Raw genomic sequence first — 288,358 nt, 5'->3', positions numbered from 1 at the left:
CAGGGTTGCAGCAGGAAACAGATGGTCCCCTCCAGGGGCTGACGGAAGAAAGGTCAATGTCAGGACAGCTCACAGAAGTGTGGGCTCGGTCAGGCCTAAGGAGAGGGAGGTGAAGCCCCCTCACAGGGGTGAGGGAGAGGGGCTGCCCGGGAACAGGCTCTGCTGCAGGATGCTGTAGGATGGGGCTGCAGGGAAGGGGCGTGGCCTGGCCGCAGTCAGGACGGGGGTGGCGGTGGAAGGGGCACCCCCCCCCTCTACCTGCCCCTCTCCAGTCTCCCGCTGGTGCCCCTCGGTGCCCAAATGCAACCAGAAGTTGACAAGGAAGAGGCAGATTGGCCCCTGCAGGCTGATCTTCAAGAAGAGCCGACCTCCTCCAGAGCTCCATGGAGACCAGCTACAGCCCTGTTCTTAAGGCCACGGACCCTGAATAACCTCCAGGCGCGGCCCCCAAAGCTGGCCCTCCCCACACACCTCGTTCAGCCCTAATCGCAGCTGGAGGGATCCGCGCTTCCCTAATCACGCAGCTCTGACGCCACCGCCGCGGCCTCCCTAACGGCAGCCGAGCCCACTAGACCTCCGTGCACGGCTCTAGAGTGAAAGCGAAACAAGGGACCCACACCGGTCCTACTGACCCCACCCCTGGGTCTTCCCAGCGAGTGCTCCCTGGTCACCACTTTTGTTGGCGTTGAGCACAGAAGCCAGGTTGACGTAATGCACTGAGGTCAGCCTCCACACAGGGCAGGATGCAGAAGTGTGCGGACTTGACCTGGAGGGTCAGGCTGTGCCGGATGCCGCGTCGGGCTCGGGCTCGGGCTCGGGCTCGGGCTCGGGCTCAGGCTCTCACTCTCGCTCTCTCCCTCCCCCCTCCCCCCTCCCCCCCTCTCTCCAAATAAGCCCTATGATCCCCTCCTGTCCTCATCTTCACATTAGGACGCTCAGGTCACCTGCCCAGGAGCCGCTCTCCTTCCCCAGTGGCCGACTCCTCCAGGCTCCCAGCAGAGGGTGGCCCAGACAAACAGCCACCGGCCCAGCCCACATTCCCTCCACCTCTGACTGACTTCATTTGCTGGTGACACTGCTCAGGGCTGAGGGAGAAAGCTGATGATGAATTGATTTCTGTCCACCTCTCTTAGGGAGGATGAACTCGGCACTTTCCATCAGCTTTCTGTTTACCGTCCAGCGAGGTTTCGGGAATTTCAGCCATGGGCTCCCTCTTCTGCTGAATATAAACCAGGAGTAGCGATATCAGCAACTGCATTAGTAGCTACCATGGCTAACATTTATCATTCTTCTATGTGTACACACCAGTTTTCACATTTCTCATTTAATTCTCTCAACGACCTTATTTAGAATTTTAAGTATGAGAAATGGAAACAGAGAAGGTGAGTTACTTGCCTCCATTTACACAGCTGGTGTGTGGCACAGCCTGCTTCAAACCTAGATTCAATCTCAATGATCATCATCATTCTCCAACCTCAATTATTATTATTAGACTCCAGCACACGGACTGTAGGACTGTGAAACAGCACCGTCCCTGAAGCCGAAAGACCTGGTTCTTCTTCCTGGCGCCTAGCAGGTGAGCCAGGTGTCTGAGGCCCGGAGCCAAAGGAAAGAGTATCAAGGGGCCACAAGACGGAAGCTGAAGATATCTTTAGAGATATGAAGGCCAGCTGCTTGTTTGGAAAATCAGTCTTAGTTTCCTGACATTACACTGAAGAACCTAGAACCCTGACCCCAGGTTCCCCAGCCGAGCTGGGACAGATGCCGGTACAGAGTCACTGGTGAAGATGCCGTCCCCAGAGACACTCCTGTCTCTGAGGAAAAAAGAAAGTATGAACCAGCGTAGATGGTCTTCCTCAGCTTCTGCCAATAACCAAACAATTTTACCTGCTAGCTCCTACCCCGTAAATACAAAGTAAGACCCCAGCTGCTTCCCTTTTTGATTGGTTCATGATGGTAGCGCAGATCACCATCCCTGTATGAAGCCCTAGGCCTTGGCTCAGACGCTTAAACCCTCCGCATTTACACATGTGAGGACACAGCAGCGTCGTTACCAAGACGGAATGAGGGAATCCACGTAAACCCTGAAGCACGCTGAGGTGTAGCCTGGGGTCCAGTAGTCCACGGCCAGCAGAATGTTACAGGCCATTGAGATCCTTGAAGGAAGAAATGGTCCTGCTCTGTGAGAACATTCGCTTCGCATAAACCACCCCCCCACCCTGAATGGGGCACACCCAGCGCCCCGCTCCTCGCCTGCTCCCGCACAGCTGCCCGGGCGTGGACCGATTTCAACAGAGTGGGAAAGATCAGAGGCCTGTGATGTGGGATGTCCTGGGATCAACCTGCTCCCTCACAGTTTTAAAGGGATGCCCCAGCCTTCAAATCTGACTTTACAAAGCTGACTTCTGATCACAAGCATGGGATGTCAACAGGGGTGTAGAGGATGCTCTCAGAGTACGAGGCCCGGAGACCCAGGCTGGCTGTGCCGCTAGGAGACCCAAGAGCATCACTGCTGTGCACTCAGGAGGGAGATCGCCCCTCTCGCTGCACTGATGAAAACCCGCTCTTGATTAAAGAGATAAATGATTAGAATCCACTTTGCGGTTCCAAGCCATTAACGGCAGAGGGATAAACACAAGTATTTCCACTAAGTGTGTTTTTAATCAACCTTCCATTTTAAAATTCACTTAGCCCTGATTTTTGCGTTTAAAAATGGACACCATCAACCATGTTGCTTTTCCAGACTACAGATTCACATACATTAGGGGACATTCCTGAATGAGTGCATTCAAGATTGGGTCCCAATCAAGTAGAAACCAGGGGTTTTCATTATCTGCAAATTACACAGAGACCGTCAGCGAGTCGCATAAACCCCTGGAGGCCTGAGCTCCATCATGGGGGCGGGGAGGAAGGGGAGCAGATGATTCTCAGCTCCCTTGCAGCTCCCACGCCACCAGGTCCTAGGATTCTCCCAATATGGGCTGTTTTCTGTCAGTCACAGCGCCGGAAGAGCAGGCTCTGCTCCGCCGTGGACTCCCGTCCACCGCGCACCGCGCTCCTTGGAGACGCTCTGCGGAGCTGCACCCTGTCCGTGTGCAGTTTCCTTACGTCTTCAGCAGCTCCTCTCCCTCTTTGCCCCATTAGCTCAGCCGGGCCTTGGGAACCCCCACCCACCCTCCACGCAGCCCCCCCTCTCCAGCTGAAGCCCCTGAAGCACAACTGCCAACAGAGAGGAGGACAGAAAGGGAGACTGACCCGCTGGCACCGACCCTCCGCGGCGCCCACCTGTGCAGGGAGGTGAGGTTCCGCCCAGCGACAGGTGGTAAATCACCGTGTCTCTCATTCAGCGGAGAAATTGCTACTGACATCTTAGTGCCAAAACTCCAGCACAATTTCCCTTGAATTTTTTTTTCCATTGGCATTAAAAAAAAATTCTTTTATTGGAGTATAGTTGATTTACAATTTTGTGTTAGCTTCAGGTGTACAGCAAAGTGAATCAGTTATGCTTATACATATATCCACTCTTTTTTAGATTCTCTTCCCATGTAGGTTATTATAGAATATTGAGCGGAATTCCCTGTGCTATACAGTAGGTCCTTATTAGTTATCTATTTTATATATATAGTACTGTGTATATGTTAATTCCAGTCTCCTAATTTATCGCTCCCCCCCTTGGGTACCATAAGTTTGTTTTCTGCATCTGTGACTCTATTTCTGTTTTGTAAATAAAATCTGGAGAAAACCATAATTCAAAAAGATACATGCACCCCAATGTTCATAGAAGCACTATTCACAATAGCCAGGACATGGAAGCAACCTGTATGTCCAGGGACAGAGGGATGGATAAAGAAGATGTGGTACACATATACGATGGAATACTACACAGCCACAAAAAAGAATGAAATAATGCCATTTACAGCAACATGCATGGACCTAGAGCTGATCATACTAAGTGAAGTAAGTCAGGCAGAAAGAAAAATATCATATGCTATTGCTTATATGTGCAATCTAAAAAAAAATGGTATAAATGATTTTTTTAAATGATGAAAATAACAACCCAAATTCTCTACCATCTTTCCTTAGTAGACGCTTGTTGTCTTCCCTAATTATGTAGTTATTGCCTTAAGACTCCTTGTGGGCTTATGTATTGTCCGTGGAGAAGGTGAGTTTCCAGAGATGCGGGACGGAAATGACAAGAACCCTTCCGAGGCTGTGGTTGGGGGACGGAGCCTGACTCCTTGGCCCACGGTGGGGCTTTGCTTTGTAGTTGGAATTACACAGACCAGGGGAGGATACTGCGTTGTCCTGGACAACAAAGGAGTATTTGAGAGGCCACCGCCAGCAGCGGGAGGGGTGGAAAGGGACACCTAGAGCAGGAGGGAGCCGTCTCCCGGAATCACCCATGGAGTCCCCGCTTCCTGGTTTGCAGGTGCCTCTGCTCCCCCTCCCATCTCCATGGCGTCAGGGCAAAGAGGGAGGCTGCCTGAGGGGCACCGGGTCCTGAGGGTGCAGACAATTTGTGCCCCCAATTTCCCTTGAACGTAACCCTCGGGAGATCGGACTGCATCATCCAGCCAGTTCCACCTGTTGAAAGATGATCTTACTGCAAACAGAGGGAAGGCACTTGCAACGTGATTCCATTAAATACATGAGTTACAGAAAATAGGGCCACCTGAATATTTTGCTGTGGAAATATTTTGACCGTGGAAATCGATATTATAAAGAGGATGATAAAAGAACAACTGTTCACTCACACTCGCTCTGCGGCAGGCACCGTCCTATGCACTGGAAGGCCCTTGAGAACCCTCAGGGGGTGCTGCCCTCCTGGGCTCACATCCCAGGAAGAGACAGACATTAAATAACATAATTACTATTCCTGTAAGTGCTAAAAGGAGGGTGGAATAATAAGAAAGAATATACAGGGAGACCGGCCCTGGTCTGGGGAGTTGGGGAATTTCTCTGAGGAAATGATATTTAGCTAAAATCTGATGGGTGGGAAGAGACAGTTTCAAAGAGAACGCAGAGCAGCAGAAGGAGCACGTACAAAGGCCCCGGGGCAGCAAGTGGAGCAGAAAGGACGCCATGTGGCTGGAGCTTGGAGAACGAAGGAAAGAGGAGCAGAGCAGGGCATTCAGGGACTTCGGCAAATTTGTCCTAAAACTTGAGCGACCAACTCACCCCAGTTTGCCTTAGATTTTCCTGGTTTCAGCACTGAGAGTTCTGCGTCCCAGAAAACACCTCTGTCCCAAGCAAACGGGGACAATTCCCCCAAGACTGTCCCGATTTTAAAACTGAAAGACTCACCTGTAGGAATCCCCTTCCTCTTGGGCACACCAGGCCCGCTAGTTCCCCATACTTCAGAGTAATGGAAACGGCATGGTCAGATTTGTTTTAGGTGACTTTTTTAAATCGCGTAGCTGCTTGTGGAGGAAAGGATTAGAAAAGCTTAAGATGTGAGCCTGGGATGTAAGCTAGGAGGATAATACGGTCGTGGTGTAGACTCGGCTGAAAATAAAGTGAAGCTGAGAGCAGTTGACAGAAGGGGGCTGTAGGCCTGGGCCTTGACTCTCTGTGCGGGGTGGTCCCCAAGTCTGTGAACAATGGCGCGTCCCACTGAGTCAGAATCAGAAAGAGGACGTGGGTTTGGAACATGAAGTCAGGAGTTAGGTTCGGAGGGACCTGTGTGTCTTCCTGAGAGCGGCATCTCCTAAGCAGCTGGAGCTTCGGAAAAGCTTCTAAGCGTCTGGATGTGAGAGGGGAAAACCTAGAGAGGAGACATTTATCTGGCAGTTATCAAACAGAAGTTGAAGCCTCTGGAAGTTACTGAAATAAACTAAGGAGAATGTGTAGTGAGAAAGGGGTCTAATGACTGAGCCTCCAGCATTTGGAAATTTAGTAAAAGCAGATAATCCAAGAAAGAAGGCTGAGAGAATGGAATGCCAGAGAAGTCGGAGAAATACAGGACAGGTCATCATGGAATCCAAGGAACAAGTGGCTTTCAGGAAAGATGAGATCGGTGTTAAGGGATCCCCAAAACCACCACCGAATCTCACAAGATGCAAGTCATTGGTGAAACTATTTTCACTTTCGTAGATGAAATTACTATTTATTCTTTCAAGTATTAGTTAATATTGTCAATTCTTGGTACACATGACCCATTGGGATCCTCAAAAACAGTAGGTTGCAGCTATAAAGGGACAAAAGTATACACACTCATTTCAGTAAATCCAGCATAGAATTCAGTGGCTTCTTTGAAAGTTTTATTTGTATGGAAGCAAAGCACTTATTTCCCTGGAATTATAAGTGAGGTTGGTGCTACACGGGCCAGATCTTGGTGGAGATAACATCCAAAGGTGAGGAAATAAGGTTTCTACTCAACGTATTTTGATTGTGCAAAAGATATTAACTACAAATACTGCAAACAGTACAGTGATTTTTTTTTCACAAATATACAGAAAATGCTTCATCTTAAAAGATGTATTACACTAGGGATTGGCAAACTGTTTCAATAAAGGGCTGGAAGTAAATGTTTTAGACTTTGAAAGCCAAAAGACAAAATTAAGGCTGTAGGGCTTCCCTGGTGGCGCAGTGGTTGAGAGTCCGCCTGCCGATGCAGGGGACACGGGTTCGTGCCCCGGTCCGGGAAGATCCCACATGCCGCGGAGCGGCTAGGCCTGTGAGCCATGGCCACTGAGCCTGTGCTCCGCAACAGGAGAGGCCACAGCAGTGAGAGGCCCACGTACCGTAAAAAAAAAAAAAAAAAAAAAAATTAAGGCTGTATGTAGAGTTTATTTTGTAACAAGAGAGAAAACAAATTTCCACAAATATATATAAGTAGAGCAGTTTTTTTGTCTACCAATGAAAAGAATGTTTTGGGGGGTGGGGAGACGGCTAATTTAATTGGAGTTCAAAGTTAATTCATATTGATTGCAAAGGTGCTTCTGTAAAATCCATTCTTATTTTGTGGTTTGTACAAAAACAGACAGCAGGCTGGATGTGACCCGTAGTTCCTATTACACAACGTACACACACACACGCACAAATGTGTATAGTATTTATATAAATTTTTCGCTGAGATAACTGAATAGCTTTTATCTAGGACCACAAAATCTCCACCAAAATGAAGATTTTCTTTAAATTACTGAATTCACTGGAAAGGGATTCCAGTGTTCCATTACAGATAAGATATAGCTGAGACAATTGCAGAAAATTATCATTTATTTTGGGAAAATTTATTTGGGAAAAATAACAGAATCTTTCGCTTTGATCTATCTTGTTTTAAAAGACCATGACTTACATATATATATATATATATCTCCACACATATATACATATATATCTCCATATAATACATAATTTATAATTTGTCTTTTAGTCTCAAAATTTATATAAGTTAATAACATTTGTATCATTCTATTATGTTTTTACTCCTTTAATTACAATATTTTATCTTTTACTTAAAAATCTAGGAGACTGTGACAAAATAGAAATATTTGTTAATTTTGGTTGAGTATGAACCTTTGAGTATTTGAGTTTAGCCTTTGTTTTCCACAGTGGAGTCTGTTTGCTTCCTACCTATAGGGACACTCAAGCTTCACAGCCTGAAAAGAAGGCGTAGCAAGACCTCAGAAAGGTCTCCATTCCAACTCCAGTTAGTTTATGACTAAGACAGTGACCGTCACTTAACTGCATTAAAAGATGGAAAATCAAGGGCTTCCCTGGTGGCGCAGTGGTTGAGAGTCCGCCTGCCGATGCAGGGGACATGGGTTCGTGCCCCGGTCCGGGAAGATCCCACATGCCGCGGAGCGGCTGGGCCCGTGAGCCATGGCCGCTGAGCCTGCGCGTCCAGAGCCTGTGCTCTGCAACGGGAGAGGCCACAACAGTGAGAGGCCCGTGTACCACACAAAAAAAAAAAAGATGGAAAATCAAGCAAAGGAATGTGAATGGGAGATATTTTATCCATTCAGATAACAAAAGAAACTACTAACTTAGCAAGTACATGAACATGGGAATAAAGATGATACAGGAGAACTGAAGGGGGAAGGGCGTTCTTTTCTGCAATTTGAAAATACTGTTCCTGGAACCTTTTCAGATCTTCCAGTGACCAGTCATACTGTTCGCCCCAGTGGAGAAAACAGCAAAAGTAAATGTGGGTTAACTCCACGCCCTGCCTCAATCCTGTCTCTGCATCTCACGAGCTGTTTCTATCTTCCATTTGAGGTGACCCACCTCCCTGCATCACCAAGGCCTGCCCCAACCCCAGGACCACCACAGAATGCCACTGTCTCAGGTGACTACGGGTTTCACTTCTTGTCATTATCTAGGCCAAAGTAAAAACAAAAATTCTCGACGGACGGCGAGAATACTTGGACAAATGTGCCTGGCTCACTGACATTTTAGATCTTTAATAACACTGAGGTTTGTCTTAGCTGATTTCCCACACAGGCAGATGCCAAGAGGAAGGCTTTTGTAAATGGAAATTATTCAGGAAGGTGATTCACAGGGAGCAGGAATAAAGAACAGGGGATTGAAATATGAAAGGGGTAACGCTGGTAACGCTGGGACACACAAAGGAGTTGGCTCCTGCCATGGGCTGCTCCGTCACGCGGGACTGTTTGAAACATGTGTCGGGTTGCCTTCCCTGGAGTCAAGAAAGGGGAAAGCTTGTCCACCAGTATGTGCCACCCGTTAGTCAGTGAGTCCACGGTGACCCCATAGCTGCACACGCATAAAAGCCGAAGGGCACCCAGGGCCGCAGGGTCGGAGAAGCTCCAGAGCACGCAAGCAACTGCCCTGAAGTTGCACAGCAGCTGTGCAAAGCTGGGAAGCCTGCCCAGCCCCAAGCGGCTAATCGTGGGTCTTCCCATAGGAGAGGACGAACCTCAGGTTCCTTCCAGCGCAGCTCTGAGCCTAGGTACAGTTAGGCTCCTGAGACACGGCCACATGTACTGGAATGTGACCTGAGACTTACGCACATTGAACAATTCTCATCCCAGGCTGGAGAAATTCCCACAATGCCAAAACCGAAGTCAGAGTTTCAAGGTTTGCAAAATACCCTCCCCCCTCCTTCCCCCCTTCTGAATTTTTTTCAGGGGCAGAGAAAAAGACTACATCCTTTATGTTTGTTAGAAAGAAGATCTAAACACTGCCTGGATATGAGCATAATTGGAGATTTATTCCCTCACTGTTAAGGCGTTAAATCCAACTTGAGCAAACAGATGAAACTTCCCTAACATCCCAGGCCTCCCGCCATCGCCTAACGTGACTGTTTTGACTGCTGTCAAATAGAGCTGAGCTTTTTGCAAGTCAAATGACCTCTTCCATGGAATCATTCCCGCACAGGCTGAAGGAGTGCTTAAACGTTGTCTAGGCCAACGCCTTGCTTTGCAGATGAAGGAAGTGAGGATGAAAAAGGAAGCAGCCTGTCACAAGTCAGCCAAGGAGTCAGGCTCAGGTCCTCAGACTCCGGGTCTAACGTCTTCTCTATGTGACTCCAGTGGGATTGCTTTGTCTTCTTGATATTTCATTTCATGCAGCTGTACTTTCTATTTCCACCTGAAGTGCTGCCACCGTCATTTTTCTGTAGGACCGCACTGCAGTTTACGGCTCATTTAGTTTATAGTGTTCGGGCAGCCAGGCGCATCCTCCCCCAGATGGAAGTTTCATGATGAATCGTGAGTGTCAGGGCCACCCCAAGAGGCACTGCTTATGCTTCCCACAAAATGCCTCTGGGGTTGAACTACTGCGCCCTTGTGATGAAGGGGCATGTAAGCGGGGCCAAGCATGTGGGGACCCCGGGGCTCTGAGGTCCCGGTGGTGCACCTCTGGCCTCCGTCTCCCCGAACCCACACGGAAGAGTAGAAATGCAAGGGTGTTAGCCTCGAATGTGAAGACCCCACGTTTAGACTAGCGGGGTTAGGACTGCTTTACGAGCAGATGGAGCATCTACCGACAAATGTGGCTGGAGAAGCCCGGACGCCTCTGCTCACAGGGATCTTCCTCTGGGACCTCTGCTCCAGAAGTTTCCCCATGTAATAGCACTTGCACTTAACTGAGTTGCATATTTCAAACATTCACTGGTCAAATACAAATTAGGTCCCTCACTGCTGGGTCTAGCGAGGATAACTCACCTCATAAATATCTCATCGTTGCCTCTCACACAGCAGGGATCAGGGCACTAACGTTGCAAAACCAGTGGGGTAGAAAGAGCCCACACACCCAGAATAATAATGTAATATCACGCAGAACTGGGAGCCGGGAGCCTGAAACTGGTCCTCCAGCCGCCGGGGCATCTTCCTCACCCGCAAACGTCTTTTTAGATTTCTCGTAGTGGAGGCTCCCAAGGACAAATGATCTCAGCTTTTGTTTATCTGAAATGTTCTTATTTTTGCCTTTACTTTTGAACGTTATTTTCACCAGATAGTGAATTCTAGGTTCATAATTCCTTTTCTCTTTCAGCTTTTTAAAGGTATCTTTCTGCTTTCTTCTGGCTTGCTTCATTTCTGATGAATGTTCAGCACTTTTTTTTTTATCATTGTTCTTCCTTTCCTCTGACTGCTTTTAAGATCTTCTCTTTCTCTTTGGTTCGCATCAATCCAAAATGATGCCGTTTGCGTTGTGTTTGTCCTGCTTTTTAAATCTGTACGTTGATATTTTTCATGAAATCTGAACATTTTCAGCCATTATTTCCTCAAATATGCAGTTCTAGCCCAACTTCCCTCTCTTCCTTTTCTGGCAGTTCAATCACATGTGCATTAGACCACATGCCCAGAGGCTCTGTTATCCTTTTCAGTCATTTTTCTCTCTGCATTTCCGCTCCCATCACCCTATCTTAAAACCCGCTAAACCTTCTTCTCTTAACCTGCTGCTGAGCCTATCAGATAAAATTTCCAATTCAGATACTGTGTCTGGCAGACGCAGAATGTTCATTTGGTTCTTTTTCTAAAGAATCAATTTCTGTATGGAGTCCCCCATCTTGTCATCCTTTTTGTGCCCTTTCCCCTTAAGTCCTTGAACGTAATTATCACTGCTGTATTCGAGCCCTTATCTAACAAGTCCAGCATCCCTCGGGTTTTCATTTTCATGGATTTCTGAAAATTGTAGATGTCATGTTGCGGAGTCTGATTTATGTTAACTTTCTTAGAAGAATACTGAGCTTCATCTTATTCATTTACTGGCCAATTAGCTTTATTCTGTTTGGGCTTCTGTTTAGGCTTTGTTAGGCAGGATTAAGCCCCATACTCTAGGGCCAGCGCACCCCGTGCTCTGACCTTGCTGGGGCCTCAGTCGGATGCCTGCGGTACCCACGATGGCTTCTCAGATCACCAGCATCTCTCAACACTGTGTGACCCCGACAGCCCCTAGTAGCTGCTCTTTGCCGGCCTTCAAGGAGTTTCATCCTGTGTCTGTAGAACTCAGTATTTGGGCAGACACTCCAGGGGACTCCTATACAGGGCTCCTCCTCTGTGCACCTTCTTCTCTTACACCCTGTTCCTTACATTCCAGCAGCCTGAGTGGCCCTGAACTTTATTCTGGACCTGGGCTCCATTACCCTACGGCACAGTTGGAATGTACCCCCAGCAAGAAAACCAGGGCGTATGTGAAGCTCATCTCATGAGAGTCCCTTCCCCCGGGACCACAGCGTCATGCTCTATCTCATCCGATCCCTAAACGCAGTGGTTTCATAGCTGCTTGCAGTGGGAAGATACATCTGCTATCCATCACTGAAGCATGGTGCAAACCAGAAGCAGCAGCATTACTTGTAACATAATGAAAATAAGCTTCTTATAAGTACACGTTGAATTCATTGAGAGATGCCATGGTAGCAACATGTTATAATTGAATAAGGTCTCTTATGGGTTTTAGAAATTTGGGCTTAAGTTCCCAGCTCCGTGACTTCAGTTAATCATTTATCAGTCTAAGCTTCAACCTTCTCATTTGTAAATTAAAGAAGGAGTATTAGATTATCTGTAAAGTTCTTCCTAGTTCTAGTATCTTTTGATTCCGTGGCACAAAGATAAAATTCATGAATTTTTCAGTTTTGAAGTAGTCCAAATAAGCAACCCCTTTATTTTAGCGCTGGTAAGAGTTCATAAGGGCTTTGATAAGAGAAGATGCGGAGAGAAAACTGAGTGCTTAATGTACCATCAAATTGTCTTCTATATGCTATGTCTAATGCTCAGCATATTACAGGCATTTAAATTTCCCATAAGAGTAACTGTAACATACCTAATAACTCAGTGAATAATACCAAGAACTCATTACTCCCTCTTCTCCCAAGCAGAACAGATAATGTGTTTTATATTAATTCTAAGAATGACTTGAATAATACAGGCCAACTTACTTGTCTAGACTTCCTCTTTTATTGTAGACTGTTCCGGTTTACTGACCAGATTTAAATAAAATTGGAGTAGTTGGTGTAATTTGAGGATTGAAGGATGACAACTGTTACCTTCATTTATTTATTTGCTCCGCAAATATCTATTGAGAACTTATTACATACCAAGCACTGTACCAGCTTCTAGAGACAAAATTACGAGCAAAATAAACTGGGTTTCTGCTGTCACAGAGTCTTGTGGAGGAGATAGGTACTAATAAAATAATAAATCAATGTAAAGTTTCAACTGAAATGCTCTGTCAAAGAGGAGCCTGTTATAAGAGGCTAGAGTGTGGATTTTAGCTTGGGAATAAAACAGCTTCCCAGGAAGAACAGTCTGTGGTGAGAGGGAGGTGGTGGGCATCCTTGTCTTCATCCTTATTTTAACAGTGGGTGATGCTAGATGTGTGCTTTTCATATGTGGCCATTTTCATATATGGCTCTTATTATGTTGAGGCAGGATCCCTCTATACCCACTTTGTTGAGAGTTTTTATCATAAATAGATGTTGAGTTTTGTCAAAATCTTTTTCGTCATCTACTGATGATCATATGATTTTTATTCTTCAATTTATTAATGAGGAGTATGACACTGACTGTTCTGCCGGTATTGAACCATCCATGTATCCTTGGGATGAATCCCATTAGTTTTCTAGTTTTAGCAATATTAATCCTATCTTCCGTAAAACATAATAAAATTACCTACACATTACCAACAAGTCCTCGACACAGTGCTCATTCATCACTCTGCACAGTCACACGCGCTACTCAAAGTACTGTTCAAAGTGACAAGAAATGCAGACGACCCTATGATCTGACAGAACGATGTACACGGCCACCAAACACTGTAATATCAATCCCATCAGTTATTGACATAGAAAATATCCATACTAAATTATTAAGCTTAAAAACTAGGTTGACTCTCCCGAGGAGTACGTTAACTAATCACCTGATTTGCAAATGCATGCATCTGTTGGTGCGCACACAGAAAGACGCCTAAAAGTGCATACACTACTACAGCTTTAGCAATGGACCTTTTTGTTATGAATCTTTATCCTTTTTAATTTTGTACATGTTTTTAATAGCTTGGGTTAATTTTACAATCCAAAATGTTTTTATTTTATTTTTAATGGAAATATATTAACAGATTATTTTAAACATAAAGGTGAGGTGATAAGATTTTCATATTGAAAAATTCACTCTGGCACACGTATGTATGCAGTGAAAAGACTTGCACAGAGGCCCAGGCGGACAATCATTTGAACTAGGGGTTTGGTGTTGTGACAACGAGGAGATGAATTCCAGAAATGGTAGAAAAAATGGACATGAACTGATGATGTTCAGCTACCCTCTGCTCCCACAATGCTACACGTTTGGGGTAAGGACATGCACACTGAATCTCACTGTCCATTTTCTTGTTGAAATTATAATCACCTGGGACTGTTTTTTCTTATTTAAGTCTTTTTAAGCACTTAAAAAATCAAATCCATGTAATTATTTTCCAGTTTCATAGCAATCCTAAACTGTCAGAATGGTATTCATGAATAAAATATGTATATTAAACCCAAATAATTTCTGTGATGTCGCCAATGGTTGCTGAGAAAATTACTTTAATAAAATAATGGTCTAAGTTGAATAAAACAGTGATAACTGGCAATGGAGTTGTTTATTAAATAATTTATTTGGCAAAAACTGACTGAATAACTACTATCCAACTTTGTGCAGGATGGCATGTTGTAGAAGATTATGATCAATTGAATAAGAAATGGTCCCCTTCCCAAAGAATTCATAATCTGGGGAGGATACTGAAGAAACGCATCACTAACCATATTCCAACGTAATAATAACAACGATAGCCAGCACACGCCAAACATATATACTGTGTCAAGAGCTGGAATAAGTAATCTACATACGTTATCTCATTTAAGCCTCACGACAACCCTATAAAACGTTAGATATAAAATCATTATCTCCACGTCACATGTGAGGAAACAAAGACTTAGAAAGGTTTTGTAATTGGATCAGTATCAAAGAGCTAGTGAGGGATAACACAGAGATTCATGTGCATGATTCCAGAGCACATGTGCTACACTGTTAGGCCAACAGGATGAACAGCTTCTGCACAGAACACAAACAGTTCATTCCTTGGGCGGAAACTAAGGAAAGCCATACAGAGAAAGTGACTTTTGCTCCAGACTTGAAATTTTCCACATGCTGAAAGTGTGTAGGAATTCAAGACAGAGACATTAGAAGAGGCATACAGGACTAGAAATGAATGATATATAGTCATGTATGACTGGAAAACAGAATGTAGAAAGCTATTCACAGATGATGAGACTTCAAAGGAGGGAAAAGTACTTCCTGAATTTAAACAAACGTCCTTAAATGTCAAGGAGCCAAGAATAACATGCCTTTTATCTAGTCAGAATCGCATTAATTTTTAATGAATATCAGCAAATTCGATGTGTACATGAAGTTATAAAATGGCCGCAGGGAATATACCATCAGATAGTTTGCATTCTTTAGTTAAATATTGTTAGGATTTTAAAGGTTTGAATTTACTGTCACATAAATACATACATGTTAGTCAGCTGTGTTGGATGTGGTTGACCAATAGTTCGAGTTTAATAACATGCAAAAGAAACAGAGTATATATCCCCTGTGATTTGAAAGTCGCCACAAAGCCCTGTGCGCCAAAAGTTCTTCAGGCTAGCCCATCACCGAGAGAGAAATTCTTACAGTCAGTCACCCTTTAAGACAAACTTCTCTTAAGTGAAATAGACAGAGAAAGACAAACACAGTATGAGCTCACTTATATGTGGAACATTTTTTAAAAAGCCAAATGCATAGGAACAGAGACTAGAATGGTGTTTCCAGGGGCAGGAAAGTGAGGAAAATGGGAAGATGCTGGTCAAAGGGTACAAACTTCAGTATAAGATGAATAAGTTCTGGTATGTAATGTACAGCATGGTGACCATAATTAACAATACTGTACGTATCACATACTTGAGAGTCGCTACGACAGTAGATCTTAAATATTCTCACCACAAAAAAATTGTAATTCTGTGAGGTGATGGATGTGTTAACCAATATGATTGATAATCATTTCACAATATACGTGTATATTGAATCACCACATTGTGCACTTTGCTATATGTCAATTGCATCTCAGCAAAGCTGGAATGAAATAAAAATAAATAAGACAAAATTCTCCACAATAGCACACCTAGGGGCAGAAAAGGATGCCCAGTACTAGCATAAATTCCTTCTTAGTTTCATGATTAACCTTAAGATTTCATATGAATTGAAGCTGATGCTCTATAACATAGCCATAAATATACAATAAACCTATAAAAATGTAATGTCATTTAAAAAATTACTCATCACAATGTAATCTTAGCACTTCATGAAGAAGGACTGTATTTATCCCATGACTTACCCCGCATTAAGTGGCCAGATTCCAGTTTAAGAAGTACTGGATTAAGATACCATCTTTAAACACTGTGTTTAGAGTCATAACTTTGTCCCCTGACAGACTGCCTTGGAAATTAGAATACAGGACCAGAAAGGAGCAGTACACAGAAGTTGTACATTTCAACAGGACTGGATTAGACACTGAGTAAGGTTCTATTGATCGGGCACTGGATAGACAGCCACTGCCGAAGGGGGGCTTGGAAGAATTTGTGAGGAGGGTGGAGAAGAGGCAGGGAAAGAGCAGAAATGAGGTTTTGCGTTAACATCAGTTTAATAATACTATTAAATACAGTTTAATAATACTAAAATCAATTTTTAGTATGAAACCCATAGACTGTACATGCAAAGGAAGAAGACAGGGGTTTCAATGGAGATATGAACATAGAGGTAAACACTGGAATGAAACTACAAACTACTTCAAATAGCAAAACAATAGTAAACATATCAATTTATTGCAATCTATAGACCTTATTTAGATCTTAAGATGAACTTTCAGTATTAATGGGACTTTTAAATAGCAAGTAATGGGTATTTGATGATAAAAAGGAACTACTGTTTGTTTTCTGTGCTGTGAATGGTATTGCAGTCATTTTTTTATAAAAATTATTTAAAGAAACATACTGAAATTTTTACTAATAAAATGGTATGATGTCTTGACTTTGCTCAAACTAAGCAGGGAAGTAACTGCGGTTATAAATTAAACAAGACTGGCCATGAATAATAACTGTTGACACTGGAAGATGCTTACATGGATTTCCTTGCAGTGTTCTCTCTACTTTTGTATATACTGAGTATTTTCCATTAGAAATAGGCAAGTGTTGAGAGGCAAAAGTAACATTCAGAAGCTAGAAGACAGAGCTCTGAGTGGGAAAGATCGGAATGAGAAAAGTGGGAAAGCGGGGGCGGGGGGGGGGCGCAGGGGGAATGGCAGGGAATCGGGAGGGAACGCACATCAGGGGAGGGATGTTATGTTTAATAAGCAATTGATGATATTTACACCCCCCAATTTCACCTGTAGAATCTTCAAATTGTTTTCTTACATTTTATACTTCTCATTAGGGCTGAGTACATTCTTTCTAGAAAATGCAAATGGCTCTGAATCCCTGCAGCAAGGTGGCTGGTTGGCAGGCAGGCAGCGGCAGAGACAGAATAGTGCTCCAGGCAGGGGCGCAACGAAAGGTACCGAGGGCAGAGAAGCTCCTGTTGGGAGGAGACACTAGCAAAGAGGATCCGAGTTGGTAGAAACCTCATCCCACGGAAGATGTGCCTGTCTCACTGGTCCTTCTGCAAGTAACAGCTCAACCTCTGAGCAGAACACAGAAAAGCAACTACCTGAGGACTCTGGACTTCGATTCTTCAAAAAGGCAGATTTGGAGGCTGTCTAAATTTGGAGCAAGCCCCTGATTTTTTTGCAGCTGTGCCCTTAAGACAACACTGTCACCGTGGCGGCAGCATAATGATGTCTGAAATCCCAATACAGAAGCCACTGTCTTACGTGGCAACCTCAGAACAGAGAGAATCGGGGGAAAGTCAAGCCCAAATGTGTTTTAAACTCAGCCCAAACCTCCAAGATTCCTAACTGTGCGTGTGTAGGAAAACTGGAAGTGATTTGCAGCTAAGGCAGGAAGACTGAACTGAGAGCTGAGGGGCAGCCCAGAACAGCTGTGCAAGGTGCAGTTTGCATCTGAGTTAGTTCCCTTGCGTAACAGAACGGCAAAATTCTTCAGAACAGTGAGAAAATACAGAATTTCCACAGCATAATATTTATACCATCAAGAATACAATCTGGAAGGACTTGGTATGTGAATATAATTTTATAATGGAAAATTATAAACCAACTTTATAAGAAAAGCCAGCTAATTAATACCAACTCTAGATCAATCAGATGTTGTAATTATGAGACAAAGACTTTATTTTCTTTGAATTTTTAACCTTTTTAAATTAATTTTTATTGGAGTACTGCTGCTTTACAATGCTGTGTTAGTTTCTGCTATACAGCAAAGTGAATCAGCTCTATGTATCCATATATCCCCTCTTTTTTGGATTGCCTTCCCATTTAGGTCACCACAGAGCATTGAGTAGGGTTCCCTGTACTATACAGTAGGTTCTCGTTATTTGTTTTTGTTTTTGTTTTTTTGTGGTACGCGGGCCTCTCACTGCTGTGGCCTCTCCCGTTGCAGAGCACAGGCTCCGGACGTGCAGGCTCAGCGGCCATGGCTCATGGGTCCAGCCGCTCCGCGGCATGTGGGATCTTCCCGGACCGGGGCACGAACCCATGTCCCCTGCATCAGCAGGCGGACTCTCAACCACTGCGCCACCAGGGAAGCCCTATTTATTTGTTTTATACATAGTAGTGTATACATGCCAATCCCAATCTCCCAGTTTATCCCATCCCCTCTACCCCCCCACCCCGGTATCCATACGCCCGTTCTCTACAACTGTGTATGAGACAAAGACTTTAAAGCAGCTATTATATCTATGCTTGATGAGGTAAAAACTACACATAGCTATGTACACACACATACACATACACATATATATGCGTGTATAGCACATAGATATTTTATAGCACGTATATATTGTATATGTTTTCAAAAGAGAAATAAAACCATTTTTAAAAGAGTCAGAGGGAGTTTTAGAACATAAGACTACAATAGCTGAAAAAAGTTCACTGAATGTGTTTAGTAGAAGAACAGAAGGAAAATCAATAAACGTGATGATAGATCAATAAGAACTATCCCATCTAAATAAGAGAGAGGGGAAAAAAATGATGTTTAAAAAACCCCCAGAGCCTCAGGTACCTCTGGAAGAAAGTAATAAGAGTAAGAGCTAAAATCAAGTAAAAAGAAAAATCAAACAGCAAAGAAAATTAACAGAGCCAAAATCTGATTTTCTGAAAAGCCTGACAAAATTGACAACCTAGCTAGAGTGATGAAGAAAATGAGACAGGGAGAAAACACAAATTGCCAATATTAGAAATGAAAGAGCGGTGATCACTACAGTTACTAGAGACACTAAAAGAATAGGAAAAAAATGATCAGCAATTTTATGCAAACAAATGTTACAACTGAAAGGGACAAAACTAGAGATTAATACTCTTCATGAACATATCATAAAAATTCTTAACAAACATAGCAAAATAAATCCATAAATATTTATAATGGATAAAATATGATGAAGTAGGGTTTATACTTGGAATGCAAGATTGAGTATTCAAATGTTAATAAATTCAGCATATTAACAGGAATAAAGGAGAAAAATATACAATAATCTACATACAGAGAAAGTGTGACCAAATTCAATCATCCATTCACATGTAAACATGAATTTTCCTCCCCTCAGAAAAACAGGAATAGAAGGGAACTTAATCTGCTAAAGAGCATGTACCAAAAAAAAAGTCTTTAGTCTCATCATATGTAATGTTGAAATATTGAACATTTGCCCCTTATGATTGGGAACAAGTTAGGAATGGCCACTGTCTGCATTTTTATTCAGCATTGCACTAAACTCCAAGCCAGTACAATAAGACAAGAAAAAAAATCATCAAGATTGGGAAATAAGATATAATGCTGCATCTCTCTGTAGATTACATGTTTGTGTACATAGAAAATCTTCAGAAATCAATAAAACACTTAAAGAAACTAGTAGTAAATTTAGCAGGACACAATACAAAGTTAATAAAGAGAAACTAATTATAGCATATTCTATTAGCAGCAAACAATTCTATTTTCAAATTCCATTGTAATGGTGTCTAGAAAAACAACGAATGAAAGTCTTAAAAACCTCCACTCTGAAAACTACAGACACTGCTGAGAATTCCATTGTTCAGTTAATTAACTCCAGTCCACCACATTTGCTGGACTTATAAATACCTGATAATTCACTATGTCTAATTCAGTACCACTGATGAAATGACTTTTATAGTCTCTCATTACACAGCTCACAAACTGAGAAAAGGCAAATGAAATAAGTTTTAAGTATTTTCTCCATCACTTTGCTCCACTGTTACTTATAGCAGCTTTCTAGAGTAAAATGGTTCAAATTTAGAGAGAGAAAGCAGTCTCGGGAGTATTCAGAGAGCAGTGAGTTTAGTTACAGCCATTTCATCATGGTTAGAAAGACAGCAACAGTGGTACCTTAAAGTTGTCATTACTCATTCTGAAAACAATAATGAATAATAGTGTTTTGGAAAGACTCAAGTCAGAAGCATGAGAGGAAACGGATTTGCTTCAGTATGAAAATATATGGATGCAGGGGATGATATTCTCAAACACAGTAACGAAGGTGGAGTCCAGGACACGGCAGCCTTCCAAAAACCAGACGACTATGGCCACTCAGCTCTGCCAGCGTTTCCCTGTGAAGGGCTGAGATGCTTCCAGTCAAGGACACCTTCCTGGATGAGACATGGTGGCTCTGGGTGTGGTCAAGGTGTCCAGAGACAGATCACAGACCATCTGAGTAAAGTGCAGCACTGATATGGAGAATGATCAGATGGGCTGTTCTGATTATAACACCAAGGGAAATCATCACAGATGCACATGATTTTGACAGATGTTTCTGGCACACACTCTATTTTCTTGAGCCCACTCTACATTTAAGATATTGGGCTAGATGCTGGAAAGAACACACATATAATTTTAACACAACTTCCACCTTGAAGTGACTGACAATTCATTAGGGTTAACTGATTTCCTACGAAGATGCCACTGAAATTCGATGTGGAAAGTCTTTCCAGCAAACTCGGGGGGGAGCTACTGGATACCTTTGTGGGTAAAAAATAACATTAACCCTTAACTCAAGGCAAACATGAAAATTTGCTCAACACGGATCATGGGACTAAATGTAAATATTTATAGAAAATAAAAGAAATAAGATTCACACAAAAATAACTACAAATTGAGGCATAAAGGAAAGACTTCACAAAAACAATGCAAGGCATAGTAAACAACTTAAAAGAGAGAGAAATTGCCTCTAGATGAAAAGGAACTATAAGCCTTCATGAGGAGTGACTCTCTTGGGTTGCTCTTATGCTGGTCTTTAAAGCGATGGGAGAATTACCATTTATCTTTGTAAAACATGGGCAAGAAGTAGAGAGAATCTGGGCTGGTCACTAAATACCAGGATGGGACAGAGACAGGAGATCTGGCCAGCTGCAGGGTATCTAGGTAAGAGAAGGAGAGCTCCCTCTGAAGGGAACCTGCTGACTTTTGCAACGACTTCAGACAAAGTGAGCGAGCCCTGGACATCCAGGGGAGGGTAGAAGACAACGGCCAGGTGTTTGGGCAGGAGAGACAGGCACAGTCAGGTGGAAGAGCGAGTACCACCCTGAAGACACACTCACAGGTGTCGGAGGAGTGAGTCTACAGTTCATCAGAGAGCGGAAATGGGCATCAGTAGCACAGGGCCTCAGAGCTCCCACGGATGGTGCTTCAGAGAAGGTGTTATGAACTGACTGTCTGTATCCCCCAGAATTCTGATGTTGAAATCTAGTCGCCAGTGGGATGGTGTCTGGAGGTAGAGCCTTCGGGTAAAGTCGTGACAGTGGAGCCCTGGTGAATGGAATTAGTGCCCTTAGAAGAGGCCAGAGATCGGCATCTTTCTACCGCGTGAGGAGACAGCGAGAGGTCAGCAGTCCGTAACTCAGAAGAGAGTCCTCACCAGAGCCCAACCACACTGGCACCCTGATCTCAGACTCTCAGCCTCCAGAACTGTGAGAAATAGACTTCTTTTGTCGATAAGCCACTCAGGCTATGTACTTTGTTCCAGCAGCGCAGACAGACAGACAGAAGAACTCCAGTCTCAGAGAAGAGGAGACCACTCATCAGGGCAACTGTGGAGCTGGAGGAGGATAGGAAGCAGTTCGAGAGCCTGGGATGAAGCCTGGTGAGGTAGGAGGGTATGGAACTTGGGCTGAAGACAGGTGAGCTTGGCAACACAGAAATTCAGAGAATAAGGTGGAATTCGGTGACGTGGCTGGACCGTCACCAGCCCCTATTAACACGTACACTCCTCAGTCAGTGCAGGGAGCACTGCGCCTGACAGTCGAAAGCTGGGCAGGAAGAGGCATAGTGATGGCCTCGGGTTGGGTTCCCTTAGCAACACACGATGAAGCAAAAATTTGAGTGTAAGTCATTGTTTGAAACATGATCCCAAAAAGCACTAACAGGGCAATATGAAAGGAAACGGGGAAAGAAATACAGGAATCATCACTGAGCAGGTTACCGCACCTAGAGGTTAAGTCCCGTGGAAAGCTTCTGGAACACAGCACAGAATACTCCAAGGGATGGCCTTTTGCAAACGGAGACACCCAGAGCGTTCTTACACCTACTCCTTTTTGTCGCTGATGAAAGGATGCATCTGAGACTAGTAACTCCTTTAATTCTGACCTGCCTTGTGTATAGGTCAAATATGTTCCCTTCACCAAGGAATATCTGTCAGGAAATCTGATGTGCTGGCAGGAGGAAAGCTTCCATGGGAATGGACACGCTGAAGGGATTCTGGCGGGCCACCAAACCTATCCACACCGTATACCTCCATACTGCCCAGGTCCACCCATGTTCCATGTTAAGGTCATTTCGTCCTGTCCCTGACTCTTCAATATACTGGGCAGTTACAGTTTCTGATAACAAAGAAAGTTTTGCATGACTTACCACAAAGGGGTAATTGCCCTGAATTCTCGTCCCTGCTGCTACAGCCGCTCCCTGGACGATAATTTATACCATTTCCCTCTTTCACCATCCATCTTGCCATGGCTTCGTCAGGCGAGGACTGGGGCAAGCGCCCATTCGTGGGCTTTCCCGGGAATGGGAGCGCCAAGAAGTGCTGCACAGACTCACCCGCGTTCCTTCATAGTCCACCCGCACTAGGCAGCAGGAAGCGTACGTGATCACGATTGGAAAGGCTCACTTCCCCTGACAGCACGACTTCTTTCACTGCCTGCTGGTCCACTGTGTAAGAAGCCCAAAATGATGACCACAGCTTTGGGTTCAGTGGAAACCTTACCATAGTCCCTGGTAGAAGCATCCCCACTCAAGCCTGGAACAAGGGCTTCTAAATACCACACAGATTAAAGCAACAGCTACAGGACACATAAACTCCCCACCGTCAATTTCGAGTGACAGGTAAGAGGCATACTTCCATTCCTCTGTTCCTGAATACAGGTTCTCCACCCACCAGGGACATGACGCTGCATAACGGTTACTGGTTCGAAGTGTAGACTATGTCTAAAGGACAGAGCCCAAAGCAAAGTAGCATCATCTCCAAAGTGACACCTCAGCCCTAAGGAGGCGATCCTAACGCTCTATCAGGCCAGCAGCCCCAGGTAATGCAATAAATGGTACAACCTGTACCAGTAAACGGTCCCATAACCACGCACCTGCGGTTCTGTGGGACCTCATGCTGGTAACTCACAATGCCCACGAACCCTCAAATGGTGTGAGCTGAGGCCCTGTGGGAAAGGAGGCAAACCCAGTCCCAGCGTGGACGCACAACCACTTCCTCCAAAACAGAGGTCAACCTGCCACCAAGCAGCTCACTGATTTCCTTCAAGGATGGAGGACGGTACCATCTTGAGGTCTCAGTTTTAATCTCTGCTGACAGCTCATAAATTCAACAGTGGTAACAGCTAGACTGACCGGGGAAGACGAAGCCCATGCGGCCGCCATGTCTGCCCTGGTGGCAGAGCTGCACACACAGCTCCACTGGGCCAGTAGGGAGGTGTTCAATTCCAGAGGCTGGAGTTCATCCTTTGGACAAAGCATCCATCTCCTCAGTTGCTTAGCGCCCCTCTGAGGTGGATGCTCTCCAGCAGGTGTTGACTGACAGGTGCACACTTTGAACCACTCCCATGGACTCATCCACCTGCCTGTCCCCTGTTTCCCTGGCCTGCACCCCTCCAATACTGTCTCTTCCGGTCCCCAGAGCAACAAGCCACGTCATGAGCTGTACCCGGAAGGCCTTGTTAAGTCCTTACATCAGACGTATCTCTCTCCATGTCAAGTTTCTGACTGGGTTTATCGCTCCGCGTTCTGCTTATTGCGAGGAGGTACCCCATCCATGGTCTCTCAGGGCTGCTCTAGTATGTGGGATGGAATGTACCAACAATGCAGTTTTGCTCGCATCAATTTATCAAACTAATTTATTCATGAACTAAACATGAAATTGTTAATCCTCTATCAGCTGGCCATAGGGAATCTTCCAAGGGACCACAGGTGTGTGCTGATGGAGACACAGGTGGAGCAGAAGCCGTGACCCGGGGTCTGAGCTCCTACTGCATGACCATTCCTGTAACGCACTGGCGCCCCTGGACCTGCTTACACGTGATCGATCACATGCCATTTCCAACACGTGATGGATTGCTGCTGTGCTCACCCAACCTTATGACAGGTGAGTAGCATCACCCGGTGACCTTGTCACTTGATGTCCAGTGTCAGGCACTGAGTCTCCACCGAGGTCTAGCTGCGTCCCAGGACTACGTGCCTACAGTGAACTCCGAGTGAACACGAGCAGGGGATTAGAGTCACGTCAGAGAGAGAATCCAAGGACAACACTGAGTACGTCAAACACCTGAACGTCCATCGTTCCGGCTTCTTCATGGTGACCTTCCCTCGGGGTCCTCATGAGCACATCCCCTGGGAGCACGCGCAGCCTCAAATGTGCAGTCACACCCCCAGCAAAAACCCCGCAATTGAGGAATGAGAAAAACAGCAGGGAAAAGCCTCCCTCTTAGTCCCCAAGCCCGCCACTGCTGTGCATTTTACCGAATTGAAACAGTAATTAAAATTGTCCAGATGCTGTCGGTCCGGGGAGCACTAAAGCAGAAAACACAAAATTGCTTTAATTGCCTTGAGGTGATTAAATTTGCAAGTAATGGGTTCTCCATCCATCTAGCCTCCTTTTTTAGCAGAGAAAACACTGACCAGGTTGCATGTCAAGAATATCGATCTGTCTGAGCTGTGTGTGTATTTTTAAATAACTGTAGGCAGGTTATAAATCTGCCTTCCGATCCTTAGTGTGCCTCAAACCTTCCTATTCATCCCACAAAGACGCGTCTACTTCCCAGTTCTGCCTCACTAGCTCAGAAACTTCTCAACTGGGTGCACACACCATAGCAAAACTATAAAGGTAAGCTCTCTGGGGTAGAAATTCTTATAGTGTCTCTAACATAAAAATAGACTAGATTGATGAGGTCACTTAAAGTGCTGCCTCTAATGAGTTGAAGACTCCCATCTGTGCCATTTTCTCATGTGGAGGAAGCCAGGGAGAACGAAATCAATGAGATGTGATGACCTCTTCATCAACATTCAAGTAACAGTGGGATACTCGGTGGGGGGGGGGGCCTGCAGGCGCTGAGGTTTTAGCCTCTAATAACTGCAGACAAACAAACAGAATTAAAGCCTTAATTCAAATCCTGAGTGACAAATGTAGCTGTAAGAAATGCAGTCCTCTGAATCTACAGACATTAACCAAACAAACAAATACTCCCTCCCCGAAGGAGAGTACAGACCAACTGGCAAGTTCAAGTTTCCTTGGAAAATAAGACACACCATGGACGCTTCCCCGGGTGAGTCTCACAAGCATGCCGCGATCCGTCACTGTTCTCCAGATGCCAGGAGACTTGGCTTCCGAGTCTTCAGTTTGCTAATGTGGTGAAAGGCAAGGCTGAGAGAAAGCCAAGCAAACTTGGACTCAGAAAGTGCAGTGGAAAGTGAAATGTCTGTGTTTTCAGGTAGATCATGTTTATAAAATACACCAGAGTGATATTCATACACCCGTGGAAAGCGACCCGCGGAAGTGCTCAGGAAACTGTCCTGTTGCACTTACCGCTGCTTTAATACTCTGAGGCAGATACTCCACTTCGCTGGCTAATAGTCACGACTTAGTTATTCCACTCCAGTTGACGAGACTGAAAGAACAATGCCCAGAGGTGGAAGGAAATGGCTTCCCTGAGTTTTCTGCATTTTCTCCTTCGGACTTTCAGCTAGCCTAGTCTGACTTCACTCTCCGAAATATTCCAGTGGGTGTTAACACCTTCTGCAAACTGGGGTCTTCAAAGTGGAGTGCCCTGCACAACAGTTCATCCAAAGGAAACGCCACTGTCAGGGCAGAAACAAAATGTTCCTTTGCGACTCTGCCTCAGGACCTCGCCGCTTCCACAGCAACTGTCCTTGGGATGGAATAAATGCGGAGCGGAGGGAGGAGAACTGTTTAATGAGAATTCCATACTGCTAGGAAGCAGCACGCCTGCAGAGAAGGGCACCCCTCAGCACCCTCTGAGATTAATGATATTTAAATTCAATATTAAGTTTCATGATAAAAATGTTTCTATTCATCACAATTAAACCTGTACAAAAGTGAACTTTTACAACTGAACTACAACACATTAGCGTTTCTTTTAATTAGCAGGAAATCATAAGGTAGGAAACTATTTTGAGGCATCTGTTTTCCCATCATATGACACAGATTTGCACTTTCTTCCCTGAGGCTGTAATCATTAAATGCCTTGTCCCATCCTACTTGATACATGGAAATATTTCCTTCTACTCAAGGTCACAGCAAGACAAAAAAACTGTGGAAGGCAGCGAAGATGAAATTTGCCCAGTGTTAAAAACAGTTTATAGTTTTCTGGTTTGGCTCAATCAAGCAAAGCGTCAGAGAAAAAGAACAGTGAATACCAGTAAACAAAGAGGGCAAAAGACCGAACTCAGTGTCTGTCAAATGACCTACATTCATAAATATTTATTATGCTGTCTCCAAATACAAGGTTTTTAAAAAGCATCTGTGCTGATGTATTTGGCAAACATCTTCTTGGGGGATTAAATCTAGTGACCTGAGACTAAGAGATAATGATAATTGTTTTAAAGGAAAGAATTCCAAAACCATCCTAGTCTGCTCTTTTGTTTCTTCAACTCCATTGTAACATTTAGCTTGTTGAAGGGAAATACTTATGGAATAAATACTGCCCTTCTCCTCATATACCCCATCTGCCCTTCAGAGCAGCAGAATGTATGGTTAGCATGAGTTCACACATAAAGAGTTTCTTTAAATACCTTAAGGTGTTCAGTAGAAATCTGTTATAAGCTATAGGAGGAAATATGGAGTAGTTTTAAAAAACAGGGCTTCCCTGGTGGCGCAGTGGTTGAGAGTCCGCCTGCCGATGCAGGGGACACGGGTTCGTGCCCCGGTCCGGGAAGATCCCACATGCCGCGGAGCGGCTGGGCCCGTGAGCCATGGCCGCTGAGCCTGCGCGTCCGGAGCCTGTGCTCCGCAACGGGAGAGGCCACAGCAGTGAGAGGCCCGCGTACCGCAGAAGAAAAAAAAAAAATTTAAGAACTGCCAGGTATTGAACTGAAGTCGGCCACCTGCAGCTTCCATCTTATTGGTTCTAGTTACATACTTCAGAGTCAAATAGGCTCTGTGTCATTTCTTTGTCACAATGCAGGTTCTGTGTTCATTTTTCACTGACCTCCTTTCTAGTATATCATCTACATTCCCCTTAACTATTCCTTACATCACGCTTGTGAGACCGCTTTCCTCTGAGAACAAGAAAGAAAGTAGAAAACCTCCCTGGAAGCTGACAGGAGCTGGGCTGTAGTCTTCCATGATGAACACAAACAATCCAACAATAAACAGACCAGGCCACTGTTACCATGACAAAGAAAGACAAAAACAAGACCTCTCTGTATTCATGTCTGAACATAAAACAAAGACAAGGATGCCCTAGCACCACGAGTAATCAGACACTCCTCTCTCCCTGCTAACCTGAGTGACTACTGCGTCTTTATCAGTGACTACTCTAGCCTCACTTCATTCAACCTGGATCCTAAGTAAAAATTAAGATACCCTGATCTTTACAACAGCAGTATCCGTACAGCCGAGAGGTATAAACCAGCCAAATGTCTATTTAAGGACAAATGGGTAAACAAAACGTGGTTTATCCACACAATGAAATCGTATTCAGCCACAAAAACGAGTGAGGTACTGATACATGCTGCCATGTGGATGAACCTTGAAAACATTATATGTGGAAGAAACCAGACACGAAAGACCACATACTATATGATTCCAATGGTAAGAAAGTCCAGAATTGGGAGACTTGCAGATACAGAGAGTAGATTAGTGGTTGCTGAGGTCCCGGGAAGAGACTGGGGACTGGGGGCGATAGCCAAGGGCACAGGGTTTCTTTTGGGGATAATGGTAACTCTGAAATCGATTGTGGTGACGGATGCTCACATCTGTTGGGGAAGTTAACGAAGACCAACTGAATGAAAACAAAGTCTACTCATTCAGAGCTTGACGCAGCAAAGGGGTCAGCCACTGTCCCTTCTGTTTGGCAGAGACTCCAAAGTAGTCAAAGGAGTGAGAAAGCTTTCTAACAGAAAACAGAGAAGGGTTTAGCTGTGCCCTGGCTGAAGGCTACTGGAGTGAGGAAGCTGCAGGTAAGGAGGTGGAGGAAAGCGCCCTGTGTGATTGGTCAGGGATGCATTTGGGGCTTTGTCTGCTGGGTCCTAGGTTGGAAGCAAGGACAAAATTCAGGGAAGCTGCCAGTTATTAATCAAGTCCTGGCCATTTGGGGTTGATTTTTTTATAGGTTTTATAGGTTTCTGGCCATTGTCTATTTGCTTATTCAGTCTTTCACTGTGAGTATACTAAAATCCATTTAATAGTGTACTTCCCATTGCGTGAATTGTGCGTTATGTGAATTATATCTCAGTCAACTTTTTAAAAAATTCAAGGGAAGGGGGGGAAAGATACCCCAATCCTTCAATTGCATCTGCTTTCCGCATCACCTAATTCAGAATCAACACCTGTTTCTTTAAGCCTTCCCCACAACTCCCCAGCACAAGCCCAGTCCCGGCAGTATACCCATCCCTCCTTCCTCTGGCTGAAATGCCCCTGGTTTGTGTGCTGTCTTGCCATAGCAGTCAGTAACGGAACTTTCTACTACAGCTGTGTTCCCGCAATCTTGGAGACAGAGCAATGAGCTCTGTCCCTCGTCGGGTTACTCTCCTCTGATACATCAAGTCTATCCACACCCTCTTTGCCTCATTTACTAAAGGAATCCTTGTGTGTGGTCAGATCAGCACAGAAAGGAGTCATGTCGCCCATTCACGTCACTGAGTTTCCATCATAAGAATGCAGTGTGATTATTCTTCTGGCTCAGAAAAGTGCAGAAACATCTCACCTCACATAGAACAAGCATCTCAAGGCAGGGAAAGCCAGACGATTGTTCTCCCATAGTCAGACCCTTCTTTGAGGAGACATTAAAAAAATAAATGTAAATATACCTAACACACATATGTTTTAGCATACATATACATACATATGCACACGCATACACACGTATGTGTGCACCTGTGTGCACGAAAAGCTGTATTTCAGAATTGGCTACGGGCCCATATTAACTCTCCTGAAACAAGCTTTCGTATGGAAATGGTCAAACATAAGGAAATTGAGAATCGATACTGAATAACTTAAGTCAGTGATTAACTTTATTACTTAAGCAGTAACACGTTCATTTCAATTATTGATCTAGCCGACATAATTAGAGGGGGCAAAGCCTTCTGTATTGACAACAACCCAAATGGGAATGAGGAGAGGCAGAGAAAGAGAGATATTCTTCCCATCAACCTGGCCCCTTCAGCTTTCCAACAGGAGAGCTTCATCCCTTGGAACCATCAGGAGATCCACCATGTCTTCTCACTCAAGCTATCAGCAGCGTTTCTCCCACAGAGAAAGTGGTAACCCTTTGTCCCTGTGCTTCCTGTATTTAGAATATTCTTAAGAAGGACGTTATGGTATCCAGGCTATAAATGCTGATACCAACGAATTAAAGGGAATCTTATAGGAAAGAAGCGGTAAGAGACTGAAAGTGTGCAACCTGCTCACATCCTACACAAAGCATTTGAGGGGCCTGCAAACCCCTGTTCCCTCCCCACCCCCAGACCCAGCTGCTGTCCTCACAGGGCACCTTCTACAGCAAAAAACCAACCACATTGCCCCATTCCTGGCCCTGGACTAGAGCAAAGCTGCGGAGGCAAAGGCGGAACTGAGTAGGAAGGAGACAACAGAACACAGTGCATGCACTCACGCACACACATATGCACACATGCACACACATGCACCACACTGCACGCACACACACATACGCATACATACACATGCACACACACCACACATGCACACACATGCACTCACGCACACACATATGCACACATGCACCACACTGCACGCACACACGCACACACATGCACGCACACATATGCATACATACACATGCACACATGCACACCACACTGCACACATACACATGCACACACATGCACCAGACATCCATGCACATATACACATGCACATACACACACATCAAGTGATACCTGACAAATCCTTAGACGTGAATAGCGTTAAGTTATGTTGAATACTTTAATCTCGGGAGAAAAGAAATTCAAAACCAAGCTAAAGAGTTCCATGTGTTACTTGGAGAAGAAAAGCACAAAAACCAATCCTCCAACAAAAATCAGCAATAGACGCTGGGCAGGATACAAAACACAACTACCTGAGAGCTCTGGAGACTGAACAAAAGCACACAAGTTGTGGAAGGGAGTCAAAACTTGGACTAAGTAACCGGCACGGAGGTACCCTGAGGGCAGCCACTGTTGGAGCAGGGCCAGTGTCCAGCAGCTCAAACCCAACAGGAAGTTCACCATTTTTCAGACCAGAAGGGCCAGGGCAGCCAGGTCCACTGAAGAGCAAAAGGAAAACCTCAAAATAGAGGTGAAGGGGAACCCTTAATTCTGTGTGTGAGCTCAGACTGTCTCTAGCTGATCCCTGAGGCACAGATGTGTGTGACAAACTGAAAGTAACTTGCAGCTAAGGCTTAAAGAACTGGTCTCAGAAAGGCAGCTCCCACCTCCTTCCAATCCCTGCATTTTTATAACTTCTCTACGTGAAAAACTAAAGAACATCTCAGAGATGTTGAAGATCTAAACAAGTGGCGTGACAGACCACGTTCACTGGTCAGAATGGAGCGAGCCAGTTATCCCCTCGATGTGGTCCAGCTGTGCTGGTGTAAAGCTGAACCTGTCCGAAAGCTTATCGTGTGGTCTGATGATAAATGCAGGGTAAGTGCTTAGCATCGCACCTGATAGAATGTAGGCACACAGCAGGCACGCAACAAAACTTACCTGTTATCATTATTTATTTACAGCTTTCTCCATCTGTTCTCCATCTGTTCTTTTTTATCCATCTGTTCCTTCCAGTATTTTCTCTTATCAAGCTGATAGAAACTTCCAGATCGCCACCAGATTAGTTGAGGCTCCTCAAATCTGAATAGATAGACTCATCTTGCCTTTTCATGTGCCAAGTTGGACACAGAACTTTAGAGCTAGTCATATAAAGCACACTGATTAACTGGCATGGCTAAGTAGAGGCACTGCTCTGACTTTCTTTATAGGTAGAAATGAATATCAACAAAAATCAACTGCCATCCTCTGTCACATTTCTTGCCTACCATCATCTTCCAAGAAAAACAAAACTGAACTCAAAATGTGGCTCTCATAAAGCAGAAGTACCATATAGTCTTAAGAAACGAAAAAATCTTAAAACCATTTTTGAGCTATGATAGTTCAACCTAAACACACTGTTATATGCACAAGTAAATTTAGACAATGAACAAAATGTATGTAGATAAAATACCTGCAGATATGAATGTATAGCCCACTAATCCATCTTTATACACAGCTTTCTCTGAAGAGAGACCCAGGTTAGACAATATATTACCCCCACTTCTTTATGGAGTATATACTTTTGTGGAGTGTGGGCTTACCATAACTAATTTCACTCCCTCGGGACTTTCTACATGTGTGCTGAAGCAGTGTTATAAACCAAAGTTTAATATAGAAAAGTTCTGGGGCTTCCCTCGTTGCGCAGTGGTTGAGAATCTGCCTGCCGATGCAGGGGACACGGGTTCGTGCCCCGGTCCGGGAAGATCCCACATGCCGCGGAGCAACTAGGCCCGTGAGCCATGGCCGCTGAGCCTGCGCGTCTGGAGCCTGTGCTCCGCAACGGGAGAGGCCGCGACAGTGAGAGGCCCACGCACCGCGATGAAGAGTGGCCCCCACTCGCTGCAACTGGAGAAAGCCCTCACACAGGAACAAAGACCCAACACAGCCATAAATAAATAAATAAATAAATAAATAAATAAATAAATAAATAAATTTATATATCAAAAATATATATAGAAAAGTTTTACAAATTGATAGTTTTAATGAAATAAGTTATAACCTGGAAGATGATCAAGAATTCAGTCTTGCTCAGCCATTATTGGGACCCTCTTTTGACCTTTTGCTCAAGGAAACGAAAAGAACAAGCCATAATGGGTAACTTCTTTTGGAACCAAGGGATGTGGTCATCATGCAATGGAACCAAGGGATGTGGTCCTCATGCAATGATAAATCAAGGGAAGAGTCTTTCCCAGTAATGCGATTAGTCATTCCAGGGCCAGAGGCAGAGTGCCCAGAAGAAAATCTGATGACGTAAGCTTATAACCTTCACAGCCTAACCGTGTCTGCTACTGAAGGAGCTCAAATGGCACCATTTTTTATTATACTAGCAACCAACCAGCTGGGTCAAAAGGAGGGAAAAACAAACACGTTCAGCCTCAAAGCACCTTATTTGGTTTCCTAGCAATCGAATAACAACATCTCTGGTGAGCTGCTAATGAAATTCTCTCCTCTTAACATCTAATCAAAATTCACAGCCAGAAGCAACATAGAGTGAGTAGCCCAGCTAAGACATTAATTATTCTGGTGATAAAACTGCCTCAACAGTGGGCTTCAAGCAGACATATTCTTTGTGACCAGAAATGCTTAAAGCATCTTGTTCACCCTTTGATGTTTGAACATTTCAGATTAGGTAGGAGGGAGGGCACAGAAGCAATCCACTCCCCACGGGTCCGAGTGGGCAACTTGAGAATCAGAGGAGAACACTTGTCAATTTGTAGCTCTTGTCCTTCAAATCCTGAGAAAAATGATGCTTCGTCTCTGAAAGCCATGAGCATAGGAGCCATGCCAAATTAAAGCCATTGATTGCTTCAGCCCCATTTAGTTAACAGTAAGACCATGGTTGTTCTAGCGCTACAGAATTCATCTGACAGGATACAAGTATTTGTTAAAATGAGAACAACCTTGGACCTACTCATCCATTGTAAAGTTTTCTCTAAATGCAGAAGTGCCGTGGCAAGGCTATGAACATAAAGTATCACAGGCACCATTATCCTCAAGAAGAAAACAGCTCTCTACACTTAGTGCTTGCAGCACTCTGTGCAGGCAGGTGATCTGGAGAGAAATCCAATATAACCTGCCAACCATATGGCCTAATTTCAGCTTCTTTTCTCATGGCAAATATGCATGACCTTCAACTGTCATTCCACAAGCAACCAGATGGTAAAATTTAAGGCTAAAAATCAGTAAGAAGTGATCAAAGGCTGGGTGGGAAATAATTAGTGAGAAATGACTCTCTGACAGTTACTCTGTAAACACTTTACATGGTGCATATCATTTAATTCTCATATTAACTCTGTGATATAGATAATATTATTATGCTTATTTTGTAGATGAAGAAACTTGATGCTTAAAGAAACTGGTGAGTTACCCCAGATCACTCAATTAGTAAGCTGAGGAGCGGGGTTACGAGCCCACGGCCGTGCGAGCCCGGACCATTCCACGTCTACCACCTCGGCAAAGAAACGGTGGCACAGACACATCTGACAGGCAGTGACATAAATGACCAGACATTTTTCAGGCCTTGAAGTCACTGAGTCCTCACAACCTTATGAGGTAAGCATTGCTTTTTTTTTTTTTTTTCTGCCGTACGCAGGCCTCTCACTGCTGTGGCCTCTCCTGTTGCGGAGCACAGGCTCCGGACGCGCAGGCTCAGCGGCCATGGTTCATGGGACCAGCCGCTCCGCGGCATGTGGGATCTTCCCGGACCGGGGCACGAACCCGCGTCCCCTGCATCGGCAGGCGGACTCTCAACCACTGCGCCACCAGGGAAGCCCAGCATTGCTTTTATTACTGTTGTCATTATTTTTTCCATTTTACTGAGCAGGAGAAAGAGATACAGAGAAGCTGCTAGGACACCAAGGTCACATAACTACCTACTGATGGTTCTGGAATCTGAAAGCTTAATGGCTCTGGAGTCCACACTCAATTACATAAGTGCCCAAGGCCATTATTCTTTACTTCCTCTGGAAACTCCCCTTGGCTTTCTAGGCAATTGGAAAATGTAACAACCTTTTACTGTGATATGAATTGCACGGTCGTCTACAATTGGATTTTATGAAAAAAAAAAAAACAACAACTGGAAATCAGAAAATAAAAACCGTGATTCCGATTTAGGTAAAATTAGTTATAATTAGTATATGTGACCTTGAAATAATACACCTGGGCTTGACTTCCTTGGCGACCATCAGTCTCTGCCATCCTCCTGAGTGTGCGAGCCCTTGACCTGCTCTGGATCTTCCGTCACTGTGTCCAAAGCCAAGGCAAGGCCTCCCAACTTCTTCTTCAGCTCTTTGTACCCATGCTTGGAGACTAACCTGACGGTGTGCTTCCGGACAGATGGAGCTTTAATGCCTCCAAGGAAAGTCCTAGTAGAAAAAACACGAATCACCTTTCCTGGGAATTGGTTTGAGCATCTTTGTAATAAAAGGGAAGTGATCAAACCATTCCCTCCACAAATTGTGGGTGCAACCATTCACATTCACTATCCTTGGGAAAAGGACTTTGCAATATGAATTTTCCAAAAGCACCTGAGTCCATAAAATGCAGTTTCTCAAGCATGAGCCCATTGAGTAGACGTCTTTAAATCTTCTAAAAGCCAATTCTTACCAGGAGGCTCAGGAGGTATTTTCCCAGAATGGGTACAAAGAGCCAGACATAATTACCAGGTTTGGGGTGATTATGCAAAAAAATGAATCTCAGAAAAGAAAGAATGGGCATGTGTTAGGGATAATGAGGTTATAAGAAGAGCTGCCTTCGGAGAGGGAGTTTAAGACCCTTTAAGTAAAGTGTCACCATTTTTTAATGAAGAGAGCTACTAAAACCATCCATGGCAACTAATTCTTTAAAAAGCGTGTTTTGATCATAAAATCATTCCTGGGATGAAATAAATGTTTGCATTTTCAAAAGCTGTCCAAGAAAATAACCGAACTATATAAAAATAGGGGATTGGTGGAGTAAATGTTCACATCCATAAAACAGCATGTTGCATAGTCATTAAAAATGGTAACCCTGGGAAGACTCAACGGACAGAGAACAGACTTGCGGTTGCCAAAGGGGGTGGGGTGGGGGAGGGAAGGATTGGGAGTTTGGGATTAGCAGATGCAAACTATTTATACATAGGCTGGATAAACAACAAGGTCCTACTGTAGAGCACAGGGAACTATATTCAATATCCTGGGATAAACCATATTCTTTTCCATTCATAATGGAAAAGAATATAAAAAAGAATGTATATACGTGTATAACTGAGTCACTTTGCTGTACAGCTGAAATTAACACAACACTGTATATCAATTATGCTTCAATAAAAAATAAATTAAAAAAAAAGATACCCTGGAAACATTTATTGAGTGGAAAGGTGCCAATTATGTATTTTGGATTTAAAAAGAATGTTCCAAAACAACCCAGTTATGGTGCCAATTTGAAATGTCTAAGTGTAAGTGTGTGCATAGCTATGTGTGTACACCAATGTGCGCTAATTACTTCTGAATGGCAGAGCATCTTATTATCTTATTAGTTTATGTGTATTTTCTTATTTTCCACAGTGAACATGTATTAATTCTATAATGAAATCAAATAGATTTTTAAAGTAACCTAAGCGAGCAGACCCTGTGTGCAATCAACAAGACACGACACATATCAAATGCAGAATTGCTTAAACTGAGGAGTTGTGGGTGTAGATTAACCTTCCTGGGGAAGCTGTTCTGAGTGCTAAGCTGTCGATAAATAACCCTGGCTTGGCAGGCTTAGTGTGATCTTCCTGTGGACCTCCGCACACAAGCTGAGAGGGACCAGGTACTCATCTAAGCAGAGGGCCTTACACCAACTCCAGCTGACCCTACGGCAGCTCTGGGAATGAAGAACTGTGAGGCATGAGCTTTTCAAAAAGGTAAAATACAACTTGAACCCACCCATGAAACTTAACCCCATCACCGGCAAGATCAAACTTACAGCTGGGGTCAAAAAGCCTCTTGTTTCTCTCCTAGATTCGCTCTTAAAAAGGAGAAACGAGCATTAAACAGATCAAGATGAGTAATTCTAGGAAATACATCTACTGAATACTTCACCCTGTTAGTGGCAGAAGTAGTAGAAACCATAAAAGTAAAAGAAGCCGGGCTTCCCTGGCGGCACAGTGGTTAAGAATCCGCCTGCCAATGCAGGGGACACGGGTTTGAGCCCTGGTCCGGGAAGATCTCACATGCCGTGGAGCAACTAAGCCCATGCACCACAACTACTGAGCCCGCGTGCCACAACTACTGGGCCCGTGTGCTGCAACTACTGAAGCCCACGCACCTAGAGCCCGTGCTCCACAACAAGAGAAGCTACTGCAATGAGAAGGCTGTGCACCGCAACTACTGAGCCTGCGTGCTGCAACTACTGAAGCCCACGCACTCTAGGGCCTGCATGCTGAAACTACTGAGCCCACGTGCTGCAACTATTGAAGCCCGCATGCCTGGAGCCCGTGCTCTGCAACAAAAGAAGCCACCGCAATGAGAAGCCCACGCACTGCAACGAAGAGTAGCCCCTGCTCGCTGCAACTAGAGAAAGCCCGTGTGCAGCAACGAAGATCCAACACAGCCAAAAATAAATAAATTAAATAAATAAAATTTTTTAAATAATTTAAAAATAAATAGAAGCTGAGGCAGAAGCCACCAAACTATGTCCTAAAACAGCTTTGAATCCTTTAGGATAAGCTCCCAGGATGGAGGGGGGCAGGGAATGTTGGCCTGAAAAACTCTTCACATTTGTCCTTTTAAAAAATTATTTTTCCAAAGTGCCCTCATGTTTTCTAAATGAAAATAGAGTCAATAAGTTTACTGATTACTAAACCTACAGCTGCGCTCAAGTGAAGCGTCGCATACCACCTAACAATGGCCATGCTGGCGGCAGCGCACAAGAGCAGGTGTGCCTTAGCAGTAGCCTCCGCAGACGATAATCCCTGGAACCGAACCACATGGCAGGACTGGCGACACCCTGCGGTCACACCGTACATCCCAGAGCAACTTCCCCCACTACCCATCTCGTTTGACCTTTAAAAATACTCAGGGAAGCATGCAGAGCAGGTATGACTGTTATTATCCCCATTTTGCAGGCAGGGATACTGAAGCTAGTCAATTATTTACAACCAGAAACAGTACTTAGAAATGAGATTTCTGACCCCGAAATGACAATGTTTAGCTCTCAAAAACAGAAATACTAGTTTAGTAAATCATCGCTGTATCTGCCACTCTGTAGGATGAAAAAAATCTTAGGGTTAAAAAAAATTAAGTTCTAGAATATGTCTTCTTTTTCCAAATATCCATCTACCTCCTTCTGGAAGGCAGTTCCTTTATTTTTTAAATTGAGGTGAAATGCACGTAACACAAAACTATACATTTTAACGGGAACAATTCAGTGGCGCTTTCTGCATTTATAGCATTGTGACACCAACACCTCTATATTGTTCCAAATGTTTTCCTCACCGCAAGATAAAGCCCATCCCCTTGGAGCAGTACTCCCCTCCCCTGGCAACCATCCCTCTGTGTTGTCTCTAGCTGACAACTTTGTACATGTCACATAACCGATGCATGTACGATGTGACCTTATTGTGGCTGGCTCCTTTCAAATGGCCTAGTGTTTTCGAAGTTCGCCACGTTGCAGTTTCTATCAGTATCTCATTCCTTTTTATGGCTGAATAATATTCAAGATTTTTCTCCTTTGTCTTTAGCCAGGGAGACTCCACCCTACAAGAAAACTAGGTCAAGGGTATCAGAGCCGTAGTATTCTTGGTTTGCCACACCTGAGGAAGGGTGACTGTTCTATAAGCAGGGGCTAGGTGCAAAACAGGTGCCCTGACCTCTGAGAAGCACTTGTCTAGAGTTTAGGCTCTGCAACACACAGCTGGTGGGCAGGGTTCGTGCGATGAGACGTTCAGGTGGCCTTCCCCTCCGAGGGAGATCGCATGGCCTCAGCTGGGAGCTGAGAAGCGAGAAACGCCCCTGTGCTTGGCTGTTCACACCTAGGGTGGAATTCCATCACGTTGAGAGATGAGGACCGAGAGAGGAAGTGGGTCATGGGTCAAATGCCAGATTCTCATGGTTTTTACCAAGTTTTAATCGATTTTCTCAAACAAAAGCTTCTTCATTTGCTGTATGCTCTTGGAACAATTTCCGGAGATTTAGATGATTGTTTTCTTAAACATAATTTTGGCAGTTACGCTTATTTTACTGGGGAGCCAGACCATGAGCTCTTCACGCTGCTGCAGTGGAAGTGGATCTCCACTCTGATATTTTAGTGCTGGAGATAAACCTGGTTCCTAAGCAGACCCGGATGAGAAAAAATACACAAAGTGTTTAAAATTGGTAAGAATCCTGATGGCCAGCTAATACAGTAAGTCAACCCCCTTACTGAGCATTTTACAGACTGTTTTCAAATGGAGACTTAGAAACAGAAGCATCCTGGCCACACAGCTACCCCATGTCAGACAGAGGGGTCAAGAGGGCGTCATATACGGGGATATTTGTAGGTTTCACCTTAGAATAGTGTTAAATTTGTCATGCAATACGTCTGTTTCTTGTCTGCCTGGACTGTCCTAGTCTCAAGCTTCCTAAGTGGCCTTGATTAGCTTCTCTGTGGTACCCTAATGTTTCTCCATTTGTTTTTAGCTGCATTGCGTGAGACAGTGGAAATAAAACTCATCCAACATTTCACAAGAAAATGTGCTGCGATCTTCAGAACTGCGTCTTTCATCAGTACTCACACCAACCATTCATATAACTTGCTTATGCATTTTAAATCAATCACATTATAAGCACAGATAGGTATAGATATGTAAAAATAATAGGGTATTTTTCATTTCTTGTAAGTCCAGAAAAAAAAATAATAACACATTTGAGAAACGCTTAAACTCAATAGAGAAAACTTACCTTAGAAAGCTGTTTTCTTATAGGACAAATTAAGAATTTAATATTAGATGATGAACCCTACCTTAATATTGTAATACTCTTTTTTAGTATAGTCTCTAAAATATTTGTTACACAATATCAAATATTTAGGTCAAAACAGAAGGTATCAGTGTATCAGTCCTTTAAAAAGGAGCGCTCAAGGCCACCATGATGCCTGTGAAATGGGATAGAAAAAAATGAAATTCTGAAAAATATCTATCAAAATGGACTCTGCCTAGTAAAATATAAGGGGAAAAAAATCCCAGATCCCACAGATTGACATGCACTTTTGGTAAATGCTTCCGATCAGTGGGCTTTAAAAGTCAAGGGAGATAATCAAAGGATTTGAGGTTTCTCTGCTGGCTACCTATCCAGTGAGCCCTGAGATTCCTCCTCTGCCATCTTTGTAGAACTATGGTACAATTAGGGCTTTTGCACCCTTCAGTTGAAGATTTATGTATTGGGCTTCTGACCGCATCAGACACAATTCAATAAAACCACAACATACTTGCACGGGCTTGCATTCACACTATCAAGCTTTTAAAAATACCTATTGAGATTTCACTTAAAAAGGAAGACACTTCTCAAATGCTAAAGATTCTTGTAACAAAAGAAGCACAACTTCAAATTTTTAGATACAGACTATTTCTCTTCTCTGTAGGCAGAAAAGAGAGAAAGAAAGAAAGGGCCCTGCAGATGAAAAGTTCTACTCACTCATCTGCTAATGTTTTGAGGTTATAAATATTCTTTTATTCCTTAATGTAGAACAAACGTGAACAACCAGCCAGTAACTTGAGAAAGCTATCTGGACTCTTCCTGAGAACTGTCCTTCTCTGTGGTTTAGAGTCTGTGTTTTAGAGAAACATATGTTTTCTTTTTCTTGCCAGGGATTTCTTGTGTCTCAGGAAAGCCACAGAATATAGGGGAGCTTGTGGGCATCTATATCATTTATCACAGGGAAGCTCTGGATAGAGACACTGTGATGTGTCAGACAGGGCTTGACACACCAGAAGGGAAGAAATAAGTGAAGTTGTTATCAGTGTTTAGTAACGGAAAGAATCCAGGAATATCTAAAAGGTAAAGTCTGTACATTGATTCCAGGTTGTGGAGTCAAATCTTACAACAGTCATCCAGGCAGTCAGATAGCTTGGTCGAGGCCACAGGAATTCACTGGAGTCCACAGGCAGGCCCAGGTGGTCTAAGACCTCCCTGATACCACATGCGATATTCTGTGTGTTTGTGTACATGTTCATCTTGCATGACTCCTATAATAGGCTACTTGGAGAGTTGCCTTGTTTATTCAATAGGGACTGTGTTATTTCTGTGTAAAAGAAAATTCCCCAAACCTATTAGCTTAAAACAGTAAGAATTAATTTTTGTGCATGAGTTTATGGTCATCTATTGATTTGCACCAGGCTTGGTTGATCAGAGAAGGGCTTGATCGTGCATTCGTGGACAGCTGGTGGGTTGTCTGGGAACTGGCAGGTCTGGGACAGCCTCACTCACAGGTCTGGCCGTTGCCCACCTGGGGCATTAGTGGTGACAGAGCCATGGCTCTTTCATTGTGCAGCAGGTTGGTTCAGGACCATGGATACGGCAGTAGCAGGGTTCCAAGAGAGAGGAAAGCACTCAAAGCCCACTGAGGTCTAGGCTTGAAACCGGCACGTCGCATTCTGACACGTTCTTTTTGCCTAGGTTCAAAAACTAGATAAACACACTCCACCTCTGGGTGAGAGAATATTCAAAATCACACTGCAAAGCTATGATACAGAGAGGAGTACAGAATCGAGAGAGTTTATGCAGTCGTCTCCATCCTGTCATCCACACCCTTGCCGTGGCCTCATCGTGGGCACACTGCACTTCCCACTCCTTGACTTTGTATTTGTCCATTAAGGGTGGAGGTCAAACCACCTGTTCTCAACGTAGGTCTTAAGAGGCCTGTGTGTTCTGCTTGCCCTGTCATACCTGCATTGCTCGAAACAAACAAACGAACAAACAAATCCCAGAAGGAGGATGAGAGAAACCTGGAGCGAGACCTGGACATGCAGAATTACAGTGTAGGGAAGATTACCCCTAACACCACAGCCTGAAGACAAGACACCCTACCCGATCCACAGATCTGCGAGAATAAATGGCTGTAGCTTAAGCCATTGAGTCTGGGGATGCTTTGCTACACAGTGTTATAGGCAATAGTGGTAACAGCCAAATGATACTGGAAGGATATTGAAATGCCAAAGATAGACAAGGGCTCTTCCCTCATGGAGCTTAAATTCCACTGGGAAGAGATACACCATGAACAAATAAACAGAATTATGTCAAATATAATTAGTGCTATGAATAAAATAAAGTTTATAAGGGTTTGGTAAGGGGTTTCTTTCCTTAAGGTGACTAAGAACTTATGAGGCAAACTTCTGTTTTCATTTTTCAATACATATGGGAGCAGCAACATAGCCTCAGTCACAGAAGCCTGTGTTATAGAAAATGGTTGTCACTTTACTACCTTTTTTTCCCACATCTTTATTGGAGTACAAATGCTTTACAATGTTGTGTTAGTTTCTGCTGTACAACAAAGTGAATCAGCTATACGTATACATATGTCCCCATATCTCCTCCCTCTTGCGTCTCCCTCCCACCCTCCCTATCCCACCCCTCTAGGTGGTCACAAAGCACCGAGCTGATCTCCCTGTGTTACGCAGCATCTTCCCACTAGCCATCCATTTTTTTTAAGCTTCCCTAATTCCTAAACTTCAGCTATATTTCTGATGATTCTCAGTAGAGGAGTTTAATATTAGTGCAGGCATAAAGTGAATAGCGTTTGGCAAGCAATCCAATAAATAAAGCTTTAGATTACATAAATATAATCTGAAGCACTACAGTAGATTGTAAGGAAACAGTACTGCTAACTTGACTTTTTATAATGAGCAAGGTAGGATTTATGTATGCTCAGTGTTTTACTTTCTTGGTCTCTGATGTGCAAATTGAATTTTATGCACCACTGTGCCGAGCTCAAACACACCATTAGGTTTTACTGAAACTGAGTAATTACCACTTCTTGGCTAGAGATACAATTCCCAAACAAAGGGAAGACATCTTAGAGCGATGTTAGCTTGGCTTCTAATAATAAGCATCAGAGAAGAGAACAAAGCTTCCTTACCTACAGTGACTCTGTTTCATTCCTTCCCAGATCTGTGCTGGGAACAAGCCAGCACTTGATAAATGCAACCTGGAACTAATAGGATGCGGGACAGCCTTGGGCTAAAGCAAGCTGTATAAACATAGTCCTTGACCACCACTGTTATTCTATGCAGAGTGTGGCCAGTTCCACATGCAAATGACCCAAAGACCTGGTCATTTCTACGGCCCTGCCTTCTGCCTGGGGCAGGCAGACATTCAGTCCCATCTGTTTCCATCCTTTAGACCTTGAACTATTTCATTAAAACATTCCCATGAAAATAGTTCCCGATTCATCATTTTCATTAGTTTCTTTGCCCTCGGAGACCAACAGCTATCAGAAGTAGTGATATGTTAAAAATTAATTGCTGGGTAAATATTTGGGAAATTACTGTATTTGCAAACAAACCTCTGGTACTACCAACTAGAGTTTCTGTTTCCTAGCTCAAAATCTCCTGGATTAAGGACATCTGCAGGAAAAGAAACCCACACCTTCTCAAGACATCGTTCGTTGTGATCGCTATTTCATACCGATCTCGGAGTCACAACCTTTCCTTTGGATATAATCTTACAGCCATTATACATCCCACCGACAATTATTTTCATGGAAGAAAAAGCAGTAACTAGGTTGCTTCAAATCATCCAGAAAAGCATCTGTTACCAGGAGCTGAGGCAGCCACATAATAGTCGCAGAGCCCAGGGGCAACAGGTGAGCAGTCAAATTCTGTTATTCTCCACCAGGTTGAAAATCCTATTTTATTCGAAATCTTATCTGGGTTTGGACTGTTACGAAGATTCCCAAAAGGAGAATATGCCCCAACCAGACCCAGGCTGAGCTCACGCCTGCAGTCATGTTATCCTTTTCTGGTGACATGGTCCCACCAAGCACACACTGAAGCAGCGTTTGTGTCTGCCATCTGCATCTGTCTGGCTCTGATGTGGGGTAGAGGCCACAAGGGCTTGTGCTGGCCCTGAATGAGGAATACCTGTTATTCTGAAGAAAATTCTAAGCACCAAAGGAAAAAGAGGAGATGACTGGGAAAGCTCTTGAAGTTACGCTCAAGTTGAGAGGCCTGAGGAGGGGTGATGAGCAGGTGGGAGGGGGGGAGGGGAGGGGAGGAGTGAGCAGGGGCAGAGGCACCCCGCTGTAGGTCTGTCGCTCCAGTTGCAGAGCTGCGAGCCACTCAGGGACGCCACTGCTCCCATCACCCACCCGAGGTTGTTCAAACGCTCAGCAGAGGAGGTCACAGCCCTCGACCACACTGGCTGCTTCTCAGGACGGCGGTACTCCTCTCTCCGGCCCCCAGGGCCTCTCAGGGCCCTTCCTACTGAAATGGCAGTAAATGCGCCATGGAGACAGACTTACACATCCTACCTTCTTTCCTCTTCTACAGCCAACACTACCAGCCATTCCTGCTGCAAATAAGAAATCAGAAAGGTGACCCCCACGGCTTCCTAAGTAGCTCCTGGATACAAATCAAGTACCTGGTGATTTGGGGCCAGGAACTAACGTTATCACCTACCCCGCTTCAGGGCCCGCCCCGCCTACCGCAGGTGTTGCTCGGAAGGGAAAGGGGGTGAAGGGCGCGGGCAGAGAGAAGACAATACGTCAGTGTAGACGTCTGCAGCACCACCACGGACAGTTCTGCCCTGGAACCAGGCTCCCCAGTTCTCACAGTGCACGTGACAAAGACATTTACAAAGACTGCCACCTACCCCTTCCCTTAAAATTCTTCTCAAGTATCATTTAACTCTGTCTACACTCGGGGATTCTTATGACAGTGCCCTGTTCAGGCAGCACAAGAGCAGTGCAGGAACGCTGAGCACCTACGTAACAAATCCCTCTAGCTTGCCTCATCAACACTTGAGTGCAGGGTTATTTCTTTTCAATATAACTGAATTATCTGTGACCTCATTAGCCGTATCACTTGCTTTAGATAAAGAAATGTGTACACACACCCCGCATACAATGCTTAATTTTCATACTTGCTGCAACCCTAGTAACTCTGCACGCTCTGGCCACAGGTGCCCACTCTTAGCTTCATGTTAACTGTTTAAAAACATAGGTTACAGGGCTTCCCTGGTGGCGCAGTGGTTGAGAGTCCGCCTGCCGATGCAGGGGACACGGGTTCATGCCCCGGTCCGGGAAGATGCCACATGCCGTGGAATGGCTGGGCCCGTGAGCCATGGCCGCTGAGCCTGCGCGTCCGGAGCCTGTGCTCCGCAACGGGAGAGGCCACAGCAGTGAGAGGCCCGCGTACCACAAAAAAACCAACGGAGGTTACAGGGAGCCTCCTTGACCAGTTTAGGCCAGAACTTTGAGACTGACTCCTGGGGGCCATGCATGTTTTTAGAACCACACCTGAAAATCACTCTACCCAGTTACTTGTTAATAGCTTCTAGTTGATTTTAATTCCAAACATGGCTACTGGTCACATACTGTTATCTCTTACGGTAACAGGAAATGCATGTCAAACAAAGAACCATGGACAGGGAACAGAAGCCTTGGGTCTTAGTCTTGGAACTGGTCCCAAACAGCAATGCGGCCTTGTCAAGTCACTTAATTCCTCAGGCCTCAATCTCTTGAAATAGGGTGTTTTAGATTAAATTTCTGAGTTCCCTTCTCGCTGAAAATTGGTGTTTGTGTGTATATGTCTATTTTATAGTAACCATATAAATCACCTAAAATTAATCACACTCCAGGTTTAAATGATTCCACCATCAACTGGAGTTCAGCAACGTTTGTCCTGTACCTGGTTTAATGTTCCAATTTTAATGTGAATTTTCATCATGACAATTTTCAATACAGATATTCCTATTTTCTACACTGAAAAGCTAGTCCCATTTAATAACTTCTGTAAACAGAAAGGGAGGAAAGAAAATTTTGTGTTCAACCTAAGGATTAACCTGCAAAAAAAAAAAGGACAGAGCAGACACAGTTAGAAACAGAAGTGGCCAAAACAAAACAATCAATCATGTTCTCCAGAAGTGTTCATCCTGCACCTTGATGCTCCACGGTGCTCTCGCCCAGCTTCTGACGTGCCCAGCTTCCCCTCTCCCTCTCACTTCCTCCCCAAATTTCCCTGTTGGCATCAGTTTAGGTCTCTGCCCAAAAGCCAATGAGGAAGAGCCTGTTGGTTTGGCATCCTAACTCTGTTCTTGTTTTCTCAAAAAAAAAAAAAAATCATATGTAGCAACAGATAAGGCATTTGAGGAGAGATGTTACGGCGCCTCTTCCTCATGAATGCCCTAGTAAAAGTTTTGCCGAGCTTTGAGTCACTTTTTAACACAAGCTCCTTCTGTGGTTTCTACTTGCAGGTGACAAGGTGTTCCCAGTGGAGAACAGGGGCAGTCAAAGCTGACTCTATGGAACTCACGGGGAGGAGTCTGCAGGGGGAATGGCTGGGGAACTTGCACATAGTAAATCCTCAATAAATGGCTGGAGAATTACAAACTGAAACCATAATTTGATGTGCAAAGATACTGGTTTACAAGTTCTACTAAGAATCTTGATGAGCATTGAAAAGCACCATTAACGCCAGCTGAGAGCTCTGGAACGGCGTCATCATTTCCTAATGAAACTTGGAAGCTTGATTCATTTGTTCATTGTCATCCCTGCTTGAGAGTTTTATAAACGTACCCCACGTCCTGCCCTACCATAACTAACCATGAGCCATCCTGCTGTCACATGACAGTTCTTCAATTTGGGAATAAGTTAAAAGGGGTAATATGACCCCAAAACGACAGGATAAGGCACCGCACTGGAAACACTTTAAGTATTAAAGTAACACCATATATCTACACCCACTTTCTATTCTGAAAAGCCACCACTTTGATGCGCTTTTACGACCTCTTAGAACACTATGGTGATAGCCGTTTTTATTTTCAATGTTACTAAAATCACCATGAAAATGTCCCTACTTAGATTAATAGACTGAGTCCTGACATCAAGAACACCAAGCAGAACGACAGTACATCTATCCAAAGCCTCCTGCTTTTAGAGGCTCTTTGTGCAGCACATTCAGTCTCATTCTACTTAGGACAGTCATATTTCTTCACTAGCTTGTTTGTCCATAGGTTTCCAAATTAAATGCAATTACTTAAAAGGAATCAATGACACAGCTAGGACAGTTCAGACCATGGTTGGTTCCTAAAATAATTCTCAATCTGTTTTACCAGAATAATGTCTAGTCAACTTTGAAGAATATTTTAAGAGGCCCTAAATCAGATTAAGTGCTGGCTTTCGGATCTTGCTATCTCGGAATGCTGCCAGATGGCAATCTCTGTGATTAAGTCATTCTGCATTAGGGGAGCTTGTTCCGATGATGTCCAAATGACTCATGGCTTCTAATTCTCTTAAAAAGAGCCACGAGACCTGCAATGTTAATTACATTATGGGACAGAGTGGTGCAGTATTTAATAGAGATGGGTCCAAATTATGCATCGCAGGCTCCCGTCTGCAGAGTCATCTGGGGGTGTAGATTTGTCCTCACAACGAAGGCATCTTGCTCTCACGGCACCAGGGTTGTTAGTTTTTCACTTTGCAAATATATTTTTAACAAATGAAATACTAGCTAACATGACCAGAGTAATCAGAAGATGTGCAATTTGTCCTCCTCTGGCCCTGGCGGCAGGAAAAACAACCATGCTGGGCAGTAGCTGCTGGGCGCTTAGATGGAATATGGGGTGTAGATTTCATTCTGAAAGGAGCGTATTATAGGAAACGGTCGTTTCCTCTGAGTGTGATAAATCTAGTGGACAGCCTGCTCCAGACGTTTGTTTGATGGAAGAGTTTGCTATGCCTTACCCAGACACTACCCACATCAATCAGGGACCGCTTGATTTCTGTGTTCTTAAAGGAAGGACACAAAGGAGTTCTGTTTAGCGAAATTTATCAGGGAATACTGAGCTTTAGCCGCAAGAAAATCTTTTCCACTTCTCATTGCACACCCGGCTTCGGTGGACATGTGCCTTTGCTGACACAAAGGAATCAGATTACAGCAATTCGAGACCTATATTCCCTGTTGCTGTGCGAGCTGTACGGACAGTGGACTCTCCTCTCCACTTACCCAGAGCCTGCTGGGTCATGAGTGGTCAAATGTTTTGAGAGGGTCTTGGATTTTTCCAGGCTCATAGAACTCATTTAGTTTAATTCTGTTAAAGAAAAAAGACAACCCCTAGCACCACCTGAGTCCTAGGAGCATCTTAGAGACAGGAGACAATACGAATCAATACCAGCTAATTAATCTGCAGGCTTTTCTAGGTACAAACCTGTGAAACCAGAGCCAGGATGCTGGACTCTGCTGAGTTCGCGATCCCACCACCTCAGACCTTCTGAGTAACAGCAAACAAAGGGAGGGGACCACGGAGAATGGCTTTCCTGAAGCAGGGAGACCACTACCGTGGGAGAGAAAGCCCAGCATCTGAGACAGGGAGAGAAGGGAAGAGCAGCAGGAGAATTCCTGGAGGGATGGAAACAGTGGTCACAGTAAAGACAGAGCCTGGGGATTACAAGCCACTTTTAAGCCTATTCTGCATAGATTCCCGTGGCCCTTGGGAAAATCACAATAGTTTTATTTCACTTTATCTAAACTACAGAAACAGTTCATAGAAATATAGTAGTAGAATTAAAGCAAAAGTACTCCTTAACTGACCTCCCTCAAATTCCAGGAACCTCCCCAGGGGTCCCCTTCGTGATCAGGTTAGTACCTCTCCAGGCCTCCTCAGACGCTTGGGGGCTGGGGGGAGCGAAATCAAAAGCCAGCTTGTGCCCACGTGCTGAAATGGGTGCCCTAGCGTGAGGCTGCCACTGCCCGGAGGAAGTGACCCCTCTTCCAGTCCATCAAAGACAAGCAGGGGCTCGGGACTCTTCCAGGATCTCTGCTGTGCAGGAACACGCATTTATATGATTCAGATACGTCACGCAGCTTTTTGTTAGGCACGTGGTTTTGTAACCTGCTTTTTAAATTTATTTATTTTTTCTTGCGGTTTTACTGAGACATCATTGGCATACAGCACCGTGTAAGTTTAAGGTGTACGGCATGATGACCTGACTTGCATATATCACGTAATAATGATCACAATAAGTGTAGTGAACATCCATCATCTCATATATTCGATATAAAATTAAAGAAACAGAAAAACATTTTTCCACGCGATGAGAACTCTTAGGGTTTCCTCTCTCAACAACTTTAATGTGTAACACGTATCAATATCAATGAATTCAGTAAAGTTGCAGGATGTGAAATTAGTATACAGAAATCTGTTGAGTTTCTATACGCTAACAACAAACTATCAGAAAGAGAAATTAAGAAAACAATGCCATTTACAATTGCATCCAAAAAAATAAAATAAAATACCTAGGAATGGATCTAACTAATGAGGTAAAAGACCTGTACTCCAAAAACTATAAGACACTGATGAAAGAAATTGAAGATGACACAAACAGATGGAAAGATATACTGCGTTCACAGACTGGAAGAATAAATATTGTTAAAATGTCCACACTACCCAAGGCAATCTTCAGATTCAAAGCGATCCCTATCAAAATACCAATGGCATTTTTTCACAGAACTAGAACACGTAACTTGCGTTTTTAACACAAAAGTATATCTTGGAAGCTTGTCCAGGTCAATAAAATATAGGATGACCTCATCCTTTTACCTGCATTTTTTATATTGACCTATAACCAAGACTCCTCCCTGCCCAAAATCAATTTAGGCTGTTTCCAACATTTTTTTTTTTTTTTTTTTTTTTTTTTTGCGGTACGCGGGCCTCTCACCGTTTTGGCCTCTCCCGCTGCGGAGCACAGGCTCCGGACGCGCAGGCCCAGCGGCCATGGCTCACAGGCTCAGCCACTCCGCAGTATGTGGGATCTTCCCGGACCGGGGCACGAACCCGTGTCTCTCGCATCGGCAGGCGGACTCTCAACCACTGCGCCACCAGGGAAGCCCATATTAAACTGTATTAAAATATAAAAATTGCTAGAAAGTCAGGCTCAAAGAAGAGAAGAATTTGAGGAATTCAATGACTTCTCACTTTCCTGCTGTGCTTCCTGTTAGCCTGAGCCTGAATGGAAGCAGTCAGTTATACGTTTCTCCTTCACAGAAAGTGAGAAACACAGATTTCCCAGGAAAACCAAAATTCTGGAAGAAGTTTCTGGTGTGGAAGTCCACAGCAACATTTTTATAGCAAATGTAATAATGGGTAATATGTATGGCTTTTATTTTTGGTGAAGACTTACAACAAAAGTTGAATCAGTTTAAAATCAAGCTAATGAAAATGATTCTGTTGTCCACTGAGCCACCTTCTGGTGACCCAATGCAAGACAGACCCAATTTTTTTTTTTCAGAGAAAAACAGGAGTGTGCCGTGGCCCACAAATATGACGGCGGCTTTCTAAAGGTCTGGTGAATTGTCCAGGTTCGCATCGTGTAAGCACTGCTTCTGGCTGCCACATGCAGACGAACAACGAGAAATTGCTGGGTGCGCCGTGACTCCTCCGCACACACCTGTAGAGCTGAGTAAGAGCCGTCCCTCCAGGACGTAAACGGACCCTTGGTGGCGGCTAGGACAGAATGCTCTTTGGTGCATCCCGCCAGAAGCCACGCCCCCTTGCTGGGAAGCTCTCTGTCCCAGCCTGGAATTCGGGGAATGCTGCTGCTGATCGGGAGCACGGCGGCGTCTCACGAGTTTTAGCGTTATTTTGCTTTTCTTCTTCAGTGTCCCCAAAGCTCTTGGTCTGGGTCCTGGAGCAGAACACTTTTGTGATAAATTGACCTTAACTGAGCCAGTGTATGGGCTAAGTTAGATTAAAAGAGCCTTTGGCTGCCAACAAATCCATTTAGAGATTTAAAAATATTTACCTCTTGCTAAATATGACAAGCGCCGCACATGTAGTCAGAATGACGAATTTTTCTCAAGGAGCTGCAATCCGCTGGAATAGTTCCCACAGTATGAAATACAACCTAATATTCTAAAAGAAAAACATTGTGAGGCATTTATCATTCCATCCCCTGCCCCCACAAAAAAAAGAAAAACTTTTCCATCTTTGACACATCACCTAGGTCCCAAGCTACTACTTAACGCAAATGTCTTGACAACATACAGCACCCACTCTCAGCGGGTCCTAGCTATGCTGCACACTTCGGAAATTTTGATTGAAGTGCTGCCTTTTTATACATCTCATTTCTCATGGATAACAACTATGAGGATTCATTTTGGGATCAAAACAGAACATTTCGATGCTAGACTCGACACCATCACTGTCTGTAACTGCCAAAACAAAAACTGATGGGACGACAGATCATCTTGTTGAAAGGGCTTCGCTTCAGTGGTCTGGAACCTGCAAGCAATTTAGGCACACTGGCTGCCGGTTGCATCTAGTATCAGGGCATCATTCAAAACGATACAGACACATTAAATACGGCTTTTCTTTATGAAGTAAAGTCCATGAGCTCATTAGCCATGGACAGGCACTGGGTCTCACATAAGTAAGATCACTTTTAGTAGATTGAGGGCAAAACTATCTCATGATTAAAGGATCTTGTACAGGATACATTTGATTTTATTGGGTCGGCCAAAAAGTTCATTCAGGTTTTTCTGTAACATCTCCAACACTATTGGAAATAAATATTTGAAGGATAAAATGGTACTTTATTATATCATTATTGCCAATTTACAGTCATGTTCGTTTTAATTCAAACTTTTCATCTTATTTACAGCTATTATAATAAAATCAAGCAAAGATTTCACAATAAGACACTATATACGTGGGCCACCTTTTCTTTTTACATGCAAGTCAGCCAGGAGCACCGTTTCAAGCCAGACTTCCTGTGATTTAGTGACAGTAGAAGCGGGTATTTGTATTTCCACTAAGCAGATCTGTAAGGATGTTCGTTCATGCATCCCACAAACGCTGACTGAGTGCCACTTTCCTATGGGGACTGTGCACAAAGTTCCATTCGACTGACCGGGGCAACATCACGCATTAGGGAACAGGGTTTCAGAAGCCCTCACCCTGGTTTTCTACCCCTCTGCCTTCAGGAAGTACTGGAGAGGCCCCAGCACCCAGGTTTCTTCTCTATTCCATTTCCCCATGCCCCAGAGAGAGAATCTGATTACAGAAACTAATTCAAGTTCTACTGTTATGCATATAAACGTGATTTTATATGCAGAGCTCAAGGTCCTAACACTTGATTTTCTCTCCCTGATCAGAAGACAACGACTCGAATAGTAACTAGGAAGGGACACCCCAGAAGCCAGGACCCAGGGTCTCTGCGGACTGGGGACAACCCACTGCCCCCTCAAGGATATCCTTTCCCAGGAGAGCTTGGCTTTTGCTACGGGCTGAATTGTCTCCTCAAAATGCACATGTTGGAACCCTAACTCCCAGTATGACTCTTCCTTGGAGACAGGATCTTCAAGAGTTAATTCAGGTTAAATTAGGTCATAAGGGCGAAGCTCTGATCCACTGGCACTGCGGCCCGATAAAAAGAGGAAGAGAGAAATCTCTCTTCACCGTGACAGAACACAGCAACAGCCAGGAAGAGCGTCCTCGCCAGAAGACGAGCCCTGTCGGAACCTCCACCCTGGACTTTTCGGCCTCCAGAAGAGCGAGAAGATAAATTGCTGTAGTTTGAGCCATCCAGACTACGGTATTTTGTTATCCAGCCCAAGCCGACTAAGACAGCTTTCATCAGGGGTTTTGTCAGAAGAAAGATAAAAATTTATTGTGAAACTGAAGGAGCCCTGGAGGAAGCTGGAATATTGTACAAAGTGTCCCAACCTGATAAATAATATTAGCTGTTATTTATCGAATAACTAAAGCCAGGCACCGTGCTTTGCGGGCACACGCACATGCACGCACACGCACACACACACGCACACATGATCCACATTAGGTCCTCAAAGTAACCCTATCAGATTGATAGTATCTCCCCCATTATGCTAACTGATGAAATTGAGTCTCAGGAGTGCTGATCCACTTGCCAAAATGTACACAACTAGCGGGTCCAAACCCCCAAGGTCTGCCTTTCCAGCCATTAACTTACAGCGATTCTAGGCAGAGCACCCGTCTTTGGGGTTACTTAAGGATGCCTTTTGTGCTCTATGCCTTCAAACCAATCAGAACCAGCCTGAGCCCAGGTCCCTGTCGAGCCCAGATGTGTCCATTTCAGTCAGTGTTGGGCCCTGGGAGGAGGAAAGCCCCTCAAATCGGGGTACGTAGGAAGCTGCAAACCCGACCTGCATATATTCTGTCTTTTCAATGTTCACCAACAAGATAAACTCCTGAATGGACTGTGGGGAAACCTCTGGGGACCCAGCACAGAAGCATCTGAAAGGAGTCACCAAATCATACCGTTATGGGTTTTGCCTTTTTCCAGCCTCTGTAATCATCACACTTCCATTGCCTGGAGGAAAAGCCCCCAAGCACAGAGTCCAGTGCAGAGAACCAGGGAACTCGCCCACTTAGCATCTCAGGAGCCACCTGCTCGCAGGCTCTGAGTGAGTCAAGCTGTCTTTCCGGGCAACAGCCTTTCTGTCCTGAAGCAACAGTGCATGGCTGGAAACTTAACATCATCCAGTTAATGCAAAGTATTTCCTCTGCCCCTAGCTGAGCCCGCTCTGAATATGTGCCAAAATAGCTATTTGCAGTGATTAAAAGTGAGACACCCGAGCCGAGATTCCGTCGGGACCAGAGAGAAGCGCCTTTCCACCCTGGGCTCATCAACACTGGCGGAGGCTGGGTAAGGAGCCTGGTCAGGCGTGGAGCAGAGACCCGCAGAGCGGGGGCTCAAGAGCGTTGCTTCTGATTTGCCCACCAGATGCACGGGGTATGGAGAAGTCAAGCAGAGGGTTTTGTCATCTCGCTCTTTTCGAGGAGGGGCCAGAGACGAAACAAGCAAAATCCTAACTCTGTCTATTGTAAATGGACTTCATCTACTTTGGAAACAAAGCCAGTTCAAACTACTGTCACTGGCGTGTGAGCAAACCTAGACTCACCTGATTGCGGGCAGCAGCCCATGCTTACAACTATGGAACTCAAGGAAAACTTGTCCCCAAATGGTGCTGCCTCGGCTCTTCCCGGGAGCGTCCTAGACTCTCCACGGCCACAGGACCATAACTAGAAGGCACAGAGGGCAGCGTGCGTCCTGTATTCCAGCCTAACTTTGTCGGGTCCTGACAACCTTAACATTGAAACCTGGGCTAGTCTTCCTGGAATAACCAATCTAATTCCGGGGAAAGGTTAACATCAGGCCAGAGCTGATCTTCTCATGGTAATACTTGAAAATGGAGTTAAGGAAAGTATGGAACGTCGTGTCCGTCTTGTTTGCTGTGTACATTTTGTTTTCTGCAGGGAGGCACCTGAATTTGGGGAGCTGTGAGTTGTCACAGCTCTGTTTTACAACAATGTAAAAACGGTGGGAAACATAAGGTGGCTCCCACACTGTCATCCACGGCTGGTCCCCGTGTCCCACACCAATGAGGGCACGAAAGACCCGGGGTAACACCGTGCCGTGTGAGGCTGGAATGCCATGTGGACTGTGCTGGACCCCTCTCTAAGGCGAAGTGCATGCTGTATGAGATGAATCCCTACTGCTTCTTCTTGAGTTACGTTGCCAGCTAGAGTGAACCCCTACTCACTGCAATGCCGCTGACCAGCTCTCCTTTCATCATGGCAACATCTGGGGGCCACATGAGCCACATTCATTCTATTTTGTGATTTAAGTTAGCCCAGAAATTGACTTAGAAATCCCAGGTAAGCTTGGTGTTCCTATTGACTTTGAACCTGCCTTATTTTCCCAGGAATCAAGGGGAGAGGCAGCCAGAAGGGCTGAGGATTTTCCAAATTTGATCCAATTCTCAGTCAAATGTTCAGAATCGAATGATAACACAGGGACTTCCCCAGTGGTCCAGTGGGTAAGACTTCACTCCCAATGCAGGGGGCCCAGGTTCAATCCCTGGTCAGGAAACTGGATCCCACATGCATGACACAACTAAGAAGTCCACAACCCCGTGTGCCTCAACTAAGACCCGGTGCAGCCTAAATAAATAAATAAATAAATATTTAAAAATAAATAAATAAATGATGACACAGAGAAGACCCACACAGGACCCTCTTTTTATTCATAGCAAGTTATGAATCTGTCCTCTTGGGCATTTTTACACTGTCATCATACACAGTAATCCTGGGAGTTACCACACAGTTATCTCTGAAATAAAAACTAGCACAACTGATGTTCACAGAAGCTGTGCACACTAAAGGGACTGAGCTCAAGCTTAGAAGAGCTGGTGGCTTCTCTCAAGAGGGAGCCCAGTCACAGCAAAGATAGTACATTTAATGTTACCCGACATCACCGTACACATTCTCACACCATAGGCTTCGTGAAAGTGGGGAGAAAACTACATGAGTCCTCAAAATGAGGCTGAGCGTATCTGTCAGCGTTCAGTCAGGAACATGGAAACCACTACTTTTGCTACTTGCCATGTCAGGGAAGCTGATTCACAGGAACCCAGTGGAAGGTCACCACAAACCTCATGCCCCAGCCGCCTGTGGGTCCACCTGCAGCCGCCAAAGGGCAGTAATGGTCTCCCTTTCTTTCCCAGCTTCCAAATAGCATTCAGGTGACTCTTACTGGCGAAATGTAGGCCAGAAATGTCAAAGGAACGTGGAAAATATCGTTTTCAGGTTTCTAGCCATTGGGACACAAGTTAGAGTTTAGAAGATTTGAGATGGTTCTAAGTATCAATGGACAACACCTAGCAAACTCAGAAAGACAAACCACCCCAGGAGGTATCTGCCTAAACGATATCATTGAAAGGTAGAGGTCTAGAGAGAGCGGCCAATTATAAAATGAACAAGATGATAATACAAAGCCTGGCAAGCAGGTAAACAACTAAAAGAAAGATAACGGAGGAAGGAAGGAAGGGAGAAAAATAACAAAAGAAAAGTGAGGCGCTAAGAAGAACTCATTCTGGAAGAAAACATTACCCAGGGGAGGGTTATAAAACCTACAAACGCTTTAAGCTATACAAGAACTTAAGAATACAAACTCAATAAAACTTGAAGAATTCCAAATCTAGATGATCAAACAAAAGAATAAGATGAAAAGAAAAACAAAATCTTAGAGTGAAGAAAGAAGCTGAAATTACACGGCCAGCAGAGATTTAACTGTTGTATTAGAAAAAGCAAGTGTATAAATAGACTTGCCACAAACGCAAGCACTGAAATTCAGGAGACGCCTAAGATAATCAGGGAAGGGAGAAGACACATGGGGAAGCATCGGACGACAGACGCGGGGAATTTCAGACCTGGCATTTCAGGATAATGGAAAGCCTTATTTTCATCTCCCTCTCACTTACTTCCCCCAAAACACATGACATCTACAAGGAGGACAAATTCAGCATTTCTACAAAACTGAGAAAATGCAATCATCAAATTACCTGTAATTAGAGAGAAAAAAACAAAGGAAAGGAAACTGGGTGTTCTTACCGTAGCAGTCCTCTAGGTGTGAAGCGTGGAGAAGAGAAGCTTAAAAGACTTCGTATAAAACAGCAGAAGATCACCTTCAGAAGAGAAATTGCAAGAATAAATGCCCAAATAAGGAACCCAGACCAGGACTTCATAGTTTATAGCCTTATATGGAGAAAGGGACCAGAGGGGCAGCTTAGAGGAACTCCTGCTTTTAGAAAGAATTAGATGCACACGGAGGGGATACACCTTGGAGAAGACCCAGTGAGAAAGGAGGAAATGAAAGGGAGAAATTGAGAATGTTTCAGAAATGAAAGACATGCCAACTCTTCCCTTCCTCACCCACCACCAACACCTCCGTCCACAAAGCAGATGGCACAGAGGGGCACTGTCGGGCTAGGAATCCTGCTCATGAAACGAGTAGAGTAAAGAACAGCAGACCACCCTGGTGTAAAATGACTACAACGTCTGGGAGATAAATACATACATACATTTAAACCCTTTTCTGCTGGCGAGAAGACGGCCAAAAACTCAGCACAAGCTTGAAGAAAACTGTAGTAAACAACTGCAGACTACAGTAAATAGCCTCAGTCAAGAATCTGGGCCTGTGGTAAAACGCCTTCAATCAGAAATACAAAAGCAAAGAACAGAGACACACAGAAAAGCAGGAAGAAATGAAATGGGAGTTGATTAGATTCAGGAAATGAATAAGAGATAAAACAAAAGCATATAAAATTAAGATTAAATTGCAAGGTACCAATAAAGACATACTCAAATAAAAACTTAATAGAGGCATTAAGAAAGTTTTTAAAAAAAGAGAAATATGAGCTAAAAAGGAAATTAAAGTACCAGGAAGAAAGTGGACAGTAATGGAAGACAATGGAACAAGGCTGAATGTATATGTAATAGTTGTCCTTGAGGAGAAAAACCAAAACAATTGAACAGAATATTTAAAACTATAAATCAAAAAAATCCCAGAAATAAAAGAGAAGTAACCCAACATATATTCCAGTAAAGGTATTAAACTTTAAAGATAAAGACAAAAACATTTTGTCTCCAGACCAAAAAAAGAAAGAAAGATACAGTAAGAAAGATGGGGAAAGGGAGGGAGGACAGAAGAAAGAGAAAAAAGAAGGAAAGGATTTATAAAGGCAGAGGAATCAGACTGAGATTTCTCAAAATAATATACAAAGAAAGGCAACAGGGGAGTATAATTTTCAAGAAACTTGAGGAATGAAAACCAAGGATATATATGCAGCCAAACTTCCCTGAAGGTAGTAAAGTTATAGAAAAGCAGTTCTGCATCTGCCACAATTCAGGGAATACGTACTTTCAGACAAATCTACCAGAAGATGGCTTTTTATCCAGCCGAAGGATGGCTCCTTGGGACTCTGCAAAAGGACTCATAATGAACATTTCATATTTTTAATTGAAGAGCTAAGAACAATAAAAGGGCAGGGTCATGAATTCAAGTATAACAGGAAATTTTGTTCTAGTGAAGGAGGAAAGTGCAACTGAAAACAAGGCGGGACAGAAGAGAAAAGGGAGAAACTAGGACAAGATCAGTGACTGTGGTCAGTGGGAGTGAGCGGGTACCACTGAGGCTGACAGATGGTGAAGAGTTAAGTTAGAAAGCCGGGTTGCGAGGGCGGCATTAAGGGCGCTCTAAGAAGCACTAATCCAAAGGTAACCACTAAAATAAATATTTATACCTGCTCAAATATCAAAAGAAAAAATTTAAAGCAACCACAACAAATAGAGAAATAGACACAGTAAATATAAAATAATAGGGGAACTTCCCTGGTGATCCAGTGGTTAAGAATCCACCTTCCAATGCAGGGGACACGGGTTCAATCCCTGGTCAGGGAACTAAGATCCCGCATGTCGTGGGGCAACTAAGCCTGCACACCACAACTACTGAGCCCGCCCACCACAGCTAAAGAGAATATAAATGAATAAATAAATAAAGTAGTAAGCAAATTAATTACAGCATAAAATAATAAGACAAAATTGGGACCAGTATAGTAGTCATATCAATAATCGTGACTAGGACTAATGTGCCCATAAAAAGAAAAAGATTTTCAAATTGGCCCATAAAACAAAATACAACTCTCTACTACATACAAAGCACACTTACAATGCAGTGATTCAAGAACGCTAAAAGTAAAGACTTGAATAAAAACATCTTGGGTAAAGAAGCAATAGGAAGCCAGCGGCTGCAATCCTGATACAAAACAAAGTAGAATTCAAGGCAAATGAGTCAAAGAAGGACATTTTGTAGTATTTAAAGGCACCTTCCACATAAAGATCTGGTAGTGATGAATAGGTATGCACTAAATAACACAGCAACCACATGCACAAAACAAAAATTACAGGTGATGCAAAAAGGAACGGAAACACAGTAACAATAGGAGATTTTAACATATCACTCTGAACATGAGACAAAACAAGTAGACAAACATTAATGTAGGATATAAAAGATTTAAACAATACGATCAATAAGATCGATCTTTTAGATATACAGCAATCACCTGACGCTGGTAAGAAAGCACAATGTTTCTTTTCAAATGCACATCAAACATTCTTAAAGACTGGAAATATACTAGGGCACTAGTAGGAACTTTTAGGAAAGGCTTTCTAATGATGACTAAAATTCCAGATTCCGTAAAGAAAAATTGATAAGTTTTACTACCTAGTGGTGAAAAAACTGCACAGTAAAGCACGTCATAATCAAAAGACATGACAAACTGAGAGAAAATATTAGCAATGTACGTTACAGATAAGAGACTAATTTCCCTAATTTACAGAGAAGTTTTCAAAATTAAGGGGAAAATATTTCTGCTTCCAAGCAAGATAGATGAATTTACATTCCCCTGAAATAACTATTACACGGCAGGAAACATATGTGAGCAAGAAAAAGGTTTTCAAGACACACTCCTCAAGCAGCAAAGGGCAGTGGTTCCTGATATATGAGAAACAAGCAAGGTAGGTTATATTGTCATCCTGGTTCACAGCCCTGAGTGGGTTTCCAGGAGCACCTGGTGGAGCTGGTGATCTCCCAGAGCTGGGCAGGTAGAGCTGAGAACCAGGGGTTAGATAAAGGATAGCAATGTAAAATTTACTGAAGTTGATAACTGTACTATTTTTAAATAAGATAATATCCTTTTCTTAGGAAAGATACCCTGAAATATCTAGGGATCAGAGCCATAGTTATGTAAATTATCCTCCAGTGGCTGAGAAATAAACTGATCTGTGTACGTGAGGGGGGGAGGGAGGGTGCACACACGTACAGCAAAAGAAAGTTTTTCAATAATTATTTACATAATGAATAGAGGATTTTCAAAAGGAATAAAAACTGATGTCTTGGACAATAAAAAGAAATCAGAAAAACTGTGGAATTTACATGATGTTAGGAAAAAAATCATATTTTACTCAAAATTAATATGGATTTAAAGTTTTTAGAATTTTTCTAATTAGCACTTGCAAATTCTTTGTGCTATATTTGGCGATTCTTGGATCTTCCAAGAGTAATTACAACTAAAATTCTAGAATCCACTAGTTTTGACAACACGTAAATTAAATTTGTTATAATCCAATTATGGAGCGACAACTCTGGTATTATAAAGCATATCAAATTTTAATTTAAAGATACGCTTATGTATGCATAGATTTGACCAGTTCTTCGTGGATCAAATCTCTATCAAAGACTTGAATATTCAGAAACCATAATTACCGAAGAATATTGTTTTTTGTTTTTGAGGTATGAATTATTCATTTTATTTGTCTGAGTACTGCAGAATTTATATTGAAAACTTGCACTATAAATTCAATATACAGCATCCAAGTAATTAGCACAATGACAGATTCATGGGCAGAGAAGCAACCTTCCCCTTGTGTGGTGGTTGAGTAATAGTAGTTTCAGAAAGAAATATAAGCAGTTTGAGCTAAAATAACAAAACCTGAAGCAAAACAAAATGCAATACCATTTACCACTAGATTTTTGATTCCCCACTACAGTTTGTTTTATTCGTCATACATCATAACTCAAGCTAGTGCATTGCAACAGTACTGGATGAAGCCACGCTCTCAACCCCAAACTCCCTTTTCCATAGTGATACTGCATACATACATATTCTTGAGGTCCAACTCTTCTCAAATTCTGATTGCCTCTGCCTGTAAAGAATTGGAAAAGACTTCAGACTACCCTTACCCTGGGGGGAGAGGTGATAAGAAAAAATATCTTCATTTATCAGCTGAAAGGGTTCTAAGAAATAGGACAATATTCCTGGCATGCTTTTGAATGACCGTATATGACAGAACTTAATTTTCTTCTCGTGCTTAGATCTGCAGTCCTAAGTTTTTAATAAAAAGTACCGGGGGTGACCTCATCAAGATAGCGATGTAGGTCATTCTCAGCTCTAGCCTCCCTCCCAAGAAGGCCAACTAGAAACTACCCATGGGCACGGCACCATTAGGAACATCCCAGAACCCAAGGGGGAGGCTGAAGCACCCCTGGACAGCAGAGATCCGGAAGGACACTTAGCAGGGGAAGAGGAGCGGCTTCCTTTTGACCTCAGAGTCCATCCCCCAGGCCGGCACAGGGCCACACTGAGAAAGCACATCCCCCCCACACACCCAGGACTTCTCCAGTGGAGAAGAGAGAACCCAAGGCGGACATCCCGTTTCCCCACTGTTTCAGGAAGCTTCCCGGGAGGTCCGCTCAGGCCTCACCTTACAGAGCCTGACCACTGGGGGTCAGACAGAGAGAAGGGAGGCAGGGCTTACAGCCACCAGTGCTCAGATCTTAGCGGACCGCGTTCTCGCTTGCAGTAGTGCATGCGAGAGTGGAGATCCCAGCCGGCAGAAGACATAGGGGATAAGCTTCTCGACAGGGACCTTGGCAGTGAAGTTTTGGATACAATATCAGAAGCACAATCAACAAAAGCAGTAATCAACAAGTGAGACCATATCAAACATAAAAGCTTCTGCCCAGGGAAAGAAACAATCCACAAAATGAAAAGACATTCTACAGAATGGGAGACAATATTTGCAATATAACAGATAAGAGAGTAATAGCCAAAATATACAAGGAACTCACGGAACTCAACAGCAAATAACAATACTAATAATCCAATTAGAAAACAGGCAAAGGATGTAAGGAGTCATTTTTCAAAACAAAAAATACAAATGGCCACTAGGTACATGAAAACGTGCTCAACATCACTAATCATTAGGAAATGCAAATCAAAACCACAGTGAGATATCACCTCACACTTGTTAGAATGGCTATTATCAAAAAGGCAACAGACACCAAGTGCTGGTGACGGTCTTGTGAAATAGGAATATTTGTTTGGTGTTGGTGGAAATGTAAACTGGTGCAGCTACTACGGAAGAAAGCATGGAGGTTCCTCAAGAAATTAAAAATACAACTACCATGTGATCCCAAAATCTCACTTGAGGTATATATCCAAAGGTGAATTATACTGCAATGAACATGGAGGTGGAGATATCTCTGAGAGTGTGATTTCATTTCCTTTGGCTATATATATTATATATTTTTTGGAATATTATTCAGACATTTAAAAAGAAGGAAATCCTTCAATTTTCAGCAAGATAGATGAACCTTGAGGGCATTAGGCTTAGTAAAATAAGTCAGACAAAGAAAGACAAACACTGTACGATCTCATTTATGTACAGAAAAAATTTTTTTTAACTCACACAAACAGTGAATAGATTGGTGGTTTCCAGGGGCAGTAGGGTGAGGCACTGCGGGAAATGAGTGAAGGTGGTGGTCAAAGGGTACAAATTTCCAGTTATAAGATGAATACGTTTTGGGATTTAATGTATAGCTTGGTGACTACAGTCATCAACATTGGACAATATCACCAATGATACTTGAAAGTTGCTGAGAGAGTATATCTCAAAAGGTCTCACCACACATATACAGACGGAACCAAGAAGATGGAAGCCACGTGAGGTGGTGGGTGTGTTAACTAATCTTACTGTGGTCATCACTTCACAATATATTTGTATATCGAATCATCACCCTGTATACCATAACCTTAGACGTTTTAAGTCAGTTATATCTCAATAATAGTGGGAAAAAATTAAACCTTCAAAAAATGTTTAATAAAGGCATTTCTTGACCTTAGATAAGAGAGAATCATAGAACAGACCCTAAAACACAACACTAGTCATCAGGGACCCTCACAATACTCATACCATACAGATGGATATCTAGAATGCTCTTGGTAAATAAGAATTTCAGGGCTTCTCTGGTGGCACAGTGGTTAAGAATCTGCCTGTCAATACAGGGGGCACGGGTTCGAGCCCTGGTCCGGGAAGATTCCACATGCTGCAGAGCAACTAAGCCCGTGAGTCACAACTACTGAGCCCACGTGCCACAGCTACTGAAGCCCACGCGCTCTACGGCCTGTGCTCCGCGACTAAGAGAAGCCACTGCAATGAGAAGCCTGCGCACCGCAACAAAGAGTAGCCCCCGCTCGCCACAACTAGAGAAAGCCTGCGCACAGCAACAAAGACCCAAGGCAGCCAAAAATAAAAATTAATTAATTAATTTAAAAAAAAGAATTTCAACATCTTTGATTCAGTAAAATTTTAAATTTACATTGGGACTAATGTGTGTTTTTCCTGAGCTCTGAGAGTCAGATTTTCAAATGCAATTAAGGTACTTTGAAGTGTACAGCGTAGCCCTAACTACTGAAGCACAGTTCTTTCTCCTTGATGGCAGCATCTGCTCAGAAACACGGTAAACCATCTTGTACGTAAGACCTGTGACTGGGAGGAGACTGTAATAAACAGACCTCATCGTAAAAGCATATAGTGCATTACCACAGTGTCAAAATGCACGAGACAGTATCGTAAAAACAATCAAAATCTTAAGGAAGATCTTAATGAATAAGACAGACTTAAATACATGCTGGATACCTAGATTAGAAAAAGCAGATATGGAGAACTGAAAAAATGCTTTTGATTAGATGTTTATTTGATTAAAAATATTAGAATAATCTGGGGATATATGTATACGTATAGCTGATTCACTTTGTGATACAGCAGAAACTAACACACCATTATAAAGCAATTCTACTCCAATAAAGATGTTAAAAAAAAATCCTACTAGGGAAGATTCAACTTACCTCTTCCTCACATACAGTGTTTACCACATCATGATCCTGTAAACATACAGCAGAACTATGTAGTGTACTATAGTTTCATTTTCTTTCTTGTGCATTGTTTTCTTAGAGTGAATAAAGCCCTCTGTTGTTTTCAAAGAAAAATATATTAGAATATAAAGTTTGAGGCAGGTTATGTTAAGCAGCAGCATCTTCTGCAGGAGAACTAGGTTCCAAAAGCACTCTTACTTCTAGGCACTTACTTTCCGTTATTTCTTTCTTATCTGTTGATGCCTGGAAAACTCAGAAGCACGTTTACACGACTGTGCAGTGGACACTCAAATATATAGCTGACTCAAAATGTAAAGAGGAAAAAGCACAGATCTTCTTACCTAGTTTAAAAACCTCTTTCACACATTTCAAAATACTACATCCCAGCTTAGTGGAAGCCATAGCCTCCCTACTAAATGTATTTTTTAAATTAAAAAAAAGAGGAAAGAAAACATCTGCATTTAGATGCAGATCATGTGGAATCATGCCCAAGAATTCCTCGGCAGTTCAAGGTCAACAACAATGGAGTCAGAGCCAGGAGCCTGGGGACCATTTCACCACCACGTGCACATCATCGCACCACGCATGACAGAAAACACTAGCAACTTGGATGTGAGAATGTGTGCAGTTGTCCTTTTAGACTTCTTTCTTTTTCTTTTTTTTTTTTTTTTTGGTAAGAGAAAGCTTACTTAACATGAGATCTACACTCGTAACAGACACTTACATGTACAGTACGTCACTGTCGTCTACAGCACAGTGTTCTGTATCAGATCTCTAGAATGTGTTTATCTGGCATAACTAAATTTTACATACAGTGATTAACAACTCCCCATTTCCCCCTTACCCTCGCCCCTGGGAATCATCATTCTATTCTTTGCTTCTATGAGGTTGACTATTTTAGATACTTAAGAAAGTAGAATCAGAAACTGGAATGCTTTTTTACAAGCTTGGTAGGAGTGCAAACTGGTGCAGCTGCTATGGAGAACAGTATGGGTTTCTCAAAAAAAAACAAAAAGAGAACTACCATATGACCCAGGAATCCCACGTCTAGGTATTTATACACAATACTTGAAATCAGGATTTCAAAGAGGTACTAGCATTCCCACGTTCACTGTGCGCTGTTCACAACAGGCAAGATGTGGAAACAATGTAAATGTCCATCAACAGATGAATAGATAAGGAAAATGTGATATATTCATAAAATGTAATATTACTCGGCCTTAAAAAAGAAGGAAGCCCTGTTATACGCAGCAACATGGATGAACCCTGAGGACGTTACGCTTCGTGAGATCAGCCTTCCCTCCATTTTCACAGAACCTTCCTGTCTCTTTCTCCCACTCCTCCCACCTCCATGTCTTCCTTTTCTCTTTCTCTTTTCAGCCCGAGTCCTTCCCCCACAGGGCAATTAAGACTGTGCTTGGGATGCAGGTCCAAGAGACAGCCCCAGCGCTACCCCTGCACCCGCCTGACAGATTCTGGTAAGAGCCCCGAGGCCGCGCAGCTGAGTCCTGAGGCCGCGCAGCTGAGCAGAGAGGCACAGGGCCTGGGAGTCACAAGAGCCTTTCGTCCCATCCCTGTTCTTTGCCTCCTGGGTGACTTCAGTCATCTGAACACCAAAGAGATGCAGCAGGAGCATCTCAAAGGCATCTTCCAGTTCTAACATCTCAAGGTGCAACGCTTCTGAGACCAAGGTGCAACGCTTCTGAGTCTTTAAACTGCAGAAGCATACAGCTCATGGTGGAGTTCCTAGGGCCAAAGGCTGGGGCTTCATCATTCTAAAAAGGAAGAGAAGAAATGCAGGCAGAGGAGGAGGGGCCCTAAGACACACTCTGCTGTAATCCTTCAGAGGAAAGACGTGTGGTGGGGGTCTGGGGGAGGATGGAGCAAAGGTCACAGACAGAGGCAGGCAGCGAGAGGCAGCCTGGGTTCCCTCCAGCTTCGGGGAGCTCAGGAAGCATGGCTAAGGTTCGGAAAGAGTTTATCAGCAAAATAAGACACGCGGAAGGTGTAAGAGATCGTCTATGTCATGGAAGACTATGAGACCCAGCGTGGAGGAAACGCTTGCAGTGCAACGGGGAGCGAGTGTGAGCTGCTTCCAGCTTCAATCAGACCACGGCACAGAATGCTCAGTGTCGTGGACTTGCTTGTGCATTAAATGCTGTGCTGCATTCAGTGCTCGCTCTGCACCCAGCACTGTACAGCGAATGGTCCAGGAACGCGATGGGAGCAGAGGCACGCGTGCTGCCCCTGGGACGCTCCCTAATGATGCCTCCCCACCCGTGCAAGCACCTCGACAAAATGCTGATGACCCCACGACACAGGAGGCCTCTACTGGCCGACACATATGCAAACACATGTGCATTACTGCCAACGAGCAGGAGCACTGAGCAGAAGGCGCTTCCCGCCTGCTCTGAGCCTGTGCTTCGCGGCACTTCAGGGGCAGAACAATGAGAACTATTTTTGCCGTGTTCTCAGTCCCAATCGGGCTGAACCGCTCGTGAGTGTGCCCAGCAGGCTTTCCCACAGAAGACAAGCCTCCCCAGCTCTGTAGGCTTAGCTTTCTGGCAATAGAATCTTCCAGTGTCACATCTACACTTAAAATACCATCACAGACACTTGTGGTTCTCATTTTCACAAGTACATAGAGGCCACCTGAGGAAATGCTGAAGAGAAGGAAGGAATTATTAGTGGCTCTTGGGCATCTCTAAATTCAGCATAGGAAATTTTAATAATTTAGGCTCATTACTTGTAGAACCATCAGGCTAAGCTACCTCAAATTTAGAAACTTTAATTCCCTTTCCAAAATAAAAGAAAAAATATTTTTCCTGTAATCTACCACAGCAAAAAAAAAACTCCCAATTCCCCACACCCACTATCCATCATCCACTCCAGCCGTTGGAAAAGATGCAGATGTTCAACGATTTCTGTCAGCCATACACACCTCGAGATGCTCACGTACATAATTCTCTTAGCCCGATTTCTTTTCGACTGCAGAGGGTGTATTTCTCGGCCCTGCACAATTGTACTGAAATCCCCCCACTCAGCACCCTCACTAATCCCTTTGGCCACCTTTATTCAAACAAACTTACTAAACCCAATTACAGAGAACAGCCTCCAGTAAACCTGTACCTTAACATATGTGCTCGCTGGGTAACCACATTGATATATGGTCATGCTTATGCTTCAGACAAACAGCGCAGCTGCATCTTCCATAATAAACATCCAGGGATATGGAGAGAATTTCATTTCAACCAGTGTTGCCTTGAAAATCACCAAAGGAGATTGATAACATGTAGCTTTGGACGTTACGTTATTAATAGTCGTCCTGGCTTAAAATAAAACGTGAAATCAGGATCAAAGCCCAGAGTGAAGTTGAGTTTACAGGAAGTATTACAAAATTAAGAAAAAAGAAATACTGCATCAATAATTCAACAACCCGGGAGATTAAATATGCAACCCAACCAGCAAGAAAAATCATACCGGGTTTCTGGCTTTCGGGGGTTTAGGAAAACGACTTTTTTTTTTTTTATTGGAAAGGGCAGCAGGAATATGTCTCTCTTAATCGCTTTCCTTCTGCTCTGGAATTAAAGAGAATGAGAAGGGAAAGCAGGGAATTTAAGAGACACCAAGAAGGCCATTTTACGTCTCAAGAGGGCACCAGCTTTGTTAAAAGTCAGATAGAAAGAAAAAAATGTATAGAAAATTCTGGCTTTCTACCCCCAAATAGAATCGTCATTTTATTAGAAATAATACAATTATTTTTAGATCTTTAAAGAAGAGCTTCGAAAGGAAAATGTGAGAGGTGGTCAGCAAAGACCCCTTAAGTGTAACACTAAATATAAATACTGAAATATTTTTAAAAATTCCTTCTAGATATCCAAGGCCAATAAATACACGTGCCCCTCTGCCCTCTTTGCTTACAGCGGGCGGGGCCCACGCTGCGCAGCAGCAAAGCCAATGGGACAGCTGTCTCTGCGCGGGTGGTGGGGAGCTTCACGGGGCTCTCCCCCCATTGGACAGTCCCTCTCGGCTTCCTTCCATGGGCGGGGCCTTGGCAGCAAGGGGTTAGGGCCTCAATGAAAGCAGCTTTGCCCTTTTCAACGGTGCAGGCCGTGTGAACGCCTGTGCATCATTTCTGCATCCACGTTCACGTACCTGGGCGCTGGGTCTGAACCAACAGGCCCAGGAACATTCACTCCTCCACCCGCTCTGTTCATGACGTGCGGCCAACGGCCTCGTGCCCGCCCTAAGCGCCCCCCCCCCCGGACTTAGGAACGCTCCATCCCCGCCTTGCTTTGTATTTGCTCACACATGACCTAGACCATCTCAACATCTAAACTCACTAAAGACAGACTTAGAGCCGCTGGGATTACACGCTCACTAAAATAAGTGCTGCACCAATGACTATGTTCATTTCAGCACCCTTAGACCTGTGTCTGGAGTATTTAGCTGCCACTGGAGGGCCCAAGATGAGAGAGGTGATTGGCACCTGCTTACCCTCTAGGCTTCGGTTTCCTCATCCGTAACAAAAGGAGGCTGAGCGAGACACTTCGATGATCTGAGCGTTATTCGTCTCTTGTATCCCCTGCCCTCCACCCCCCCAGCCCAGGAAACCCCCCCACTGTAGCTCTCCCACCAAACCCCCCCCTCTCCGAGGCCTCCGAGCAAACGCTCACGCTGCTCTCTCCTGCCCTCGCTCCACTGGGAGGATGCTGTCTTCCAACTCCTCCTTGCCACTCATCCTGGTATGTCTCAGCTCAGACAGCAAACCCTTCAAGAAACAGCCCACTTCCTCTCCTCTGCACAAGCACCCTCGTCTGGATGTGGGCTCATCTCCTGCACTCTTCTAACTCTAATAACCTCTTCTACACGCTCATGTTTTTAATCATAACATTTATGCCATCCTAGGTCTGCTCCCCCACTGGTCTGTGTGCACCCTCAGCACCTGGCAGACTTCCTGGAGGAGGTGAGGGACTCCGTAAATGTTCTCAGATGAACCAATTGGAAAAGAGCAGATGGAAAAATGTGCAAGTCACACTGTGTTTATACACACATTTCACTAATGCCAGTCTTCTTAGAAATACAGGGAGGACTCATCTGTTAGAACGGTGCCTGGTGCATAGTAGGGATTCAACAGTTATTTGGTTAGGGGATGACAGAGTACTTGCTAGTAGTTATCCTGGATGCTGGCATTGTAGTCTTCCAGGCAGGAAGAAAAGTGCTATCGGTATAGATATATACATATACACTTATATATACATATATCTTTTAGTAAATAAGTTTTATATATATATGTGCGGGTGTGTGTATATATATATTCTTCCCCCGCCACCCCGTAGACAAAGACTCTATTTTCGCAAGGACCAAATCCAACACTACAGTTTACACTAATCAAAGTGAAGAAACGTCTATTCAGGCCAGTTGTTCTGGACAATCACCCCTCTCTTGCTGGAAGAAAAGAAGGGAAAAAAACAGCCATTAATTACAAGTTACTGAGGAAGTGAAATACTGCCCATGTGAGTGCAAAACATTTCACTAAATATTTTTATTACATGTTGGAATTTTACTACATTTTTTTTTTTTTTTTTTTTTTTTTTTGCCGTACGCGGGCCTCTCACTGTTATGGCCTCTCCCGTTGTGGAGCACAGGCTCCGGATGCGCAGGCTCAGTGGCCATGGCTTACGGGCCCAGCTGCTCCGCAGCACGTGGGATCTTCCCGGACCAGGGCACGAACCCATGTCCCCTGCATCGGCAGGCGGACTCTCAACCACTGCGCCACCAGGGAAGTCCTACATTTTTATATTTATATTGGGTTAAATAAAATATTTTATTAAAATTAATTTTAGTTTTCATTTTGCTTTTTCCAATATGGCTTCTAGAAAATTTTAAAGTACATATGTGGCTTGCATTATATTTCTTTTTGTCTCTAATTATTCTTTTATTGAAGCATAGTCAATTTACAATATTATTTTAGTTTCAGGTGTATAACACAGTGATTCAATATTTTTATAGATTATACTCCAGTTAAAGTTGTTACAAAATAATGGCTATATTTCCATGTAATAAAATAATCCTTCTTGGTTATCTATTTTATACACAGTAATTTGCATCTCTTATCCCCTACCCCGTCTCACCCCTTCCCCCAGCCCTATCTCCACTGGTAGTCACTAGTTTATTCTCTGTATCTAGGAGTCTGTTTCTGTTTTGTTATATACATTCGTTTTATTTTTTAGATTCCACATATAAAGGATAGCATAGAGTATTTGTCTCTCTCTGTCTGACCTACTTCACTGAGTAAGGGGCTCGTCTTCCTTGTGTTGGACCCCACGGCTAGGGGTCCCAACGTGTGGCTCAAACCACTCACTCCTCAGGACAGATCTCCACTGCCCCCCACCCAACCGCATGTCATCTCCCTTTTCCTCTGAGTCCCCTCCCACGGGCACAGGTCCCGACCTGATGGCTTCTCTTCCCTTCCTGTCTGATTCCATGTGTGTCTTTGTTACAGCCATGGTTGCACAGGAGCCTGTCAGTCTCCAGGGCGCATCTCCCGCCCTCCTACTCCCCCTTCTTGACCCAGGTAGGCTCACACTATCTCTCTGTAGGACAGTGTTGTTATAAGACCTAGTTAAAGTTCTTTTGCCACTATACAATTTCTATGTTTGATAACAAAGCTTTGGAATTTATGACAACGAAATCCTCTTTATTCACAGAAAGCTTACTTACTCTATTCCACTTTGTCAAGGTAACTCAACCAAAGCCTACTTATTCAAAACAGTGCCATCTACTGACAGAAAATAATAACAGCTCGGAAGTGACTTCGCTCTTCGGGTCCTGGCACAGGAGTTTCTCTCCTCTTATTTCCAGCTAGGCAGAGCTGTAGTGAGCCCGGAGCAAGGTCACTGTAAGAACTGCTGCGTTTTGACCTGTGATGCTGCATGTACACACCTGGCTCCGTCCCCTCTCTCTCTGTAGACAGCAAGGACCACCCAGGAGCACGGACAGTCCACAGCTCAGCTTCTGGGCAGCCTGAGTGCCCGGCTGAGGGAAGAGGGAGACTGTGCAGCTAGAGCACTTCATGCAGGAGGTGCTGTTTACTGTGGACCGTTCTCAGTCCTCGCAGAGCCTCATTTGGGGTACCGTGGTGCTCAGAGCCTGCCCTTGTGCCTAAAGACATTTTCAATGCTTTCAAGTGACGTCTCCAAGCCGATTTTTTCACTTGAACACGTTTTAAACATCTTCAGCCCCAAACCCAAGTTTCCCAATGGCCTCACTGGAGCCTTACCCATAGCTACCTGCGGCCCCTGCGGCCCAGCAGAGGCAGAGGGGGAGGAAGAGCAGAATGGACGCCAAACCACCCTTTGACAGGGGATTCTGACAACCTACCCACCCACCCCCAGAACAATGCTCAAGATGGAAGTGAGGCTGTGTCGCTCTATGGAAATATACTTTCAGAAAGTGCATCAGCCCCTTTTGTAAATGACATGAGCACTTCCCATGGCTGTATCTTACAAGAGGATTATTAGTTAAGAATAACCTGCTTAACTGTTCTTAAGACACTAAAAGTTAAAGCTTCCCATTTTGATTAATTACATATTGCCTATGTGCGCACGTGCGTGCATGACTGTGCATACACACATTCGCTTATGATCGATTTCACTCCAAACATTAAGCATTCTTTCCATGAAACGGGATTCTAGATGATTTTGATAATTTCTAACTTTATGGTTTTCTATATTTTCCAAATTTTCTATAGGATAAGAAAAAGAAAGGAAGGAATAAAGAGGGAGAGAAGAATGAGAGAGAGGGAGGGGGAGACAGAAAAAAGGAGAAGGAAGAGGAGGGATGAGGGGGAAGAAAGAGACAGACTGTCTCAAAGCGACTCCTTTTAGAGAAGGAAGTCAGTTGTGATAAAAGCCCTCCTCTCAGATGGCTTGGAGGAAGCATCTAAGAAAACTCGATAATGCACTTCCATGGTCAAGCATCCCCTCTCTTACGCCCCTTGGTAAAGAGTTTTCCCCAAGAAGGAATGGGTAGCATTGCATGCAGTAAACGTCGTTTTTCCTTTTCACTCATTCAAGACAATACAGCTAAGATCCAGCTGGAGATTCTTTTTTTTGGCACTGATTTTAATGCTGATTCTCTGGATCAACCTTCAGATGCTCAAAGGTAATAAAAGGAGGATGCCTGTGGTGCTTTAAGACCATTACAGGGGGGCTTCCCTGGTGGCGCAGTGGTTGAGAGTCCGCCTGCCGATGCAGGGGACAGGGGTTCGTGCCCCGGTCCAGGAAGATCCCACATGCCGCGGAGCAGCTGGGCCCGTGAGCCATGGCCGCTGAGCCTGCGCGTCCGGAGCCTGTGCTCCGCAACACGAGAGGCCACAACAGTGAGAGGCCCGCGTACCACCAAAAAAAAAAAAAAAAAAGGCCATTACAGGGCTCAAATAAACTTCAACTGTCAATCACCATTAACAAGCAAATACCTCTTAACCACAGTTTAATTAAGGATCAAAACTGGATACTTCTAAGAATATGATTTCCAGCAGGTATGGTTATTGAAGGGTAGAAAAAGGGAAAGGGGAAGGACAAATCAGGGTATGGAATTAACAGATACAAACTACTAAATATTAAATAGATAACAACAAGTATTTACTGTATAGCACAGGGAATTATACTCATTATATGGTAATAACCTGTAATGGGGTATGATCTGAATAATAATAAAAAAATACCGAATCATTATGCTGTATGCTTGAAACTAACACAGTATTGTAAATTATCTAGACTTCAATTTTAAAATTTCAAAGTATGGGCTTCCCTGGTGGCGCAGTGGTTGGGAGTCCACCTGCCGATGCAGGGGACGCGGGTTCGTGCCCCGGTCCGGGAAGATCCCACATGCCGCGGAGCGGCTGGGCCCGTGAGCCATGGCCGCTGAGCCTGCGCGTCCGGAGCCTGTGCTCCGCAACGGGAGAGGCCACGGCAGTGAGAAGCCCGCGTACCGCAAAAAAAAAAAAAAAAAAAAGATAATCAGCAAGGACCTATGTGTACCAAGAAGTTCTATCGCCAACCTGTAAAAACCTGTGTGGGGAAAGATTCCAAAGATGAATAGATGTATGTCCATGTATAACTGAAAACTTCTGGACGCTTACAGCACACGCGACGTTGTATATCACTGTTACTCCAATGAAAAATAAAAATTAATTGAATTTAAAAAAAGATAAGGAGACACAAGCTGTTGGGTGTTGGTCCTGGCACATTCCGCTCTAAGTGACAACCACCAAACAGGACATGCCCTCAGGCTCTGATTGCCTGGGTAACCACTGATGGGCAGGAGGTAATCCTGCCGCCTTGTGGCCATTTCCCGCAATAGCAACCTGAAGACGACTGCTTATGAGCACTTCATATATTCACCAGGACTGCGGGGCTCTCAATGATACCTCCCATCCAAAAATGTCCAGGGTTAAGTAATCGAAAATAATTAAAAACAGGGCAGACTATCCAGAAGACATCGTCAAGTAGTAAATACTACTCAGACTGTTTAAAAGAAAAAGAAAGCACATGAAAAGATGCTCAATATTTTGAATTACTAGAGACACGCATATCAAAACTAGAATGAGGTGTCACTTTGCCCCAGTCTGAATGGCCATCATCAAAAGGTCTACAAAATATAAATGGTGGAGAAGGCATGGAAAAAGGGAACCTTTTACAAAATATAAATGGTGGAGAAGGCATGGAAAAAGGGAACCTTCCTATGCTGGTGGGATGGAAACGGTAAAAGCTGGTATAGAGCATAGTATGGTGATATTGATATCAAGTGTGTGTTCATGTTGAGTGTTTCCTGATTAATATTCTGTCCGGATGAGCTATACAGTGTTGAAAGTTGGGTATTGATGTTTCTTACCATTATTTAATTTCTGCACATTTTCAGCTTCTATCCTTAGAAAACAAAAACTTATGCTTACCAAAGGGGAAAGATGTGGGAAAGGGATAAATTAGGAGGCTGGGATTAACAAATACAAACTATTACGTATAAATTCGATAATCAGCCGGGACCTAAGTATACCAAGGTAGGTCTGCTCAACACTCTGGAATAACTTACAAGGGAAAGAATACAAAAATGAATAGATATATTTGTACGTATAAATGAAAAAAATCTGTACACCTACGAAACACAGAACATTGCATACTGCTGTTACTCAAAGAAAAAATAAACCTTAAATTAGAAAAAAAAAAAAAACAAGAAGTGATGAGATACGAGCTTTTGGGTGTTTGTTCTGGCATATTCCACACTCATGTACAATCCAGGAACCCGACTTCCACAATGGCTCTGGTTGCCTGGATAACCAGAGTTGGTCTTGGAGGAAATGCTGCCGCCTTGTGGCCCTTTCCCGCAACAGCAACTTTAAAACTATTGCTTATGGGGACTTGATATTCACAAGCACTGCTGGGCTATAAAAGATACCAGCCCTCAAAAAATTTCTGGGGATAAGTATCCTTAAAAAAAAAAATCCTAAAAATCGCAGACTTTCATGAAGACGATATCAACAGGTAAATACTACTCAAAATGTTTTTTTTAAAAAGCGCATGAAATGATGCTCACCATCACGATATATTAGAGACATGTAACTCAAAACTACAACGAGGTATCACCTGCACCAGTCAGAACAGCCATCATCAAAAAGTTTACAAACCATAAATGCTGGACAGGGCTTAGAGAAAAGGGAACCCTCCTGTGCTTCTGGTGGGATCTAAGGTGGTAACAGCCTCTATAGAGAACAGTATGGAGGTGACTTGAAAAGATAAAGACAGAGCTACTATAGGATATAGCTGTCCCACTCCCGGGCATATATCAAGAGAAAACCAGAACCGGAAAAGCTACATGCACTAAACATGCACTGCAGCACCACTGACCATAGCCAAGACTGGAAGCAACCAAAATGGCCATCGAGAGATGAATGGATAAAGAAGAAAAGGTACATGTTCACAATGAAGTATTACTCAGAAATGAAAAAGAACTAAAGAATGCCATTTGCAGCAATAGAGATGGACCTAGAGATGATCATACTGAGTGAAGTAAGTCAGAAAGAGAAAGACACATATCATGATACCACTTATAGGTGGAAGTTAAAAACTGACACCAATGAACTAATTTACAAGAAAGAAACAGGAACTTTCCTGGTGGTCCAATGGTTAAGAATCTGAGCTTCCACTACAGGGGGCGCAGCTTTGATCCCTAGTGTTGGGAGAACTAATATCCTGCATGCCGCACAGTGCAGCCAAAAAAAAAAAGAGAGAGAGGGAGAGAGAGAGAGACTCGCAGACTTAGGAAAGAAACTTATGGCTACCCAACGGGAGAGGTCGGGGGAAGGGACAAATTAGGATGTTGGGGAAAACCTATATACACCAATATATATAAAACAGATAATCAATAGAAACTACTGTATAACACAGGGAAGTCTACTCAACACTCTCTAATAACCTATATGGAAAAAGAATCCGAAGGTGAACAGACATATGAATACATATAACTGAACAAGATTCTGTACGCCTACAAGCACAATACTGTAAATCAACTCTAACAAAAAGTAAAAATTAACAAAAAACAAGAAGTAATGAGACACAGGATTTTGGGTGTTTGTTCCGGCACAGTGCACACTAATGTACAACCCAGGAACCCGACTTCCACAATGGCAGTGCTTACCCGGGTAACCAGAGTGGAGCATGAATAAATCCTACCACCTGTGGCCATTTCCACAACAGCAACTTTAAAACATGTGCTTGTGGGCACTTAATATCAGCAAGGACTGCTAGGGTGCAAATGACACCTGCCCTCAAAAAAATGTCCTGTGGTAGGTATTAAAAAAAATTCAAAATGGTAAGACTTTCAAAAAGCCAACTTCAACGGTAACTTTTTCTCACACTTTAAAAAAAAAACATGAAAAGATGCTCAACATCTCAAATTATTTGAGACACGCAAATCAAAACTATGAGGTATCACCTATCTCCAGTCAGAATGGCCATCATCAAAAAGTCTACAAACAATACATACCGGAGGGGGTGTGGAGAAAAGGGAGCCCTCCCATGCTGTTGGTGGGATGTAAAATGCTAAGAGCACCACAGAGAACAATACGGAGATGCCTGCAAAAAGCAAAAACAGAATTCTGCCGCTCGCAACAATGTGGATGGGCCTGGAATAGTTATACCTAGTGAAGTAAGTTAGAGAAAGACAAATACTCTCTGTTTTCACTTCTATGTGGAATCTAAAAAATGCAGAGATAGACTCACAGAGAACAAGTTAGTGGTTACCGGTGGGGCGAGTGAAGGGGGGAGGGAGAGACAGTAGTTTGTTTCTCTTAATCCAGTACCCCTATGTATAAAATAAACAAACAAGGATATATCATACAACACAGGGAAATATAGCCATTATTTTGTAATAACTTTAACTGTGATCTATAAAAATATTAAATCCATATGTTGTTCCCCTGAGACTAATGTAACATTGTAAATCAACTATACTTCAATTTAAATAATCCATAGGTGGCTGAGTGGATTTTTAAAAGTACAATTATATACTGTGTACAAAATATTTATGTTAACTTTAAATCCATATATAGGATAAAACTGGATGATTGGAAAAAAGATATTCCATGCAAATGATACTTGCCTGACTAGTCTATTATCAGGCAAAAAAGACTTTAGGACAAACCTCTCAAAGAAAAGGTTATCATAAATGATAAAGGGATTAATTCATCAATCAATTATGACAATTATAAATATGTATGTATCCAGCATTGGAGCCTCTAAACATATAAAGAAAATATTAACACATATGAAGCTGAAAATGTGCAGAAATTAAATAATGGTAAGAAACATCAATACCCAACTTTCAACACTGTATAGCTCATCTGGACAGAATATTAATCAGGAAACACTCAACATGAACACACACTTGATATCAAATGAAACTAACAGACATATAGTACATTCCACTCAACAGCAGCAAATTTCCATTCTTCTTAAGGACACAGAACATTTCCTGCGATAGGTCAAATACTAAGCCGCGAAACTAGTCTTCAAAAATCCAAGAAGACTGAAATCATATCAAGTATCATTTCCAACCACAATGGTATGAAACTGAAATTCAACATTAAGAAGAATAAATGAACATTTATCAAATAAGTAACACACCAGATTAGCAGAACAAAGGATAAAACATATGATCATATTCATACCTCCAGCAAAAGCATTTGGCAAATTCAACAAAATTCAACATTTGAATTATGATAAAAACTCGTGAGACTTCCCTGGTGGCGCAGTGGCTAAGAATCCATCTGCCAATGCAGGGGACACGGGTTCAATCCCTGGTCTGGGAAGATCCCACATGCCACCGAGCAACTAAGCCCATGCGCCACAACTACTGAGCCTGCGCTCTAGAGCCCACGAGCCGCAACTACTGAGCCTGTGTGCCACAACTACTGAAGCCCAAACTCCCTACAGCCCATGCACCACAACTACTGAGCCCACATGCCCCAACTACTGAAGCCTGCATGCTCTAGGGCCTGCAGGCTGCAATTACTGAGCCCGCATGCTGCAGCTACTGAAGCCCGCACGCCTAGAGTCCATGCTCCACAACAAGAAGCCACCGCAATAAGCCTATGCACCGCAACGAAGAGTAGCCCCCGCTCGCCGCAACTAGAGAAAGCCCAAGCGCAGCAACAAAGACCCAACACAGCCAAAAATAAATTTTAAAAATTAAAAAAAAAAACTCTCAACAAAGTGAATATAGAGGCAACATACCTTTTTATAATAAAGGAAAGGGACTTCCCTGGCAGCCCAGTGGTTAGAAATTCGCAATTCCACTGCAGAGGGTGCTGGTCCAATCCGTGGTCCAGGAACTAGGATCCCGCATGCTGCGTGGTATGGCCTAAATAAATAAATAAATAAATAAATACATATATACATACATACATACATAGAATAAAGGGTATAAATGACAAAAGCAGACCTAACATCATACTTAACAGTGAAAAGCTGAAAGCATTTCCTCTAACAGGAACAAGACAAGGATGCCCACTCTCACCACTTTTATTCAACACAGTATTAGTAGTTCTAGCCACAGCAAAAAAAACAACAATAAAAATACAAAATAGGATCTAATTTGTAAAGGAAGTAAAACTGTCACTGTTTGCAGATGACATGATAATATGTAGAGAAAACCCTAAAGACCTCACCAACAAATTATTAGCATAAATAAACTCAGTAAATTTGAAGTATACATCTTTTTTTCATTAATTTTTATTGGAATATAGCTGCTTTATAATGTTGTGTTAGTTTCTTCTGTACAGCAAAGTGAATCAGCTCTATGTACACATATATCCCCTTTTTTGGATTTCCTTCCCACTTAAGTCACCACAGAGCACCAAATAGAGTTCCCTGTGCTATACAGTAGGTTCTCATTAGTTATGTATTTTATACATAGTATCATTAGTGTATATATGTCAATCCCAATCTCCCAATTCTTTCCACGCCCCCTTCCTCCCTTGGTGTCCATGTTTGTTCTCCATGTCTGTGTCTCTATTTCTGTTTTGCAAATAAGATCAATTATAACATTTTTCTAGATTCCACATATATATGTCAATATACGATATTTGTTTTTTTCTTTCTGACTTAACTTCACTCTGTATGACATTCTCTAGGTCCATCCATGTCTCTACAAATGACCCAATTTCATTCCTTTTTATGGCTGACGAATATTCCATTGTATATATGTACCACATCTTCTTTATCCATTCATCCGTCAATGGACACTTAGGTTGGTTCCATGTCCTGGCTATTGTGAATAGTGCTGCAATGAACACTGGGGTGCATGTGTCTTTTTGAATTATGGTTTTCTCTGCGTATATGCCCAGTAGTGGGATTGCTGTGTCATATGGCAGTTCTATTTTTAGTTTTTTAAGGAACATCCATACTGTTCTCCATAGTAACTGTATCAATTTACATTCCCACCAACAATGCAGGAGGATTCCCTTTTCTCCACACCCTCTCCAGCATTAATTGTTTCTAGATTTTTTTATGATGGCCATTCTGATGGGTGAGAGGTAATACCTCATTGTAGTTTTGATTTGCATTTGTCTAATAATTAGTGATGTTGAGCATCTTTTCATGTGTTTGTTGGCCATCTGTATGTCTTCTTTGGAGAAATATCTATTTAGGTCTTCTGCCCGTTTTTTTATTGGGTTGTTTTTTTGATATTGAGCTACATGAGCTGTTTGTATATTTTGGGGATTAATCCTTTGTCAGTTGCTTCATTTGCAAATATTTTCTCCCATTCTGAGGATTATCCTTTCATCTTGTTTATGGTTTCCTCTGCTGTGCAAAAGCTTTTAAGTTTAATGAGGTCCCATTTGTTAATTTTATTTTCATTGAAGTATACAAAATTAATATACAGAAATCTGTTATTTTTCTCTGCACTAATAAACTAACAGTGAAGTTAAGAAAAAAATTTATGATTGTACCAAAAATAATAAAATACCTAGGAATAAATTTAACCACAGAGTTATATCCTGAAAAGTATAAGACACCAATGAAGGAAACTGAAGATGACACAAATAAATGAAAAGACACCCCATGCTCCTGGATCAGAGGGATTAATCTTTTTAAAATAACCATATTACTCAAAGCAATCTACGGATTTAAAGAAATCCCTATCAAAATACCCATGGTATTGTTCACAAACAGAAGAAATAATCCCAAAATAAACACAGAACCACAAAATACCCACATTGCAAATGCAATCCTGAGAAAAAAGACCAAAGCTTGAGGTAGCATGCTCCCTGACTACAAAGCTACAACAATCACAAAAACAGACACACAGATCAATGGAATAGAAGAGAGACCCCAGAAAAAAACCCACACACTTATGATGAATAAATCTACTACAAAGGAGGCAAGAATATACAATGGAGAAAAGACAGTCTCTTCAATAAGTGGTGCTGGGAATACTGGACAGCTACATGTAAAATAATTAATTTAGAACATTTCCTCACACCAGACAGAAATATAAATTCAAAATATATTAAGGAGGGGCTTCACTGGTGGTGTAGTGGATAAGAATCCACCTGCCAATGCAGGGGACACGGGCTCGATCCCTGCTCCAGGAAAATCCCACATGCCACGGAGCAGCTAAGCCCGTGTGCCACAACTACTGAGCCTGTGCTCTACAGCCCGCGAGCCACAACTACTGAAGCCCACATGCCTAGAGCCCATGCCCTGCAACGAGAAGCCACCTCAATGAGAAGCCCACACACTGCAACGAAGAGTAGCCAGCCCCTGCTCGCCACAACTAGACAAAGCCCACGCACAGCAACGAAGACCCAACGCAGCCAAAAATAAATAAATAAATATTTTAAAAAATGTATTAAGGACCTAAATGTAATACACCAAACCATAAAACTTCTAGGAAAGAACACAGGCAGAACACTCTTTAACATAAATTGTAGCAATATTATTTTTGGATCTGGACTCTAAGGCAAAAGAAATAAAAGCAAAAATAAACTAATGGGCACTAAATGAACTTAAGAGCTTTTGCACATCAATGAAAACCATCAACAAAATCAAAAGTCAAAGTGCAAAATGGAAGAAAATATTTGTAAATGATATGACTGATGAAAGGTTAATATCCAAAATATATAAATGGTTCATACAATTCAATATCACTCACACAAAAAAAGACCACCACAATCAATAACGGTGATAAGACATGAATAGACATCTTTCCAAAGAAGACATAGAGATGGCTAAAAGGCAGATGAAAAGATGCTCAACATCACTAATTATTAGAGAAGTTCAATTCAAAACAACCATGAGAGATCAACCTCACACCTGTCAAAGGAGCTCTCATCAAAATGTCTACAAATACCAAATTTGGGGGAGGATATGGAGAAAAGTGAACCCTTCTACACTGTGGGTAGGATTGTAAATTGTTGCAGGCACTATGGAATATAGGATGGAGGTTTCTCAAAAAACTAAAAATACAACTACCATATGATCTGTCAATAACTCTCCTGGGTACCTATCCAGGAAAAAAATGAAAACACTAATTCAAAAAGATACATAAACCCCAATGTTCATAGCAGCACTGCTGACAATGGCCAAGATATGAAAGCAAACGAAATGCCCATGAACAGACAAATGGATAAAGAAGATATGGTACATATGTACAGTGGAATATCACACAGCCATAAAAAGTATGAAATTCTGCCATCTGCAGCAATGTGGATGGACCTCGAGAATATTATGCTTAATGAAGTAAGTCAGAGAAAGACACTGTGTGACATCATTTATATGTGGAATCTAACAATAATACAAATGAATGTACATGCAAAACAGAAACAGACTCACAGATCTATAAACAAACTAGTGGTTACCAGTGGGACAGGTAACGGGGGAGGGGCAAATTAGGGGTATAGGATTAAGAGGTACAAACTACTATGTATAAAATAGATAAGCAACAAAGATATATTGTAGAGGACAGGGAATTATAGCCATTATCCTGTAAAAAATTTTTAATCAAGTGTAAACTGTAAAATATCCTGGATCACTATACTATACACCTGAAGCTGATATATTGTAAATAAACTATAATTTTAATAAATAAATAAAATAAGGGCTTCGCTGGTGGCGCACTGGTTGAGAGTCCGCCTGCCGATGTAGGGGACACGGGTTCATGCCCCGGTCTGGGAAGATCCCACATGCCGCGGAGCAGCTGGGCCTGTGAGCCATGGCCACTGAGCCTGTGCGTCCGGAGCCTGTGCTCCGCAACGGGAGAGGCCACAACAGTGAGAGGCCCGCGTACCGCAAAAATAAAATAAAATAAAAGTAAAAACAATTGGGTAGAGGATCTGAATACTCTTTTTGAGGGAAAAAAAAGAAACAGATAAAAGGCACATGGAAACATGCTCAACATCACTAATCATCAGGGAAATGCAAATCAAAACCACAAAATGATATCACCTTACAGTTGTCAGAATGGCCATCCTAAAAATGACAACAATTAAGAGGTGCTGCTGAGGATGTGGAGAAAAGAGCGCTCACCTGCACTGCTGCTAAGGATGTAAATCAGCGCTGCCACTATTGAAAACATTACGGAGGGCTCTGAAAACATAAAAAAATAAAACTACCATACGACTTAGCAATTCCAATTTTGGTTATTTATCCAAAGAAAACAAAACAAAGCAAAAAACTAATTTAAAGAGATATACGCATCCCTATGCTTATTGCAACATAACTTACAATAGCCAATAATATGATAGCAACCTAAATGTTCAATGATAGAAAAATGGATAAAAAAGTGATATTGATATATATACATATGTACACATACATACATATGAATATACACATAACACACATACACAGATATACATACATATACATATAGATACATACACACACATAGACACATAGATACTGATACATACATTCATATACACATAGATACATATATATGTGTAGATATGGGTATACAAACATACATATATAGTTATATATTACTCAGCAATAAAAAGATGAAATCTTTCCATTTGTGACAACATGGATGGACTTAGAGAGTATTATGCTTTGCGAAGTAAGTCACATAGAGAAAGACAAATACCACATGATCTCACTTATACATGTAATCTAAAAACAAAACAAACACAACAAAACCAGGCTTACAGACACAGTGAACAAACTGGTGGCTGCTAAAGGGGAGGTGAGTGGGTCTCGGACAAGACAGGTAAAGGGGTATAAGAAGTACAAAATTCCAGTTATATGATAAAAATTGACAAGAATTTAATATACAGCAAAAAGAATATGGTTCATGATATTGCAGTAACTGTGGATGGGTACAGACTGTTACTAGACTCATAAAGATGATCGTTTTGTAATATACTTAAATGCTGAATCACTATGTTGTACGTCTGAAACTAACATAATAGTGTACCTCAAATATTCTTCAATTAAAAAAAAAAAAGAAAGGAAGAAAAAGAGTGCATGCCCTGACAGCACTTCACCTGGGCCATTTCTCGGGAGTGTGCCTGTAATGCACGGCCTTGAGGAATGAGGTAATGTCTCTCCCTCAGACAAACAGGAAGCTTGCTAACCTCTCATTTTAAAAGCAGTGGAGTCCTCAAACTCAGCGCTCCTCAGTGTAACATAACCGAGTACATGCATAGCACCCAACTGAACCCCTCTGTGTCATCGCAGGGGCAACTGGGGTGTGGGGGAGGAGAAGCAACTGGACCCCTCTGTGCCATCACAGGGGCAACTGGGGTGTGGGGGAGGAGAAGCAACTGGACCCCTCTGTGTCATCGCAGGGGCAACTGGGGTGTGGGGGAGGGGAACCAATACAGTATTACTTTCATGTTTGCTGTGCCATAAGTAATAAAATCTTTTGTCTCTGAAAAAAACTCAATCAAAGAACCTAACTTTACAACTAAAGGAACTAGAAAAAGAACAAACTAAGCCCAATGTTGGCAGAATGAAGTAAATAATAAGGATTAGAGCAGTTATAAAACTAACAGAAGGACCTACTTTATAGCATAGGAAATGACTCAATATTCTGTAGTGATCTATATGGGAAAAGAATCTAAAAAAGAGTGGCTATATGTATAACTGATTCACTTTACACCTGAAACTAACAGAACATTGTAAATCAACTATACTACAATAAAAATAAAGTAATAGAGACTATAAAAATAGTAGAAAAATAAATTACATTGAGTTTTTTTGGAAAAGATAAACAAAACTGACAAACTGTTAGCTAGAACAACTAAGAAAAAGAGAATGAATGAATAATAAATAAAACAAACACATACATATAAAGGCATTACAATGATGCTACAGAAATACAAAGGACAATCAGAGACTACTATTAACCATCATATGCAAACTTGTTTTACCTAGAAAAAAAATAGAAAAACTCCTAGAAATATACAACCTACCAAGAAACAGAACCCCTGAACAGACCAGTAATGAGTAAAGAGAATGAAACAGTACTGAGAAACCTCTCAATAAATAAAATCCCAGGACCAGATGGTTTTACTGGTGAATTATACCAAATATTTAAAGAGAAATGAAAGCCAAGACTTCTTAAATACTTCCAAAAGTTTAAAGAGGAGGGAACACTTTCAACCCATCTCACGAGGCATTACCCCAGACAAGGGTAATGTCAAAACCAGACAAGGGCATGATGAGAAAAATACAGATCAATATTCCTGAGTGACATAGATGAAATATACTCAAAATACTGGCGAACTAAATTCAACAGCACATTAAAGGGATCATTCACCATGATTAAGTGGGACTTATGCCAGGATGCAACGATGGCTCAATGTATGCAAATCAATAAATGTGATACATTACATTAAGAGAATAAAGGGGAAATATGACCTTATTAATAGATACAGAAAATTATTTGACAAAATCCAACTTCCTTTCATGATAAAGACTGTCAAGAAATTAGATATAGAAGGAATATACTTCAACACATTAAAAGTCATATGACAAGCCTAAAGGTAACAGTATACTGAATTACAAATCCTGAAAGCATTTCTCCTGAGTTTCAGCCAAGACAATGTTACCTGTTCTTGACTCTTCTATTCAACATAGTACTGGAATTCCTAACCAGAGTAAGTAGGCAAGAAATGTAAATAAAATAATTCCAAATCATAAAGGTAAACCTTAATTTTCTGTTTGCAGATGACATGTTTTTATATCTACAAAAACCTAAAAATGCCACTTCCAAAAAACTGTTTAAACTAATGAATAGAGTAAGCTGAAGGACACAAAATCAACATACAAAAATCACTTGTGGTTCTATACACTAACAACAGAAACTATCAGAAAATGTTAAAAAAAAAAAAAGTCCCACTTACAATAGCACCGAAAAGAATAAAATACTTAGGAATAAAGCTAACCAAGAATGTGAAAGAGCCATACACTGCAAACTATAAAATATTGATGAAAGAATTTGAAGGAGACACAAATAAATGGAGTGATAGCCCATGTTAATAGACTGAATAAATTAACATTGTTAAAATGTCCATACTACCCAAAGCAATCTACAGAGTTAATGCAATCCATGTCAAAATTCTGAAGGCATTTTTCCCAGAAAATAGAAAAACAAATTCTAAAATTCACATGGAACCGTAGAAGACCCAAAATATCCAAAGCAATCTTGAGCACAAAGAGCAAAGCTGAAGGAATCACACTTCATAATTTCAAACTATACTACAAAGCACAGTAATCAAAGCAGTATGGTTGTAGTATAAAGACAGACATACAGAACAAAGGAACAAAATACAGAGCTCAGAAATAAATGCACATATTTACAATCAACTGATCTCTGACAAAAGTGCCGGGAATATACAATGATAAAAGGATCCTCTCTTACCTAAATTAGTGGGAAACTGATATTCACAAGCCTGCCAATGCAGGGAACACAGGTTCCAGCCCTGGTCCAGGAAGATCCCACATGCCATGGAGCAACTAAACCCGTACGCCATAACTGCTGTGCCTGTGCTCTAGAGCCTGCGTGCAGCAACTACTGAGCCCACGTGCTGCAACTACTGAAGCCCGTGTGCCTAGAGCCGTTGCTCCACAAGAGAAGCCACTGCAATGAGAAGCCCACGCACCGCAACGAAGAGTAGCCCCCGCTCACTGCAACTAGAGAAAGCCCACACGCAGCAATGAAGACCCAATGCAGCCATAAATAAATAAATAATTTTTAAAAAGAAATTAGACTTGTATCTCACACTATATATAAAAATTAATTGAAAGTGGTTTAGAGAATTAAATATAAGATCCAAAACTGTAAAATTACTAGAAGAAGATATAGGGGGGAAAAACTTCTTGACAGTGCTATGGGCAATGTATGTTTGGATATGACCCCAAAAGCACAGGCAACAAAATCAAAAAAAAAAAAGAAAAAAAAAGAAAAACAGATTGCATTAAACTATAAAGGTTTGAGGAGCAAGGGAAACAATTTACAGAGAGCAGAGTGTACCTACAAAATGGGAAGCAATATTTGAAATACCTATCTAACATATATAATATACTCAAAACAACTGAGTAGAAAAAACACAAAAAATAATCTTTTTCTTTCAGTGACACTTTTCCTTGCTTTAATATATTTTGTCTTTTTCTGCTTTTGAAGTGAGCTCTCAATTACAAAATATCAAACTACAGTCAAAAATGCTAGCCACTGGCACAAGATGGAGAAGCCCACAAGTACGAACAGACAGCAGCAGGTGGCAAGAGGTGGGAAGTGACTGAAGCAGTGGTTACAAATGGTCAAATGCTGGGTAGCCAAAACTATCCAACAGGTTGTGCCCTAACATTAGCACAGGTTAGACCAGTCACTACCTTGGCGTGTGGCCTCAGTGTACTTGGGTTCAGATTCTACAAGGCAATACAATTCCTTCCAGTTAAGAGTTCTTGCTTACACCTCTTGGCCGGAGGGCCCCGGACCAGTCTATTAGTCTTTCAAAATGCTGTCGTAGTGCTTGCTTTGGGAGCACATATGCTAAAATTGGAATGATAGAGAGAAGATTAGCATGGCCCCTGTGCAAGGACGATACGCAAGTTCATGAAGCGTTCTGTATTTTTTTGTGACCACCTAGAGGGGTGGGATAGGGAGGGTGGGAGGGAGACGCAAGAGGGAGGGGATATGGAGATATATGTATACATATAGCTGTTTCACTTTGTTATACAGCAGAAATTAACACACCATTGTAAAGCAATTATACTCCAATAAAGACGTTAAAAAAAAAAAAAAAAGGAAGTTTGGGGAGAACTCTGGAGAGATCAGGCACAGGATGGAGCACAGCCTGCCACTGAAAATACTGCTGGTTTTATATGCTCCACATTCATAAGTACCTGCTCCGTTTTCCAGGTTCAAACGCTCATGCAGGCCTGCAGCTTGAAAAATTTCTGAGTCCGGAATCCTGCCTCTGGTGAAAACAAAGGTAGTCATAGCACAGAGAGTACGCCACAGTGTCTGGCCACTGTGTCACCCAATCAGGCTATAAGTTCACAATCAGATACTGACGGCAGACCTATGTCCCCTCTGTTAAGGGACCCAATTTGGGCCAGAGTCAGAGGTGTCTGGTGTATGCACTCTTGTATCCACAAGGGTGCACTAGATTGAAGGAATGGGACAAAAAGCATATTTTCTCTGAATTCATGTTGGTTTTTCAAAAGAGTAGAGTTTCATTTTAATTAAGGAGAATACTTTTAAATAGCTTGGACAGCTCAAAACTACTGTTTAGGGAACCAAAAACCAAGTCAGCCATGAACAGCTCTTTTAAAATCCTTGGGAATCAGCATGAGGTGAGGGTTTGGTTTGGCACCGTGTTGAGCACAGGAGTAAAGAAGCAGAGCCACCTCCTCACAAAAGGCACTGACATCGCATGGCGCCGATGGATCAGCTGCAGGGACAGGGCTTTGGGGCGGAGGTTACTTCTCTAATTTCCCCAGGACACTCACCCCTCTCTATGCCACCCCACTACTCCATTCACTTTTCCTTTCTCAATTTCTGAAACCCATGTGGCAGCACTTCTTAACCTGGAGGCCCCAGGGACCACCTATGCAGTCCAGATTTTTCATGGATCTTCACAAGTTCTCGACTGAACGCCCGCACGCAGCAATGAAGACCCAACGCAGCCAAAAATAAATACGTAAATAAAATTTATTAAAAAAACAAAAAAGAATGAAGGCATTCAGCTAAATCCTTTTACACCCACTGCTGACAGAGGGCAGGGGAGTTTGGCTCACTAACCTTCTTTCCATGCGCTTCTCCCTAATAAGACAGTCCATTTAGAACTTGTCAGGCTGGGAGAACATCATGTAGCGCACTAATCTCTACTACAGATTCTGAAACAGCAAAAATACAAAGATGAGGAATCCTTCCAAAGGGTTCTGTCTATGTTGTTACAGTGGTTTCCTTCCCACTGTGAACACTTTTCAAACCCTATCACTTGAATATGCTTTTATTTTTTTCAGCACCAAGAATGTTAATCTATTGTAGTTACAGAGAAGGTAAGGAATGAATTCATACAACATTAAAAAAATACAAAGTAACTACAACAACAGCAGTAAAAAAACAGAAAACAATGAAAGGGTAATTTTTAGTCCTTATCAATGATTAAGTTAAACTTTAACGGACTAAATTCTCAAATTAAATAACACAAAATGGTTGAATTAATATTTATAAAGAACCTACAAATATGCTGTCTACAAGAGGCTCACTTTAATTTTAAGGACATATATAGGTTAAAGTGAGAGGATGTAAAAAGATATTCCATGAAATGGCAGCCGAGAGAGAGGAGGCGTAACTATACTTGTATCTGATAATACATATTTTCAATCAAATCAGGCACAAGAGACAAAGAATGTTAATATACAGTGATAAAGGGGTCAAATTATCAAGAGACAATTTTACGTATAAATATACATGGACCCAATACCAGAGTATGTAAATAATTAAAGCAAATATAAACTGCATGGAGAAGAAGCAATCAAGTAATAGTAAAGCACTTCAATACTCCACTTGTAAACAATGAATAGATCATCCAGACAGTAAATTAATGAGAAAACACTGACCTGAATGACACTTCAGATAAGTAAACATAACACATGTATACAGAACACAGGACTTGTATGACTGGTCAAATAAGTGTTTTACTGTCTCTGTTAATCAGTGAAATTGACCTTCCCTTGAAGAGGCAAGAATCATATGAGAAGACCCAATGGAGCTTTAATTAATTAATTAATCAAAAAAAAAAGTAAACCACTGAACTCTAAGAGACAATGTAGCTTTCTATGAATTAGCAATTTTGGTTGGCATGACCTTGGAGAATAAAACCACCTCAGTGATTAAATTACACTACGGATAACAGTGTAATCGTATTCTAGAGTTCATACCAACAATAGGGGTTATGACTTGATGCTAGATCAGGACATTTCAATGGTGTGACTGCTATTAATGGTTTGTTGTTCAACGATTAAAGTCCTTCCTGATCTGAGCTCAGACTGGAGTCATCCCAGTTGGTTTCTGTCTATTATATGTAGATTTCTCCCAGTATGAAAGGACAAGAGAAATATGGCTTACTATACAAAATGTCTTCAAACTAAATGATGATATAATCTGCATTCAATTAATTTATACATACCCTACTGTAGAACAGGGTTTGTTAGGGTGGCAGAGCCCAGTAATTATGTAAAACTGAAACCTTTATCTGCACTGGTTCAAGTCCCTTTCCTAAGAATATGTTTATAATCTACATTTTTTCACAAATTACACAATTTTACTCACCATAGCATTCCTCATATTAACTGAATGGAAAATCCTAGGCTATATACAAATCCAGAAAGGGCCAAGCATCATCAGTCCCTGTGGATTAGTACAACCCATTGCTGATGCAGTCAATTATTTATTAAAGAACCACTATGACCATCAACATCATCAATTTATATATTATTGCACCAGTGCTAACCTTAGCCCTGGCTCTCACTACATGAACTCCTCTTCCCATATGTTATCCACTAATTAATATAAATGTAGGCATACTATTTATATCAGCCATATCACACCTAGCCATTTATTCCACCCTCAGATCTGGATGAGCGTCACATTCAAAATACTCATTGGAGATCTACGGGTAGGACCACACACAATCTCATATGAAGTAACATTAGCAGTTATTCTCTTACCAGTCCTGCTGATAATTGGATCATTTACACTTTCAACAGTAACCACTGCACAAGAACACCTATGACTAATTTTCTCCTGACCCCTACCCAAAACTTGATTATCTCTATACTAGCAGAAATCTAACAGAGCCCCATTTGATTTAACAGAAGTAGAACTGTATTTGGCTTCTGTGTAGAAAATGTAGCAGGCTCATTCACCCCGTCCTTCCTAGAGAATATGTCAATATCATTATAATAAACATTTTCACAGCAATCTATTTTTAGGAGCATTTCACAACACCTTCATGCCAGAATTATATACAGCCCATGTCATCATTAAAACACATCTAACAATCTCCTTTCTACGAATTCGAGCATCCTACCCACAATTTTGATATGATCCACTTATACATCTCTTATTAAAAAATTTTTACTACTAACATTAGCCCTATGTATATCGGAGGGCTAATCACATTACCTGTCATCACATCAGGCAACCCACCACAAACTTAAGAAATATGTCTGACAAAAGAGTTACTTTGATAGAGAAAATGACTGAGCTTTAAACGCTTGTATTCCTGGAACTGAACTCACTCCTGAGAATTGTACGTTCTCCATGCAACCACACTACACCACATGCTATAGTAAGGTTCTCTAAGTAAGCTTCAGGCCCATACCCCCAAAATATTGTTGTATATCCTTCCAATGCTAATAAACCCTATTGTTTTTACTATCATTCTATGGACCATTATCTCAGGAAACATACTTTTAGTAACAAGCTCACATTGGTTAATGGTATCCCCATTGGAATAAAAACATGAACCCATAAGCTACAGAAGCATCCAACAAATATTTCCTAAAACGATCCACCACATCATACTACTTATAATGGCTATTATCATTAATCTAATATACTCTGGTCAAGGAACACAGTGAATAACACAAATCTTTAATCCAGCACCATCCACCCTCATGACAATCGCCCTTGTCACAAAAGTAGGACTTTCCCCATTTCACTTCTGAGTGTCTGAAGTCACACAAGGCATCCCATGAACAGCAGGCCTGATGCTATCAGCCTGACAAAACTGCACTCCTATTAGTTTTATACCACACGTCACCATCCATCAACCTAAATATACTATTAATCATAGTGATATTATAAATCATAACTGGAGGCTGAGGCAGACTTAGCCATACTCACCTGGAAAAAATTACACCCTCCTCATCAATTGCCCATATAGGATGAATGACAGCTATTATAAAGTATATTCCAATTATAACAATCCTAAACATACGAATTTATATCATAACAACACTCTCTTCTTCTTATTTATGCCCAGATCATGTCCTACAAGAGTATCATTATCACACACATGAGATAAAACACCTCCCATCACAATCCTTCTCCTCACCATTATAGTATCATTAGGGCATCGCCCATCACTATCAGGGTTTTTACCCAAACGAATAACTATCCAAGAGATAACAAGAATGACAACATCCTTCTACAACACTAACAGGCATCACAGCAGTCCTCGGCGTATATCTCTACTTGCAGCTAACATACTCCACATCACTATGTTCCCTTCATTAAACAGCACAAAAGTAAAACAACAATTGGAACATACAAAACAACCTTCTAATCATTACTAATCCTGACAGCCACATGCCTACTACCCTTAACACCCATTCTATCAGTGCCAGACTAGGAACTTAGGGTAGCTTAGACCAAGAGCTTTCAAAGCCCTGAGAAGCATAGTTTAATTAATTCACAGAATTAAGGGTTACAAGACTATCCTATATCAACTGAATGCAAATCAAACATTTTAATTAAGGCAAATCCTTACTAGGTTGATGAGCTTCCGCCCCAGGAAATTTTAGTTAACAGGCAAATCCTCTAGTCAACTGGCTTCAATCTACTTCTGCCATCAAGGGAAAAAAAGGCAGGAAAAGCGCCGGCAGAGCTGAAGCTGCTTCTCTGACGTTACAGTTCAATTGGTTGATTCACCGCAGGGTTTGGCAAAAAGAGGGCTCAATCTCTGCCTTTACATCTACAGTCTAAAGCTAGCTCAGTCCTTTTACCTCTGTTCATAAACGGTGGATTATTTTCAACAAATCACAAACATATCGCGTTGTATATTTACTCTCTGGTGCTTCAGCTGGGGTAGCACAAACCACCTCCAGTCTATTAATCTCGGCTGAGCTCTGCTAACCTGGAGCGCTACTCGGAGATGCCCAAACCTGTAACGAAGTCATACAGTCCCTGCACTGTAATAATTTTCTTTCTTTATTACAAGTGCAAGGACTGTTATGACTATGTTACAGATTTGGTTGTACCCATTATGATTGCAGGGTTTGAATACGGACTTGTGCCACTAGTAACTGGGGGACCTGATAGAGCATTTCCCTGAATAAATCATATAAACTTCTGACCACTTCCCCCATCATTCTCGCTCCTGCTCGTATCACCAGTAGTAGAAGCCGGTTCTGGTACCAGCGGAACCGTGTATTCAGCTCTAGCCTGCAGTCTGGCCCACGCAGGAGCCTCTGTCGACCTAACCGTTTTCTCCTTACATTTAGCAGGTGTCTCTTCAATTCTTGGTATTATTACTTTTATTAGTATAGTCTTTAATACAAAACCAGCAGTCATATCCCAATACCAAACACCAGTATTTGTTTGATCTGCCCCAACTGTAGCCGTATTACTATAATTATCACTCTCGGTCCAAGCAGCCAGAACTGCCACACTGTTAACACACAGAAATCCCAACACTACTTTCTCCGACCCTCAGGAGGAGACCCAGTCCTATACCAACACCTATCTTGATTCTTCGGTCACCCTCAGGTCTGTATTTGTGGCCTACCAGGGTTTGTTATAACCTCACATATCATTGCACACTATTTAGGACAAAAAGAGCCTTTCGGCTCTATGGGAATAGTATGAGACATGTTCACTGGCTTTTTAGGATTTGTCTTGTGGGCCCATCACACTTTTACTGTAGGGACAGATGTCGACCCATGAACGTACTTTGTATCAGCTACCAGCCCTCCTCCCCAAATCCCACTGGTCTTACAGGCTCCATGTCCACTACCACCAGCTCCATTTTCCAGATTCCAACACTCACAAAGGCATGCAACTTGAGAACTGCAAGACCAAGATTTAAGCTAGGTATTTCTGGGTTCAGAGTCGTGTCTCTGAAAGAACAGGCACTCAGAGCGCAGAGAGCCTGCCAGCTCCCCACATCACATCTAACACCGGGAGAATTATCACTAATAGAAGTCAGCAGCCCTAATAGAGTCGTATAGAGATAGTCATCAAATATTAGTTTCATCTGAAAATGTTTTATACTCATGAGCTGTTCCTTCTTTAGGTCTAAAGAACAGCTGCTCTGTCAGAACTCCTAGATTAAAGGATCCCAACATCGACAGGACAAAGCCTCCATCGTGGACAATGGTCAGGAGAGGTCGTTTTCCTGCATTCAGAGACAGGACAGAGGGAGATGGCTGAGACGTCCACGGGGGACATGCTCTCCGAGCTCCAGGATAGGAACGGGGCCTCTGGGGTCCCAGGCTGCCCACCACGCCCTCCTGAGTGAGATCTTGGGAACATTCCCTGTCATTGATGAGGCAGCCAGAGCATTTGTGAGGTCCCAGTGCTGTGTCCTATGTGGGCCCCATGCTCTTGGGACCACACCCCACACTCTGCAGGTCCATGCTGCAGGGTCCTTCGTGCCTCAGGAGTAGAGACCACACAGCAAGCAGCTCGCTCCCCAACCAGCAGGAGGAGGGGAGGAGAGCAGGGGCACCAGGGGAATCTCACTCAGACAACAACACCCCAGCGGTGCCCGTGGGGACAGTGGCGATGCAGATGAGCCACAGCCCAAGAGATGGGACCAGAGGGTCCCACAGGCACCTCTCATCTGCACTCTGGACACCCTGTCCCTCATACACCCTCTCCCTAAATGCAGATTCTTCAGATGCAAACAGGCAGAGCTTCAGACCGAAAGTCAACTCTTCCAAAATGATCTTTCAGCAAACACTGCAGGACTCCACTCAAAAGGGGGCCCTGGAGTCCACAACGCATGGACCAAAGTGGACGTCGGTGCCAGAGGCAGCGGGAGGGAACGGGGAGTGAGACTTGCATGGTTGTGGGATTCTGGTTTTGCAAGATGACAAGTTCTAGGGTTGGTGGCGACGGCTCCACGAGAAGGTGAGAATATCTGATGCCTCAGAAACGTGCACTTAACATGGTGACGATGGTAAAGGGATGTGACGTGTGTTTTATTTCACTTAAAATAAATTCCTCAAATAATGTCTTATTAATTGAGATTCCATTTTGACTCCCCTTCATCACAAATGTCAGAGGCCCAAGCACAGTCCCCCACCTCGGGCGCCCTCACATGGCAAATGGGGGACCATCCTTAGGGGGGCTGGTCTGTGCTCACCCGACCTGTGTCCAGGGAGACCCAGAGAGTGGTGACCCCCATAGATTAGACATATGATGTGCTATGATATTAATGAGATAGTACCAAGGGTATTCACTCAGCAGAACACATAGCAGCAGCCCACTCAAACATGCCTGACCTCATATGAATGTGACACGATTAAGAGCGGAAAAGGAACCATAGGTTAATCAGGGCAACACCCTCAATGCAGATGTTGGAAACCTCAGAGGGGACAGGACACGCTGCAGGCAGAGCAGATATGGGGTCTCCCCGTACACGTGATCCCAACCCACACAGGTGGGGTGAGACCCACACAATCGCCAGACCCTGCACCTGGGGTCACACATCCACACTCACCAGGGTGACCCACCTCCCCAGACCCTGCACCTGGGGTCACATGTCCACAGTCCCCGGGTGACCCCACTTCCCCAGACCCTGCACCTGGGGTCGCACATCCACACTCACCACGGTGACCCACCTCCCCAGACCCTGCACCTGGGGTCGCACATCCACACTCACCAGGGTGACCCACCTCCCCAGACCCTGCACCTGGGGTCGCACATCCACACTCACCAGGGTGACTCACCTCCCCAGACCCTGCACCTGGGGTCGCACATCCACACTCACCACGGTGACCCCACCTCCCCAGACCCTGCACCTGGGGTCACACGTCCCCTTGGTCAGGACACCATGGCTCTGCTGGTTGTCCCCCTAATGTGGAAGCGAGCCAGGCTCCTGGGAACTCCTGGCGTGGTAGAAAGAAGTGTACGGCCGGCCTCCTCTCCCCACACTTGTCCCAGAGAAGTCCTCCTCTTTTCACTTTGGTTCTGTGTGATTTTAACTGTTTTTAAAGCTTTCACGCTAGAGGTGAACACACTACTTGGTTCTAGCAGGCTCAGTCCTTTCTTGTCTCACATACTTGTTGAGATAACTCACAGGACAGCAGGGCTGAAAGCCGAGGGGCAGCTCTGGACGCTGCTGAGTAGGGACGGTAGACTGGAAGGAGAGCTCAGCAGCAGCCTCAGCTGTTGCCCATCGGCCTTAAACCCAGATCCGCTGTGCCCTGCAATCAGTTCACCAGGTAAACCTGCCTGCCTACTTGCCATGCATGGACTGGGATAATTGGGATAATATCCAATTGGGATAAATTGGGATAATATCCAGGTAGCCCACCAGAGGAGTCTCCACGAGCCCCAGGGAAGGGGAACCTCGCGGGGTAAAGACTAAGGCCCCGACCATAGCACTGGATGCTGGGAGGGTCAGGTAACCACACTCGGGGCAGAGTGCTGCTACCCAGAGCCCACCTCAGCTCCAGACCCAGACATCTAAGCACTGACCTTCAGATGCAGGCACGGAGTTTTCCAATACTGAGGCCAGGCCGGGTCTGTACCCAGGTCTCCACGTCCCCCTTGAAGCTCCAGGACTCAGGTCTGGCTGGGTCTCTACCCTGGTCCCCACAGTCCTAGGCACACAGAACACAGGTCTAATTGTTCTCATTATAGACAGCACATGGTCAGCTCTAAACATAATCAGTAGACACGACATGGAAAGGTCTAAATCTACCGTGTAGACAGAACCTGGTCAGGTTTAAACTAGCTTAGGGCTGATCTCCCAGGAGGCACAGGTCACACACATGGGGTCTCTCATCTTTGGACACCCACATCAGGAAACTGAACAAAATCCTTGTCATTAAACATTTCAAAAGGCAAAACAAAAATGTTACCAATTTCTCTGGCCACGTGATGGTCCGGATCCAGGGGTGAGCCCGGAGCTTCTTGTAGTGCAGCCCAGTCTCCTCCAAGGACAGACAGGAAGTGGCCTGATTCCAGCGTCCCAAGCTTCCAGAAAGAGGCGGCCGCACTGGAAGCCCAGGCAGGACAGTCCTGCGTGGTCCGGGCCGGGAGACCTGTTTGTCCATTCCGCCGGCCGATTCCGGGCGAGGCGCTCAGGGCCGCTGAGGGCGCGGCACTCGGCCCTGCTTCCCTGCAGCGTGCGTGCGTGCGTGCGTGCGCTGCGTGTGCGTGCGCGCTGCGTTGCGTGCATTGCGTGTACGTGCGTGCGTTGCGTGTGCGTGCGTTGCGTGTGCGTGTAGAGGGGGCGGTGGCTGACGGCTCCCATGGCTCCCGTCCGGGGCACCGCGCTGTCTTCGAGGGGAGGCATGGGGAGAGGTAGGGGCACAAAAGCCGTTGGAGAGAAGAACCCACCGCGGAACTCCTTGCACGCTGGCTTGCCGCACACTGGCTTGCCCCACCCGGGGACCCACCTGCCCATCGTGGGCCCCATGTCACCCCCCAGCCCCCCACCCCCGAGGGCAGGGCACCTGCTCTTTCAAAAGCACAGGGTCTCACATGAAGGAGACCCGGGGGGGGCTGTCACCCCCCCCCCACTCCTGATGCTGAGTTTGGGAGAATGAACCCCGTTGACTGGGCGATGGGACCCTGTGAGGAGTGGCGGCCCCAACCAAGTTGGGGCCTGGCTGAGAGATGGGAACACAGGAGCCAAGTGCAGGGCCTGGAGGCCAGGCCAACAGGAGGGACAGCCCCAGGCCCTGGTCGGGCTCTCCCATTGTGACGTTGTAGTTTTAGGGGACCTGGGGCAGGTGACTGAATGTAATGGGGGTCTAAAAGGTCTAAGGTCTAAGCCCTGAATGGGGCTTAAAGAAGGTGTGAAGGATGTTACTGAGACAGTGACAGTCATTGGAAGACAGACTCTGTGTCAGGACATCCTGCTCCATCCATTTAAATCCCTGAGATCTGTGACCTTTACGTGGCTACGCAGGATTGTTAGAGCACGTGCGCGTGGACGTATCTGGGGCACAATTCAGCCTGCAGCCAACTTGCAAGTGGTTCCAGCAAACACAGGTGTGCACACAGGCAGGCACAGCACACACACAAACATATGCACGTGCACAGCACAAATATATTCACACACTAGCATATGAACATGCACGCATATGCCCATGCACACACTAACGTGTGCAAACACACACCTATGCACATACACAGCACATATATATGGTATGCAAGCAGGCACACGCACACGCATAGCACACACACAGGGAATAAAGTGAATACCATAAAGCTTTAATTCCTGAACACAAGTGAAGCTCACATGTGTTGTTACCTTTTCTTAGCTTTGATGTTTTTCAAAATAAAAAGTTTAAGAAAAAAGTTACTGGTAAATGACTTTTGATTCATAGGACTTTCTGAAGTTATTCCACAAATATCGTAAGACATGAGAAATGAATGTAAATATTACATGTGTCCATTGACGGATGAATGGAGAAGCAAAACATGGTCCATCCGTACAAGGAAATGTTATTCGGCCTAAACAGAAGGCAGTTCTGACGCAGGCTGCCGCAGGGGTGACCCTTGAGGGCATTATGCTCAGTGATGTAAGCCAGACACAAAAAAACAAACAGTGCTTGATCCACTCATACAAGGCCCCCAGAGCAGTCAGAACCATAGAGACAGAAAGTAGGGTGGTGGGTACCAGGGGCTGAGGGAGGGACAATGGGGACTGAGTGTTTAATGGGACTGTTTTCAGTTTTGCAAGATGAAAAAGTTCTGGAGGACGATGGCGGTCAGGTTTGCACAACAGTGCAAATTACTTCTTGACCCTGAAATGTGCACTTAAAAACGGTTAAGATAGTAAATTTTATGTGTATTTGACCACACTTTTTAAAACTTTTTAAAAAACAAGAAATAGTCCATGAATGTGACAAGATGCACAACTTCACTAACAACCGAGGGGTTAAAACCATAAGAAAACTACTGTGCACACACCTACCGGAATGGCAGACATGAAGACACAGTATGAAATATCAGCAGGACGTGGAGCAATGGAAAGCCTGGTGCGCAGCGGGCGGTACAACCACTTCTGAAACAGTCGGGCCTCGGAGAGCGCACTCCATGCACACAGACCCACAGTGTTCCTCCCAGCTGAACACAAACCACCCAGCCCTGCACCAGGACACACGGACATGGACTCCGCAGCCACAGGAGCCAAACCTGAAAGCACCTGAAGACCATCACAAGCGGATGCAGAAGTGAGCCATGCACGCTCCTAGGAAGGAATATTCCACAGCAATGGAGTACATTATGTTTAAAGTTAGTAAAACTATAAAAATTATTTTTTAAACAAACTATATGCACAAGATGAAAGAATCTCATGGACACAGTGCTGAGCCACCAAAAGCAACAAAGCAGCCCGCACGGTCCACCCACGTGCAGAGTCTGGACCTGGGCGAAGCTGGGCTGCGTTATTTAGGGATGCGTGCTTGGGCATAAACTATGAGGACAAGATCACTGTCACAAAATCGGGAGAACAGCTACCTCACGGAGGGGAGGACGCTCTGAGGAGGGAGGGGCACTCCTGGGTGTCCACTCGTCACGTTCTGTTTCCTGATCTTTATGATTCTTTTTTTTTTTTTTTTTTTTTTGCGGTACGTGGGCCTCTCACTGTTGCGGCCTCTCCCGTTGCGGAGCACAGGCTCCGGACGCGCAGGCTCAGCGGCCATGGCTCACGGGCCCAGCCGCTCCGCGGCATGTGGGATCCTCCCGGACCGGGGCACGAACCCGTGTCCCCTACATCGGCAGGCGGACTCTCAACCACTGCGCCACCAGGGAAGCCCCGGGGTTGTCAGTTTTTATAGGAGTGGGAAATTTCATAGGCTTCTAAATGGGAGGAGTATTCCAGCTGTTCTGGGAAAGGGGTGGGGGTTTCCAGGAATTGGGCCACTGCCCACTTTTTGGCCTTTATGGTAGGTCTCAGAACTGTCATGGCACCCGTGGGCTGGTCATTTAGTGTGCTGATGTATTACAATGAGCGTATACTGAGGCTCAAGGTCTAGTGAAGGTCGTCTGCCATCTTGACCTATTTGGTTCTTATCAGTTTATGTCGTGTCCTTCGGCTACGTCATTCTTTTAAAAGCTGTGCCCTGCTCCCTTCCCTCCTGTTTCACTTTCAGTTTTCAATTAATGCTAACAAGTTCATCAAACCACGGAACTGTGTCCACTTTTGCCTTCTTTCTATGCTTTGGAGATTTTTTTAAAAAACAAATAAACATGATTACTGATTTAAAACTTAAGTCTATCGAGTCATTGAGTTTGTACATCACGTGTTCATACATTCAGTGCACATGTGTTGAGGGTCTGGAATGTCCCAGCCACCGTTCCAGTGAAGGGGACCCGGACAACAGGGCCCAGGCCCGCTCAGGAGGGGCTTGTGGCCTTACTGGTGGGGAGAGATGTTCACCAGATTTATTGACAATGTGCTACGTGACATCACAGAGGAAACCGGCAAGGTGTCCTGGGGGCACAGAGGGAGAGGTAGGACCTACACACCAGTTTTCCCGGGAGATAAGCTTACATCCGCTGTGCTGTGGGAATTATTCAAAGCAGCCCCTCTCATTGGACTGGGTGATCAATGACACAGTCACCCAAGGAGGGGGCACAGGGCAGCCTGGGTCAGGGGCCAGGTCACGGAAGGCTTCCAAAGACAGGGACGTTTCAGCTGAGTCTTGATGAACAAACCCATCTGTGCTAGGCTGCTCAGACTGCCATACAAAATACGCAGACTGAATGACTTAGACGACAGAAATTTATTTTCTCACAGCCCTAGAGGTTAGAAACCCAAGATCCAGGTGAGGACAGGTTGCTTTCTCCTGAGGCCTCTCTCATTGGCTTGCAGGTAGCCACCTTCTGGCTGTGTCCTCACGTGGTCACCCCTCTGTGTGCGTCTCTGCCCTAATCCCCTCTCCTTACAAGGACACCAGTCAGATGGGATTAGGACCCGTCCTAATGGCTTAATCTGAACTAACCAAAGGCCCCATCTCCAAACACAGTCACATTCTGAGGTGCTGAGGGTTACGACTACAACACACGAATTTGCCAGGACACGATTCAGCCCATTCCAAGGTCTTAGCCAGAAACTAAGTTGGGGGGTGGTGCAGGCAGAGGAAACAGTTTCTGCTAAAGATGACCTTTAACAAATGTGTCTGAGTTTATTTCTGGAGTGTTTGGGGCTGACTCGGTTCCCGCCGAGCCTGCCCAGGGTGGGTGAGAGTGGGGGACCAGTACCCTGAGCACCCAGAAGAGACCCTGTGCTCCTGGTCCTGCCTGAGGGGGAGGGAGCTCAGAGCTGGTCTGGGAGCCCCGACCATAGAGCTCCTGCGTGTCACCATCACAGGTCAACCAGCCAAGGCTGGTCTAGTTCCAGATCAAGAGTCAGGTCCAGGTGCCTTGGCTCACCCCAGGCTCCCTAACTGGTCAGGAACACAAGCCCTTTGTAAAGTCCCAAGGTCGCTTTGTAACCCCTCCAGGACCTGCCCACTGAGCTCTGCTCTCCAAACTAGGACACATAACAGGCACTGGAACACACAGACAGGACGTGGCCCCCATCCCAGGAACCTCAATAAAAATGAAAGAATCTACCAAGGAACTCAACCCTGGGGGAGCAAATTTCTGGGGGCTGGGACTCCATGTCTCAGAAAAGTTTACTTTTCTCCTTAGAAATTTTTGGTTCTGTTTTGTTTGGTTTTCAAATACAGACTTACCTAAAATTATAGTCCTGTCCTTTCTGAGAGGTGAATTTCACTGAACTGCATTTTTCCTCCTTTCTTGGTAAGGAAGGAAGAAGCTGGTGGGTGGTCCGGACAAGCCCACGCCCCTCGGCCGGCACACCTGCTCCTTTTATGGCTGCACACAACTGAGCTTATTTCCACCATGATGAAATCGTGTTAAGTCCCCCGGGGAAACAGAGCCGTGAGTCAGGCCTTGCCTGCAAACACGTCCATTGTGGAAAGAAATGAATGCCCCCTGCAGGTTTCCAAAAGGTAAACCAAGACACCGCAACAGGTGTGCAGGGGGGTAGGCAGCTGGGCACCGGGACTGGTTCTTTCTCTGAGGACAGCACAGGTGTGTAACAGTATCAGCCACAGTGCACACTCCCACAACCATTGCCAAAACCTGCAACCCAGAACGTGTCTGCAAAGCACTCGCCTTTTTAGCGTTACTCCAAGGCTGAATAAATTCCAGTGAGCGATGATTTGGGTGCAGAAGAGTTTCTGTGCCACTCTTGCTGTTGACATCCCTATCCCTGGCGAACCATTTTCCAGCAGCAGCCAGCATGCTCTCTGCCCCCTGACTGTGAACAGGGGATGCAAGCGCCCCAAAGGGGCCGTTTTGATTTAGAACAAAAGCCAAATTCCCCTCCAGGCCCAAAGCGGCGTGACCTGACTCCACCCACCTTTCTGACCTTGCCTCACCGGGAGGCTCGGGCTCCTATTGGTTCCAGGAGCTGGTCCAGCCCTGGGTCTGAGGACCTGTAGCCCTTTCTGCCCGGAATCCCGCTGCCAAGGCTTTAAGCCAGCCTGGCTCCTTCTGGTCCAATCCACTCCCTTGGGGAGCGTGTCCATGACTGTCGGTTCCTCAGCCAGTGTCCCACGGCATCCATCGCTAACTCTCCTTATTCTCATCATAGCACAGCACCTGCTCTAACCTCATTGGCTATTCTGTTATTATCTGTACTAGATGGGAAGATTCATCCCACAACACCACCCCTTTGGCAGAGCCTAGCACAGGGCAGGTGCCCAGTAACTCTGTTTTGGACCATGGATGGATGCATGCACGGATGGACTCATGGACGGATAAATAAGGACCATCTATCTACCTATAGAGTTCAGACAAAAATCTCCGCAGTGATCTAGTGCTCAACTATCTAAGTGCCTCTACCCTGTATTTCACTCCACTGGACTCACAAACCCACCCACCATTTTCAACTGTGGTCCAGACGTGAATAGCAGTCCAGCCTTCTTCGGTCACTTCCCCCTAGAGAATCAACCATCCTTCCCATTGGCTGGTCCAGTTAGAAATCCTAAGGCATTTGAACATGGGTAGCAGAAGCAATACAACTATTAAAAGTTTTATCTGTGATTCACAATTAAACACACATTCAGAGAACCATGATTTAAGTTCTGGGTGTGCGCCTAAGAGGTGATGAATATTAAATTCCAAAGTGGTTGCCGGGGCCAGGAAATAGGCAGCCATAGGCCGGGTTCCGGGAACCGAAGACCAAGCTCCGGGAAGACGGAGGGGAGGCAACGACCGGGGCTCTCACTGGCCTCTTCCTTCACCTCCTGCTTCCATCTGAGCCCTGAGGTGCAGCCCCATCCAGACCCACCTTAAGCAGGTCCTATTTCAAGGGAACTAAGGGGCAGGACCAGAGCAGGAGCCGCTCCTCCTACGGGTACAGGTCTGGGGCTTCAGGACTCGAGAAGCCCCTGGAGGAAGAGCCTGCAGAAGGGCGTTGTCAGGGCCAACACACAGGAGCAGAGGTGAAGGTCGGTGAGCCCCCCCGCTGGGGTCCCGGTGAGTACCGGGTCCTTCCCCTGGAGGAGAACAGAGCCGGAGGCGAGGAGGGGAGAGCGCCTGCCGCTCGCTTCTGCTCATACGGGAAAAACATTTTTCTCCAAGATATGAGGGAGGAAAATTACTTTTCTGCCCCTCATCCCAAACTTTCCTGGAGACACTGTCCCTGGTGCCAGGGTGGCCTTCCAGCACGAAGGGCACCCCCTTCCTGGGGGGTTCACTTGGGGTCCGTCCCTCCCTGCAGGGGGTCCTGGCCAGCCACCTCCACAGAATAAGGCCCTCACAAAGCGTGTCCTCCAGGGAACATGGCGGGGCCTCCACGGCAGGACCCAGACCACCCAGGAAGCCGGACCCAGGCTCTCTGCCCAGGGTGTCACCCCGAAACGGGGTCCCTGCTTTTGCTGGAAGTCGTTTTGGAAAGAGCAGACAGGAAAACTGACGGCAGATCAGGGCCCAGGCGGGCAGCCCGCAGAGCTGGGGCGGCCAAAGGACTTCTCAGCCTTCCTTTTGGCTGCAGGAAAGATTCCTTCCCCTCACTTGTCACCCCAAGACGGGCTCAGGCTGAGCAGCTACAGAAACGGAGGGTCCAGCAGAGCCATTTGTGGGGGGCGGGCAGGACGAAGGGCACGAGGCGGGTCCCAGGACCCCCGAGCCTCCGCCGGGAGAGAGGGACCTCCCGAGGCCTCAGCAGAGGAAGCTGACGTGGTGGTTTAACACCAGTGGCAGCTAGGCCTCAGCTCCCACCCACCCGTCACTTCCTTGGTGTCTTTGTCAATCATCCCTTTTCTCATTTCTTTAAATTCTTCCCTTAGAAACGAGGGACCCCGCCCAGGTGGAGGACAGTGACTACATGCGACCACAAGCACGTAGACCCCAGACTGGTTGGAATCAGATGGCTGATGGTTAAGATTCCCAAAACATCAACCTGTTACCTCACCACCAACCAATCAGAAGAAAGTCCATGAGCTGCAAATGTTGCAGTCCTCACCCCAAATGTTGCCTTTAAAAGCCCTTCCCTGAAAATCATCGGGGAGTTTGGGTCTTTTAAGGATGAGCTGCCGTGTTCTCCTTATTTGGTGCCCTGCAATAAATGCTGTACTTTCCTTCACCACAACCCGGTGTCAGCAGGTTGGCTTTGCTGTGCAGCAGGGGTGTGGACCCAAGTTCAGTTCGGTAACATAACCCTTAACTGAAAAGCGTCCCTGTGCTTATCTTCAGGACTGAGTGAAGGGAGGGTGCTGGTGACCCGACGTCCTGGACCAGCTCTGAAGCCACAGCACAGGGTTGAGCCTGGCCCTGCCAGTTACCATATGTGCAGCCTGTGCTAATTTGCCTCACTCTCTGGCCTCAGTCTCCTCATCTGGAAAATGGGGTCAATGATCATACCTATTGTGATGTTGTGATTTATAATAAGGAATATATATACGTATATATACTTGATCTTCATCCTCTTCCTGGCACAGAGCTCCTAAAAACCTCGGAATTTCCTACAGCAAAGGTGCCTTTTGTTATGTTAACGAGGTGACTTTTGGAAAGCCCTAAGTCTCCTAAGGGTAATTAGAGGGTTGGAACTTTCAGCCCCACCCCTGACCTCTGGGGAGGGGAAGAGCTGGCTGGAGACTCAGTTCAATCACCAAAGGCCAATGATTTAATCAATCAACCTGTGTGATGAAGCCTCTGTGAAAGCCCAAAGGGACAGGGTTCGGAGAGCTAACGGGTTGGTGAACACAGGAAGGTTGGGGAGCATGGCACCCGGATCGGGCAGGGGAGCTCCACGCCCCTCACCAGGCCTTGCCCCGTGCCCCTTCTCCGCCTGGCTCTTCCTGAGCTGCATGCTTCTGTAATAAGCTGCTGATTTAGCAGGTCAACTCTCTGTGAGCCCCTCTAGCAGAATAACCCACCCCGAGGCGGGAGTGATGGGAACCTCCAGTGTGTAGCCGCTGGTACAGCAGCACAGGTGACAACCTGGACAGGTGATTAGAGTCTCAGCGGGGGGTGGGGGCAGTCCTGTAGGACTGAGCCCTTAACCCGTGGGGTCTGACGCCATCTCCTGACAGGCAGACGCTGTCAGAACTGAGCTGTATCGCAGAACACCCAGCTGGCGTTGAAGAACTGCTTGGTGGTGGTCGGAAAAAACACACGTGGGAATTGGTGTCAGAACCATACTTCCTCCCCTAAAACTTAGGGAACAAACGAGCTGAAGCATGTATGTTCTGCTACAATAGGATCAGTAGTAAGGGGAGTCGTATTCGCATCACCAACGTGGGGTTAATTTGGGCAAAGTCGGGTTTAAGGAAGAAATGAAGCAGGTCGAGTCGTTGGATCTAATGACAAAGAGAAAAAGGAGGCCTGAGCAGTGGCCCTACAGTCAGAAAACTCAGGACCAGCCTGAGGAAACGACATTATTCTATTTACGGAACAAAGAAGAAAAGTCAAGAAGCTTGTGCAAACCGGGAAGAACGTTAAAGTACTTCCTGACCTAGGCGGCTCCTCGGATCTGCTGGAAGCCCTGTGCGCTACAGCTCCCCGGGGGACATGCGCTCATTTGCAGTCTCAATGACAGGAGGATTTTCTCTGCTTCGCCCCCGGTTCAGCCACCCCTGCAGACCATAGCTGTGGCCTAGACAACACGGGTTCCTGCTGTGACTTCACAGGATGACCACAGCCCTGCTGGCCTGAGATGCGGAGTCGGCCCTTGGAAGCCGCTGTGAACAGCGGGTGGGTGGATCCCAAAGTCTCCTCTTCAGGAGGGGAAGGCGGCCAGGCCGATCCTGCCCTGAAGCCCCAGCCCCACCCAGGGAGCCCTCGCGCACCAGCTCTTAGGCCCACGCTTCCTTTCTTCTTTCAATGTGCATGGGTTCCCCATACGAGCCCGTAAAAGGGTGAGGGAAAGAGAAAGACAAGCCCGCATCAAATGCTCTATCCCTGCTACGAGGAAGTGGACCCTGCATACACGTCAGCAAAGCGACGGGAACATGCACAAGCTCTGCCCTGCAGGCAGTGGAAGCTGGACCAGGACTCCTGGACCCTGGGGGCTGGGCGAGCTGACTGAACCACAGTGGCCTGCGGAAATCCAGGAAGAAAACCCTTCCTGTCCGAGAGGTCCTTGCAGGCAAGACCTATGCAACCGGCTCTACAGGCTCTTTGGGTCTCAAATTGCCTTTATTCCCCTTTGTTCTCAGAGATGATCTGCTTCTTGTGTTATGAGATTCATGTAAGGTTCTTACTTCCAAGTAGCCAGCAACCACATAAAACAGTTTTTTCTCCGACTGGTGCTCTACTTGGCTCAAAAACCACTGGTTATTCCTTCAATTCCCTGAAAAGGTTCTGTCAGTCTTTGGTGCAGACAAATACTGCCTCTACTTGGATTATAAAACACCTACCCCTAGATGACGCCGCTGCTTTATTTTCTCCAATTTCAAAAATTCAGAAGCAAAGACCATCTGTGTCTATGGTTTATATTATTCATAGCATTCACCCTTCTCAGAAGTTAAAATAAAGATGCAAGGACATACCCAGAAGGTAAGAGACCATTCCAGGTGGGGTTAGTCAAATATCTTTCTGATGAGGGGGGCGTCCAGCGCAGAATCGAGGATGAGGAAGAGTCTGTAGGAAAGAGAAAGAGATGGGCACAGGGAAGGTCAGAGCAGGAGGTGGCCAGGGAAACTGGACAATGGACGATGCCGCCAAGACGAGGTTCACGAGCAGGGAACCCTATCCGAGGGAATGGAAGTCGGAACGGCCTTCGCCCTGGGCCCGGGATGGTGGTGAGGCCTTGATCCAGACAGAGGGCAGGTGGTGGAAACATTCTGCATCTTGATCTGGGGCCTGTCACAGGGCGTATGCACGAGTGAAAACCCATCAACACGTAAACTGAAGCTCTGCACATTTTACTGTTAATTATGCCTTGATTTTTAAAAGTCTATCTGTTGGGGATACTATAAAACGCTTAGAGGAAAATATAGGCGGAACACTCTGACATAAATCACAGCAAGATCTTTTTCGATCCACTGCCTAGGGTAATGAAAATAAAAACAAAAATAAACAAATGGGACCTACTCAAACTTAAAAGCTTTTGCACAGCAAAGGAAACCATAAACAAAATGAAAAGACAACCCACAGAATGGGAGAAAATATTTGCAAATGAAGCAACTGAGCAGTGATTACTCTCCAAACTATACAAACAGCTCATGCAGCTCAATATCAAAAAAAACCCGAACAACCCAATCAAAAAATGGGCGGAAGACCTAAATAGACGTTTCACCAAGGAAGACATACAGATGGCCAAAAAGCACATGAAAAGATGCTCAACGTCACTAATTATTAGAGAAATACAAATTGAAACTACAATGAGGTGTCACCTTACACTGGTCAGAATGGCCATCATCAAAAAATTTACAAATAATAAATGCTGGAGAGGGCGTGGAGAAAAGGGAACCCTCCTGCACTGTTGGTAGGAATGTAAATTGGTACAGCCACTATGGAGAGCAGCATGGAGGTTCCTTAAAAAACTAAAAACGGCGTTACCTTATGATCCTGCGATCCCACTCCTGGGCATATATCCGGAGAAAACCATAATTTGAAATGATGCATGCACCCTGATGTTCATTGCAGCACTATTTACAATAGCCAGGACATGGAAGCAACCAAAATGTCCATCAACAGAGTAATGAATAAAGAAGATGTGGTACATATATGCCATGGAATATTACTCAGCCATAAAAGAGAACAAAATAATGCCATTTGCAGAGACGTGGATGGACCTAGAGATTGTCATACCGAGTGAAGTAAGTCAGACAGAGAAAGACAAATACCGTAAAATATTGGTTATACGTGGAATCTAGAAAAACGATACAGATGAACTTATTTGCAAAGCAGAAATAGAGTCACAGACGTAGAGAACAAACGTACAGATACCAAGGGGCAAAGGAGGGGAATGAGATGAATTGGGAGATTGGGATTGACACATATACACTCTTGATACTATGTATAAAATAGATAGCTAATGAGAACCTACTGTAGAGCACAAGGAACTCTACTCAGTGATCTGTGGTAACCTAAATGGGAAGGAAATCCAAAAAAGAGGGGATATGTGTATACATAGAGCTCAGTCACTCTACTGCACAGCAGAAACTAACACAACATTGTAAAGCAACTATACTCCAATAAAAATTAATTTTTAAAAAGTCTATCTGGTGATGGTTCTCAGATACGACAGTCTATCCTCACACTCATAGACAAGACCAGAGCCTTGAGAATTCATTCAGCCTCCAAAGCTGGGGTGGAATTCCCATGTCCCAGCTGGTGACATGACACTTGTCTCCTCTCAGCCTGGGAGGGTTTTTCTCCAAATCCCGAGGACACAGGATCGCTGGCTCCGGGTGAGGACAGAGGGGAGGGCAATGCCTGGACACCTGTTCCAGACGCTCCTTCAGCGACATCACCCGACTCCCCACCTTGGAGGGCGTCCGCGGGTCCAGGAAATGACTCCAGGACGGACTCGGGCAGCCCCTCGCCGAGCGGCTCTTCCTCCCTCTGGGCAGCGTCAAGGTGGGGCCCCGCCAGAGCCCCGCCGTAAGGAAGGTCTGATCCGGCACAGGCTTAAGGATTTCGCTCCAGCGTCACTCAGGAGGTACAGAGCCATGCCAATCACCTCTCCTTGTTTGCCTGGACACACAAGCCTGTAGGTGAGCGGAGTCCGTGCCCAAGGCACTGAGGGTAAAATCCCATGTGGATCCTGCCTTCGCTCACTTGTCACTTTGCACTGCTGGTGCCCAAACCAAGACGGAGGAAATGGAGATGGATGTGGTGGGAACGACAGGGGAGTCAGAAGGGCCCCTGCTTCCCCAGGTAGATGGGGTCACTCTACAGAAGGGCACATGCAGGATCTGGGGTAAGATCTGGGCCTCCCAAGCCAGGCCCGATGACCTGGTCATTGCTTCCTACCCCAAAGCAGGTATGTGGTAGACGAGAGAGCAGGAGTCGCCACGTGTCAGCTCTGAGTGGGCAATGCAGAGGCCAGCGGGGGCCCTGTCTGTAAATCAGACAGGCGGGCAAAGGATCTGACACTTGTCTACAAAACTGTAAGGTTTTTTTCAAGAGCTAGGTCGCTGTTTTATTAAAAATATGTAACTATTTAAAGTAGATTTTTCAGGTCAAAAAATTCATGCTAATCATTTTTTTCTCTCATTCAACAAAACTCTATCAGGAGGCTCTAAACCCCAGGGATGAGCCCCGTGCAGAGCAGCAAAGTGCTCCTGGCCTCTGTCCTGCTGGCGCTTAGGGTCTAGGCTGGAGCAGGACGTCAGGCCACTGGACAGTTTACAACATGTAATCTGGATTACAACATGTGATTACAACATGTGATTAGGGCCCTGGAGGAAACTCGGGTGGGGGGGGCCGGGGGGTGACGAGAGGCCACCGGTCGGGCCTAATTTAGACGGAGGGAAGGACGTGAAGGATCTCGGAGCCGCTGTGATCATTTCCTTTGCTCCGGCCACCGTAACCAGGCAGCACAACCCAGGGGCGTGGCAGGAGTGTACCCTCAAGGTCTTGGAGGCTGCAGGTGGGAAATCAAGGCTCGTCGGGTCTGGTTTCTCCCGGGGGCTGCGGAAGGCCCCATCCTGGGCTTGAGGACAGACAGCCATCTTCACGTTCACACGCGTCGTTCTCCCTGTGCACCCGTCTGTCTCCAAATTTCCCCTTTTCGTGAGGACCCCGGTCACACTGGATCAGGGTCCACCCTAATGACCTCGTTTGAATGTCATTGCTTCTGTGGCCAAGTAAGGTCACTCAAGGCCCAGGCCCCCACCTGCCGCTGACCTAAGGCAGCCTGTCGTCACCCTAAGTCCTCATCCTCGATCCCAAACCACGTCGCAGGCCGGGTCCCCAGGAGGCAGGCTGAGTTGGGTGTGAGTGCGTGGCCTGTTTAAGGGTCAGTGCTCTGTGGGGAAGCGGAGGGAGGCAGGACGGGGCCTTCCACTCGGTGCTGGCAAGCCCCCCTCCAGCCCGTGGGCTGGGCGCTCCAGAGTTGGGGTGGTCCCTCCAAGCTGACGCCACCCCAGGGTGGGTGAGAGGCCTGGGTGTCAGGTGCAAGCTGCCACAGGAAAGGGGCACGGCCTGGGTCCCAGAGAGGGATGAACAGCTCAGGGCTGTCGGCCAGCAGCGCCCTCAGCAGCTGGGAAAGCAAACTCTTCGGTTTAGAAGGGAGTCGGGGCCACACACCCGCCGCAGACTTACGAACCTCCATGGACGGCTGTGGGGCATCACTCCAGCCACTGACCGTTCACGTCAACACCCATGTCTGGGAAGGTGCCGGCCAGCAGGCAGAGTCCATGGAAGGGCAGAGACCAGATTGCCCTGCAGTTAGGCGGTGCGGTTGACTTTGGAACCTGGGTCGGTGGGAATCGGCCGTCCTGGGCTGGAGGGGAGTTACTGGTGAGTGTGAGTCACGGTGTGAGGCCCCTGGGGTGCAGGGCAAGGCTGGAGGTTGAGGCCAGGGGCTCTGGCAGAAACCCGTGCATGGCCCAGACCGACCACCAAGGGAGGCTGGGTTTCTGGAGTCGCTCACGGCGTCCACGGCAGCAAAGCCAAGTCCGAGGCGGAGTCTGCAGGCAGAGGGCACCCACGAGGTCCTCGAGAGGCCGGCCCCCCTCAGAGTCCAGGAAAGGAAGCAGAGCCGGCCCATAGCGAGAAGGCCGCCCCTGCTGCTCCCGGAGCACCCTGCATCGGGCAGAACCAGACAACACAGACCTGGGACCGTAAACTGACGCATAGGCAACGGAAGGGCCAAGGATGAAGCGAGTTCTGATTCCAGGACAGAAGGAAAAATGGGAACCAATCAGGAGCTCAGCAGGCACAGTGCCAGAGCCCAGGGCCCAGGGAGCGCGGCCCAGGCGCGGGGGAAGGAGCCGGGACCACGGGAAACCAGCTGCGGCAGCTTCCTCCTCATCTTACCTGAGCAAGACGGTCTCACCGGACCGGCCCCTGCCCTGCAGGAACACCGGCACCTACGCAGTTAACAATTATGACCCTCGACATTCATTTAGTGCCCACTGCAGGCTGGCACTTGTGCTCTCAAAACCACACGAGCATAACTCCCGCTCGGTGGGTTTACATAATTTACCCAGAACCGCCCAATTCGTAGGACCCAGAGAGAAGACTGGGGTCCATCGGATTCAATGGCCCCACACACGTGCAAACCAGGCTCCTCCCCGAGAAAAAGACCAGGCCAGCCAAGTGTCCGGAAGCCAAACAGGGAGAGAATTCCTGGGAAGTCAAGGGTGTGCAGGCTGAGAGCGGCCCCAGGGAGAACGGGTATCACCCCCAAATGTAGCAAAGGTTATTTTTCCACTTAAAACCAATTCAACTTCCATGTAGAAGTCACTGTTAACGTCACCCTATCTTTCTTGACCTCTTAAAGAGGAATTCATTCAATGTCGATTTTTTCCTTTTTTTTGTGGATTACCAATTCCAATTCTTACTTTTCCTTCCTTTTCACATCATTGGCATTGGATCAATGTCACGGTTCTAAATAAAAGTAACCAGAGGGGAGAAACAAGATTATTTATAAGCAACCAGAGTGTAATAGTAAAAGTGAGTGTTTGGCAATCGTTGTGATTTTCCTCCAAAGGAAATATTTTTTAAATTAACCCCTTATTGTTACATACACTAATTATTTGTATTATCATTTTCTAGAAATACCAATGCATATTCAAATTCTTAGAAGTACATCATTGGAGTATAAAAATTAATTGCTTCCCTTAATGAAACTTTCTGGTGAGGAAAAGATAATCTTAATAGCTGATTTCAATTCAACGTAGTGAGTAGCATAAGTGAGGTACTGATAGACAAATGAATTCTTTTTCTAGCATAAGATGCTTCTAAATTGTAAGCTGCAGAAAATCAGCAACCTGTTCCTCAGTTCTGCTCTCCACTCTTTCTCAGGAACGACCTGGACGCAGGAGGTTGTAGATCTGATACAGAACGGTGGAGACCTTGAGCAGAGCGGATTGGTCCCCATCCACCTGCGACAGCCTTTCCTGGAATGGATACGGATACCGGACTGCTCTGGTAAGTCTCCAGTTTACAAAATCGTAATCTTCACGTAAAGATGGGCAATTTGGGAGTGGAGAGTCTGAAAGTCTACCACACCCCCCAAAAAAAAACTCCCTTTGGTCCCCAACTCTAAATGCTGGATACAAGTTACCTTTATTTGTGCAAATCTAGGTAGACAGACCCCTTCACTTAAAAACTTATTTAGCTCTAATGCTAAACAATAGAGGGGCACCACCTCGCTATTAAATAAAGTGTCACCGAGTTACAAACACCAGGGAAAGGGATCTCTCCCCAGCCCTCCCCCAGCAGGGGGACTTCATACGCCAATGTCACAGGGGCCTGGCACCAAGGACCCCAGATACAAGGTCAGCATTCCTGAGGCACTTTCCATGGGGAAATAGACAATGCGTGGTGGAGTCCTGGCACTCGCCACGGGCCAGGGGTTACTCCAAACACTTTGCTGCATGAGCACTTTTTGTCCTCACAGTACACTGAGGAGCTGTTACTTGACACCCACGTTACACACACAGAAACTCAGGCCCAGGAGGCTATGATCTGCTCGAGGGCCACAGCTGATAGGACTGAGCCAGGATCTGGGCTCGGGAATTCTGTTTCTGAAGCCCATGCTCTTAACCACTAACCCGTAGTGTGTGTGTGCACACACGTGTGCGTGTGTGCATGTGTGTGTGGTGTGTGCGTGTGGTGTGTATTGTGTTGTGTGTGCATGTGTTGTGTACTGTGTGTGTGCATGTGTGTGTTGTGCGTGTGATGTGTGTTGTGTGTGCATGTGTGTGTTGTGTGTGCATGTGTTGTGTATGTTGTGTGCGTGCGTGTGCATGTGTGTTGTGTGTGGATGTGTGTGTGTTGTGTGTGCGCGTGTGCGCATGTGTGTTATGTGTGCATGCGTTGTGTGTTGGGTGAGTGTGCTGTGTCTGTGTGTCCTGCGGGAACCATCCCAGGCACACGCGTGCACCTGAGGTACAGGGTGGAGTTACACAGACTGAGGGGCCCAGCACCGTCATCTCTAACAACAATGTTCCCACAGGAATCCATTCTAACCCAACGTGAAAACTGCGGACTTGGGAACTCACATTTGGAGAATGAATTAACAAGCTAATTGTCCTGTCTTGTCTTTTTTTTTCTTTCTTTCCTGTTTTTTTTTGACCCAGCCTAACATGTGCCATGTTTTCTAAACTGCTCAGTGTCACCCCAGAGTGCTTGGGGCAAAGTGGCAAAAATGAGCGTTAAAAATAACTGGGGACAGATTTTGAGAGTGTTCAAGGCTACACTACGTAATTCAGGTTTGACCTTAGAGGCCTCCAGTGGACACGTCTGTGGAGTCCTCAGGCCTCTTCAACAATTTCCCTGTCATTTTCTTTGAGCAGTGATTTGAAGACATAACGCAGGTCCGCCCTGGGTCTTCTGAACCTACGGTGTGGTCGAGGTGTCCTCACCCATTTGCATGCGGTGGTTTGGTGCTGGCTGGCTCTGCTGTAGGTACTGAAGGTTGATGGGATGAGAAAAGGAGCGGGCGGGCGGGGGTGGGTCAGTGGTGAGTGAGATCCTGAGGGAAAGTCCTGCCTCAGAGATTCTAATGTGCAGCGAACCACGGGTGCAGAGCGCCAGTGGAGACCAAGGAGGAATGGTTTTCATCATCCAAGGGAGGAAGAAGGGCTGAATGTGACCTAAAACCCAGGAGCCATACGTGAAGAAAACTGACAGAATCAATTCACAAAAAATAAAACTTTTTAAAAAATTAACAAATATGCTGGAACAATTTTTCAGGAATCGACCAGGCAAATGCAATGCCTTCCCCAAGGACTCTGAAAAGTCACCTTCCTGCGCAACTGCTGCTGCTATCCTTCTGGGAGAAAACCTGCAAGGTGAGGTGGGAGCAGAAAACACTCAGGGCCGGTTTCCCGTAAGAACGTATCATCCCCACACCTGTCCGCCCAAAGCACCGGGTCAGGTGGATGAGAGCGGGTGGGGTGCACTCCCACACCAGGGGCTTGGGGGCATGGCACGGGGCTCCGTCCTGAGCGCCCCCAGCCCCTCGGCGACACCACAGGGGGACGTTCAGACATCACTGTAGCTCAGAGACATCACACAGGCTGCCCAATGAGAACCACCTGGCAGGGGGCCGAGACGGGCTGCAAACCCAGGTCTTCCTGACCCAACAGCCCGTGATGGTCCCACCAACCCACACCACCTGCCTCAGGCCTCCCGCACCCGCAGAATTCTCTCTAAGCGTCTACATGGCTGGCCTGCTCGTGGCCATAGGTGGTGAGTATCTGAGGGAGCAGAGGTGGCGCTGAAGGAGGCGTACCTGCTCCCGTCTGTCCCTTGATAATAGACAAATTTTCTGACCCATAAGTGGCTTTCTACCCTTCAGGCTCAGTGAGTCACTACCTACAGTGTTTTCTGAAGTGAGTTCTTCGCAGCCTTATTCAGGGAGATCCCATGTCTCGTGCTCAGAGAAGGGTGGGAATCCACACTCTGTACCTGCCCTTTTGAAGCACGTGAGCGTAAATAAGTTTCTGAGAAGGAACTTGTTTAATTCTGCTTAACTCAGAGCTTCAAACATGTACTTGACCCAAACTCTTTCTCAAGTGAAGCCTCTAATCTCCAGGAAGCTCACATTCTTCCCAGCACATTCTGGAGGACAGTACGAAGGTCATTGGCCTCGAGGGTTGGAAGGGTGGTCCCTGAGTTAAATCACTTCTCCGAGAATGACCGCGGGGGCACAGTGGGTCTCACAGCCCGGCCAGAGCCAGGACCTTCAGCCACCTGCCCAGAGCCCACCTGATGCTACCATACTGCCAGCCCCTTAAAGGAGACAAACTTCAAGAAGTTGTCATTATTTTAGAGAAATGAAACAAAAAAAAAAATCCTAGTACGTTTTGTTTGATAAGATAAGCAAAAACTTAAGCCTCAAAGGAAAAATTTTCTCTCTAATTTGCCCAATAATGAACCTGATTTCTTTTTTTTCTATTGGAAAAAAGGTATTGTCTATTTGTCCAGAGACACATATATTTATAGGCACAGCAGTACTACACATGCTGGAGGGTTTTTTTAGGTTTGGGAATTTTTTTCCCCCAGCTTCATTTAGGGATGATTGACAAGTAAAACGTCAATATAAGGTACACAACGTGATTTTGGGGGGTTTTTTTTTGTTTGTTTTTTTCGGTACGTGGGCCTCTCACTGCCGTGGCCTCTCCCGTTGCGGAGCATAGGCTCCGGACGCGCAGGCTCAGCGGCCATGGCTCACGAGCCCAGCCGCTCCGCGGCATGTGGGATCTTCCCGGAACGGGGCACGAACCCGTGTGCCCTGCATCGGCAGGCGGACTGTCAACCACTGCGCCACCAGGGGAGCCCCAACGTGATGTTTTGACTGAGAAATGAGCACCACAATCAAGCTAATAATACAACACATCCATCACATAGTTACTCTTTTTGGTGCAGGAGTGAAAACACAATTGAATTCTACTCTCTTAGCAAATTTCAGGTATCGATATATAATAAATTCTCAGTTATAATCATCATGTTGTACATTAGGTCTCCAGAATTTATTCCTCTCATAAATGAAAGTCTGTACCTTTGATCAGCATCTCCCCTTTCACCCCACCCCCTGGTAACCACCGTTCTACTGTTATTATGAGTTCGATTTTTTTTAGATTCCACATATAAGTGAGATTGTGCAGCATTTGTCTTTCTATATCTGGCTTATTTCCCTGAGCATAATGTCTTCCAGTTTCATCCATGTTGTCACAAACGTCAGGGTTTCCTTCTTTGTTAAGGTTGAATAATATTCCACTGTACAGGCAAATGTGTCTTCGAGATAGTAATTTTGTTTCCTTTGGATATAACCTAGAAGTGAGATTGCTGGATCATGTGGTAGCTCTATTTTTAATTTTTTGAGGACCCTCCATACTGTTCTCCACAGTGGCTGCACCAATTTACTTTCCCACCAACAGCACACAGGGTTCCCTTTTCTTTACATCCTCACGAACAATTCCTCTTTTAACTTTTTGATCATAGCCATCCTAACAGGTGTGAGGTGATAGCTCATCGTGGTTTCGATTTGCGTTTCACTGATGATTAGTGATGTTGAGCATCTTTTCATACACCTGTTGGCCATCTGTCTCCTTAGAAAATGTCTCTTCAGGTCCTTTGCCCATTTTTTAATCTGGTTACTTGTTTTTTGCTATTGAGTTATATGATTTGTATGAGTTCCTTATAAATATTTGGTTTCAAATATTTTCCCCCATTCTATAGACTTCTCATTTTCTCAATTGTTTCCATTGTTTTGCAGAAGCTTTTTAGTTTGATGTAGTCCTAGTTGTTTTTTTGACCTTTGTTGTCTGTGTTTTTGGTGTCATATCAAAATAATCGTTGCCAAGACCAATGCCAAGGAGCTTTTCCCCTATGTTTTCTTGTAAGAGTTTTACAGTTTCAAGTCTTATGTTTAAGCATTTCAGGGTTGATTTTTGCGTATGGTATAAGATGATTTTATTCTTTTGCATGTGGATATCCAGTTTTCCTGGCACCATTTATTGAAGAGGCTACCCATTCCCCATTGTGTATTCCTGGCCTCCTTGTTGAAAATTAGTTGATCATATATGTTTGGTTTACTTCTGGGCTCTTTAGTGTATTCCATTGGTCTGTGTGTCTGTTTTTATGCCAGAACCATACTGTTTTGATTACTATAGCTTTGTAACATTTATTCTGTGAAAAATGCCATTGGAATTTTGATAGGGGTTGCACTGAATCTATGGATCGCTTTGGGTAGTATGGACATTTTAGCAATATTCACCCTTCCAATCTGTGAACACAGGATATCTTTCCATTTATTTGTTTCTTCTTCAATTTCTTTAACGATTATCTTATAGTTTTCAGTGTACAGATCTTTTACCTGCTTGGTTAAATTTATTTCTAAGTATTTTATTTTTTTGATGCTATTATAAATAAAATATTTTCTTAGTTTATTTTTCAGATAGTTCATTGTTAGCATATAGAAATGCAACTGATTTTTATATGTTTATTTTGTATCCTGTAACTTTACTGAATTTGTTTAGCAGCTTTTTTATGGAGTCTTTATGAGTTTTTCACATATATGATCATGTCATCTGCAAACAGAGATAATTTTACTTTTTCCTCTTCATTTTAGATGCCTTTTATTTCTTTTCCTTGCCTAACTGCTCTGTCTAGAACTATGTTGAACAGAGGTGGCAAGTGTGAGCAACCCTGTCTTGTTCCTGATCTTAGAGGTTAATTGTTTTCTTGTTCTTTTGTAGTTCCTTTGTGCCTTTCTTCCTCTCTTGCTGTCTTCCTTTATGATTTGGTGGTTTTTTGTAGTGTTATGCTTTGATTCCTTTCTCTTTATCTTTTGTACATAAGGATAGCTTTGCCAAGTAATGTGTTCTTGGTTGACAGTTTCTTTTTTTTTTCTTTTAGCACTTTGAATATCTATCTCATCTCACTCTCTCCTGGCCTGTAAGGTTTGTGTGGAGAAATCTATCGATAGCCTTATGAGGGTTCCCTGCTATGTGATAAGCCTCTTTTGTCTCGTTGCTTTCAAATGTCTCTGTCTTTGATTTTTGACAGCATGATTCCAGTGTGTCTCAGTGAGGAACCTCTTTTGGTTGAAACTTCATGTCCTTGGATGCCCATATCTGTCCCCAGATTTGAGAAGTTTTAGCCATTATACCTTTAAATAAGTTTTCTGCCCCTTTCTCTCCTGGTATTTCTAAGATTTGTATATTTGTTCTCTTGAAGGTGTCTCATAAATCCCATAGGCTTTCTTTAGTCTCTAACAGTTAGAGGAACAAAAAGAAAAAGAATGAAAAAGAATAAAGAAAGCCTATGGGAGCAGTTACAGAGTCAGAGATCACAGTGCAGACACATGCCGAGTGGTCATGGGGCCTGGGGGTGGAGAAGGGGCTGGGGACTGGGGTCCAGGGCATGCAAGGGGTGGGGTGAGTGGAGGTCACGGTCCCAGGGCAGCATGACCGCGGCTCCTTCTTGGAGAGGAGAGCACACGGCAGCGTCTTCCTCTCTAGAGGGTCTGTGGTGGCTGTTGGTTACCTCAGTGGGGAAGCTGCTGGGATGCCCTGCGGGGCAGGCCACTGGGGTCCACGCTGACAAATCCTATGAAGGCTGCAGAGCCCACGCAGGGCGACTGAGGTCCTCAGGGACAAAGGCTGCTGGGGTGCCCTGCAGAGCAGGCCCTGGGGGCATGGTGGCTCCGCTGTGTGTCTGACACTGGTAGCCCCCTTCTCTGAGCCCAGCCACCTCCAGACAGCTCTGCTGTGCCAGTCCCCCCAGCAATTCTCTCTGTGTGGTTATCCTCCTGTTTGGGCTCCACTGTGTTGCTTTAGGTCCTTAATTAGACTCTTGAAGCCCTTCCCAGGACTATTTTTGTTCATGGATGGCTGGGATTTTTTTTGGTGGGGGATGAAGGCTCATATCGCCTACTCCACCATTTTACTGATGTCACTTGTCATCTAATTTTCTTGTAAGCTAAGTGATAAACTACATAACCATATAATTTATTACCCCTAGAGAATTAAGCAGATTTACACTTCACACATGAAAATAATACTACACAGAGCTCAAAGAGCCTACGTGAAGCAGAGAGCATGGAGAAATCAGAACAGAAACAGCTCTCTGTGGGGTCTCTGGCCATTTTCAGTTGTTGAAGCTGAAAAAATGTGAATACTCTATTGCATAAGCATAAAATAAAGCTAACGAACCTTACCATTCCTTCATATTCTATTGCTTTAATTCAATTACACATTAACACAATGATAATTCAGGCTGGAAAGGAGGAATCTCAGCCGTGTTCAACTAGGAATGTGGCCTGAACTAGAGATACAGACGGCGGACAGAGGATGCTCTGAGGATGCAGCCCTCCAGAGACCTCTAAGGAGAGGAGGAGAAAACCGGGTCCAGTTACCTTAAGTAGAAAGTGAAATGAACTGAGGGTTCAGGAAGTCCTGGATGATCAGAGGGCTGCAGGGCGTGACACCAAGAATTAGATAAACCACATCTAGATCTCCTCCCACCCAAGTGTCTCAGAAAAAGGCTATTCACAAATGCCTCACCTGTGAAGTGCGGTGATCGGCCCTGTAGCCTCACATCTCACTCAATATCAGGAGGACACCCAGCCAGTGTCTGCATCAGGCATTCAAGTACCGAGGGGAAAGGGATTATCTACACGCGTTAAAGTTTGTGAAAACGTCCCTGACTGTGCTATCCATCACTCTTTCTAGAAGTCACTGGAGAGTGGAGAAATCGGTTCACTGAAGCTCAGACCAAGAAGTTTAATGAAAATTATGAGAAAAACATGGCTGATACTTCTCTGTCCTTCTGCATGGATCTTTAAAGAGCAGCCTCTGTGAAGCAGAAGAGAAACCTGTTTCCAAAAACCATGAATGGCTCGTGTGACGTGATGTCAGGGTTTTTAAACCACGACCTGGACATTTCAGCCTGATCTGCCTTTTGGATGAACCCAGTGTGACTTCAGTTACGCAGCATTAAGGTGCTTCATTTTCCTTCTCTCTCTGCAGAATTTCAGTCTTTAGGTGAATTTCAATATATCAACATGTAATATATAATATCACACACATTTTCATTTCTGTTCCTTCTATATATCCTCTTTCTACCTTCTGTTATAATTTTCTTTGAATTAAAACATTTATTTCAATGATATTCGTCAAAAATTCCCACTCCATTCATTTGATAACAGACTTGTACTGAGTGCCTTATTCATGCTGGGGAGTGGAGGGCATCGAAAGATGATAAAAATAGGGTTACTTTCCCCCAAGAAAAGTGCAGCCTGGTAGGGACCACAGCGAGCTGCCCCATCAAGGAAACTGATACACACTGAAATAAGCTGAAAGGTGCATCATGTTGTGGAGCAGAGAAACAAGCATGTGGGAGGAACCCCAGAGACACTGGGGAGAGTGGGTGTCTGGTGACCGCCCGCGTTCTGGCCATGAAGCACTCCCGCCATGGCCAACGCAGTCAGCATCCCTGCCTCCCCAGTACCAAAGTCCAAGGCTGTCCTATTCGTACAGGCAGACCTTGTTTCACTGTGCTCCACAGACATTGCAGTTCTTACAAACTGAAGGCTCGTGACAACCCTGGGTCAAGCAAGTCTATCGGCGCCATTTTTACTCACAGCATTTGCTCACTTTGTGTCTCTGTGTCACACTTTGGTAATTCTCGCAATATTTCCAACTTTTCCATTATTATTACATTTTTAGGGTGATTTGTGATCAGTGACCTTTGATGTTACTACCACGACTCACTGAAGGCTCAGATGATGGTTAGCATTTTTTAGCAATAAAGCATTTTTAATTAAGATGTACATTGCTTTTTAGACATACTGTTATTGCACACTTAATAGACTACAGTATGGTGTAAACATAACTTTTATGTGCACTGGGAAACCAAAACACTCGTGTGACTCACTTTATCACAATATTCACTCTATTATGTGGTCTGGACCCAAACCCACGGTATCTCTGAGGTTTGCCTGTAATTTACTTGTAAAACCTCAGGGACACGTATTTCAGAGGTTTCCTGAGACCGAGAAAGTGGAGACATTCCACTGCGTCTTGAGAGATTTCTGGGTCTCATTCGAAGGTGGACTCTCATATACTGAAGACTAAACGTGAAATTATGAGAATAAAATTCACAAAGACCTCTGAGACCTAAGAGCAAAAGGATTTTTTTTCAACAAAATTTCAAAAGTACGAAACAAAAGGCAAAAATACTTAATGAATTTGAGACATCAAAAATTTTAATTTCTGTTCATCAAAGAGCACCATAAAAAAGGCTAATAAAAAGAAAACTGAATGACGAAAGTTATTTGTGATGTCTAAAACCACAGAAGACCCATATTCAGAATATACAAGAGACTCTCAAATTGGTGAGAAAAAGATAAAACCCAAATAGAAAGATGGGCAAAGGGGACCTTGAGGAAGGCAATTTTCAGAAGAGAAAATACAAAAAATGACCAAATATTTGAAGAGATGCTCAAAATCATTAGTAAATAAGAATAACTGCAAAGGAAAACCATGGGCTGTCATTTCATATCTGTTACAGAAGCAAAGGTTGGAAAGCCAGATAATGTCCTGCTGGTGACGGTGGACAGGAGAGCAACCTAGCAACACGTCAAAATGAGGAAACAAACACTCTTCGACCCAGAAATTCCAGCTGTAGGTACAGAGCCCAAGTAAATGGGTATGCAGCCCCATAAGGGAGCATGTATAGGGGACGCTCACACCCCTGTTCCTCCAGCCGTCCCTGTGCTGAGAGTTGAAGGCTACCTGGGTGCCCACTGCCGGACGGGGAGGGTAAATCGGTATAATGTGGTGGACGCATACATTGCTATCAGAAAGCAATTAACCAGAATCAACAGATTTACACACAGCAGCATGAAGACATCTTTTTTTTTTTTTTTTTTGCGGTACGCGGGCCTTTCACTGCTGTGGCCTCTCCCGTTGCAGAGCACAGGCTCGGGACATGCAGGCTCAGCGGCCATGGCTCACGGGCCCAGCCGCTCCACGGCATGTGGGATCTTCCCGGACCGGGCACGAACCCGCGTCCCCTGCATCGGCAGGCGGACTCCCAACCACTGCGCCACCAGGGAAGCCCCAGGCATTGACTTCTTTAGCTATGAAAGTCCTAGATGGCATCTTCCAATAGGAGGCTGTTTCATCTGCATTGAAAAGCTGTTGTTCAGTGTAGCTTCGTGAATTCTCTTAGCTGGATCTTCTGGATGACTCGCTGCAGCTTCTACACCAGCACTTGCTGCTTCCTCTCGCTCTTTCATGTTACGGAGGCAGCTTCTTTCCTGAAACCTCAAGAACCGACCTCGCCGGCTTCAGACTTTTCTCCTGCAGCTTCCTCACATCTCTCAGCCTTCAAGAACTGAAGAGAGGCAGGGCCTTGATCTGGATTAGACTTTGGCTTAAGGGAACGTTGTGGCTGGTTTCATCTTCTGTCCAGACACCGAGACTCTCTGCAATCAGCAAGAAGGCTATTTTCCATTCTTGTCATTCCTGTGTTTCACTGAAGTAGCACTTTTAATTTCCTTGAAGAACTTTTCCTTTGCAGTCACAACTTGGCTGACTGGTGCAAGAACCCCAGCTTTCAGCCTGTCTCGGCTTTCGACATGCCTTCCTCACTAAGCTTAATTTTTTCTAGCTTTTGATTTAAAGTGAGAGACGTGTGAGTCTTCCTTTCACTTGAACACTTAGAGCCATTGTAGGGTTATTAACTGGCCTAACTTCAATATTGCTGCCTGTCAGGGAACAGGGAAGGGCCTGAGGAGAGAGAGAGAGATGGGGGAACAGCAGTCGGTGGACTTTGAACGCACACAACGTTATTGATTAAGCTCACCGTCTTATATGGGTGCAGTTAATGGCCCCCCAAAACCTTTACAAGAGTAACATCTGTTATGGTGATCTGTGATCATCATAACAAATATAATAATAATGAAAAAGATTGAAATATTGCGAGAATTACCAAAATCTGACGCAGAGAAGTGAGCAAATGCCATTGGGAAAATGGAGCTGATAGACTTGCTCATTGCAGAGCTGCCACAAACCTTCAATCTGTAAAAAATGTAGTATCTGCAAAGTGCAATAAAGCGAAGCACAATAAAAGGATGTGTGCCTGTACTTACACGTTCAACAGTTGGTTAAGTCCGCAGGTGCAGAAACCCTGGATACAGAGGGCCGATGGTACTGTGCCATTTTACATAAGGCACCTGAGCTTCCGTGGATTTTGGTATCTGCGGGAGTTCTGGAACCAATCCCCAGGATACTGAGGGATTCTGTTCTTGTAACTAGTGGGAAAACTGAAAATAGAACAAATTTCATTGATTCTGTTGCTTAGTTCTGATAAAAAAATTAAGGAAACAATATTTTTAGCATGAGATTAATATTTTCATTAGCAAGAGTAGTGATATTAGCAACTTATCTTAGCATTCCTTTCCTTGCAAGAGCACAGAAGGCTTTCCTAGGCTGGTCTACAAGTTTGAAGTCTGTCTAGATGTTTTACACTCACATTCAGTATTGTATACTGAATGGTACAGTGATGGTAAGCGGTACCATAGCCACAAAAGAAGCTGACAGATGTCCAGCCCCGAGCAGCAAGCTGCAAGGACTCAAATCACTGGAAAGTGCAGACAGCACACATCTCCCCATGAGCCAGTGGGGAGCCACGAGAGCGTCCAAAGGGCTTTCCGCTTCCCTGTGTTTCTAATCCACTGATTAAGCCTCCGGAGCTTTGCTGCTTTGAAGTTAGACTGAGCTAGCAACCTCCCGCCCACACAGAGTTTCCAGATAAAATACAGAACAACAGATGATTTTTGTAAGTATAAATATGTCCCCAATATTGCATGGGACAGGCTCATTCTAAAAATTCATTTGTCGTTTACCTGAAATTCAAATATAACTGGATGCTCTGTATTTTGACCAGCTTTTTATTCTTCCAAGAATGTAAAGATTCTTGGGGTTTTGTTTTAAGGGATGATCTGAGATTGAAGGTTTCGTGCATCCTTCCTTTACTTCACTACGAGTTCAGAACCAACCCAATCTCTGCAGTTGATTGAAGCGGCAAGTACTAACTAATACACTTCCTCTGACTTTGGTTTTCTCCCTCCTCAGCTCCTAGAGCCGAGCCCTGCAGCAGTGTGGCCACAAGGCCACCGAATCAGAAGGTGGGATGGGCTGTGCGTGACCCCAGACGAGCCCTGGTCCCACACAGTCTGGATGTCGTTCCGGTCATACTGACCATGGCCCTGTTCCTCCTCTTTCCTCCTGACTTGGTCTCAAGGATTGGATAACAATTGAGGAATTTACAAAAAGCCCAATAAGCGAAAGGCTGATTCAAGGAATAAAGACAATTTCAGTTCAATTTTATTCAGTACGAGCTTAGCCCACTTCCCAATAGTTGTCTTTTAAAACAGTCTGCTGAACCAAAATATGTTTTAGACCTGCTCCTTCTGTAAAAACATACAAACAAGAACCTGTTTAAGAAAAATGACCTGCATTCTGACTTTTCCTAAGAAAAGCAGGTTAGAAAGCCCCTTTGTAATTTTTTCAAAGGGATCACATGTGAGGCCTAGACAAGCCCCTGGTTTGCACCTGGGACATCCAGAGAGGGCAGGAGGGGGTCTCCTCCCCACACCTGGAGGAAAACAGTGGGAAAGAGGAACCAGGAAGACTTAGGAGAGAAAGGGCAGTGACTTTACCTCTGGTGCCTACCGTGTGCCAACACCGCAGAATGACTTACATGCCTCAATTCTTACATTAATCCCGTGAGGCTAAAATGGCTCAGAAGGGATTGAGTGACTAGAAAGTCTACACGGGGCAGCTTCAATCCAACCCCAGAGATTTGGAATTCCAAAGCAACGCTTAGCAGATGGAGACTTAGCACCACGTGAATTTTATAATAACTAAGTACAACACTTTATTTAATTTTCCTGAACTTGTGACAAAGTATTGATATTATTGGGGAAAAATGTTAAATGAGAATAGGAACCATCCGTGCAGTCATGAAAATTTTCAGGTTATTTGAAATCTTCAACTATCCCCAGGTCTATTTCAACCTCAGCCAGTCCTCTTCGGGGACAGGGGGCATTTTCTCCCTGTCTCCCAGCCCTCCATCCCCAGCACACAAGGGACTAAACAAAACTGCCAAGATGTTGCTACGCTCCCCAGCTCTCTACTCTGCTGGCACACAGAGCTATAAAGACCAGAGAAAGAAATTTTTCTGAAAAGCCACAGATAATTTTCCTAAGTCTTTTAAAATGCACGTGAGGGCCAGGAATTCCACCTGGCAGTCTTGGTCCCAGGCATCCATCCATCTCCCGACAGCCGACAGGGAGGCTGAGGGGCAGGGAGAGCCCAGGCATCGCCCTGAGGTCACATGGGAAGAGGGGCCCATAGTCATGGCTCATTATTCACAGATAAGGTTGCTGAGCGGTAAACACACTTTCATTCGCACAACAACTCCATAGGCAGAGGCTGTCATGACCCCCATTTTCAGAGCAAAGTCGGGGTGCAGGGGCACAGAGGGTCAGCACCCCGTCCACAGCCCTCGGCTGCCGGGAGCTGGTGCAGGGGTCAGGGCAGGCGTCCGGTGTCTGCCTTCCGTCTCAGACCCCCAGCCTCAGCCACCAGCTCGCCTAACCCCGGCACGGTGGTGGCTCCCAGACCTCACTCCCTCGGTTCTCCAGTTCGTTTCCCTCTTCCCTTCTGCAGAGGACACAGGCGCCAGCCACAGGGCCGGCTGCGCTGAGGACACGGGCAGAGCCCAGTTTCCGTGCTGCGGCGGACAGGGGAGGACACGGGGCTGAGTGCGGACGGCTGCTCCAAAGGACAGGACAGGGCCACCAGCAATGAAAGGGGAGGCACCCAAGTTCAGGGACAGGCTCTCCAGAGAGGGGCTGTTTAGGGAGGACGTTAAAGAAGATCTGAAGGTTCAGACGCAGGTGAGCCTGAGCCAGAGGGTGAAGCCGGGAAATGAAGGACAGCCACGGCGGCGAGAGCCTGTGCCTGCGGGAGGCACGGGGACACAGGAGGGGGGACACGGGGGGCATCAGGGCTGCAAAGCGGGCAGTGTGCACACCCTGGGCTCCCAGGTACCGCAGGGGTGCCACGCGGAGGCCCTCGTGGGGTGCTGTGAAGGTCTGGGTGGGAAGTGGTTTAAGCAAGAAGGGAGACTCCTGCCGGCAGGAACAGCATCTGGGGCAGCTGGGGGCAGGAGAGGCATCTCAGGGTGGTTCTCTGTCAACTGGCTTCCGTACTGACACTGACCACCAGGGGTTAGCGCAGACCCAGAGGTCAAGGGCAAAGTCTTTCCCAAGACCCCCCCCCCAGATGCACCCATGAGTCGTGGGGACCATCTGTGCTTCTGACCAACCAGCTCTAAGTGTGGAGGGTCCCCATGACCCCCATAGCATCCATAATGGTGCTTTCAGGACTCACTGAAAGCGCTACACCTACAGTTACAGTTTCATCATAGAGGATTCAGATCACAACAGCCAAATGGAAGAGGTGCTGGGAGCAAGGTCTGGGACAGAGGGAGCAGAGCTGCCGTGCCCTATCCCCCTGTCCTCGTGGAGCCTGGGCACGGCACCCCCCTGGCCCGGCCCCTCACTGCGCTCACCGGCCGGGAAGCTGCACAGAGCCTCGGGGTCCGGGGTTCGTGGGTTCTCATGTCACTGGCCACACGGCTGACCCCACTCTCCAAGACCCTCTCCTCTCCCTGGAGGGGGGATGGGATGGAAAGGCCCAACCCCGTGATCACACACTTGATCTTCTGCCATGGCGGCCCCTCCCCTGGAACTGTCTATGGGCCCAGCAGGTGTCACCTCGTTGGCACCAACTCAGGTGTGGTCTAAAGGGACTCACGGTGAACAACCAAAGGCTCCAATCACTCAGGGACTTAAAAGGGCTTTTGAAACTCGGCATCGGGAACCGGAGACAAAGACCAGACGTGTTCTCGATTATATCACAAGGAGAAACAGGAGACCTGGGCAGGTCTGGTCTTGTTTTCGAGGTGGTCAGCCGAGAAGGGTTGTGGTGGAAATAGGAGGGAAAAAAACTCCGCTGCAGCCAGGAATGATTCCAAGGAAAGGCACAAGGAGGATAAATAAGCAGCAAGGCTTTTAGGAAAACAAGAGGCTTACAGGGGATGTGGCACGAGGCTGGGAGGTGAACTCCAGGAAGGAGGACGCCAGAGGGTGTGTGTTCTGTAGCTCCCAAGTTTTTGCATCCACTTGGCTTCAAGTAAGACAAACATGTTTTATTAGCTGTGAACAGACACCGACTGATACGGACACTGAACAGCCTACAACAGGAAGGGAACCTTCGCTATTAGAGCCTCGTTTACTTTACTCTTAAAAATAACAATGCTGACCCCTTCGGCCATCTGTGCTGGGAGGTTCAATCTAGGCTGTCATTGTTAGCAGCACAGAAACTTCCCTCCAGCCTTTCGGCGTAGGCATTCTGCGTTGCAACCTGTAATCCCGCGGGCAGATTCCCTGCAACTTCTTAATTAGCTTAAAATTCCCAGAAGAAACAATTAATGGAGATCTGTGAATTATTTTGTGGACACAGAGGAGAACTACAAGTGAGGTGGCACTGACTCTTGCTAACGGTACAGAAGAGCAGGGCTGAATGCGCACAGAACCCTGAACGGCAGCCAGGAGCCGAGGGCTCGGCGGCTACATCAGAGCCCCGCTGGGGCTGTTGAGGACTTTGCGCTGTGTGCAAAGTCCTAAACAAGAGTCCCAGCTCCCTGGATGGGCTCCCCCTCGACTGCCAGCCCAAGGCAGGACCTGAGGTCTGAGCTCTGCCCTGTCTGTACGATGCCAAGAACGCAGCTCTGAGCTGACTGAGAGTAACACTTTCCTGGAGCAGAAATCTGATATCCAACACTCTTGGCCTTGAACAAAATGGAGGATTTAAAATATGACGGCACGGAGCGCCTGGCTGTGGACTACGTGGAGGGGATTCTGCAGCCCACGCCCACCTGTGACACCTGGGATCAGATCTGGAACTTCCAAGCCAGGCCTGATGATCTGCTCATTTCCACCTACCCGAAAGCAGGTAGGCGGGAGGGATGGGGGGGAGATGCAGAGGGGGGTTAGGAAGAGAAGCAGGAAAGATGCATCAATAATGAAATAAAGAGGGCTTCCCTGGTGGCGCAGTGGTTGAGAGTCCGCCTGCCGATGCAGGGGACACGGGTTCGTGCCCCGGTCCGGGAAGATCCCACATGCCGCGGAGCGGCTGGGCCCGTGAGCCATGGCTGCTGAGCCTGCGCGTCCGGAGCCTGTGCTCCGCAACGGGAGAGGCCACAACAGTGAGAGGCCCACGTGCCGCAACAAAAAATAATAATAATAATGAAATAAAGAAACCGACCTGGATTTGAGTGGAAAGCTGTTGACTGGGCAGAGTGATACTGCCAAGACAAATCACAGGTAGTAGCTGAAACCACACAAAAAATATTAAAATGACCTACACATCTTAAGAATTTAATTCTTTCTGTGATGTACCTGTTTTTTTACTTCCCTGAAAGAGAGTGAATCAAACAGCCCAAAACAAAGGGGCCAGACTTGCTGCCTTACTTGTTCCCAGCACAGGCCCATATAGCAGAGCCAGACAGGGGACCCCGCCTGATCTAGGGAAGAGGAGGGGCTTGGGCTCTGCAATGCTGAGCTTGTAAGTCTCCCAGCTCAGGGTCCCAGAAATACTCTCTTAATTTCCACCCTCCCTGGTGGTAGGTTGTGAACCTACTTTCTTATTTCAATAGTCAGTTTAACAAAGTCACTGAAGAAACAAGACAAACTTGAGCTCAGCCACTGCATCATAAAAATGCGGGGGTGAGCAGAGAGAAAGAGTTCTCTGCAGTTATTTGTGTATATCTACAGTTAGACCAAAAATACAGTATTCAACTCATACCCCAATTGCACTGACATCTGCTCTCTGCAAAGTCAAGCTCCATGTCAATAACTTCTGCTACATGCTCACACACATGTGCACACACACACACACACACACACGCTCCACCCCCTTTGCCTTTATCTGTAACAATCTGACAAAAGGCTCTACAGGTAGATGGGGCCTTAGACTCACCCGTCCATCGGTTTCATATCAGCCCTGATTTTCTGATCTTACTCATCATGAGTCTGATCAGAATTAAAATTTTCTAAATGTGAATTTCTGAAAGTACCCACTGGTGGGGATCACATCTCACTGCCTTAATTTCACCCACAACTCTTAATTTATTACCATAATTTCAGTACAATGCTTAATCATTCATCTTTTCTCCACCTGCCATATGTGAGCATTAAGATTTGGTTCATTTAGGGTTTTCATGGGTTAGGGGCAAGCAGGACCGTACAATGCAAATACCACGCTCAAAAAGCGAAGCACTTGCCCGCTAAGGTAATATTTAGTCAATCACACAAAACCTGTGCACTAATAAAGGCTCTACTGATCAGAGGGAAGAAACAAGCTCAGATCATGGAATGGTTCACACCTAACTTTTTAGCAGAATAATAAGTGCTCTGTGACTGAGGTGAGATAAACACACTGCAGAACCGCTGACTGCTAGGGGACGATCTGACCCTGAACCTCCAGTCGCACTGGAGTCTGCCCCAGCGTTAACCCGTGGCTGTCAATGCAGAATAAACACACAAAGCGAGTACACTTGAACTTCCTTTGAGTCAATAGCTAAAGAAATATTGGTCCTGGATCCTGTAATGAAAGAGTTGGTGTCAGAAAATATTAGAAGCTAACTGGTCGAGGATGTAAACTGCAGCTGCTCTCTTGTTTCCTAAGCTGTGCCCCCTGGCAGACCTAGAAGTGCTGAATTGGGAGCATGAGAAAGGGTCTCGTAACCAGAGTTGACCAGCCCAGACCCAGGACTCAGAGCTCAGTCTCCCAGCCTCCTCCTGCCACGGACTCAGTCAGGTGTCTGGTCAGTAGTCTTCAGCCAAGGCCGAAGGTCAGGTGGCAGCCCCACGCTGGTCAGGATGGGGCGGCCCGCAGGAGCTGACCGGAGCTGGGAGACAGAGGCCCTTCTCGGGGGCAGCGGGGGCAGTGAGGGCGCAGCCTCTGGGTCGAGGTTCCAGGCAGCAAAATGCGGAGTGGCCTCTGCACATCTTCTATCAATCAGACCTCTGCCTCCTTCCCTCAAATCCCAGAATGTAAATCAGATCTCAGGACATTTAGAATCTCGGCAGCAAAGGAGCCTAGGGAATGCACTTTTTAGCCTTTCAGGTAAAATAGAGGAAAGTGTGAAAATGGAGACTAAACCCTAATCTTTCATTCATTCGGCCAACACATAACAAGAGCCTCCTCCCGCGTAGCAAGCCCATGCTACACACTTGGGAAACAGAGTCTGAAGACCACACCGTGATGACTCTCCACATCACAGGCTGGCGGACTGTGAGAAGGACTCTCGTTCTGCCTTTCTAAGGAACTGTGCAGCTAACTCAATAGCATAACAATCCTAATTAATGGTTGTACAGAATAAAAAAAGAACTATATATTTATGAATCTAATGTCCACTCCAGATTGGAGTCTTTGTATAAAAATCCATATCATACCATATTATGATAACACAAGATATAAACAAAGAAGGATGGTTTCTGAATTCCATTATAAAGCTGGCTTTAAAGTTCACACGGCTGCTCTAACAAGTGTTTGGTCACATTCTAAGAACTGCAGTAGATAAAGCCTGTGCTTCCTCATCTTCCTGGGGAATAAGGAACAACCTGGACGCAGGAGATCGTGGACTTGATACAAAATGAGGGTGATATTGACAGAAGCCAGCGGGCACCTACTCACGAGCGATTCCCCTTCATCGAGTGGAAAATCCCGGGCATGGAATCTGGTGAGTACGGCACAGCTGCACCTGACCCCGGGCCTAGACACCCACCAGGGATTTTTACTATCCAGTAGCCCTCTCAGAATTCTAGGCATTCAAACAACCATCGATGGACTCCGTGACTATCTTTCTCACCATCTGGCCATCGTTCTAACTCCAGACATTTTCTAATCAAGTTACTGTTTATGCAAAAGTAAGTTAAGTTTTGATTCTCCAATTAGAAATTAACTTCACTCCACAAGGATGAGCCTAGGTAAGATAATTTTATAGTGGAAGGGTTTGAATTTTTTAGGTTCTTCTTTATTTGGTTTATTGTTATGGTTAAAAACTGCTCTAGCCAGGCTTCCCTGGTGGCGCAGTGGTTGGGAGTCCGCCTGCCGATGCAGGGGACACGGGTTCGTGCCCCGGTCCGGGAGGAACCAACATGCTGCGGAGCGGCTGGGCCCGTGAGCCATGGCTGCTGAGCCTGCGCGTCCGGAGCCTGTGCTCCGCAATGGGAGAGGCCACAACAGTAAGAGGCCTGAGTACTGCAAAACAAAAACAAAAACAAAAACTACTGCTCTAGCCCAAAAAACCCATTCGTGAGCTACAAGTATTCTCTCAGATGAGATCCACAGAGTTACAGGCGGCCTGGAACTGTTCCTAACGTAGTAATAACAAAGCAGCAAGATTCTGAAGCAAATAGAGAAAAGTAATGGGAAGTCATTGAAAATTAATTTTACAGGCTTGGAACAAGCTAATGCAATGCCCTCACCACGGATCCTAAAGACGCACCTTCCCATCCACTTGCTGCCACCATCCTTCCTGGAGAAAAACTGTAAGGTAAAGAGCCAAAGGAATTCAGAGTTGACCCCTTAGAAGGACCTCAGACTGGTCCTCAATCCATTTCCTCTTAAAACACTTCGCTTGTTAAAAAAAAAAAAAATGAGTCCACCTTGTCACATCATCAATATGCAAATTGATATGAATGCTTTCCACCTCCCACAAAAGCCAAATCACAGGAATGCAGCATCGGAAAGATTCATCTGTATGGAATATACCCACCCTAACATAACTGTTGGTCTAATCCTGGTTTTGCTTCTTCCCTCCCTCCCTCTACTCCCAGATGATCTACGTAGCAAGAAACCCCAAGGACAGCATGGTGTCTTATTACCACTTCCACAGGATGAATAAAGGGCTTCCTGCTCCAGGAACCTGGGAAGAGTACTTTGAGAGTTTTCTGGCCGGGGACGGTGAGAGAACTCAGCTTTGTTCCCATCCTTTCTCAAAATCCTCAAATACTCTACAGAGAAGCATTTCCTTAGAACAGCAGGGGCTCTGCCTTCTTCACCGTGAGGGAATCACCAGCGTGACCTTCTCCCTCTCTTCAGGATTCTCCTCCCAGGTGGGTGCTTGTCAGCTGGGTTTCCGCGACTCACTGCCCTATTTCTGATCCCGTCCTGCAGTGTGTTGGGGCTCCTGGTACGACCATGTGAAGGGATGGTGGGATGCCAAGGACCAGCACCGCATCCTCTACCTCTTCTACGAGGACATGAAGAGGGTAAGGAGCAGGGCCGCCTCACATGTTCCCCTCTGCCGGAAAATATTTCAGTCATAACGTGCGGACCCCATCAGGGACTCACAGATTGAAACAGGGCACAGAAGACGCTACATTTCACCAGCTGCAGCTGTCCACGCATCAAAGAACACCTGGGACGTCATGAGTTTCTGTATCACACAGTCTCACCTGAGCTTCCTGGAGCTCTGGGCTCTGGGACACCTTTTCCTTATAGGCAGAGGATGGCAAAATGAGGGATGCCTTTTTTTCTCCTTGTATGTAGACTTTTAAATTCCATTTAGAAGGGAAAACAAATCTAGCATATTTTGGGGTTTTTTTATTAGTACTTGAGGAACGTCATAGTTTCAAGAAACAGTTTAAGAAATTATGGCGCGGGCTTCCCTGGTGGCGCAGTGGTTGGGAGTCCGCCTGCCGATGCAGGGGACGCGGGTTCGTGCCCCAGTCCGGGAAGATCTCGCATGCCGCAGAGCGGCTGGGCCCGTGAGCCATGGCCGCTGAGCCTGCGCGTCCGGAGCCTGTGCTCCTCAACAGGAGAGGCCACAACAGTGAGAGGCCCGCGTACCGCAAAAAAAAAAAAAAAAAGAAATTATGGCGCAGTGGGAAACACTAATGGTTTAGAGTCAAAATTCCTGAATCCCAGTTCTGGCTTTACTGCCTACTGGCAATTATTCTTTGTGAAGATGCTGAGCATCTAGGAATTTAGTTTCCTTACATGCAGAAAGGAGATAGTAATATGCACTCCAAGAGCTGTTATAACGACTAAATGAGGTGGTGTCATGAGAGTATATTGTAAATGGTCATCTACCCAGTCCTTTCTGTGACTCCACTGAATACAGGGATCTATACAGAATTACAGTCTCTGTTCTAGAATTTATAACAGAAAGCCTGGTTCTCAAAAGGTACGTCACAGACAGCTGCATGGCCTCTCAGAGCCCATGCCAGGCCTGCTAAGTCAGACGTGCAGTTTTAAAAGATTAATCGGGGATTCCTGTGCACATTAGTTTAGCTGCATTTCTCTTAGGCTCCATCACTACTGGGCTTTATCCAGTTGTGTCTACAAAATATCTGAGGAGTGAAAAACACAGCATCATTTTTCTATGTTTTTTATTGAGATACAACTGACAAGTAACATTATGTTCGTTTCAGGTGTACAGGATAATGATTTGACATTTGTGTGTACTGAGAAATTATCTCCATAATCAGTCAACATCTGTCACCACACACAGTGACAAAAATTTTCTTTCTTGTGGTGAGAACTTTTAAGATCTATTCTCGGCACAGTGTTATTATACTGTACGACACAATGTTATTAATTATACAACACAGTGTGATTAGTTATCGTCACCATGATGTACACTACATCCTAGGACTTGTTTATCTTACAACTGGAATTTTGAACATTTTGACCCCCTTCACCCACTTCACCTCCCACCTCTGGCAAACACTGATCTGTTCTGTATGGTTTTTTTAAATAGGTAAGTTTCTAGGATTACATTTCTAGGATTCTCAGAACCATGATTCCAGGGCTAGCAGGACAACCCATACAGGTATCATAAAATTCTCTCCCTTGTGTTTACTTGGTACAAGCACCACAAGAGAGCACCGAAAAACTAAACAACAGGAGGGCATACAAAAGGAGACTCTGGTCACATATACATATATGCACTGCTGCAGTTCAGAGAGTTGTCTCGTCATAGGATTCCAGATATAGACACTCAAGGAATATTATGACAGGGGTTATAAGGAAGGGTTTGCTCTTTTATGACTGGATGTGACAAACTGGGGCCATGATATCAGATGCTACTAAGCTAAGACCAGGGAAAGTCCATGTAGGTGACGCTTGCCCACATATTGTCATAGCAGTGCCAAAGGAGGATGTGTCCCTGGGAACGGTGTATAGATCCCTGGGGTAGATCCTAATGCATTATGAATGCCAGGAGGAGACTTCACCGAAATAGGCAGTCTAACCTCAGGGTCCCCAGCGCCCTCTTACATGTTTCTGCGATCATGCTCTGGGCTGTCACCTGCCTGTGGTCACTCAGAGCGCACAGTTCTCAGCACTCTTGCTGATTCCTAGTCTGTGTGAGGCCAACTAAATTAAGCACTTTTGACATCCAAGCTTCAAAGCGGGAGCCCATTTTAAAGCAGGAGACACAGTGGCGGGGATAAACGCTCCCACCGGCAACGCACCACTCCTCCCGGACACAGGGGCCTTCCCACACCACAGCGCCCCAGGGCTGCATCCCTCTGAGGAGGAAACAGTGGCGACAATGGGGCTGAAACCTTCTCAGAGACACCGAAGCACCTGGACCAGCTGGGCACTGCAGCTACTGCCACGGGGCCTGTTGGGTGCAAAGAAGTCCCTCCCACCCTCGTGCCCCCCTCACCGGCACCACTGGGAAAGTCTGGGGCCACTTCTGTCCACATGAGAAGCAGGAGACGGGCCTCTGTGGCCAGGTCCCCAACGCTGCTGCAACACCTGCTCGCAGCATCAGTCCAGTGGCTGTCCCCGTGGGGCATTTAGCTGGACGGGCTAGAGCAGGACATTTGGGCCTAATTCTGGACACATCCCTCTGTGGCATGCGCCCCATGCACTGCATGTCACTGTGTGGTGAGTGTCTCACTGACACGCTCAGTTGACGCTTCCATGTTAGAACAAGAAGAGCGTAATGACTCCAGTTGATACAGTCACCACATCAAAGTGAGTCACATCTGAAAACCTGAGCACTTGTGAGACACGATTTTTTAAAATTTTAATTCATGACATGTTACTGATTACTAGCATTAATTCATTCCAACAGTCTTCTGAAACTATTATTTATTGATATAAATTATCTTATATCAAGTCTTTTCTTTTGACTCTGATCATAGAACCCAAAGCATGAAATTCTGAAGCTGGCAGAATTTATTGGAAAGAGCCTAGATGATAAAGTTCTGGATACAATTGTCCATTACAGTTCATTTGACGTCATGAAGCAGAACCCGATGGCAAACTACACGTCGATTCCAGCTCCATTCATGAACCACTCTATTTCTCCATTCATGAGAAAAGGTTTTTATGTTTCCTTTTCACCATAATCTTAAAGGAATTGTCCAATATTTCAGAGTCTTCGGGGAGTTTCTTCTCTATAGATAAGAAAAATAAGATCAATAATAAATGGTTCTGGGAAAAAATAATTTACGAAGCCACAGATGAAATGAAATCAACATTCAGCCACAACTGGAGAGTGAGGTTTGGTGTCTAAGTCCAGCCCTTTATCCTCACCTTCCTTCTGGAGTTCTGGCTGATAAGGTGAAAACATACAGAATTAAGTCAGATGGAGCAAAGAATCCACTTTCCGGAGGGCTCTAAGCTATCAGAGAGGTCCATTCACTCCAACATACTTACTGACTGGAGTGGCTACCATGTGCCAGACACTGTTCTGGGCAATGTCCACAGCAGTGACCAAAACACACGAAAACTCAGGATAATAGTTGCCAGTAAGTACTATGTAGAAAAGGCAGTCTGGGAAAGGTAACAGGGATTGCATGTGGAGAACTGGAGGGGAATCTTCTTTCTCTTCCCTCCTTTCTCAAAACCGCACGTTGAGTCCTTCAAGAAGCAGGCCCTTCTACCTGCAGGACGCCAGCCACAGGCACAAGCACCGAGCGTGCTGCGACGGGCAGGAGGGAAGGACAAGAGAGCTCCTCAGACCTGCTGTTCACGCGGCCGTGTCACCTCCCGACCCACAAGCCAGACAGGCGATTCCTCCCCCTTCCAGGAGGAGACACTGCCAGGCCAGCCAGAGAAATGTTTGCCCGGCTCTGTCCCTCCCTGACGGGGAGTAGAAATCCTCACACAGAAACGGGAGAACAGAGAAATCCAAATCCCCCCACGGTACTGACACCCACCACCCCACGTCTGTTTCAGGGGCTGTGGGAGATTGGAAGAATCACTTCACTGTGGCCCAGAACGAGAGATTTGATGAAGATCACAAGAGGAAGATGGCTGACACCACTCTAACTTCCCACATCCGATTCTTGTAAGGAATTAAAAGAACCAGAGTCCATCAGTGTGAAAGCTGATTACCCCAACCACGTGACACTGGATTCAGGCAGTCACACTAGTGCTCCTTGTGTTTGCTTTTGTTCACCCTAAAAAAAGTGACAGGGCTATCAGAGGTCAGGGCAAAGTGGAGGGTGGGCAGGGTGGCAGCGTGAAAACCATGGCGTCATTGCTAATTATCATCACATGTCAATTTTCCACAGATCATGCGCTTGTTAACGTATTAAAAATGCTTCGGTCATCACACAAAAACGCACTAAAATTTACAGATTAAGTTCAAGCCAATTTTTAAATGCAGCACTAAAATGTGTAAACAGTTATTTCTAGCAATTTCTTGGTAGCCAAGTAACCATCAGGTGACTCTGTTTCTAAGTCACTCCAGAGCACCCACCCCAGCCTCTCACCACGGCCTCTACATTTAATGGGGCCCGCGCCCCCAGCCCAGCCGCGCCGCAATCCATCCCGGCCTCCCACCTTAACCTCCCTCCCTCCAGCGCCTCTGCAATCCTGCTCTAATCCATCAGCAACATCCGTTGGTTTTAATTCCAGGAAGTCTCATCTCTACAGCCATCCCCCGGTTCAGAAGCCTCTCCCTCTTGCCTATAAGCTACCTAACTCGTTTCTCTGTTCATCATACATCAGCCAAGCTTGTTTTCCCACAACAAGACTCATTATATTTCTCTTTAGCTCAGAATCCTTCAATGATTCTGAATGTTTGCTGCCTAGAAGATAAATCCCAAGCTTTTTAGCCATCAATTCAAAGGCAGCTACAACCATATGACACAGTTGACTGACCTTCCAAACCACCTTCCAGCTGGATTTCATTCTGCCAGTCACCCTCCTTGCCTCAGCGACGAGTGCCTGCGCTGGGCCTGAGCGCATCTCACAGGTTCCCAGATGATAGTTTCACTTTCACCCCGCCTCCTCCTGACATTTCCTTTCCTTCCTTCCTACCCATCCAAAACATAGACAACAAGTCCAATAACCAGCACAGGTCTCCCATCTTCCTACAGATACTGCAACCTGAAGGGTTGCTGCTCTTCTGCAGTCCTTTACACTTAGCATAATTCTTCTGTGATTAAGATTAAAGTATATCATGCTATCTCTTGGATGTCTACATTGTCTCTTTTGTGCATATTTAAATTTTCATTTGTTTATTTTTTCTCCAAGATAGGGACATTGCTAGATACTTCTTTGCAAACCAAATGGCAAACAATATGCTCAAAAATAAGTAACTGAAATACTATATCAGTTAAGGAAATCTAAAAAGCCAACTTTTTACATTCTAAGTAGTCCCTGGAACAGCTATCATCTATAGCCGTGCTGTGTTAGCTACTAGCTGCATGTAGCTATTTAAATTATTTAAAATTTGGAAAGATCCACACACCCCAATGTTCACAGCAGCACATTTACAATAGCCAAGACGTGGAAACAACCTAAATGTCCACTGATAGATGAATGGATAAATGAGAGGTGGTACACATACACAGTGGAATATTACTCAGGCATAAAAAATGCAACCTTGTCATCTGTGACAACATGGATGGACCTAGAGGATTTTACGCTAAGTGAAATAATCAAAGACAAATACCATATCCATTATACTTACATGTGGAATCTAAAAAACAAAACAGACAAACAAAACAAAACAGAAACTGACTCACAGGTACAGAATGTAATATACAGCGTAGGGAATATAGTCAATAGCACTGCAATAATTTTATATGGTAACAGATGGTTACCTGACTTATTGTGGTGATCAATCCTTAATGAATATAAATGTGAAATCACTATGTTGAACACTTGAATACTAATATAATATTGTATGTCAACTGCAATTTAAAAAAATAAAAATAGGGCTTCCCTGGTGGCGCAGTGGTTAAGAATCCACCTGCCAATGCAGGTAACACGGGTTCGAGCCCTGGTCCGGGAAGATCCCACATGCCGTGAAGCAACTAAGCCCATGTGCCAGAACTACTGAAGCCCGTGTGCCTAGAGCCCATGCTCCGCAGCGAGAGAAGCCACCGCAATGAGAAGCCCGCGCACGGCAAGGAAGAGTAGCCCCCACTCACCAAAACTAAAGAAACCCCGTGGGCTTCCCTGGTGGCACAGTGGTTGAGAGTCCGCCTGCCGATGCAGGGGACACGAGTTCGTGCCCCGGTCCAGGAGGATACCACGTGCCGCGGAGCAGCTAGGCCTGTGAGCCATGGCCGCTGAGCCTGCGCGTCCAGAGCCTGTGCTCCGCAACGGGAGAGGCCACAACGGTGTGTGAGTGTGTGTGTGTAGGGCCAGGGGATTTTGTGGCGATGCGTCTTACATCCAGAGCACCCCGACAGAGATGACGGCTCTCAGCTGGCAGGTTAGAAGCCTCCATTTCAATGGCCCTGAAGGGGACGCACCACACCCTCCTAACAGGCAGCCTCCCCAGTGAAAGTCTGGGGCCTGACAACAAGTAAAGCTCCTGGAACTATGGCTCCAGACTGCTTGCTCTCTGCCCTACCCCCACCATCACCACCATAGAGGCCAAAAGCCTTACTAGGGGTACTGGGGACATTCTTCTTGGTCCTTTACGTTGGCTAGCCCATAAACTGGTCCCATTTGAGTGTCGTGCAGAACGACAGGCTTCACCTGAAGGTGTCCGGCAAGCTGCGGCACGCTAGCTACTCCGGTGGCTCTGCACCCCCAGCAAGAGCTTGAGCCAGAAGTCTCTGTGACTGATGACCGCGGACAGAGCCTCTGGGGAAGGGAGGGGCCCCACCTGCAAGTGACCCTGGGGGTTTGCACTCAGTGCCTTCCGGGACTGTTGCCCGCTGCGTCCCCCCTGAAGAGCAGCCATCAGCTTCTCAGGAGCCCCTGTCAAAACTGGGTGACCGACCCAGGGAGGCCTCGTGAACCTCCAGCCTGATACTCCCATTTTGGGGTGGCTCGACTCACAAAACCTTTCCTGTCAAGTGCAAACGGTGGATTCAAGAGCGGCGGCCTGGCCACGCAGGCATCTGGGCCCTACCTGAGAAAGCAGCAGCTATCTCTCCAGGGAAAGCTTTGCCCCCCGCTGAGCCAGGTGAGTCACTGCACGGCTCACTGGAGCCCTCAATTCACAGACGCCCCTAAATGCTGAATGCCTGCTTTGACTAAGCGAAAGCCCACTGATTTCCACTGGACTGCAGTGCCAGCCCTGCAACACCAAAAGCGGACACGGCCCCTCCACCCAGAGGCCAGAATCCAGGCCCCTCTCAGGGTTCTGGCCAATGCCTGCCTTGATGAACCGTGCTCTGTGCTTACTGACTCCTGGGCTTTGCCAGTGGCCTAGCTACCAGGTCTGCCATTATAAAAACTAGAGTAGCGTTAAAGACACCCCCCTGGGGCCGTGAACTGTGGAAACAAATGATGACTGCTGACTGCACTTTCCGGGGTCCTCATGTGGATGTCCACAGAAAGGACCCTTCTCTGATGGGACACGCTAGAACTAAACTGCTAGTTGAGCACGCGCTGCCCTGGCTGCTACCATCCTGCTGCCTGGATCCACCATCACATCAGACGTGACAACGCAGCCACCGTCACAGAAAAGGCACAAAGTGAAGGGCTCCGTCTCTGCAGAGGCTGCCACTGGGTTCCGGACTGGTGACTCCTGCCCAGAGCTGCTCTGGTCTCTCCTGACAGACTGACCTCCGACCCCTCCCAGGCGTTTTATTGGTGGAGCCTCATCACCGGTGACACTTTTTCAGGTTTTGGTGCTGCTGTTTCAGTCAAGTCAGCCAACTGCAGTCACACTGCTGCAGCCCCTGAAACTAGAATTTGTCGCGTGTTTGGTTTTGTGGGGCTTTTTGCAACCTGAACACAGCATGCCTTTTACCAAAAAGCAGCTCGACAATGGCTGACCGGGGGGTGTTCAATGGAGCTCCCGTGCTCCCTGCCTTCCGCAGACATTTGATATTGTTAAGCGTTGAGATGGCCTCTGGAAAAATCAACTCAAAAAGGGTTTGACTGCTTCCCTCACATCCTGGTCTGCACACCTTACCAAGGCAGGTGGTCACTAAATGTGGCTATCCCCAGAAAGATGCCCTCTGCCACTTGCCGGGTAATGATCAGGATGAACAGTTGGCAGTTCCTTAAAAAGTTAAACATACTTACCACAGAGCCCAGCGATTTCCCCTCCTAGGTCTGTACCCTAGAGAAATAAAAACTTACGTCCACACAAAACTCTGGACGTGAATGTTTATAGTGGCTCTATTCATAATTACCCCAAAACTCGAAACGAACCCAATGTCCTGCAGTTGGTGAATGGATAAATAACGGCACATCCGTACAATGAGTATCAGTTAGTGATGAAAGGGAACAAATTATTGACAAATGAGACAACCTGAACGAATCTCAAAGGCATTTTGCTGAGGAAAAGAAACCTGTCGCAAAAGGTTTGTTTCCATTTATATGACATTCATAAATGACAAAGTGATAGTGATGAAGAACAGATGGCGGTTGTCAGAGATTAGGGATGGGAGGCGTGTCAGCCACGATGGGGTAGGGTGAGGGTAATGAAACTATTCTGTGGACTGATTATGCCAGTGATTACAAGAGTCTGTACATGTATTAAAATTCAAAGAACTGTATGCCAAAAGAAAAGATAATATTACTGTACGTTAATTGGAAAAATAAAAGGTGGGGAGGACTTCAAAAACGCCAAATTTCTTATTCCTTTTTTTTTTTTTTTTTTTTGCGGTACGTGGGCCTCTCACTGTTGTGGCCTCTCCCGTTGCGGAGCACAGGCTCCGGACGCGCAGGCTCAGCTGCCATGGCTCACGGGCCCAGCCGCTCTGCGGCATGTGGGATCTTCCCGGACCGGGGCACAAACCCGCATTCCCTGCATTGACAGGCAGACTCCCAACCACTACGCCCCCAGGGAAGCCCTCTTATTCCTTTTTCTATTGAGCTAAATTGACATATAACGTTAGTTTCAGGTGTACAATATAATGATTTGATATTTGTATGTATTGCGAAATGATCATCACAATAAGTCTAGTAAATATCCATCATTTTTTTCCTTGTGATGAGAACTTTTAAGATCGACTCTCTCAGCAACTTTCAAGTATACAGTAGAGTCTTATTAACTGTAGTTACCATGCTGCGCACAACATCCCCCAGACTTATTTGCTTCATAAATCAGAGTTTGTACGTTTCCACCCCCTTCACCCATCTTGCCCACTCCCACACCCTGCCTCTGCCACACCAATCTCTTCTCTGTATCTATGAGTTCAGTTGTTTGGGGGTTTTTCTGGTTTTGTTTCATAAAATGTCAAAAATGTCCAAAGTTTGACCAAAATGTCCATTTTATAAAAGACAAAGAAAGACTGTGGAAATGTTCCAGATTAAAGAAACCTGAAGAGATGTGACAATTAAATGCAAAACCTGACTCTAGCCTGGATCTCATACTGGAAGGGAAAATAAAATGCTATAACGTCCTTGATGTTAATAGATACAACAAAAGCCCTGTAGTCTTAGTTCTAAGTTTCCTCAAAACCCAGAAGAAAATGACCAGTGATCTTAGGTTCTGTCCTGCTGATCGGTTTCTGTATCAATTAATTCCTAGATTCAATTAAGTCTGCATGCAGTGCAATGCATGAATATATATACAAGGCAATGGACTAGATGGAGAGGGGGCAACAGAAAGTCCTCTTTTTCTCCAAAAGGTGCTCAAAGTCTCGAGTTTCACCAACACTACCTGCCAACGCATTTAGTCACTCTTCTTAACGGTATTCACTGCCACGTAAACATTGAGAACTTTGGTGGCTTTTAGGAATTACTCGTGATTTTTCTAAAAAGCTGTCTGAGGCTGTTTTTCTAGTCCCGAGGAAAGTCACTCATTTTACAACCCCGCCCAGTGTCCAGATTTACGGGCATTTTCCGAAGCCAGCTCACTGCAGGACGATCCTTTCCCCAAGCTGGCGAACTTCATCCCACGACCTGCGTCAGGGCGTTGCAAGTGACAAGTGACAGCCAGTGCCAGGCTGGTGGCTCACGGAGCGGAGGGGAGGCACCGGCTGCGGCAGCACGTCTTTGCCCCGACCATCCTGGCGCCGCCCGTCCCCACCGTCCCCAGGCCGCCTCCCTCCCCCGGCCAGCGTCCCCACACTCGGGCCTGTTTCCTCAGTCCCGCTCAAAGAAAGAGCTACCGGCCACGAAAGGCAGGTGTGTCAGCACAGGTCCCCAACCCGCCCGTCCACCCGGAGCGGGGCTGGGCGCCGGGACTACTCACCGTCCAGGAGGAGGGCCGGTGTCCAGGCTGCCAGGAGGGACAGCGCTCCTGCTCTGCGGTCACCCATTCGCCTCAGGAACAGCTGCGCCTCGTCCCCTCGGCCACCTGCAGCCGCAGGGCACAGCCACGCGCCCGTTCCGAGGCAAGGGCGTCTGGGGGAACTGAGGGGGGCTGAAGGGACACCTGAGGGCACAGGAGAAGGACAGGAGATAAGACAGGTGAGGGACAGCTGAAGCACAGGTGAGGGACAGGAGAGGGAACAGGACATGGGACAGCTAAGGGGGCTGGTGACGGGACAGGAGACTAGGGCGGCCGCCTGAGCGCGCGCGGCCCGACAGTGCCCGACCCTCCCAGGAGGGGCCGGGGCCCCCACTGCCCCAGTGGCGCGCCGGGCCCCGCCCACGGGTCCGACACGACACGACACGCCCCCTCGCGGGCCAGCCCGGGGGCGAGGCGGAGCGCGCGGGGAGCCACCTCCCGAGGCGGAAGCGGAAGCGCCGCCGGGCCGCGGCCTTGGAGACGCGGGGGCGGGGCCAGCGGAGAAGCGCGACCTCTGACCCGCGGCGGGGCTCCGCAGGAGTCAGCGGGCGGAAGTGCGGGCTGCGAGTGGCCATGGAGGTAACGCGGGGGCCCGGGGGCCGAGGGACCACCGCCCCACCCCGCCTGCCCTCCCCGCCCGCCGGGGTCCGCACAGCCGCATGTGACCGGCTGGCTTTCGTTGTGTTTTGCAGGAGCCTGTTCACGACGGGGTGGCCTCGCCGGCCGCTCCTGGGACCGGGAAATCCAAGGTAAAGAGACGCTGGAGCGGCGGGGTCTTGCCGGGAGGGGAGGGGGCTCCCTGGGGGACAACTTTCCTCCGGGCTCTCGGCCTGAGCTGTCACGGTCGCGCGTTTAGTCCCTCCTCTCGGAGCTCCCTGGTGTGACGCCTGAGTTCGTCTCCTTGCCGCCCGGCTCAGCGCTGCTGAGAGATTCCGCAGGTTCCCAACGTTAGATGAAGCCGTCTGGCTTGTGAGGTCCGAGCTGTGGGCGGGCGTCGCGGTCTCGGCTCTGCCTGCGCCTCCGCTGATGTGAGCACAGGTCGCCGCTGGGGCCCTGAACGGGCGCCCAGGAGATGGGGACTTGCCGCCGAGGTTTATTGTTTCAAGCTGACTTTGAGACACTCGCCCAAACACTCGACTGCATTGAAGCTTCACGGTAACCGTGAGATAAATAATGTGGTTATGCCAGCTTTATGCCTAAGAAAACTGAGCCCGCAGGGGTTAAGGAACTTTCCCTGATTTTTAGGTAAAGCCTAAACGCACCCTGATTCATCTATCGCTGTAATTAGGCTTACGTGTTTTCATGTGGCCAGAGACTCCTTTCAGCCTTGAATAGGACGAAGCAATTTTACAGATCTAAGGAACTTTACGTAGAATTAGTCGCAGTTCCCTAATTTTGCAATTAAATCAAAATCTAGAAAGTGTCTTAACCTGTAACAAGGATATCTGTAACGTAAGAGGATACGTGCGATTTTCTCTACATTTCATAATAGTTGCTGAGCTAATAATTATTGAGTGAAACTTGCATTTGCTAATCTTAAAAAATGTGGTGCTTGGTTGACATAAAGATCTATTCAGTAGGATGTTTTTTATTTTTAGGCAGACTTTATGTTTCTTTTTTGTGGTATAGTAGAAACATGAATTCTCCCTAATTGGTAACATCACTGACTCTTCCAGCTGGAAACATTGCCCAAGGAAGATCTTATCAAGTTTGCCAAGAAGCAGATGATGCTAATACAGAAAGCTAAATCAAGATGTACAGGTATTGGGTTGAAAATATTCGTCTTGACCGCAATCTTGTTTAATCATGGTTACAACTCTTAGTTTTGTAATAGTACATTGGCTTGTTTTGTTTATCAGCGAATCCAATAATATTAGCGTAGTGGAATCTGTTATTACTTAGCATTGTAAACTTTGCTTCTGATATTTCTTATTATCTCATATCCCTAAACTGCAGTTACCTTTGAATTAATAAAGTCAGGGAGGAGGATTTTAAAAAGTTTGTTAAAGTTCAGCACTTTTTTTTTTTCCTCATGTGGATCGTATATTCTTCTGAGTAAAGCATTTTCTCCTAGAGTTGCCAGTTGAAATGTTAGAGACATGAAGTTCTGAGCCCAAGGAAGTAAGAAGAGGCCCCAAGTAAAGTAGTAAAAGATTTCTGTTCCTGGAATTTTGAAATATATTTATTTACTGAAGTTGGTTGATTGTCTATTCAGTTTCTCTTTCTTTATATTCCAAAAAGACAAAGATATTAGTATCCTTTTTTAATATGTGTAGGTGAGCTCTTGAATTTTCAGTAACTTAACTGCCCTGCCTAAAAGCCAAGACTTAATTACTACTAGAAAAGGTCAAACTGTGTTTCCGGAGGTTGGATCAGCTTATGATAAGAGAGTAATTTATTTGGAAAGATGTCCTAGGCTCCAGACCTAGACATGAGTTGATGAAATAGATTAACATGTATGTTTAATATGAGGTTAGTTGTTGCTTTAAGATTATACAGTAAGAAGTTATTTACAGCTGAAATAATGTCTGGGATTTGCTTCAAAAATATCAGGATGCATAAGACAAGAGGGGAAGGAGGAAATGAATACAGGTTGGGATGAAACAAGGTTGGTCATGTAGTAATTATTAAACCAAGATGATGGAGCATAGAGATTAATCGCACTATTCTCTCTGGGTTTTTTTAATTTGTTTGGAGTTTTCCATAATAAAAAGGAAAATAAAAGGTAATGAATGGTGAACTTAGTGCTTCCTCAACATATCTGCTGCTTCTTAAATGTATTCTAATTTATAGTGATCTTTTTTTAAGAATGTACTTATCACTTGAGCCAGTAATTATTTTCTTCATTTCTGAACTAGTATCTTTTTATTTTTTTAATTGTTTAGAATTGGAGAAAGAAATTGAAGAATTGAGATCGAAAGCTGTTGCTGGAGGAACTGATGATATTATTAAGGTAATGAAACAGTTGTAGTATTGCTTTAATTTTCACTTCTTTACTTAGAGGAGATGCCTGATGATAAGTCGGATTTCCTTGAGGGCTGTCAGCCTGCTTGAGCACTCTCTGGCTTCCGTGCCTTTTGTTCCACTTCCTCTCTGCCCTTGGTTCCACTCTTCACCTTTCTGGTTGACTGTAAAAAGAGAGGTGAATGACCTCTGCGTCCCTTTCTGTTCTGAAGTGGTATTACTTTCTGTCCTTTCATCCTTTACACACTGTAATTATGGTTATTGCTTCAGTCTCAGGCCTGCTGTTCCCTCTCCCCATCAGAAAACCCAGCCACACTCAGGACTTTGATGATTCTCTCCATTCCCATGGTTCTTTGTTAAACACATCATGTCTTACTTGCTAACCGTACTTACCTTGATAACCCGTAACTGGGCTCTCTTTCTCTCTTACTTCTACATACTCTTGTCAGATGATAGAATGTTGTTTTTATATTGTTATTCCCTGTTTAAGATCCTGAGTTGCTCATTCTTTCTTATGTGCCCTTAATGTAATTAAATGCTTTTCCTTCCCCCACTTGGCCTACCTTCTTTAAAGTGTCTTTGCTTTTCAAAGCTCTGCAGAAATTTTTTTCCTTGCTTTTGCATGTTTGTAATTTGAGTCATAGTATCTATCTATTCTTTGATTATATGTTATCTTAGTGTCCCAACTTGTGAGCCATGCACAATTGAGGGACTCCCATGAAGCTACTACTAGGAGTCTTTAAATCGCTTTGCGTACCTTGCACTACCATTTTGTTCTTCATTTAGCTAGAACAGTGTATGAATCCTGAATGGTGTGCGCAAATACCATTTGGATTCGTAATGCACCGATTGGTTGAAGCATTACTGAATTAGTAATGGTTTTGTTTATTTGGTCACTATGTATTTCCCTGATTAGTAATAGCAAAAGTACAACTCCATGTAGTTAAAGAGCTCTGACTGTGGAGCCAGACCACCTGATTCACACCTTCAGACCCCTGCTGTGCCACGCACCAGCTATGTGACCACGGCTACGTTTCTTTTTTTTTTTTTTTTTTTTTTACGGCTACGTTTCTTAACTTCCTTCTCTTCCTTCATCTGTAGACTAGGGATAATAATAAGGCCTACTTTCATAGAGTTGTATTATGAGTTAGTACATACAGTACGTAGAGCTGGATCTGTCACATAAGTACTCAATGGTTTTATTATTACCATATATTATTATTTGGGGGATATTTTCTACACACATGTATACATACATCCATCCATGCACACCCGCACTAAAAAGGAGGTTTTTGTATTTGAAAAGAGCACTGCAGAGATTCTGTTCTAATTTTGCATCAGTTAACTCTTGGCCCTTAAAATACTTTTCATGCTGTTGCATTTCAGAATATTCAAATATCTGTCCCTTATTTCCTCCTTATCAATGTATTCTCCCCTTCTGTCAAAACTACTCCTAAAAATTTAAGGGTAGAAAATTTCTCTCAGTTAGCTAACTTTACCTTTCAGGTTATTAATTTAATATTAAAGCATGTTATCCTGACCACTCAAGTCTCAGAAAGTAAAGGTTGGTAAAATTAAATGAGAATGAAATCTTTGGTTTCCAGTGTTAATGAGAAAATTACATTGGGGAGTGATTGGCGGAGCTGTGCATCAGTTATTCAGTTGCTGTAAGTAAGTTTTCTGTTTTAGGAAAATCATATACTGCAATGTGATATGTCCTCTGCACCTCTGGAAAAGGGAAAAGACTTTCTTGCTATGTTTTGTCTCTTCACTGGGAAAAGTACACTGGAAAAACATGGCTTTGAATACAGAATTTTCTGTCCTTCGTAAAAATGTATGGCTTTTTACAAGTTTTAGTTATTAAAATTTCTGATAGTCATCTTCTAGTGCATTGAAATACATCTAAAGTTTTATTGCAAACCTGGCATATTTGACTTTTAAAAAAGAGGAATAAAAACCCATATTTTCCATGTCAAAATTTGAGGTGTATGGTATTACAGTGAACTTATATGCTGCTTCCAAATGCAAGAGGAAGGTAAAAATTGCATGTCAAGATGCGGAATTTCTAGTACGTATCACTTATTGTTTTCTCTTTGCTGGAATCAAATTTGTATTTCCTAGGAAATAACTGTCCATCTGTGCCTCTACTCTTTAAGGATATTTATAGCTGTTTTCAGATAATGTCCTCTGTATATCTCCTAAAATTATTAATGTTTTCAGGCTTCCCCTGATAATTTACCAAACAGGAGTTTACATTGCAATACTATGCAATGTGAAAAAACTAATTTTAAAACTAAAATTGTTTTAACAAAAGTAATATATGCTCATGATTTAGAAATAGTACTAACAACTAAATAACTTATAATTCTAAATAGCTTATGGAAATTATCTCTGTATTTCTGAAAAATATGCTTATACTTGCTTTTCTTTGATTTATCCCTTGGTGAGACATTTAGCTATTAACTTCCTGTTACAACAGATGAAAATTTAGTTATCTTTCACAATGACTCCTACTTGCCAACTGGTCAAATAGATCAAATAATCGTTTATTTTTTTTTCTGGACACCTGCCTCCTAAAGCCTTCTGTCCTGTGCTAATTTGGTCTGGTTGTTCTCCAGGTCTGCTGTGGTTTTCCTGGAGTCGGCCTTTTGCCATGATCCAGTGAATTATACTGCTTTCATATGTTGGCCCCCCCCCACCCTGTTTGCTGGGTCACAGGTCATTCACTTTCTTGGTTAACCTCATTTTGGTAGAGCATGTCCTTTTCCAGCTTCCTAAGAACAGATGCATAGGAGGAAAATTTTTGTGTCATCTTGTATTTAAAAGTGGCTTTATTCTACTCTCATGTTTGAATAATAGCTATAACTTGGTATAGAACTCTAAATATTTTCTACATCTGCTTTGTTTTTGTATTTTTGAACAAGAGTTTTTCTTTATTATTTCACAAAAGAAGTCCAGAGGCAGTTCTGGAGTGATAGTTGACTAAGGTTTCTTTAGGATTTTATCTTGGTTTTAATGTTTAAGATTAACTTTATCTAAATTCACAGTGAAATGGGTCTGTGATTTTCCTATCTGTAGAGTCCTTGCATAATGTTATCAAGTTATGCCAGTTGTGTAGAATAACTTGAGAATTCTTCTTGCTTTTTGTTTTGTCTGAAAAAATTCATATGTAATTGGGATAATCTGTTCTTTGAAAGCTTGATAGAACTCACCTATAAAACTATCTGTTCCTCCTGTTTTCTTTGGTGGACAATTTTAAACCACTAGTTTTATTTTTAAGTAGTAATAGTATTGATGATGCTTTTTTTTTTTTTTTTTTTTTTTTTGCGGTACGTGGGCCTCTCACTGTTGTGGCCTCTCCTGTTGCGGAGCACAGGCTCCAGACACACAAGCTTAGCGGCCATGGCTCACGGACCCAGCCGCTCCGCAGCATGTGGGATCTTCCCAGACCGGGGCACAAACCTGTGTCCCCTGCATTGGCAGGTGGACTCTCAACCACTGCACCACCAGGGAAGCCTGATGATGCTTTTTAATTTTTTTTCTTGAGTTACATTTTTCTAGGAAGTTTTATCCATACCATTTTACTTTTCAGTATGATTGGCAGATTAATAATTAATCATAATATTCTTCTTAACTGTATAATCTGTAATTTATATATAGATAGGTTCCCCTGTTATTCATAGTATTGTTTGTGACTTCTGTCTTCTCTTGATCAGTCTTACAAGAAGTCTATTTTGTTAGCTTTTTTCAAAGAACTGACTCTTGGCTGTTCTATTTTCCACTTCATTAACTTCCTTTCCTGCTTCATTTCTGCAGGAGGTAAACTTCTCTGGGGTAGGGGGGACACTGGTGATTTCTTGCCCATTATTCTAAGCACTCCTGATTGAGATTGTCAGTCAATCCGATTTTTGAACCTGACTCTCCAGTTCCTGAGCATTTAGTTTTCTAATTAGTGTTTGCCAGCTTCTCATGTGTTTCCCTGCACAAGCCCTTAGGTTATAGACTTCTTGTTCTTTCTAACTCACGTCTTCCATGTCCTCCACTTTCAGTTTTCCAAAGTTATATTGAAATTTCTCATACCCTTATGTCTTTTCTCCTTTTTACTTTGCTCTTATGTATATAGCTTTTTAAATATTCTTACTTTGGCATGGTTTGGAAAAGGTGAGGAGGTAATTACGCATGAAGTCAATCCACCATTTTTAACCTCAGGCAAACCAATCATCCTGTTCCAAAACAGGCATTGGCCATACGTCTGGATGCTATGCTTTTGGAAAAAGCAGAGACTGAGCAGCAGTGCGTTTCTTTGAAGAAGGAAAATATTAAAATGAAGCAGGAGGTTGAGGTAAAGCAATATTTTATTTTTTTTTGCTTTTTATTAACTTACAGAGTATAGTTATGCATTTTAGAGCCAAGACCTTAAAAAGCATCTGATCTGATTTTAACTGTAATAGTTACAGACAAGGAAACAGATTGATATTTAAAAAGAAAAATAACTGAAATCACCCAACTACTTAGAGATAGAGCTAACATTTACTTGTTCCATTGTGTAATCTTCATTTTAGTTGTAATATTCTTTAATAAAAATGGGAAAAAATACCTATTTTATAAAAAAAATTATCTATTTAAATAGGTTGATTGTCACACATACTCTAAATGTTATCTAAAAGAAAGAAAGAGAGAGAGAGAGAGAAAGAAAAAGAAAAAGAAGGAAGGAAAGAAGGAAGGAAAAGAGAAAAGAAAAGAAAAGAAAAAAGAAAGGAAAGAAAGTTGTATATTCAGTTCTGGGATATTCAACTGTCTTTCGGGTCTGTGCTAATTTTCTCCCAAAAGCTGTATTACTCTATTCAGGAGATATTCATTAAAGCCTATGACTTAATACAACTTACATAATTTATTACCATTTAAAGGAAAATTAAATGCAGAGATTTCCTAGCTTTTAGTTATTTCTTTGAGTAACCTGTTTAGTACTGCTTAAGGTAGTCGGAGCTTCTAAGCAGAATTCTTGGAATCTCAGCATCGTATTTCTTCATGTACATTTCTGCTCATTTCTTCTTTTATGAGCCTATGTCTAATTTTTCCTGAGGGCAGGGGTTTGTTTTATCTTAAGTAATTTTTGTGTGCTTACTTTTACAGGATTCTGCAACTAAGTTGGAAGATGTGCGCGAGGAGTTTGAACAATCACAAAGAAACTATGTGAAAGAAATGGAAAATTTGAAAAATGAATTAATGGCAGTACATTCCAGATACAGTAACGATAAAGCTGGTTGGCAAAAGGAACTGGAGGAAGCATCAAAAAAACAATTAGAGCTTTCAGAACAAATCAAATTTCAGAGTGATTCTGAAGATAATGTTAAAAAACTACAGGAAGAGATTCAGAAAATTAAGCCGGCCTTTGAGGAGCAGATTTTATGTCTGCAAAAGCAGTTAGAAGTTGCCACAAATGAAAAAGAGCGAGAAATTACTCATCTCCAAGGAGTCATTGAGGCTAATTCTCAGCAGTACCAAAAAGAAATTAATAGTTTGCACGAGGAACTTTTACAGTTGAAATCTACACACCAAGAAGAGGTGAAAGAATTGAAGTGCCAGATTGAAGCATCTGCTAAAGAACACGAAGCAGAAGTAAATCATTTAAACCAGCTAAAGGAGAACTTAGTCAGACAGTGTGAGGCAAGTGAGAAGAACCTTCAGGAGAAATATGAATGTGAATTAGAAAACGCAAACCAGGAAAATCAGATGTGTTCTTTGCTCTTACAGGAAGATACTCTTGTAGAACAAGCAGTAAATGAAAAAGTCAAACACTTAGAAGATACCCTAAAAGAACTGAAGTCTCAACATAGCATCTTAAAAGACGAGTTAACTTACATGAATAATCTTAAATTAAAGCTTGAAATTGACGCCCAGCATACAAAGGATGAGTTTTTTCACGAACGGGAAGATTTAGAGTTTAAAATTAATGAATTATTACTAGCTAAAGAAGAACAGGGGTGTGTAGTTGAAAAATTAAAATCTGAGCTAGAAAATTCAAATAAACAATTTTGCTGTACCGTAGAACAACATAACAAAGAAGTACAGAGTCTTAAGGAACAACATCAAAAAGAAATATCAGAACTAAATGAGGCATTATTGTCAGGTTCAGAAAAAGAAAAATTAACATTGATGTTTGAAATACAGGGTCTTAAGGAACAGTGTGAAAACCTACAACAAGAAAAGCAAGAAGCAATTTTAAATTATGAGAGTTTACGAGAGATTATGGAAATTTTACAAGCAGAGTTGGGGGAATCTGCTGGAAAAATAAGTCAAGAGTTTGAATCAATGAAGCAACAGCAAGCATCTGATGTTAATGAACTTCAGCAGAAGCTCAGAACTGCATTTAATGAAAAAGATGCTCTTCTTGAAACCATGAATAGTCTCCAGAGAGAAAATGAAAAGTTATTAACACAGCAACAAATTGTACCAGAACTTGAAAATACCATAAAGAACCTTCAAGAAAAGAATGAAGTATATTTAGTTAGTCTCAGTCAGAGAGAGACCATGTTACAAGAATTTGAAGCAAAGATAAGTTCTCTTACTGAGGAAAAAGATGATCTCATAAGTAAAATTAAAGGTTCTCATGAAGAGGTGGAGACTGTCTATCACAGTCGTGAAAGGGGAGAAAGGTTTATTGTAGGACCCGGGGAGAAAGTGGAGCAGACTACCCAGTGCAACAGTGAGCTAGAACAAAAGGTAAATGAATTAACAGCACAACTAGAAGAAACCTTAAAAGAAAAGGATCAAAATGACGAAAAACTGGAAAAGCTTATGGCTCAGTTGAAAACTCTCTCTGAAGACCAGGAAGCAGTGTCATCTGAAGTGAAGTCTCTTCATGAGGAAAATAGTAGACTGTGTTCAGAAAAGAACCAGTTGAGCAGGGATTTGGAATCTCTCCTATCTCAAAAAGAAGGAGATTTTATGCTGAAGGAGCAGATTTCTGAATTAGAAAAGAAACTTCAGTTAACAGTTGAAGAAAGAGATAATTTAAATAAACTTTTGGAAAATGAGCAACTTCAGAAGTTATTGGTCAGAGCTCAGTTGTGTGGTTTTCTTGAACAAATGGAGTCAAAAGTTTCAGAAAAAAGTGAAGAACAAGATGTTGTAAGTGTCCTACAAGCTGTAGGTGAATCCTTAGCTAAAATAAATGAAGAAAAACAAAACTTGGTCTTCCAGTATGGTAAAAGGGTAGCAGAGTTAGAAAAAGAGATTAAGTTTCTCCAAGAAGAGAATGTGATTCAATGTGAGGAACTTAGGTCTTTACTAAGAGACCATGAGCTAGAGAAACCTCTCTTAAGGAAAGAGTTAGAAGAAACCCTCTTGGAAAAAGAGGCCCTGCAGTCTGATCTTCTAGAAATGAAGAATGCTAATGAACAAATAAGGCTTGAAAATCAGAATCTCCTAATTCAAGTTGAAGAATTATCTCAAAAATTATGTAGTAAAAATGAAAACCATAATGAAAAAGAAAAATATTTTATAAAGGAACTTGAAAACCTAAGGCCATTACTAGAACAAAAAGAATCAGAATTGCAAGATGTGAGAGCAGAGTTGATATCATTAAAGGTACTATTAATTTGCATTTTATTGATTTTAAAATACTTAGTTCTAGTCATAGACTCTAGAAAATATATTACTGCACTTTGAAGTCAGAAGTAAATTTTTAGCACTTAAGATCACATGCATATTTCTGAAAGTACATTAAACATTTTCACATCACACCTTATCACATTGATCACTTTTTGGTTTTAGATCATTTTAGAATTTTGTTTTTATATAAGATTAGATGATTAGGGGGTTAAATGTTAAAATTGTATAATTAGTTACTAGCAAAGCTACAAGTAAACATGGAAAAATTTGAATTTCATCCTGTGTGGTATGCATATTAACTTAAAGAGCACTGTTGAGCAGAAATGTAGGCTAAAGTGGTATTTAATTTTAGCCAGAAATTTAGGGGTTTTTCCCCAGATCATGACAGGATAAACTACAATCATCGTTTAATCTTTCCTTATTGCATTATGTAGTTGATATCTGTTGGGTGGTTCGTCTTGGCCTTGGATATTGCTGTTTTTTATAGTAAAACACATGACCTGTACTATGTTTATAGTAAAAAGCATCATGCTACATGCATGATAAGGTCAGAATTACCTGGTCTATCAAGGGAAGAGAAAGACTGTTCACCAGATTGCTTTTTGTATGAATTCTCTTTGATAATGATTTTTTTCATGCTTAACATGACGGCCAGTACATCATGGGGAATGCAATGATTGTCTTTGTTTTTCCTATAAAATCTAGGATTCCTTAGAGAAATCACCTTCTGTAGAAAGTGATCAACCTTCAGTAAAAGAGTTTGAAGAAAAAATAGGTAACTATGGTTTTGCATATGTTGTCACAGTTAATTACACAGATTCTTCTTAGTGTTAGAATGGATTGGGAAGTATTGTCACCAATTAATGAGTTGTTAAAAACATGACTAGCTCTCTCTTCCTGATGCCGCCACTCTTGCCCCGCTGCCATCTGCTTGCTTCCCTTTCAGAACTCTCACTTTCTATTGTTTAACCCAAGGAGTGATGTGATTCCATTTATACATGGTTCCATGATTGGTTTTGGATTTTTCATGCACTTAGCAACCTTATTTGAATGCCCAGCTACCTAAGCACTGGCAATAGGAAGGGGGTTAAGATGCACACCACGCAGACCGTATCTTCAAAGAGCTCACTGCAAGAAGGGGCTGTTACTGCAGTACTTCGGGGTGTGGACAAGGTAGGCTGGTGACGGTACAGGAAGATATGATTAACTGCTCGTTTTGAGTTAGGAAAAACATCACAGAATAGGCTGTACTTGTGTGTTGAAGAATGAGAAATTTGACACGAGAAGAAAGGTACTGCAGCAGGAGGAAACAGCAGGTGCTTGTACGTTAACATCCATGACGTCCAGGAGCCTCCTAGGAAATCCTGGAGAGGCAGGAGTCTGAGCGTGAAAGGGCTGGTGTGTTGTGCAGAAGAGCTGGGACTTCCCCATACCCGTCTGTTCCTCAGAGTAACATTAGGAGGTAGCTCTTTTATTCCCATTTTAAGATGGAGAAACAAAACAGTGTTGTGTGATGTACCCATAATTCCCCAGTTTAATGCCCAGTGGGATTGGTGGGGAGAGGGGACGGGTGGTTGAAAGAATTTGGAATGACCCACAGTTTTCTGTAATGGATGACTGGGGAAGGTCGGGTTAGGGGAGAGCATGAGTTCAGTTTTAGACAAATGAAACTTAATTACCACCCCAACTGGAGATGTCGAGTAGGCTACTAACTGTGCAAATCTGGAGTTATGGGGAGAGGGTTAGACCAGATAAGACTCCATGCTTAACACAGTGGGCATTAAAAGCCATGAGGTTGAGATCCCAAGGAAGTGAGCGTAGGAAAAAAGACGAGGACCAGAGACAGTTCTCTGTCAAAAGTCAGAGAGATAGAAAGAACCAAGGAGAATGAGAAAGAATAGCTGGTGAGGTAGAGCCCAGAGCATAGGATGTCTTTGAAGCTAAGACAGATGAAGTACAGGTGGAAGAAGTGCTTGAGGAGGGAAGAAGGGTCGCACCAGCAGTCAGAGCTAACCCGAGCTAAGCAGCACCCAGCTCATTGGCGACTTGATAACACTTGCCATGATGTACTGAAGCCAGAGCCTGGTTGAAGTAGGTTCAGGGGGAAAATGGGGGAAGAGAAAGGTGAGGAGGGCATGTATAGACCACGCCTAGAAGGAGTTTTGCTATAAAAGAAAGAAGACATGGGACAGTGTCCAGAGGGGAGGCGTGCTCTTTTGCCTTTCTTTGTGTGATGTTTCACCTGTCCTATCATGACCCTCCCCTGCCCTCTTTAACTGCTTCCACTCTTTGTTCCTGACCTTAATCTCTTTGGTGATATTTTTCTTATTGCATGTTTGTAAACTGTTGGGAAAAAATCTGTTAGGGGGATTTGCTGCACAAGAGAGGGGAGAATTGCTACACTGATGCCTGAGTAGGTGAGACTATGCGGGATGACATGCAGAAGTGGAACACTTGGCCTGTGCAATGGGCACACACAGTGCACCTGTCGCAGCCAGAGGAGGGCAGCATACGTGAACACAGGTGCTGTGAACACTGGATGAAGAAGCAGGGACAGAAATTCAGATCGTAGCTGAAGTTAAGCAGAACCAAGAAGTAAGATCAGGAACACTGGTGTTTAAGTCGGGGAGGTGGCTAGAGAGGATACGGGAGAGACCCAGATTGGACGTGTAAGCAGATCGCAGGTTCAGTTGTAAAAATCAGACCCACCAACCAAGAGGCACGTGCCTATGGATCATAAATGTTTAAGCGCATCTGATATCTCCTCTGCTTGATCCTGATCTGCACATCACCACCTAAAAGCCTAGCATACTTGCGTTGCCAGGAAATCTTCTACTGTTAAAGGGGTCCTGACAGCCTCTCCAGTTTATAGACACTTAGGAAATGGCTAAAAACAGTAGGCTGGGACTTCCCTGGCAGTCCAGTGGTTAAGACTCTGCACTTCCACTGCAGGTGGCACGGGTTCTGTCCCTGGTCAGGGAGCTAGGATCCCATATGCCATGTGGCATGGCCAAAAAAAACAGGCTGTTTTGGAAGATTGAAGAAAATGAAAATTCTTTACATTGTTTGCCTCATTTAGAAAATAAGTAAGCTTTTACTTTAAAAAATAGATATTAATATTTTGCTTTTACTTTATTTTAATCTCAAATTGCAAATTTTGTGTTCCAGATTAAAGATCCATTTCTAGGGCTAAAGTAAGTAAATAATGGGTGTATTTTCGCTCTTTTCCTTTGAGTCTATAGATAATTGTTTCATTGTATGTTTTTAGCATATCTGGAAGAAGAATGCAAAGACAAAGAGGAGAAAATAGAGAAGTTAAAACTAGTTGCTTTGAAGGCAAAGAAAGAACTAGGTTCTAGCAGAAAAGAGGTAAGGTGACTTAAAAAGGCAACGTTTAAGGAACTTACATGTCAGAAAATCAAGTTTGTCTCTACATAAAAAACTATTGTATATTTAAAATAGGCCCAGACGCTACGGGAAGAACTTGAATCTGTTCGCTCAGAAAGGGATCAGGTGTCTGCTTCCATGAGAGATCTCATTCAAGGAGCAGAAAGCTATAAGGTAAAAATAGTTATTTTAATAACAAGTTATATTTGTAACTTCTGAGTTAAGGAATGTACTAGAAATGTAAAACTCTTGTCCATAACATAATCACCTTGTATTTTTTAGTAAATCTTTTTTTCTATTTTTTTGTGTAATGTATCATCCTAGTATCAGATTTTAAGTGGCTAAGCTTTAAATATGCCTTTAAGCTATTGTTTTTTAAAACTAAATTTCTGTTTTGGGATTTCCTAATAAAATCAGTAACAAAAAAGATGGCCATTGTTACTGTTATTATTTAATGGTCTTCTGGCCAGGTGAACAAATGTGAATGTTAGACATGTCTAACACGAAAGTGAAAACATTATTTGAAGGCAGTATTGCTTGTCTACCTAAGTAACATGAGAATCTATTATAAAAAAATATAAGAATTAAAAGTAAGAGAGTACCATTATATTTATTTATGCATTCAAATATTTATACAGCCAGGCTAAGTACTGATTACTGGGGAGACGGTGGTCAACCAAGTAGACGGAGTTCCTGTCTGCTTGGGAGTTCCTGTCTGCTTGGGACTTAAATTCCAGTGGCAGACAAAAATCCAAGAAAATACTGTGTGGAAAAGTAAAGGCGGGTAGGGGGAGGAGAGTGGCCAGTAGTCAAGTGGGACTTGATGGAAAGAAGAAAATACCAAAGTAGTCCAAAAAAATGAAATTTCAGGAAGAACTTTAATGAGACTAAGTGAAAAGAGGAAATTGACATCTTGCTCTACCAGACACTAAAATTTATTATAAAACTACATAATATGATACAGTTCTGATGCAAAAATAAGGCAGGTTAATTGAACAGAAGACAGAGACTTCTGGGGACTTCCCTGGCGGTCCAGTGGTTAAGACTTCGCCTTCCAATGCAGGGGGTGTGGGTTCGATCCCTGGTCGGGGAGCTAAGATCCCACATGCTTTGGGGCCAAAAAACCAAAACAGAAGCAATATTGTAACAGATTCAGTAAAGACTTTAAAAATGGTCCACATCAAAAAATCTTTAAAAAAAAAAAAAAGGAAAAGAGACTTCTTTATAAAAACAAGCACTCACAGGCCCCAGGCACTCTTCTAAGTGCTTTACCTGTCTTGTCACACCTGATATGTGTGTGATAAGTATGTTGTTAACGTTGCTGATTCACCAGTAAGGAATCAGAGGCACGGAGGTCACAGAGCAAGTAACTAGTAGAGCTGGGGTTGGATTCAAGCAGTCTGGTTCCAGATCTGTTCTTTTACCAACTAAACTGTGCAACCCCAGTAAGATTTGAAAACAGAGAAGCCAATGCAGAAGGAATCAGAAAACTACTTCAGGAAAATTTGGTTAGATTTTTACTTCATGCCACACACCAAAATAAATTCTGCAGTTTTGTCAAAAAATGAAAGCAATTTTTTTTAAACCTAGAATAAAATACTTGATCATTCAAGCTCTGGATACAAAATACTTTTCTCAACCTAAAAGCAGTTAAAGAAGTTACAAGGGAAAAGACAAATTGAACTAGATAAAATATAAAATTGACATATGAAAATATGACAAGGGGTTAGTATCCTTAATATATAAAGATATAAGTCCATGTTTTAAAAAACACTTCTTTGAAATTCATATATGAGGTTGTCTTTTATGAGCCATTGGGAGCTTGCTTCTTCACATTTTCAGAACCCATATGATTATTATCTCCTGCAAAGGTAGACCAGGTATACCAATTTATTTGTTTAAAATATGTATTTCAGAGGACTGGGAAAAAAAGAATAGAACATCCAAGAATTGTGGAACAGCTGCACAAAATATAGCATATGCATAATGAATGCCATAGGAGAAGAGAAAGAGCAACAGAAATACTTGACACAATAATGACTGAGAATTTACCCAAACTAAGGTCAGACGCCAAGTTACAGATCCAGTAAGCTGAGAGAACACCACACATGGTACATACCAAAACAGTGACACCAAGGCAAGTCATTTTCACACTACAGAAAATCAAAGATAAAGTCCTGAAAGAAGCCATAGGGGAAAAAATAACCTTATTTATAGAAGAGCAAATATACGAATTACCTCCAACTTCTCAGAAACCATACAAAAAAGAAGCATGTGGAATGAGTTAAAGTGTTGAGAGAAAAAACCCACCAACCTAGAATTCTGTGCCCTGTAAAATTATCCTTCAAAAGTGAAGAAGCAATAGAGTTTCTCAGATAAAAATTGAGACACTTTGTTGTTAGTAAACATGCCTTTCAAGAAATGTTAGAAGTTCTTCAGAGAGAAGGAAAATGATATAGGTCAGACCCAGAAGAGGCAACACAATGTTTTTTGTTTTTGGCCATGCCTCGCATGTGGCATCTTAGTTCCCCAACCAGGGATCAAACCCAGGCCCCCTGCAGTGGAAACATGGAGTCTTAACCACTGGACCGCTAAGGAAGTCCCCAACACAATATTGAAGAAGAACAGAGGAACAAAGTGGGAGGATTAACCTACCCAACTTCAAGACTTACTGTAAAGCTACAGCAGTCAAGACAGTGTGGGGTGATATTGGTGAAAGAATAAACAGAACAGTGGGACAGAATAAAGCCTAGAAGCAGACCACAGATATAGTCAGCTCTTGACAGTGGAGCAAAGATCACCTTCAACAAATGGTGCTGGAACAGCTGGACATCCACATGCAAAAAAAATGAATCTGTCCACAGGCCTTACACCTTCACAAAAACTAACTCAAAGTGGGTCACAGACATAAGTGTAAAACACAAAACTGTAAAACTCCTAGAAGATAACATAGGAAAAACAGGTCATCTCCACCCTCGATGACCTTGGGGAAGACTCCAAAGGCACAATCCATGAAGGAACCGATAAGCTGTACTTCTTTGAAGGCCACTTTCAAGGAAAACTCACAACCATTTTGTTAGTTATTTTGTACAGGGATTCATTTTTATGCAGGAGAGCAGTCAGTAGTCCAGGAACAAGGCAAAAACAGGGTTTATAAGAAGCAGGGAGAGGAAACAAACTACAGGCAATCCGGAAACAGTGACTCTCATATATTTTGGAGGATAACCCCACAGGCTGGTGTATAGCACAAAGGTCAGTCCCAGGATTCTGTCCTTGAGTAGGGGCCAACTAGGAATATCAAAGAAAAAAATTCAGTTGGTTTTAGAGTCTTCAGAAATTGATGAACGTTTTGCATCAAAGGGTGAGACTGTATAAAATGTCTTCTTGTGTTCTTCGATTAGCACCTCTGCCTCACCTCAGGCCAGGCCCGAAACAATTCCCTCAGCAGAATTCTTTAGGTGGAGTTAACAGGACCAGGTTAAACTTTTTCTCCTCCCTTCTTAAATGTTGTATACATTTCAGAAGTTTATTTTTGATGACTAGGATATATAACTGGGAGATGCTATATTGTATACATTTTAAATCCTCTTCCCTTGAATAGATTTCCCCACCCATACGAAAAGTCGTCTGGATTATGCTAATTGTATTATATAACATATAATGTATTGGGTATAATATATTGGGTATTCTATCACATGTTGAACCCAGGTAAATATTTCAGGCCTCCGGAATGAACTCATAAATCTAGTATTAAGATGGCTCAGTAACACAGTCTGGCTGATTGAGTGTATGATAATGCCCTAAAGTTACATCCTTTTGTCTTTTGTTGAAGAACCTTGTATTGGAATATGATAAGCAGTCAGAGCAGCTGGATCTGGAGAAAGAGCGGGCTCATAATTTTGAGCACCAAGTAGAAGACCTGACGAGACAATTAAGGAATCTGACTTTTCAGGTAACTTTAAATTGAGCAAATGCATACATGGAAGTTGTAATAAGTATATTTCAATTCTAATATTTTTTTGCACAAAAAATTAAATTTAATACATAGTCAGAAACTTTATTTTCTTTTTCCCACTGTTGGGAGAAGAATATGACAGAAAACTAGCCACCATCCCGTCTTATTGCTGTAATCTCAGTTCTGGGTTTTTTGTTTTCATTTTTTCATTTCCGCCTTTTCCTCTGTTAGTGCTGCTGGTCTCTTGTAATGTTTGCCAAATTAATATCAACAGTGGTAGTGTTTTAAACTTACTCTTGATTTTCCGTTTTCATTCTGTGGAATCGATTTTGAAATCTTCACTTTTTTATGCTATGCCAATATTCTCATTAATGTTGCATTTTATTCTTCCTCTCCTGTGTGTATCTTCTGCATGTTTACACTAATGAATCATTTGTCATTCTAGTGTGAAAAATTAAACTCAGATAATGAAGACCTCCTGGCCCGTATTGAGACACTGCAGTCTAACACCCGGTTATTAGAAGTGCAGATTTTGGAAGTCCACAAAGCCAAGGCCATGGCAGACAAAGAGCTGGAAGCTGAAAAACTTCAGAAAGAGCAGAAAATAAAGGTAAAAACAGTTCTGTGGGATTAATTCATTTATACAGTGATATTTTTATCAAAGTATTTAAGTGAATGAAAGACTTGCTAATGAGTAGCATTTGTTAATGTAGCAAAGTTTATTAAATCCTTGATGTATGCCAGCTATGAATTTGAGAATCCAAGTTATAATTTTTGGGTGTATTCTCTTTTTAAGTATGGAACTTTCTGTACTTTATATGTCAGACTTATTTTATAGCCCCTACAGATACTTGTTTTAGTGCTGGTTGGCTTAGGGTGGTGATGTTTTTATTCTTAATTTTAGGAGCACGCCAGTTCTGTAAACGAGCTTGAAGAGCTTCAGCTACAACTGCAAAAGGAGAAGAAACAGCTTCAGAAAACCATGCAAGAGCTAGAGCTGGTTAGAAAGGTAAGATGAAACACCAGGCTCAAAACCGATACGAATACTCACATTCTTAAACTATTCTGTAAACATAGAAAAGAAATATTTGAAAAACAACGTTAGTTGTGGTGCTGAAGTACTGCTTTATAGATTATTTGCCTCCAATACTGAAAATTTAATGTAGTTCTCTGAGTGCCTGTCTCTCCAGAAGAATCTAGGCTCACAAATTATTAGACTTCAGTTTGCTATTTTATTTTTCATACCTGATTGTTGTATGACAAATGAAGATTTAATTAATGTCAAAAGCTAAAGTTAGTATTATGCTTAGAACTTTGGCTCATTTTTCTCTGCTTTTTCAAAGATGAGGGCAAAAATAAAGGTACTATAAGAGTTGCTTAAATATGAACATTTATAAATAAGAGCCCCACAAGAGCAGATACACCAATTGTAGTTAATGAAAACTATAATGAAATACAATGACACTGAAAAGTCAAATTATTACAAAAATACTTTCTGAAATTACAAACTAGAATGTATCCAACTTGTAGTTTCTGCCTTAATGTATGAACTTTTTCTATAGAGCCAGTGTGTTCCCGTGGCATCCTTTTAGAAATTCTGGAACAAAAGTAACTCATCTGGTGTTATGTGGATCTTTTATTATAACATGTGCAGGATGCCCAACAAACCACATTGATGAACATGGAAATTGCTGATTACGAACGTTTGATGAAAGAATTAAATCAAAAGTTAGCTAATAAGAGCAGCAAGATAGAAGATTTGGAACAAGAAATAAAACTCCAAAAACAGAAGCAAGAAACGCTGCAGGATGAAATGAGTGAGTAAAATAGAGCCCACTTTGGCTCGCGGTCACTGCCCCCAGCAGAGGGCGGGGCCGGTGGGGGGGGGGTGCTAGCTGTGGCTTTCACCAGCTCCTGGCGGCCAGATCATCCACACAGCAGGGACCCCGCCCGAGGACCAGAGGGGGGGCTATGAAACCACTTCCTGTACCCTTGTGTGCAGTCCAGGTGGGCGCTTAATGTGTTCATTCCCGTAAACGGTTCTCAGGTGGTCCTGGGCCACCATTTGCTGATGGTCAGCAGAGTGGGATAATGCAGTAGCGGCGAAATCTTTCTTTTTCAGGTGATTGTATTCCATTTTATCTGTTAAATAATTTCTAATGTAAGCATCTAGAGCTCTAAGTATCCCTTTAGGCACTCCTTCAGCTACAGCTAACAAATTGATACGTTGTATTTTTATTTTAATTCAGCTGAAAATACTTTTTAATTTCCTTTGAATCTCTTTTTTGGCCCATGGGTTTTTTGTTTTGTTTTGTTTTGTTTCTGGCTACATTGGGTCTTCGTTGCTGCACCTGGGCTTCCTCTAGTTGCGGCGAGCAGGGGCTACTCTTCGTCGTGATGTGTGGGCTTCTCATTACGGTGACTTCTCTTGTGGAGCACGGGCTCTAGGTGCGTGGGCTTCGGTAGTTGTGGTACGTGGGCTCAGTAGTTGTGGCTCGCAGGCTTAGTTGCTCCACAGCATGTGGGATCTTCCCGGACCAGGGCTCGAACCCGTGTCCCCTGCATTGGCAGGCGGATTCTTAACCACTGCGCCACCAGGGAAGTCCTGGCCCATGGGTTTTTTAATTCCTAAGTAATTAAAGGAATTTTCAGATATCTTTCTGTGAATGGTTTCTTTAAATCCTTACTGTGCACATACCACGTCTTGCAGCTGCGTTCTTGTGCAAACTGGGTAGCAGGGCTCCAGGTCACACACGTTGCAAACATTTGGTTTTGCAAGTTAGTCAACTAGCTGAAAAAGAGTCTTGAACCTGGGAAAAACTAAAAAGAGCTGCTTATTCAAGAAACCACCCACTGTCACTGGTGAATAAGTACAGGAATGAGAGGTTCAGGCAGCGGGTGCCAAGAGCTCAGAGGGAGGAGCTTCTGCAGACAAACGATTGAAAGTTGGGACTTGCGTTGGGTGTGAGATTTGAAGAGAAGAAGCAGGTTGGGAAGGGTGGTCCTTTCTGCAGCATAGTTATGAGCAGAAGTGAAAAGAAATAACATAATTTTGGAAGTCTTAACTAGTTGGAGGAAAAGGCTTGCCCTGTTAGGGAGAAGTGAAATGTAATTAGGAAGCTCTTCTTTATCCAGTTCAGAAAGGCCCTGAATACCAGAATGTACTTGGGCCCTTTTGAAGGACAGCGGGACAGATCAGTGAGCACAGTGTGGAGTCTTGGAAATGCTCCCAGCCTCGGGCAGCACAGGCCCTGCAAGGCTGAGCTGGGGAGCTGGGGACCCCCCGGGGAGGAGGGTGAGGACACATCAGGACAGTGTCCATGCAAAACCCTCAGCCAGCTCACTCTGCCTGGGGCGTGAGGAACACACATCTCCTTAATCCCAGGCCCTCCAGCATCGGGCCCCCGTGTACCTTCTCAGCCTAACCTTCGTTACTCCCTCGGTGCAGAGGCCCTTCCTTCTTCCTGAAGCACGACTCATGTTTTTCCACGACTGTGTCTGCTGCTGTGCCCTCACTCTCCCACTCCTGTGCTCACCTTCTGGAATCCTTACTAATCTTAAATGTTTGCTGTTCCAGGAAGTCTTCCTTGTCCCAAGCAGATATAACCTGGATATAACCTTGAGCCAACGTGGGTCCGCATGGCCTTTTGCATTTCTGTCGTAATAGTTATATTTTGCTTTACGTTATCACACTATCCCAGATGGTATCCTCTCTTTTCATTCTGTGTTCTCGGAGCTCATAATTCCTGGAGCACTTAAAGGCTTTGTATGTAATTTGTGCCTTGTACAGTCTTTTCAGGACTGGGTAAATAGTTGCCAGGAAGTAACTGATGATAACATATCGTAAAGGCAAGTTAAGGTATTTTCTTACAGGACAGCTGCTCTTGTTTACTGAGTGATACCGTCATTGCATGTGGATTTAACTTCATGGAGTTAGTCATTGCTGGTGGGGTCTTCTAGCAGCCGTCACGTGGCCACGTTCGTGGCCTAGACTCAGCATCAGGCACACTTGTTCTCTAAAGGACCAGGTCGTAAATCTTGGGCCCCAGGTCTCTGTCAGATGTTCTTTACTTGCTTCACAATGGCTGTGGCCAGGTTGGCCTGCTGGTGTGGTTGGTACTGTGATCTGGACAGTGAATCCACTTATTCCCATTTGATGCTCTTCTTTACCTCTGTTAGCATAAAAGTTTTTTGTTTTAATCATGTTTCAGTCTGTTCCTTAATGAACTCTTTGTCATTAATGAACAAAACAGTATCACAAACACAGATCAGGTCTGTGCCTCTAAGGCGATTAGAAACACACAGCACCTCTTTTGAGGTATTTCTTACAAGTAAAGTCTATGTTTTAGGTACACAGTAAGTATATGCCTTTATTTTAGAGATACGTGCTAAAATACATACAGACAAATGGACTTCAAGTGTGGGGGGCCCAGGGGGCACAGGAGTAAGTGAGAATGTGGGTCTGGGGTTGCAGACGTTTGCTGTAAAGGGCCAGACAACACGCATTTTCAGCTTTGCGGGCCCTGTGGTCTCTTGCTGCGCTAAAGCAGCCGTAAACAGTATGTAAACAAACTGTTCACAGAAACAGGCAGCAACAGTGGCCTGTGGGCCTGACGCCTGATCTGGGTGGAATGAGATTGGCCATGTGTTGGTGATCGTTAAAGGCAGTGATGGGTCCAGTGGGGTTTAGTGTGTTATTGTCACTAGTGTCATATGTGTTTGCAATGGTCCATAATAAAAATCTAAGACAAATTCCTTTCAGAGGTAGACTAATACAAAGAAAAGACTTGTCATTTGTTTACTTAAATTCACTCATAAAACTGTTTCTCCTGAAACGATCTCTCCCACTAGCTTCACTGCAGGCTTCAGTACAACAGTATGAGGAAAAAAACACCAAAATCAAGCAGTTGCTTGTGAAAACCAAAAAAGAACTGGCGGATTCAAAGCGAGCGGTATGCGAATTCCTCAGTGTCGTATTTCAGTCCTTATTCATAGAGGATTTGTGAATAACTGCACTATTTAATTTAACCGAGTTTCTTGTTCTGTAGGAAACTGATCACTTAATACTTCAAGCGTCTTTAAAGGGCGAGCTGGAGGCAAGCCAGCAGCAAGTAGAAGTGTATAAAGTAAGATTCTTTTTAGTCTTTAAGATTTTAAAAATTTGCATGTGGAAGTCAGGTACCACTTGGGAATTTTTCTAAATATATATGTATATATTAAACACACACACACACATTTCTCCCCCTAAATATTCTTCATCAACATTTTGAGGAAGGAGAAGCAGTGAGCCAAGTGTGGCTTATAACTGGGTTTACCATTGAGCATAAGCTTGGTTCTTTTCACGTATTTGAAAACCCATAATACATTAAGAATATGGCAGCAGAAAATAAACATGGCCCCAAACCTACATCTGAACTTTCTTTTTTTTTAAAAAAAATTTATTTATTTATTTTTGTTGTGTTGGGTCTTCGTTTCTGTGCAAGGGCTTTCTCTAGTTGTGGCAAGCGGCGGCCACCCTTCATCACGGTGCGCCGGCCTCTCACTATCGCGGCCTCTCTTGTTGCGGAGCACAGGCTCCAGACGCACAGGCTCAGTAGATGGGGCTCACGGGCCTAGTTGCTCCGCGGCATGTGGGATCTTCCCAGACCAGGGCTCGAACCCGTGTGCCCTGCATCGGCAGGCGGACTCTCAACCACTGCGCCACCAGGGAAGCCCCTGAACTTTCTAAATGATAGTATAGTCACAGGAATCTGTTTATAAAAAGGTTTTATATATTCATGTTACATTACATCTATTACGTTTATATTTTTTTATATCCATTATGTTTATATATAATATCTTTAGGTATTTAATTAAACGTTGAACTGTAACGTGTTGTCTGGAATTTTTTTCATGATTGATTTTGATTCAAGGAAAACCAAGTTAATTTATTGTGAAAATGTTCTACTCATATTGACTCCAGTCTTTCAATAATCATAAGTTAAAAATCCTACTATTTAATTACGTCCCTTAAATATAGTCCTCTCTCAAAACCCAAGTTGGTGTTTAACGAAAGTCGGTTTAACCAACGAAGATCTGATTCACCAGAGCCTGACCGAAAGCCTCTGCCCCCAGATTCAGCTGGCGGAAATGACGTCGGAGAAGCACAAAGCTCACCAGCACCTGAAGGCGTCCGCGGACCAGCAGCAGCGCACGCTGGGCGCCTACCAGCAGAGGGTGGCAGCCCTGCAGGAGGAGTGCCGCGCGGCCAGGGTGCGTCCTCCCCAGGGCGGGCGGCTCCCACCCGGCTTGGCCCCATCCACCCCAACCCCAGCCCAGCCCTGACTCTCACTCGCATTAACTTCTTTTTGCTAAAGGGAAAGACATGGATACATACTCTTTCCATTTTAACCTTGTTTTACAGTTTCTGTGTGGAAGAAAGGTATTTTTTTTCTTTTTTTTCTTTTTTTTTTAGTTTTTTCATTAGGAAGGTTACAGTTCTCTCTGAGGGCTAAGTGATTATAAAATCATATTCTGTTAGAACAGCCACTTTCTTTCTTCAACACACAGAACAGACCCCTGCAGTGGTTTTGTTACAGGTGCAGCTCTGTCTAAGCCACCTTGGCAAAGGGGCCTTGGAAGGTCACAGGTCACTTCAAGAAAGTCCAAGACCTAGAATTTAACTTTTCCCACTCTCTTTTGAAAAGTGAAGTTCAAGTAGCTTAATTTCTTTGAATTAATTTTTCTTATATTTATCATAAGTGAAAATTGTTCTAAAGTTCCAAAGGCAAATAGTGCTATTATAAAATTTATGGGCAATAAATTAATTTACATGGGACGAAAACAGGTAGAAATGTACCTCTTGTCAGACAAAATTATGTTGTTCAAAGGCTTTAAAAAAGTGTAAGGCCAACAGAAGTATACTTTTTAGGGAAAGGTAACTGGGGGCTAAAAAGTATCAGCCATTTTGCTTATTTTTAAAGAAAGGTTTTCATCTTAATTCATTAGTCTCTGAGAGAAAATAGGAGGATCACACAACCTAGAAAATGCAGTAAATTTCTCTCTCTCTGAACTGTTACAGGCAGAACAAGCTGCTGTCACCTCTGAATTTGAGAGCTACAAAGTCCGAGTTCACAACGTTCTAAAACAACAGAAAACTAAGTCTGTGTCTCAGACTGAGACCGACGGAGCCAAACAAGAAAGGTAAAGTCTGAGCTACGCGGAACCTCCCACGGGGGTGGGAGATCCTGCTCTGGTTGCTTTTGACCGTGGAGGTTTACATGTAGTCACCAGTGAGGACAGAGCCGGCTTCACCGCACTGTTCACGCGGAGAGACGTGTGCAGGAGCCGTGGAGCCAGGCAGCGTCCGGACACCCGGGCCACACAGTCCAACCCTGTCCGTCGGTTCCGGTCACAGTGTAAGGACAGACGTCACCGTTACGTCAGGACTAGTTTTTCCACTTTTGAAAATACAGTAGGAGAATAAAAATACTTCCTTGATGTACTTATTCACCATTAGTTAGGCTAAGCATAAGTTGATTAAAAACATTTTACTTGTTTCAAAAAGTTTTAAGTTAACTAAATTTTCATCTAGAATTAAATTTTTCTTCTTAAATTTATGACAATCTCAATTACATACTGTTTCAATAGTATATTAATGCTCCTTAAAAACTAGCATACAGATCACTTTTGCGAGTTATTCAAAAATGTACTAGGAATGAAAGACAGGGCGTTCTACAGCATGTGTGTTTTGTGTTTGTACGCAGAGACCCGCTGTTCAGAGCAATTTTATATCTGGCTCTTACTGTTCTTAGTAGGACTAAATATCCTGCAGTATTTGTGTGTTTATGCTTGTGTTACTTTTTAAGTATTTAATAAACAAGGGAACTGTAGGCTGAAAAATGATGAGATTTTTTTTTCTTTCAATAGCTCATCTTAAAGCCAAAGTAGAATATTGACACACTTACTATAAAAATATCACCACTTACAAGAGTCGATTTTGATCATGCCAGAATCTTGTGTTAAAATTATTTTAATGTAAATGTTTTAAGTTCCTTCTTCTTTCTTATATATTAAATAGTTTTTTTAAAAAGAAATTAATAGTGTATTATACCACTTGTGACAGAGTTATAGGTTTTAGCTGTTTTTCTCCAAAGACTTTCTTTCACTGTAACTTGGTGTAACATGCTGTTCCCAGAATGGTTACCTTAGAACTGCATTTCTTTTTTTTTCAACTAATGACATAGTCCTGTAATATAAAATAGGCCATTTTGATGCCATTTAATGGTCTACTCCATTTGAATGTGAAATTTGTAAATTCAGAGACTTTTGTAAACATGTAGTGTCTGCGATCTGAAGTCTGATTATAGCGTCTTTTATTTCACATTTAATCCTATTCTCTGAATTCTTGTGATTATTATATTTCCTTTAGAATCATCCATAATTGCAGAGTATGACATTGAAAGGTTATATGATTAAAGTAAAATTTATTTGAAATCACAAAATCAGTTTTACATCTTTCAAAAAATTTTTTTAACTGTTTCTGTTTCAGAGATCATCTGGAGATGCTGATTGACCAACTAAAGATCAAATTACAAGACACCCAAAATAACTTACAGATCAACGTCTCTGAACTGCAGACCTTGCAGTCTGAACACGACGCCCTACTAGAAAGGCACAACAGGATGCTGCAGGAGACCGTGTCCAAGGAGACCAGGCTCCGAGAGAAGTAAGGCTGGTGGCGCCAGCAGGCCCGTGGGTGCCGGGGGACAGAGCGTGTGTTTGCTGGAGCTCCCGGTGTGGTGCTCCTGGGGCGGATGCAGGCTGATAGCTGGAAATAGGTGTTTCCACAGGCTTGGTGACTTGCTGCTTCTACCTTAGAGCTCCCCCTTTTGATTGCTTCTCTACTTAGCTTTTCTAAGAGTAATTTTATCTGCTCACCCAGTGTTCTGTCTCCCGTGGCCTTCGCGGCCAGATGCTTCTTTCCAGCCAGGTGTCAGAGGACGAGCACTTTTCTTTCTCTCTAGAGGAAAACATTCCGAAAGCTGCTGACTGAGCTCCCTGTGCAGCTGCATCCTTGGCCTGTCACATCGCCACACTCGTGCTAATCAGTGCTCCAGGGAGTCTCTGGGGTGTCGGCAGAATAGACGGATTATTGTGAACAAGAAGCTTTGAGCTCCTGGGATACAGCAGTTGGGTTCACGGAGCATCTTCTGTCCGGGGTGTGGGGATGCTCTGCAGAGCTCAGGTGTGCTCGTCTTACGAGTTGAAAGCACTTGGTTTGCTTGGCTTTAGACCTTTCCACGGTGTGACTTACCTGTGTTAATCATGTAACTCACAGTTCCAGGAAGACCCACCAATCTTCTGACTACCTGGCACCAGGTTTTCCATGAGATTAGCTTACACAGTGATGGTCACTCGCTGTTTACATCAGAAGTTTCCAGCACTTATTCTTTATTCTAGAAGGGTGGTTGCGACTATAGTGCTAACACGACTGAAGTGCAGTTATCTCGTGCGCCACGTGTAGCCCTGTGCTCTGATAAACTATGAAGGAGGCTTCTCATCTGAACACCCAGCGTGCTTCCTCAGCGCAGGCCCCACATCGGAAGTGGGGGATGGCCGGGGTGGTTTTGAGCTCAAGACCAAGGCTGTGATACAGGCACAGAGTCTATTAGAAGCACAGCACGTGTGGGGGGAGCACACGGAGAGGCAGTTTACTTACGACAGAAGCAAAGCAGAGCTACACACCCCAAGAAGCGTGTGGGCGTCCTTGCTGACAAGGAGTGCGCCAAAGGGGCGATTTAAATTGCTCACACAGGGGCCATCTCCCAGGTCTGTCCTGTCCTCTGGCCAAGCATCCTGCTTCATTTCCCACACCTGCTCTGACCCCGGGCCCTGCCCAATATGCGTGTGCATCCTTTAGCCAAGATGGATTTCAGTGGGAGGGTCTCTGGGAGATGGACAGCACGTATTATGGGATAGCACCCCCTCCCTTTTTGACCCTCCCGAGAAATGTTTCTGCACGTGCAGTCGGGGAGGTCTCCTTCACCTCCAGAATGGTAGATGCGGTCGTCGTATCTTTTTACCCCAGCAGCTTAGTTTCTCCCTGCTCTGCCATTAACCTTTTTGTTGAAGTGTCAGGGGGACACAAGCTCCAGTTTGCTCGGACCAGGGGCCCGTCTGTGTCCTGCCTCAGTTCCCCAGGTGCACGTGCAGTCCACGTCTCAGGGCAAGGCGATGTCTGGGGTGGAAGCTCTCACACGGCACGGCCCTCTCCCCAGGCTGTGCGCCGTGCAGTCGGAGAACTCCGCGATGAAGTCTGAGCACGCACAGACCGTGAGTCAGCTCTCGGCCCAGCACGAGGCCCTGCGTGGCAGCTTCCGAGACCAGGTGCTGCAGCTGCAGGAGGAGCACCGGCGGACAGTGGAGACGCTGCAGCAGCAGCTGAGCAGGCTGCAGGCCCAGCTCTTCCAGCTCCGGAGCGAGCCGTCCACAAGAAGTATGTATGTATGCTCGGGACGCTGCCGTCCCTGTCCCGCCCTGTGTGTCTGTGCTTCCCACCGTCCTGAGGAAGTAGGTGACTTACGGGGTGACCACCAGCGTCAGTGCTGTGGTCAGTGAATATTGGATCCACTTACTGAGAGGAGACTTGGACATTGAACCCTCCTGTAGTGCTCACAGCAGCCTCTGCACCCCTCAGGATACCGACCTTCACGTAATTGGGTTTTCCTCCGACTCACAGAGGCTCTGTTGGTCTCAAGACCCGTGTCCAAATTCCAGTGTCCACTGCATATGTTTAGTGTTCTTCACTACTAGTCTTCAAATATGTCTGTCCTTTAATCAGAAATTCTAGAAAGAGCTGAACTTGTAGGATCATTTGGCCAAACACAGCTTCTTCCCATTCAGGTTTCTAATTAGTGGAGTTTGAGTTTAACCACACACACGACTTCCGTTCTGCTTCCTGGAAGAGATGGGAACCCGTCAGCCAAGTTGAGGCCACACTTCAGTATTAACTATCAACTTGATACTGATTCCTTGTCACCAGGGCATTGGCAGCTGTGGTCACGCCTCAGGATCGAAACCTATGCCAGGAGTCATCAGAGGAAAGTAACCAGCCAAGGAGACACTGGAATCAGGAATTAGCAGTAGCATAAGCAGTTAGCAAACTTTCAGGAAGGTGCTTCAGCAAAGGCAGCCGAAGGGCTAATGTTTGAAAAGCGGGGCTGGAGAGGGAACGTCATGGAAAGGAGAATAAAGGAAACTTGAAGTGAAAAGATCTGGTCAGAATTCTGGTCCCTAACGCACCTCAGAGATCTTGGACCAAGACATTTAATTTCTCTGACCGTGCGGTTTCTTGGGATTAATAAAGTAACGTGCTCGGAAGTATCTTATAAATCTCCCAGTTCTAGTCAGCGCTGCTTGTCAGCAAGCAGGGGAGCCCGGCCCGGACTCTGTGATGAGTCAGCCTGCCCTGGCTTCGGGGCTCTTCTTTGCTGGACGCCACAGAAGGAGCGGGCAATGGCAGGAGCCAGCAGGGTGGAGTGTGAGGCCAGTGGTCAGCAGGAGCATCCTCGGAGCTGATCTCAACAGCAGTGTGGTGTCCCAGAGTTTGCAGTGCCGTAAACACCCAATCCTCAGAATCTGGTTGAAGGGGTTTTGCCCTCGTTTAGCAGCTGGCCAGGCCTCTGCATTATGTCATCTAATGGTTTATCTTAACTCTGGTAGCAAGTACCACTGTTGCTGGATTGACTTAAGTGGTTAAAAGTTCAATAACTAAATTGTTAGGGCTGTTTCAGAAGTTCTTTCTTTCTACACCATTTGCTTGTCTTCTGGTTTTTCAGATTCCCTACCATATCATTTGTCATCCCTAGAATCATTTTAACTTTACTGTGTATCTTGTTGATACTGAATCCATAATTTTGGACAAACTCTTACTCTTTAAAAAAAAAACATGTAACAGGCCCAGCTTCTTCCCAGCAACCTTTGAGGAGCCTTCGAGAAAGGAGAAGCGCAGACCTCCCGCTTCTGGATGTGCCGGCCACGACCCGGGAGGAGGGGGAGGGGATGGAGACCACGGACACCGAGTCCGTATCTTCCGCCGGCATCCACGTGCAGTCCTTAGAGCAGCTGCTCCGTTCTCCCGAAGCCAGACTCGGTACGCTTCCTGCTTCATTGTGCCTTTAGTGAATTCTGCTGTCCTATCCAGCTAATATTACTCTGATGTATAAATGTTTTTTTGAGCTACTCTAATAAAAATTTTTTTCAGTATTCCACCCTTTTTCAAATGGAAAACTTTGCTGCAGAATGAAACCAAAAAAAAAAAAAATTTTTTTTTTAAACAAAATAAAAAGTTCCGCCCAAAGCTTGAGCCAGAAATAGGTGGTTGGAAGTTCTGTAGTGGTGTTAGAAATAGGATAAATTTCTCTCACCCTTCTAAGAAACTGACAGTTCCCGCTTGTTCCTCTTGATGAAGTGGTCATGCTGAACTTGCCTTATTAATAACTGTAGTAAAGTTTTGGACTATTTTCTTCTTACCTATAATGCACATTAATGTTCCAAGTTCAGATGACTCTGTTCGTCATCTCGGAGTCTCCAGGATCTGGAGTGAGGACCAGTTGTGTCCTCAGTCCTAGACTGTGATTGGTCCTTGTCCCCCAGGAAGAGTTAGTCCTGATACGCTGTGGCCACAGCTCCACAATCGGACTTGGCTTTGCCATTTTTGCCAAAATTAACCTGTTGACTTTGAGCCTCTCCCCTCATGTATTAGATTTGAGTAATAATACCGCTCCTTCCCTGGTAGAAAATCCTTGTGAGAGACCATGATTTAAGTGATCAGTAACTGCTGGTACTTCCTCCTTTATAAGTAAAGTAACACCAGCTCTCGGGACATTAACAGATGAAGGAGGATGAAATCAGTAAGCTGGTGCCTACACGCTGGCCTAACAGCTTCCAGAACGAGCTCGTCGAGCCTGTGTCCAGGCAGGCGGCCCGCTCCACAGCAGAGTCCATTTAACCTGTGTCACATGCAGCCTTTTAACTGGGCCATGGGGGATGGAGAGCAGAGCGAAGTGTCAATACTTGGGTATTTTCTCATTTAGAATCTTGGCCTGTGACCCCTCATTTTGGAAATTAATTGTTGGGGCAATTCCTTGCAGAGCCTCCTTCCTGGCACGCTGAATTCACCAAAGAAGAATTGGTTCAAAAGCTCAGTTCCACCACAAAAAGTGCCGACCACTTAAACGGGCTGCTTCGGGAAACAGAAGCCACCAACGCCATCCTCATGGAGCAGATTAAGGTGAGGGCGGGATGCCACCTCCAGGAAGCCCTCCACACATAGACTCATGCGTCCATCACACCTTGATCCCTTACAATGTTACATTTCTGAAATGGAGAAATATTCTTGGCTTTTATATCTTTTATATAAAGACTATTTTAATTTCTACTTTTTCTAAGAAGCCAGAATAGATTTAGAGATTAGACAGCTGTTCACAAGTCCTTGTTCCACGTTTGCTTGAGTAAAACTTGAAGGGATGTGAGTCCCTAAATTCCAGACATGGACCATAGAGCACTTCCAATTAGTGGCAAAGTGGCATGGGAGGTTTTCCTGTTTAAAGTCGACTCTGTAAGCATGTAGGAACCAGGCAGTTGAGGATTACACAGCTATCTGCACCCGAACTCTCTGTAATACAGCCATGTTGGTTGTTGACCTCTTCTCACAAGCCAGGCACTGCACTTTACGTTATGTTACCGTATTTAATTCTCATCATCTCTGGGTGAGAACAAGTTGATCAGGGTGGAGAAAGTTCAAACTTGTGTCTGTCTGAAAAGCACCTGCTTCTGCCCTGGACCTGCTTCTCCAAATAGATGGTCCTTCCTCAGTGTAGGCCCAGAGGCTGTCCTTGTCAAATTATGTTTTTAATGCTGAGTTAATTCAGTTATTTGCAGTAAATTGTATATATCATGACATCCCACCTCTAACTATTTTAGTATGCATCTCTATAAAATATATAAAATAATATTTTCCCACATTGTCAAAGCTTTATCACAGCTAAAAAAAATCACTAAGTAGCCCAGAACCTGAGTGACTATTCAGATGTTATGCTTCCATAGACTGACATTGTCCCATGATTTCTTAGACCTTAGTGTCACTTTTTTAAATGACCCTATGTTTGAGGACAGAGTTGGCCAACTTTCATAGACTAACCTGAAATGATAAGCTGTAACCATGTATTTTTATTTGTTTCAACCCAGAAATCTTCCTCAAATATTCACCATCCTGCATCTTTTTCACATCGTCCTGTGCCCTCTTTTCTGTTAGTTTCTGATTGATATTCATTGTGAATTGTCTCTCTCTCCTGGACTCAACTTTTGTTTGGTCAAGTGCTCTTCGTCTTGTAGCGGCTCTGGCTGTGGACACCCTGCCTGCCTGCTGGGCGGGGGCGGGAGTGGGGATGGCGGTGGGTGTGGCCCACAGTCTGTCATCCCTGAGCCCTGAGCCCTGGCCCCCTTCTGCCGAGCGCGGAGGGGGCGCCGACCCGCGTTATCCCCCCACCCCAGTCCCCGGTCTCAGCCCCGCTTCCCACCGTGCGCGGTGCTGCCTCTGCGGCCGGGCCCCTGGGCCCCATCTCCCACGGCGCCTGCTTCCCGATTTCTAGGAGCCTCTTGATGTTTCTCATGTACTCTTTTCTCCCGGCCTGGTCGCTGCTTTGTTGCCATTTTGGGGGCATTTCAGGGAAGAGAAAGAAGACCGCGTTCCTCCAGTCTGCCATGTTAACCCGTCTGCACTCCTTACACCAGCTTCTGAAGAGTGAAATAAGGCGGCTGGAGAGGAACCAGGCGCGAGAGCAGTCGGCCGCCAACCTGGAATACCTGAAGAACGTGCTGCTGCAGTTCATCCTCCTGAAGCCGGGTAGCGAGCGGGCGCGGCTGCTGCCCGTCGTGGACACGATGCTGCAGCTCAGCCCCGAGGAGAAGGCCAGGCTGGCCGCCGCCGCCCAAGGTGCGCGTGCCTGGGACGCAGACCAGAGCTTTGAAACTTTGTCCATTGGACGCGCTCTGCCGTGTGTGTCCCCGTGAGTAGGGTTGAAAAGCTGGCTCTAACGTTTTAGGGCAGCTGTGGTGTGTTTGCGTCATTTTCACACAGCAGGCAACAGTGCAGTGTCCAGTTTGATCTTCCAGTTCTTTGAAATTGGATTTGTGATCCTAGCGTTGAATTCTGCCCACGAACACAGTTCCCTTTTGTGTCGTACTTTTTATCATGTGGTAGACGTCCTCACCCCCCGGGAGTCGTTCGCCACAGGGTCGTGGGAGAGAAGTGTCCCCAGTGGGGCTGCCGAGGCCCAGGACCGTGCGTGGAGCGTACATTCCTACCCGCATCTCAGACCTTCCGCTAGAAAGCTCTCCTTACACACGAAGTGCATTGTGGAGAATTTCCAGCGGGGCGAACTTGTTGCTGAGAAGGCCGTTGTGGGCCTGTTTACTCCTTCGAAGGCAGTGAGGCAACGTGTCTCCTTTCTCTGGTTGCTCTTAAGAGTCTTCTCTCTTCTTCTCTGGGGCAGTTTCACTTTTATGTGAACAGGGGAAAACGTCCAGCCTAGAAAGCGCCACCCTGGCCCCTACACGAGCAGCGTGCAGGGGGCACTGCTGGGCGGGGAAGGCTGGCACTCTGCCAGCCGTGCATGCGTTAACGCGCCTGCTCCCTGCGTGTCAGGTCCCAGCAGGTTCACAGACTGCGTGTGTCTTTCCTACTTGACGTATGACTTGTGATAAGGCAGCTTTGCTCCCCAAGGAGGTGAGTCACACAGCATTTTTCTGTGCAGAATCAGGACCTCAGCCCCCTGCCTGACAAGACTGGGCCTTGCTTCTGTGCATGTGTGCTCCCAGCTGGCCACAGCTCACAGGGCTGTGTGTTGTTGCTTAGTATGCCTTCACGGATTGTCTGAGACAGACAGGAAATGCTACAAGTGTAAGGACAGACAGGTTTGTAGCATGAAAATGCGGTGTGAGAAGATTAACACTTCTGTTTTGCTCCCCACAGGTGAGGAGGAAAATGCTTCCCGTTCCTCCGGCTGGGCGTCCTATCTGCACAGCTGGTCTGGACTTCGATAGACTGATGGCAAAAGCATTATTTATTAACCAAATAGAATCCATTCGGCGAAAAAGTTTCATGTATATGGCTGTCGTTCTTTTGTCCAGAAGCATGTGTACGTAAGTCACATCTCCGTGTGTGTGTCCATACGTGTGTCTGGTGGGTTTAAAAGGCTCGGCCCGCGGTGAACTGCAGCAGGTGGAGTGTGGGAGGGGCCGCGGCCCAGGGACCCTGGCCCTCCCGCTGCCACCAGACCCAGGGGCCACGAGGCCACCCCACTCCCTCCTCCGGACCCTCAGGCCACGTGTGTCGGGGCCGCACTGTGAATTCTGAAGTTAAATTAGATTTCAGTCCTGTGCCAGCTGGGATTTAGGCTTTTAAAATAATCTTTGAAGACCATTTATCGCAAGGTCAGACTTGCAGGTAGGTTGTTATTAGTGACAAATCATGAGAGAAAATTTGTGAGTTGGAGTGTGAAGGAAAATGCTTTATCAGTAACGCTGACGTCTTTATGATGGGAACGTAAAGTGAATGTGCTGCCGTTCGTTACGAGACTAAGTTAAAATGTGATTCATTTCGTTATTTCCTTTCAAATGAGCTGTTCTTTTTTCTCTGAAGTGTATTACCTCAAAACCTGTTCTGGGATCGGATCAGAAGCCCTGGTCGCCACGTTCCCGCGGTGGGGAGACGGTGGGGGGGCGGTGCCCAGGGCCCTGCCCAGGCTCCTGCTGTGCATCAGCTGCTTCCGCGCCAGGAGTCTGGCGGACCGGGGCCGCCTCCCCAGGTGACCATTCACCGGGGCGCCGGCTTGCAGCTCCGCCTGCTCCCGGCCCCAGCGGACAGGTTGCTGCGTGCTGCATGGGGCCCTGGGAGATCGCACAGCCCCGAGAGCAGCTCTAGGTGCAGGTCACCTGCCTGGGCGCCTCTGAATATTCCATGGAGCCCATCAAACACGTGTCCTTAGCTCATAAACGTGAGAATGCTAGTTGCAGTATTTCTTTGTGGAAAAATCGCCTCACAGTGTGCTCTGGGAAGCTCTCTCAGCTTCCAGTTCATACTCCGGTGTTCAGTCTCAGCTGGTGAACTGACTTTGTACTTTGGTGACTGGGAACTTTAGTTTCCAATTTAATTTAACTGAAACTTGCTGCTGACATGTTGAGTTTGTTCGTTAAACAAAAATCTCAATGTCTGTCTTTCCTCCTGTTTTAGAAGAACAGACCTACTAGTGAATGTATTAATGAAATGCATCTATTGCAGAGCTGACTTTAAAAGTTTGAGTTTAGTTTTTTCCTTTATGAGCTGTGAATATGAGTATGCCAGCAGTGTGCGCTATAACTGTCACAGTATTTAAATAGATTTCACTGTCTCTGCAAGTCCAGGCCTCTTTGAAGTCTGTAAAAACTTGTTTTGAAATATAGTCTCTACCTATGGACATAATAACAAAATGCCTTTTTGCAAGATAAAAAATGTATTACTTTGATTACAAAAGGGGTATCCTTCCCTAGTTTCAGCAATGAGAGGAAATGTACTGATTATTGTAATATTTCTATTAAACATGTTGCACTGTTAGGCCTGCTCATCTTCTATTAGCCGAGGTCTCCTGGGCATTTTGAGTTGCTTTATGAAATGAATCTTGGGTTCCTTCTCTGCTGTCTTTACCAGTTGGGACCTCGGACCCTGGGTGCTTGGAGGAACGCAGGTCGCCCTTCGGGTCCGTGGTGCCTGCCGCATCTGACACCTACCTTCCAGCTGAAACTCAGGCCACCTTGGCCTTTCCGTGGGCACCTCTCAAGTTCCGGCCTCTGTGGTGTGAGGCTTTCTTGTACAGCGAACTCTGCTTATGCTCCAGTCAGCGTAAGTGGAGAATTACATTCCTTTAGGCAGAAGTGGACTACTCACTAGCAGTGCCGTGTCCTTTACCCATTAGCCAATGATGAATCTAAGAGTTCCCATGAAGATACAACAACGTTGCTGTTTGGTAAGCAGAGCACACAAAGATGCTCACGTGTGGTTAAATAGGAACGTGGTGGTGGCACTCGGTGCAAGACTGTTGTGTTTTGATTTGGTGTCTGAAAATCAACTGTGGCTTCGGCATAAGCCAGGGGGACAACCTGTTACAGCTTTGCGGTGTCTTTGGGCTGATTTTCACCCATGAGTGTTAAAAAGCATTTGGTTGTTTATGTATTTGGTTATATAGAGAAGGGAATGTTTTTCACCTGCATTCAAAATGTGATTACATGGGAAAAGAATCAAGTTCTGACATTCAAGTTGTTACCGTTTAAAAAAATAGAAAGGCTCCTGTGAGTCGAATGCTGAATATGGTGAGGAAACGGGATTTCAGGTTCAGGAATGCAGGTGACCACCTGGTTTCCTTGGAGGATGGGCCCACCCCCACCCACCTCTCCAGAGTCTGCCCTCGCCCCTCCTCTCTGAGGACGGTCACCGCCCCTTCCCCACACACCCCATACAGATGCAGGGAGGCCCGGCCTTAGTCACCTGGACCAGGTGCAGGGCCCTACCCGAGCCAGACCACCTAGATTCTCTCAGGGTGAGGACTTGGGACCAAGAGTCAAGTCAGCATGTCTGTGCGCCCGGAATCGGGACGTGTAAACGCAGGGGCTCCGGGTGCCCAGAAGGAGCGGGGAAAGCCCCACGCAAAGAGGCCAGTAAGCTGGCGCGCAGGCATCACAGAGACCCGGGGCAAGGGTTCAGGGCCTTCGATTAACAGCATGGAGTGAGCTCGTGCTGTTAAAGTTCAAACAGAAAAGAAAGTTGAACAGAAAGAAGCAGACACTCTAATCTAGGAAGCTCAGGATTTAATGGTCTCTGGTCTCTGAAAATAAAAGAAATAGAAATTTTCAAAGAAATATTGCAAGAAAGCTTTGCACAACTAAAAGAGAAGTTCACAGTAAAGGGCTGATCAGAGATCCGGTAGAGACCGTCCGGACTTCCGACGGGTCGGCTTCAGAGTTTTTGACTTGTTGATGGTGCGAAGGAATACCTATTCAGTAGAAACCGTACTTGGAATTTTGAATTTGGCTCTTTTCCCCCAGGCTGGCGATACGTGGTCCGGCCCCTGCCGTGCTGCTGGGCAGTGGGGCCGTGGCTCCAAGTCACCCCGCGACCAGAGGGTGAACAGTCGGTACACTGACAACCATTCTGCTTTCACTTTCAGTAGAGAATTCAACAAGTTACGTGAGATAGTAAACACTCTGTTATAAAACAGGCTTCGTGTTAGATGATTTTGCCCAACTTCAGGCTATCGTAAGTGTTCTGAGCACGTTTAAGGCGGGCTGGGCTACAACGCTTGTGGGGTCAGGTGTACTAAACGCATTTTCCACTTTCAGTGGGTTTAGTGGGACATAGCCCCATGGTAAGTGGAGGAAGATCTGTACATGACTGAAACAGGAATATCGATGTAAATTTTTAGGAAAAAAAGAGGCTCCTAAAAGGTTTCCAGAGAGAAAAAAAACAAGTCACATACGCAGGACACAGGAGGGAAAGGGGAGCTGCATCAGACCTCTCGACAGCAGCACTGTACACCTCAAGGCACTGGAGAAATTCCTTCAAAATTCGGAGGAAACATGATTTCCAGCCTGGAATTCTGTAAACACAAGCTCTCAGTTAAATGGAAAGAGAAAGACATTTTCAGATCCTTAGGAACTGAAAAAAAAAAAAAATTACTTCCCATGTCCTTTCTAAGGAACCTTTGAGAGAACCTGCTCCAGAGGGAGAAGAACACGTAAAACCGCAGCCGCCGAGCAGAGACTCGACGCGGGAGAGCACTGAGCCGGGTCCCCGGGGGGTGGCTGGGCAGTGGCCAAGAGGCTGAGGACGGTAAACAAGGCTCCAAACGCGGGTTCTCCTAGGAAAAAAGAAGTGGAACTAATAGATTATTTGATACAGCTAATGTGTAAAATTTTATTGAAAGATGTTGGAACTAATAAGGATCTATCGTATAGCGCAGGGAACTCTTACTCAATACTCTGTAATGGCCTGTATGGGAAAAGAATCTAAAAAAGAGTAGATGTATGTGTATGTATAACTGAGTCACTTTGCTGTACAGCAGAAACTAATGCAACATTGTAAATCATCTATACTCCAATTAAAAAAAAAACACAATTTTACTGAAAAAAAAAGATGTTGGAAATGGAAACGTGAACACTGACAACATATTTGATATTAAGGAAATATTTTTTGCTTTTTTAGTTTTGATAATGTTTATGTTTAAAAAGAATTCTTTTAAAAACATGCTGAAATATTTATTGAAGTCACATTTGATCTAAATTAATATGGGAGGAGGGAAAAGTGGGTGAGAGTGTAAATGAAAGAGGATAACAATAAATTCATGGTTTTCCATGACAAACATGTTCATTTTATGCATTCTTTTCCCACACACCTGAAGCACACAGTTTTCTCTTTTTTACATAATTTGTACGTTGTGTTTTTTAAAAATATTGAGATATAATTTACCCACCATAAAACTCACTGTGTAGAGTGTACAGCTGAATGGCTTCAGTGTAGTCACAGGATTGTGAAACCATCCCCAATTTTCATCATTCCAGAAAGAAACTCCCTACCCGTTGTTAGCCTCTCCCCCACTAACCCATCCCACCCTTGGCAACCACTAATCTGCCTTCTGTCTGTAGATTTGCCTATTTGTATAATTCCTGTTACATTGCAACTAACTCATTCCTAATTTCCCAATAAAAGTAATAACCTCATGAGATTAAATGAAATGATGCAGTCAGAGGCTGACTCAGCACAGTGTCTGGGACATAGGACACATACAATAAATGTTAGATGTTTTTATTTTCCACGTGCAATGTATAATTACAAACTAGTTTCAGCACACTCTTGTCACTGTCATTACCAAGAAGATTAACATTAATGTTATCCAGTGAAACCATTGTTTGTGGCTATAAATCTTTTCTGAGGGATGTACTAAATTCTAAATGCAAAAATTAAATATTTTTAAAATTAATATCAGTGACATTTAGGTCATTTCTGTTACTGCTTTCTTAATTAGCAAAAGCAATTTAAAATGTAGTTTATCCAAGATATTGCGATTTCTGCTAGCTGTGTTTCTTGTATCTTTTTTGGTAACTTAGAAGAAAGCAAGTGTTTGGGTTTTGTTTGGCTTTTGGTCAACTTTAAATGTTATGCTGTTTCTTAACTTGTTGCTGGCTAGATACAGGGTACGCTTTCCTGGGGGGCCCTTGAGGACTGGCCATGCCTTCTCGCTCCTTTTCTTACCCCAGTAGATTACCAGAAGGCCACACTCCCTGGAGAACACTTCTGTTTTAACTTCAGTCTTTACTCTTAGTAACTTCCCCGAGGAAATGGATCTGTGCCTGAAGCCTGGTCTGCCTGGCTTCAGAGTACCTACATTATCCCGTGATGTATTTTCCAGTTGCTTTGTCTGAGCATAGGTATAAATGTGACTCACTGCACAGGGTGGGAGGGGTAGTGGTGCATTAAGTCTAGTGGCGCAAAGATGGAAGAAAACCAAAGACACCACAGACTTTCAGTGAAAGGGATTCTTTTTAAAATTAAGAAAATTTATGAACATGAAAAACAGTCAGTAAACAGACCTTGTGCCCATACTGTACCGGGTTCCAGAAAGAGTCACCCTTTGCTAAGAGCACTGCTTGGTATTCACAACTGATTTCTTTCGATATCTTGTTTGTACACAAAAGCATGATTTTTATTACTTATAACCAAAGTAGAGGCTAGAATTCAGACCTGTTCTGAGCAATGTAACAGATAGTTTATATTATTTATTTTAGCACAGTTTAAGATTATAGGATACAGTTCCCAAAGAGTGAAATACCATTTTTCACAAAGTATGGATCTGTAGTGTCTAGAACAATGTATCAGTATACCTGTTACACTAAGCATAATTAGGAACTCTCTACATTTTATGGTATAGAGTGATCTCATTGTAAGCTGAAAACTCATGTTAACCACCAGACGGTGTGCAATGTCTAATTCTTATGATTCGTTCTGAGTTTCTGACTGAGATCACTTTCTCTGGCCTTGTGCGTTTCTCCTGGGACCCATAAAATAGGCAGCTAACTGAATTTCATGACTGCACTGTTTCTGCTTCCTTTCCTGGAAAAGGAGGAATCATTCGGATCAGCTTTCAAACTGCCTTATATATGACGACTTTGAAATACTTCAGAATGAACTCCTTTGTTCTCGAACGTCTGTGTCTAACACAGTAGCCACTGTTCACATGTGGACATTGAAAGACTGAAATGTAGTTATTCCAGACTGAGGTATACTGTAAGTATAAAGTACACAGGAGATTTTTTTTTTTTTTTTTGCGGTACGCGGGCCCCTCACTGTCGTGGCCTCTCCCATTGCGGAGCACAGGCTCCGGACGCGCAGGCTCAGTGGCCATGGCTCACGGGCCCAGCCGCTCCGCGGCATGTGGGATCTTCCCGGACCAGGGCACGAACCCGTGTCCCCTGCATCGGCAGGCGGACTCCCAACCACCGCGCCACCAGGGAAGCCCCACATGAGATTTTAAAGGCATACGAAAAATAACTTGTTTCTTTGAGAAAAGTAGTAAAATGGACACAACTCTGGCAGGTTGACCAAGAGAAGCAGAGAGATGACACAAATAACTTTATTAATAAACAGGGGACACATAATAGATAAAGTAGAATTTTAAAAGATATGAGAATAATATAAATAACTATGTTAACAATTGTGAAACTTTAGAAATGAAATAAAACAATTTCTTTAAAATTTAAATTTACTCCGTATTACTGTGTACGATGATTGTGTAGAATTTAAAAGCTTGACTAACCCTGTAACTACAATAGAAATGGAAACGGTGTTTAAAACCTTCTCAAGAAGAAAACACGAAGTCCAAGGGCATTTGCAGTCACGTCCCACCAAATTTTCAAGTAACAACCCAATTTCATACAGATTTATTCAGACAATAAAAAGGAAATATTCTCCAGCTTACTCTATAAGGCCAGCATAAACCCTGATACCACAGATAAGATATAATTGGAACATTGCAAGCCATTTCATAGTGAATATAGCTACAAAAATTCTAAGCAAAATTTGATGAACAAATCGAATCCAACTGTGTATAGAAGAAGATCATACCTCATGACTAGGTGGGGTGGATCCTCAGTATGCAAGGGTGTTTTCATATTAGAAAATACATTAATATATCTTACTACATTTACAGACGAAAAGAGAAAAGGCATTTGATCAAATTCGGCACACATTGATATAAATTCTTAGTTAAAAATAGGAAAGAGTATCCATGAAAAATGAAGAGCAAACGTCATCCTAACCGGACACTTAGAATCATTCATTTTAAAATAAGGAAAAATAGGGCTTCCCTGGTGGCGCAGTGGTTGAGGGTCCGCCTTCCGATGCAGGGGACACGGGTTCATGCCCCTGTCCGGGAGGATCCCACATGCGACGGAGCGGCTGCACCCATGAACCATGGTCGCTGAGCCTGCACGTCCGGAACCTGTGCTCCGCAACGGGAGAGGCCACAACAGTGAGAGGCCCGCATACCGCAAAAAATAAAATAAGGAAAAATAACGTGGCACTCACTAGGATTACCTTTACTTAACGTGGCACTGACATCCCTGGATAGTGAAGTAAAATGAGAAATTCCAGACATACAGTGGAAAAGAAGTAAAACATTATTTTTAGCTGATAAGACTGCTTACATTAAAAACAAAAAAAACCCTGCAGATAAAGTATTAGAAAACTTAGGAGGGTTTGGCAAGTTGGCTGGCTATAAGATTAATATATTTAAAAGGTCAGTTTTGTCTTTATTATGCTATTAGCAAACAACTGAAGTACTTAAAGAGAAGACACCATTGTAAATCAGAGAATACCAGATACCTAGGAATAAATACAACAAAAGGTATGGAACACCCCTAGACAGAAAGTCACAAAACTTAGTAGAATATATTTTTAAACAGTTAAATAAATGGAGAGATGCATCATATTCATGAGTAGAAAGACTCAAATCATAAAGATGTCAGTTCTTCCCTAATTAATCTATAAATTCAGAGCAATTTCAACCAAAATGTAATAGGATTTTTTTTTTTTTTTTCCGGCTGCGTGGCACACAGGATCTTAGTTCCCCAGCCAGGGATTGAACCCATGCCCCCTGCAGTGGGAACTCAGAGTCTTAACCAGGAATTAGTTAGACTGGACCGCCAGGGAATTTTCTGCAACAGGATTTTTTATGGGACTTGATAAAATGATTGTAAACTGTATGTATTAAGAGGAACAGGCAACAGCCAGGGCACTTCTGAAAAGCAAAACCAAGGACATGGGACTTGCCCCATCAAATATTGCAATTATACAAAACCACGGTAACTAAGGCAGTACATGGATACAGTGTGGGTACAAGACAGACTGACCAATGGACTAGAATAGTGAGCCAGGCCAGACCCACATGTACGTGCAACTCTGCTATTTCACACAACACATAAAATCAACTCAGAATGTGGTCCATACACACAATAGAATATTATTCAGCCTTAAAAAGGCAGGAAATTCCGGGGACTTCCCTGGTGGTCCAGTGGTTAAGACTCCACGCTTCCAATGCAGGGGGCATGGGTTTGATCCCCGGTCAGGGAGCTAGGATCCTACATCCATGCAGCACAGCCAAAAATTTTTTTTACTTTTAAAAATTAAAAAAAGAAGGAATGCAATTTTGACACAGCCTACAATATGGGTGAACCTTGAGGACCTTGTGGTGAGTGCAATAAGCCAGACACACAAGGACAAATCCTGTATGATCCCACTCATTTGAGCTCCCTAGGGTTGTCAGAGACAGAGAGTGGGGTGGTGGGGGCCAGGGGCGGCAGGACGGGAGTCGTTGTTGGGTGGAGACGGAGTTTCCATGGGGGAAGATGAAAAGAGTCAGGAGACGGACGCTGCAGATGCTGTGCAACAGTGAGAATGTACTTGACACGAGTGAACTGTACACTTGAAAATGGCTGAGATGGTAAACCTTCTGTTAAGTGTATTTTATCACAACTAAAATTTAAAAACAACCCTAGATTGATTAAGGATTAAATGTCAACAACAGAACTTTACAACTCTTAGAATATAGAGAGGGATACCTTTTAAAACTTAGGGTGGAGAAGATTTCTTGAAAAAGATGCCTGAGACATTAACTATTAAAGAAAAAACTGATAAATTGGATTGTAGTAAGGTTGGGTTTTTTTGTTTGTTAGAAACACTTTAAAGAAAGTGAAAAGACAATTATAAACTGGGAGAAGATATTCACCATAAACGTAACTGATAAAAGCACAATATCATGAACAAAAAGATCTCTTTCAAATCAATGAGAAAAGCACACACACGCACACGCACACACAACAAAAACTTAGGCAAAAGATGAGCAGAGTCATCATAAGAGATGAGTCCCATACTGCCCACAAGTACATGAGGAAATAGACAATCTCATTATTGACTGGGGAATTTTTTTTATAAAGGATTTTTTTTAATTTATTTATTTTTGGCTGCGTTGGGTCTTCATTGCTGCGCGGGCTTTCTCTAGTTGCGGCGAGCAGGGGCTACTCTTTGTTGCAGTGTGCAGGCTTCTCACTGCAGTGGCTTCTCTTGTTGCAGAGCGCAGGCTCTAGGTGTGTGGGCTTCGGTAGTTGTGGCATGCAGGCTCAGGAGTTGTGGCATGTGGGCTCAGTAGTTGTAGCTCGCGGGCTCTAGAGCGCAGGCTCAGTAGTTGTGGCACATGGGCTTAGCTGCTCCGCGGCATGTGGGATCTTCCCGGATCAGGGCTTGGACCCTTGTCCCCTGCATTGGCAGGCGGATTCTTAACCACCGCGCCACCAGGGAAGTGCCTGATTGCAGAACTGAAATATCATTTTATCCCCATTTCATTGGCAAAAGGAAAAAGTGACACCAAGTGTCGGGGAGGATGTTTGCCTTCGAGATCTCAGTAGTTTGGAACAAACACTTTAAAAAGTGGCTTGGCCTTATCTTCTACTCACTCCAAGATAAATATTTAAGAGAGATTGCAGCATATATACAACAGTAAACATTCAGAATGTTCATAGGAGAACACTTCACAATCGTAAGCACCTAGAATAACCCCAGAGCCCAGCAACAGTGGAATTAATTAATTGTGATATATTCACACAGTGGTCAAACAAATTAACTACAGCAACATGGAACAATATCAATGAATCTTAGCAACATAATGTTAACTGATAAAAAATAAGTTCTAGGGGCTTCCCTGGTGGCACAGTGGTTGAGAATCTGCCTGCCAATGCAGGGAACACGGGTTCGAGCCCTGGTCTGGGAAGATCCCACATGCCGCGGAGCAACTAGGCCCGTGAGCCCCATCTACTGAGCCTGTGTGTCTGGAGCCTGTGCTCCGCAACAAGAGAGGCCACGATAGTGAGAGGCCCGCGCACCGCGATGAAGAGTGGCCCGTGCTTGCCGCAACTGGAGAAAGCCCTCGCACAGAAATGAAGACCCAACACAGCCAAAAATAAATAATAATTAAAAATGAATATCTGCTTATTAAAAAATGCAAATTGTTAAATAAAAAGTTCTAATAGATTTTACACAGTGTATTTTCTGTATAAAGTTAAACCAAACTAAAATTTTGGTTGCTTGTTTGCAGATATGTGCGTGTATGTTCAAGAATTCATATAGATTCAATAAAACTATATAAAAAGAAAAGCAAGGAGACGGTAAACAAGAAATTCAGGATGAGAGCTGCCTTGGATGGAGCGAGGGAAGAGGATGGTCCCAGCGGGTAACCATGTATTTATGTAAATTATTATGAAGGACCTAGCCTTTCTTTAAGTGGTGTTTTCGTGGGTTCTTACTACATTATTAAAAATAATCAACTGTGTAACAAAACGATGAACTGAAAGTGAGCCATTAATGGACCAAGGATGAAAGTGTGTCAGGAACTAAGCGTTATGATCAACCAGTTCCATGTCCCTAAAGTTTAAAACTTGAAAAATACAAGCAGTGTAAAGGTAACCCGAGGAAGCCGTTATTAACATTGTGGTTCATTCTTTGCCGTGTTTTCCTCCATGAGTGATCACACACACACACCCCCATCGCCCTCCTGACCAGCCCCTCCCCGGCCGTGACACTGTGGGACGTACGTCACCAGGTGACACACGAAGCCAGACTGGCTTCTGCTGTGACTGCACCGACCTCGTGGCGGCAGATAGCCCCGAGGGGAAGGGGAAGGAGCTGGTCCCTGTGTAGCTCAAAGGAGCAGTTTTAGGAACCTGTATAAAAGCCGAGCCTCCTTCACCTTTCAGCATCCTGTGCAAGGTCCCCTGGCCCCGGGCTCTTTCTTATCCATGTGAAGTGCGGCGTTTTCAGGAGGCCGTAGGCTCGAGCCTGGGAGTCTTCGTCTAAGCGTCCACCCTGGTCGCAGGGAGGGGGGAGGCAAGCTGGTGTCCACCTGTAGGCTGCGTGGAGGTGGGTCTGCAGAGCTACAGTAGTGCCTGAAATAGAGGCTCGTGTGCAGGTGGTGCTTCAGCACAGGGCAGAGCAAGAGACAGGGAGACCTACAGCCAAACAGCCCTCACATAATGTAACATGTGGACATTTACAGACCACCATACATATTCTCCAACAACATAAGCAAAGGAAAGGACGTATACCAAAACTGAGAGAATGCTTCCTTACAGTTGGGAGCAGTGGGGAGGGAGGGCATGAGTGTGAAGGGGAAAAATATGAGAAAGAAATTATGCAAGAAAATTTAAGTTAAATTGAAAAACAAGAGAATGGAAAGGATGTGAGAAGGGCCTTGCATTAATTACTAACAATAGTGGAATGATTAACAAGTTTTCCCCCTAGGGTTAAAACCAATTAGGACTCTGTTTTTTCATGTGCCTGTTCTTGCTTGCAAATCTGATCGTTTCATTCCCTTTACTCAGTGGTTCTCAAGGTGTGCTCCCCAGACGGCAGCCACAGCACCTCCAGGGAGCTGGTTAGAAATGCAAGTCTCAGCCCCACCCAGACGCCCTGCATCAGAACCACAGGCCAGAGGCCCAGCAGGCAGGGTCTAACATGCACGCTGTGTGTTTCTGGTCCGCACTCAAGTTTGGGAACCACCGGTCCCTGGGACTTAGCAACAAGGATCTACTGGAGCCTGCAGAGAGCTGAGGTCAGATTAGAGGAGAAACTGGTGTGAGGACAGTGAGAGGAAACAAGTTTTATATTTTTTTTCGATTCTTTTCTATTATAGATTATTACAAGATATTGAATATAGTTCCCTGTGCTATACGGTAAATCCTTGCTGTTTATCTACTTTATATACGGTAGCATGTATCTGTTAGTCCCAGTGGCATTGGCAGTTTTTAAAAACTTCTCAGGTAATTCTAACAGCCAGGGTCGAGATCCATTGATCTATAAATAAATGGAATATACAGTGCAGCTGTTAAAAATAATGAACTAGAGATATCCGTATTGAAGTGGAAGACTGTCCAGGATATATATTTTTAAAATATTAAGATGCAAAATAGTATATATAGTGCCATTTAAGAAAACATACACAGTTGCTAAACGTATAGAAAACATCTGGGAAAACAGACACCAGACTGTTTTCAATTACTATCTCTGCAACATGAGATCACAGGTATTCCAATATGCTGTCTCTTGATAAGTTACATGTTTATGTAATGTTTGAATTCCCGAATAGTAAACAGTATTGACAATTGTTACGCTTCTATGTAACTGGCATTGTCCTCAGTGCTTCTATTGTCTTTTTTTCCCCTACTGATTCCCCAGTGCCTAGAACAGTGCCTGGCACCAATATTTGTTGAAAGGTGAATCTTGTTTAATCCTCTAACAAACTTTTGAAGTAGGCCCTGTTATTATTTCCTTTTTGAGGAGGAGTCTGAAGCAGGGAGAAGGTAAACCACTCAGCAGGTGGCTGGGAGGATTTGAACGCGAATGTGCCTGAGGCCACACCCTTCCCTCTCAACCAGGACACATCACGTATGAGCAGAGCTCTTCTGCTATGGAGCCAGAAACGAGATGAGTATATATCACCTGAGGATGCAGGAAAAAGCTGTCTAACTAACCCACCATTTCTGGACAGATAAACGCTGTTTTCCCTGTCCTCCTATTACGTACTTGTCTATTGGAGATCCATGGAGGATGAAAAGAAGAAAAACCACATTAAGTAAGTGTTTATTGTGAATACAACCCCTAAACTGTTTCCAATCGTATGCCTTTTGTGTGTAAACGTGTGTCCACATACGTATAACACATAAACTTACAAATACCAGATTTCATTTTCAAAAGCCGAGTCACGAGAGGCAAAACAGAAATGAACGAAGCAGTCTTGCAGACATTGTGGTTTCATCCTGAGAGACTCCAGGGAAATATGAACAATAAGAAACACACTTTAACATTTAAGACCAAGAGACAGTATTTTTTTCCGTCTTTGTGACAGACATTGGTCAACCACGGAAGCAGCTCACCCAGATAACCGTCCACAGACAGGATAACTATGATGAAATGCACTACTGCTTTAAAACCACCAATGAGAGACCCAGAGGTAGCCAGTTTCTAGCCAAGTGTCCTGAAGTGACAGCAAGATTAATAGATCACAAACTACAGTATGTTGGAAGCAAGCTACCATGAAAAGAAACCTGCTTTATAAAATATAACCACAACAACAATGAAGCAAAGCAATTGATATGAAATTAATCTCTTACTTTTGGGAACATTTGGAATATATACACAAAACAACCCCAACTCTTTATTCGAAAAGAAGTGGGAGATGAAATTTGTTGGGAGATGAGATATCAAGACAAGTCTCTAAATATTTTGATTTTTTCTTTAAAAATTAATACGTATTCTTTTCTAGAAAACAAAGAAATATAGGAAAACATCACATAGATTGCTCTCCAAACAAATCAGAACTACTGTTGATATTTAAGCATTTTTAACCAGTTGTAATTCACACACTGTATATAAAATTTTTAACTTATCCCATACAATTAACCACACTGCATATTTTCTCAAATTACTACTGTCTTATAATTTGAATTTTTAATACTCCATTAAGGAAATATATTTTGTGTGCATGTTCTCCCCTCTTTCTAATCCCTAGACCCTCTACAGATCCAACTTCTGTTACTAGTTTCTTGCATATCTTATATTTCCAGATATTTCTTAATATACAAGTGGTGTGTGTGTGTGTGTGTGTGCGCGCGCACGTGTGCCTGTGGGTGGTGTCTCCCTTTTCTCTTCCCTCAAACGGCAGCATACTAAACAAACTTTTCTCCCTTTCATTATTTCCTTACTTGAAATATATTGCAGAGGTCATTCTTTATTACTACAAATCATGTGCCTTATTTTTTTAAACTGTTGTAAAATATACATAACATAAAATTGACCTTAAACGTTTTTAAGTGTGCAGTTCAGTAACGTCAAGTATATTCACATTGTTGTACAACCAACCTCCAGAGCTTTTTCATCTTTTATTTTTTAAATTAATTAATTAATTTGTTTTTGGCTGCGTTGCGTCTTTGTTGCTACGCGCTGGCTTTCTCTAGTTGTGGCAAGCAAGGGCTACTCTTGGTTGCGGTACGCGGGCTTCTCATTGCGGTGGCTTCTCTTCGTTGTGGAGCATGGGCTCTAGGGGCGCAGGCTTCAGTAGTTGCAGCGTGTGGACTCAGTAGTTGTGGCGCACGGGCTTAGTTGCTGCACGGCAGGCGGGATCTTCCAGGACCAGGGCTCTAACCCGTGTCCCCTGCATTGGCAGGTGGATCCTTAACCACTGCGCCACCAGGGAAGTCCCAGAGCTTTTTCATCTTGCAAAACTGAGAGTGTACCTGTTAATCAAAACTCCTTACTTCCACCTCCCCCAGCCTCTGGCCACCACCATCTACTTTCTGTCTCTATGAGTGTGACTCCTCTGGGGACCTCATATAAGTGGAATCAGACAGTATTTGTCCTTATTTGTCTGACTTATTTCACTCAGCACAATGTCCTCAAGTTTCATCAGTGTTGTAGCATACGTCAGAATTTCCTTCCTTTTTAAGGCTGAATAATATTACATTGTATGGATGGACCACATTTTGTTTATCCATTTCTCCATCCTTTCGCATTTGTGAATAATGCTGGCAATGAACTTGGGTGTACAAATATCTCCTCTAGCCCCTGCTTTCAACTCTTTTGGATGAATACCCAGGAGTGGGATTGCTGGATCATACGGCAACTCTCTTTTTAGTTTTCTGAGGACCCTTCGTACTGTTCTCCACACTGGCTGCACCAGTGTACATTCCCATCCGCAGTGCACCAGGGCCCCAGTTTCTCAACCAACACAACACCCTGCGTGTGAGGTCGGTTCCATTTGCATTTCCCTGATGACTAGTGATGTTGAGCATTTTTTCATGTGCTTATTGGCTATTCTTATTTTTTTTTACATCTGTGTAGTACTATGTGTATAAACCGTGATTTATTTAATTAATGTCCTGGTTAAACAAACCTCCTCAGTTACTCTTAAAAACAAACTGCATTGGCCCTGCCTGTACAAGCGTGTGGCCAGTTGTGTTCCGCTGCCGCACGCCGCCCACCCCCACTGCAGTCCTCCGTAAGGGGCAGCCGCCACCCCTCGGGGCTCACCGGGTTCCCCGGAACGCTCCGCGAGAACTGTCCGTAAACGGGGTCTTCAGCGCTGCTGCAGCTCCAGGAGCGGCCCCACAGCGCGCACCGGGTCAGAGCGGAGCTGACTTCACATCAGCACCTACACCGCCCACCTTCCCCGCCCGCGGGATTCTGGTGCCGGGACAGCGGAGCAGGACGGAGGGCGACGCGGCCCCTCACCCCGACCGCGCCGTGCCCTCACGCCCCGGGACAGAGTCCGCCTCCGCTAGGGAGGGCCTCGGCGCGCGGGGAGGGGCGGCCTGAAGGCGAGGGCAGAGCCAAGGCGGGGCGGGGCCCACATAGGGGCGGGGCCCACATAGGGGCGGTCCAGGGGGCGAGGCCTAAATGGAGGCGGGGCCGACATCCGGGCGGGCGGTTCCGGGGGTGGGTGGGTGGGGCCTGCTGGGCGGGGCCGAGCCTAGGTGGGCGCGGCCTCCGCCCCCGCCCCGCCCCTTCCTGCCAGTCCGCGCAGCGGGAAGGAGCGGCGGGAGCGGCGGCAGCGGCGGGAGCGGCGCGGGTACGCGGTGCGGGTTCGCGTGGCCGCCGGAGATGCTGGGCGTGGCGGCAGGAATGACCAACAGGTAAGGCCGCGGCGGCCGTGAACCCGCAGCCGGAGCCGGAGCCACGTCGGCGGCGCTGCCGGCCCCTCCCCGTGCGCTGACGGACGGGCCTGCAGAGCCGGCGGCCCGAGTGGACCGCGTCCCGGCCCGGCGCTCCCCACGCCCGGCGCTCGCAGCCCGGCTCGGGTTGCGAGAGGCGTCCGTGAGGGAGGGGACGTCTCAGGGCTCGAGATTTACCGAATTAGAAACGAAACTGAGACTTCAAAGGACATTGACTCATTCATTAAACGTAAAATAAGTCTGTGATCTCAACATACATAACGCATGCTTTATGAAAATAGCATTTTCCTAAACAAAAATTAGTGTGACGAGAGCCCTGCTCTTACATTTTGCATATCTCCTAAATGTCTGCATTTTCCTGCCTGCTCTGCTTTCAGTCCATTGCGGTCCGTTTTGGTTGAAGTCTGAAGAAAATCTGCTCCTAACCAGACGTGTGGTTGGAAAAGGGAGCAGTAGTACTTTAATAGCTTTTCACGTAGTTGCGGTAGTTTTCGTTATTACTCCAAAACTAGACAAGCTTAATGTTTCTTAAAGATTAGTTTGATGTGGAGTCTGAAGCCTTACAAGGAGGTTTTCACTCTCCATGACATTAAAATTCACCGTCTGCCCTGCAGTTGGAAGGGGCTTGTGCCCGTTGTAACATCACCCTCATTTGGAAAATGTTGATTCACTGAGTTAGGCAGCCCTTCCAAATGTTGACACATCTCATTATACACCATCACTAAATAACATTTCTTAATATCACGGCTGATCGCCTTAGAAACTCTCTAAGTTTGAGAAGCTGTCAAACTCCAGGTGGTGGATACAAGTTTTCCAATATTTTAATTTTCAGTTGAAAGCTTGATTTTTATTATTGATAGGAAACTCTTGGCAATTGTTTTCTTCAAAGTAACAGACTCACTTTGTTTAGTTTCAAGAAATGTCTGCCAAGTGCAAGTCTAAAAACCATAGTTTGTTATTCTTTCTGGTAAAAATGGTAGACCATGAAAAAAAGCATCTAATTCAGCCGGCACTGGATCACACTCGTGCTTTCCCTGCAGACAATCGTCTTACTGTGGTATGCAGCCCAAGTGCTTTGTTCATCACAAGAAACAGAATACAAGGTCAAAGTTCGAGATTTAATAACAGTAATTTGTATTGCTTCATCAAGGACTTTTTTTTGTTTTCAAAAAAATTTATTGAAAATTCAATCAATACAAAATTTAAAATATATGTAAGATATAAAGAATGACAATACAGTGTATAAAATATGAATTAAGAGTAGAACCAAAAAAAAAAAAAAGTTTAACCCTTTCCTTTTAAGAGCCTTGATCGTCTCCTGGTCCCATCCCATTCCCATCCTGAATTTTCCCTTCACAATCCCTTGCTTTTTTGTGTGGTATTAAGCACATTCATAATGTTGTGTGGCCATCGCTGGCATCTGTCCATCTCCAGAACTCTTTTTTCTTGCGAAACTGAAACTCTGTCCATTAAACAGCTTCCCATTCCCCTGTCCCTCCAGCCCCTGGTCTCCCCTGTTGTATTTTATGTCTCTGATTTAGACTATTCCAGGTTCCTCATATAAGTAGAATCATCCAGTCTCTGTCTTTTTGTGACTGGCTTATTTCGCTCAATATAGTGTCCTCAGGGTTCATCCATTTTGTAGCCTGTGTTAGGATCTCCTTTCTTTTTAAGGCTGAATAATATTCCATTGTGTGTTTATACCATTCGTTTGTTTGTTCGTTCATCCTTCAGTGGACATTTGGGTTGTTTCCACCTTTTGGCTATTGTGAATAACGCTGCTATGAACATGGGTGTACGTTTTTTAATAGAAACTTTTATTGAGAGAACTGTAGGTTCACATGCAGTTGTAAGAAATAGTATAGAAAGATCCAGTGTATCCTCTACCCAGTTTCCCCCATGGATAACGTTTTGCAAAGCTGTAGTGCCGTCCCAGCCACAATACTGATGGTCATACAATCCATTCATCTTATTCCGATTTCCCCAGTTTTACCTGTAGTCGTGTGTGTGTTGTGTAATTTTATCACGAGTGTGGGTGTGTGTATCCACCGAGATCCAGATAGAGGACAGTTAGTGCCCTCACCCCAAGGGTCCCTCCTATTCCATTTTCCTCTGTGTTCTCCTCCGCCTGCTCTTTAAACCACACATCCATTCAGCATCTCTAAAATTTTGTTATTTCAGAAATACTGTATGAGTGGAATCATACCGTCCTTAACCTTTTGGGATTGCGTTTTAAACAAGTCAGCTTAATTCCCTGGAGACTCGTCCAGGCTGTTGTGTGTATTGTAGTTTCTCCTCAGGGTGGTGTATATAGGACGGCTTAACTGTCAAATGAGGAACAAATGAAGGACATTTGGGCTGTTTCCGGTTTTGGCTATTAATAATAAGGACATATGGACGTTTGTGGACAGGTTTTTGGTGTCACCATAAGCGTCCCTTTCTCTGGAATAATTGTCCAAGAGAGCAGTGGCCGGGTGCATGGTGATTCCATGTTTAGCTTTCTCAGGAGCATAGACTTTCCCAGAGTGGCTGGGGCAACACCGCTTTCATCAGGGACACTGAGAAGGGAAAGGGGTGTTCTTCCCCTGCAGGTGCCTGGGGTGAGGCGCTGGGTCTCATCACCGCTGCCCCTGCCTTGATTGGTGCTAGGGGCTGGCATTGGGCCCACGGCTGCCTTTGCACCATCAGTGAAAATGCCTCCACCGCGCGGAGGGCCCAGCATCTTCCCGGAGCTTCTTAGCATTATTATGAAAACACTTTTCATCCCCCGGCTTCTTGAAAAGGTCTGGGGACCCTCCAGGGTTTCGAGACCACCCTTTGAGAACCACTGTTAACATAACCTGAAATCATGAGGGAAATGCAGATATTTGGAATATTTAAAAAGGGAAATCTACAAAGAGCTTTCTTAGAAATGTGAGGCAAATGCTTGTTGTAGTGAGTGCTTTCTAGCTGGAGGGAGTTTCAGTGGGACTTGAAGAACCACTAAGGGAAAAGCAGCTTTTGCCCTGAAGGGTTTTTCCAGGCACGATGCCAGCGTGTTATGAAGAGGTGGTGTCCTGGCAGCGAGGGTCTTCGTAGGTCTTCAGTGCTCTCTGCCTGTTTGTGGGCTGAGGAAATCGAGCACTTAGTTTAAGGAAACTGATGAAGACTTGGTAGCGGGAAAGGTGCCTCAGTTCTGGTTGCCGTGTGCCCTGCAGGCCTAGGGCTGTCAGGACCACTGTCTTGACTGTTCATCGCCCCCCTTGCCTTTGGGGTGACCCTGAACCACCCCTGGACGCTCTTTCTCCTGCTGGGTGTGGGTGCAGTGCGTGGCCTTCCCTTTCCTCCCCGAGGGGACCTTCCTGCCCTCCTCAGGGTCCGGGGGCCTGCAGTGGGGAAGGCAGATCCAGGCCGGTGATGGAAGCACAGAGCTTTACCCCAGGAGCCTCTGTTTTCAGTAATCTTGTGTCTGTTCCTCAGAAGATCATGTAAATAAACCTCAGCGTAGGTCACGTTCTCAACTAGGGCTGCCCTTAAATAGAAGGAAAGCATCTCAAACTGCTGGTCGATTTTACATTTCTCGTTAATTGTGCTTTAAGCTGTGGTTTCCTGCCTACAGAAATGTCATCTACGTTACACGCTGGCCCGTGGCCAGGTTGTCTTCCAAAAACTTTAATTTTAAGATACTAGAGAAGCAAGAGCTGGGGTGCCCATTGCCACGTTCCGTGGACCCTCCAGCAGCTGTGGTTTTTACCCCTTGTGCGACGACCACTCATCTCTTGTTTCATCTCATCAGACGTTTGCACGCAGGAGCTCATGGGAGAGGGGGTCACGTTCCTGCATCCTTTTCACGTCGGAGCATACTTTTTGCCTTGATGAGTCCACAGTGACATTCTGTGTGTGGGTTGGAAGGTGCAGACACAGCTGGCCGTGGCCAGTGCATCCCATGGGAGGGGAGGGCGCGGAGGGTGGAGGGTGAGCTTGGGCTGGGACGCGCAGGAGCGACGTAGCTCACCTGAGGTCATGTAGGGCCCCATGCAGCAGTAAGAAAGATCCAGTGTATCCTTCACCCCGCTTCCCCATTGATAACATTTTGCAAAATGGTGGTGCGTGAGCCAAGCCGCAGTATCGACGGTCATGCAGTCCCTCGATCTCACTCGGATTTCCCTGGTTTTACCTGCGGTCCTGACCCTGGGACATCCCCATAGGCTGCAGACGCCCAGGTGAGACCTTGTCTGATGTATCTGAGCCCCATGAACAAGGTAATTCTGGAAACGTCTGGATGAAGTATCAGATGTTGCCCCAGAGCTAGTGTATCACAAAGGTCCCGGATGTCAACCTCTTTGAAGTGGATTCCTTTTGTGAAGCGCATCCTTGGGGACTTGGGGTTCTGAGGCCCTCGTGCTGGTGACGGTGGTTCTTCGTCCCCGGAGGCCTGGGTCTCCTCTTCACCCTGTGCGCTGTCCCCCAGGGCCAGCCCGAGAGGCCTTCCTGTTGGCGGGCTCCTCTGCTGGTGCATCTGTTAGGGAACAAGTCTGACCATCCGCACAGACAGGCCATGAGGTAATTCTCACGGGGAGAGTGGGAGTCCTCGTGTCGTGTGTCTGTTTCGACTCCTGAGGCCGGGCGCATTGCCAGGCAGCACAGGGCCCACCTGGGGGGGCGTGTGGGCACAGCTGGTGGTGGAACTGGGCCGTTGGTGGGTCCTTCTCCTTCTCGACGTGGTGGATGCGGCATGTGGTTCTCAGGTGCCAGGTGGGTGTGGCTGCAGAGATTCCCAGGCGGGTGGGACGTGGTCCCAGCTCATGAGAATCTTTCAGGTTGTTGTCATTCGTGTCGGTTCCAGATTCGCCTAAAGCATCATGTTGGTCATGTCCCCCCCTCTTTTCAGAATGTTGAGAAGACTCCCGATTGCCTGTCAAATAAGGGCCAAACTGCCGCGCCTGGAGTTCAGGCTGTTCGTCACCTTCTGGCCTGTCACAGGCCCCTTGGTTCTGAAAACATCCGGTGCTCTCCCATCACAGGGCCTCTGTCCACGCGGCTCTCTTGGGCTGGAAAACCTTCCTCTCCTGTGTCTTGTCTGCAGTCGGGGCAGGATTGCCTCTGGCCCCTGGATACTGAGTTCCTGCAATGTGGACTGAGGTTGTGCGCTGGGGGCTCAGGGCTCAGAGCTTATGTCTTTCCTCCCAAAGCACTTTGGCTTCTTTTCGGGTAGTTATCAACTTCTGTTTTATGTTACAGTTATTCGTAGAGATATCTAATCTTTTCTGCCAAATTGTAGGCTCTGGAAGTAAAGGAACATCTCCATCATGTTTGTTAGACGTCCAAGAAAAAAACAAATAGGATTTAAATGAGCTTTATTTCTCCTTTTATTCCTCCATTCATTAGTGAATTGAAGAGTCCAGAGCCAGCTCTTCTGAGTGTCTGTGACAGTGCTTGAATAAACTCACAGAACTTGGGGTAAGACGAGATGGCCTTCACATGTGGTTTAACTTAACTCTGCAGGCAGAGACCCAGCACCCACGGACCACTGGGAAGAAGTTCAAATGATGTCATCCCTGTTTAGATTATTTCATTTCATGGCTAGGCTGCTCTTCTGGAAACTTTCTTAGTAATAACCATCTTTTATTAATGGCCTACGATGACACAAGTACTTTAAAGGAGTTAAACATCTGTTTCACAAATCTGACACGGCTGCACTTCGAGGCAGGATTTTTATGCCCATTTTACAGATGAGGAAACAGCACAGGAGGTTGGGAAGTCCCCGCGTCACAGGGACAGGGTGAGATGAGCCGAGGTTGATGCTGAGCTGTGCCCCCCCCCGTGGCCCCTCCCCAGGTCTCTTCCCCGGGGCCCCTCCCGTTCAGGCGAGGCTGTGGCTCCCACTTCTCCTCGCTCTCAAGGCGTCCTCTGTGTGTGGTTAATAGTTGCTCCCCGAGCATGGCAGCCGCGAGGGAGCTACCTCATCTCACTGCCGGACGGTCCTTCTTTCTGAACTTGGAGGGTCCCAATCTCACTCTGGAGGCCCAGCAGAGAATGTATCAGGTGAGATCACGTTCTTCACTTAAATTTGGTGTCTTTGTTTGTGTGTGTGTACATGTGTGTGTGTTTGTTTTCATTTTGAGCTCCTGGCTGTGCCGCGCACGTGGTGGCGACCTTGACAAATCTGGGGACCGATGTTCCAGTTCAGTGCAGGTCTGTCCGGTGCTGTCAGCCGGGGTGTGTGTAGTTACGATGCGGTGTGGAGCTCGTCGTCTGTCTTGTATGGGGGTTATTTGTGTCCAGGTACCAGAGGAGAAGTTAAAAAAGTCTTTGCGAAATTAAAGGAGGAACTGATCATTTGTCACCAGGTATTATAGCTTTGTTGTCATTAATGTAAGAAATGGGCCCCAGGCAGTGTCTCTTGAGCCCCTCAGGAGGTAGGGACATGCCAGCCTTCAACCAGGAGCCCGGTTTACTTGGCACGTCATGGGGGAGAGTCAGGAACCAGGCAGAGCAGCTCCCGAAACGTGGGCTGCAGACCTCCCCGCACGGGGGTCGTGCCAGTGCAGATGGGCCAGCCTCATCCCCTGCTTCTGGGGAAGAATGTCATGAAGTCTGTACTTTTAAACTTGTTTTATTTTTAATTAAAAAAATTTTTTTAATTTTTTGACTGCACTGGGCAGCATGCGGGATCTTAGTTCCCGGACCAGAGATCGAACCAGTGCCCTCTGCAGTGGCAGCGAGGAGTCTTAACCACTGGACCACCAGGGAAGCCCCTAAACTTTTTTTAATGGAGAGTTCAGACATAAACACAAAAAGTAGAATAATGTGTCCCCATGTCCTACCTTAGCTTTAGTCCTCACTGCCTGGCGTGACCTCACCTGTGACCGAGGCCCAGTCCTGTCCCTCTGCTCTGCCCTGTGTCGTATCCTAGAGATTTTATTTATTTTATTTTATTTTTTTGGCCTCGCAGCATGTGGGATCTTAGTTCCCCAACCAGGGATCAAACCCGCACCCCCAGCAGTAGAAGCAAGGATTCTTAACCACTGGACCGCCAGGGAAGTCCCTAGAGATTTTAATAGGTATCCTAAGATGGTAAGGACTCTTCTAGAAAAGATTTTTAAACATAACTACAACATCATTATCCCACCTGAAAAAGATTAGTACTATTTCCTGTATATCATCAACTACCCAGTTAGTGTTCAATTTTTGTTTTATCTCAAACATTCACTTTATAGTTTTTTCTGAATTGGGATCTAAATAAGGTTCATACCTTTTGAGAGCTTGATAAGTCTTTCAGTTTCTTTTAACATATAGGTACCCCTTCCATCTTTTTTTTCCCCCCTTCCTATTCTTGTGATTTTTTTTGTTGAAGAAACGGGTTCCTTGTCTTGAAGAATTTCCTACAGTCTGGATTTGGCAGGTCGCATCCTCTGGGCACAGTTTAACTTCTTTGTTCCCTATAAAGTATATAAATTGATTGTTGGATCTAAAGAAGCAGTTCTCAAACTTCTTGGTCTCAGGACCACTTTCCACTCTTAAAAATTGTTGAGGACCCTGAAGAGCTTCTTGATATTTGCTGTATTTGAAATTTAATCAACCTTTTGTATGTTAACATAAATATTTTGTGATTATTTTCCAAAGAAACAAAATAGTGAAGAGTGGAGTGGCTTTAAAATACTTTAGACGTATAGAGAAGATACTTTAAAAATACTTTTTGGGCAGATCTCGTCAATGTCTTAATGGAAGACAGCTGGCTTTCATTCTTTTGTAATACTTCATGTCACGTAGCTTCTGGAAGACTTCACAGTGACCCGTGAGAGGAGAGTGAGAGAGGCAGTTGCCGTCTTAGTGTTGGTGTGAACGTGGCCTCGACCCGCACGTCTTCTTGGAAGCTGCGGCCCAAAAGCCTGACTGGGCTCCCACACCCGTGACTGCGTGAGGGAGGGCGGTGGGTCCTCCCATCAGGAGGCGATGATGTTGGCAGCCGTGGATGGTCAGGGCCCTCGAGCAGACCTTTTCTCTAAAGGACCACGTGGTAGATGCTGTCACCTCGGCTCAGCTGTGCTGTTGTAGCGTGAAAGCCGCTGTAGACGGCATGTAAGTAGATGGGCACAGCTGCTTTCCAGTGACCTTTTAACTACAGACACTGAAATCTGAATTTCATAGAATTTTCACATGTCGCAAAGTATTAACCTTTAGATTTTTTCCCAGCATTCAAACTGTTAAGAACCTGGGAAATATGGATCAGGTGGACATTTTCCTATTCCTCCCACTAAGCATGATAAACGCTGGACATTATGTATAAAACAAGCGTAAGACTGTGAAGTGTGGGGAATTCCCTGGCAGTGGTTAAGACTCGGTGCTTTCAGTGCCGTGGGCCTGGGTTTGATCCCTGGTCGGGGAACTAAGATCCCACAAGCTGCATGACGCGGCCAAAAAAAAAAGTTCTGAAATGTGGAGAGAAGAAGGCAAGCTGGCAGGGACCATGGGGCCTGATGAACAATGGGGTGATGAGTTGTCTGGGTTTTCTTTTTACACTCATATCCCCATTTTATCCCAGACTCTGGCCGTCTAGAAATGCCAGCAGGTACAGACCAAAAACATGTCACAACGAAGACTGTTCTCTGTGGGACCAGGAAAGACAGTCTAACAAGAAGAAAAATGTTTACACAGTAAATGCTCGACTTCAACCAAACACCCAGAAACAACTGTGGCCTCACCTGCACTCACGGCAGAGAAAATAGACTGGGGAACAGAGCAAAGCCTTGGGGACCTGTGGGACCTTGGAATTCTGAAAGCAGAGGAGGAAGCGCGTGGGGTGGAAAAGGCCCAGAGGAAATAATGGCTAAAGATTTCCCCAAGTTGGCAATAAATGTAAACCTACAGATTCAAGACGCTGCACACACCACAAATAGGATAAACCCAAGAAAATTCAGGCCAAGACGTATCATAATTAAGCTCCTAAAAACTAAAGACACTAAAAAAAAAAACAACCTTGAAAGGGACTTCCCTGGTGGTCCAGTGGCTAAGAGTCTGCGCTTCCAGTGCAGGGGACCTGAGTTCAATCCGTGGTCAGGGAACTAGATCCCATATGCCACAACTAAGAGTTCACATGCCACAGCTAAAGATCTCGCGTGCCGCAACTAAGACCCGGTGTAGCCAAATAAATAAAGAGATAAATATTAAAGCAACAACAAGAAAAACCAACCTTGAAAGCAGCCAGAGCAAATTGACACCATTCGTTTATGGGAAGAAATTGGAAAGACAATAGGTTTTCATCAAAGACTCTGGAGGTTAGAGGGAAGCGGCACAGTGTTTTTGGTGTTGGACTCTTACATCTCCAGAAGTGGGGGACTGAAAGGTCTTTATAAGGACCCTGCAGATCTCAGCTCCCTCTAAGCTTCTGTTAGAAACACAGGCTGGCTTCTCCAGATGCAGACTGTCTGGCTGAGAACTGCAGTTGTTTGGATTTGAAATTTTGCATGGAAAGGGTGGGAAGGTATGAAGCCCCTCGGTGCCACTGGAGTAGAGCTCAGGGCGGGTCTTGGAGCCTGTGTCTGAGCTTGTCCGGGCTGTGTGCTAGCCTCACGTCACAGGGGAATGTTGACCGTTGGTGATGACTTGGGCCTTAGTAACGATTGTCCTGAACCTCGTCTGTGTGTGCAGCGCTTTGGGGTTTATGAAACCTTTTGCCTCTTCCCCCAGTCCCTACCTTCCCAGCCCCATTTGTGACTCATCCGCCCCTTCCTTCCCCCAGGTCCCTCGGAGAAATGTGTTCTGAGAACTGTTTGAAGTTAGGACACACCTTTTTCTTTTGTGTCCTCAGGTTTTTACATACCCTGTTTCCCAGTGTTTTGTGCCTTGTGAGGTGTTCCGTCCTCTGGGTTCGTTTCTGGAGTCATCTTTTCCATGCTGCCTTGGCAGTCCAGCCCTGTTGTTCCCCCTCCTCCCTCCCCAGCCCCCCTGCCGGCCCCGTGCACCATGACCCCAATGGTATAAAACCTGCCACGTGGCTTGTGAGGGGTGATTCCCCAGAGCTCCACCCTACACCCCACTCCCTTCAGAGGTGGTTTCTCTCCGTTCAGCCTGTGTCCCAGGATCTAGCGGCAATGCCTGGCACCTCTTAGATGCTCAGTAAGTAGGTGAATGACCAATAAGATAAATACGAACATCCTTGCTTTCGCATGAAGAATCGGAGATTTGGGAATTTGAAAGATGCGCTCAGGGTAGGAAGCTGACCCAGGAAGGAGCTGGAGCTTGAATTCTGGTGACTTGATTCCAGGGATGTTGGTTTTTCCAGCTGGAGCACTGACCCATTGGCGCTCCCGTACCCCTGCCAGCTCCATGTTACCGGGATGAAAAGAGCTGTGCGATCAGATGTTACCACGGGAAAGAGCCTGTGCTCAGACCCCAGCTTCGCGTTTACCCGCCGGGGGTGGCCCGGCTTGCCTCTGCCTCGGGTGCGGAGTGAAGGGAATAGTGCAGTGCTGGTCACGGAGTTAGACCAGTTTCCACGTGTGAGACATCCAGACGAACGGGGCCCCGCACGTCACGCGCACTCCATGCTGGTTGTCCGGAAAGAGGGAGGAGAGGAGGTTTCCTGAGCACAGGTGAACACGTGACAACTCTGAGCTCACAGGCCTGGGGGCCGCGTTTTGCGGACTTCCCACCTAGATGGTTAACTCCTTAGGGTTCGGCTGATGTCGTGATGCTGCAGTTGAAGGCATTTCCTGTCTTAGCTGCCGCACTTCTGAGAAGGGAAGCTTCCTCTTCCTCCGTGACTACTTGGTAACCCGGTGGAACCAGGTGACAGATGATGCGCGCTGTCAGGTGACTCGGTCCAGGCCCCTCTCCGTGTCTGCAGCTGCCCCACACTCACGCCCTGAGCCTCGTGCTGGACGGGAGCCCTGCACGCGGACGAGCACGTGGTTGTGGTGCCCGTGATCGTCGTGCTCCCATTCCACGAGGGCTCGGTTGGGGCCGAGACCCGTGCTCTGAGCCGTGCGCCCTCCCTTGGTGGGGGCGGGGCTCCTCCAGGAGCTCATGAGCCCCCGATCCTGCCCAGGAGGTTGACCCCGGCCAGGTCCCCGTCCAGGCGGTGGCCCTGCGGGCGGGGCTTCTGTGGGAATTGCCGGCGTCCTACCGTCTCCACCGGAGGACAGCTGGGGAGGGGCGGGATGTGGTGACGTCAGTCGAGGACGTCTCTCTCGAATCCTTGGAACGTGATGGGGAGATCACCAGCCGCGGCCTCGAGTGCCTGGACGCCCTCAAGGGCAGTCGTGCCGTCATCCTGGGCTCACAGAGGCACATGCAGAAACGTAAAAACGACCCCTGCTAATCAGTAATGAGCACATAATTAAAGAAGGGACCTCTGGCGTCTGGCTTATGCCTTCCTTCCAGCTTGGATTTATTCTTCAGAGGTTTGAATATAGGTTAAGACTGAGCCTGACTCCTCGGGCTTGAGCTGAATGCCTCTTTCTGCTATTCTAATGGGAAATCTTACAACAAAAGAAATATTCGTTCACTACTTTCAAATTTTCTCATTCAGAGAGTGTGTGGTAAAATGGTGTCCAGAACATCAGAGTTTAAGGTCATTGCCCACATTAGAATACCCCAGTTCCCTTGGGTCCTAACGGATGGCTGTCAGAACTGTTCTTTCTGTGGAGCACAGTGTAGATTTTGTCACCGTGAGGCATGTGTCAGGGATGAGAGCGTGGTCTTCATTAGAATCTTGAGGTGGAGTAATTCATCCGCCAAACGAGCAGCCTTTGTCTGTGGAGTGTGGGTAGTGACGTTTTTGTAAAAGCCAGGGATCCTTGGCTTACAGGGAACACGGCTGAGACTAGTTTTCTGTTTTCAAAAATGAGTCTGAGGGACTTCCCTGATGGCGCAGTGGTTAGGAGTCTGCCAATGCAGGGGACACGGGTTCAAGCCCTGGTCCGGGAAGATCCCACATGTCACAGAGCAACTAAGCCCGTGCACCACAACTACTGAGTCTGCGCTCTAGAGCCTGTGAGCCACAACTACTGACCCCCGTGCCACAACTACTGAAGCCTGCGCGCCTAGAGCCCGTGCTCTACAACAAGAGAAGCCACTGCACTGAAAAGGCCGTGCACCGCAACAAAGAGTAGCTCCCGCTCGCCGCAACTAGAGAAAGCCCGCGTGCAGCAACGAAGACCCAACGCAGCCAAAAATAAATAAATTTTTAAAAAAATGAGTTTAAGATAGTAGGAGCTTCAGCTCCTACTAGAATCTGGAAAGTTCTGTCAGCACTTGGCTGGTTTCGGGTGAGTGAGTATATTTACATGATTGAGGATGATGATGAAAAAAATATGTTTAAAAAAATTTTTAAGATATATGTATAGGACACTAGGTTGTCTGTGTTATAAGACAGGCCAGAATCACAATGATGTAACTTTGAAGTGGGTGCCAAGCTAATGTCTGAGATAATTTAATGGTGGTTCTGGACTTAATGTCCTTTTTTTTTTTTTTTTAAATGCTGGCTTACTCGCATGAGGAAGTGAGAGCACTTTTTGTCTCTTGGGCATTTGCCAGATTTGCACAAAGCAGGAGGCACCTGCAGTTGTCTGTTTAAGGCAGTTTCTTCATGCTTTTAACAGAATGTGTTAGCGTGGGTACTTATGCGTATGTAAGCTACGTGATTGTTGCTTCCCTGTGTTAGACCTGGGCTTTCCAGCCTTTGTCAGGTGCTTTCCCCTCTCTAGTGTTACTGGTGATGACAAAGGACATCGGTGAAGTTTAGAAAGTGGTGCTTAATTTTATTATATAGCTGTCTATTGAATTTGACAAAAGACAAAAAAGTCCTAGCGATTCCTCAAAATTTTAGAGGTCTGTTTTTTCCCACAAAGGTCATTTGAGGACCGTGAGACCAGACTTAAGAAGCGTTTTCCCAGCTTGAGCCCTTTTGATTTTTAAAATAAAGAAACACCCACATCGCTTTCTGATAATACGTTTGGTCATTTAGATGCTTTCTATGAAGGAAGTTGTGGTGATAGTTTCTGGAACGTGAAGGCTGCAGCAGACAGATTAAGTGGGTGATGGGAAAGCCAAGGATACAGGGCTTGGGAACTTTTTAGAAATGAAGCTTTGTTTTGCGCAGTCTTGGTTAATCATGCCTCCCAGGAGGAAGCATTGCTAGAGATTAGCTAAACAAATGGGATGAAAGTCAAAATTTGAGGTTGGATTTGTTAGATAAATTTTGATTAAAGGGCTTAAGTTGTAAGAATGCTACATTGTCCCACAAAAAGCTGCTGATGCTTTTTGGGATACCTGTGTATCCCACGCCCAAGTGACAATGCAGAGCACACAGGAGGCACTCAGTAAGTGCTTGTCAAATGAATAAGTAATGGTGTCATGTGTTTTATTTGGTGTGTATGGGGTTTGGCTTAGTGAGGTAGAGCTCTTTAAATGTTGCCGTATAATAACACATGAGTAAATGCTAATAAACATGCCCTCAGTCAGTATTAAAATAGATTTGAAGGCTCATTTCAACTCCATGTAATTTCAGTAATTCTGTGCAGTATTTCAGCATTTCTTCTCTCCCTCGGGATTAGTGCAGGAACAGTTCTCGGACATGGGAAGATGCTGTTCTGCACCAGTGAGGCTTCCAGGGGAATGGGTGAAATCTTCTGGATCACACATGAACATTTTTTCTTGTGAACTTCTTCAGTTTTCCATATTAATATATAGCTTCAATACCATTAATCAGAATTCCAGGTGGGCGTCTTCTGGTAAAATTGATAGCGTTATCCCGACGTTTCTTTCTCTGGAGGAATAAAGGGGCAAGAATAACAGCAGGTTACTGCAGGGAAGAATGTGGTGGGTTGGGGGGACATGAGCCGTGTTGGCTGTTTACACATCATAGGTCATCACACAAGCTCTGTGATAACGAGTTTTTCAGGGGGAAAGAGGCAAATTATTCAATTAGTGTCCCACAAATGGTGAGATCATTTGTTAGCAGTTGGGGGGGGAAACCAGTTTATAGCTTTATAGCCTTATATTACATCAGAAGAAATTCCAGATGGATAATATTTAATAGTTACTTATAAAATTCAGCCAGATAAATGCTAAAATAAAATAGAAATGTTTATTAACTTTTTCAGAATGAGAAATACTTTTTAATTTTTTAAAATTAATTTATTTCTGGCTGCGTTGGGTCTTCGTTGCTGCGCGTGGGCTTTTCTCTAATTGAGGAGAGTGGGGTCTGCTCTTCATTGCGGTGTGCAGGCTTCCCATTGTGGTGGCTTCTCTTGTTGTGGAGCACGGGCTCTAGGTGTGCGGGCTTCAGTAGCTGTGGCACGCGGGCTCTAGAGCGCAGGCTCAGTAGTTGTGGCACATGGGCTTAGTTGCTCCGCGGCATGTGGGATCTTCCCGGACCAGGGCTCGAACCTGTGTCTCCTGCATTGGCAGGCGGACTCTTAACCACTGCTCCACCAGGGAAGCTCCAGCAGGCGGATTCTAACCAGGAAAGTCCTAGAATGAGAAGTACTTTTTAAATTCAGAAGTTTTAGGAACAAATTACAAAAGGAAAGACATTTGAATAAGAATAAATTAAATTTCTGAAAATTAAAAACAAAAAACAGACTGGGAAAAACACTTGCGACAGAAGCAACATAGAAAATATTAGTATTATGCATTGATCAGAATATGAAAACCCTAGTACATGTGTAGGGAAAAGAACGTGAACAGAGATACTATAACAAAATAGAAACAAAAGAGGAAATATAATTAATGTACAAAAGTACAAAAAGTGTTCCAGCGTGATTAGTGATTCATCAAAGAAATAAAATAGACATTATCAGTTGCCTACAATATTAGCAGATCTTATTAAAAACATAATTATCTTATATCGCTGGCATGAGGGTATATTTGTAAGATTTGTTAGGAAAATAATCTGGCAGTATGTATCAAGTCTGAAATGGTTTATAACTTGTAATCCAGAATACCCACTTCTGTAAATCAAACCCAAGAAAGTAATTGTAAATGTGAAGAGAATTTGATGTGAAATGATTTTGGCGGCGTTATCTATACTACAGTTTGTCCTACATTTTAATTCAATTCTGACACTATCCACCTGGAGTGTAAGATTAACCAGTTTTGAGAGCACCATTCGGTGGTATTAAATACATTCATAATGTGCAACCGTCCCCACCATCCGTCTCCAGAACTTTCACCTTGTAAAACTGAACCTCTGTCCCCACTAAACGTCAGCTCCCCGTCCCCTCCCCCAGCCCCTGCCCCACCATCTACTTTCTGTCTCAGTGGATATCACACAGGATTTGTCCCTTTGTGTCTGGCTTATTTCACTCGGCACAGTGTCCTCAAGGTTCATCCATTCTGTAGCCTGTGTCAGCATTTCTTTCCTTTTTACGGCTCAGTAATAATCCATTGTATGTGTAGACCCACAGTACAAGGATGACTGGAAGCGGCTTCCTTGTCTTGTTTCTGATCTTTTGGAGAAAGCGTTCATCTTTTGACCATTAAGTATATCTCTTTTATTCCTAGTTTTCGGAGTGTTTTTTATCATGAAAGGCTGCTGAAATCCTTTTTCTACGCCCGTTGAGAGAATCGGGGATTTTGGTTTTTGTCCTTTAGGCTGTAAATATGGTATATTACATTGATTGATTTTTGGATATTAAACCAAACTTGCATTCCTAGGGTAAATTCCACTTGATCACGGTGTAAAATCCTTTTTAGATGTTTGCAGTGTTTTATTTTTTAGGTTTCCTTAGGTTTTCTTTTTTTTGTTTTGGGGTGGTTTTTTTTTTTTGAGGATTTTTGAGTCTGAGTTCATAATCGCTGTGTTCTATAGTTTTCTTATTTTGTGTCTGGTTTTGGGTGTCAAGGTAGCACTGGCCTCATGCAGTGAGTTGGGATGTGATCAACGCCCGTTATGTCCACTGACCATGAATTCACAGCTCCTGGTGCATTCTTCTTGTTATGGTTCTTGGGAACGGTGTGTCTCTGGTCTCGGGGAACCCAGGTATCTTTTTCTGTGGCTTGTTTCTTTCTCTGGTCATTTTCCTTTGCACGTTTGAGGAAGACAGTTCTGTTTCTAGAGTGTGTGAGGTGAGCCCTTGTGGCAGGACTTGTGCCTTGTTTACAGCCGTGTCAGCCGTGCAGTGTGGACCCTTCCAGTTTGGGGCTTTCCTTTGGGAAAGTACCGTTCGTTGATGTCTGAAGTGCCCTCTTTGTTGGCCATAAAACACAGAAGGAATCGCTCCATGTTTGCAAAGGGGCACAGAGTACATGTGCTGATGGACCCCGTCCCCTTGTCAGGTGAAGGGCTCTGGGTCATCTCTGAAGCTGAGTGACCCGTCCTGCTGTGCAGGGAAGTGCGTGATTCTCCGTAGTCATTCTGTCTGTCCACTGGACTCCTTCAGTTACAGGCAACAGAAAGCAGCTCTGGCTAACCTAAGTCAAGAAAGGGGTTATCGGAAAGGCTGTGAAATTGTAGATAAGAGGAAAACTGATTATTCATGTTTCGGAAAGAACCGGGGTATTAGTCACCCTGTCTTCAGATTGCCTTTCTTGGGATGAGTCCTTTCCGGCTTCTTTACCCGCTGTGTCATTGGGCTCAGGATCCCGGTGTCGGGAGCAGCGGGTCGGCCTGGCCTCAGTGGGCGGGTGTCCACCCGGGGGAGCAGGGCTTCCTCACTCCGTCTCACAGGAGAACTGAGGCGTCATTACTAGAAACGGGTGTGGATCAGGGAAAACAAATGTTTTCTGCCTGGTTGTGGTCCATCCTTTTAAAAACAAAGGTGATTCAGGTGCTGTTAATCTGAGCACCAGGTGCCCGGCGGGGGGTCTGTAGACACAGCTGAGACGTGTTCCTTTTGAAGGATTTTCCTGTATGTTAAAGAGAGAGATCCAGAGAGACAGGAGAGCAAAGTCTGCAGCCTGGGACTGAGCAGAGGTGCAGCAGGATGCCAGAGCAGGTGGGGGGCCCTTCAGCAGCCTGAACCTTGGGAGGGACTAGTCCATACAGTAAACAGTGTTCGAAGGAACAGTTCTCACTAAGAAATGTTTCCAGGCCACAGACTCCAGGGGGTGCTGGGTTGATATGGTGTTGATGTCTTTCGCTCCAGGCGGCCGTGGTATCTGCGTTAGGGCTGGAGTTTATGGTTGGTTTGTCACCATTGAGTGTTTTGTGCAGCTGAGAGAGAGCTGTGTGGTGAGCTCCCAAGCCCCCCCGGCAGCCAGCCTGACAGATACAGGACGAGGCTGTCAGGTGCTGGGGGCGGGGGGGCAGAAACCTCAGCATCACCTGTGACCTAACCCCACCCTGACCCACTGAATAAGATCCTTGGGGGATTCATGGACCTATAAAGGTTTGCGACACTGCAGAGTGGGCATTGTTGCTTGCCTAGCAGCATCCATTCCCTGTGTTTTTCTTAATAACAAGATGCAGCATTTTTTTTTTTTGCTTTTTCAGTGCCCTTTGTAATAATGGTAGTAATGAATCTTCAGATGATGAAATGGTAGTCCTCGTTCCCCCCTGGCAGCCATCCTGCGACCATGAAGGGATCAGCCTTGAGACAAATCTGGCACGAAGCTGTCAGAACTGAGGATGGAAGGAACCTGGATTTGTGAGCTTCTGATCTGTCCTGGGCCTGGGTCTCTCCCAAGTCCGATCTCCCAATTATGTGTGATAAGTTTCTCACCGTTTACACCAGTTTGACTTTGGGTGTTCCTTGCAGCTGAAAGCATCCTAACGTATCCAGACGTGGAAATGGGTGCTGGACACACAGGGTGTTGTATGTGCCGATCCTCTGTAAAATACCCACTTTTTCAGATGGTCACAGGTTTTTCTCTTAGTCTTATGAGTAATGCTTTTACCCCCGGGTGGTCATTAAATTGTTCAGTTGAAGGTTGGTGGAGAGAGGGGGAGTAAGAAGAATGAGAAGGCTGTCCTGAGAGGGGGCAAGCACCGGCCTGCAGAGCCCACTGGCTGGGGAGCTGATCCGTGCTTTGCCCTGATTTGGTGTTTGCACCTCAGTTTTTCATTTGTAAAATGAGAAGAAGAATAATGAAATGGTCGAGGTGAAAACGCTTTGAAAACTGGACTCCTTTTTTCCCCCAGTTTATTTCTCATTTCTAATTGCTTTTGTTTTTTCTTTATGGTGCTAAAACATACATAATGTAAAATTTACCATTTAACCATTTTTAAGTGTACAGTTCAGAACTGTTAAGTTCGTCAGATTTTTTCAGCAGAAACCTTACAGGCCAGAAGGGAGTGGCTTGACGTATTTGAAGTGATGAAAGGAAAGACCTTCCAACCAAGAATTCTTTACTCAGCTCGATTATCATTTGGATTTGTGGGAGAGATAAAGAGTTTTCCAGACGCAAGAGCTGAAGGAGTTCATCAACACTACACTGACCTTGTAGGAAATGTTAAAGGGACTTCTTTAAGCTGAGAGAAAAGGGCACCAACAACCTAAGTGTCCATCGACAGATGAATGGATAAAGAAGTTGTGGTGTGAATGCAGTGGAATATTACTCGGCCATAAAAAAGAATGAAATAATGTCATTTGCAGCAACAAGGATGGATCTGGATGGTGTCATGACCTTGTAGGAAATGTTAAATGGACTTCTTTAGGAAGTAGGAAAGAGCTTGTAGGAAATGTTAAAGGGACTTCTTTAAGCTGAGAAGAAAGGGCACCAACAACCTAAGTGTCCATCGACGGATGAATGGATAAAGAAGATGTGGTATGTATGCAGTGGAATATTACTCAGCCATAAAAAAGAATGAAATAATGTCATTTGCAGCAACAGGGATGGATCTGGAGGGTGTCATGCTAAGTGAAATAAGTCACACAGAAAGACAAATGATCTCACTTATGTGGAATCCAAAAAAAAACAAAAAAAATCATCAAACAAAACAAAACGAAACTCACGGATACAGAGAACAGATTGGTCATTGCCAGAAGTGGGGGGGGGGTTGGGCAAAATGGGTGAAGGGGGTCAAAAGGTACAGACTTGCACTTAGGAAATACGTAAGTCTGGGGGATGTCATGCACAGCATGGTGACTATAGTTCATAATGGTGTTCTGTGTATTTGAACGCTGCTAGGAGAGTCGATCTTGAAAGTCCTCATCACAAGAAAGAAAATTTTGTAACTTTGTATGGTGATGGATGGTAACTAGTTTTATTGTGGAGATCAATTCTTAGTGTAGACGAATGTCAAACCGTTATGTTGTAAACCTGAATCGAAAATAATGTTATATGTCAACTATACTACAGCTAAAAACACCCCAGACGTGTGCAGCCATTACCACTATTTCCAGAACTTTTTTTTTTTTTTTTTTTTTGCGGTACGCGGGCCTCTCACTTTGTGGCCTCTCCCATTACAGAGCACAGGCTCCGGACGTGCAGGCTCAGCGGCCATGGCTCACGGGCCCAGCCGCTCCGCGGCATGTGGGATCTTCCCGGACGGGGGCACGAACCCACGTCCCCTGCATCGGCAGGCGGACTCAACCACTGCGCCACCAGGGAAGCCCCCCAGAACTTTTTGTCATCCCAAACAAACCCTGTCCCTGTTAAACGCTAACTCCTGTGCCCCTGCCTCTGGCCGCTGGGAGCTCTGTCCTACTTTCTGTCTGTACGAATCTGATGACTCTGGGGAACTCGTGTAAGTGGAGTCCCACAGGATCTGTCTTTTAGTGTTTGGCTTATGTCACTGAGCACAATGTCCTCCAGGCTCGTCACGTCGTAGCAGGTGTCAGGATTTCCTTCCTTTTGTAGCTGAACTACATTCCATTGTATGTGTGGATCACATTTTGTTTATCCGTTTACCTGTTTTGGACACGTGGGTTGCTTCCACTTTTTGGCTTTAGTGAGTAATGCTGCTGTGAACATGGGTGTGCAAATGTCTGTTTGAGTCCCTGCTTTGAATTCTTTTGACTATATACTTAGGAGTGGAATTGCTGGATTATATGGTTATTCTGTGTTTAACTTTTTGAGGAATAGCCAAAGTGTTAAAAACTTGAGTCTTTTTAAAAATGAGTTGTTGGGACTTCCCTGGTGGCGCAGTGGTTAAGAATCCACCTGTCAATGCAGGGGACAAGGGTTCGAGCCCTGATCCGGGAGCAACTAAGCCCGTGCGCCACAACTACTGAGCCTGTGCTCTAGAGCCCACGAGCCACAACTACTGAGCCCGTGTGCTGCAGCTACTGAAGCCCATGCGCCTAGAGCCTGTGCTCTGCAACAAGTGAAACCACAGCAATGAGAAGCCCATGCACCACAACAAAGACCCAAGGCAGCCAAAAATATAATATAAATAAATAAATAAATTTATTTTAAAAAATGAGTTATTTATATTTAGAAACAGATTACAAGGTGAACCTGTGCCTTTCTTCTTGGGACCATGTTTTTCTCGTTGATTGCAAGGACTTAACAGTTTTAACACGGGACTCATGAACTGACCTTTTTATAACATGTTGGACATAGTGTCAGATTCATATATATTACCCTCTTTAATCAAAATTAGAGAATAGGCAGTTTCTGTAAGTTAAAGTTTCAAAGTTTGAAGTGTAAAATGCTTCATGAGATTTTCGATGTCAAGGTACCCAACTTTGTGTGTGTGTTTGAGAAAGAATTGATTTATTTCTTCCAGCAAACCCAGCATCTTTATGACGCACGAAAAACAAAGGGCTGAATGTCTAATGAAATAAAGACGTAAAATACAAGATCCTACTGCTCTATTAACAGTTTCCAGCAAAGAGAGATGACCTTGGACTGTTAGATAGTAATGCTTTCCAGCAAAGAGAGATGACCTTGGACCATTAGATGTTAACACTTACCAGCAAAGAGAAATGACCTTGGAGTGTTAGACACCTGAGACATTGCAGGTTCAGGAGCGAGAGGAAGGTCATTGTGGGCATTCTTGCTGCAGCGTCCCTGATGTCTACTGGCAGGTAATCACAGATGTACAAGTGTTTACCCTTCCCTCCCTTGGACTGTAGGCTCCGTTCTAACAGCCCAGCAGAGCTTGCTCATGTTTTTATAGTGCTCAATGCCTCTGTTGTTCTGGCATTTCTCTTTTTTTTTTTTTTGTGGTACGCAGGCCTCTCCCACAGTGGCCTCTCCGGAGCACAGGCTCTGGACGCGCAGGCTCAGCGGCCATGGCTCACAGGCCCAGCCGCTCCGCAGCATGTGGGATCTTCCCGGACCAGGGCACGAACCCGTGTCTCCTGCATCGGCAAGCGGACTCTCAACCACTGCGCCACCAGGGAAGCCCAAGGTGGTCTTTTTAGATAGTCTTTGGAGGTTATCTGCAGGAAGAGAGAGGTCTTTTAAGGCTGGGGTGAATTACTATGTAGTTTATGGGTCTAGGTCCTCGACCACATTGCGTCTTGTCCGTGGAAGTAGCAGGACTTCTGTGGGTCCCATGGGGCGGATGGTAACTGAGAAGTGTCTTGAGCCACGTTTCATCCCTGTTCCACTATTCTGGATGTTGTCTTGGAGCTGTTTGCAAACAGTGTGGATACCCCCGAAAATAGACACGGACGGCTGTAGTCGCTCATCCCCACACGACTGACGCCAGGTGGGCAGTGCAGTCCCACGGAGACGCTGTGATACCTTCCTCTGGGGTCGCGTTCAGGAGGGACCGAAGCAGCCTCACGTGACGTTCCGGAAACGCTCCCAGCCGGTGGTAAAAGAGAGTGACCACTGTTTTAGACAGTGAACCTCAAACATTTCATCTGCTTTTTCTTGGAAGGCTCTCGCTCTTTAGCTTTGCACATTTGACACATAATCCTGTATGATGAGAAGGTACACACACAGAGGTGTGGGCTCAAGTCCTCATCTGGGGGAGCTGCTCCGGGGGTGGAGGGGCAGGCAGCCCAGAGACAGTTCTGCAAGTGGCCGACGGGGAAGGTCTCCCTCGGAGTCGTGTGTCCTTCGGGAGCTCGGCCAGATCCGACCAACAGCCTGCCTGTAGGTTAAGGACCCTTAACCTACAGGGTCACCTGTAGGGTCACCACTGACGCTTACCTGTTAGAAAAGGTGGGTAAAGGGTGAAGTTCTCCCGGACAGTGTGAATCTAGTGCAGCGGGTGCAAAACCATGATGAGACACAGACACACGAGCAGCGAGTGCGCTGCAGCTCATGTCTGCGCGCTGGCGGTGCTGCACGTGGCCCATCAGAGCTGCTGGGGACGGAGGACTTGAGGAACCGCAGCCTGTTCATCCTGACCTGAGTTCGCATCCATCTTCTGTGCCTTATGTCTCTCCTTCGCCTTCCAGGAATTTCCCTGTACTGGGGTGTAACTGGCGCACGTAAGCTGCGTACTGAGCTTCACACTGTCAGTTTTTCCTCGTGACATCATCTCTGCCAACAGGGTGGTTCCCTGCAGCCCATCAGCCCCAAGGCCCCTCGTGCTCCTTTGTCATCCTCTCCCCCCGGGCCTCTGATTCCTTTGCCACTGCAGTCATAGGAGAATCTGAGAAACATTGTCTTAGGGAATTCTCTTATGTTCTGGAACCCGCCTGGACCCCAGAGGCAGCTCCTGGCCGAGCCTACGTCTCCGCCCGCCCCTCGTCCATCCTCTCTTGGCCTAGAGCCCGGCCCGATCTGCAGTTCCGCACATGCAGTGCGAGCGAGCTTTGCTGGTTCTCTGCGGCTTCCTGGGCCCCGGCAGGTGTGCGTGACCAGTGCTTTCCAGACTGTAGTGAAGGGTGAGGCTTTTCTTTAAAAAAAAAAAAAATTCCGGTCCATTGTGGACCGATGCTTCTGTAAAAGACAATAAAAATGGGTTACTAGAAAAATGAAGTGAAAAAAAATCATATGAGTACAAATCTCAATTTTTTTCTTTTTAGATTCAGAAGATGTGAAATTTCTCTGTCAAATTAGTAACTTTATACCTGTTCTCAACTTCTGCGCTGATCTCACTGTAGGTTGAAAAGAAACTCTCACGGTCGCAGCTACACTGAGTAGTACTGTGATAGGCAACTCTGCTTTTCCTGTTTGTTTCACTGGGTAGAGTGATCTTTTGACCATGCTGTTAGAGTTTCCCACTTGGAGTGTTCAGCAGCTGTTGGCCAATTATCTTGACTTGGGAACTGAAAGGAAACTAACAATAGTTGAGTACTTACTGTGTGCCGGTCAGTGTGCAAAACATTTTTATTTTTATGATGTTAGCTATGGGATTGTCATGTACAGCCTTTATTATGTTGAGGTATGTTCCCTCCGTACCCACTTTGTTGAGAGGTTCTTTTTCATGAATAGATGCTGAATTTTCTCAAAGGCTTTCCCTGCATCTACTGAGATGGTCATATGATATTTATTCTTCATTTTGTTAATGTGCTGTATCACATTGATTGATTTCCTGATATTGAACCATCCTTACATCTCTGGAATAAAATTCTGTTTGATTACACAGTGTATGATTCTCAGCGGAGGGGTGAATTAATTCACTTGAGTTCACATATTCAGTTAAATATGTCTGAAACCTCACCCTGGGCCAGGTATGTCCCAGTCTCTGGGGATACAGCAGGAAGTAGAGCAGATGAAACTCCCCATACTCAGGGGGCTTATGTCTTTGTTGTGGGGAGAGATCATAACCAAACAAATGAGACGCATTAGATGGTGATAAGTGATGGGTAGAGACGTAAGTTAGAGGAAGGTCTGGGGTGGGAGGTCGGGGAAGGTTTCACCGCCATGACCTCTGAGCAAAGATACGAAGGGGCAGAGGAGAGACCCCCCCCACCACCACCATCAAAGCCAGCAGTGATGGTGAGGCTCCCAGAGGTTTTTGAGAAGCTCAGTGAAGTTAAAGACCTTTCTCCCAGGTAGTAGGTGGCTGATCTGGGTTTGAACTCAAATTTGGCTTTTTTTTTTTTATCATGCTTTAAAGTCTTTATTCAGTCTCCATGCTCCTGGTTTAAAAGATGCCTGAATCCAAATACAGTGGAAATCCATTTGGGAGTGCAGTTTACGTGTGTCAGGGAATTAGGCTGAAAGTCCTCTCTCTTTGTGGACTTTGCTTTGGATTAGGTCCTGATATTTTCCAAGGCTTTGAATATCTTTTTCCTAAGGGTAGAGAATACATGAATTTTGTGGTTGAATTTCCATTTTTAAGTGGATGAACTTTCTCTAGGGGCCGTAGAAAGCTAGATAACATCAAGGAGAGACTTTTCACAGGAGAACAGATGATTGAAGCTCTGGAAACCTTTTGGTGTTGCTCTTGCATGTGCACTTGGCAGTGACGGGCTGTGTAAGGCGCTCCCTGCTCACCACGACCCGTACTTAGCAGACGCCTCTCCTCTGTGTCGACAGGCGCCCTGGCTGGGGGCTCTTTTCCCTCTGGCCCCTCTCCCACTGCCCAGGACCCCCCCTTCCACACAGACCCTGTACCCGTGGTCCAGGCTGCTGAACCCTGGACTCCCCTCTGCCTGTCACTCGGCCCCGGATTGGGTTCGGGGGGGTTGTCACTCATGACTGTCGGGTGTAACCTTCTCACTTGAACTTGAACACCACATGAAATTCCCATGGCGGGTGATTCCCGTACCTGTGTTACAGACGAGGAGTGTGACATAATTTGTCCGAAGTGATCATCCCTGGATTGCTGCTATGCCGTCTCCCTTTTCAGCTACAGTTTGGACTTGAGCAAGCTTTTGTGGGTTGGTCATGATTTTATTAATGAAATTTATGATATGGCTCCTGTGGAAATGGCAAAATTGTAAACAGAATTGGCTTCAAATTTTTGATGCTTGAGTTGGGGACTACTTGAGTATCATTCAGTTTTTACAGCCTTGCTAATTTTTCTTAAAGACTTTATTTTTTAGTGTAGTTTTAGGGTCACAGCAAAGTTGAGGGGCAGGCGCAGAGATTTCCCATACACCCCCTGCCCCCCCCGCCCAGACTCCCCCCCGATGGTGCATTTATTATAATTGATGAACCTACCTTGATAGATCATGGTCCCTAGTTTACGTTAGGGTTCACTCTTGGCGTGGTACGTGCTGTGGCTTTTGAGAAATGTGTAATGACGTGCATCCACCGTTATGGCCTCTGCATGCAGAGCGTTTTTATTGCCCCCAGATCCTCTGTGCTTGGCCTCCTCACCCCTCCCCCAACCACACCCATGCCTCCCTTTTTTTTTTTATACATTTGCAGACATAGGATAAAAACGAGAACTAACCTTTCTTCAGACAGGGGCAACAGGAGGCAGCAAGCTTGGCCCGACGCCTGTGCGGCCAGGCCTGGCTCCGCACTCACGCCCACCCAGCATGGTTCCCTCTCTGTTCCCGGCCTTGTAGCCATCCCGATGTCCTCAGCTCACCCCTTCCCTCCGGGGAGTTTGTCGGGGACTTTGTTCCGCCGCGGCCTCATGGTCCTGCCGTCGTGGGGCTGAGGGTCTGGACAGGACGCTGACCTGTGGGCGGGGCAGTGCAGCTGCGCCCTCCTGTGCTCCCTTTTCCTCTTAGGCCCTCTTTCCTCTAAAGAATTGTATGTTTTGATCTGTAATGACTATCGAGAAGTCAGAATCTGAGTCCCCAGGGTTGTTTAGTCTTTCCTGAGAGTCAGGGGGGCTGCTTGGATAATGTGGGATACAACATTCTTGAGTCTGTAGCCAAACCCAGCCCCAAAGAGGTGCCAACAGGACAGGAGAAACTGCAGGGCGACACTAACAGGACACCTGCCTCAGGGGGCAGAGGGACTGGGCCGAGGCCAGTGAGACGTTCGTCTGCACTCGGTGGGGGAGGGGCAGGCAGAGCAGGGGGTTGGGGTGGAGGGGAGGCCTGCAACAGAGGGTCCCTCAGATAGTCAGCGCTTTTGCCGTTAGGTAGCTTGATGGCCTCAAAAATCCTCCAGGTCAGTAGTTCTCAGTGAGGCTAGAGCTGTTCCCTAAGGAGCCACTGGGAACTTGTGGTCATTTTTTGTTACCTTGATGGTTTGGGGCATGTAGATATGGAGTTGGCTAGGGCCGGGGTTGCTGGATGGGATCAGGGATGCTGGATGGGGCCAGGGATGCAGGATAATGTCAGCGATGCTGGATGTCACAAAGTTTGCATCCACAGGACTGTGGTTCAAGTTAAAACAAAAAGGGGAAAAACGTTTTTATAATTCTCTGAGCATAGCACATACTTTTATCTTAGATATGATCACAGAGTACTTTTACACAGTTTTAATTAACACTGAGTTTTCTGGGAATGCCCTGAGATTTGTCAATTGAGTGAAGCAAAGTTTGCTTGGATTTTCCTTTAATCTTTACTCTCATAAGTGGTATTAATTTCTTTTTTATCCTATTTAGAAGCTCAAAGCCTTTAAGACATTGATTACAATCTGTTGGAAAGGTTTTTGTTTTGTTTTGTTTTTTTGTTTTTAAATGAGAGATGGCTGGTAAAGCAAACTAATATTTTTTCCAGTGAAATAGAGCAGAGACCTCAGGGAAAGCTTATATAGGGATGAATATGACAGATTTGGGGGGTTATAAATCGGTTTCATAGTCAGGATTAAGAAGAGTATTTAAAGATGGAGAGATTCAGTAGCACTTGATAGATTGAGTAAAACAAGTTGGGTGAAATTACTCCAGAGTTTTTAAAAGGCAGAGAGGGAAAGACATGCAAGGACATGGAACGCGATCCATGTGCACTCAGGGGTACCCCGTGGAAGGCATTTAACCTGACTGCTTTCTGTCTGTGTGAGGCCTGCCAAGGAGAACACAAGCTTGGCCGCGGCCAGACGGAGAAGACGGGTCCCGTTACCAGGCGTCCAGCCTGAGGCAGGGGTGACACGGAGCGGAAGCTCCACCTGGTGGAGGATGCTGGGCCTCGGCTGTGGGCCGCCCTGTTTGCTGTCCGCCTGCGGGTGTACCAGGCACCGCTGTGCGCTGCAGCCCCTGTCCAGCTCCAGGGTGACAGCCCTGTCCCCGCTCTGAGAGGCATCCTGTTCTTGAGAACCAGGCTTTAACGTGGCGGCTGTGCTCTGACCTCCGCGGCTGTCTTCTGACGCTTCTCCCTGGGGGCCGTAAGGAGTCTGGAATTTCCACCTGCACCACCGTCCTCATCCAAGAGGTTCAAACCGCCACCCCTCCTACAGGCTCGGTTTCGTTGAACTTTGCCAAGTGCCCAGTGTGTGCCAGGCATGGGCCCAGGGCCTGGACGGGCGGGAGTCCAGCTCCCCGGAGCGCAGGAAAGGAAGCCGTGCAGCAGAAGCGCGAGGGTCGGGGTCCTGCGAACCCGGTGCCCCCGCCGTGTGCAGGGATGTCGGTGAGGGCACGTGGGGAGGATCTTCCTGGCCGAGAGTCCAGTGTGCGCTGCAGCCCCCCGCATCGCGTGCCTGTGTGTGTCTGTGCGTGTGCGTGCGTGCGCGCGTGTGTGTGTGTGTGTACGCGCGCGTGTGCAGCTGCCGGGCTGCACTGCCTGAGTGGCGGGAGTGTCCAGAGAAGAGGATGGGGGCGGGGTGGGCCGGGGGCTGCAGGTGAGCTTCCGTGCTGAGCGGAGCCGGTTGGTTAGGGACCCGCTTCCTGGGGAGTCCTTGCTGGCCGGGTCTCTGGGGGTTGATCACAGGTACCGGCCGGGCACGCGATCCGGGCACCCGGGAATCGCAGGCCAGGCGGGCAGCAGGGGTCCAACAACGGTGACGTAGGAGAGAAGAAATGGGAAAACTGCTCAGGAGCCAGACTGAGCAGAAGTGGGGGGGGGGGGTTCTGAGGACAGGAAGGCACGGGTGGCCGGGAGCTCACCGGCTAGTGGCTGGAGCGCATGGCCGGGCCACAGGAGGCTCACCCGGAGGGTGCAGGCGCCGGCGCGGGCAGTTTCATTTAATCCTCCGGGCTTTGAGTTGCTGGTGAGGATGTCGCGTAGAAGTAGCCCGCAGACAGTTTGGTGCCTGACTGTGAAGTTGGGGGGGTCTGGTTGGCGTTGCTGGCGCAGAGGAGGTAGTAGAGCCGTGAGGATGGGGGTCACGGGGAGACAGTGGGGCCAGAAAGGGGGCTTCTCTCTCCTAAAGGCGGGAGTGGAAGGGGTCCTGCAGGAGACAGTGATGGGTGACCCTGATGCGGGCGGGGCCGTCTGGAGGCTGAGGGAATCGAGTTGGGACTTGCTGGGGAGCCTTGTTTATAAAGTCAAACATGAGGGAAGGATTGAGAACGGCCTCCTGGTTTTGTCTTTTAAAAGGTAAGAGGTGTCTCCTGACGGCAGAGAGTTGGAGAACGACTGGGCTGCCCTTAGAGAACCATCTGGAAAGGAGGAGGGGCTCCAGGTGGCCGGCTGGACATCCTGCCCACACACCCTGTGGGTGTCCTTTGCGGTGCCTGTGATCAGTCACGAATGGGGCCAAGATGTGAGCGTTCCCCTCTTGGGTGTTAACTGCAGCGGCGTAAGCTACATTCTTAGGGAGAATTCCACATCCTGGGGCTGCAGCTCCTGAGACTTCCGTTCTGTTCTCCTCCTGAGAGAGATCCTGGCTGCTTCCCAGGGTTTGTGTCTGGGGCAGGAATTGGGGACGAGGGCCTGTTTCTCCCCACAGACTGGCCTGCACTGCCCGCTTCCTGAAAGGGCGTAAAAATCAAGGCCAGAGGAAGATTCTCCCTTTTTTTTTTGTTTAAGGTTTATTTATTTATTTTATATTTTATTTTTGGCTGCGTTGGGTCTTCGTTGCTGCTCATGGGCTTTCTGTAGTTGCGGCGAGCGGGGGCTACTCTTGGTTGCGGTGCATAGGATCTTCCCAGACCAGGGCTTGAAACCGTGTCCCCTGCATTGGCAGGCGGATTCTTAACCACTGCGCCACCAGGGAAGACCCCAGAGGAAGATCCTGGCTGGAAGTTTACTGTGCGTGTATCGTGTGAGAAATCCCCACCAGTCCTGAGGGTCAGGGTGAAGCTCAGGGCTGAGCCCCGAATCTCAGAGCTTTCTCTGCTCTGGCTTGCCTACTAGGCGCCAGACCCCCTGAGGTCAGATGCCCTGCAAGGGGCCTGCCATGCTGGAGGACAAGCAGAGGCCATGGGTTGTTTTCTTGTTTTCAAAGATTAGCCTCAGGGCCTGTAACCCAGGAATCTGCTCTGTAGTAAAGGAGGCGGTTAAGGACCGGCCTTGTGTTCTCGGTGAATCCCGGTGGGGAAGCCGTGTTCTTGCAGAAAGGTTGACCTAGTGGCTCCCGAGTTCTTCCTGCATCTCCAGCAAAGACCCCTTTATTCTTCCGTGGAAACTTGGCACGAGGCGGCCCTGGCTGTGAGTCAGCCAGGACAGAAGGAGCAGTTTCCACCGCTTGGCCTGACAGAGGGCGGCCGCCCGGCTCTGGGTTGGGCCACATCACCAGAAAGATGAATAAAGACCAGCTGCTTGACCTGATGTGCCAGAGAAGGCTTCAGAGATGCTCGGTCAGTTCACATGTGAAGGTGTCGTCAAGACCCAAAGGGGTTCAGCTCCTTGCGTGCTGACCAGTTATTATTTATTTTCCTCAATATTTTCCTGCATATTACAAGCGCTTTCAGTAAGTTTGTGGATGAACTTCTTGACTTAGTAAAGTATGTAAAACAAGCCAACAGGATGTGAGTTGTGACATTGGGGGTGTTGTCTTGCTTCAGGGCTGCGGGGTTATCGTGTAACACTGTCACGTGGCTCGACTGCGTGCAGGAAGAACCCTGATGTGGCTTCATCAGCTTAAATATAGTTCGGGGCAACAGACACTGAGTTGAGATGAGGAAGTTCTGTGCAGTGTAGGAAACAGGAGCTTTAAAGATAGCTCGCTGTGATGGGAACCCAGCTTCTGGAGCCCTGATAAATGAAGCGGGTAAGGGCAGACGCACAGAGAGGGGTCCCCCATTCCTGAGTCTGGAGGCAGCAGGTAAGGACCTCTTTGCAGAGGTGTGGCCATGCGTGTGCAGGGGAGAAGATGGGCAGTGGCCTCCAGAGCAGTGGAGGTGACGGCCCAGAGCAGCCAGTCGCAGGCTTCTGCTGTGTTTCTGGGTTTGTTTCCCCCCTGACCTGTCCTTCTCAGTCATTTGAAAGCAAACCTCAAAGACACTGGTCTAAACTTGCAAGTACAGTAGCAGAATGGTCTCCTAGTAGCCTTTGGCCGTGCTAATGTCTGCTTCTTGCTGCAGAGGGCAACGATGTGGTTGTTACTTCCTGTGGGTGTGTATTGTCAAATGTCTGTAAAAGCAACTGTATGTTTTATGGGTTTCACAGCAAGGGTGGGTGAGAAAGGGAGGTTATACTCTATGTTTGCAGAGAAAATATTAACAACCTTGATAATGTTCAGTGCCATAGAGTTTATGGTCCTGCAGAGACTTTTTCTATAAAAGACCTTAGGGATGCTTTTTGGCATTTTATTACATGAATTTTTTTTTTTTTTTTTTTGGCGGTACGCGGGCCTCTCACTGTCGTGGCCTCTCCCGTTGCGGAGCACAGGCTCCCGACGTGCAGGCTCAGCGGCCATGGCTCACGGGCCCAGCCGCTCCGCGGCATGTGGGATCCTCCCAGACCGGGGCACAAACCCGTGTTCGCTGCATCGGCAGGCGGACTCTCAACCACTGCGCCACCAGGGAAGCCCTACTCTGCACCATTTGAGCGTGTCTCAGGGTTGGAAGGAACCGCGTTCTGTTTAGCACCTGAGAATCTCTCCTCTTCAGAGCCTCCGCAGCCCGACCGCTGCTGCACAGACCTTCTCTTTCTTCCTTTGGCCTTTTCCTCCTTCAGTCTTCTCCCCTCTCTTCCCTTCCCCTTCCTGCCTCTGCCCTGCCCCTCCTCCACCTTCTCTAAAGGGGCGTGGTTGGGGGGCAATCCTGCAGTTCCCCCTCCACTCCCCCTGCCCCGACCTGACCTTGCTGTCCTTTTGGGAGGGATCCACGCACAGTGAGCTTCCTTAAGCCAGACCTTCAGAAGGGTTGGCACTCGTAATAAGTGATGGTGAATATTTGGGGAAAGTTGGGTGGAGAATAAGAAAATGGCATCATCGAAAAAAAAAAAATAGCAAGGGGCTTCCCTGGTGGCGCAGTGGCTGAGAGTCCGTCTGCCGATGCAGGGGACACGGGTTCGTGCCCCAGTCCGGGAAGATCCCACATGCCGCAGAGCGGCTGCGCCCGTGAGCCATGGCCGCTGAGCCTGTGCATCCGGAGCCTGCGCATCCGGAGCCTGTGCTCCGCAACGGGAGAGGCCACAACAGTGAGAGGCCCGCGAACCGCAAAAAAAAAAAAAAAAACAGAAAATGGCATCACCGAAGCAGGAAATCCAGTCGGGGCTGCCAGCCCAGCACGTTGCTAGCAACAGCTGCAAGGAAATCATAAAAGCGGCTTTTCCACAAACCAGCCAGAAATAAAGTCCAGACTGCCAAGTCAGGATATCTTAGGGTGCTTTTCGTTCCTTGTAATCCTGATTGGCCTGGCCAGTAATTGAAAGTCAGTGTTGAGTCTGACTTTACTTATTTCTCAGGCCACTGTAAAGGTCTTCATTTGTGGTGCATCTGATCAGACCCTGTGGTGAATAAAAGACGTATCCATGCGTCTTAGGAGACTGCAGGCGTGGGCAGGAAGTAGCTACAGTTATGGCAGAGCTACACTTAAATGTGGGCGGTAGCAGCCAGTTATTAATAACGGTCCTAAGGAGAACATGAGCCGCCACCAGAAGTTTGGAGTTAATTGTACTGATTTGTGAGTTCATGGACCAGCGCGAGGAGGTGGGAGAAGCTGACGGAGGACCGGAGCCGGCAGTGCAGCTGTGGGAGGGGATGGGTTCGCCCGGGAAGCTTTGCACACGCCCTGCCCTGTGAGGCTGAATTCCATGGATGTGGTTGGAGTGGAGAGGAAGGAAAAAAGAGACTCAGGATCCAGGCTCTCTGACTAACCCCGGGGTGACTGAATCAGCCACTGAGCGTGTCCACAGGATTTCTAAGACCTTAAAGGAAAGGGCAGCACCCTTACTGAGAACGCGCTTCCCCATGCTGACTGTGGAAATGCTTTCCTTTGGTTCTAGTCCTTGGCAACCCCCGAGGGAGCTTCATGTGCACGCGTTACGGCCGGAGTCGAACCTGCCCCAGCTGATGAGGGTAGGGGTCCCAGCCCAGGCTGCCCTCCCAGCCCCACCCCGGGCCGTGCGGTTACAGTGAAAGGAATCAAAGGCTCCTGTTACCCTGAGTTTGGACGGGGTCGCCTGAGTTTTCAGTGCCTTGGCCTCAGGATGATTTCTGGGCCACATTTCTTGATTCCTTAAACGGGGCCTGTGACCTTATCTAGAACGGCCTGTCCAATAACATGTCACGTGAGCCACGGCCACTGTGTAGTTTAAGTTTTCCTAGCAGCCACGTGCAGAAAGGAACAGGTGAAACTAACTTGAATAATATGTTAGGTTTAACTCAAAATGCCAAACTATTATCGTGTCCCAACTATATACATCCTGTGGTCACATTAACAATTACTGAGATGCTTTAGGCTTTGGGGAACTAAATCTTTGGAATCCTGAATGTATTCTACACTTACAGCATGCCTCAGTTTGGACTCGCCTCCCCTGAGTTGCTGTGTGTGGCTGGTAGCTACCAAGCTGCACAGCGTAGACCTAAGGAGAGGTTACTGAGACTCATCTAAACGTAGAGCTCTGTTTGAAGCCCTTGGGAGGGATTCTGGGTGGGCAGGAAGCAGCTTCGCCTGAGATAGAAAGGTCCCATTTACGGATGGCAGAACGTCACCGCACGTGTGAGCACATTCCTGACTGAGGGGCCGTTCGTGGAGAGCAGTAAAGTCACGCGGCCTCAGTCTCCACTGCCAGCAGTGACCACAGGAAAACTGTGAGACCTTGACTGCCAGGCGCTGAACCACATACTTGGGCGGCATGACTTGTCTTGGCAAATCTACTGGCCATTAAGAATGGAAACCACAGCCTTTAATGTATATATGGACACTGGTGCCAAAGAATCTTTTCCTCCAGATGCCTAATGCCTTACTCAGATGAGCAGCTGTAGCGTCCGCCTGCGGAAACAGCCACAAGCAGGCGTCCTTACATGGGAATTTCCACGGATCTCAGCTCCTCTGCGGGCGAGATCCACCACAGTGCACACGTCTCTTCCAGCAAAGCAGAAAGTATTTTTAAATGTTCTTGGAATTTCCCCTTCCTCCTTTTCTTCCTGTGGTTCTGCCTACTTTGTCCTCTTTGCCCCACTTTACTTCTGTCTTCCAGTCTTTTCCCCTCTATACCCACTTAATCTGGTTGGTTTCTGTTGTTGAGTTGTGTGAGTTTTTTATAGATTCTAGATATGAACTCCTTATCAGATACGTGATTTTCAAATATTTTCTCCCATTCTGTAGGTGGCCTTTTCACTCTGTTGATTGTGTCCTTTGATGCACAGAAGTTTATAATGATGGTGTAGTTCCCATTGTCTGTTTTTACTTTTGTTGCCTGTGCTTGTGGTGTCATATCCAATAAATCATAACCAAAGCTACTGTCATGAAGTTTTTCTCCTATATTTTCTTCTAAGAGTTTTATTTGGGCTATTTGGAGTTAATTTCTGTTTATAGTATGAGATTAAGAGTCCAACTTCAGTCTTTTGCGTGTGGATATACATTTTCCCCAACACCATTTGTTGAAAAGACTGCACTTTCCCCATTGAGTGGCCTTGGCACCCTTGTTGAAAATCATTTGACCATATTTGTGAGGGTTTATTCCCAGGCCCTCCGTTCTCTTCCATTGATCTGTGTGTCTGTCCTTATGTCAGCACTGCACTATTTAGATTACTGGAACTTTGTAGTAAGTTTTGAAATCAGGAAGTGTGAGACCTCCAACTTCATCTTTTTCAAAATTGTTTTGGCTTTTTGGGGTTCCTTGAAGTTGCTGTGAATTTTAGGATGGATTTTTCTATTCCTGCAAGAGACATCACTTTGTTAGGATTTAGAGCCTCATTTTTTTCCCATTCATAAATGAGTTGTTGAGGATGCGCTGAGATAAGAAAAAAGGGCAAAAAAATAAGTTATTATTCAATGTTAGTCTTCAATATATACCTCAAATATAGCTTTAAAAATAATTATTTATTTTGGCAATTCTCTGCAAAGATGAGGATTTTCAATACAACTTACTTTCCCTCTTTTCGTAAAATACTTTTTAACGATGTGCAGCCTTTAAGGGTTAGCGATTGTACATCATTAAGCATCCTCTCTATCCAGGACACCAAAAATAATTTGTTCTAATTAAAGTTAACAGAGCCGAGTGGCCAGAGCAGAGTCCCCTCACTTTAGGTGTTTTTGCTTGTTTGGGGGGGGCAGTTAATCTTACTGAACCTCAATTCCGAAGTCCAGAAAATGATCCTTAAACTCAGCCTTTTTAATCCACCCCACAGGGTCATATTCCAGAATGCGGGTTCACAGTTGAAACTTACTGGAGAGGCTGAGGGGCTGTTTGTTGAGGCAGGAGACCTCCCCCTGCCCCCCATCACTCTGGCTTTGTCAGCCCCTTCTCTCAGCCTTGACACGCCACAGCGGTAGGTTGGCCAAACCAGTTGGAAAGACGCACGCAGTTTTCTCAGTCGCACAGGTGAGAAGATGAGAGTTTTATGTTAGATCAGGTGGTCGCGTCAGTGGTAGCATCCCCTGGAGGTGACGGTGTGCCTGATGACAGCACTGTGCAGACGGGGTGGGGGCGTGGCGGACCCTTTAGGAAGCTTAGCTTAGTGTAAAATGATTACATAACATGTGGGTGGGTTCAGTCTCCTGTCCTGTATCCCTGGTAGGGGTGCGCACAATGAGGGCGTGGAGGAAAGAGTCTGGAGGTGCTTGGAGCAGTTGGATGGGTCGTTACCGTCTTACTTGGACTTACTAGTCCAGAGCACTCTGGGGCGCTGAGGCTTATAGACCTTCACAGAAAAATGCACGGAAGCACGTACACGAAAATTTTCTTATAACGTCAGGTTATTCGTGCTCCCAGCCTCTACCACAACACACGATTGTAATGGCAACTGCATTTCTGAGGTTTTTTTAGAAGCCTTGTATTAAATAGGACAGTTAAAATATTGTGAATTTTGATAACTCAATAAGCTGCAAATTCACTAGCACAGAGCGGTCTGGTACTTTCCGGCAGGTGCCTGTGTATGTGTGTGTTTGCCCGTGTGAGAGACAGGGACACACACAGGCTCTGTCTTTCCACTTCCACAACCAGAAGAATTTCTTTGCGCACGTTTTCTTTTTCTTCATTTTCCATAATGCAAACAGAAATACTGTTCTTTTAAAGCCTTCTCCTACATGTTCTACACATTAAATTCTAAGCTCTTTCTTAGACGTCCTGTTTATGGTGATAACCGCCAGTTATGGGTACCTGCCCCGTGTGAGGCTGTGCACGTCACCTCTGACCCCTGCCTCAGCCCTGCGGGGCACGCATGTTAGAATCAGGACCTGATGCACGTCACCTCTCACCCCTGCCTCAGCCCTGCGGGGCACGCATGTTAGAATCAGGACCTGATGCACGTCACCTCTCACCCCTGCCTCAGCCCTGCGGGGCACGCATGTTAGAATCAGGACCTGATGCACGTCACCTCTGACCCCTGCCTCAGCCCTGCGGGGCATGCATGTTAGAATTAGGACCTGATGCACGTCACCTCTGACCCCTGCCTCAGCCCTGCGGGGCAGGCATGTTAGAATCAGGACCTGATGTGTAAGAAGCTGGCTCAAGACCCTCCAACTAGTCATTTTCCAGTATATCAGATTCACAATGAACCAAAATAAATATATACTTTCGCCAAATTTATTACTTTACAAGTGGATTTTTTCACCAGGTGGGTCTTACATGTGATCTGAGGCGCAAAGAAAGCTTTCTGCTAAAAAATACCTCCCGTTGTGGGTGGTATTTCCATGTTGTTGGTCAGAATAATGAAGGTAACTGTCAAGTAAAAATGTTCTGGGGAATTATAGTTTCAATCCTTAACGTTTTAGTTTAAAGTAGTATGCCAGATGTTTTTTTTTTTATCACAGCTTTAATAGAATTGAAGGAAACTTATGGCTTCTTATAAGCTGGGAGAAAGGAAAAATTGATTAGTACTATACTTAGAAGGAGAGATTGAAGACGGAGCAGCTGGGCGGTGAGCATCTCGGTGCAGGTCAGTGATGATAAAACACCCAGTTTGGAATTTTGCGTGGGATGGAGTCCTGATTGTTGGACACTAGCGATTTGGGGAGAGGAAGGTGTGTCTGCCCCGAGCACAGCACTCCCTGTTCTTCCCCGACTCCGCAGCTGTCACCTTCCTCTCTGGGCAGGTCGTCCCGTGGGGAGTGAGGCCCCGGCCAGGCGCGTGTGCGCGGGTCAGACCCCGTGTTGACGCTGTCATGTGTGCAGGCGCAGTGGAAGCTGGGAGTCTGTTTTCCTCTTGTAATTCCGCCCTCGTCCTTGTGGAGGCTGTGATTGTGGCTCTTCGGGGCATTCGCTTTGGGGAAGTGGGGTCGGATATTTTGCTTGAGGAGTTAGCATCTTATAAAGAAAAATCTGTTTTCTCGCGGCTCTCCAGTAAATGGTGCTTTGAGTGAGTTTGCCAGATGTGGTTCAGTCTGCAGGGTAATGAATCCGGCCCACAGCCCGTGAGCAAAGAATGGTTTCGATGTTCTTAAATGGTTGAAAAAATGAAAAGAAGACGTGAAAATTACACGAAACCTAAACATCAGTCTTGGGACGCAGCGCAGCATTTGTCTGCTGTCGTCCGGGGCCACCTCTGAGCCACAGGATCAGGTGAAAAGTCGTGACAGAGGCCGTGTGGCCCTCGGAGCCTGAAGTAGTCTCGCTCTGACCTTTATAGAAAGGTCTGCTGACCCTGCGGCGGAGGAGGTTAGCAATCGTGAAGACGCTGTTTAACGTTGTCAGGTTTTAGACATCACTGCGTTCAGATCCTCGCAAGTTAAATCCAGTTCTGTGGAAATGACTAGGTAGTGACATACTTTAACTACATCGAAACAAGTCTTCTCTTGGTCGCCATCCTCACAAGTGGATTTCTTGTAACCAGCATGAACTAGCTTCCTTCCTTCCTGTCCTGGAAGAAAACTGGAGACTCATCAGAGCCGCCTGCCCACTGCTCCTTGGAGCCAACCAAGGACCAGGGTGCGGGGTGGGGGCGGGGGGGCTGGGGTGTCTGTAGAGCTGCGGGGCCACCCGAATCTTGTCAGCACGTGGCAGTCAGAGCTGTGAACCTCTACCAGGTGAGAGCAGTTCCCCTGGGGGGAGGTTTGTGTTTGTTCTTGTTTGGGAGTGGTGGTTAATTTACATCATTCCTTTTTAATGGAATCCCATTGTTTGTTGATTTCTCCATCTGGTGAGTCTCCGGGGATGCTGAGTCCTGCTCCCACTTGAGGTGCTGAGCCCCCGCCCCGGCCTCGCCAGCCCCGGGTGCAGCTGAGACCAGGCGTGACTGCCGGCTGTCGGATTCAGAGGTGCAGGCAGGGATGCCTGCCATCATTCCTAGAGGACGTGGCTGCAGCGGGGCCGGGCTGGGGGGCCAGACGCCCCTGCGGTTCTGTCTGCGCCTGGGGAAGATCTGTGACTGTCCGGCCGGTGGGCAGGGGGCTCTCTTTGCTATTACGAGCTCAGTGCCTTGTTGATCCTGGAGGTTCTGTGAATAGCCCAACATCCTTTTTTAAGTACCTCTTCTGCTGAAATTAGCCTGAGGTGGTTTATATTGCCTGCATCCTAGAAAACCTGTGTGTATTGAGCTGAAAGTGCCCCTTCAAAATGTCAAATATTTTGTATTAAAAATTTTTTTTTCTTTTTGAAACTTCTGTTTATTCCTCTTGATATCCTACGTTGTCCGCCTTTTCCTCTTTATCCACAGTTATCTACTGTGTACCTGCCACCTGCCAGGCGTGTTGGTTAAATGTCAGCAGAGGAACGTTTCATGTTGGGCTGTAGTGATGCCTCACTTAGGTTATGTCGTGAAGGATGGTCCCGACGTCGGTCCCCAGGTTCTCTGTGCCCATGTCAACTCGGGGACAGCAGTGAGGAGCCCAAGAGCAGTTTAGGAAGGAAGGAGGTCAGACTTTGAAATCAGTACAGGACAGAGACCTGTAGTCACCTTGAGGGATGGAGTGACTGAATGTAGAAAGAAACAGAAGGAAACAGGTGAGGCCTGAGCACCAGGTTCCCCCGCAGCAAACCTGGTAGCTCGTGTGATGCCCCGGGACGCCCACCAGACAAACCTTCTGACGGTGATCTGACTTCTCACCTGGTCTGCACCCGGAAGGGGACGGGCTGGTCATGCAAGCTGAGTGTGTTCGTTGGCCTGGTGGTTACAGCCTGGATTCCTGGTTTTCACATCCGCTCTACACGTGTTAATCACAACTGCTGAGACGCATCCACTTTGGACAAACTGACAAAACGGGCTTGCCAGCCTTCAGAAACTGAAGGTCAAGCTTTTAAGCTTCTGAAAATTCACCAAGGAGAGCCTCTTTATGGGAAGCTGCTCACCTTCCCAGCACCCAGCCAACTGTCCCCATGAATCACGCACCTCTTTGGGGTAAACTCCAGTTACGGTCGTGTATACGTTAGTAAGAAAAAGGATCACAATTTTGTGAGACACTTTTAAAAAAATCGATCAACATCCTTGTGTTTCTGCGAAGTTTCCAAACGTCAGTCGTTCAGCAGGCTTTTCTGTGGACCCACTGTGTGCTGCCTCCGAGCATCACAGTGTGGCAGGTGCCGTGGGGAGGATTTGTCTGCAGGAGCCCCTCCAGGAGCTCTGCGAGTCCCCACAGAGTGGAACCGTGTGGGGATCCAGATCTGCTACCAGCCCAGTGGGGCAGGGGTGTCTGGCAGCTCATCACAGGAGGGAGACGCAGAGCGTGTGGACTCTGGGAGGGAGAAGTGGCTGAACGTGAGGCCGCAGGTAAGGAGGTGGTGAAGGCTTATGTCTCCTGCGACACCAGGGTCTCTGGACTTCTCCCCCTGGAAAATAGACATCGTCTTCCGAACTGAAACATAATATGCTCAGATTTGCATTTAAAAAAAAAAAAAATACAGGGCTTCCCTGGTGGCGCAGTGGTTGAGAGTCTGCCTACTGATGCAGGGGACACGAGTTCGTGCCCCGGTCTGGGAAGATCCCACATGCCGCAGAGCGGCTGGGCCCGTGAGCCATGGCCTCCGAGCCTGCGCGTCCAGAGCCTGTGCTCCGCAACGGGAGAGGTCACAGCAGTGAGAGGCCCATATTCTGCAAAAAAAATACAGCTTTGACAGCAGTGAGGAAAAGAAGTATCGATGATGATGTGATACTTGTTTTTCATCGAGCACTCCCAATGTGCTTATTACTCCATTAATCCACGTCCTTTTCACAGTAGCTCCGTGGGGCATGGGTATAACCATCCCTTAGGAAGAAAAACTCTCCAGTAAGCCCCTGCCCAGGCTGGGATCTGAGTTCAAGGCTGACCGACCACGCCTGGCCCAGCGCAGAAGGGCGGGCCTAGGGACCGGGGGACAGCGGGGTGTGCGGTGGTGGCGTGGGGGGCCTGGGAGGGCGTGCGTACGAAGGGAGGGGCGACGTGACCTTCCGCACAGTGGCTGGGCTGGTGAGAAGGGGGCTGCTGAGGGCGACTGGGGGTTTGGGGGCAGCGGAGGGCGAGGCGCAGCTTGGTCAGGATGCGGGGTCGGGCGAGCGCCACTGCACGCCCTCCCCCCCAGGGATGAATGGACCGCAGTTAAGCCAGTTGTCTGCTCCCTCCACCAAATAAGTGCACCTGTGCAAATAATCTCACACGAGGACGTGTTCCCACATGTCTAGTTAAGACCACTGTGTATGAGCTTTAGGTTTGCTTCTCTCTAACCTGGATGTTGGTGCTCATCTCAGGTAAAGTTTGCTATTAAAAGTGCTACGTTCTGCGCGTCAGCGTCCATGCTGTGGACAGGTTTCTTTTTACTGTGTTCTTCCTGCTTCTTCACTTCTGGGTTTGGAGTAGAGGTCTTCATTCACCTACCAGGTAGTTGTGTCTGGAAGCCGGCCCGTCTCACCTGGTTTTGCTGGCCTTATGACTCATTTAACCCTCTTATCTCTGATGTAGCCTACATGCATCCTTTTTTTTCTACAGTTTATGTCCAATAACTTTCCCATTATCTTTGGGCTTCATAGCATAATGTTTCAAAAAACGTTTTCTTTTTCCAGCTTTACTGAGATGTAATTGACGTATAACATTGTGTAATTTTAAGGTGTGTAATGTGATGATTTGAGACGTGTATAGTTTTGCAAGATGCTTACCACAATAAGGTTAATTAACCCACCCATGACCTCACATAGTTACCATTTTGTTGTGCTGGTGAGAACATAAAAACTGTTCTCATGATCTCCAAGTATACAGTATTGTTAATTGTTGTCACCATGCTGGACATCACATCCCCAAAACGTATTCCTCTCGTAACTGGAACTCTGTGCCCTTTGACCAGCATCTCCCCATTTCTGCCCCACCACTCCCCAGCCCCTGGCACCTCCCTTCTACGCTGTTTCTATGGGTTCAATGCTTTTAGATTGCACATGTAAGAGAGATCGTATAGTATTTGTCTCTCTCTGATTTATTGCACTTAGTGTAATGCCCTAAAGACCATCCATGTTGTTGCAAGTGGCAGGATGTCCTTCATTTTTATGGCTAACACTCGTGTGTGTGTGTGTGTGTGGTTTTATCTGTTCATCCAGCGATGGACACTTGGGTGGTTTCCATGTCTTGGTCATTGTGGATAATGCTGCAGTGAACAAGGGGACACAGATATTTCTTTGAGATCGTGATTACATTTCCTTCAGATATATTGACCCGGAAGTGGAATTGCTGGGTCACATGGCAGTTCTATTTTTAGTTTGTTGAGGACCCTCCATACTCTTTTCCATCATGGCTGCACCAATTGACGTTCCCACCAACAGTGCAGGAGGGTTTCCTTTTTTCCACATCCTTGCCAACATTTGTTATTTCTTGTCTTTTCTTTTAAATATTTATTTATTTAGTTGCACTAGGTCTTAGTTGCAGCAGGCGGGCTTCTTAGTTGTGGCATGCAAACTCTTAGCTGCGGCATGCATGTGGGATCTAGTTCCCTGACCAGTGATCGAACCCGGGCCCCTGCATTGGGAGTGCGGAGGAGTCTTAACTACTTTGCCACCAGGGAAGTCCCTTCTTGTCTTTTTGATAATAGCATTTCTGATAGGTGTGAGGTGATAGCTCATTGTGATTTGATTTGCATTTCCCTGATGATTAGTGATGTTGAGCATTTTTTGTGTACCTGTTGGTCATCTGTATGTCTTTGGAAAAATGTCTGTTCAAGGACTTCCCTGGCAGTTCAGTGGTTAAGACTCCGTGCTTCCCATGCAGGGGGCCTGGGTTCGATCCCTGGTTGGGGAACTAAGATCCCACATGCTGCACGGCCAAAAAGAAAGAAAGAAAGAAAAATGGCTTGCTCAGGTCTGGTGCCTTTTTTTTTTTTTTGCTGCGTCCCACGACTTGTGGAATCTTAGTTCCCCGACCAGGGATAAAACCCAGGTCCACGGAAGTGAAAGCACCGAGTCCTAACCACTGGACTGCCAGGGAATTCCCTCATGCCCATTTTCATTTATTTATTTATTTATTCATTCATTCATTCATTCATGGATGGTTGTGTTGGGTCTTCGTTGCTGCGTGCCAGCTTTCTCTAGTTGCGGCGGGGGTATAACAACAATTAACAATACTGTTGACAGACACTGGGGAGGCTGTCAGACCAGGAGGGACGGCAGACCGGGAGCTGGGGACGTGGGCCCCGGTCAGGCTACTCTTCATTGCAGTGCACAGGCTTCTTATTGCGGTGGCTTCTCTTGTTGCGGAGCACGGGCTCTAGGTGTGCGGGCTTCAGTAGTTGTGGCACACGGGCTCTAGAGCTCAGGTTCAGTAGTTGTGGCGCATGGGCTTAGGTGCTCCACAGCACGTGGGATCTTCCCGGACCAGGGATGGAACCCATGTCCCCTGCACTGGCAGGCGGATTCCTAACCACTGCGCCACCAGGGAAGCCCTCGTGCCCATTTTTAAATCAGATTCTTTTTTTGTTTTTTTGGTGTTGAGCTGTATGCATTCTTTATACATCTTGGATATTAACCCCTTATCTGATACGTGATTTGAAATATCTTCTCCCATTCTGTAGGTTGCCTTTTTATTTTTTTATTGTTTCTTTTGCTGGACAGAAGCTTTTCAGTTTGATGTAGTCCCACCTGTTGAGTTTTGCTTTTGTTGCTTGTGCTTTTGGTGTCATATACAAAAAAATCGTTGCCAAGACAGATGTCAAGTTGCTTTTCCTTTATGTCTCCTTCTAGGAGTTTATAATTTCAGGTCTTACATGTAGTCCTTAATACATTTTGAGTTAATTTTTGTGCATGGTGTAAGATAGGGGTCCAGTTTCATTCTTTTGCACCTAGCGTGATGCTTTCTGTCTTCTGTGTTATTAAGCATCATTCAGAAGTGGTAAGAAAGGCTTTTAGTGTTGGTTACGTATCGAGTGGTGGACACTCAGGCTCTCGCAGTGGGTTACATTCCTGTGACGTTGCACCTGAGGATTAACAATGCCCTTTTTTAGACTTCCATTTCCTGAAAATCATGTGCATGTAATACCCTGAGAAGCCACATGGTGGCAGAAGTGGTGCTTTGAAACTTGGGGGTTTACAAACCTGCTCTAAGAGAACGTCTGCTCTGCATCTTCATCCTTTTTTTTTTTTTTTTAAATGAAGGTGTAGAATTCAATAGAAAGAGCCTCCCAATACCCATCACCACCTTAAATAAAACATTACAAGTACAGTTGAGCCCTTGGTACACTTCCCGTTCCGATGATTTTCCCTCCCGCTTTTCCTCTGCGAGGGAACCACTCTCCTGTTCATCCTTTTATTACACACTGTGTGTTCCTAGCACTCATGGGGTTGTTTATTTTGTTTTAGATTTTAAATAGTGTGTGCTCTTTGTGATACTGTGCAAGCTGTGCTTTTTCACTCTCTCGGTTCTTAGGTAGGTTTATCCGTGTGGATTTGTGCAGCTTTAGTGAATTATTTTTCTTCTGTAGCAGTGTGGTATTCCAGGAAGGGGTCACGACTTGTTACATGCACTTTCCTGTTGACAGACACTGGGAAGGCTGTCAGACCAGGAGGGACGGCAGACCGGGAGCTGGGGACGTGGGCCCCCGTCAGGTCCCCTGTTGCTGTCCAACTACATACTTGGTCTCAAGAACACCCCTTTTCATTAGAATCTTTGCCTCTTTCCCCAAACACTTGGCCTGAGTCATCACACGTATCCTGAAGGGAGACAGCCTCCAAGGAGTCCAGGAATTCAGCGACGTCAAGGCTCAAGTCTGACGCCGTCAACTGGCTTCTGCCCCCGGAGCTATAGGAGGAAGGTCTGTGTCAGTGACCTCGGCCTCCTTCCCAGCCCTCGGCGGCCCGTCCACCGCGTGGACCCAGGTGCAGCTGGACTCCTGCCTCATTTCTGGGAGAAAGTGGGCAGGCGGGAAGACCGTGGTTTGAGTCTGTCTCCAGCCTGTGTTTAGTCTGGGGTTGTCCCCAGGGCCTCTGTGCCCACAGTGGGGAGGGGACACCTCCCCTGCCCCCTGGAGTTCTCGTTGCTGAACTAACTAAACTGGTGCAAGACAGATGAACAGGAGAAGAAGAAACAAGTTTCAATTCCTGTGCACGGAGGTCTCGCAGAAATGGGACCTAAGATGTGGCCAAAGCAGGTGGCTTTTTTAGACAAACAATAAATTTGTGAGGAATTGACAGGACTAAGAAACGTAGGCTGTGGATGCTCAGTTAGTGAAGGATCTGAACGGTTTGGCCCTGGGGTTAGTCACCGAAAGAGGTCGCGGGTTGGTTTGTACGGGCTGCCCTGTCTCTGGCCATTAGGGTGTCCTTCTCCCTCCTTCAACACGGAGACTTATCTCCCGCTTCAGGGAGACAGGAGGGGGTCAGAGTGTCCCTCTTACATCGGCCGTTTCTTAAGCAGCTTTAATTCAGAATAATCCATGTGCTGTTGAGGGACATTTGGGGGCAGCTCACCCTGGAACCCAACGCTGCCCTGCTCCTGTGTGCCCCCGAAGCTTCCTGGGCGGGGCTTGTCCGCGTCCAGACCTGGGTGTGGATCCACAGTCTCCCTCGTTGGCTGTGTTGCCCGTCAGGACCTTGAGCTGCTTGGAGACTCTGCTACCTCAAATGCATAGTGGGGACAGTAATGACCCACGGCTGGTAGGACGGAGGTGAACGTTGATGAGAGCGTGTTCCTCAGCTGCGAGCGGCGCTTACATCAGCTCCGCGCGCGGCACAGCGTGCGCATCTTTGTGCCCCAGCCCTTTCTTTTGTAAGTACTCTTTGAAAACAGTCTTCTTAGATTCAGTCAGTTTAAAATGCTGGCTCTCCGCGGGCAGGACTACGGCAGCACCAGTGCAGCCCGGGCTCCGCATCTGGTCTGCCACCGGTTCCTCTCCCTAAGACCCCCTCCCGCCCACTCCCCACCCTCCCACCCCGACTGCCACCCCCGTCTCCGCCCTGACAGCTCGGTCTCCCCGCTCTGGGAGAGGGGTCTTTGGACCGGAGAGACACCCCTGACTGGCTCTCTCGCCTCACCCCCCCCAGCCCCTCGCCCAGCCTCAGGGCCTTTGCACGAGCTGAGCTGCTCTCTCCCCAAGCCTCCCCTCCCTCCAGCTCTGGGGGATCAGACCCGAGGTTCTGTCTCGGGAGGCGTTCCCTGCGTCCCTGCCATCCTCGCAGCAGCCTTGTCTCCTGTGACTTGACACATTTTCAGCTCCCTATTTATTTGTGGGTTAGATGGCTGGCAAGGTGTCCCCCCAGACAGAAAGCTTCAAGATGAGACTTCACGCAGAACCCAGGGGTGTTTTGATGCCCTGGTGAAATGGTTTGGAAGTGGAAGTTGACAGTAGTAACTGGGGCATTGAAATGAGGCTGGGGCTGCGCAGGTGCTGTGGTCATGCTCACGACGCCCTGGAATTCCGGGGAGAAGAGCCATGGCCTCAGGAGCTCAGAGCCGCTGCCGGTAACTCTGCCGTCCAGGGATTCTTGCTCTGGGACCTTCGCCTGTTGGTTTTGTCACAGGAATGTTTAGTGTGGAAATGTGCTCGGCAGGTCCACGCCTGCTGCGGGGTGGAAGGGTGGAAACAGTGTGTGGAGCAACTTTGTACAGAGGGTGATACAGCAAAACCCATCTGAAGTCAAATCATGTGAAGATCTGGGTTTTCAGCAAAGCTCTCTTTTGTGAACATACAGCCACTAGAATTCCTTCAGAGAATTAAAAGTTATCCTATTTACAGAAGTTTAGCTTCATGTGCAGTCTTCTGAAACCGTGTTGACGGTGTCACATGGGGTCGCACTTGCCCGTGGATGGAGGCCGGGGCCCCGCTGACTCTGCACTGTCTCTCCCCGTGGCCTTGGCGTCTCCGCGGCTCGTGTATCAGGCGGGTAGTCAGGGTCCCTTCCTGGGGTTTTATGTGCAGCTCGGCTCTTGGCTGTGGAGCAGGTGGCCGGGGAGAGGGCCGAGGCGGGGATCAGGCCCGAGCGTGTGAAGCCAGCCTCAGGCCCCGTCTGGGTCCGGGGCGGGAGCCTGACCTGCGGGGAGGGGTGAGCGTGCCAGGAGCCTGCCAGCCTCGGGCCCTCCCCTGCCGTGGGCGCTTGCTGAAATTTTAATCTGCAGAAAAGACCGTTCAGATCATCGGATTCGACCGCTCTGTTTCCGAAGGGAAAGATTGAGGCCTTCGGGAGTGATGTGACTCGTGTGCCTGCCTGCCCGCCGGCCGCAGCCGGGACGCTGCCCACGTGGACCCACCAGCCGGGTGACCCCGGGCTCCCTCTGCACCCTCGCACCAGCTTGTCCCCCCCTCGACCCGGTAGAAAGATTGGTGGCGTGGGAGGGTGACTGACAGTTTTGTTTTAAATCCTGTTGAAGGACACAGGAAAGCTTGCTGTTGCGGTGCGGCTTTGGGAATGTTCTGTGATTGTCTCGCAGAAGACGGTGGGTGACCGGTGTCGATTCTCTGTGTTTCTGGTGGCTGACCTGTCGGGTGTCAGACTTCGGCCGAGGCTCCCCCGCCTGCTCTGCGAGAGGAGGGTCGAGGGGATGTTCAGAGGGGCTCGCAGACGGGCCAGGGACCATGTCTTTGGTGATTTTTTCTGATGCTTCTGGACGGTGGATTCTGCCCTCTCACACTCTGCTCTGGTCGACGTGAACTTGGACCTGCACCCGAGAATCGCCGAGGTCCGAGCCCTCGTGTGACACCCGGGACATGCCTGGGGGCCCGTGTGGAGGATGCGGGGCTGGAAGTGAGAGTTTTGGAGACGGAGCATGGAAGGAGGGAGGACGGTGCTCTGCTTTATCAGAGAAGCTTTACTTCCCCTGGAGGGGATTATTCATAGGATAAAATTTAAACTAAAAAGGATTCATTTCCATTAAGTTCAGAGTGGTTGCAAAACAAAATTCTTCTCTTACCGCGTGTGTACAAGGAAATTAATGGCCTGGAAACTTACAGCTGCTCGACCGTCTGCAGGCCTGAGGCCCCTGGTCTGGAAGGTCTGCTGACGGGGCCAGCAGCCAGCTGGGCCCCGAAGCCAGGGTGCAGCCCTCAGTTCTGCCGGGAAGGAGCCGTCAGCGCAGGAACGCTGGGGACGGGTCTTAGAGGCTTGACGCCTAATTAGGCTTCTTTACCCCCCAGAGGCTGAAGCGGGTACTGGGACCAAGTACACTGAGAACTGGACTGAGTCAGGTAGAGGGTGGCTTCTTAGTTCTTATCCCCAGTGGAAAGTGTTCATGCTGGTGGAAGGTGTTGCTCAGCCACAAATGTGCGGCATCTGAGTTTTTGCAGCCTCACAGGAAAGCACAGTTTTCCTAAACCGTGGAATGGATGTGCCTTTTAAGAGTCTCATTTAGGTAATGTCGAGTGTTAAACGCACAGACGAAACAAAGCACAACCAGTTTCAGAGCTCTGGAGCGTTCATCTGAAACGCAGCATCATCGTGAAGTGGCGAGGCTCTCAAAATCAATCGCTCGAACAACTAAACCAGAGAACGTACTGAGCAAACGCACACTCTACCACGTACCTGGCCTTGTAAGACGCAGCGATACAGTAGCTACACGGCTGCCCTGGGGGGCGGGTGTGTGGAGACCCTGGTGAGAGTGAGTGAAGGGTCTCCAAAGCCCTCCTGTGAGAGGGACCCCTGCGCTGAGTCCAGAGTCAGGACTCGGGGCCAGGACACCCCATCTGTCCTGGGACCACACTCAGCACGGGGATCAGCCGTCGGGTCACCCCAGGGTCTTCCAGGACCCGCGAGTGACCGGTTTACATTTGGAAAAAACTCCTGGAAATTTGGAGGGTAGAGTAGAGGCGGGTGAGGCCAGAGGCAGAGAGATGACTGGGAGGTGGAGAGAAATGGGCGGGGTGGGTACAACAGGGGCTCTTCTGTACCAGCGTCTGGCCCGCAGTTGAGGTCAGGGTCCCGCCCTGGGGCAGAGGCGTCTGTGCAGGTCGGAAGGTGAGTCCACCTGCCAGTGCCCTGAGATGGGGGCAGTGTTGTGCTCGCATGCATTTCTGAGACTCACTGACCTTTGCTCGGATTCACAGAAGGTCGGTGACCGCCTCCCCGCTACACTTCGAAAGGTAAAGGGCGGGGTCAGAGGTCAGCCTGCAGAGCGAGGCCGGTGTGATGCTCCCTGGGGCTTCCTGCTTAGTCATTTCGACCAAGAGCACAAGCCTACTGCAGAAGGGAGTGCCTGCCGAGCTGACGGCACATTTCGCTGTGAGTCGGAGCTCAGTGGGGGCAGTGGGCAGACAGGTTCGCAGAGCCGCCACCCCGCGGTGCCCCCTCGACACGTTCTGTGAACCTTTGTTCATTGACAGCCGCTGGGCTCTAAGGGAGGCAGCACTGCCCTTCGGAGTCCGTTTTTGCCGCGAAATGGACGTCCCTGTATGGACACCCACGTGGGCCCCCCTCAAATGCTAAGACGGTCGTTTGAAATTCAGAGCTCATTTAAAATAGGCCTGATCTACAATCCAGGCTCAACTGATAACTTTCTACGGGAGGGCGTGAAAGGAGGGAACTACGGGGATGGGGACATGGGGCCTCTCCCGGCGTCAGGTCGCCTGCCTGCCGCGTCCCAGGGCTGTGCCCTCTGTCCCTCTCTCCCCCCACGCAGATGCACAGAAACCATTGTTTGGGGGTGTCATCTGGCTGCAGCCTGAGCCATTGTGTGGTAGGGAGTTGTTCCCTCCCAGAAATGGGCGCCCCTCCCTGGCTGCGTGTGGCGGGGAGGGAAGGGTACCACTGTCTCCCACTGTTTGTGTTGTCAGTGAAATGGCAGTGGTTAAAGGCCTTTGCCCAAAGCCCCAGGATTTAATTTTATGCAGTTGTGACAAGCATGGATCTACTGAAGTTTGTATGTGTCAGCACAGCCATTTTAAAAGTCTGCAGGCAAGAATTGTTTCAGTTTGTTTTACATAACTTTTCTTCCCCCTGTTCACATCCTTTTAACTTTAGACTCATAAAATACAGGATTCGTCCTACACGGTAGTGTTTCCTGTCTTGTCAACTTTACTAGTTTCCAAGCCTTTTCCCTTCTCAGCGGGCTGCATTACTCTATTGCAAGTTCTCTTTAAAAATCAAGCTCTCTTATGTTCATTTTCCTGTGGAAACAAGTCCTTTTCAACGTTGAGGCTTCTGTGTTTGCAGTGGCTACAATTAGTTTGTATTTTATTCCTCAGGCATCTATTCTGTTTTGATGCCTACAGTTAAAAAAAAAAAAAGATTGGTGCTTGTTTCTCTGCGTTTTTCACCTGTCATGACAAAAATGTGAGAATTAGGCGCTTTAAGGAATCCTAATTTTATATGTTTCTATTACTGTAAACTTCAAACTTTTCTGTGTTTTATGTCTCAGTAGGATCCTAGAGCTTTGTTCAAAAGGTATATGTAAACCTTCTAAATTTTTCCTATTTATTTTTGAATGTGCAGGGTATTCCAACTCCAGCAGGTATAGAGCAGTGGTTACAGAGAAGCTGTCTTCTGCTGCTCTGCCCCACCCCCAGGCACCCAATGTTACCAGTTTTCTGTGTATCCTTCCAGAGGGAGGAAGAGATACATTTGTCCCTCGATTTTTTTGGATAATGTTTTGTCACTAATTACATCAGTGTGGTAACAAAATTACTAATTTTCCCCCTGCATTTTCTTTAAAAACATGTTACACTTCGATGGTGACTGTAAAAAGTTGTGTTTCCACTGGGGCGGGCGTGGGCAGGTGGGGACCAGGGCTGCAGCCCTAAAGGAGCTGGGGCCGCAGTCCTGAGTGAAGGGGTGAGATGCAGAGCCCCCTTCCTTGGGGTCCTGAATATTTGAATTTATAATATGGATCCTTCTAGAGAGGGGAATGTATTAACTCTTTAACTCTTGGTGTGAAAAGAACTTTCAGACCCATTTCTCTGCGCTCTCGTCCTGGAGGGGATTCTGGGAGAAAGATGCTGACACGCAGAGAAACTGCCGGCACCGCAAAGCCAAGCTGTTGGCTGAGAGCAGGCCCGCGCTCGCGCCGGCGGGGACTCGTCCTGAGAGGGGCTGAGTCAGACCCGCCTGCTGCCGCGCGGCCGTCCTGCGGGGTCCGGGGACAAGGACGTGCCCCTATGATCTGTACCCCACGCTGCAGACACCCACCCACACCCCACACCCCACACCCCAGGAACCAGACCCTCCCTCCTGAGGCTGTGGCCGCTGGGATCAAACACGCAGGGACAGTAGTAGGCGGACAGTGTGCGCATCTCCCGCGAGGGGACCCGTCTCGGTGGGCGGCTTTGGGTGTAGAGAATCGCGGGACGGGGGATGGCAGAAGAAACCACCTCCCTTTCAGTTATGAATTTTTGAGTAACACTTAATGGGGGAGGAAAAAGACACTTCCTTCCTTTCTGAAGAGGATTTAGAGCACCGTGGAGAGAGCAGAGCCGGCGTGCTGCCCTTCAGAACTGCTTTTCCGTTTGAAGGAAAACGTCCCAACGAGCTCATGATGCCCAGGCACTTCTTGAAACCGACGGCTGCGTGTGAAGTGTTGGTGGATTTCCTGGCCCAGAGAACAGGGCAGGACCCTTCTTGAGTCACGACCTTTCTGGAGCGTTTTAGCCCGGTTTTGATGCAGAACGATGCTGGAACGGCCCACGCAGGAGCCGGTGCGATTGCTCAGGGCAGCCGGACTCTGCTCGGCGGTAGCACGTGAGCACCAGGCCCTCCCAGGTGCCGGCGCGGAGATACGGCCGCCCGCGGGAGGGTGTGTACCCGGCAAGCAGGAAGCGCGGCCGCCGGCGCCCCGGGCCAGGTGTGCGCGAGGCGGTCCCCAGCTCTGGCGGCCGCCCGCCCTCCGGTGCCGGACTCCGAGGGTCGCGGTCCGGGAGCATGACGGCTTTACAGCTCAAAGAGCTCTCGCAGTCGGGGCTCTACCGCCGGAGGAGGGACCGGCCGGACAGCCTGCGGCTCCCGGGGCAGCAGGAGCAGGCGCTCAGGTGAGTGGAGCCCGGCGGGAGGGGGAGGGGCGCCTGGCAGCCTGAGCCCCGGCCCGGCCGGAGGGTGAGCGGCGAGGGGCGACGGGCTGAGCCCCTGGCGTCAGCTTCCCAGCGCTGCAGCCTCGCTACACCCCCAGGGCCGAGGATCGCGGAGGGAGGGTTAGACCTGCCCGCCGCTGTCGGAAGGCACATCGCTTGGGCTTCTTAGGGCGCGTTTCAGAGGGACTTTTCTCTGCGTTTTGACGGTGAGGGTCGCGGGTGGTGTCTTGGGTGGGCGTCAGGGTGTTGTTCTTCGGTGTCGACATGGATTTCACAAAGGAGGGCAGAGCAACTTTTGAACGTAACCTGGGAGGGAGGGAGACCTTTCTAACTGAAAAGGTTAGGGGTTTCTGTTTCCACCGTTAATTGGCCTAAAACAACACGGTGTCAGTTTTGCTTACCGCTACTGAATTATCTTTAGGTTACAGGTTCTGAGCAGCCCCTGCGCGCTAAGCTGTTGCTTAAACTGCTGTGTTTGCCGCGAGGGGTGGGGCTCGGAGCTGACAGCAGGGACCCTTCTCCGCGCACGCGCGCTGGGTGGCACCTCAGTGCCTTTGCGGACACTTGATCCACGCGTTTGAAAGTTCCACTCAGGTGGTGAGAGGAATAGATACGTTTTATATATGTATATAGTATATAATAATTATATTCTCTCTATATATATATTTCACCTATAAATTCGCTTTTAGAGTTTATTTTAAATTCTTTAAACTTAACAGGAAACAGTTGACAAGGAAGCCCTTTAAACTTGTATTAACCTTGTGTACAGATTTACTGCAGGAGCCGTGCTTTGGGCGGGGTGTGTGTTCATTTGAAATTTTCTGACTCTGGCTGGTACTGATACTCACACTGTTAGAATGTATTCCCTACCACGTAGGGTGTCTCTTCGCTACAATTAGTGTATCAACTCTGAATTGACCGGATTAGACAGAAGTTTAAAGCTTCAGAGTTTGACGTGTAAATTTCAAGTATGAGGGTTAGTGAGAATTCTGAGTGCCCTCCTGCTTGACCAGATGGGCACGGGTGGACGTGAGCCCTGAAACTGCCTCCGATCCGCTCTTGGTCCAAGAGTGGTTTTAATTTCAGATTCGGGGTCCTAAGGAATTTACTTTAAAAGAAATAAGATATGTAAAATGATGTTCAAGACCGCCAACTTTCACTTATTTTCAGACAGTGGCAGGAGTACCCATGAATGAGATTACCTGTTACGTCCGAGGGGCTGGTTATGTAGATAAGTCATAATGGCCTTTGAAACAACTAGGTTGTTTTGTTTTGTCTCGAGTTTAAATTACAGAAGGAAGAATCATTCTTAAGGTGTATTGCTTGTTGCCTTGGGGTGAGGACACATTTTCCCACTTTTTCTGCTGTATTGTCCCCTGGTGATTAGAAGGGGCTTAGGCTGCTGCCATGTCTCTGTCCCCGGGTTCAGAGAAGTGACCATTTACTTATTTTAGGACTTCGAGCTCAGCCAGGAAAAGAACCTTCTATCGATTTAGAGAGGCAGGGTTTTCGCCTAGTTTTATAGGAAGCCTGTTGTTAGTATGAAATCGGGTTCCTCAGGTAATAGGAGCTGGAGGGGTGACTTTGAGGTTAGACACGCCCAGTTCAGGCCGCTGGGTCAGGCAGATAACCTTGATGGATTCAGGTGGCTCCTTTAAAAGGAGGATAAAAATCACTGCCGCTATTGAGTGTCATTTATTATCTCATAAAACCCTCGCCACCAGCTTGATGGATGGCAGGCGTTGTCATCCGGTGAAGGGTACTTCATGCATTACTCACTCGGCCACCATTCATCCATCTGCCGTGTGCCACGTCGAGGCTGGGCCGCGTTAAGACTCATGGCCGCCCCAGGGACACCAGCGTCTGGGCCCTGGAGGGTCACCTTCAGGTGTTCCTCCCAGGAGCTGTCGCTGGACTGAGCACCTGTGACATTGGGCACCTCGAAGTAGCACAAACCCGCTCCCACTCTGACCCCTCACTCACACACTGTTTTCTCAGCACGTTTATGGATTCTGGCAGAAAAACCATCAGACACTAACAGGGCTGTGCTCACTGCCAGAAAACATGTTTAAGTTTAAATTGAAGACTGTGCTCTGAAACAGGACACAAGTGTTTAAAGACCACGTAAGAGTCAGTGAAGGACTTCCCTGGTGGTGAAGTGGTTAAGAATCCACCTGCCAATGCCGGGGACACAGCTTCAAGCCCTGGTCCGGGAAGATCCCACATGCCGCGGCGCAATTAAGCCCGTGCGCCACAGCTACTGAGCCTGCGCTCTAGAGCCCGCGAGCCACAACTACTGAGCCCGCGTGCCACAACTACTGAAGCCTGGGCGCCTAGAGCCCTTGCTCCGCAACAAGAGAAGCCACCGCAATGAGAAGCCCGCGCACCGCAATGAAGAGTAGCCCCCACTCACCGCAATGAGAGAAAGCCCGCACGCAGCAACGAAGACCCAACGCAGCCAAAAAAATTAGAAATTAAAAAAGAGTTGGTGAAACTGCTTCCGGCTTCAAACTCCAAACTGTTTAGAACAGAACGCTGCCGGTATCGATTTTTATTTTGAAGTATCCAGTACAGCCTGAAACGTGCTCTCCTTGCTTTGTACAGCAGACCATCAGCCTCCACGCCTGAGGGCGGAGTCACGGCAAGCGGTTCATCTCGTTTATACTTTGTCACAACAGGACAAGGTTGTGTGATGGGAGCCTCTTAGTTCTAGAACGTGTCCTTCAGTGTGGCTGGAACCTGACTTGCCTGAGAGACCCCTGGACGTCACCTTCCTCCATGGAGGTGGACCTGAGGACTCTGCATGCAGGTAGCGTTGGTGCCACCTCCTCATTCGGGGACAGGACTTCTGACGTCCTGCTCTGCCCGTGGGTTCATTCAGTGAAGCTCTTCTCCCACCCCCTGGGCTCGGAAGCTGTTCCTCGTACCTTCCCGGGCATGAACCCTTCTTCCTGAAGTGCCTGATGCCTGAAAATACCATCCAAGATATACCCTTGTGTGTGTGTGTGTGTGTGTGTGTGTGTGTGTATTTACTCCTTAGCTATTTGTTCTCCCTCTTAAATTGTGCTGCACCCAAACACAGTTTTTTTTGAGGAAACCTGAATGAAAAACACACCTGTGCGATCCACAACCCCTCCCACCCACCCACCCCCGTTAAAAATTCTCAGAGTCACCTCGGCTCTGCCTCAGACACATGGGGTCTGTAACTAACTGGGGACATCTCAGAATCAAGTCTTTGCCAGCCAGCTCTGAAAGGAAGTTTAAAGAAGGACCAGGGGCTGGCGAATTATGACCCTTACGCCTGATCTTCCTGTTTCTCTGTGGCCCACGAGCTCAGGATGGATTTTATAGTTTTCAAATGGTTGGAAAAAATGAAAAGAATATTTCATGGCATAGGAAAATTACATGGAACTCAGTTTCCACAAATAAAGTTTTATTGACACACAGCAGATGTATTTGTACACGTGGTCTCTGGTGGGTTCTTGCCGTGGTGCCCGAGCTGAGCTGTGGCCACAAAGACGGGTCTGGCCTCCGGCTCTTTGCAGTCACCCCTTGGTCTCGAGCTCAGACCAAGGACCCTTAGGTCCTCCCCTCTTGTTCCTTTAGTTTTGCCCCCCTCCTCCCCTCCACCTGCATGAAACAAAGGTGGATCAGAAGAGGCGGCTGACGTTTGTGCCCCTCTGTGAAGTCCACTGGGAAGGACTCGCTTGTGCTGTGCTTTCCTACGCTTTTCCTGGTGGAGCTGGGTCACCAGGACCACAAAGGGGGTGCAGAGAGAAGTAACCTTTACTTTACGGTGGTTAAGTAAGGCTTTGGACCTCCTGTCCTTCTAGATCTGGGATGGCGTTGTGTTCCAGCCGCAGGATGCCTTTGCTTGGTTAAGAGTAGGAAACACGGATCAGGCCCCCATGCTGACTGAGCCCTTGCTGGGGGCCCGGCGCTGTGGTGAGAACTTCCGTGGTTCTGTTCTTAACTCAGTCCCGAAAGGGGGAGAAGGACCCAGCTCCCCGCCTTGGTTCAGCGTCCTGTCGGGCGGGAACTGGGCCGTCCCAGTGCGCGGGGTGGGCTGGGGGAGCGTTTCCTTCAAACCTGTCTGCTGTTTGCTGATCATCAGGGGGACCCATCTTTTGACTGAAAAACCAGCGTTTGTATTTTAGTTTTAGAAGCGTCATCTATTAGACAGAGGGATAAAACTGCAGCTTGGCCATTTTGTCTGTCCTCATTTAACGGCTCAGCAAGAGCACATTTAATCTTCCCGACAGTGAGCTCAACTGATAACAAGTATTTCTTCTCTTTGGTCCAGGGAGGTGTCAGCTGGCCAGTGTTGGTTTTTGAAAGGTAGTAGTGCCTTCTCGTATGTGTTTAAGGGTGTAATTCACACAAACACACACGCACGTGCGTGCGTGCGCAATGGAGTACTATCCAGCTGTGAAAAAGAAGGAAATCCTGCCGGTCCTGACAGCAAGGATGAGCTCTGACAGGGCCAAGTGAATGAGGCGGACAGGGAAAGACAGACAGCGTGTTCTCTGTCTTAAATGCAGAATCTAAACCCAGAGTGGAATGCGGGTCCAGGGGCAGAGAGTGGAGGCCTGGGGAGGGGCGGTTTAAGGCACAGACTTGCAAGTAGAGGATGAACGAGCTCTGGAGGGAGGCCTGCCACGCGGCACGGTGACGGCAGTCAGCAGGGCTGCGCCACGTGGCGTGACGGAGGTGTCCCTGATGCTCCGGGGTGATTACGCAGCAGCACTAAGCATGTCAAACCAGCAGCCGTGCACCTCAGACTCCCACGTTACGTGTCCGGTGTTATCTCACTTTAATAACTGTGTGACACACAAGTGTTCCTGTTGGAATAGAGGGTTTTGCAGGCACCCGTTCCTCACCCTTCTCACCCCCACCCCTAAACTGGGTCCAAGCCACAGGCCCCACCGTCCACCCCGGGGCCTGGTAGCCATCCCTGCCCAGGGTCTGCTCCTCCCTGAAGGAACGAAAGCACACTGGCTTCGAGGTGCCTCTTGTATTCCTGGTTAAACCCCTTTGACTCTGAGAGAGTAGGTTAAATTGACGTCCATCCCTCTGACGTCCCGCACAGAGGGCTGTATCTCCCAAAGGATGGACCGTGACCTTCCGGTGCTCCTTCTTCAGTGGTTTTGGGAGGCTTATTTTCTGAAGGGAAGTGTTTTCCTCTCGGTCACCTAAAGTATTTCCATATAGTTGAGGGGGTATATGCTGAAGGTAAAAATAGTATTAATGCTTAAAATTAGTGTGTGTTAAAGGGATGGTTGATGGTCCTGTTCTGTGTCTCTGCTGCTCGGAGACCCTTGGCAGAGAACCTCGGCCTCAGCAGAGTCAATTTGTAAATTTGCTGTCACTCACATAAAGTTTTCTAAATGATTTAATTTAATGACAATTAAATGCCAAGATTTTAATCATTATAAATTTCTTTTCTGTTGGTTAAAAGGAAAACACAACTTGATGTATCAGTTATAAATCACTTATAAAAACAAAAAAAATTACAATTGGCTAAAATGTTTGCTTTATATTACTTTGGAGAGATGCTATTAAAATGAAACAGTGCTATTTATTTTATATGTATTTACATATCTTGGAAACACAGCCACTTAATTGTGTATATGTGTGACCCAGTGGCCATTCTGTGATTAAAACAGACTTTAGACAAATATTCTCCTACATAAAATCTACTTTTAGAAACAATCATTAAATAAGTTAATTAATATGAATTATGAAATTAATATGGTTGCAGCTTCTTAGAGCTGCTGTAACAAGTACCACACCCTGGGAGGCTTTGGACGGCAGAGATGTCTGGTCTCTCAGTTCTGGACACTCGGGGTCAGAAATCAGCGTGGCAGCTCTCCTCGTGCCTCTGATGTCAGCTGCAGGGCTGTGTGTCCAGCTTGTGGGGCATCACCCCACCCTGGCCTCTCTCATCACATGGCTCTGTCTCCACATGGCGTCCTCCTCTGTGTGTGTGTCTCCTCTTGTAAGGACACCAGTCACGTGGGAGTTGGGCCCACCTACTCCAGTGTGACCTCAGCTTGTGCCTTAATTACATCTGCAGAGACTCCACTTCCAATAAGGTCATGTTCACAGGTACCAGGGTCAGGACTTCAACACGTCTTTTGCAGTAGGAGCCCTAACAATTGTGTCTGCATGATACACTGAAGCTTTCTTATTTAAAAAAAAATTTTTTTTTAATTTACTTATTTATTTTATTTTTTGGCTGCATTGGGTCTTGGTTCCTGCGTGTGGGCTTTCTCTAGTTACGGCGAGCGGGGCCTATTCTTCGTTGCGGTGCACGGGCTTCTCATTGCGGTGGCATCTCTTGTTGCGGAGCACGGGCTCTAGGCGTGCGGGCTTCCGTAGTTGCAGCATGCGGGCTCAGTAGTTGTGGCTCGTGGGCTCTAGAGCGCAGGCTCAGTAGTTGTGGCGCACAGGCTTAGTTGCTCCACGGCATGTGGGATCTTCCCGGACCAGGGCTTGAACCCGCGTCCCCTACACTGGCAGGCGGATTCTTAACCACTGCGCCACCAGGCAAGTCCCTCAACACGTCTTTTTAGGGGACAGAATCCCACCCACAGCAGTGGTTTTTTTGAAGGTTAAAGATCATTCCAGTGTGCAGTTTTTTAGAAAGAGCTTTATTGAGGTGAAACGAATGGGCCTCAGTAGATGCACAGTTTAACGTGCAGCTTGGTCAGTGTTGACACGTTCACAAAGTCAAGGTCACGCGCGTCCTCCTCACCCTCAAGTCCCTGCCTGCCTTTGTAGCCCTCCCACGTGCCTAGGCAGCTGGTCGCTCTGGATGCTCTTGCATTTTCTGGAGTGGTGTAGAAATAGAACCGTTCGGTCACATACCCTTTGTTTTCTTTAGGCTCCTTTAACTCAGCATTGTTATTTTAAGACTCGACCGTGGTGCAGGAGTCAGTATCATTCATTTTACTGCTGAGTCACCTTCCGCTTATGGATCTACTGCGTTTGTTGGTTGCCGGTTGAGTGGTACCCAGCCCTTGGCCGTTTCAGATGCAGCTGCATGAACATTCGCATACAAGTCCTGTGCTTTCATTTCTCTTGGGTGGAATGGTGGGGCTGTTTGGTGGGCACACACTTAATATCTGGAGAAATGGCTAAGCGGTTTTCCGAAGAGGCTGTACCATTCTGTGTTCCCACCAGCAGTGTTTGCGGTTCCATTTTATCCACATCCTCAGCCACACTTGGCACGGTGGATGTTTTCCAGTTTTAGCCTTTCGGGGGAGTGTACTGCTATCTACTTGTGGTTTTATTTGCATTTCCCTAATGACTCACGAAGCTGAGTATCATTTCTTGTGCTTATTTGCAATTCCTGTATCTCCTTTGGGAAATTTACCATTCAGGTCTTTGCCCAACTTTTACTGGGCTATTTCTTACAGTATTTAGTTGAAACGGTGCTTCGTATGTTCTAGATACAAGCCCTTTGTCAGCTACATATTTTGCAAGTGTGTCCTCCCAGTGTGCGGTTTGTCTTCTCATTTTTATAAATGTCTGTTGACAAGAAGCAAAAGTGGTTTTTTTTGACAGTTGATTGATCTTTTTCTTTATATAAAGTTTGTGCTTTTTGTGTCCTATTTAGGAAATCTTTCCCAAACCCACAGTGAATAAGATTATTAATAAATATGTTCCATATAAATGTAAAATCATTAATTATTTCTTTACACCAGCTTGGCCTCTCTTGCCCTTCACTGCTTTTCTGGCTGTGCTGAGTCCTCACAGGGATGCTGTGCAGTTCACAAGAAAGGAAAAGGGCCCTGGAGACCCGTGGTTGGTAATTCAGGAGTTGAGCCGGGGCTGTTCCCCGTATGTCTTATGCTCTTAAGTACACACTTAAGCCCCACTTAAGTTTTAGGGTAAGGTTTCTTACCTGGAAGGTCTGAATACACTTGATCGTATCTTAAAAGTTAAAAATTTACCAAGGGTGACCTCCTATGATGCCCGTTGAAACAAAAATGGAATTTTTCTGCCTCGTAGATAATTCATACATGTTTGCCAGAGAAACTATCTAGGTTAAGAAAGCTAAAACTATTATATTTTTGTGTCATACTGAATATATTACTTAAAATTAAAATTAAGCATTATAAGAATGTCCAGCCTTTTATCTTACCTAAAACATTTGTCCTCCTGCCCCGGCATCAGGATGTGGGGGAGCGGACAGCGTAGGAATTGACCAGGCATCAGGGCACAGAGGATGTTTGCTTATGTCTGAGCATGTCTGCTGCCAACTTTAGTTCTCAGTTCTAACAGACAGACAAAACTGGGACAAAACAGAAATTCTGCAGTGGTTTGGAAATTTTTGTTTCTGTCTTTTTTTGCCGCACCTTGCAGCATGCGGGAGCTTAGTTTAGCTCCCCAACCGAGGATGGAACCCGAGCCCTCGGCAGTGAAAGCGCAGAGTGCTAACCACTGGACCGCCAGGAGTGATTAGGGCTCCGCGCTTTCACTGCCGAGAGCCCGGGTTCCATCCCTGGTCGGGGAACAAAAAAAAAGAAAAGAAAAGAAAAAAAAAAAAGCCTTTCTGGAAAATTTCAATAACATTTCCAGGTGCAAGGAAATACGTTCTTTGTTTCATGGTAAAAGCTAATGTCAGTCATCTTGGCAGTATTGGAGATAAACTGACGTTATGGGTATTTTAAACAACGAGGTTTTATAAAAGTATAGCCAATTTAAAAGATCAAAACTTTTCCTGGGTATGGAATCGTTCTTTGTGTGGCAGTCAACAAATGCCTTTAAGAATGGATTCAACCGGAAATATCAGCTGTTCAACACAAATTGCGGTTTTGGCTCTTCTTGATTTAATGTCGTGCTTTATTTAAAGGATATATTGTCAGGTTATGGGTTTTCTGCATTAGGCGTTTGTGTGGTTCAGTCAGCATTTGCTAAGGTCCTGCCACGTGCCAGGGATGTGAGGCTGGTTGAAACATTCATTATCTGCTAACACAGAAGTTCTTGTGTGTGGACAACAGACGACAGAGAGATACTTAAAGACCTTGCATCGCTGGAGGGAGGCCCATAGCGCTGCAGGAGCAAGTGCGTTAAAATCCTCTATTGTGAGAAACAGATTACCCAGCACTTAGCGGCAGTGGGAGTTGGCAGACTTTCTGTAAAGGGCCAGATAATAAATGTTTCAGGCTTTTGAAGTCCTGTCAGCGTCACAGCTGCTCGGCCTGCGGTTGTAGTGTGAACACGGGCCGTGGAACATGTGGGTGAATGTGTTGCTAAACTTAATAAAAGCAGCCGGGGAGCCAGATCTGGCCTGTGGGCGCGGATTTGCTGACGGCAGGCCTGTAATCACCATCATTGTTTAGCTCCCAGTTGGTGAGGATCAGGAATCGGGTTCAGCTCAGGCCGGCGCCTCTGGCTGAGGGTCTCTGAGTCAGGGCTGCCTCTTCTCGAGGCTGGAATGGGGTGAGTGGCCCCAGAGCGTTTTGTAGCCTAATTCCAGAAATGACTGCCGACCACCTCTACTGAATTGTCTTCATCAGGAGCCCTTCAGCGAGTCCAGCCCACACCGGGGAGGGAGCCGTTGCACACAGGTGCGAATACTGTCAAAGACAAAATACTCATGACACCTGGTAGAGAACAGGAAGGACCATCAGGATGGATGTAGGGACCCCTGCAGTGGGGCAGAGAGATGGGGCTCAACTCCAAATCCACCAAGGAAAACTGGGGATTTACAGCGAAGGAGCAGGCGGGGGTCAGCGGGTGGAAAGTTACTGAGAGGGAACATCCGGGTGGAGGGATTCTGGCTAAACTGACCTCCCAGGATTCCTGCTGAAGACAGGCCAGGGCATCAGACATCGCCTGGGGGAGGGGTGGAGGCCGAGGAACCGGTCAGATACAGGGGGCCATCTGACCTGCAGGGAGGGGATTCTGGCCCAGCTGACAGAGCAGGATTCCTGTGAAACTGGACACTCAGAAGTCAGGGCCCGTCAGAAAGCTCGGCAGGGAGTCTTTGTGGGTGCCTGGAGGTGGCCTCCCCAGGGCTGCCGCAGGGGCTCCCAGAGGAGAGGCAGTGGGTGCGGTGCAGGGAGATGAGACCCGCGTGCCCACTGGCTCTGCTGCCAAGTCAGCCTGGGCTCCTGGTCCAGCGTCAGTGCCTGTGTCTCTGTCGTCGTCACGGTGCCTCAGCCTCCCGGGAGCATCATTTCCTTCCATCCAGCTCCTCTCGTCTCCGACTTCTGGTTCCATTTATTACTTTGCAGCCAGGCTTAGGTAAACACTTGCTGAATGAAAGCGAAGGAGATCCAGGAAAGAAGCAGACCTCTGCAGACAGGATGCCACAAAGTCGCGGCCGTCCACCCACATCCATTGTTGACCCCTCCTCTGCCCGGTTGGTGCAGGGGCACTGGGGTGGGGACAGCGGGCACTGGGGCTCGCGGCCGCCCCGCCCACATGCCCTCATGCTCCCAGGAGCCCCTGTCACCATCCCCACCAGGTAGGCGGGCGTCCCGGCTCTGCTGAAGTGCGAGAGGTGCGGGGACCAGGTTTTCCATCACGGTGGCTTCTTGCTAATAGACACTCAGCACAGGGTCGCTGAGTTGCAGGAATAAATGAAGGTCCTGGTACCTTGCTGTCGGCTTCGTGGTTCCTCGTGTCCCCGTGACAGCAGCACGGCCCTGCGGGGCCCATCACGTGTCCTGATGCAGAGCCACCCCGTCGAGTAGCTTCCCCGCTGTGACAGCAGCCTCGATCCGCTAGGCCGTCCAGACCTCTGGCCCCAACACCCTCCACCCTGGCCAGTCTGCCAGCCTCCTCGGGCCATTTAATGCCCTACACACCTCATGGCCACCTTCCCGGGCCAGTTATTCCCTGGACCGATTCCCAATTCACGTAACTCCTAGACTCTGATTGCTGGGTGAACAAGTGATATAAGACAGATTTCTGTCCTACAGCCTTACCTTCTTCCTGGTTGCCGCTGGGCAATCTTCTTCTTTTACTGATTTTTCTGTCACCCTTGTTATTATAACTATTTGAAACCTCCCCCGTCATTGGTTTTTTTCACCGCACCTGCTTTCCTGAAACCACCGAAGCTCAATGGTATAAGATTTCTCTCTCTGTCCCCCTCGTATTTGTGCAGATAAACTTCACGTGGGGACACGTTCAGGTTTGCAGGGATGTTATGCAGCCAGTGCGCGGTTCCTCCCTTGTGGCGGTGTAACTGCTTCCCGTGCCCCCGTGCGTCTTGCCCGGCCCCTCAAGGGCCCTCCTCCCTGAGCCTCTTTGACCTTTCCCCCTGCCCTCGGTGATAGACGGTCCCTCAAACGCTGTGACTTTGGTCTCTTCTCAGCCGAGCCCTCGCAGCCCAGACAGAGTTTGACCCCCCCCTCCCCGTCACTGGCCCACGTCACCTCATCAGTCTTGGTTCTGGTAGGGGGCAGTGACAGCAGCAGGCTCCGGCTGGCTGGGGCAGGAAAGAATTTTATTGGAAAGAGTTCAGATTGCTCACAGAATTGACAGAAATGGGCAGATGGAAGAGCCGGGCTCAGGGGGGGCGGGAGGCTGGGAGACCCCCCAGCAGGCACCCTGGCCGAGGTCCCGGAGCTGGACCGAAACGTCCCGGCTGGAGCTCGGTGCTGCTGCCTAAGCTGCTTCTGTCCCTAAAGATGCCTTGTCGGCGGTGAGGTGCTGGAGCCAGGGTCTTGGGCCTGCAGGACCAGGAGGGAGCTCCAGGGGCTCAGGGTCCATGGTTCTGGACAGTCTGCTCCTGGATGGGCGGGGCCCGACCTCAGGGCGCAGGATGAGGGGAAGGGTGGTCAGGCTGCAGCAGAGCCTGTGGCCTCTTCCTCAGCTGTGAGGGTGTCAGGGGAACGCGGGTGGTCCAGAGAAACCGAGTCAGGCCGAAGAGGAGCTTCCAGAGCTGTGCATGAGCCCAGGTGCTTGAGCCCAGGTAGGTGCGTGAGCCCGGATGCAGCCTCGGGGCTCAGGACCAGTGCTCAAGCATCCAAGTCCATGGGGAACGTCAGATGGGGGAGGGAAGGTAACCTGGCTCGTGCAGGTCTGCTGAGTAAGCAGTTCACCTGGGCACCATCTACACCTGCACAGCGAGTGTGCAGACTGCCTTCTGGGTGAGGAAACGTGGACGTTGGCCCCTAAGGCTTCACGCTGTTGTCTTCCGGCCTGTGCCCAGGTGGTGACCGCACAGGTGATGCCCCGTCCCCGCCCCACTCCGTGCTGAAGGTCTGACTCAGTGTTTTTACCGCGATGGCAGCATCAGGTGTGGATTTTGTCCTTGTGAGCTGTTCTTGTTTTTCTATCCCTTCACTTTTGCCAGGATCTTACCCTTAGTAATTGCTTTGGTGGGTTTTTAAATTTTATCCTTTGAATACAGAATTCTTTTCTGTATCTGAAAGGAGAAAACTGTTCCTTGAAATAATCCTGGTCCTTTGTCTCCATGGTTTAGAGTATTCTCCTCTGTGGAGAGCTCTTAATAGAACCAAGTCCACGTGCGGTGCAGCCTCGCAGACTCATCACTGGAGGGTTCGCCGCTCTGTTACTCAGTCCACGTGGTCCTATTCGTTTGTGTGCACTATTCTCAGTATTCGTCTCTTGATGGACTTTCTTAGTAGACTGAGCTCTTTGAAAACTCGATTATTTTGTTCTTGCTATTTTCCCGGCTTAGTCGTGTGACCTGGACCAGGCTAGTTCTGATGGCATTTTTGCTCTCCTTTATGCCACGACAGATTGTTCTGGTTTGTGCTTTGCCGTGCTTGGTGTGGACCCGGGACGGGGCAGGTGCACGTGGCCTCCTGCACGGAAACCGCGCCCCCCCGCCCCGCCCCATCAGCTCCATTTATGGGAGAATTGGAGCCCCACAGTCAGGAAGGCTTAAGGTTGCTTTTATATCATTTAAGTACTTAAATGTGAAAGACGCAGTGCAGGCGCTGCCCTGAGCTCCGGAGCTTCCCCTGCACAGACCTTTCCTTCCACACCTTCCTGGGAGGGTTGTGGCTGAGGCGGGAGGGAAGGGGGCAGGACAAACACGGCGCAGGGTGGGAGAGGAGGGCACGGGTGGGAGCTGACCTGGACCCCCAGCGATTTTATCACGTGACCCACCACCCTGCCTGTAGGTGTGGGTGTTTCCAGCTGCTGAGTGAGCCCCGTGCCTGTTACTGGATCCGGGCCCTGGGGTCTGAGCATGGCCTCGTGCGTCGATCTGGGTCCAATCAGGACAAGAAACCCACACAGTGATTAGAAGGAGGAAGGTTCACTGCAACAATGAAGTTCCTAACTCTAACGGGCTTGGGAAGAGGGGCTGCAGGGGGGAGCCCACTGGGCGCGGGGCTGGGGGCCCAGGGCCGGGAAGAAGGGGCAGGATCTGAGCCCGCAGAGGGAGCCGGGAGGCGGCCGGTGGGATGTCCGCCTGGCCTAGCACCCGGACCGGGTCAGAGCAGAGACCCGAGTGATGCTGCTGAGGGGCCGGCGGGCCTGCCTGAGTTCGGGTCGGGTCGGGCGTGACCACCGCTTCTGCAGATACGCAGACTCCCTGCCCCTGAGAAAAGCCAGGGGACTGGCCGAGAGCTTTCTCCCTCAGCCTGCCGAACGGCGTTCAGAAACCCAGTTCACCCAGTGCGGGGAGGGGTGCCAGGCGGACCAGAAGAGGGGGACACGCGGGACACACATGGGCCCACGGAGAGACGCCAGCCGGTGCCGGGCATCACTGTTCGGCCCCTCACATCCTCCGACGGTCCCGCGGGGGCATCTAAGGCTCGGCAGCTGAAACAGGTCCGGCCTTGCCGTGCACACCTCGTGAAATGTGAAGTGAATGAAAGGAAAGAAAGCTTTTTTTTTTTTCTTTGCGGTACGCGGGCCTCCCACTGCTGTGGCCTCTCCCGTTGCAGAGCACAGGCTCCGGACGCGCAGGCTCAGCGGCCATGGCTCACGGGCCCAGCCGCTCTGCGGCATGTGGGATCTTCCCGGACCGGGGCACGAACCGTGTCCCCCGCATCGGCAGGCAGACTCCCAACCACTGCACCACCAGGGAAGCCCAAGAAAGCTTTTTAAAGTTATCAAAAAAAACCCATTTTTCAGTTCCCACACTTTATCTTGTCCGATATTTTTCAAATGTTGCTTAATGTGCTAAAACATACATGAAAACATGTTCTTTGTTTGAAAGAAAAGCAGTGAGACGGGTAGATTAAGATTTGAAAGGGTTGTTTTCACTTGAATGAAATGTTTCTTTCTGTCCTTTGTCCTGAAATTCTCACGGTTTTTTTCCTTGAGGAGGGCAGACCTCACAATTAGCTCATGGTCACGAGATAACTGGGCTGGCTTCCTCCCCCCAAGGTCTGCTGAAGGTCAGCTTTCAGGGAGCCGCCCTGGCTGAGGCAGAACTAAAATAAGGACCTAACGGAGAGCCAGAAAGCAAGTGGCGCGGTGGCCACCATGGGCGCAAAAGGGCTCCTGGACACACTGCAGGGCTTTCCGCGCAAACCGGGCTTTCTCTGGAGTCCGCACTCCTGCTAAAAATGCTGCCCTTTTGTGTTTGAAATACGAGACCCTCTCAAGTTTGTCTCTTTTGGTCAGGACACGATAGATCCCTTAAAAAGGATGTTTCGGGGTGAGACGGTGTGTTTGTGGATCACAGTATGAGTGCCGGGGAGAAGTGACCCGAGAGTGGAGGGCTGCTCCGGGGCGTTTTCCCACGGAGACGGCTAAACACGCAGAGAAAACGGCCCAGCCTGTAAGAGGAATTCTGAGCATGTTCTTCAAGCTGACCAAACCCTGCTTGTCTGAGTGACCGTGGGGACCCAGTGGGAGGGAACCTGGGAGCCCAGTTCCAGATTCCAGCCGTGATGACAGTTCGGGGCGTGGGGGCAGTTCCTTTACTGAGGGGATGAAACCAGGCTGAGGTGGTGAGTGAGACCCTTAGATGGAGTCATGCAGTCCCGGGGGAGGGCGGCAGTCTGCCCACCTGCTGGCCCATCCCGTCCCCTGCGACTTCACACAGGGCTGGTCCAGCTGTTGGGAGATGGGGGGAGCACGATGGGGCCGGTGGCGGAGTGTGTCCGTGCGGCGCCAGTCCCTCTGCAGGGTGGAGCAGGGTTAGATCTTCCCAAGTCCCACGGCTCCCGGGCCACCAGTCAGCACAGGCGGAATGTCAGAGAAGTTTCACAGGAGGATCTGAGCGCTGGGCGGGCCTCAGAGGGCTGGAAGCTCCGGAAGGCTCGGGAGAAAGGGCCTGGAGTGTCCCTGTCCTCTTGGATGGTGTCCTCAGTGCCGGGAATATTTGATCGTCACCAGTAAAGGCGGTTGTAAACACCCATGTGGCAGCAGCCCTCTCGAGTGTGTGCGGATCTTCACAGGAAAAGGGATCGGGTATCATTAGGCTGTCTGCACACACGGAGGCCTGGGGACGTCCCTCTGCTTATCCACGAGTCAACTCAAGTTTTACGCCTGTTTGTGGCCTATCAGGCATACGCCGTACACCTGCTTTAGTTATTAAAGAGAAGTGCACACTGACCAGAAGTAAAGTCCTTCTTCATATAAAGACATAGAGGCTTCCCCAGACCTCCGTGTGTGGCAGGAACATGGTGAGTCTTCTCTGCCTCTTGTACGCTTTCTGTAACAAGCTGCACCGTGTTTGGGCCGACGGGGTCGGGGAGCCCAGCCCACCCCGCAAGCCGTGCAGTCGGGCCCTCCTGTCCCGGTGCCCCATGTGCCTGCACGCGGGGCTGCCCGCCGCACACATCATTCGCCAGTTTTCTGCTATTAAAGATTTTGCCTTTTGCTCCCGTCGATGGAAATAATCAATAAACAATCTAGAATGGGAATAGAAAAGAGTTTGGGGCGTTTTTCTGAGCCAAACTGAGAGGACTCTAGCCCGGAAGACAGCCTCTCAGGTAACCTGAGGAGCTGCTCTGGAGAAGCAGGGTTTTCAGCACAGTTTTATATTTCATCAGAACAAAGAACATTAAACAAGCCAGGGATGCTTTCCTTCAAGGTTTAAAAACAACAGACCAGCACACACGCAGTGAGTCAGCGTGGCCTTGGCCCCTGGGGAGGGAGGCTTACCGTCCGAGGAGGACCAGCGCTGTCGTCCCAGGAAGGGAGGCGTTTCATCTTTCTATTAACAAGGACGTTCTTCACTTCTGGTCACCGTGCACTTTTCTTTAATAATGAAAGCAGACATACGGCGTACGCTCGATAGGCCACACACGGGCATAAAGTTTGAGTTAACTTGTGTATAAGCCAGAGTGACTTCCCCAGACCTCCGTGTGTGGAGACGCCTTCCACGCTTCCCCGTCCCCCTGCTTCCCCGGCTGGGCCTGCACAGCAGGTGACAGGTGTGCAGCTCCCTCATTTCCACTTGGTTGGAGGAGGTGTGCAGCCGAGTCTCTTCACTCTGGCCTGTCGCGGTGCATGATTTTCTTCTCTGCAGCCAGGATCTGGGAACAGTTTAACGGATGGGGCAGACGTCATGGTAGCAGCAGTGCCCTGTCCCTCCCGTCTGTTGGAGGGAACGGGGCATTTGTGCTGGACAGGGACGTGAGAAGGACCTTTCCAGCACCAGTATCTTTACTGCATGTCACGATTGTTTTGTTTTAATAGGAGAGGAAAATCAGAGTAGGTTTTCCGTTTGAGTGAAATAGAGAAACAGTGAAAATAGCTGGTTTGCCATCCCCACACTCCGAACGCCCCGGGTTCCTGTGGATAGAGGTTGGAGTAGCTCCTGCCAGGCTCTGGGGTCACATCCACAGAGCGACTCTGCCTGTGTGACGGGGGCAGCATTAACAACACGTTTCCTGTGTCAGGGCCCGCTTTTTACAGGCAGTCGGTCAACATGTTCAGCCACGTAGATGAGGACCTACTGTAGAGCACAGCAAACTCTACTCAGTACTTTGTAATGACCTATATGGGAAAAGAATCTAAAAACCAGTGGATCTATGTATATGTATAACTGATTCACTTTGCTGTACCCCTGAAACTAACACAACGTTGTAAATCAGCGATACTCCAATGAAAATATTTTTAAAAACGTAGATGAAATATTTGGTAGTGATGCATGTAATTCAGTTGTTGCTATTTGAGGGAATTTGAATTTAAAAGGTACCAGTTAGGGCTTCCCTGGTGGCGCAGTGGTTGGGAGTCCGCCTGCCGATGCAGGGGACATGGGTTCGTGCCCCGGTCCGGGAAGATCCCACATGCCGTGGAGCGGCTGGGACCGTGAGCCATGGCTGCTGAGCCTGCGCGTCCAGAGCCTGTGCTCCGCAAGGGGAGAGGCCACAACAGTGAGAGGCCCGCGTACCGCACAAAAAAAAAAAAAAGTACCAGTTATTAAAAAGTTGCGTTTTTGACTTTGCCAGCCATGCTCGGGCTTACACTCAGTGTCTGAGCTGGTGGAAGTAGCTGCCCTTTCTTGGTCTGCCGCCTCTGAGCAGATTGTTTGCCTTGGGCAGGGTGTTTCCCCAGGGGCGGAATTTGTTCTGGCTGAAATCATGGCGTTAGCTGGATTGATGGACTTGAAGCCTTCGGTGCAGGACACGGGAGTGGTCAGCTCAACAGCAGATGTGCTGCGTGTGGTTTGGCATCTTACACGCAGTCAGGCACACTCAGCCAGGGTCCCAGATCCTGCCTGCTCTGGTCTGAATGTTTGCGCACCCGCTCAATTCATGTACACAAGTCCTAACCCGCGATGTGGTGTTAAGAGGGGATGAGGGGCTTCCCTGGTGGCGCAGTGGTTGAGAGTCCGCCTGCCGATGCAGGGGACATGGGTTCGTGCCCCGGTCCGGGAAGATCCCACATGCCGCGGAGCGGCTGGGCCCGTGAGCCATGGCCACTGAGCCTGCGCGTCCAGAGCCTGTGCTCCGCAACGGGAGGGGCCACAGCAGTGAGAGGCCCGCGTACCGCAAAAAAAATTTAAAAAAGAGGGGATGAGGTCGGGGGGCGGGGTGAAGGTCTCATGAACGGGACGCACAGGGCCCCTGCCCCTGCGCTGTGTGTGGGCTCAGCGAGGAGGTGCCGGCCAGGACCCAGGGGAACAGGAGAGTCCTCACCCCACACGGCCGCGCTGGTGCCTTGGTCTCGGGCTTCCAGCCACCAGGACCGTGAGACGTGAATTTCTGTTGTGTATAAGCCACCTGGTCGGTGGTGTTTGGTTTCAGTGGCCCTAAAGGACTGAGCCACTGCCCAGCATACAAGAAGTCTCTCCACTCTGGATGGACGTCTGGGGTCCAGGCCTGTCCTGGGGCATCCCCCGGAGATCCAGGTCAGCCTTGGTGAAGAGGAGGCCTGAGCCGCTGTTGGAAACTCTCGGGAAGAAGCTTTGGGAGCCCAGGAGCCAGGAAACCACCTTACAGGCCCACTGTTCAGAAAACAATGGCTTTGGGATATTTTATAAAACAGCTTCCCACCTGCTTCAAGGGCTGTTCTGCTGCGCTGTATGGCCCGTAGTGATTTCAGTCAAGAGAGTTCAGATGAATGTTTTTCTCATGGTTACGATCACAGTCTAAAAGGATTGTTTGCATTTCTAAGGGTGACATTATTAAGTGCCAAAAATGGTTAAAAGTAACAGAGTGCCTGGCTCTGAAAACTGAGCGATGGTGTTCATTTGGCCTCAGATTACCCCTTGCCCTCTTGGAGAAATTACACGCGCCTTTGAGCTCCACTCCTCCGCATGGCTGGATGGGGACGTGAGGGACCAGCCGACTGTCCTGGGCAACCCTTTGGGCGTGTGGTGCCCTGACCGGTGGATGCCACGTAGTCATGTCTCTGCCCTCGGCTCCAGGACCCGGGGAGAAAGGCGCTCGTCACCTGCGTGAGCAGTGGAGGGAGCACGGGCATCCCCGGGCAGCTCCTGCCACACGTGGACGCGCCTGTGTGCTGAGCGGGCGCCTCTTACGTACCAGTTAGGTCTGCAGAATCGTGAGCACGTAGCAGAAGTTCCGTATGTTCAGATGTGACACGTGTGATGTAGGGAAGTTACTTGAGCAGTTACCTTTTAAGAAGCTGAGACCCCAGCAGGAGGACTGCCGAGGCCGGGCGCCTGCCCCCCACCCCGGGACGCCCTTGGGGCCGAGCGACCGTCCGTCCACCCCTCCCCGTCAGCCGGCGGCGCTGCAGCCTCGCCTCTCGCTCCTGTGTTGTTTGAGCATGAGGGGCGCGTGGACGGCCCAGGGACTCCCCTCTGCCCTGAGAGCTTCTCTGCGAGAACCAGCTCCTGGGACGAGGCCGGTAGGGGCAGATGTGTGATGAAGGGCCCACGGCTCTTCCAGCTCCTCCCTTCAAACCTCAGCCTGCCCCCAACCCAGCTCCCAGTTAGGCCACACCTCGGTGATTAAAAAAATGAAAGGAGGAAAGAATGAGAGGCGGCAGAAGTGTAAGCAGACGGAGTGTCGTCTACCCTACGCGTCGGCCGCGGTGCCCTTGTGCTGATGGGCAGAGGGCACCTGGGGCTTGGACTCCGGTGGCAGGTCGGTCTCTCTGGGGCGACTGTGCGCCCTCGTCGGCACGGTTCCAGCTGGAAGGAGAGGAAACCGGGAAAAAGGAGGGTCTCCTCCTGCTTCACCTTCACACAATGTTCCCGAAACAGCAGAGCTTCAAGAGCAGAGGGACGCTTTACTAAGTTTCCAGCACAGTCTGAGAAGAAGGACCTCGTGGAGGGTGTGGAACAGTTAGTAGCTGGTGGAGAGGAGGGTCGGGACGTGTTTCCTGTCCAGGCACAGCCTCTGGCAGCTCTGTCCGTGGAGAGATTGGCGAGCCTGGCTGCATTCGGGGTGCTGGGGCAACAAAGCACGACACACCAGATTTGCCCTAATCGCGACCTCAACTCTCAGCCTTGGTGATCAAGGATCACGTCATTCTTTAGTGAGCGCTTCAGTTCATCAAAGGCACAGTTGAGATTAGTAGGACAAACACAAAGTAAACAGTAAGACACCTTACTGTTCATTCTGTACATCTCTGTAGCGTTTGAATTTTTTTCCCAAATAACATGTATTTACTCTTTTTCCCTTCTGTCAGTACGATTATGTGGTGGAGTGACATTTCTGACTTCCTTTTTGTACTTATCTGCGTATATGTGAACTTGATACATGTGCATAATAAAATTGGGACTGCACACCTATTAGAACAGCTAAAATGAGTAATGATAACCCCGAATGCTGGCGATGGTGTGGAGGAATTGAATCTCTCACGCTTTGCTGGTGGGCATGTGCAGCGGTGCAACCACTCTAGAATAAACAGCTTGGCAGCTCTCAAAGAACTAAACGCACCCTTCTCACACAACCCAGCAGTCTCGCCCTAGAGCACTTACCCCAGAGAAATTAAACCTTATATTCACCCAGAAACTTACCCACAGCTGGATTCACAACAGCCCCAAACCGGAAGCTGCTGAAGTGTCCTCCAGTGGGTGATGGTTAAACAAGCTGTGGTGTGTGCACACCACACAGTACTTACTACTCAGCAGTGAAAAGAACAGGCAATCCACATATGTGGCAACTTGGTGGGTTTCACGGGCATTTGCTGAGTGGAAAAGGCCAGTCTCAGTTGGTCACAGGCTGCGTGATTCCCTCGACGCAGCTGTCTCAGTCAGCTCGGGTTGCTGTAACAAAAATGCCATAGCTGCATGGCTTAAGGAAGGGTTTGTTTCTCAAGGTTCCAGGGCCTGGGAAACTCAAGATCAAGGCTCCAGCGGATCCTGTCTGCTGAGGGCCCACGTCCTGGCTGGTGGGCGGCTGTCTCTAGCTGTCTTCTCGCCTGGGTGTCTCTGACCCCATCCTGGGGGATTAACGCCCCTCCCTCATGACCTCATTCGACCCTGCTGACACCCCACAGGGCCATCTCCAGATCCCGTTGCCTTGGGATTAGGCTGTCAGTATGAATTCTGGGGACACAGAGATTCAGTCCACAGCAAAAACATTCTCTAAGTTACAGTTACGTGGATGGAAAACAGACTAGTGTGTTGCTGGAGGGTGGGTGTGACCATCAGAGGGGACGTGAGAGAGGTCTTTGTGGGGATGGAAAAGCCCCAGGTCTGGATGGGGGTGGCGGTTACACGAATCTACAAGGTGTGACGAGGTGACACAGACCTGTACACACATCGCGCTGGCGTCAGAGTCCTGGTTTTGATTGTACGTAAGATGTAGTCACTGGGAAGCTGTGTGAAGGGTACAAAGGTCTTCTCTGTACAATCTTTGTAACTTCCTGTGACTATAATTATGTCAAAATAAAAAGTTTAAAGTGTGATTGCAGGTCCTTCACATTAATTCCTTGCTGGATGAGAGACTTCATTGCGTCGTGTGTTCAGGAACCATCAGCTTCTCCGCAGTCCTGCTTTCCTGTCTAGTAGAGATGGGACTAGTCGTTATGGGGGGAATGAGATAATTGGTTACGTTTTCAGATGTGCCAACAGCAGCTGATTGTCATGGTTTCCCAGAGCAGGTAGATGGGTGATTAGCCCCTTTCCCTCACCAACAAGTATCTGTCACGCATCTTTGTGTCTGTGTGTGTCAGTGTATCTGTGTGTGTCTTGTGTGTCAGTGTGTGTCTGCGTGTCTGTGTGTCAGTGTGTGTCTGTGTGTGTCTGAGTGTGTGTGTGTCTGTGTGTCTCTCCACACCAGCTGTCTCCTTCCCTCTCTATTCCACACGGTCACTGTAAACAAACATTTTTTAACCATGAGGCTGTTTCTTTCCTGTTTAAAGATGGCGAGCCTCTTGCTCCATCCCCTGCAGGCTCTGGGCTGGGACCATTCTGACCTGTACCCTGAGATCCTTAGGGTTCAGAGTGAGGAGAGCATGTCTCATTTTCTGCCTCTAGCCCCATTTTGTATGCACTACCCAGCCTTTCTAGATAACCTGTTTTGCTCCCCAGTGATTACGTGTAACCGTTTTCCCACAGAGAGTTAGCATCTCGTCTGTGGGATCAGACCACCTGGGTTTAAATCTCGACTCCACCACCTACTTACTGGTTATCCAGCCTCTTTGTGCCCCGGTTTCCCCACCTGTACCTCCTGGGAACACGGCAGTGAGCACCTAGGAACGCTGTTTACAGTTCTAGCCGTCATGCTGCCGACGTCTCAGACGCATTTTGTCTGTTTGCTGATGATTTCATGGCCCTTCTGTCTCTCGTGTGACCTGCTCTGTCAGTCAGTGTGCCTTTCACCTGCTCCCTAGGTTTTCTTTTTTTCTTTTTGATTGATTAGAGCGCTAAATATTTTTTTTGAAAAAAAAAACCCACTAAATATAATTTCAGCATCTTATATAACCATGTAGGTTTAAATTTTTTTTAATTTTTAAAAAATTATTTTCTTGACGTTTTAAAATTGAAGTTTAGTTGTACAATATTGTTTAAGTTACAGGTGTACAAGATAGTGAGTCGCCATTTTTAAAGGTTATGCTCCATTTATAGTTATTAGAAGATATTGGCTGTATTCCCTGTGCTGTGCGGTATAGCCTTGTAGCTTTTTCGTTTTATACGTAGTAGTCTGTGTCTCTTAACCCCCTGCCCCCGCCTCCCCTCCCCCCTTCCCTCTCCCCACTGGAAACCACTAGTCTGTTCTCTGCATCTGTGAGTCTGCTTGCTTTTCGTTGTGTTCACTAGTCTGTCGTATTTGTTAGATTCCCACCTGTTCCCCTTGGTCTGGTGGGAGGCACAAGGGTGCCAGGAGGTCGGTTTGGAGAGATTGGGCCCCTTTCACTGCCCCAGGACACGTGTCCTCATCACTTCACTGCCGACCCTGGTGCACTGGAGCCGACGGTGGTGTGCAAGGAGCACAGCGAGCCTGCAGCGCATCCTTTATCCTTTATCTTCTATCCATGATAAAGACCCAGAAGGACTGGCTGCCTTGGTTACAGGCTCAGCTGGGGCCAAACGGAAGGAGTTGTAACTGGACGCCGGCTCTTCCCCTGATGAGCCTGGGACTGAGCTGTCACTGCGCCAGAGTCACAGAGCAGGGTTCATGCCTGCACCCCCTGCACAGCTGTTCCCTCCCCCCTGAGGGCGGCCGGGCTGCCACACAGCTGGTCCCGTGTGTGCGGGGAAAGTTCCTGGAGCTTCCAGACGCTCAGCGAATCCACACCGTCTCGGGCACAACTGCCTTGCCCGGAGCTCTTAATGTGAAAGGGCCGGTGCGACCCTGGAGCCGCTGACGTGTGGGAGCGGAGAGGGGAGTGACCGGGACGTCGCCTGGGTGTCCGTGCCTCCGTCCTGACCCGTCCAGTCCCCCGTTCCGCTCCGCGATGGCACTCCCGGGCCCGCGCCCCGCTGCCATCCCGGAGGGCGAGGAGGTACCCCCGGCGGCCTGTAACGGGGAACACCGGGCGCCCTGCGGCCAGGATGAGAGGGCCGTGTCCAGGCTGCAGCGCAGGCACAGCGACGTCAGGGTCTACAAGGAGTTTTGTGACTTCTACATCAAATCGTGAGTGCCCCTCCCAGCCCTCTCCTGGGGCTCGGGTTCCCTGCCTTGGGCTTTGACATCACCCCACCTTCAGTGGGGCCTTCCGGGGTGGAGCGGGCGTCCAGGATGAAATGCAGAAACGGAGGAGGAGAGCGCTGCCTTCTCGCTGCCCGTGCAGCGCTGAGGTCTCCCTGTTGGGAGCTGGGGGTGCCTGGGGCCTCCAGGGACTCATTAGCCAGAAGGAGCATTTAACGGCCTGATTCTCTGTTTCCACCCATCCTTTCCCTGCGCTTTTGCAACAGATGTTGCTTCTCTTTACAACTCCTGAGGAGCTCTGTTTAAGACTAATTGGGCAATTATAATTACACTGTAACCAAAATACTTCATAAACTGTCACGACGCTTTTAGGGTTTACATTTCTGCACTTTAATGCTCGAGGTTTTGCTTTGCACGCTTTGATAAACGAGGCACTTGAACAAGGGAAAGCTCGAGGAAGTCAGGTTTTCTGTGTGCAGCTGATGTGTGGAAGCAGGGCGGCCAAAGCAATTCTGACCAGACAGTTACGAAGGCTTTTCTGTTCCCCAAGGTTTACGTTTCCCGACGTGGAAATCCTTTTTTGAAAAATTAGCCTATTAATTATAACTAACCAAGTGACAGCTCTATCATCCCTGACTTTTAATAAGTAGCTTGTATCATCTGTGTTAACTGTGACAGTCACTGTGGAAAGAATGTGTGTGTCAGTTTTCCATCCATGGGATGTTGGCCATCGGGGACACTGTGCCTGCAGGGTCGGGGGTGTATGGGAACTCTCCGTATCTTCCGCTCAGTTTTGCTGTAAACCTAAAACTGTGCTAAATACAGCCCATTAAAAAAATACACAGTGCCAGAGGGTCAGAGACAAGAGAGAAAGGGAAATAGTGTGAACAGTTGAGTAGGTGGGTGAGACTATTGGTTGGTTGGTTGTTTTCCTGGAAGTTTCCTCTAATGTTCTGTTTCTTTTCCTGCTTGTTATTAAAATGAGTACTTCTTCAAAAATACATATTACTTTATCTCTAAAACTACTTTATTTTTCCTGTGTGTGGGGAAAGGTTGTTTGTATAATGTGTCTATTTTCTAACTCTTTGAGTATTTGAACTTGAATGTAAATGGTCTATAGTGTAATGAGTATAAATAGGTCATTGATAAACATTTTGATCTTGGGACCCGTTTACATTCTTAAAGCAACATTGAGGTCTCCAAATAGCTTTTGTTTTATCAGCATTTACTGTATTAGAAAATAAAACTGAGAAAAATTTAAGTATTTACTAGTTCATTTAAAATAACAATAAGCTCATCGCACATTAATAATATTAATACATATTAATATTCATTACGTTTTTATGAAAATTGTTTCCAAAATGAGAAAACTTGGGGGGAAGAGTGGCATTGTATTACATTTTTGCAAATCTCATTAATGTCTGTCTTGGTAAAACTGTTTCACCTGCATTCATCCTTCTGCAATATGTTGTTTCACATGAAGTTTATAAAGAAAATGTGGCCTCCCACAGAGATGTGGGAAAAGGGAGGACATTTCCACCCGGCGAGGGTCACTGATCTAGGAAATCATGAGTCAGGATGTTCCAGGATTTCTTCTTTTGTAGGTCTCCTGGGGTTCTACTAAAATCACTGAGAATTTGGTGACTCTTCTGAGAAAGTTTTAAAGTAATAATAATGCTTCATATTTGAGTAGCATCTTCTGGTTTCCAAAGCGGTTTTATATGCTTTTTCTTATTTCGTCCTCAAAATGGTCCTAGGCCCATGGGGGCAGCTGTGGGCTGAGCACACCTCGTCGACGGATGCCTGTGGATGCTGGCCCCCACTTTGGAGAAGGGGGCAACAAGCCTTTCCAGAGCTTTGATAAAACTACCGCTGTTCGTCTGGCTTATGGCAAAGCCAGGTGACGAAGGGAATTGATGGGCTTTTCTCCCTGATCCCAGTAACTCTGCAGTGACAAGTAGAAAAGTTAATTGAGCATGAGACTCAGGTCAGGTTTGCCACAAGCAGTGGGGCTGCCTCCCTTCCTTCCTCTTCTGGTGGCTTTGATTGAGTTTTGCTTGGTGTGGGGTTGTGAACAGGCGCTTCTGGTGGAGTGTGAATACCACAGGGCAGGATACTGCTGGGTGAGAGCTTTGGAGGAAGAGGGCGGGGTTGTCTTCCGCTGGGGTAGAGGGGGGTGAAGCGTGCGCCGCTCCAACCTTGCTAAGGAAGCAGCGAGATGTAGGCTGTGATGGGACGGGGCAGCCCGTCTGCCTGTGGGATGGACCCCCGCCCACCTGCCGCCTGGGGGGCTGGGAAGGTTCGTCGGCGATGACTTCCCCAGGTGGGCTGACAGGGTGTCTGGGTGGACAGAAGCTGCCCCAGGGCCGGCCACAGAGCAGAGCGTGCGCTCTGAGTGGGGTCTGGATATCTGAAAATAAACTTGCAAACCACGAAGCTGGCTGGGCCAGTGCCTGCTCTGCCTGGGGACCTTCCCACCTGGAGGCCGTTCCTTTATGTGAGATTCAGAGTAAGCAGTGGTCTGGTCACGGGCTTGACTGTATACTTTTCCTCCAGGCTGCACAGGGTTGGGTGGGACGTGGGCCTTTACTGGAAGCACCCGCGTGTGCTGGGGTCCAGGGGGACCCCGGCCCGGACTCACCAGCCGGGGTCTCGTAGAGGATCCTCTCACGTCCTCTCGAGCATTTGACCTGATGCCATCATCTGGTTGTGACTCGTGGGCTGGGGACCTGGATTCTGGGCCTGTGTCTCCTGCGAGCTGGACAGCTTTGCAAGGTTGGGCTCGTTGGTCTCTGGACCTGCACTTCACCATCTGTAAAATGATCTTCAGAGTGGACAATTCTGTGCTTTTAAGATACATTTTGTAATATTAGTGTTCAACGTTTGTCTTCCCAGTTGGATTATAGGGCTAAGGCGTTTGGCGGGTTGTAGAGCCACTGAAGCTGCGTTCGGCAGGCCCTCACGGCGGGTGCGAGGGGGCCTGCGTCTGGCCGGGCCTTCAGCGCGTCCGGACCCACGTGAGGGGGACTTAATGAGGCCACTGGCCAGGCTGTCGGCTCAGCCCTGAGGCGGCTCTCGGTGCCCCCTGCATCCCTGCCTCCTGGAAGGCGGCGTGGGTGCAGCGTGGGCATTTGGCAGGGGACTCAGGAATGTCGGCGAACCAGAGGGTCTGCACCCCGGACGCTGGGTGGGGTTGAGACCTTGGGTCGCAAGCGGGAAAGTGGGCTTTATGGACAAGATACGATTGTTGTGGCCTCAGACTGAGCTCCCGGGAAGGGCCGCCGTCCGTGACCTATGTCCCTTGTGTGTTGCAGCAACATGGCCAATGCCCTGGCCAACGCCAGCTGTGAGCGCTGCCGGGGAGGCTTCGCGCCCGCCGAGAAGATCGTCAATAGCAACGGCGAACTGTACCACGAGCAGTGCTTCGTGTGCGCCCAGTGCTTCCAGCAGTTCCCCGAGGGCCTCTTCTATGAGGTGGGTACTGGCGGGCGGGCGGCGTGCGCGAGGGCAGGGGTGGCCCTGGGCAGTGACGCTGGCGGGTGTCTGGGGCTCGCCCGCCGGCCCTTCAGGTGCCCCCCGCCCCGCCCCAGCACGGCCCGCTTCCTCTTGCCCCACAACTCCCAGCACCTGTGTCCTAAAGGGGCTCTTGTTTGGGGAGGAAGGGGGCACCCCCTCCGTATCCAGCTCTTCTCTGTGTCTCCTCTTCTTCCCCAACACTTGTTCTCCCTGATTCTGTGGTGTCACCACGTGGCCCGCGCTCACTTGTGTTCATTCTGGCCAGTCCTGGAACCCCCTTCTCACGTCTGCTTTGGGGGTGCTGGTCTAGGGATGACCCCGAACTGTGAGCGAGGACGACAGTGTGTGTGTGTGTGTGTGTGTGTGTGTGTGTGTGTGCGCGCGCGCGCGCGCGCGCGCGCACGTGTGTGATCACCTCCTTACGCGTTTGCATGTGTCTCTCTATGTGATGATACGTATACATAGAGTTATGGGATGCCCAGAGATGGCCACTGTTTGATTTCTCCTTCTACCAAGCAGATTTTAAACTTTTTCTGTGTTACAGGCCATTCATGAGGAAGGAACGGTGGTTTTTAAAGGTCATTAGTAAGTCAGTTGTTGGCCAACTTGACAGCATTTTCCCATAGAAACAGTGCCCCTGGGAGGGAAGCTCCCGGCCAGCCTGTGGCGCAGCGTGTCGAGACACAGCTCAGGGAACACCATGTTATTCACTCAGACGCATTTTTCCAGCTCCTGCTGTGTCCCAGAAACACACGTTCCCTACGACAGAAACCTGTGCAATGGGAACGAGAATCTCTCTTTCCGTGAAGGGCAATGGCTTTTGGGCTGGGAACGGCAGGGGACAGTTTGGGGGGCTGAGCGGAAGAGGGGACCCAGTGACCCACAGCCGGAGGGTGGGGCTGCCCTGGGTGCTGAAGAGGGTGAGGGGAGCAGGGGGAGAGGGGGTGGGGCGGCGGCTGAGGTCTCATGAGGCTCTCTGGCCCCTAAGCCGGAGCAGGGAGGTCAGACCCAGGGCACACTTACGGGGCTCCAGGGAGCCGGCCCCCGAGCAGACATTGGTCTCCACACCCCGGAAAGCCTTTTCTTCCTTGAGGCCCAGAGAGGCTGAAGTGCGCTTGCTGACAGCAGATGAGTGACATAAATGGGATGCGAACCTAGTTTGGTCCCTAATATCCGATACGGTGTTCTTTCCCTGACGTACGCTTTTCCAATCTAAGATCTTTTTATTGAAATGCGTAATTATGACAAAGGCTCAGGAGAGAGATTCCAGGGGAGCAACAGAGAAGAAAGGCAGGCTCTGTTATTTCCATGGTCCGCTGTTCCCTCTCTGTCGCCTTATCTTTCCCATGCTGTGCGTCTGCTGGCCATGTCGTGCGGCAGCACCGGGTGATGAGGTGAAGCAGGCGGCGCGCGCAGTGCCGTCGGTTAGCCGGCCCCGGACTCGCTCCAAGCAGGGTCCCCGTCCCCGCACTGCGGGCCCTCTGTGCTGCATGGCCCGTCGCTGTGGGGCGTCCCGTGTGTCCCGTGTGTCGTAGGGTGTTAGAGACGTCCCTGGCCTCCCCTTACATACGCAGTCGTGACAGCTGGAAGTACCTACACACATTGCCGGCTTTCCCCTGGGGAGCACAGCCACCCTCGGCCGCGACCTGCTGCACTAACACCTCTTCCCGTAGGTAATGAACTTCCCTGTGCTGGCCGCAGGTTGGTTCTAAATGGCTCGTTCCCCAGGCCGTGTACGCAGAGCCCTGCACAGAACAAGACCTCCCTGTGGTCCGTCTCTAAGAATCTGACTGCAGTCAGAGTGAATTCTTGTGCCATAAAATGTATTTAGAAGGTACTTCTAGAAAGAACTCACTTAAGAAAGACCCTAAAGAAAGCATACACCTTCTTGTGTAAATTGGCACAGGGAGATAAGTACAGGCAGACCTCAGATAGTGTGGGTTTGGGTGCAGACCACCCAACAAAGCGAGTACGGCAATAAAGCGAGTCGCACGAATTTTTTGGTTTCCCAGACATAGAAAAGTTATATTCACACTGTATGTAGTCTATTAAGTTGCAGTGGCGTAATGGCTGAAAAACAACATACACACCTTAATTTAAACTAATGCTGTCGGAAAAATGGCGCCGGCAGGCTCGCGGGAAGCAGGGTTGCCACAAACCTTCAGTGTGTAGAAAACACTATCTGCGAAGTACAATAAAATGAGATGTGCTTGTACGCATCCTTGGGCAGCTCATCACTCAGCTGTAATGAAAATACCGTCGTCATTTACCAGAAGCCAAGACATACTTTCTGTGTAGTAACTAGAACCGGCTCCCCAAACTGAAATTCAGTTTTCTCTTTTAAAAGATTCTACTTCTACATTTTAATTTTAAATAACTTTTAATTACTAATGATTATGAAAGTTATCCACCTTTTTTTAAAATATAAATTTATTTATTTATTTATTTTGGCTGCGTTGGGTCTTTGTTGCTGCACACGGGCTTTCTCTAGTTGCGGCTAGTGGGGGCTACTCTTCGTTGCAGTGCGCGGGCTTCTCATTACGGTGGCTTCTCTTGTTGCAGAGCACAGGCTCTAGGCACGTGGGCTTCAGTACTTGTGGCTCGAGGGCTCTAGAGCGCAGCCTCAGTAGTTGTGGCGCACAGGCTTAGTTGCTCCGCGGCACGTGGGATCTTCCTGGACCAGGGCTTGAACCTGTGTCCCCAGCATTGGCAGGCGGATTCTTAACCACCGCGCCACCAGGGAAGCCCCCAAAAGTTATCCATCTTTTAACTTTATCCATATCGGAAGACAGTGATCAAATAAGAACAAAACACTGCGTGTGATTCGTGATCCTTACTTTGGTGTTGCGGTTAAATCTTGAGAGGGAAGCCTGTCTTCCTGGGCTGTCGGTGTTGCCCACCATTCTCCAATAACGTGGAGAGGTGTTTGTAAAACGGCCAAGTCACAGGCGGTTGATGAAATGCCATTTCCAGGGGGAAACACCCATTTGGCCTCCAGGCCCTGACACTGTGTGTGGCCATGACACCACTTCCTAAATCTCATTTTGTGACATCAGGGATTTCCTCCAAAAGGATTATCTTAATTTTTCCCCAAAGGAAATGGTTTGTGAAATAAAGTGCGTTCCAGAGTGACGTGATTCCAGAAAAGTTACCGACAGGATGGAGCGGGGGAGGCCAGGCAGCCTGCCCAGCTCGGCTCAGGACACCTCACCTTTCTCTCTCCTTAGTGTGAATTCTCCCAATGTGACCCCCGCCCCCCCATCACAAATGCATAACAGGAAAGTCCAATTTGTGGTGAGTGATTTAGTGGGAAGACTTTACAAAGAGGTTACTTCCCTGGTTTCCTCTAATATGGAAGGAATAGTGATTCCTCAGGAAGCTGGACCCTGGGGGCAAGGCTGGTGGGCAGGAAACCTGGGAAGACTTCTCACATCTGCATGTGGCTGGAGGTGAGACCATCAGCACAGTTTCCAATTCTGAGCTTTCTTTAAAGCGGCAGGATTCTTCTTTTCCCCCAAAGAGAATCTTCACGGAACTCCAGACCAAACTTAGAACCATTAAAAGCAGGGCTGTTCTTGGCCAGGGTCCCCTCCCCATCCTGGCGGGTCGCGGGCTTCTTTGGCATTTTGTTAAACGCTGCGAATTTGGAGCATTAATTTTTCTTATTCTACAGACTTGTTCTATGATAAACCAGTTCTGGGTTGTACCTAGAAAGACAGTATTCCTGGAAGTTTGATTCTTCCACCTTGACGCGTTCTGACGTTTCTTCTTTTCACACCCTAGAGTTTTACTTTGGATCAGCCTCCGGCCTTTCTCCTGCGCTCAGAAGTCGAGCCAGAGTGTGTCTGATCATTTCTACGTGCTTAGAAAAGAGGCAGCTCGCTCTAGCAAAAGAAGCTCTCCCTTTTCAGAAGTCTTCATTTGGGGGAGCACACCCCGGGCATGCAGGGGGGTTGCCATAGGGATGGCTTCAAGGGCGCATTTCTGGACCCTCAGATTCTGGTCTCAGGGACTGTTCATCCTAAAATCGGTTTGCCTGATGATATTTTTGTATTCCCGATAGCGCTTAGTCCTCGCCCTTGACGAAAGGAAGGGATGTGAAATCCTACTCTGACAAATTGCTCTAGGACCCCAATCAGAAGAGATTTGGGGGGGGGTCCCTAAACCCACAGGGCTACCCACCTTTCCCGGCCTTATGTGTTCTCTTGCTAAGGATGCAGCCCAGCTGAGGAGCCGTATCGGGTGTTCTGTATGCAGATATATGGCAGGTTTGGGAATGTGGGGAGTCGTCGTGACAACGGTCTTTTAGGACTTTGCCCTAATCTCGTCCCCTAATTTCAAAAGGACTCATTGTTTTAAGGCAGAGAGAGGCGTGCAGAGAGGCTGCAGAAGGGCGGGCGTGGTGGGAGCCGAGCAGAGCAGGCGTGCCGCTCACCGGGCCGAGCAGGTCGCAGTCCAGCCGGGCTGCGTCTGCGTCCGTCCACGGCAGGGTCCTTAAGCCCCACCGTGTCCTGCCCGCATGAATCACAGCTTTAAAGACTTATTCCAACCACAACCGGCCCTAAGCTTTTCAGTCTTCTACTAACAAATACAGCGTATATGCCAACTGCTGGCCTCCTTTTGCTTTGTTTTTTTAAGCAATATGTGTCTTTCTCTTTTCATTAAATGCAGAGTCATTACTGATCATTTCTTTTATTTTTCTCCTTACACTTGATTTTAATGGGTCTCAAAAGTCTGTGACAGATCTTTGATCGAGTTATTTCCATCGAAAATACTGATTTTAAAAACTGATCAATTAAAACTGCCACTCGCGCGTGCACACAAGCCACAAAACGCTATCCTTCTGAAGGCTTTACGACGCCTTGTTACCATTACCCAGCCTTTCACTAGTAAACTTAAGTGGCAAATTGAGACAGTTTGAGTCTCCTTCCTCCACTGAGCAAGACGAGGTGGCAGGTAAAAAGTTGATCATTTCTAAGTACAGTTATTTCTGCATTTTTATATTACGTTTCTTTAAAAACTTACTGCTGAAAGCTCGATATCAGATTTCTATGGATGTACACAGTATATGCTCAGGAAAGGAACACATCTCACTTATAAATAACTTCTGCTTTGGGCTACAGGTTACAATGCACTGCGACGCAATATTGAGTAATAGTGTATAGAGTTAATACCTTCTGTTTGTAACTTTAAAAAATAGACTCATTGGGCTTCCCTGGTGGCGCAGTGGTTGAGAGTCTGCCTGTGGATGCAGGGGACACGGGTTCGAGCCCTGGTCTGGGAGGATCCCACATGCCGCGGAGCGGCTGGGCCCGTGAACCACGGCTACTGAGCCTGCGCGTCTGGAGCCTGTGCTCCGCAACAAGAGAGGCCGAGACAGTGAGAGGCCCGCGCACCGCGATGAAGAGTGCCCCCCCGCCCCGCCCCGCTCGCTGCAACTAGAGAAAGCCCTCGCACAGAAACGAAGACCCAACACAGCCAAAAATAAATAAATAAATTTATTTAAAAAAAAAAAAAATAGACTCATTAAATGTATCAGAGCTCATTCATTTGAGTTTTAAAATGAAGTAAGACTTTTTCTGGCACAAGATAAATCTGCTTTGCCCGGATGCTAGTTAAGCTGTAGGGGATATGGTCAATAAATTGAATGAGCTAAATCTGCAGCTGATTTCCATAATTGAGGAGATTGAGTTGACAACTGGAACATCATTAAGCATGGATTTTGATAATCAAACAATATGTGATTTTGACAAATAACTTGTAAGGAGCTCAGAGGTTCAAAGGAACGCATTATATAATTCCCATGACTTATTTACATGAAAAGGGTACAAGCAACCCCCAAAATAGAAAATAAATCTAGAATTAATGTTGAACCCTGAGTCTTCCAGTGGTCAGTCATCTTCATCCATGGAAGCATGAAGTAATGGTGAGGGTAAAGAGTGGCCCTGCTCATCTCATTAAGGTTTGCTTCTCATGTAAATAATTAAATAGTGAATAAAATGTAACATTCGTAACATACCTATGTTTTCATCATTTGTATACCAATAATCATTGTAATGACAATCCAGAAGAAGAAGAATGTTAACCTTGAGGGCGTTATGGATTTGGAAAGTAAAACAAATTTTAAAGTTTCACAATACATTTTAATTGCAGAGAAATATGGTAGGATGACCAGTTAAAGACCTTGGTGGAAAAAGTATTGTAGCATAAAACTTTTGGGGGGAAATGAAAGGAAAACAGTTCAAGGAGAGAAATGAAGGATAAATTTTCCACCTGTAGGAAAAGGATATTTTTTTAAACGGGTTTTGGCCCCATTTAAAAATGTTTATTTTTTTAAAATATGCTAGCATATTTACTGTTCGTAAGTACGTATTTTCAACGTGGGGGGGAGGTTTGTACGTCTGTGCACATTTTCCGGGGGGGTGTCTGTGGGAGGAGCTCACCCTTCTCTGGGGGCAGAGGATCAGTTCTGGCCTCAGCGGGTCTTTCCTGTGCCCACACTAGGTGCCAGGAAGGTACCAAAGTGTGTCTGCCTTTACATATCTCAGGAGGATTACAGATTCTGGGCAGAGCTCTAGTCCAGAAACCTCTTTCCTACAGTCTCCGCAGAAAAATTCCATTCATCCCGGGATTGTTTTCTATTTACAAGTCGCTGGTACTTTCTGTTTCAGTTTGAAGGAAGGAAGTACTGTGAACATGACTTTCAGATGCTCTTTGCTCCCTGCTGTCACCAGTGTGGTAAGTTCCACTGCCCAATGCACGGTGAAAAGTAAGTTTCCTTCAGAACGACCTCATAGCACGTGCTCATAGGAAGGAAAGCGTGCAGGTGCGGTGTTTTGTCAGCCCTCTTCCCGTCAGTAATGTTAATGACGCTTCTCAGGGCCTGTAGGGTGAACGTAAGCCCAGGACTCACCGGACTTCTGTTCGATGCCCCGTAGGATTCCTTTCTTCCCTGTCAGTGCAGCCCGGGCGGCCTCAGCGGGGACCTTGAGACGCGCAGGGGTGGCCTGCGTGTCACACAGCAGGAGAGACTGGGGGCACCGAGTAGCATGCTGACAAGGTTGAATGAAGGAAGAAATTAAGTACGTGGTACAAGAAAACGTGCAGTGGATTTCTGTTTTCTGTGTCCATGACCAGAAAAAAACAAAAAGTCCTTCGGGAGAGGGAGAGCCCAGTACCTCCTCTGGAAAAGCAGATTCAGAGATGTGATAGACAGCCTGAAAGTGTGGCAGCTACAGAACCCAAAACAAGGACTCAGATGACACGGAAGCACTTTTCTAACGTAGCGCTTTGTGTGGGAGCCGCACACGTGGGGAAAGGGGCGGCTGAGGGCGGGGAGGCTGCGCTGCAGCCCGTGTGCTCCTCTCCGCAGGGGAATTCATCATCGGCCGAGTGATCAAAGCCATGAACAACAGCTGGCACCCCGAGTGCTTCCGCTGTGACCTCTGCCAGGGGGTCCTGGCAGACATCGGGTTTGTCAAGAGCGCCGGGAGGTAGGAGCATGGCACCCTGTCACCCGTCGGGCACGGGTGGGCAGAGTGACGCTCTGCGCTCGCGCGTGCTCCCTGGGGCCTCGGACACGGAGTCGGGGCATGGGGCCTGGTGTCTGCGGGAGAGGCTACCGCAGGGAGTTTCTCAGCCATCAGTCTGGTCCTCTGGGAGGGATAAATAACTCTCCGTGTGAAAAGTCGGGGCTCGGTTCTGCTCTCTTAAGCCCAGCGGTGATGTTTAAAGAAATGGTTTCTTTAATTTCTTTTCATAGATATGGGAATCTTTTTTTTTAATTATTAGGAAGAACCTTAGATCTTAAATTTAAGCTTCTAAAGCCGTTCTGGCTCTGTTTAGACATCTGTGTCGCCCCTGCCATAACCGAGAGAAGGCCCGAGGCCTCGGGAAGTACATCTGCCAGAAGTGCCACGCCATCATCGACGAGCAGCCTCTGATATTCAAGAACGACCCCTACCATCCAGACCACTTCAACTGTGCCAACTGCGGGTACTGCAGTGTCTTCCTTTTCATTGTACAAACGGAGGGAACCAGGGGTCACGCTGATGTGTAGTCTTTCTGTTACTCTGGCACCCAGATCGGTTTCCTTCAACTTTTAATCTGGAAAACGTTCAAACTGTAGAAGAGTCTGGAGACTAATACCTAGAGAGCCGCCATACCCTTTGTTCAGTTTCACCAGGCAACATGTTGCCACATTTGTGTGTGTGCGTGTACACGTGAACATATACACATACCTTTAAATAGTCAGCTCGTATTAGAATATCCCTAAGGATTCCCACAACTGTTTTTCATAACCACGTTCTTCCAGTCCAGGATCCCCCCACAAACAAAAAACTTAAAAAGGTCTTATCTTGGTACGTGCATAACAGGGTGTGACATTAGAGTGTTATCTTAAATTACATTTGTTACTTTTGCTGTATTTACACCTAAAGGGAATTTTTCTTTTTCCTCAAAAGCTCATGATAAATTGTTAGGCTGTGAGCTTCGGAATCTGCCTTCTAATATAAGAACTTAGTGGAAAAGATACTTTACTGTAGTCGGCGTGACCATCCGTGTTAAGTTACGGTAGGGAGTGGAGAGCTGGGGTGAAGGCTGACAGACAGCTTCTTTTGGGAGTTCAGTTTCTACCTTATCTCGTTCTCTTGCCTGTCCTCCCTCGGTTCATTGTTCACGAGCACTTCTAAAGAATCGTTTAAACCCGATGAAATTCATCTTGATTTGGGGCCATCTCTGTTTATTGACTCAGGAGACTGAAAATAGTAGTGAACGTAAGCATTTGGAGGAGGGCCGGTCTGAGCGTTCCGTCTGTGTATTTTCTGTTCACCTAAAACTACTCTTAGCAGCTTGCTAGTGAGCGTCAGTAAGTGGAGCTAGTCTCCAAACTCCTCGGTTATTTTGGGAGGATAACATCGGCGGGTCTGTCCTCACGCCTGGGATGCTCCTCCCCAGCGTTTAAGGAAGACGAGGGACTCTGAAGTGGCGGCAGACGGGACGGTAGCTGTGGCCGGCGCGGTGGTGTGTGGCCGGCCTGTCAGCACCGCACGAGGCGGAGGTTTGGATACGAATCTGAAGCCTGTTCAAGCGTCTTGATCAGACTACTCTGACCACCTCCGGGGGGAGAAAAGCAGCTGCAGGGGTCGTTGCGGGTTCTCTTCGGAACCGCGGAGGCACAGGGGCTGCACCGACTGCCTGCCCGCCTCGCCGCGGTGCTGCTCAGCGGGTCCCTTTCTCGTGGGCAGGAAGGAGCTGACCGCCGACGCCCGGGAGCTGAAGGGGGAGCTGTACTGCTTGCCGTGCCACGACAAGATGGGGGTCCCCATCTGTGGCGCCTGCCGCCGGCCCATCGAAGGGCGCGTGGTGAACGCCATGGGCAAGCAGTGGCACGTGGAGGTGAGTTGCCCGCGGAGCGGTGACCGGGGCCCTGGCACGCCCGGCGCTCAGGTGCGCTGGCGAGGCTGGGAGACGCTGAGGGGCACATGTGGACCTCGTGGAAGACTAAGAACATAGATTCTACTCGGCTCTGTGACCTCCAAGTGGCGAGGCAAGCAGTGCTCTTGCTTCCTAGGTCCTTGAGGCAGGAGGTGTCCTGGTCCAGCCCAGAGACGTGTCCCCACGCTCACCTCTGTCCTCACTCTGTGCTGTCGAGTCTAGGCCTCCGGATGCCTGGACGAAGGCCGGCTGCTCTACAGGGTCACCTGTGGCCCGAGTGACATAAGCAGCCCAGGCTGTCACGGGTCTCCTCTGAGCTGCTTCAGCTTGGGTTTTGCTTCGCTGTGTAAATAAAACATGGCGATCCAAGTATGACTAACGCAATTTCTTCCAGCATTTTGTTTGTGCCAAGTGTGAGAAACCGTTTCTCGGACATCGCCATTACGAGAGGAAGGGCCTGGCGTACTGTGAAACCCACTACAACCAGGTAGTGACGGGGCTCGTGGAATACTACGCACGCTTGTATGGGCCTGAGCCTCTCAATACTTAAGTACAAGGAGAGCTCTGGGAAAACGTACGTTGGGCTCCAGCGATTGCTTTTTAACGTTTCATTTGGAAAATCATTTCAGGCTCGCAGAAAGGTTGTAAAATAAAAAAATACAAAGAAAATACCTGTTTTACTCAGGTTTACTACCTGCTTCAGCATGTGTGTGTCCTGCCCTCTCTATGAAGACGACACTTACGTGAATGCACGTTTCCTTATATACAAGTTTATGTACACATATAAACACATGCGTATTTTTTCTGAAGCATTTGATGATGAGTTCCCCATGGTCCTTTACTCCTAAATACTCGAGTGTACATTTCCCAAGAATACAGGAATCTCTTATGTGACCATGGTTATCTGTATTGATGACTTCAATCTGTCCGTTTCAGTTCTGTCACCTGACCCAATAAACTCCTTCTGGCCTTTTTTCCACTCCAGTACCAGACCCAGTGTAGGGTTTTCATGCTCCTTTAGCGTCCTGAAATCCAGACCATTTCCAGAGCCTTTGTTTTTGATCATGATGAAGAGTAAATTCTTTTCATTGTAGGAAGTAAAAACTAGTCAGTGAACTTCTGCTGATTCTCTCTCTAGTAATGGCAAATTCTGGGTTTAGGTAGCCAGCTATTTGTTTTTAAGTTGTACAAAGAACTGAAATTATTTATATTAAGTGTTTGGTGTTCTGATACTTAGTTGTAATTTTTCATTTTCAGCTATTTGGTGATGTTTGTTTCCACTGCAACCGTGTTATAGAAGGCGATGGTAAGTACCTGCAGTGGTTTTAACCTGTAGGACACCGTTTTGACACAAAAACCCTTGGGTCATGTGAAGATTGAAAAGGGTTGTTTGGACTGCGATCGTTACCGGTTACTTTTCCCAAGTGTTCTCCAGCAGGGAGACGCTAACTCCTGAGAGGTGGGCTGGCTGCTCCTTTAGGCCAGTGCCAGAGGGTCGTTACCATAGGAGCGGCCGACCCCAAGGCCTCTCCTCCTTGCAGTCCCTCCTTCCGGAAGCTGCAGGGCGTGTTTCTTGGGAGCACTTAGGAAGGGCCCCCTGCACCCTGGCAGTTATCTCTAGGTGTTTCCAGGGCCCGCCCCCTTGTCCCTGATTGATGTGGACGGGAAGGAAGCAGCTGTGTTTGCCAACAGGCGCAGCAAGTTCTGCCAGAAGCTTCCTGGCGAAGTTGCAAACGTTCCTGCTGCAGCCTCTGAGCAGAGAGCCTAACTCGGCCAGTGCTCTCTGAAACACTGCCCGCGTGCCCTTCACGAAGGGGTGGGTTCAGGAAAGTGATCTCTAGTGCCTTTGGGAATAAATCTTACCCCCGCCCACGGGAGGCAGCTGCCAGGGGAGGGAAGCTCTTGCCCTAGTGCTGGCTTGGAAGACAGGCTCCTGCAGGCCGGTGAGTCAGTGTCTGGACTTTGTTTTAATTACCTGCTGTGCTAGGAAAGCCGGGCGCGCCGTCACAGCTTGGCAGTTGGGGCGGGGCTGGGGGGCGTTGGCGTGAAGATCTGGTACCTGCCGTTTGGATGCCTCACGGGAGAAGAAAACATTAACCACCAACACGGGTTGAAAAGACAACGGTGATCTTCCCTAAGGGGAAGCCTACAGTCGTGGGAGACAAATGCAGAGCTGGGGTTGTGTGTTCTGACAACGTGACGAGATAAATTAATGAATAACGTCGACTGAAGGTCAGTTAATGGCCCTGAAACTTTAGTGCCGTGTGTGGCTCTTCGGTGAGAAAAGCCCTTGAGGAGGGCAGCCACCCCGGGAGGGGACGGGTGGGTGTGGTGAGTGACGTCCCCCTCCTGTCCCCTAGTGGTCTCCGCCCTCAACAAGGCCTGGTGCGTGCACTGCTTCTCCTGCTCCACCTGCAGCGCCAAGTTAACGCTCAAGTAAGTCTGCCCTCGGCTCCCGCGAGCCCCGCGACGAGCGCTTAGGGGACGCTGTTAACAGAGTTTAAAAAGAATGATCTGATGCCTTATTTCTTCTTTCTGTTCAGGCCTTCTAAGAGCAAAGCTTCTTCCTTTAATTGTTCCCTGTTTTCTCCTGTTCCTTCTCTGTCCTGCGCAAAGGGATAAGTTTGTTGAAATTGATCTAAAACCAGTCTGCAAACACTGTTATGAGAAAATGCCAGAAGAATTTAAGAGGCGACTTGCCAAACGGGAGAGAGAAGCAAAGGATAAAGACAAGCAGAAAAAGAAAAAGCCAGTCTGTTTGTAAACTTTTCTATCCCTCTGTCAGCATTTTCACTGCTTTCTCCTTTGGTTAGTCCTTTAGAATATGTTTTCATTCTGTTTTTGTCTCTTGCGTTTTTCGTTACTTTCGGGCATGTATCTGTAGCCAGGAGAGGTTGAAATAGAAGCATTTGTCCCATGTAGAGCTGGTCCTTCTGCCTAATTATTAAAGTTCCACACCTTGAGAAGGGTTCACACTTAACACTGGCTTGTACTTCACTTTTGTCCCTGAACCTGTAGACTCTCTCAGCTCGTTTTTTTAATCACAATATGGTATAGATTTCTTTTTTCTTTTTCCAGTGGATTCAAAGGGAAGAATTCTAATCTCCTAATAGAGACTGGAAAAGTTTCAAAGTATTCTTGTCCGATAATTGCAGCTTTTAAAATCCTGGTTTTTGGTTTCTTTGCCTAGAATAATATAATTTGATCAATTCCAGTGTTGCATGTTCTAAGTTCTGTATTAAACTGAATCCTCTCAGCATGTTTCCTGTCTAAGCAGAGACCCTCTAAGGTACATAATAAGATACGGCATCTCTGGTGTGTGTATATGTGCTTTCATTCACTGCCCACATGCTGCTGGTTATGAACTCATTTTCTTGATGTTTTCAAACTCAATTGTATTCCTGATTTTTATGGGAAATATTTCAATCTTGGAAATTCTCTTAAATTGCTAGCATGATTGTCCCAGTTCCTTCATAGTACCATTGTGTTATGAGCTCTAAAAGTTTTTTTATTGTTTAAAATTAAAGAGGAATTAAAATTCAGATATAAGATTAAAACAACGTAAGGTTTGTTTAGCATTATCTCTGGGAGCAGGGATAATTTATTTCTTTCATCAAAAACATGGCGGTTTTAATAGCTTTTGTTCTAAGAAGACTTTGGGAGAACTTTTAACTCAATGGTACTATTTAAATCAAATTGCTAGTTGAAATGTAACATCATGTGAATAACTGTCAGCATTAGGATCTCTGAAAAACAGTAAAAATAATTCCCATGTGGTGCTTTAAAATAAAAGATTTTTCACTTTAAATGTGTGGTCAGGAATTAACTTTGTCATTAATGTTGTTCTTTAAAATTATATCAGCAGATATAATAATATGTCACAGCTGACAGCATATCACTGGACCTGTCCCAAATTTCACAGAAAATGAGCAAGTTGTAAAATTCTGCATTTGCTCCATTCACAATTAAGGACCCATGATTTCAATGGTGATAAGCGCTCATAACTGTCAGCTGGAGATGTATCACCCATAGCTAGGAGGCGGTCTCAACACCTGTCCACAATTGTTTTACAAGTGAATTGAGAGTGTGTATTGCCCTGGCTTTTTAAAAAGAGTTGAGTTCTCCGTACATATGCCATTCACAGATGTGACCACAGACCACAGGTCACAGATGTGACCACCTGGTCCACTTGTGCCCTTGAAGAGTGATTTAAAGCTTTCTGTCAGACAGCCAACCAAAATAACCTATATATTATGTTAGATTTTTTTCAAGATGCTTGTTAGTGTTGTGGGGATGGGAGGCCAGGAAAGATGAAACCTCACAGCTACATGATATAAAATACTAAGTAAGATGATTTTGCCTTCAGTAAAGAGAGGATCGTTCAAATTACAGAAATACAGTTCTTTGCTTTGAATGACTGTTCTTTAAAGTGCTCTCATGGTACTTTAAAATGTGATTGACTTTAATTATCTGAATTTTATTTACATTATATTCCCTGTATACTTAGCACAGACTAAAATGTATCGATAACATCCATTCTGTATTAGATAGATGTACAAGATCAATTTACAAGGGCAACTTCCTTCAAATGATATTGTGAATATTTTATGTTTACCGTAATGATTAGAATTGAGATTAGAATTATAGTTTTTTGCTAATATGAATACAGATGTAATATGCATAGTGTCTTCATTTACTTCAGTAAAATTACTGCACGTTATTTGTCTGTCTGTATACAAATGTTGACTACATTTCCACTAATTTCTTTTTTTATTATTATTATTGTTATCTTTAGGAATAAGTTTGTGGAGTTTGACATGAAGCCAGTCTGTAAGAAGTGCTATGAGAAATTTCCATTGGAGCTGAAAAAAAGACTTAAGAAGCTAGCTGAGACCTTAGGAAGGAAATAACTTCATCTTATTTTTTCTCTTCTCTGCAAAGATAAGAGATGACAACATTGCTTGACCTAATACACCCTTCCTTAAAGCTGTATTGCAAGAGTTGAGAGTGAAGAAGACCTATTGAATGGTTTTCTTCATCTCCTTTTTCTCATTAAAAAAAGTTTGTGTAATCATATTTAAAACATGGATGAGATCAAAATTTGCCTTTGTTAGTAACCCTTATCAATTTGAAATGGCAACTGTACTTAATAGCAAAAGAAACATGGTTAAGTGTTAAATTTTAATTGAGGTCCAAAAAGTTAAATATAACTTTTAAAAATGAAAGTAAGCAGTCAGCTTTTACGTGACTCAGATAAAAATATAAACACTATTTTACTTCGTATTCAAAAGCAAATTAATTGCAACTGCAGTTTGGGAGGATATAAGAAAGAAAAACAACCAACCAGGAAAAACAGACCTTATGGAATCTTAGTGCATTTATCAAACTAGTGGCAAATGAACACACACATTACTAAGATAAGAAGCAAGTATATTCAGAACTACGTGATTGGGGGTTTTGTTGTTAGGGTTATAAACGCCTTAATTACTGTGCTTAGTTTTACATTTTGTTCTCCTTGTGAACTTCTTCACACAGTTACTTAACACAGTAGTTATAGCTGATAGTATTCCTTTTTAAATTTTGTGCAAAACAATTTATACTAGGTATCTGAAAATACAGTATACTTTACAATATTGGGGAAATGAAGTATTTTTTAATGTATTACAGCAATTATGCTTCTAAGGTTAAGGTCAAAGATGTAGTCTTAGAATAGGACATGAAATTAAATGTTCTGTAGTTTGGAATGTATCACTTTAAAAAAAAGTGAATGTATATGTGTTGCTCTTATTGCCTTTATAACCAGCTAATATCTATGCTTTATACATAAACGAACTTGCCTTGCCTTAGAAAAATACATACATTAATCAGGAATTCTAGCTGTTTAACACCTTACAAACTAAAAACAAGTGCACTGACTGAGATTTGTAAACTCAAATTCATTTACCACAGCCATGATTATATGTTAAACTTTTTTTCACTTTTTGGGGAAACACATTGAAATTAATTTCTGTAATCTTACTAGAAGAGAAGGATGTTGATGTGTGTTTCAAATTTTTCATTACAAATCTCATAATTAGATTTTATTTCCTATAAGTAGGAGGCATAAATGACACTTTTAAATTGCAAGAGGAATGTTTAGGTATCAATTTTAGGTTAAAAGTGGTGAATTACTTTACTTTGTAAAAAGTTTTATCCTGAAGTTTCTGGACCAGTCTTTCCTGATAAACTTGTATGCAAAGCAAATTTTGTGAACATTTTTTAAATGTTGCTGCTGCTATGTTATCATGTAAAAGAAAATTGCCAAGGTGGACTTAGGGGGAAATTATTGGTTTTTCCAAAAATTGCTGAAATACTGTTTTACCATTAAAAAAAAAAATCTCAGGATGCTACCAGTCTGCCATTAAAATATTTGTATGCATGTATTTTTTAAACATTTGTGCATGCACTTTACAGAGTAAACTGTATTTCAGTTAATTTATAACCAATTGCTTTATTTTTTAGTGTTCTTTTAGAGTTCAAAGAATTATCAGTGATTGAAGATAATCAATATATAGTTCAAGACTGTGCTTAGAAGTCTGAAACTGTCTTTGCATTTGACAGCAAGAATCAGAATCCCTTCAGCGTGCCTTTGTCAGCTAATATATGACCAGCAACAAAAATCTTCAAAGTATTTATTAAATACTATACTGTGGATACAGGCAGAATAGTGCAGGGTTTTCAGTCTGGGGGTCTCGATGCCAAATTCCTAAATGCTCTCCCACCAGAAATTCGGAGCAGAAGGCGCCCATTTGCCTGTGTTTCTAATCACTGGGAAGAGGCATGGGCTGAACTGCTGCTCGGTTCACGTCTCTCCTGTAGCAGAGGTCCCACTGCTCACCCCTCTCATAAAATACGAGTTCGTATTTCCTGCAAGTCTGCCTCATTAAGCCTCCAAGGCTGTGGGGTGTTTTATCCAGACACACACCTTCTCCGCTGTAGGGGACACAGAGCCCTCACTCATGGGGGGAGGAAGGGCTGAACAGTTGTCAGTGGACGAGAGGATGGACTTGCTTACTTCACGGTGTTTCGCACGGCTTCCTCTGGCCGGAGAGAAACTCAGGCTAGTGAGCGAATCTTGGCTTAAAATCCTACAAGGCCGTTTGAAATAATTCACTGTTTACCGCTTCTACATGGTCTTTTTCTTATCAAGCCTAAGATAATTGGGAAAACGTTTGGGTACAAGTCAAACGTTCTTTGGATCATGTTCAAAGCCTTATTAACATTGTAACTGATGGTAGATCATTTTGCCTCATTTATTTGCCAAAATAGCAATTTCTAAATTAAGGAAATTTTGAGGTCGGCTTACAGCATTGTTATTGTATTTCATTTTAGATTGTAAGCTCAGTGGCAGGGACACTATGTCAATAATTGTGTTTTTATATAGCAACCAGTGCAGTATACTCTTGGTGCTTAATAAATGTTCATAATTGTTAAAAATAACTGTTGTGTTTTGCTTAACTTGAATGGCTTTGAGACATGGAACCATGAGAATATAGGACTAGTGCTTAAGAAAGCTGTTTTGGAAACAACCTAAGCGTCCATCGACGGATGAATGAATGAAAAAATGTGGTCTGTATAACAGTGGAATATTATTCAGCCGGAAATAAGACGGGAGTCTTGCCATTTAGGACGACGTGGATAGGACAACTATGCTGAGTGAAATAAGTCAGAGAAGACAAATACTGGATGATCTCACTTATATGAGGAATCATTTTTTAAAAACCCCAATAATCATAAAGCAAGAATCATAAAAAAAACAAGAACAGATAGGTGGTTGTCAGAGGTGGGGTGGGAGGGTGGAGGTGGGCAAAATGGGTGAAGAGGGTCAAGAGATACAAACTTCCAGTTATAAACAATTCATAGGGGCATCATACAGCATGGTGACTACAGTTATTAATACTGAGTTGCACGTTTGAAAGTTGCTAAAAGAATAGATCTTAAAAGTTCTCATCATACGAAAAAAATGTTAAAACTGCATGGTGGGGACTTCCCTGGTGGCGCAGTGGTTAAGAATCCGCCTGCCAATGCAGGGGACACGGGTTCGAGCTCTGGTCCGGGATGATCCCACATGCCGCGGAGCAACTAAGCCCGTGCGCCACAGCTACTGAGCCTGCACTCTGGAGCCTGTGAGCCACAACAACTGAGCCCGCATGCTGCAACTACGGAAACCCGCGCACCTAGAGTCCATGCTCTGCAATGAGAAGCCACCGCAATGAGAGGCCCGCTCACCGCAACTAGAGAAAACCTGCGCACAGCAACGAAGACCCAATGCAGCCAAAAATAAATAAATTAATTTTTTAAAAATTCCGGGAAAAGAAAACTGCATGGTGACAGATGTTAACTAGACATTGTGATCATTTTGCAATGTGTACAAATATGGAATCATTATGTTGTACCCCTGAAACTAACTTGATGTTATAGGTCGGTTACACTTCAATTTTAAAAAGAGTTCCACGTTTTTTTCTTTTAAAGCCATTTTAAACTTTTACTTGTATGTAGTTTTTTCTGGAAAACAGTTTAAGTGGTACGATATCCAAACCATGTAAAAATGTCAGTCAGACTCTGCATTCACACGGCAGCCACCTTGTAGGTAACACGGTGTTATTTAATCCTGACAACCCCCAGGGCTGTGAAGTCAAGGAGGCCCTTTGAGCTTGCACGGCAAGACGTGGCGTGTCCAGAACCTGAACCCAGGTGGTTCCTGTGCTTCCGAGCTCGTGCACATTTCTACCCTGTTCCTTGGTGGATGTCTGTGTGTGTGAAAAATTCAAGTCGTCTTGAGTATATCACAGAAACATTCATGTATATGAATAAAAGCAAATGGGCTGATTGCTGTACATAAGGCAAATCTGAGAACCATGTAGGCTGCTGGTGGAGTCTTCCCACCGTTCACCCTGAATTCTGAGCTGCTTCAGTTCTTTATCTTCACACCCTTCAGCTGCCCAGTGCTCTTGGGGCTCTATCGTTCCCTCCTCCCCTCCTCAAATGTCTGACCTGAGTCCTGCACGCCGTGTCCTCCCCTGGGCAGGTGCAGGCCTTGGCTTCCTCCTGCCCAAGAAAGAGAGACGGGTGATTACAGCACAGCATGGGGGGAAGCATAAGGTTCTGCAAGGTCACACGGGCAGCACCCCGCAGGTGGCGGGGGAGGGTCTCCTGGAGCTGGATCTTGAAAGGAGAATAAATACCCACTAGCCCGGCCTGGGGGCAGGGGCCCTGGCCCTCTTCCAGTTCCCATTTCCTCCATTTTCCCACTGCCCTTAGTGGCATCACCATCTCTCCAGGCTCCCAGGCTAAGGTCGAGTTGCCCTCTGTTCTCCCCTCCCCCACCCCTCCCATCCCCACAGCTAAGGACCCCAAAGTCCAGCCGTTCAGCTGCGGAAGGTCCCAGAGCCCTTCTTCCTCCCAGCTGGCGCCCTGGCTGGCTCCACGCTTTCCTCACTCTGCTCTGACCTCCAAGCAGCCATCGCTCGACTCCCCTTGTTTACCAGCCTCATTAGGCTCACCGAACAAGCAGGTCCCAGCCTATTGCTGAGTCTGTTTTCTCCCAATGGCCATGCCCATCACGCAGGACTATCTTTCCCAGACGTTCACCTGCCCTCCTGAGATCCATATACCCTCCTCACTTTTGAGACTCACATCAAATTCACCCCATTTTTTAAACCTTTCCTGACTTCCTCAAGCAAAACTAGTCACTGTCCTTTGCTCCCCAAATCCTCTGCTCACACCTCTGATTCAGTAGCTGTTTTGAGCACTTGTATGTACTGGTTTGTGTTCCTGCCAGAAGGATGGCTCCCAACGGCAGGACTCGTTTTGTCCTTGTACCCTTGCCACTCACAGGAGGAGCTCGGCGATTGCTGGGTACTTGGCAAAGCACGTTCCACCCTGAGCAGCTTCCAGCATTCCACAAAGCTATCAGAACTTCTAGAGCTCAGAAGCAGCAGCGCCCACGGCCCCCAACTGGCCCTGGGACACATACGTGCTACGACAGACCATGTTGCCTCTTCATTTTCATTCATCTCAAGGTATTTGCTAATTTCCCTTGTGATGTCTTGACTCATTGGTTATTTAGAAGTATGCTGTTAATTTGCACATATCTGTAAATTTCTCCAGTTCCGCTCTGTAGTTGATTTCTAATTTCATTCCATTGTTGTGGGAAAACATACTTCGTATGTATCATTTCAATTTTTTTGCACTTAGTGAGGTTTATCTTATGCCTTAGCATATGGTCTATGCTGGAGAATGTTCCATGTGCACTTGAGAGGCACGTGTATTCTGCTGTTGTTGGGTGGAGTTGTCAATAGATGTCGTTTAGGTCTAGTTTGTTTAGGGTATTATTAAAGTCTTCTCTTTCCTTGGTGATCTCTGTCTAGTGAATCTGTCCTCTATTTTTAAAATATATTTGATGACAAAGGAAAAATTATAACACTGTTCAGTGGCATTTACAGTTCATGTACATGTAATATAAGACATCTACAACATAAAGGG

General features: G+C 46.2%; 5 protein-coding genes, 1 long non-coding RNA gene and 1 other non-coding gene across 18 annotated transcripts; 5 read left to right on the top strand and 2 right to left on the bottom strand.

Moving 5' to 3' along the window:
* Positions 1-48,389: 48,389 nt before the first annotated feature.
* On the bottom strand, positions 48,390-141,260 carry LOC137205822 (uncharacterized). The gene is made up of 6 exons (XM_067704009.1): positions 140,748-141,260; positions 104,936-105,026; positions 76,673-76,799; positions 55,717-55,790; positions 50,087-50,196; positions 48,390-49,969 (listed from the first exon to the last, which is right to left on the bottom strand). Exons 1-5 carry the CDS (start codon positions 141,013-141,015, stop codon positions 50,121-50,123), a joined length of 636 nt encoding a protein of 211 aa, XP_067560110.1. The 5' UTR covers positions 141,016-141,260; the 3' UTR covers positions 48,390-49,969; positions 50,087-50,120.
* Positions 85,416-85,522, top strand: LOC137206268 (U6 spliceosomal RNA). Its single transcript, XR_010934583.1, has one exon. It is a non-coding gene; the product is annotated as a U6 spliceosomal RNA (small nuclear RNA).
* LOC137205565 (uncharacterized) lies at positions 105,094-118,132 on the top strand. Its single transcript, XM_067703874.1, has 5 exons — positions 105,094-105,187; positions 107,791-107,985; positions 110,367-110,492; positions 112,263-112,360; positions 117,749-118,132. The coding sequence occupies exons 1-5, from the start codon at positions 105,094-105,096 to the stop codon at positions 117,875-117,877; spliced, it is 642 nt and encodes a 213-aa protein (XP_067559975.1). The 3' UTR covers positions 117,878-118,132.
* LOC137205821 (sulfotransferase 1C4-like) lies at positions 125,602-135,601 on the top strand. Of its 5 annotated transcripts, none has more exons than XM_067704004.1 (7): positions 125,618-126,109; positions 128,775-128,900; positions 129,619-129,716; positions 130,000-130,225; positions 130,340-130,434; positions 133,324-133,504; positions 134,363-135,601. In XM_067704004.1, exons 1-7 carry the CDS (start codon positions 125,956-125,958, stop codon positions 134,476-134,478), a joined length of 996 nt encoding a protein of 331 aa, XP_067560105.1. In that variant the 5' UTR covers positions 125,618-125,955; the 3' UTR covers positions 134,479-135,601. The 5 variants fall into 5 exon arrangements, with proteins under 5 accessions (XP_067560108.1, XP_067560109.1, XP_067560106.1 ...); XM_067704006.1 differs by having other exon boundaries at positions 125,626-126,109; positions 130,000-130,126; XM_067704007.1 differs by lacking the exon at positions 133,324-133,504 and having other exon boundaries at positions 125,602-126,109.
* On the bottom strand, positions 131,540-135,413 carry LOC137205824 (uncharacterized). The gene is made up of 2 exons (XR_010934300.1): positions 135,293-135,413; positions 131,540-133,578 (listed from the first exon to the last, which is right to left on the bottom strand). It is a non-coding gene; the product is annotated as an uncharacterized lncRNA (long non-coding RNA).
* Positions 141,237-179,756, top strand: GCC2 (GRIP and coiled-coil domain containing 2). 3 transcript variants are annotated; one of them, XR_010934298.1, is made up of 24 exons: positions 141,237-141,365; positions 141,479-141,535; positions 142,463-142,547; positions 143,672-143,739; positions 147,988-148,092; positions 148,884-151,340; positions 152,070-152,139; positions 154,633-154,733; positions 154,827-154,925; positions 158,584-158,703; positions 159,152-159,316; positions 159,611-159,715; positions 160,361-160,523; positions 163,558-163,658; positions 163,755-163,832; positions 164,821-164,958; positions 165,767-165,888; positions 167,237-167,413; positions 168,966-169,183; positions 170,645-170,839; positions 171,840-171,979; positions 173,482-173,683; positions 174,722-174,891; positions 177,826-179,756. XR_010934298.1 is itself a non-coding variant. In XM_067704001.1 (23 exons), the coding sequence occupies exons 1-23, from the start codon at positions 141,360-141,362 to the stop codon at positions 174,790-174,792; spliced, it is 5,043 nt and encodes a 1,680-aa protein (XP_067560102.1). In that variant the 5' UTR covers positions 141,237-141,359; the 3' UTR covers positions 174,793-176,341. The 3 variants fall into 3 exon arrangements, 2 of the variants coding, with proteins under 2 accessions (XP_067560102.1, XP_067560103.1); XM_067704001.1 differs by lacking the exon at positions 177,826-179,756 and having other exon boundaries at positions 174,722-176,341; XM_067704002.1 differs by lacking the exons at positions 147,988-148,092; positions 177,826-179,756 and having other exon boundaries at positions 174,722-176,341.
* Positions 179,757-190,869: 11,113 nt separating this feature from the next.
* LIMS1 (LIM zinc finger domain containing 1) lies at positions 190,870-285,313 on the top strand. 6 transcript variants are annotated; one of them, XM_067703997.1, is made up of 11 exons: positions 190,870-191,007; positions 268,198-268,357; positions 275,071-275,137; positions 275,772-275,892; positions 276,245-276,394; positions 277,645-277,795; positions 278,229-278,321; positions 279,092-279,140; positions 280,195-280,270; positions 280,451-280,642; positions 282,630-285,313. In XM_067703997.1, exons 1-10 carry the CDS (start codon positions 190,976-190,978, stop codon positions 280,596-280,598), a joined length of 1,047 nt encoding a protein of 348 aa, XP_067560098.1. In that variant the 5' UTR covers positions 190,870-190,975; the 3' UTR covers positions 280,599-280,642; positions 282,630-285,313. The 6 variants fall into 6 exon arrangements, with proteins under 6 accessions (XP_067560098.1, XP_067560099.1, XP_067560094.1 ...); XM_067703998.1 differs by lacking the exon at positions 190,870-191,007 and adding an exon at positions 220,501-220,818; XM_067703993.1 differs by lacking the exon at positions 190,870-191,007 and adding an exon at positions 264,675-264,868.
* Positions 285,314-288,358: the final 3,045 nt, after the last annotated feature.

The sequence above is a fragment of the Pseudorca crassidens genome, chromosome 14 (genome assembly GCF_039906515.1).
Source record: "Pseudorca crassidens isolate mPseCra1 chromosome 14, mPseCra1.hap1, whole genome shotgun sequence".
Classification (NCBI taxonomy): domain Eukaryota; kingdom Metazoa; phylum Chordata; class Mammalia; order Artiodactyla; family Delphinidae; genus Pseudorca; species Pseudorca crassidens.
The sequence above is the reverse complement of the archived record's forward strand: the minus strand, read 5'-3'. Positions and strand labels throughout refer to the sequence as shown.

Excerpts from the sequence above, each read along its gene's own strand:
- GCC2 (XM_067704001.1), top strand. Across the intron at positions 159,317-159,610 it reads AGAAAGAGCAGAAAATAAAG|GAGCACGCCAGTTCTGTAAA; the intron begins GTAAAAACAGTT and ends TCTTAATTTTAG. Across the intron at positions 170,840-171,839 it reads TTCTCCCGAAGCCAGACTCG|AGCCTCCTTCCTGGCACGCT; the intron begins GTACGCTTCCTG and ends AATTCCTTGCAG.
- LOC137205821 (XM_067704004.1), top strand. The coding sequence starts at position 125,956 with ATGGAGGATTTAAAATATGACGGCACGGAGCGCCTGGCTGTGGACTAC. Across the intron at positions 128,901-129,618 it reads AATCCCGGGCATGGAATCTG|GCTTGGAACAAGCTAATGCA; the intron begins GTGAGTACGGCA and ends TTAATTTTACAG. Across the intron at positions 129,717-129,999 it reads TCCTGGAGAAAAACTGTAAG|ATGATCTACGTAGCAAGAAA; the intron begins GTAAAGAGCCAA and ends CTCTACTCCCAG.
- LOC137205822 (XM_067704009.1), bottom strand. The coding sequence starts at position 141,015 with ATGTCCTGTTCCCTCTCCTGTCCCTCACCTGTGCTTCAGCTGTCCCTC. Across the intron at positions 105,027-140,747 it reads ACCGGCCCTCCTCCTGGACG|ACTCTTCCTCATCCTCGATT; the intron begins GTGAGTAGTCCC and ends TCTTTCCTACAG. Across the intron at positions 76,800-104,935 it reads AATGGTCTCTTACCTTCTGG|GCCATACCACGCAGCATGCG; the intron begins GTATGTCCTTGC and ends TTATTTATTTAG.
- LOC137205565 (XM_067703874.1), top strand. The coding sequence starts at position 105,094 with ATGGACGATGCCGCCAAGACGAGGTTCACGAGCAGGGAACCCTATCCG. Across the intron at positions 105,188-107,790 it reads GCCCTGGGCCCGGGATGGTG|GGCCCTGGAGGAAACTCGGG; the intron begins GTGAGGCCTTGA and ends ACATGTGATTAG. Across the intron at positions 107,986-110,366 it reads CAAGGTCTTGGAGGCTGCAG|GAACGACCTGGACGCAGGAG; the intron begins GTGGGAAATCAA and ends ACTCTTTCTCAG.
- LIMS1 (XM_067703993.1), top strand. The coding sequence starts at position 264,690 with ATGGCACTCCCGGGCCCGCGCCCCGCTGCCATCCCGGAGGGCGAGGAG. Across the intron at positions 275,893-276,244 it reads TTTGTCAAGAGCGCCGGGAG|ACATCTGTGTCGCCCCTGCC; the intron begins GTAGGAGCATGG and ends GGCTCTGTTTAG. Across the intron at positions 279,141-280,194 it reads CCGTGTTATAGAAGGCGATG|TGGTCTCCGCCCTCAACAAG; the intron begins GTAAGTACCTGC and ends CCTGTCCCCTAG.